This window comes from Neodiprion lecontei, chromosome 3 (genome assembly GCF_021901455.1).
Source record: "Neodiprion lecontei isolate iyNeoLeco1 chromosome 3, iyNeoLeco1.1, whole genome shotgun sequence".
In the NCBI taxonomy this organism is placed as follows: domain Eukaryota; kingdom Metazoa; phylum Arthropoda; class Insecta; order Hymenoptera; family Diprionidae; genus Neodiprion; species Neodiprion lecontei.
In genome coordinates this window covers 35,598,505-35,842,825 of record NC_060262.1, presented here as the reverse complement: position 1 = coordinate 35,842,825, position 244,321 = coordinate 35,598,505, and the positions used below count along the sequence as shown (strand labels likewise).

Sequence of the window (244,321 nt, the reverse complement as noted above, 5' to 3'; positions counted from 1 at the left end):
AAAGTATTCGATGTGTCAACGAGGCAATAGAACACCTGTAACCTATTCATCTGGACACCAATTCTTGGTAAGTATTAGTATGAAAAAGATCGATACACTATCAACTGTGATTTTCTTCACTATTCATTTTAATAAATTTGTATATTAATTCTTGTAACAGATAAAAATCTGGTATCAGATGTGACGTCGTCGGTATTCCAAAAGTAATGGTGGGGTTACATCTTACTTATCTACTTTTTCTCCGACTCTATAGCCTGAGGTCGCTATTTTTTATTTCTACAAATCCATGAATCGCATACTGTTTTTTATGGTATGTGCTGTGCGAATTAGGCCACATCTCAACTACCATTATCAAATTAATTTCAGTGCAGAAATTTCTTCCCTTTTGACAAGCACTGCCTGTAAGCACTGATTTCAACTGTTTGTTCAATTAAGGTGCTCAACAAAGACATATGGTGCATTGCAATTTGATCTGATGACTCGCAATATGCACTGCACCGTTTTTGGGATAATGGTGACTAGCTTTACTCAGAAAATATAACTGTTAGAAATCACTGCATTCTTTCATGTGTTGTACTTTAAATAGTTGCCAATTATATATCGGTGATTCGCGAATAAAAAAAAAAAAAAGTAAAATGCATTGTACAACTTGAAACGCTACTAAAATTTCTTTTTTATTTTTTGTTTCATTTATAGGAACTCAGTTTCAAAGGTGGAATGTGCAATTTTATTCAAGATTATAACAAAGTCTTGTAAGAGTTTGAATTAGGTGTTTGAATCCGAGCAAGAAAAATGTTTTCGTTGAGGGGTTGCAAAAAATGTAGCAGCCGTTGAGTAACAAGTTGCAGTTGTAACAGATGTAAACCTGTTTTAATAAGTTTTTGGCAGTTGAGAGTTGCCCTTCACTTCGACTGTGTAATATAGATCTAATACCTAATTTTGTGTACATATAATATATTTATTATCTCAATAAAAAATCAGTTCGATGTACATGCCTATAGCAAACATGGTTGTGTCATTGTAGCTGAAAAAATGGAGCAATGCTTCTTTATTGTTTGGTACTTGCGTTTTTTTTTCCAAGTTTTTTTTTTTAGTTTTTCGATTTTGTTTTTTTTTCCAACTTAACGAGGTGTTTTATCTATTCTTAATTTTTACAGCTAATTTGACATTTTATTTATGCTAATTTAGAATGTACAATTACAAAATAAATATCATTTTTTTGGCACGACCCGTTGTCGAAATAAGAGAGATGAAATTTAGAAGTACTACTGTATTTACAAAATTCGTCTCTAAATACATTGCTTTATCGGTGATAAAAAATATTTCATTCATTTGCTCACGTAAAATTTCTGTTAAATAGATTTTGGATAAAATCAGTTCGATGTTTATTTGTTTAGCTTTGATGAAAAGTTATAGCTAGATATTCAAATCAATTGGATTTGCACATTCAAGCTACAACTTTACCCCGTATACATCTCAATGCTCCATTTCTTGTCACAATATTTCCATAGATTATAACAGTACGCTTTTTTAATCTCATACTTATGCATAATGATAATAATAGCAATGACAATAATAAAAAGTAACATTTTACAAAAGGTAAATCATGCAGTGAGCTGAATCAACAGAATCGATAAATTCTTTGGCTGGTCAAAACTTTGGATACCTAGAATCTAATGCTTAGTCTACATATGTATATGACAATTTCCATCTTGGTTAACATCTAAATATAATTTCGCACGGCTCATGAAAATAATAAATAACATAATATAGGCCATAAGCAATCTATTGTCTATGTCTGACAAGGAGATCCCTACTATCGATGACATATGCAGTATGCTTTGAATTTCCCATACTATAGTAACCAAAATTCCATTTTACCATGATTTCAGAAGCTAATATATTAATATACCATAGAGCTCGCAAGATTTCAGACATTCAAAACAATTATAATTGCTGCCACTTTAAAAAAGTAAATAAAATAAAATACCTAAGAAAAGTTATAAAATTCACTCTAATTATAGTTTAGTAAATCACAGTATGTATTTCAAGTATCAGAAATTCATTTTCATCCCAATATCTCATCAAACTTTTGTCATGCTACTTGATCAAATATTTGTGGAATATAGAACTGTCACTAAATTGTCTTCAAATTTTACAAAAATCCGTACTAATTGGGATGGAATTATTGTATTTGTGGAAGCAATTATTTCATCACAACCAGATTGTATCTATGGATGTGAATTAACTCAAATCTCATAATTATTCTCTATGGTTGTCTAACATATTGTATATCAGAATGAAATACTTGATCTCTAAAAACCTTGTGCTTTTTTCCAATGTACAATTGTCTAGAGAATTATGATTACAAAATAGTTTTATACATCTTTCATTTAGTTCGATTAGAGAGCAAGTGCTCTATGGCGCTTTGGTAAGCATTCATATTGAGGACATAAAGGTAAAACCGAATTACAATATATTCAATTTCACTTCTTCATTTATATGGAGAATCTGCTCGATTATCTATGTTGATTCAAAAATAAGAAACAAATATACATATATATTCAGTTCATATGTTATTTGATGAATCTCTTTATTGTGCGTATGAAATACCAACAGCATGCTGTCAGGTATTTGATGAAACATTCGTAAATAAATGTTTAAAAATATATAATGTCCTCAAAGGAAGTACCAGAAATTTATTTGCTTATTAAAAAATCTGGTTATGCTAATTTCTTTGGCCTGTATTATACATACATTTAATATTCTTTTGGCATATACCTATACCTAATATACCACTGCTATTAATTGTCCGTTATATAATATTTTCTTAACACAAGACTCGTACGAAACAAGTTATAGAATTTATTTACAAATTTGCTCTTAACATAATATTTTTTACAATTATCTAAAAATCTACTCATTTTGGGAAAGCTACGCTAAGTATTCCTTACAGACCAAGGACCATCCATAACGATATGCATGGCATTGGTCAGTGAAAATAGTACACTGTAACGAGCATGAAATGATTCGATTGTGATTTCATCTAAAATTTCAGCAATTGTTACATTACCAGTACCGCACATATGTGTAACATATTAATATATGAATAAATTTGAACTTTGAAATTCCTGAAATATTCAGATTCCTTTTTCATGTCTGCTTCTATTAATTTGAGCAATACATTGCTGGCATGAATTGTTGAGATATTTCCGTGAGCAGTAAAGTAAAATTTTAGAAATGGCAGATTTCTGCAAAGTTTAGTTGATTCCAACAAAAAAAATTAACGTTGTAAACAACGTTTTGTCTACACTTAAATAACAGACATAAAAGCCATATGGTCCAAAAATAAGCTACTTACAATTTGGGCAGAATCAAGCTCCTTATCAATCAAACATATATTACATATTCGAACGAGTCTTGTGGTACTTATTTTACTATCAATTCATAGGCCTTACACCTATCACATTTACGTATTATATCACTGAGTCAACTGCCGTTAAACTGTACAAATACGAGTATGTGCATGTACACGATATAAGATCAGTAATATGTAGAATTGAAATACATAAAATAGAATGCAAAACCTCATCGGCTGACATCAAAGGTATCAACTACAATGTCAACAGTAAATGTAGTACTGTACACAACTTGGAGTCACGCAAGTCGTACAGGCATTGAGCATTTTCTTTTCCTCGATCGAAAAGTCAGCCTCCAACTCTCTTTTAGAAATAAAAAATGAACTATGAAAACCGAAACCAAAAACATTTTTATACTTAAAAAAAAAAAACGAATGACACACTATTGATAAGTATTACATTTTCTGTTTCGTTGTTTAATTTTGAGGAGTATTTTTCGGCTGCACACAGTATCATTAGTAAATATATAGTATGAAAATATTTGCTGAAAATTTGTTTCTTTCTTTAAGAGGTCGTGAAAGGATCGAGGTAAGGCGTAACAAATCAGGTTACACTTCAAATGAAATTACAGGGTAGACTAACCTATAAATCTGTATCCATAGCTTCAGATTGAATTCTTGGTATTTCGATACATACTGTAATATTCCAAGTCTCCTATTCTTTTTAATATCTTTGCTAAGAAGTGTGAATATATTTATATCAATGAGGACGATTAATCAAGTCATTAGTTTCAATACGTGTCGTTGTCTTATATCATGTTCACAACATAGTCGTAGTTCGAAAATTGTATAGTTTTTTAGAAACGTAGCCCATATTGATAAAAAGATCAGAATTTATTTAGATTCGTAATTATGCTACCTACAAAATTTCTTCTATGAGAAATTCTTGTTCAAAAGTGACAAGCTATACAAGCAGGCATATTGTACGAAGCCATGGGTCGTTTTTTAAAGAAACTTTCTTCAGAAATACCTGTAGCATAATAAAGGTACATAATAGTATGGGTCACTCGCTAATAGATGAGCTGTGTCTAGATGGAGCTGACAAGTCATTGATCGTTGAATTGTGTCGAGTTTTCCGAGAGCCCTCGTTGTCATTGACAAGATTTGGATTAACAGAATGAGAAAGAGCCGTAGTTTTATTAAAATCTATTGTCGCATACCCTTTCAACGGTTTATTTGGTGAGTCGGGTGGAATTGGAGTATTTGCAGGGTTCACATTACTTTCAGGGCTCACAGCTGTTGTGTTATGTTTTTGGTCAAGGTCCAGAACGGCATAATTCACCTCTCTGACTGGCCCAGCAGGAGGAGTGGTGGGAAGCAGAGGAGATTTCTCTGCAGTAGATATCCCTGAGAATCTTTTTCTCAATCCTTCTATATCACTAGATTCAAGATTTGCATAGCAGTGCCTAGGCTCATCCTCCCAGTCAGGTTGTACCTGCGGTAACGATGTGCGCATTGTAGTCGTTGCAGTATCATAATGTTCTTGCCCAGGACTGATATTCATGTAGGCATGCTGAGCACCATCAAGCTCGCTGGCTTCTTCTCGCAAAGGCGTTGAATCAGAAATACTGTGCGACGGAGAAAGTGGGCTGGCATCACTGCTCAGATCAACATTTATATAAGATGCCATTGGAAGAGGTGGTGGCCTACTTCGGCAACTGGATTCTTGACTGGTAGGTAGAGGTAGAGGCGTAGGTTCCAAAGCCATAAAACCACTACTAGATGTGGTACTACTCACTGTACAAGACCTGCAAATAAAATTGAGGAGTGCTGATTAAAACTATGTGTTCGTAACTGAGTGAAATATAACAAATTTCACTTAAAAGATTCAACGTAAATACAGAAGTTTTAAAACTGCTCTTAATTAATAATATCAACAGCAATATACCTCTGCATAGTTCTTCTAAGGCTTTTGTTATTATTGTGTTCTCGTTCGATTGTGGCTGATGTCAGCACTTCTTCATTGACATAGAGAGAGGACGGAGGGGGATGGGGAACTGGAGGTGGTGGTGGAAGCATGGGTGGCGGTGATGGCGATCCCATAGTACCCTGGGGTGACATGGGGCCACTACTGCTTCCAACGCTGCCTAATCTTCCAATTCCATTTTGCTGGCTGTGAGAAAATCTCGGACCTATTCGACTGTTGCTCCTTGCAGGAGTTGGGTCTAAATAACTGGGCTCCGAAGGCATCATTACTCGCATTGTTACCGTCGATCCTGGATGTGATGCAACTGGCAGTTCTCTCGATATCGTATCATCTCCGCTACTATTGCAAACCTGAGTGACAAGTGGAAGGTATGAGATTTCTGTGCATTTGTAATGTAAAATTTATGTGCATTGTTCTTTATTGGATGAATAAACATCTGATAGAGTATATGGGCAATTACCTGAATGTTGGTTTGTACAAGGTTGAATAGTTGTTCAGCCCTACGGCACTTGAATGCGTAAATGCCGGGCCCAGTAGAACAGCGTCTTCCAGATTCAAAGCTGAATATTTCGGCGTCATAGCCATAGCGACGTAAACAGCGTAGAGGCCACTTGACTGGTTGCTTATCACGTTGATACAAAACTATATCTGAGTCTGTTATTTCTAGCTTACCAGGTGTTATCAAGTTGCCCGCATCATCAACGTTCATCACTTGAAATATATTTGGATGAAGATCGTTAATGTCCGCCCGACTGTTAACACACCCCATCCTTCTTTGATCTGAAAAAAAGAAACGAAAAGGTTTATATAATAATAAATGCAAACTCAGAAAAGTTTACAAGTCTTCTGTTTTCTGATACTATAAATATGCTTAATTATATTAGAAAGTATATGTCTATATGGTCATTCTTGTTAAATATTACAAGACAAATTCGATTAACCATGGGGTTTATATGAAATGAAAAATATGAAACAGAAATAAAATCGCACATGTGTCAGCAATACATGTCTGTTATTTGAGCTATTAAAAAACTTATAAAAGAACATGTCCATCAACAAACGACAAGCTCTTCAAAGAAAGCAATCGATTCATAGACATTACTTTCTTATGACGAGTTAGTACCTGACAAGCACAGTTTTATGAACAATATTATTTAGCTAGGTATACTTGATTTAGCACTTGTTGAAGTGAAAATTGTATTTTTAAATATACACAATATATATATGAGTGTGTGTGTGTGTGTGTGTAACAAATTTTTTGGTTGACGATGTTGTTCTGCAGTAATATATCATTATGGGGTTAAACACGAACCTAGTAATAAGTAGGATTATTACACAACCCGAGATTCATAATTAATTTACTATTAAATAATATTTGACTGTGTTTGAGAGTAAAGGACAGGCAAGAATGTTTACATATTCGGCAAAAAGATGGTTACGTGCTTGTTATTGTTGGGTGAAGAGGTCGAGGCTATTGACTCGATGATTATTGAGAGTGTCTGTATGTGTTATCTTTGAGAATCTCAACAAAAATCAGTCAAAAGTGTTTAAGCCTGGATTATCATATCTGATGAAAAGCACTTTCAGAAACGATCAACAACTCGTATGAAACTCGAATCTGTCCTAGCACTCAATCTGTATTACGTCGAGAGATGATGAGGACTTATTAATTACTCACCAAATGCAACATATCCAATGCATCAAAACAAATTAATAAGGGGGATTATTTATTATTTGGCAAATGACGCATTTTTACGAGTGGCGTTTGAGTGGTCATAAAAACTACTACCCCCTATGATCTGTCTGAAGTTAGCTATGCTTCTCACCCTTCTCACTATACTCGAGGTTGAAACCACAATGATACCAATAGTACTGAAACCCTTGTGGTCATTAATGGAACTATTCGACGCGTTTTTCGTGTGTTCTTGATTGAAGTGGCGCTCTCTGACACGAATAGGTTTTATGATTTGGTACTAATGGTCGAGATACATGGTCGGTAAGCGCAGGTCGGACCGGAGTGTTGTCGTTGCCAAATGCCAACGGTCCGCGCCGCACACATGAAGACGGGAAAGAGGAAACCACGGAGGAAACTAGATTTCGTTAAGGAATTAACACGAAGTGTATGATTGTGCTGGCAACAACGAAATTTAATAACACTGAATCAATTCGATGGCTTCAATAGATGCTAGATATAGAAAACCCCGTAAAACCAAAGGCACACCATTATTTAAATTCCGATATTATGTTGGTGGTGTCGTGTCTGTTTTCACTCTCTTAACCGGAGTGATACTTACGTAAGTTTCAATTCGAAATAATATCATCAATAGTTGACAATAATTCACATGGCGTTAGACGTATATCGTATTACAAAATGTGCGTGAAAACCAAATAAAGTGAACTTGTCTGAAAATTGTGCTATAGATCAACACTGTGATATAAGTTTACTCTTCGTAGATAAATTAAGTCTCTTCTAGATATAACTTGGTGAGCATGTGATAAAAATGGGTATTTCGACAAAATTGCAGATACATCGGTAGTGTGCTTGTCAAGTATGCATTGCTCAAGAGCCTGAGCTATTCAAAAATATCTGACATCTGACTACACATAACAATGAGTTTTTCATTTCCACAGGTATACTCCTCTTTTTCATGGCATCTTTCAATCGTTTGAGCTCAAGAGCGCATTGAGGAGAGAGATACTAAGTGAAACTACTGAAGAAGAAAGACACAGAAATAATTTAATGCTCAGTACATTCTATAACATAATGGATGATAGAGCAAAGGCCGAAAAACAGAAATCTGCAGAGCCCAGTATTTAGAGCTATGCAATATATTGTACATGAAGAAACGTAAGAATGGAAAATCGGGAGCATGATGATCCCTCTCAATTGAGGGAATTAGATTGTAGAAGAAAAATAAACCCTAGAAATTTATCACTTAGAAACAAAAAATTGTCGATAAAAAAGCAAGATGACGAAAGGTAGGATCCTGTTGATTTGATTATGTAGTCAATAAAGGTCTCGTCCAACATCTGACTGTTTTAATATACCTTATTGTACAATGTAAGAACCCTTATGTTGTCTTTTGTAATAAAAAGAAATTCTTATCAAACTTCTGCGCTATGTGATTTTTTTGACCTTGTAATATTTTAGAATCTCTGAGTCAGATTTTGAACGGCAGATGCTCGAAATTTGCCAGATACAAAATTCATTAGAATTAAATCTGGTAATAGGATATAAAATATGATTATTTCTTTTTAGATTGGCCCAAGAATCTGATCGGTCTGCCGGTCATTCAAAAGCTATTGAAACATTTTTGCATTCAGAGAATTCTACAAGTACCTCTAGTTGTGGAATGTTCAGTGACATTACGTCGCTGGATAAAGATGATAGCTTGGCTGATTTTCGATCCCCAGTAAAAGAGACGGACTTGAACGAATCTTTAGCGGATTTCAAAGTTTCGTTACGAAACAAGCGATTAACTCATAAAGAGAACAAACCTGTTCTTAAGAAAAAGCAGAAAAAAAATCGAGATGCTCTGTCAAATGTAAATCAACCATCGATAGAATCATCTTTTTTCAAACCACAAACAATGGTGAAAACTGGTTTTCCATGCCCATTGTGTTTCAAATCGTTTAAAGATACAACAACTAAAAATAGTCATATGAAAAGTTGCGCTACTAAGAATAAAGTATCAACCAAAACACTTTTGGATGCCGTCGAATTGCAGGCAAAACAAGCTAATGAGAGAAAAGCATTGGGCCTCCTCGAAGCTCCTCCAATACAGCCGAAGAAAACCGTATCGCGTAAATTGGTATGCAATTTTATACTATGTTTTCTAATGGATCATGCAATTTTGAAAACTAACGTAATGTTAATAGCTTATTTATTACCCATGCATTTATTGTAAGGTACGTAAAGGATTTTGATGAACTAAAAACTCTCCAGAGAAATTAGTGATGTACAGAGAAAGTATCGGTACGATTTGAATATGTAAAGCTTTGTAAAACCATTATTTGATGGTTTAGGATATAATTATGAATATGACTGAAGAAGCAAAATAATGTTACAGATCTCAGACAAAGATCCGCAACTACAAATAGCTTTGGCTCTCTCAATGTCACTCCATGAAGCACAATTGATGGAGGAAATCGAAGATGCACACTTACTAGTAGGTGAACCCTGTCCTTCAAGTTATGGAGAGATGACGGAGGAGCGTAGAAAAACACTGCAGAATTTTGGATTCACAACAAACAAGCCTGCAACAGTATCTACCACTAACAAATCCAAAAAAAGTATGTTACCATCCCTTTAACACATTCTTTATGTGGATGCCCACAAGTGATCTTAGTAGGAGGTTTTGAATGAACATTGTTATTAGTTTCATAAATTATCAATGCTCGATAAAATGAGGAATATTCAAGATTCGAAACTTGACATCATGAAACAAATGAAGATGCATTTAAATATCAGCCATACCTCCAATTGAACAACAGAATATGGTCTGAACTGAAGAGTAATATCAATGTAATGCAGTATAAGTTTTAGCGTTGGCAATTGTAAGCACATGTAACCTTTGAGTTAGCCATTGGAAGGCATCACGCATCTACAGTCAATCGAACAAACAATGAACAATTACAAAAATATTGACGCTATGCATTTTTACTAACTATACATGGAAGACTATAAATATATGTATGAGATTTGAATCTTATTTTTCATTAGGAAGACTGGCTGGTCCAACCCTTTTGCAAACCCGTACTAAGCAGGAAAGAGATCATATTTTATCAGTTCAAATCGCTGAAGTTTTAATGGGTGACAAAGCGATAACACAAGCTATGATGGAGGAAGAGGGAGAAGTTACCAAACCAGAAGAGAATATCATTCTCAAAAGTCGCTTGCTTCAATCTTATGAACGTGTGGTAAGCATTGAATTTAGATCGTAGTTTGAATATTCATAAATTCTGGCCCTATGATTAATAAGTTGTTTTCTGATTATCAATTTTTTTCCTTGATTTCCACAGAAAGACAGATTATGGGATAAAACTCAACAATGTCTCGGTAGTAAAGGTTCATATTTTTGTAATCAGTTGGAGCTTTTATTATGTAAAGTCACAGTTGAGTCTGAAACAAAATCGGGACAAGAAGAACCACCCAAAGAGGTAAAATATTTTTTAGAGTTATTCTTTAAACAGGAAATAACAATATACTTTTTCTCGTTTCTTTAGTATATTACTCACACACGACAGTTTACCTTTTCGTCTGTCGTTAATTTACATCGTCATACAGTAATTGAAATAACGTCAAGTATTGATTAAAAAAAATTTCAAACTACAAATATTTTTGTGCTTCATAGGAACCTCTCGACCAAAGTGCGAAATACCTTCCAGGAACAATTGATGAAAGTATCACAGCTCTTTCAGAAAGTTCCATCTCTTCTGAAGCTGAAAGTTTAGCGGCTGATGATAATCCTGTAACAACATCAAAGAGTAGAATAGATGGAGAGTTCATTGGTCATTTGTCCAAAGACTGGAGATTTTTACTGATTAATTCCTACATGAGTGACGTCTCAGTGATTGTAAAAGGAGATACAAAATTACCTGCCCATCGACTAGTATTATTTGTAAGATGTAGAGAAGTCTTGGATGATGCGATACCTAATGATCACATAATGGCCAGAATACACTGGCCAGAAATAGAAGTTTCTGTAGCAAGTGCATTTCTGGAATATATCTATTGCAGTGTTATAGTGGAATATGTGTCAGTGTTTGATGATCCTAATACCCTGTCAGAAATAAGAGCACTTGCAAGAAAGTATAAATTGAAACAAATATTTGTTTACTTAAGGGATAAATCAAAAGAACTGAAATCAAATAAAGTTAATATGTTAACTCAACAACCACATTTAAAGATGAATTCTGAGCCAGACCTTACTGACATGCCTGATAGTAATTCTAGTTGTTCTGGAAAAGAAGTAGTGAGTATTTCTTCCAACCCACCAGACAGTGTGTGGAATAATCTGGAGAAAAATAAGCAAGACATTGAGTACCATAAATCTGATTGTAATAATGTTCAGGATGCGCATTTGGAATTGAAGATACAACAAAAACGAGAAATGTTTTCCCATGTATCATTTAACAAAGACTCTTTCGGGGCACAATTTTTATCAACTTCAGCAAATACCAGAACTGCGTGTGAGAATTTATCAACCATACCGACAAACCAAAAGAACTCCAAAAGTATTGAAACTGTCAACTTCAATACCACAAATGAAAAGAGTTTCGAGAGAATTACTTCAGCATTCAGCAAGACCAATTGTGATGTTCTACCTTGGACTGAAAGCTTGAAACTTCTTGACAAAAATTTTGAAGTGGATCGCAGCATATCCCCTGACATTTTTGATGATAGTGTAATTGAAAATCCCTCACATACTATTATGGCATTGGAGCAACAAGGATGTAATTTGGAACATACTACAAATGGTAGTGATTCAGACATTGAAGTTATATCTCCCTCCACCAAAACTTTGGAAACTAAAAATTCTAATTATGATATATTAACAGCTAATAAAACAGCAGATCTGACTCACCGGAAAAAGTGTGGAAAACCTGAAGTGAACTTTGAATTCGTATCTACTCGTAAGCAAAAAAGTTACAGACACCCTCTTTCTATAAATGATGCTGATCCGTATGTGGAAGTTGATGATATGAATTTTGACAAAAATAAGTCCAACATGTTTATAAAAAAAAAGGGCGATATTACAATAGCAATTGAACGAATCCAAAAGGTAAACTCTAAAGGCATTTCTGAATCGGATTCTGAATGCGAATCAGTTGCCATGTATCCTAGCAAAAAGCGTAAAAATCCGTTTCGTATTAAAAGGTCCGATGTTTCGCCTAAAATTGAAAAAAATTTGCAAGATACTACACAACTTGACTTAGATTATAAAGTTCCATCAAAGAAAAGAACAGCTCTGAGCATTTTTGAAGCGAAGATAGAGTCAGAAGCTATTAAGAATCCTGCGATATTTAATTTACCTACCCATAAAATTATATCAGACGTATGCTTAAAAAATATGGGATCATCTCACATCTCAAAACCTGAAGTCAGCTGTGATGAATTAACACACTCGAAAGTCCATGAAGAAGAAGATAATGATGAAGATACTGAGAATGAAATAGAACCATCCCAAAAACGAGTCGCTAAACTGGATGACACTGTTAATGCCATTTTTGATCTAACGCAGGAATCTTCCAGAGAAAGTAAACTTAACAGTGATGAAGAAACCAATAACACTGATACCGAAGACAAGGATTTATCCATGTTCACAAAATATAAGAGAAAACACAGCCACAACAGTATAGATAAATATCGGTGTGCCCTTAAAAATAATAACTCGCGGATCTCCATATCGAGTTCTAAAGTTACAAATGAACGCTTATCATCTGAAGATTATCAAAGCTCTGGTGATGAACTATGGAACACACATTATGCAGCGAATTGTAATAGTTACTCGTCGAAGTATGAGTACACAGACCCAAATCAGAGCACATCTAATATACAGAGGGAATTATCAGGCAGATTGCCAATGGGTAGCAAAAATGTTGAAAAATCACCAGAAATTTTGAGTTCTACTGACTCGGATACTGGGGAACAGAACGTTTTGAAATTTGATGATGCTGAACCCTCAGATTTGGAAATAGATCTATCTGATTTATCTAGCACTAAATCTTTGAACATCTCAATGAAAAGTAGAAAAAATGGTAAATATTACAGGATGTCTTTATCAAAAACCAAATCGAATAATGAAATGTCGGATGATGAACGAATGGACAAGAATACGGTCAGAGAAATTCAGAGTTTCATTGACTTAAAACTGGAGGATACAATCTTAGAAAATGATGATGGCAAAACCAAAAAAAGTAACATATCCGATGAAGACACTGATGCTGAGTGTTGGATTGAGTCTGTACTTCCTAGACAGGCTGAAAAAGTTGAATCGTCCGAATTAGGTGAACCAAAAAAATCTGATATTTACAGTGAAGAGACTGACCCAGGGGATATGGAAGAGAAGAATGATGACGAAATTGAAAAAATACCGGATTTACAACATCTTGACGAAAATAGCTTTGACATATCTTCTCCTGACTGTGAAATTTCTGGAGTAATATCATCCGCTTCGATGGACCTTAATCTCGTTAATATAGTTAGCAATAACGTCGACAGTTTACTTGAAAAATGCAGCAGGAGTAATCATACTTCACCCAAATCGTCTGTGAATTTAGCCACACCATCTAGAGCAGATCCTTCAGATTCATTTATATCGACTCCTATTTCTCGAACATATAAAACTGTATTCGATGATGTTTCCTCACATGACAGAATAAGCGACGCAGATTTCAATGAAGCAGAATTTTCTGTTAAACAGAATTCTTCGAAAATCAACGCAGTAAATACCAAAAAGAGAGGAGATGCAAGCAATCAGAGCACAGTAAAAAAATATCATATCTTGGACAGTGATTTGAGTGACAATGAAAATTCTAACATCCATAAAATGAGTAAAACTCCATCTAATTTTTCGATGAAAAGATCAAAAGTCAGGACTTCCAAACATTCAACAAGCCACTCAAGGAGTGGAAGCATATCACCAATAAATATTCCAAAACGTTCTCTCGTTAGTTTGCAAAAGAGATCAATATCGGAAAATATTATCAAAACAAAGGAATCAAATTGGTCTAATTTAATGAATGATTCATTTGACTGTGAATTGGCAAAGGTGAGGACGCCACCAGTGCAACATCAGGATATCAGCAAAGGTGAAAATGAAACGACACCAGTACAAGAAGTACCTACCGAAAATGTCACACCACTGGCTAATTATAGTGCAATGAAGACACCCGAACTGAGGGTAAGTTGTTTCATTTCTTAGTCAAAACACGTTGTTTCATTTAACTTTCTTTCCAACAAGAATATTTTCGTAACAGTGTTTTTATTACTTTTTAACAGAAAGAGTTGAACAAATACGGATTGAAGGCACAAAAACGTCACAGAGCTAAACAACTTCTCAGGTACATTTATAACGAATTACACCCATTGGTGCCTGTGGCTGATGACAATGTCACTTCATATTCTAACTTATACAGTAGCAAGAATGAATGCCCCGCTCCTAAAAGACTGAACAGGAGTAACAGTATTGAAGATCTGAATGGCAAAAACACTGCTAATGTTGAGTCCGACTCTGAAGCATTGGTTTTTGATGCCAGGTAAATAGAAATATCAATAGAAATCAACTAATGATATTAAGTGTAAAAATGCATGGATTCTTTGCATGTTATGCCCACTAAAAAATTTTCGTTGATTTGAAGAACTGTAGGGGAAGCCTCCGACGACTACGAAGGAGCAGACTATAATGATTCTTACACTCTCAGCCAGTCTGATAACTCGGACAGTTTGGAGAGTTTTTTCCGGAAATTAATACAGGTGGATAAAGTACTACACAACAAAATTTTGGCCTATGAACCATTAATATTAGAGGATCTGCATGCAACATTAAAAGCTCAAGGGTTAAAATGCAATCTCAATGCTTTGATGGATTTGTTAGATGAGCAGGTGAGCCCGAATTTTATATGGTTTTGCACCAAAAATGAAATTTACTCCGTAAATTTTCAGAACAACAAAAAGAAATTATTTTAAATGTTCTTTAATTTTTCTCACAGTGCATCACATTCCGCACATTGGCCAATTCAAAGAAGAGTAGAACTAAACGGAAAATCAGCCAAAAAAAAAACTGATGTATCTAATGAGTCAAAAAGAACTCAAGAAATTACCAAAAGGTCGTTGAAAGTAAGAATATTTTAAATACCAGTTAACCGATTGTTATTAGATACATATTCCTACATGTATATGCATAGTTATGATGCACGGAAATGACATGTTATATACTTGGATTTATTTTTCTGTACTGACGAAATGGTAAATCGGAAAAAGAGCTTGATCGTTTCCTTATATCTGGCTACTCTTGTCAGCATTCGACTCAAATTAAGCGTCAAATTTTTGTTTCTGATTATGATATCCTGAAAGTATATCAGAAAAATTATTTCTCGCTGTAAAACATTTATGTCGAATCTCATTTATTGGGACTGAAGAATAATATAATGCAACAATATAGGTAATTAGGTCATGTTGATATCTAGAACGACAGCACATTAAATGTCTATTATGTCTGACAAGTTATATTTCTTGATATCGTTATTATCTTGCCCTGGAGCCTGATCATAATTATCACTGCATGGCAACTGACCCAGTTGCTGAATTTCATGAGATACATTTATCGAATGAAGAATATATTATCTACGAAATAAAGTCTTAATTGTCATTACTGCAATGTTTGAGAAATTTCCGTTCTATGTATCAGTTATACCGGCTGTGATAGTTACAATACACAGGTATCAATTAGCAAGACATAGGGATAAGAATACGATTATCGTTGCATCATAAATTAATAATTCACTGCTAAGATTAATTTGTTTATTGTAGAAAGTAGAACATTCGGTTTAACCTAAATCCAACAAACGTTAATCATTATGAAAATCACAAGATCCTTTTGGACAAATCGTTCCAGTCAACTACAATTAATTGTAATAAATCACTAGTTATTATATTGTGATACAAATACGGAAAAATAAGAAACAATATATTTTCTTTTATTAACACAGAATATGGAGGTATAATAAAAAATCTTGCCCTTCTATCACTGGAATATAAAAAACGAACATTTAATGAAATATTAACGTATATGTTCTTTTAATTTATTCATTTCAATATGACTGATAAGTGAATACTTTTTTATTTTTCGTGATGAACTAGAAATTCGATTGTCTTCAACAAAAATTTCCAAAAACAATACAACTAGAAGTTATTTCGATTCAATTATTGTGTGTAACTAGCAATATTTTGAGAAAATATGAATGTTATGAAAAAATCTAATGGGTTATTTCAAATATCCACTAGTTGTGTTAAATAGGTTTGTGACTAGAACTAAACTATTCCTTTGACAACGTTCATGAAATCATTTAAATTAACTTCATTCTTCATACCATATCATAATTAAATAGATAGTAATCAAGTCACGAACTTCTCGCAATAAGCGCATTCAATTCTGGTTGTAAAAACTCAAGCACAATAGCAGCCACCATTTCGTTAAGTACATCCTTCAGCTCTGTAAGGTCCCTAGAAAAAGGAATTGGCACAGTTAGTCATGCCATTATCAATATTGCATTGTATATACGTTATAAAATATCACACAGATTACAAGTTAGACATTCGTTTTTGAACTTCCTGCTTGTGTTCTACTCTGATCGTACTCATTTGTGATTGGTACGGTATTTTTCATATAAAGTTAGATGGCGGCAAGCTGCTTTGCTTGGGTGTCTCAAGCCTGATGAAAAATTTAATCAAAGCATGGATAAAATATGGCCTGTTCGATCAGAGATAAGACAATTCTAATGAGAATGTCTAAAATATTGATTATCACATGATAGCTGAGCTGTTTAACAATCATAACAATTTGCCATCGTTATTGATCATTGATGATAAGACATTTACGAAGTGTAGACGAAATCCGTGCGAAATTTTTTAAGGGCTAACAACAATTTTGTATCATGTAAATTGCCTTACGTTATTGCGTGAAATTTATAAAAAAAATTTGATAATGCATGTACGTTTTTTTTAGACATTCGAAATAATGCTTGTTTAATAATAATATGATCACAAGACAATGATTCTTTTCATCAGGACAGTGAATTTATACAAAATTTTGTTAGTTATGCAAGTTGAAGTACTCACTGCTTATTTGGCGAGGCGCACAACTCTGTGTAATATTTGATTTTGGGTTCAGTACCACTGGTACGCAACGTAAGTACAAGCCCATTCTCAAATGTGAATGTGACCATTTGGCTGGACTTTGAAACTGGCAGAATTGCTTTGTTGTCGGGCTGTGTATTATCATATCCTGTCGTAAGATCGCGAATGCCAATTATGGGATATTTGCCTCCAAGGATGCTGCTTGGATACTGTAAAGCATAAACGGTGGATTCATAGCATTAAAATTGTTTTCTAATAAAACTTTATAAACTACATAGGAAAAATTCGTGAGACTATTTGCTCATCACTTTTGGTATGAAATACTGTCTACTGTATTTTAAAGAAAAATGGGAGGACTGTATTGCATTCCAGAAATTTTAGTTTTTCTAAAATAAGAATCAGAATCAGAAAAGGGTTAAAAAATTATAAGTAGAATGCTGCCAAATACATTTACATGTAATTGGTAAAGTAAAAAAATTATATGTAATGGTAAATTTACTGCTACATCTTTTACTTTTTTCCACAAGTTTATTTAGCACCCATCAGGGAACTTGAAGAAAATCACAGCACAAACCAATTTTTCCGGAAAAATGGATGCTTAGTAATTCTGTGCAAACTTCCTGTCGGACTCGTCTTCATTGAAAATTATTAACATTTTGAACCTTGCATTTCTTTATTGCAGTAGTCTTAGTACATATTACGGAATGTAATAATTCTGAGTCATTTACACACATCATAAACTTATGGCTCAAACTTTTTGTAATAAAACATAAAAGGAAAGAACAAATATTTATGTTGAACAAATATGTAAATGAAAAGTTACCGGTGAAGAAATCAACAATGTCCTCACTTACGATACACCCACTTCCGATGTCTCCTCGAAGAAAGGTGTAAGAAAATACAAGGACTGCACTACAGGAATGGCTAATATTCCCAAAAGAAGGAATGGAATGAGCGTCAGCGACGTGAGGAACATGTCCGTCAATTTATTCAACCACACTGTGTTGTTTGACATTTTGATTATTATTTTATGACTTTCAGGAACGTTGATAGTTCAACTGTGAAAGATGTTCACGTTTTCTGCTCGTTTTAATTTTATCTCTACTTTGCTGACCAACTCCTATATGTATATATAGATAAGGTCATCACACAAATGTTAGTACTCAAGAGTTAACAGCACACGATAATAAAACACTGGAAAAAGTGAATCGAAATGGAAAAAACAGTACCAAAAATGTAACAAAGTGAAGAAAATCAATGGAGACCAATCATAAAAATCAGTATTTAAACACTAAAAAAGAAATCGCAAACTTCCCGTGTGATATTAATATTGCAGCAAGCGACACGAAGTGTTTTAGAAAATGCAATTTGAACTGTAAATAAAGTGAAGTAAGTCATGTACATTATTAGTAAAAACTCACATACATAAACATGCAACTTCAATACATCAATTTCAAAATATTATTTTTATAGTTAATAAATGACATTTGAAAAACATTGTCAATTGTATTTTCAAGCAATAAACGAGGCTAAAAAGTTGAGATCAAGTGATATCTAATATTTGAAGAGAGATATTTTTGTTTGTTCTCAATCCAGTCACGACAGCCTTGCAGTTGAAACTGACTATTACTTCCATTCCAATTGGATAAAATATTTTCCATACAAGCGTTGTCATCAATTAAAATGGTAGAAATATTTTTATTGGCTAACTTGGCACCGCATGAGTGCCGATTGGATAATCTTACTTTTGTAATGAAGATAAGTATTTACGTTCTGAAAGATACCTCCATACGTATTTAACTATGTGTCAGTAATGATAAGGTATCTTTTTCTCTATGTACACATTGAGTACTATTCCTATCATTTCAAATATATGAACTACCTTCCATCACGTTCTTCGAAGTTCTTGCGTTATTGTAATGAATTGGAAACTCGTTTACCTTGAGAATAAATTATGTGTTTATTATGTAAACCGTTAAGTTGACTTGGAGGTTCACATAAACACATGACAAAGCTAAAATTTTACAAGATTCTACAACTCGGGATTAGAAATATTGCAGAAGTTAAATTAACTAATATATATTACTCATGTATTTAAATTTTTTTTACTAATCTATGAATTATTCTCGAGCACAACCTATGTGTTTCATGTTGGAATATAATGAAATCAAAGTTAACCGATATGTAGAATTTAGATTTTCTCCCACGATGTTATACAACTTGTATAAACAGAATATTCAAATACAAGAGAGAAAAAAACAATAGCTTATTAGGAAAGTAAATAAATTTCATGATTCATTCCCTACTTGGGTAGGGGTCGTTCCTCAAGATTAATTTACATGAAAGTAGTCTTCGCAGCGCTAAAAAAATGATAACTTCAATAGCGTTAGAGAAATTAGTGAGGCCAGGGTAGGAAACATGTTAGAGTAGCATGTAACATGCACACTTTGTTTAGCAGGACTTCGAGTGAATGTACGTAATAGAAGTCATCAATTCCACGAAATCTTACGAGGGAAAGTAGACCATGTGTTTCTTGTGGTAATTTAATTGAATTATGTGCAAACTGGTCAAGTTTCACATTACGCTGATTCGTCTTAATGAAAGAAGTAACAAGGTAAAGGTACTCACCGTATTTGGTTTTCCGTTAAAGTTTCTTAGTCTTTCAAAAATACTTTTGATCACCAGTTGCTCATGACAGATGTAGTAGGAATTATCACTAATATGATGACCATACCTGCATTTAGAATTACATACCTTGAGTAAGATTCTGACTATAGAGTTTGCGTTGCACAAATTTTCTAGTCAGGTTGTGTGATACAAGTGTGTGTATAACTTGCGAGCATATACAAAAACATTATTAATTGCACGTTTGTGCACAGGTGGGAATATTTGCACGTGCAAGAATGTTCGAGTCGATTCATGCTATTATAAAGTAAGTGACGGAAATGAATGCCCAGTTATCGCTCTTTTAAAGAGCTGCATTCAAAAAGTTAATGTACTTTATTTTTAACATGAACCTTAAATTTCTTCAACAACTTGGCAGTAGCAATTGGTCTTGACGATATTACACACCATAAAGTAGACAAAAAATACTCACTCTGCATAAATCTCGTCTAGCTTTCCAGCAAGCGATATCCCCATAGTTTCTAAATATGATGCCATTTCAGCGACGCGGACACCCGCACTGATACCATCTTTATCTATTACAGTGGAGCTGCACATGAATCCAATAGCTTCTTCAAAAGCAAATAATACGGTTTTCTTTTGACGTAACAGCTCTGTTACTCGGTTACCCATCCACTTGAAGCCTGTTAATGTTTCCTAAGAACAAATTAGTAGAATTGGTAGTCCGAGCCATTGTTATGATTCATTATCAAAGTAGGTAGGTGTGCTTACTTCGAATGTGAAACCTTCTTTGTTGGCCATAGATCGCAGTATTTTACTCGAAACTGTAGATGCTAACATGAACACGTCACTTAAATTCGCATCCGGGTATCGCACTTGGTGGTGATGTAGCATCCACCAGCCTAATAAGGCTCCTAATTCATTGCCAGTGAAAACTCGCCATTCGCCTCTGAAAATTTGTAAAATAAGTACATCAGTGAAAAAAAATATTTTTCTGTGCTCATAGAAAATCGTCAATAAAAGAAAGTTAATGGCTATGCTCTGTGTGTATGAACTAAAATAAGTTGTCAGTGTTTTTGGTCATTTCGATGATAAAAAATTGGCGCTGACGCTAAATGATACGTTTCGACACATTATCATTGATGGAGCAATTAACCATTTACTAATGCATTGATGTTAATATGTGTTGTTGAAAATTCAATTTTGGACAACATCAATTGTGATAATCAAACACAATCAAAATCAAAGGCTATTCCTACATGTAAACTGCATGGTTCGTCAGAAAATTAAAAAATTTCATAACATAATTCTAGAGTGATGGTATTTGGAATCGAGTGACCAATAAAAAAAATGGTATTTTGTACACCTTGTTTCATACACTATCATGAAAATTGTTCATAACACCAGTATTCAGAGTCCATTACATGCTTCTTGACAATGAAAATGGACTAAATCCTAAATGTTGGTGGATTAGTTCTAATGCATGTCGTTATATGACATTTGTGTAAAAATTTTCGAGGGTGTGAGTTAATTATCGTATCCTTCTTGAAACGAATGAGTCGTTTGAAAACATTTTTCTTAACAGATTATATACCCCCTCCAATAACGTACTTCTGATTTTTTTCAGCACAAGCAAGTCTGTCTGCATCTGGATCATTGGCTAAAATTATTCCAGAAGCATTTTGATTAGCAGTCCTCATACTCAGATCTAACGCACTTTTACCCTCTTCTGGATTTGGAAATTTAACAGTTGGAAAGTCTGGGTCGGGATCCTTTTGCTCCTCGACCACAATGAATGGCTGAAAAATATGAGATGTAATAATATGGAGCATGAGACAGAAACATGTTTTCAATTATTTTAAATTAGAATAGAGTTCCAGACTATTTTCCCGTCACATTGATACTTTGAGCTAAAAATTACCTTGAACTTAGCTGCATCAAATGCTTTGACCATGTAATCATATCCCACGCCATGCATAGCTGTATATGTAAACTTTAGAACTGTATTTTTGTTTGTTTCAGGATACAAAACCATATCCTTAAGGGTTTTAAAATAAGTTTGCATAACATTCTCAAGTGGATCACTGAATAGCTGATGGCTATTAATTCCTGAAGTGTTAAACGACGATTCCAATGGTTCTAAATTAGCCAAGATGGATTTCTGAATTCCTTTATCATGGGGTGAAATAATTTGAGCACCGTTATCCCAGTAAACTTTATAGCCATTATCTTCCTTTGGGTTGTGCGACGCTGTGACCATTATACCTGCTGCACATTTATACTTCAATACTCCATAGGGGACGAAAGGTGTTGGGCAAACCTTTGAATACATGTAAACTCTTACACCATTGTTCACAAGAATAGCGGCAGTCAGCTCTGCAAATCTGTAAACAACTTCTTTTAAATTAGCAAGATTTGTTCACACATCATGAATTAAAAAAATTTCTAGGACTTCTATCCCAACTACTATCGTGTGCACATTTTTTCTGAATCATAATAATTGATGCCTACAACTTTATGAATTTCACTTGAATAAGAAATGAACGATAGAGTAACACCTTTTACTATGATGTCTACCGTCATATCCGAGCACCACTCCTTTTGTCTTAGCATCAGAAATCGTGGATAGTAAATATTTGACAAATCCTTGTCCAGTTTGTACAATTACTAAATCGTTTAGTTGACTGTATCCTGGACCCATACGACCACGCAGTCCAGCAGTACCAAATTCCAATCGCGTAAGAAAAAGTTTAGACAGAGTCGATACATCTCCTTCATTGATGTAATTCTGAATCTCATTTTCTGCTGCTGAATCCTTGGAAATAAAATTTAGATTAAAAAATATTAATCTTTACGCGAAATTTTTTTTCTTTATTACAGAATTGGTTCATACATTATTCCAAGACAGCCATTCCTTTATCTTTTCATCTAGGATCGTGTTTCCAGTATTTACAGAATCCTTTGGAGCCATAATCGGATTGTAAATAAAATTTTATGATGCAACAATGGGACTGGAATTATAGAGGAAAGAACAGATTAATGCACAGCATTTAATAATCTCTGTTACACTTGCATTGTCATTTTTTAGTGTATAATAATAGTAAAATAATCTTAGAAATAGAATGGTAATTATTTTGTCATAAATTTACTAATTTGACGTGTATTTTATCAAAAATACAATGCGCGTCCTAACATTTTTTTTCTAATAACTTAATATTCACTCACTGTGCAAGTGATAGTTGACATGTGATAAGAATTAAAAAACAAATATATATATATATATATATATTACGTACAAATATGTGTTTCTAGTCAAGGTAATTAATTATGGCCATTGCAATTCGTGATGTTGTGAATGAGATTACCAAATTTGCTAAACAATGGTTACTAAGGTATATTTCGAATTATCCTTCTGTACCATGATTAATATCAAAATATGGTGCAGTGATCATAGATTGATTAATATTATGCCCAAGATACTTAGATATTCACAAAAATATTTTTAAAAATGTTTTTACGTCAATATACGAAAAACTGTTTAGGTAAAAATAATTTTGCAATCCATGTTTTGTTACATATAAAATATAAATCGTAAAAATAAGTTTGTTGAAGTGTAAATTGTAGTAATTTGACAAAACTCGAGTTATGCCCTTTACGATTTAAAAATACACGGCATAACACGGATTTTTTGATAATGTCTTCATTGATAATCTAATCTTGATCATTCCAGTCAGAGATAAGAAAAAACGATGTCATCATATTGTGTGTAAACTATGTCAAAGAATCATCCGTAATTGCGAATTAGATGTAAGTGTTAAGTTAAATCTTATCATTTTTTAGAGAAATTAACGATTTCGAGTTGCGCACTGTTGTAAAATAAGCACAGAAATGACGTAAATAATCGGCGATACTTATATTTCGGGAAGTTTCACGAGACAGAAGAGGGTAACAAACTCACAGCAGTTAATAGTTAAAAAAAATTCCCACGGTTTCTCGGTGACAGAGAGGAGTCCCAAGCCCGCGAGCAGAAAGTTTGCGGCAGTTTGCGGACGGCTGGCAGTCAGTTGGGATATGCCGTCTAGTCGCAGAAACGCGAAAAGTTCGTTGAATGTATATCAGTGGCCATGACCCTATTATGCAATATCGTAGATAAGGTAATATCAATGTTTTTAAAACAGTTTCTTAGGCACATCGCCCCCCGGTCGGGCCAAGAATGCGTGTTTAAAATACAGTGACAACATAACCTCGTGCAAATACGATTTGACGCTAGGTCACTTACGGAAGAATCGGGCGATTCTTTGACTGGCAAGTGGCAAATCGATAGAGTAAATGAATTCGTGCGAAAATACCGTTAATATATATACTCGACTGAAAGTTTGAATTATGTTTTACGAATCAATAAAACGCAAGAACAGTTTACTCACGGGATGTGCGTATTGTAAGGTCGCGCAGGTTTCTCTCCTCGTCCTTCTGCGGAGTTGTTGCGAATTTCTTTTCTTTTCTTTTGCCCTCGACCGTACCAGTTCTATCCACTTTTTGGTCGCTCATGCGTCAATTTAATTTGCCCTTCGGTTTGTTGCAGTAACGTCACATAAATTCGCATTTGTTTTATTCGCATCTTGACGCAGATGTTATGTGTTCGTAATCGCTATTTCCCCGCCTTCTCCCCGCCTGCTCACATACCTATGTCATAAAGTATATTAGCTTCGATATGTAGTTATCGTTTATCTAATCGCCAATTCACGAATATATCCTCACATGCGGAGTGAATAAAACGAACTTGTCGCCGTGACACTGAACAGGAGTATCAGCATAAGGGTAGGTAAGTAAATTACCTTCCATTTTTTTTTTTTGTTTCTTTTTCCTGTACAAATAACTCCTCTACACCCCCAAACCGTTAATACTTTGCGGATTTTTTCTCTCTGTTGACTCTGACGATTGTTTGATTCTTGACATATCTATGTGTGTGCATAATTTGACAGAGTAGTTAAAGTTTTTATTATCTTACCACTAACATTTTTTCATAGATGAGATTGATGTCCGTGAGCGTGTAGATGTGCTACAGATTCAATTTAGTTGGGTGACGGTCAGCGATGAAATGATGCAATTTTAGCAATTAGTTATGTTTTTTCAAAACGTCGTTTCGGCAGGCCCCGCCTATCCTTAGATGTGTCTTCTCTATATACGAACATACCTACTAATTTAGTTATAGCGATCATAAAGAAAAACTGGGCTCGAATAACAAAACACATAGCCATTCCTAAGATGGAATTTGTGAAAACTGTTGAGATATGCGTGAACTCAACGTATTTTATACATAATAACAGTTTTTACAAACAAACCTATGGAGTAGCTATGGGGTCATCAATTAGTCCATGTGTAGCTCATTCAGTAATCGAAAAATTAGAACAAACAGTCATCAATGCGCTTCATTTGGAATTAATTTTTTTATAAATGATACGTGTATGATATAATTACACATGTGCACAAAGATAATATCCAACAATTAGTCAACACATTTAACCTTTATCATCCATGCATAAAGTTCACGTATGAAATAGAAGCAAACAATAGAATCAGCTTTTTTGATACCTGTATCATTAATTACGAAGGAATAGTGCTAACGGATTGGTATCATAAAGAAACATGGTCTGCCAGATACATAAACTATCAATTGCACCATTTGCTTCAATATAAAAAAAGTGTAGCAATAGGCCTATTTGATAAAAGCATAACACTTGCTGATGCTCAATTCAGATAGAAAAATTTCAAATTAGTACGTGAAAATCTAAGGAGTAATGGTAATCCATCGAAACTGATTAGGCATTTACAAGAACAACGAAAATACAAACATTATAATAGCTGCATAGAAAACAATGTTGATAACATCGATACCAGCAAACAAAGATGTCTTAGATCAATCCCTTTTATTAACAGCCTGTTACAGAATATCAGAAAGACACTATTGAAAGAAAATATCAAAGTCTCATACAAAATTACCAATACATTGAATAATATATTTACATCTCTCAAATCAAAAACCGCTACACTGGAACAAACCAATATTGTTTATAAAATTGAATGTAAAGATTGCAATAAATGTTATATTGGCTAATCATCACAATATCTAAATAAACGTATTGCAAATCATAAGTATGATATAAAAACACGTGATCCGGATAGATCGGCTTTGGCCCAACACTCATTGGTTGAAGGGCACAGGTTTGACTTCGAAAACATAAAGATTATTGACAAGGAAACAAACTGGCATCAGAGGCTTATCAAAGACATGATTTATATTTATAAAAACAAGACACTAAACAAAAAAACTGACATTCAAAATCTCAGTCACCTCTATTCAGCCATCATATACATTCTCAATAGAAACTGTACTGACTGTTATGTAAACAATTGTATGACTTTCAAAGATAGTTGTTGAAATAAACATTGAGATAACAGTCCTGTGGTATAGGCAGGTGGGTAGTCATTTCCTTCTTGCACATCATGTAACAAACATGGCAAATGTTTAGGAATGTCGATATATGTAAGTTTAGAACAATTCAATTTTCACGTTAGTTTCAATAATAAAGTTAAACAATGTACATTAGTAAATTTGTAAGCACTAGAAATTCTCATGTAAAAATTGTGACTTATTTTACATTAAAGAAACCTGATGATGGTAGGTGGGGCCTGCCGAAATGTCGTTTTGAAAAAACATAACTGATTGCTAAAATTGTATCATTTCATCCCTGACCGTCACCCAACTAAATTGAATCTGTATAACATTTTTTCGTTGTCTTTCTAAGTAAACTTATTATTTGGTCGAAATATCTACTTATAATGATCAATGTATCCGCAAATATATTATTTCACTTCGTTCATTCAGTTTGCTAGTTTTTTTTTTCTATCATTTTGTTTATAATTTACGATGGTAATGTATTAAAAATCTACTAATTTTTAGTTTAATTCATAGCATTTAATGTACATTTGTATAGGAACATATTTAATTAAATTTATTGCTCTTCGTGTCGATGCAAGTTGACTCCAATTACACGTAATAAATATTCCAAAGCTACAGCAGGTGGTAGAACTTAGCGAATAATTGATGATGACGGTGTCGATAACGTTCTAATAAAACACGTACCACATAACTTGATCGTTGTAGGAGAATAATCTAATCAGTATGCCATTTGCTATTGACTAAAAGCAAAAGAGTGTTGGCCAGACGGCTTTTGGCTCTAGCCTAGATAGCTAGCTAGTGAGTTATTAAAATTTTGAAAAGCTTAACTCAGAAAAATATATGGCATCTCACTAGTTAATAATTTGGCGTGATTTTCTCTAGTTTATGCCCAGAAACCAATTATAATGGACGTGGGAGTTGTCAGGATAGCGGAGGACAAAGACTTTGAGAAGCTAAAGCAGCTGTACGATGACAACAATGAGTGGAGGCTGGATTACAACAAACCTGATCTTTCGGTCTGGACTAAAACTGTGACTGGGACGAGCTTCAGGATGGTTAAAGTGAGTCTTGATTCATCCTAATCCATGTTGTTGTTTACGGGGTTCAAAAAACACGGACTGAACATGTTTGTAGTTACAATTAAAAAAAATATACTGCAAATTCGAGTATGGAAATTGCCATTTGAGAAATGTATTTTTTGGTGCGTTCATAGATTAAGACAAGATTTCCTGATGTTTTACCAGAAACTTTATACGACGTCCTCCATGATCCTGAATATAGAAAAGTTTGGGATACACACATGATTGAGTCCAAGGACATTGGCTTTTTCAATCCCAACAATGACATCGGGTACTATTCAAGTGAGTAGCCTCGAGAATATTTGTGGAGTTTGGAAATGTTATTCAGCAACTTATGTTTATTATTATCTACACAATACTTGTAATAACATTCAATGTTCAGGTATTACCGAAGAAAACAAATGTTATCCATCGAGAATAGAATATAGTTTTATAATTTATCGTTGCTAAAAATACTTCACTTTTCAGTGGCATGTCCGTCCCCTTTGAAGAATAGAGACTTTGTTTTGCATCGTTCATGGTTGGACATTGGGCACGAACAGCTTATCATCAATCATTCTGTCTTTCACAAAGACCATCCACCAAGGAAAAATTACGTGAGAGCTACGTCTTATCTCACAGGTACATGGCTGATATACTTCTAATTACGCTTGACTCTTTCTTTATCTATTGTATCTCAGTATCAGCATGTTCATATCATGCGTTCATTTCTAAATTTCAATGGTCAAAAAATATTGGTTCCTGCGTGTTTGATTGAAAAAATTCTTGTTCATCCTGAAATTCTCAGTGAATTTTGTATCACTTGGCCATTGGATGCCTTGTTTTATACACATTTCACACATTTTCAACAATATCTAACGCGATGATGTAAATAATTCCTCAGGATACATAGTAAGGCAATCTCTTAATGGAGATGGTTGTGAGTTGGGATATGTATCACATACCGATCCACACGGAAAATTACCAGTATGGCTGGTAAATAAAGTGACACAAATATTTGCACCAAAGGTAAGAACTTCTTCAAATATTTCTTAATTTTCGAAAGGTAATTATTTTTCTCCGTAAATTTGAGCAACAATAGTTTGTGGCTTTACTCAAATTGGGTAAAATCCATAGATGGTGAAAAAATTACACAAAGCTGCCATCGGTTATCCAAGTTGGAAAAATCTGCACAAGGTTGATCACAAGCCTTGGCATTTCCCAGAGCAAATCAGTGCACCTCGAATACGAATTGAAGACGTACGTAATATGCTTCTTATATCCCTGTGTTTCAAAGTCGGTCTGTCTAAATGTTGAATGAAACGATACTGAAAATACTGATCTTAGTATATTATAATAAATTTTCAAAATACATTCTTTGTTGATTTGTTTTGAAGCATATGCACCATATACAATTATCAACTATTTTCAGTGGTGTATTGGATATGGTGATTTGAAGATTAAATTTCATTGAAAAATGATTTGTATAATCAATATCGATGTGTTTCAATGAATTAAAAATTTTCATTTTCCTTGCAGTGTGTAAAATCAATCGAAGAGAGAAATTCCAAAAACAATTTTGTTGATGAATCAGAATTAAAGGAAGCGCCCAGTAAAGAAACTACGACTTTGGACAGTGATTAACGACTTGTCTTTTCGTTGTAGGATTTTTACATGTGATTAATGCTAGGGTCGTATAGTCTAGTTGTATAAGTGAAGTATTCATGTCCATAACAGGACATCGTCAGGTTGAGTAATGGATTGGGGAAAATCGTGCGTAAAATTAATCTAGCTCTTAATGAAATAATATCTCTTAAGCCTTAAAAAATATAATCATACAGAATGTTATCAATGTTGATAATAACTCTTCTAAGTCCGTATTCAACATTATTTAAGTTTTGATCATTAAGACATCTTAGCCCTGTTTACAAAAAAAAAAAAATTAAAATATGGAAGATAATGATAATGTAGTAATGATCATTCGGTCGTGCACATATTTTGTATTTTGAAACCGGAGTGTAATTGTGTTGACTTGCTGTGACTCAATGATTAATCAATGCTTATGACAAGCTGTTTGACAGTTAAACCTGCAATCTCAGAAATCAAGTAAATGATTAAATACCATTTAATTTGGTCACATGTGATTGTAAGCATATTGGTATTACGCGATATGATAAAGAGTACTAGTGAGGTATGTATTATAATTGATACATTTACAACTCGGTTTTTTTCTCAATCGTACGTAAATAACCTAAATTTTGTAATTACTTCTAAATTCAATAGGTACAGCTAAATATGTTCGGCACAATGTGGACATTTAAATATTATACACATATGAAAATATCATTTTACCTGCTACTACGTCCGTAAAATACAAAGATTCATATCATTTAACTACAGCCGTGTATTCAATAAATCACTATTAGCAACAGCGGAAACAAAAACCGTATTTCATAATAATCATCCTCCAAATAATATTCTCTGTGATTGCAAATGATGGCAGTCAGAAGTGAAGTATTTTCTTTCGTACAGCACGAATACTATTATATCAATGATATATTATATATATTCTATAATATGCTTTAAAATATATTGCTCATTGTCCTAAGTTTTAACTATTCCTGAAGTAAATATTGGGGATTTGTGAAAAATACCGTTTCCTATGTTATAGGTACATAGGTATGCTTATCAAAAAATGAAAACAAAAGAAATGTTTCGAAATACTATATTTTAACTCTATCGTCATTATACTGTATAGCATCTTATGTGATAAAACAAAAAAAAATGTATATACAAGTGTTGAAATTGAACTGAAAATGTGCCGAATACATGAGGAAAGGAACATAATGACTCAACAATGTAATATTTTTACTGTAAATTCAAACAGCAGAGTGTAATCAATGTTTGAGATTATCGTTTTTTTATTTCTTACGTTACACACACCTATGTATATTCGAATATTTACCATCTGTAAATAGTGATTCATGACTCCAGGTATTTGGCAAACTCAAATGCTTGAACAAGTTAATTCGTAACACTGATTCAATACCAACAGTGAAATATATTACCAGTTTGCATTTAAATATAACCAAAGATTAATAAGTGCATTATTGCTATGTCACATCTCAATGTTACATTCTAAATAATATTGCTAAAAATTTCTTGTTCTTCCGATCCAGTATACGTATATCTCTACTTTATTCTTACGATTCAATATTTAGCTTTATTTAAATTTAATGAGTGACTAAAAATTTTCTAACACTCATAGCTATTTTGAATACAAAAACTTTAATTTATTCATTGCACAAATTTGTAAATGTTACCAATTATCAGTTCGTTTTATGTCGTAATTATTACTTAGCTGACGTATACGGAAAACTAAATCATGCTTAGAAGGAAATCAATAGTGAGTGAATATCTCAGAATAGCTTACAAATTGAAAATAATTCCTTTTTCTCAAGCAGTATATAAAATGTTACCAGAAATTTGATAGTGGGTGTAATTAGTGATGTAGTCATTGAATCAATTGTAAATCAAACTTCATTCACATGCCTAAAAGTCTAATAGATTGTTGCATTTTTCTTCACAAATTGAATACTTTAGTTTTAGCGAGTACCAAAAATTTAATTAAAAATCCACCGTTCTTTTTGGCACAAATTAATTGCTAACTAATTGATTGTAGTTAAATTAATGCGAAGTACTCGGTGGTCAAGACAAAACTAATCTCACATTTTGGTCTCTTGGCATTTGAAATCATGTATCAGCAGATGTGATTTCGGGTGCAGTATTCTATAGTAACCATAGTAATGTGCGTTGCACTTTCCGACTTATCCTAGTCTGCAATGGTCAAAGAGAACGATAGTTTGCTAATAGATGTAAGTTTAATGAACTTTACAATTTTTGAAGACGTTTTTAATGCCATGTGCTGGAGATTTATAAAGATATAGTTGTGAAGCGGTTATTTAAACGTGTGATTGTGCGTTGGTTCGAAAGAAAAGTATGTTGTATAATATATTCTGTTGCTGCACTTTGTATATATATATATATATGATACATAACATTATGTTTAATTTATTCGACGTTGATTGAATAAAGTTGTTAAAACTGCGACTTTGTGGATTTCATTTATCAAATGCGATTACTAATATATTTGATTAAGGCTCCGCCCCACAAGTACTAGCAATCGACGGTAAGATAGTGGTAACTTTTCTCGCTCAGTTTTTAAATATTTTCAAAATTGTCGATGCTGTAATTTTCTCAGTAAATACCTGTAAGGTTCGATGTTTGTAAAAATTCGACATTTGTAGATACAGTGATGTAATTTTAATTACTTTTAAGGACATCGGACAGTCAGTACCCAATGGTTGTATTGTCCAATTTTCAAAAAAAATTTACCAAATACAAATACAAGGAGGTTTCAACAAGTTTAGAAGTAATGTGCAAGAATTTTTGTTTTTGTATAAAAATAAAATTATTTTGGACGTACATTTTTCAACAAACGTACAATGTTAGTCACAAAATTTTCAAAAATCTTTGAATTCTAAAGACTGAATATTGCAAATACGCGAGGCGAAAAAGACTGCCCTTGTGGTGCATATGACATTTTATGTAACAAAATGTGGTTCACAAGTTCTTTTTTGTACTGTCCCAAAAACGTTAAATTTACGAACGGAACGTAGGTAAAAACGGTCGCGTAAACATGTGTTACATAAAAATGCAGTTTAAATATGATTGTTGTATGCAAACAGAATAGGCATATACCCGAAAATATATATAAACGAAAACTAATGAATTATGGATTAAGCCAGGCCTTCAAGATTCCGGTTTCAAAAGTATTAACTTCAACACATACTAACAATTCGTTGCATCTTGTTTCAATGCGAAATGTTTGAAAACTGAAATTGGTCAATTAGCTTGAATGCACTGGGCGACGAGAATTGAAAAGAATGAAGAAGGATAAGAATAATGAGACCTTACGTTGTGAAACCGTGAAGCAGCTTGTCGAGTAAAGTAAACAGCTATTCCTATACATGTGTAAAATGATGAAAAGATACGGTAGTCAAGTACCTATGAAAAGTAAACTGATCAATGTCTTTATGGATAATGGTAAAATTATTTTTAATGAAAAGGAATTAGAAATAGTTGATAGATACTCATCGATGCCACTAGAATATTATTTACCTTAAACTCGAATACTTCGCTGTGAATGTCCAATTCACATTTTTCATTACCAACGTGTCATCTGCTAAGAACGGTCGTAATGTGGATTTTGATGCGCGTGTAAGAACGTAAGTTCCGGTTGCATATAGTCTCCGATTCCTCTAGCTCCAGCTGGGATTGCGATTGTATTATGTTGTCGGCAAAATCTGTGACGGTTAGACATATTCGCGGAGGCTAAGTTTACGCGTGATTCTAAAGTTTGCTAAATTTTCCCATTCCGTAGTTCGAGTTCATTAGTTTTTCCAAGTATCATCTCCGCGCTTCGAGTCTGTAAAATTGAACGAAAATCTTATCGTGAAGTAGATTTCTTCAATCATTTTCATTGTTCATGAAACGATAATCAGCTTCTATTAAACGATTCGGTCTGATTATTACTTCTTGACAAACAATACCAAAAAGGCAACGATTTTGAAGAGGGTAGAGGCGGTCCATTTTCTGACCTTCGAAAATTAACCATCAATAGAATTGTGAGTCGCCGAATGTCATCTGTTATATAAAATACCTCGTGAAAGAATATTCATTCGTTGTAAATTGATGTAATTTTGAAAAAAAAAAGAAACATATCACTTCATTAGTAATTGAGGTGTGCGTGAGGTATCGTGTTATATAATGACAAAGCCATCGTTACTGTATAGTCTGATATTTCAATTTTCATAGTCGTTAAAACTGATTACCTTGCATCAAAGAGCCACGTAATTTTTTCATATTTTTGTTTCACAACGTTACGTCATACAGCGAATTGTTACGTTTAAAGAAATTTAATGTTACCTTTCATTACCCAGTGAAGAAACTGGTGATATCAAGTACATTGCCTGTACATTAAATCTATAATGCAGTATTATTCACTTCAACTATTGCATTCCTCAAATTGTCAACCATTGAAATGGAGGTGGGGAAAAATGTGACGGCTAAGTGACGAGTTGGAAACTTTTGGAAATCCAGTACCTTGGCCTGATTGTGCAGCACGGTTATTCGCGTTAGCGGCGACTGAATTCCTAAAGCACACAATGCAAAACGAGGAGACGGAATAATTAGGTACATAGCACGACTCCGAAGTTATCGAATGAAGTTGTACAAAAAATGTGTACTCGTGTTACAAACGTGTCATCGATAGCCGATTTTTTATAATTTATAAGCATATGAATGTATAAAATATCTATATAACACGGGAAAACGGAACGACATTATAATTGAGTCTTTGTTTTTGAAGAGATTTTTTTTTACACTTTCCTGAGGAGATGAAATACAAAACGATTAGTCGTTATTTTTTTCTTTACCAGCCGAAAACGAAACGACACTATAATTAAGTTTCTGCGTTTTTTTGTTATAAGTACCTGAGTAGAAGGAACACTAAATGATTAGGTGGTATTTTTTTTTTTTACGTGCAAAATATAATTGCGTGTGTTACATTGTCAAAAAAAAAAAAAAAAAAACATGCCGAAATTTCTTAAACCAAACACCTGTAATTGTAAGATAGATGCGTATCTCGAGTTATTTCTAGTTTATTGTACGTAGGAATCGAAATGTATCTTAAAATCCTAAAGCGAGGGAATAATTGACAAAATCCCCGATTGCCACTTTCCATCTCACTCACTCTCTCGTGAGCCAAAAAATCTGATTAATCTTACGTACCGATCTCGAGTTCTGTCACCTATTTCCTCACCATGCTGTCATTATATTTCTCAAATCCTGACAAGATTACATCACTCGATAAGGCGCGAATAAAGTCGTTACTACTTGCGATAACCGCGGCGGACCGTTGTAGAGCACTTAACACAGTGTAATTTGCACTTTATTACCCCTACGTTGCGTAATTTTCACAATTTACACGTATAGACACACAGTTAACAAAGAATGCGAATTTTTTTCAAACTCACATTGTCATCAATTTTAACTATCTAATAGACTATCTAAAATCTTATACATTCGAAATGTATGGAATGTCTGTGAAGGCAAACATCTATTTTTATAATATAGTGTCAAATCCTTTACTTCAGCGGTGGTATAATCTCCTTGAAATCAGTTCTTCAGCTTAACATTGTTCATCCTCTTTTTTTTTTATATTGCACTTGAATAGATACCCAGGCAACATACGACGTATTATATATAATACCTCCTTGAAATCCACATACCTATATTTCACGTATATATTCGGTATATAATTGTTAGCTTATCATTGTAATACGTATTCATATTGCGTGGGTACAAGTACTGACACAGAAAAAATTTAATTGATCGACATTTTTGTTAATCTTGATATCTACTAGTGAATTAGGAAAATAGGCGGTATCGCCATCAAACGCACATTTTATGAGTTTAGGATTACAAGAATAATATCATTTAAATAAATAAAAGTTTTCATATTCAATCATGTAATACTTTTGAGGATGCGTGTTGATACTTGCGCAGAAGTATATTCTATAGCTTTTTCCCACCTGTGCGATACGCGGTTTCACGCGGGTAGAACGTATAAGTCGATCACGACAATCGGGTGGAACAAGTAGGAACTCTATCGAAGATTAAGAAGAATCAACGGTGGTATATACGTCTGTAATTTCGAAATGTTTATGGAGTGGTTTAAAATTATCGTTGTACAAGTAATTGTTACTTCACATTCCTTCACGTTCCTCGATAAATCATGAACAGCTCAATCACAGTGGCGGTATTAAGTGTTTACGGTAAGGCGACGAAACAGTAGGATTGTAAATCGGACAGGTTTTTTTTTACCATCTCTGGAGCGTGAACCAATTACCGGTTTTCATTCGTCATAAATTCTGTGGTAACAATTCGTGAACAAATAAAGGATCTTAATACGATCCCGGAAAATGTGTACTTCGTCTCTGATCGGAGTGAAGTTAACGTGAAAACCTGCAGATCCGTTGTCGGACTGTTTGACAGCTTTTTGTTGGCCCAGTGGATTCGTTTCAATATGTATCGTAATTGCGAAATTGTTGAAGAGCGCGGAACTAACGAAGTAGAAAACGGCGGTCCTCTTGATGACGAAAAAAACGGTTTAGACCTAAGTAGAAACGTTGTAATTCACCGATTGACTGCCGAACGTGTCGAACGTCCGAATGCTGACCACAAACATCGAGTTCTAATATTCGTGAAAGGCTTTGATCATCCGTTCCCCGATGGTCCAGCACCCATTTCATTCAAAAATAATGTCGCGGGTGCTTTTGACAGCCAAAAAAGCCCAATTTCAACACCCGGAGCAGATGAAGTCGCCAATAAAGATTATCGCGGAAATAAAGATACGCGGCATAATATCGAGGGTGGTGAAGTGAAAGCGTCGAACGGGGCTTCGAGAATTATAAATGCGATCGACGAGGATAAAGACGTTATCTCTAATGACACACACCACTCTCATAGCGACAAGAAGAATAATTCTGATGTAAAAAAGTTTGTCGTAGCGCACCTCTCGAATTCCCATCACGAGGAGCGTCGGAATCATGCCCAAAAGTATCGAACTTCAATTCTTGTCGAAAGCTGCAAGCTGCCTCGATCAAACGATGGTTCATCTCCCGACGACAACTTGGGACCGGATAAGTTGAATACGAAGTTGTGCTGCTGTAACACCGCTTTTGTTAACGATGAAAAAATCAGCGCGAAACCACCAAAATGCGGAAATGAAAATACTTACAAAAGCGGCGAAGATTCAGCGGTGAAATTTTCAAACGGAATCTCAAGAATTATCTTAGCCCGCAAAACTAGTTTTCCGCAGGTAAGTTCACTGCAGCGAAGCAGTTTAATTTACTTCATGATACGCGTAGAATAATGTTGAAGCTTTTGTGCAATAAATTCAGTACAACCATAAACTGGTCATCGGAAATCTTCGATGATGTTTTTAAGTTACAGAATGAAAAAACGAAAACGCCAAGTGACGATGTATCGAGCACGGAAACAAGCATCAATAATAAAAACGAGGTGAAGCCTACAGAGGCAGATTTTGACGATGATTGCGTTTTGTCATTCGCTGACTATTTCTTCTCCACTGTTATCATTGCTCCGATGGTAATTGGTCACTGGAGGGGTTACTGGACCTTGATGGACATGTATTTCGAAAGGTGAGTCATACTTTTACAGTATACGAAATTTTCATATTTGAGTGATTTCTGATCGAGTATTAATGTTTTAATGGGTTCGTGATTGCTGCATTTTTATACAGCTGGACAATGAGCTGAAGAATAGTAATTAACACAGACAGGGGAAGTTATAGGTGTGAAAAAAAAAAACATGAGAGCTGTCATGGGACAGCCGGTACGAACGAAGTTCCTTACGCTATATTACTGCTCATTGAATAAATTAAGAACGTTTAATTGAAGAATAATTAAATGAAAAATCAAATATATGAAGGAATGGTAATAAAATCGTACGAATGTGTTTTTGAAAGATATAAAAAGAAAGAGAGGCAAAGTATAGACGTACGCTGTGAGAGAGCGCGCTGCGGCCCAAAGTATAGTTGTACGCTGTAGGAGAGAGAAAGAGGGGCGAAGTATAGTCGTGCGCTGTGAGTGAGAGAGACCGCTGCTGCCGTCTCCCACCCCAAGCGCTGAGACAGAGAGAGAGAGCGCGCGCACACGCTGGAATAGAGAGAGAGAGAGAGAGGGAGATCGCGCGCACTATAGCAAACGAGCACTATAGCCAAAAAGTGTCGGTTTTTTGGTGTCGTTTTTTTCCGCCTAGCCCCTACGGTGAACGAGCGATAAGGAACTTCGTTCCAAAAACTTGAGCGGAATTTCAGTAAATTTCGTTTTTTATACTTACGATTAGTCAGACATTGATAGTTTTACACATAGACGTTACCGAGTTTTCTCAGTTATCTGTGAACATTTCACACTTCATCGTGTCAATATAAGAGTTTGCCATGTTCGAATAATTGAAGAGATTTCAATTATAACATGAAATGTTTTGAGTGCGTTTGAAACATTTAAAGATCAAGAATATGCAGCAGTCGATATAAAAGAAATATCTCGAATATGAAATGGAGAGAATGAATTACTTATAACTGGGATTTCTTCAAGGCCAATACCACTTGCAATCAAATGTTGATAATAGCGACTATTATTCAATCGCGTACAGACGGGTGGGTTGATTTGTGATACGTTTGCTAATTGCGGGAAAACGAGCAGCGAAAGCTCGTTAAAGTGAGTGCCACTCGGTATATAGGTGAACTGCAAAGAATTCTCGATGTATTTATGACATGTGCTTATAACTTTTGAGTAATTAACAATCGCTGTGCAAACATCTCGAGTGATTGAAAACGGCTTTTGGCCAAGAAACAGTTTAATACAATCTCTTTTTGCATTTGCATTAAGGCGGTGGAGGGGGTAGGAGTTTTTTTTTGAAAGAAAATAAAAACACTTTGAGCAATTAGAGTTTAAGGGCTTCATTATTTATAGTTTCAAGAACATTGCAGAATTTCTTCATTGAAATTATTATCAAAACGGTGGCATGGCGCATATAATAAGTAGCCAACTACTCGAAACTCGAAGGCTTTTGCCGTGGCACATCTCCTGACATCACTGGCCAGCTTGTAACAGACAGAAAAAAATTTCAGATTTAAAAAACACCCTTTCGCGTTCGAGTTCACAGCCCAAATTTTCACAAAAAAATTATTTTTCTTCTAATATATACGACGATGAGCAAAAAATGTCATTTTGCGACTAATAAATTTTTATTACAAAAATTATCGGACCGAAATTCAAAAATCTAGCCACGAGCTCGAATCGATAAACAAGTTTTAACGATTGTGTCAAAATTTCAAGTCTTATCGGATAAAAATTAACCGTGGAATCTGCGCGACCGGATTGAAAACTTGGTCGTTTGCTACTCATATGCAACATTCTGCCATTTTGTTATTAATTTAAATGAAAAAATTGTAAAATGTTCTGCAAACTATAAGTAACAAAGCCCTCAAACTCAAATTACTCTAAGTGTTTTCATGTTATTTCAAAAAAAAAAAAACTCCTAAAAATAGGTACGATTTTAGACCATGCAAGCTGTACGCCCCCCCCCCCCCCCCCCACATTTAAACTTTGCTTCAGTAATTGAGATTGAAAGTATCGCTCGAGTTTTTTTTTTGTACCCTCGAAATGATTCGAAATATTTTTTTTATCAGCTACCGATCAATGCTATAACTTGTTTGCCAAAATTCGACAGGAATAGGATGTGTTAGGATGAAAGAGGTACGTTCCTCTTACAGGTTTCCAGCGTGGGGCAGTATTTTGGTGGGTTCGATAATTCAGACGATTCTCTCCGTTCTGAAGTATTACCTAGACGATTCCTTCGCGAAGGAAATACCTGCCAAAAGTGTTTGCACTCGATTGGGATATCGCATGCTGCGAACGGTGTATACGTGCATTTTCAGCACAGGGTGCATCATGCAATGGCGAGGGGCGTGGACTATTTTCATTGACTTTACAGCCTACGAGTGGTAAGTTACTTTTACATTGATAAATTTTATCTTTATCACATCGTAATTGGTTTCGTTGATGATCTAGCAAAAGATTTATAAAATCGCAATTCTCTCGAGGCCTAATTTCGTGGTACTGGCCTCAATGCTTTTCGATCATGATTTACTGGTGCAAATTATCCTTGATCAAACGGCTTTATGTTCGATTACTTCTCTTGTTAGCTTTTTCTTGGAACGGTGTGTCCGCTACATTCGTCGAATTTCTCATTACTCAATTATACACTGAGAGAAATTTTTATTTCTGGTTACCGCTTAGTCCTTAACTATTTTCATTTTTTACCACAATCGAAAAATATAGTTCTAAGTAGAAAATGAAAATTAGTTTTGTAACCGTTACCAGAAAGTCTAGTATCAGTTACTATTCTTTCTCATTACCATCACTGTTACTATATTTTCTTGCAACTGTTGAGAAAATTTAATGCTTGTGCAACGATAAATTGACGTTAAAGCCTTATTTAACTAAACAAGTACAGTAAACCGAACAAACTGATTTTGCGTTGTAATTGCCAAAAAAGGATCGACGATAGCGCAAAATGGTAACGCGTACCTCGTTTTTCGTAATTCCAACAATATTCAAACAGTTTTTTAACGATACCTGTTTTACTGAACTTTTCTAGTTACTATAACAAATGAAATTTTTTTCAGTGTAGGTTTATTCGTTAAATTTGACACCTGCTCGATGAACGCGAGTACTTGATTGCAACCTGCTCGAGAATTTAATCCCTAGCGATATTTTGATCTACGATGTGCTCTAGTTTTCAAAAAAAAAAAAGGAAAAAAAATCGTTTCATTCTCTCTTTTTTCCGAAAAATTCGAGTTTCTTCTTTCGTCCTCTTATGAACGTACGCTAAGTGGGATAGTGTGGACTTCTCGTGGGAAATCAATTAAGTTACGCGACACGTTATATTAAGTGGCGTTAAACTAAGCCTGACAGGCAAATGACACGAAAAAAGGAGACGGGAATTAGAATTGATGGATTGCATTTCTACTTAAGACCGTGTTGCAAACTGCCAAATAAAATATAAACGCATGATATTCCTTCCTCAAGTTATTTAAATCGTATTTTGATGTTAATTCAGGATCACGAATTGCGCCACTGTCATCTGCTTGATTGTCTTGATGCTGCTGCGTTGTATCCGAGACCTCTTGAGTTCACCTTTCACAGTGGGAATCGACAATCGTGAATACACGTTCAAGTTCACGACGAGATTCAACGTGGTAAGTGTTTTTTACCGTTCACAAGAAAACAAATTCATTGCTGTTTTTTAATTCTCGTTTTAGCAATCAGGAGTCAGTTGTTATAATCGGTCCTTTTGTTATTTAGACAGGTGACTGAAATAAAGCCAGAGATATTTTTTTTCTCCAAACGGGGGTCCTTTTAACCCTGAATAATTCCACGACTTTTTTAGCCTCCCTATAAGAGTTGATTGTTTCATCGACGGAGCTTTTTAAGCTTGATAAATGTGCGCTTGAGATAAACGTGTCAAGCCAAGGTGAGAAGATTATTGAAACCGAAGCTTGATTGGGGCACAAAAAGATGTTTATTAGCGTCGATGGTTCCACAACAAAGCGCTGGATTTACTGACAGGAAACGTCACTCAGAAAAATCATGGCTCAAGGTAGCTATCGGCAATTGCAGGCCACCCGATGACAAAATTTTTTTCATACGCTTTTCGCAAATTTTATAACACCCACAAGCTGCAACTAATCGGACTACTTCAACACGCCGATTTCATCCTGCGAGGGGTTGTTTATACCTTGTTTGTCGCTGTAACGTTGCCTGCACGGGAAAATATCCTCCTTCCTCATCGGCTAATTATCTCAATATTGTCATTAACAAACGAACGATATTCCTTTGCGTAGAATCGCTTGACGAATGATTCTTGTGACTGTATGGGTGGGCTTATAAAAAAACCATACGAGCCATTCCAGTCCAAACCGATTTACGTCTGACCCTCACCATCGGCGATTTTTCTTATTTTTAAGTGCGATGTAGAGTGTACAAGGAAATCATCTTTCACCGAGTTGTAGATCCTTTAGACGACGGCCGCACGGGTATGAGTTTACTGCTCCTAAAAATATTACACAAGAACCCAATTTTCGAATAAATAGCTCCAACCGATTGGCTTTAATGTTTATCATGCTTTCTTTGTTGAAAAATGAAAATCTTGAGACCAAGATGGAAGTGGGCAAGCTTTTCGTTTAAAAGCCACAGGCAAAGCAAGTAATCGAACAGTGAGAAAAATCGAATTGAATGTAAATTTACAAAATACAAATTTATATTTAATTCCAATTTTCTCACTTCAGCCCTTTCCAGCAATAAAATATCAATTTATATTCAATTCGATTTTTCTTACTTTTTATTTACTTGTACCGCCTGTAGCGTCTAAGCCAAAAGCTTGCCCACATCCATTCTGGTCTGGTAATTTTTATTTGCTAACAAAGAATTCATGGGAAAAATCTTGAGCCAATAGATCGGGATTATTCATTAGAAAGTGGGTTTTTTAAGGGTCGTTAAAATCAGAGCCGGGATCAAAAAAATCTACAACTCGATGAAAGATATATTTTATTCACTCTATTACTCAATCCACACCATACTTAAAAATAATGAAACAATCGCCATTTATGAGGGTGAGACGTAGGTCAGTTGGGCGTGGAACGCCTCATAAACAAATAATATAATATTACATCGCCGTTTTACACGAACTATTGGGAAATTTACTCGACAACTTACACTGACAACTGCTATAACGAGGCAAAATTTCCCTCTTTTTACTTACCTCGGACCTCGTTTCTCCTCGTTACGCAGCGACAACGTCAACTTTGAGAAAGCGAAGGAGAATAATTTACAGACGTATTTCAACGGGTTTAAAATTTCCGGATTCGCGCGACGATCCGGCTGCGCACTTCTTCGGCTTGACAAAACGGATAAAATCGCATCCGCGATGCTAGGCGAGCGTAGGAGGCCCCGTGTTCGTGGATATAATGCACACATGCACCATCATCGTCCGCACGTTCGTAGGCAGACCGTACGTTTACAGTACGTGCAGATTAAACGTGTGCAGGAGATGTTGTCGATGTGTGCCACAATGGAGACACACCGTAAAGCTGGGATGATCATTACACGTGAGAGGCTGGGGAGAAGGAGGGGTCCAGAGTACTTTATGTACGATGTGATAATGCGGTGGTGTTAGTTTGTGCCCAACGGTTGATAAAAGATAGCGGTGGCTAGAGCTGGCCAGTACCCACCCGGTATCCGGCTCTGACCTGTCAGTCGGAGCAAACTCAGAGCCGCTTCAAATTCGCGAAACCGTTGCACTTGCTTAGAGTTGTTAGATTTCTTTGAACGAGAGAGTCCCCGTTCCAACGATTCGGAGTCGGGAGGAAAACCGATTCCTTACAGAGACATGACAGAGTAAAAGTCTTAGAATTTTTCCCGCTGCAGCAAAGAAGCCCAGCTTTGTGAATTATATACATTCGAGTAGGACTTGATCGGGTTCCGAAACGCAGACCTGTGAGATATTCCAGTCCTTAGAGTCCTTGAAGAGAAAAATAAAACGACATTCCAACATGGTTAACGACGAATTGGATCGTAGAAATTTCACCAAACGGTGAGACAGGGAAAGACGTGCGATGGTTATAAATTGTTAGAGATAAGATTGCAGCCGACAAACAGAGAACGAGTCTATTGTAGGTACGGAACGTTTTTCGTACGTGCATAAAATCGGAACTGCATCTGTGCGTCATAGTTGAACCGCTGAAGCAGGTTTGGTTTGAAATCGCTCGAGAGGATTGATTGCATTGAAGTTGAAGGAGCGGGATGCATCGGAGAAAAGCGTCAGGGATATAAGACTAATAATTAACATCAAGACTGCAAATGTCTCTCCAAGTGCATCCGCGGACAAAGAGCAAATTCTCCTACCCCCTCCCCAGAGGATAGCTGCGTAAAAGTCTTCTTTGCAAATTCGAGTAAACCAGCCTCGGCAGAGGAGTTCTTCTACGGTCTGTGAGAAAAAAAAAAGATTTACATCCGTTAAAGCGATCAAGGAAACCCAGAGAAAAATAAGAAGGCCTCACTGGTTCGATCACAAGTGAAATCCGAAATCCTGGGAACAATGCATGATGTCCAGTGATAGTAGGTCCGGTGTGAGACAAGATTGGACAATGGTCGAACTTCGGGGTGCCAGCGTGACAGGAGCGTTGGACAACCCTTCGTCGAGAAGCGTCCACTATACGATTTTGGCGGTGTTGGACACTGTATTTTCGGGATGCGTCGCGGCGCCGATGGTCGTCGGTTACTGGCGAGGAACCTGGGGCCTGAGCGACTTTTACATATACCCGGAGGACGAGATCCTCAGCTGCATAGCCTCGATCGTCATCGGGTTTTCCGGCCTCTTTATATTCAGCGTGTCGCAGAATTTCCTCGACGAGCTTTTTCACCCGGATAAACATCGCCTCTCCTACTACATCGGCTCCCGGCTTTACACCGCTGTGTTCGGCTTCTGCTGCGTAAACGTGTGGCGAGGTGCGTGGCAGGCCCTCGATGCAACGACCGGCCTCATGCCGAGCACCGTCCTCGCCACCACCGGGATAGCCCTGATCGCTCTTGCCCTCTTGCGCGTCATCAGGAACATCGCTGCACCGCCCTTCACCATCTCCGTTGATTCTTGCCCCGGGTACTTTGACGTACCCACCATGTTTCGCGTCGAAGTAAGTCGCTCGCTTCCACCACCTCTGATATTACACGTATCGGAGTAAGCATGCCAGAGTTAAACGAAAGTACGAGAAAGCGTTTCGAGATCATCCTGAGTTCGGCCAATCTCCCGCGAGAGAAATACGGAACGTCGAAGATAATTTACGCGGCGCGACATCCGTATCGAAATTGCAGATGTCAATCGTGACAGTTGTCTCTTAAATAATTAAAACGACCAGTGTTACATGTGAACTTTGAAGAATTAGGAAATAGTATATTGTGTTGCAAGTGCGGAAAGTGGGCGATTTTAGACGAGTGTGAAGTTTGAAATTATACACGAGTCAGATATCGCCCATTCGCACGTGTCACACACGTTATTTTTTCAAATACCTGTAAAGAGAAGTTTCGTTTGAGAAGCAAATAAATGTAATATAATAATTTTGAAGAAGTAGATCAAGGTATAGGCCCGGTTTCATGAAACTCAACCTATTCGCGCAAACTTCAGGTTGAATTCAATCTTATGATGTCACTGGAGGTCCGTTAAGTCCGTACGTAAAACTAAGTTGTCGGAAAGTGCGCATGCACGAAAAAGACCCAGTGTGTAAAATTGAGATTTTCAGCTGTGCGCATGCGTCAATGTCGCAGGTCACGTTTTTATTGTTCTCCGCATTACTGAGGCTTACGTTTTTTGGACCAACGGAAGCAAATTTAAATCAAGAAGGTTCAGACTTGCCGGATCTGATTTCACTGATCGTTAAATATTCGTGGCAGTTCAAATCACCATTTTTCAGCAAGATAGTATGCTTGTTGGAAGATTCCATATCTTGGTCATTGGGGGGTCCCTAAGACCTCAGAGAAGAAGTCTCTATTGCGCGAATACAGATAGTTTCGATAAATCTATATTCTTGACAGTGTTGTTCAATTGGAAGCGTTTCACAATTACTTAAGATAGGCTGAAAGAACTTTTGCCAAACATTTTTTATCAACTTTTCCTCAGAGTAATTATGCGACAGGAACTTTTCTTCTTATGTGCCGCGGACCCTAACGATTGAAGTAAGATCAACGCGCCGAACTTAGAATGACTCTGTGACGGGCAAGAAATTTTAGCGGAGAATGGTAATTTGGTCATTTTTATAACGTATAAGACAGTATCATTGATGAATCGTATAGTTAAATGAATTCTGCAGAAATCCTGAAACCTTATTTGTGTGTTCGGATAACTTCTTATCACTACCGAATAATTGTAATGTCATGGAATCTGTCTTTTTTGCATTCTTCAGAGTTTACACATAGTACACTATTGTTCTCAACTAAAGTTCGCTCAATGGTAAATTCACGTCAAATCAAAAGAATTTTCCATACCTGACCCTTTCGGATTCAAGGTAAGAAGCTTTTTATACCATTTTTGGATCATAAAAAGCTATTATTCCTACTATTTACAACAGAAATAACTTGCGGCTAACTTAAATCTCGTCCGCCTTACAATACGCGTTGAAACTTTGCTGCAAGTGCGATGGAAATTCCCAAAGAAGTAAAGTAAACATTATACTTAAACACGTTGAAGTCGGCGGCAAATATTCTTGTTTATTATTCCAAACTAAAACAAGGATTCACGTATCGTGCGCACTGGATTGCAATCCATAAAATCGGCGCGAAACTTTCCAACTTTGCTCATGCTATTCGAACGGTATTTAATCCGAACGATTTAAAATGGTAAGATTACCAGCGAAGCTGACGCAGATATCGACGTCTCTGCTTTCGCACATGTCAAAGCGCGCGATGCTGCACATAATATTATACATACACAGTTTCCGGCTATGTCCCCCGGTTGTCTGTCACACTCTTGTACGCCCTTTTCTATATACATATCTGCGAACTCGATAGCCAACGTTCGATCGGAGCCGACACGAGCTGAATGCGTTTGTTTTTCCCTGCGTAAAAGCTCGTGTGCAGCTCGTTATTACACACCATGCGTTCATTGACTGCTTAGGATTGGCTTGAACTTGTCCGAAATAATCGCTCCAGTTTCATCGGATAATCAACTCGAATCAGATCTATCCATATTCATACACAATTACAGATCTGTTTACTCAGTCTCACACGGAAATTATTGCAAATTTCTATAAACATATCCGCGGTTTTTAATAAGACCTGTTCGAATAAGTCTAAAGATTAAAGATTCCTTCTCGATAATTATTAGAAAATCGGAAAGTGACCCAGTCAACTTGGAAATGCGAAAAAGCTTGGCCAGTGGGCAGAATGCGGCCTGATTCTTAACTGGGGCTAATCACTTGCGCCGCGGCAAGCCGATCGAGGTGACGTCGCAGCCACGTGTTGCATCGCAAGTTCGTCTGACCAGCTCTAACAATAAGTAATTCTACGTATTTACGTGTCCGCGACGTCGGATCAGGTACCGCCGTTTTCCACTGACGCGAGGTCGTCGCGATTTTTCGCCTCCGTGACCGATAACGAATGGAGATATGTAATTGGTCTGCGCCATGTGCTTCTTTTGTGTTACGCTACATCTTCGTGTTCGTCGGATAGATTACGGTATTTGCAGCGGGGACGGTGATCTGGCAAGACAAATATCAGTGTACTTCTTAATTTCTTTATACCGCAGCTTATGATCCGTGCGATCTTCTCTGAAAACCGGATTTGATTTTAATTGGCTGTCATTTTTAGAATCTAGTTAGGTTTTTAGAGCGCAGTTTACGTTGTCGATAGTGATTCGTGATCAATATTTTGGGCTCAAATTTTGTTTACTTATTTTTACTGGGTTCTTTACTTATAATCCCTGCGACCTTCATTCCTACAACAGTTTTAACAAGGAACTTGAACCGGAGTTTTAAGGGTATAATAAGCTGTATCAATTAGGAAAAAAACTTTCAAATTGTGGTCGTTATAGTTGAACTCGTAATAAGCATTGATTCACAAAACGTTCTCTTGTAAGTTTATGTACCTGATAATGTTACTTACATGCGACACGGGTAAAAAACCATCATGATTCATTTGTACCTGGAACCTCTTAACATTTATTAAAAATTTCACGATTTCCAAATGATTGTAAAATATGAAAGGTAAGCAATATAAGAGATGAATTTTGGATGTTGCAGAACACAAGAGATTGGTCCCTCTACATCTTGGACTGCGCTTTCAGCGTCGGAGTTGTAGGGACGTTGGTTGTATTTGTCTGGCGAGGTGTTTGGGCCAGTTTCGACTTGTACCTGTTTCCGGACAACGCTGAATACTCAGCTGTTGGCTCTGTAGTAAGTATACTCTAATCACCGGCTAACCTTTCATTTGGTTTAACTGCAATCTGAGAGTAATCTTGCTATTGAGCATTAGAAACGGTTAAAAGACCTGCAAATTTCTTCGTTTCTCGAAGATAATTTATCCACGAATCAGCCAAAGGCATTGTCTGAATCGCAGGTTAGGAAAAGTAAGAAATCTATGACAATGCTATTTGCGCCAATGACAGTGAGCATAAATTAAACAATATCCCAACTCTGCGATCGATATGAATCTGGGAAAATTTTCGAATAACACAAACTAGGATATCAACGATTTAAATGTTATTGTTGGCGAACATCTGTCGCATCGTCACTTGTGCAAACTTATTTTTATCCACTCTGGAGATAACTCCTTGTGAAATTTCCCTTCGGGTGGTCTGTGAAGATCTCTTTAGTCTACAAAATAAGCCCAAAACATTACAAATGACTGAAAATCACCAGATTTTAATTGTTTTGAATGTTTTAATAGGATAACTTTTTCAAAAATTGTGAACATCTTGACTTATGTTGTTCGGTCAAACAGATCTTCACTAGGCAGTAAGGGATGTTCTATCATTCATGTTCACTATTGGCGAAAATAACATCGTTAGAAATTTTTTAACGTATTTTTTGCTCTTCCCAACTTTAGATTCAGATTGTTGGTTCACCCTCAACTGCCAAATTTGAGTCAACAATCTTACCGTGATAATTAAGCAATGCTAAACATTGGACTACCGCTTGCGTTATCACGAAGCTGTTAATCAGTGGCCTCTAATGCTCGGCGTGCAGTCTGTAAAAAAATGAACGCTTTATCTTACGGGATTGCACAATCCTGTATTGATTTCAGTCTGATTAATCGTAGGTGTCTTATCTGCAACTTGTACTGTTTCACTAAACGATTCTCAAGCCAATTAATCTCAAACTCATAAATTTCATTGCACATGTTAGTCAGTCCCGACTTAACGAATTATGCCGAAAGGGTTTTAACTCCCGAGTACAACGCATTTCGGCACGCATAGATAAATTCACACAACGTACATGTCTTGACCCACAATATCAGTTCAACCGCGCTAATGAGCTGGATAAGTATGGGCCACGCAACCTCTTGAGTTTATAAGTACCCTCCGGTTTAATGGAGTATAAAAACTAATATAACCCCTTGTGTTAAAGTGATGTCGCCATTGCGCGATGAACATTTCGTTGAAATATGTAACCCAAGACAAAAATTCACAGCATATAGCATCAAGCAATTATTTTATATGCGATTATTCACAATCGTCTGTCTTCTAATGCATAACTTATTTCCACTGTTGGCTGACGTGGCCCAAACCGTTACCACTTACGGCTGACCATATCGTTCACGCCGTAGTTCTTGTGAGTTTATAAATTATTTATTCCCAAGTAGGTATCTGGATTTACGAATTTGTCATGAGTTCGAAAGCTCAAGTCGCACTTGCATCTGGTTAAACGATTAGCAATTTTTTTGAATTATTTTCTAGAAAAAAAAGTGCCTATCCGTCGTAAGCGATTAATAAATGCTTTTAGATCATTTGAACATTTGCGAAATTTGTTTGATCAAAGGTGTTAAATTGAAAGCATAAAAATCCATGAGTCGACTTACTGGAAAATATTAAAAGGACTCTGAAGATCATTTTCACGTAAAAATTGAATCCAAAATTTTTCAGTTTTGTGCTACTAGAACTTTGTTCGGTCAAATTGAGCTTTAAATTATATTGCTTGATATTTTTTTTAGAAGATTGAGCAGAGTAGTGAATGCGACAATTAGAGTTCCATTAAATTTGTCTGAAATTACGGTGTCATTTATATTCAGCGAATTAATCGGAAAGCCACATAGAAAGCTATAACGAAAACATATGCATGTTTCGTAGAGTTTTGAAAGTTTAAGACGTTCGTAAGGTGATAAATGCACTCTACGACTAGGCCACGGCACAAATGTTTCGATTATATAATTCAATGTTCGCCAATTGCATGATTGCCGTCAGGCACATGTCTGACTAAACTACGTATCGTACTTATGTATATCACTTTAATAGCTCTTGTTTATCACACCACAAACGATGGAATGTATATCAAATGATTCGTTCAATTTCTTGAAGAGAGTATTAGCGTAGCTTCAAAGAAGTCAACGTTCGTTCGCAGTCAGAGTGCAACCGATTGAACTATTGATCTATCTATACTTTCCAAAAATTATCAGAGTGCAATGAGCAGTTCCTCAGGTCTAAAATTAGAGCAACTTCGCCTAACGAGCCTGTATCGCAAGCTCACGGTTCTGTCGTTGTTACCGGACCTTATATCTCGAGAAAATCTGGTACTTCCCGTCAACTTGTCAATTAGCGAAAGCGACACCAAAAGGAAATCCCAACTTTTGATGTCAGGCTAACAAGGCCCACCTACGCCACGAACTAGAAACCCAGCAATTGGAGTCGTATGACTCTTGACGATTTTTAAGTTTCGTCGACGTGGTTATACGATTAAGCAAAGCGATGAGACAAGAGTGAAAAGATTTGCATTATCAGAAACAGTCGAATCTTTTGATTTTACAGGGACATGAAAACGTGACGTATCAATTCGCGTGATCCTGATGTAATAAGAGATGATGACGTAAAATTTTCTGATTCGGTGTGAATATACTTGCCACGTTGTAACACGAGGCGACGAAAGACTTCTGTGCAGTAGAGTTCATACTAAGCAGCGTTTAGCAAGAAGCGATTAAATAATCGAGGTTGACGTTCAAACAGATTAACCAACCGACATAGTGCTTCCAGCACTCCACCATTTAATGACATTAATCCTGTGGATGGCTAGATTGATCTTGCTCCACTGTACTTGACCACGGTTTTGGCTCGTGATAAAGATTCGTCAGCTTCCTCCAGGCTTGCTTTACTTCCGGAATCGCATGATTTTTCAGGAAATACAAGTTCTCTTGATCTGTTTAAAAAAAAAAGTCAAAATCGCATGTCCACACCGATTAATACACGCGTTAATTGTAACATGTGGAACGTGTGTTTCAGGTGATTGGCTACACTTTTGTAGTGATTACATTTTCCCTGCAGCCGATAATGTGTTGCATCTGCGACCGGCTAAAAGGACTTTCTCGACTTATAGTCGCCGACCTATTCATGCTGCTCAGTTTCGTAGCGACGGTGAACGTATGGCGTGGAGTATGGAATGTTTTGGACCTCTGGTTCCTTCCCGAGGATCCCGAACTGTCCTGCTGGATAACGCACCTCGGCTGCTTTATATTCCTGGTTCTCCTTAACTGCAGCAACTCCATCCTCGTACGGGGTGTTTACATAGACGGTTACGAAGACGGTGGACAGTGCGTCGTATTTCCTTGCCACTACCTCAGGCTCTTCTTTAAGGTCAGCTCACGTACGATATTACAATACGTCAAAATACCGGATGATACATCGAGTCGACTATCGCGAATTTCAAGGGGCATTCAGTCGTTGGTTAGTTATGACGCATGTCTCGTTTCAGATTGAAAGGGAGAAAAAAGCAGCTAGGAGACAAAATATCGTTGTGGCCTCGAGGGACTTGGCAACTATTAGAGAACGCACTGGGAAGGAGGAGAATGGGATCCTCATAAACACCCCTAATTCGGGAATCGCTGCAGAGAATCCCGAGTCTCTCGTCTAGAGTTATATCGATCAGCTAAGGATCTGTGCCCCCAACTTTTCTACCAGTTTATCAGCCCCCGAACTTCCGGCCAAAGCATTATGAGCATGAAAGTGTCGAAGCAGCGCTTCTTCCAAACGTAACAGCGCGGCGGTACATTTGCGTGACAAATGTTGGCCGGAAACGCCAAAATGTCGCGACGGCCGTCAGTCAATGAGATGTATAGTATTACGGAGCTTGCCCGAGTCAGGGGATTTTCTTTTTTTTATGTCGTTATTTTCTTTGTTAATGCAAACTTGAGGTTTCGCAAGTTTTATTCGGAAATCGCGAATTACGCGGCATCGCCAAAACAATTTATAAGAAGCTCCAATCAAGTATTGGAAGCGGGTATGACCAGAGTATACATACTTGGTATACATACGGTTAAGAATATAGAGTATAACAAAAACTCGAAAATCCAAAGTACAACGACTTCCGGCTTGTTATTATTCAAACGCTTAAACGGTCGATGGATGAAAGTAAGATTAAAAATTGCTTTAACAGATAATAGCTAACAGATGTAATATTTTTGTCTCAAGTTGAAGAAAATGGTAAAAAAATTCGATTAAAAAGTATCAAAGCTAAATATAAGTGTGCTTGAGTGACAGTGCTACGTTCAAACTTTATGTATAAGATATTTAACACAATTTATAAATTGGATGTTTATCTTATCATTTAGACGGATTTATAAGAGGCTGTAAATCCCGATCTAGATAATCGTAAAATTGAATTTACGTGAAATTGCAACGTGTAGCGGTAATTAATATACATGCCATATGTATGTATAATACGTTAAATTAGTACTATGAATGGCAGTATTCTCATCGCTGATTCCTAATAATAACAGCCAAGAAATTTAGTTGCAAATTTCGTCGCTTGCTGTGCCGCGTGCAGTCAAAACAAAAAAAGACGAAACGAACAAAAAAGAATAATTTAAAAAAAATTCTATGTATATTCGAGAATGGCTGTGAGGCTTGAAAGTGGTGTAAATTCAGGAAAAGATTTTGTCAAAGATGTGCATCTCGAATCGTATGAATTTGTTGGCATATTAGTATTGTAAATACACCGGACAGGTGAAATGTATAAGTATATTTATTATGATATTATTTGATGATAAAATATTCTGAATTCTCAATTTTATTGGGATCACAGCATTATACACTATAAATAACTGAGAATTTGGTGAGATATTAGAAACATGAGAGGAGCGAATTTTCTCATAAAATATTATACATCATTCCGAGTATCCCTTTAATTCAGAACAATAAAATATAAAATACTCTTGCCGAGATTACCGTTTGAATGACTGTGAAATTGTTACACATAATATCGAATAACGATTATTTATATTTATTAGAAAATTTAATGTATGAATCAAAAATAGTTTCCCAGTAAATGTTAATACGATGTAAATAAATTATACTGTAACGTTGTAAAGGTGTGGTTTAGTCTGTTTAATATTTCACCAACATTCCTGTATGTAAGGCGATTAAAATTTAGAAATTCCAGGAGCATCGTCTCGTCGCAATTTGCGGAAAAAGGAAGCTCGCAAAATGTTGATCTTGAACTCGATAAGAATTAACTACGCCCCCTAATAGGCTCGCATCCTTATTAAATTTTTCAGAGAACGCTGAGGATGCGAAGAGTATATTTTACATCCGAAATTGCAGACAGGATCACAGCGGGGCTAAACGGGCGTTGTATTTTAGGCTATCCAAGATATAGGTATGCAGTTTACGGTTGACAAAGGACCTTGAATAACAATGGTGGGAGATTATAATAAACGACTATTATAAGTCGGTTTAACCTTCTCCCTCGCATCCTGTAAATCCCGCTTTTCCTCTTGTACATACCTCAATTATGTGATGTCATCATGATAATTATTAATTAACTATGATAATGACGGGACAATGCCATCGTCGGAAGTACCTAGTTCACTGATGGGCGCTCCTGTCCTCCTGGCCCATATTCAATGGCCAATGCTAATCCAGTGATCCAGTGGATAATTATTATTGAATTGCTTGATTCGTGAACTCGTTGCGACAGATGCGACGTTCAAGTCAATCAATGAACCTTATTTTAATACCTGCGGTCGGACCTTGATTTGGCTTTTATTTCAATCTTCGCATTAGGACAAAGGATCGAACACTTACAGTTTGGTTCACCATTTAATTCCTAAGAGTAATCGATTTTTTATTTGTTTTGCACATGGTGAAACGTTACGGTAAAACGATACAAGTGTCCACTCACATGTGCTGCTTTACTTTACCCTCCGTTTTGCATAGCCATATTTCCTTTTAACGAGCTGGTAAAATTAACGCGACTCGCAACAAATCCCATTATTTCTTGTCAGGTGAGAAATATTACCTACCCCCGTGTGATGAGTAGCTTTGCTTGTTACGTAAACTATCCTTACCGCGACACTAGATCCTGTATAATATTCTCGGACGATGCTCGTTAAAAAAATTTAACGATCTGCTTAGCTTGCGAGAAGCGGAATTCATTCCGCTGGATACATAAGTTGGAAAAGATCCCAGTGAAAACAGGACGGATTCTTTGGCGATATGTGCCTCAACGTCGTACCAGAGATAATAATACTGAATAAATTTGACGATTTGGCGATCCTATTACGTATCGCAAAAGGGTAGACCTTGTGCGGCATGAACGTGAAATTGGAAAATGTTGAAGCAGTTAATACCGCCGTTGAAGATGAGAAAAGTTATGCAACCACCGAGATCCGAGGACATGATTTTCGGCGAGAGAATTGAGTTTAATTAGTTTTCAATCAATCGCCAATGACATGCTGGCCCCCTGACCGCAGGAGAGTGGGGATGGACGTCTATTTGAGGCGTCGCAACGCCTTGTTGTACCAAGAGTCAGTTTGCAAATCTCGCCATCGAGAGTTGGTCGAACGGAAAATTTGTTTAGTGTGCAAAAACAAAAACAGATCCTTGCCACCGACTGTCCGTGGCGTCCGATTGACAGAAGAGCGAGTCCTTTTGCCGAGGAGGAGAAGTAGGCACAGAAATTAATCGGGGACGTACAGACAGGGTGGAAAGGAATTGATAAGTTACGGGTAAAATGGGTGCGGATGACCCACTCTGCTCCGAGCCTCTCGTATCCGTAGACTTCGAGGTCTTTGGCAAAGTTCAGGGTGAGTTGATCGGTTGATTAATGCCAAGCAAGGACAAATTTTATCATCAGGGAAAACGCCGAGGCCTTACGTAATAACGGCGTTCAGTGCCAGATATTTCTCTGTACGCGTAAAGTACGATTGCGATTAACCGGTGCCTGTATTCACATGACAATCTTGAGAAATTTTAGTCAAAAAAAAAAAATATCGTACGCGTTTTTATTCCCGACTAAAGACAATAATTTTCGATTTAATTTGCCAATGTTTTAGGCGTATACTTCACCAAATACGTCAGAGACATATGCCTGCAACTGAATATTTGCGGGTGGGTGAAGAACAGTAAAACAGGAACAATTCTTGGAAAAATGCAAGGTCCTAAGGCCCTTGTAGATGAAATGTAAGTTACGTTATTGCCGCATGTGCACGTGAACCTATATCGATGTTGACACGAATTAGTTGTACCTTTGACCATGGATTCATAAATTTAAAACATTTTCTATCACAATATAAGTAAGCTCATGCATTAATAAATTTGTCAACAAGTACTAAAAATCTGTTCAAATTCGATCGGTAGATACAAATGCTCTTGAGAAATTTTCCTCTCATTCCGGTGGAGCAAGTTCGTGAATTATGTATTTCGTTAACAATGTCCTCTGAAGTGATAAATTAACTGCGGATGTTTAGTGTGTTGGGTATACGCATCTCAGAAGGTAACGAATGAAGAGGTCACGGTACCGTCGTACAAAATTGCTGTCTCCGAAGCATTTGTATTCGTTGACTGTTAAGCATGACCTCAGTCATGAATTGCGAGGTCCATTAGACAGAAGACTGGCTTTAATAAAGTAATAGCCCAATACATCACCACCTCCTCTATGCGCAAGTCACTACCAAATTACTTCAAGACGTTACATCCACAGCCGAGTTTAAATCCGTATGTACCTAATAACGCATCCTGCGGAAGAAATGGCCGACGAAAATCTACTTGGGAATATTTGCTTCCCCTCGCAATAGCAGTTCGAATTTCAAGTAACTCAGCAGAGCAGATCTCTCGATCATTGTCAAGCTTCTGAACTAAATTTTTGAATCGGCGTAATGTTCACTCGCCGGAATGTTACGAGCCGATAACAACTCTCTCCAAGTAGAACCGGTCAATGTATGGTCAGGCAGCCGGTTGAGGAAGCAAGCCAACGTATAAGTTATAGAGTGATTCAGCTACTGCTCTGCATTTTTCCGCCTGTTACGTCTTCTTTATTTGCAGATGAACGTGGGTGTGGGGCGATATAGTGTCTGATGAATATTGCAAAATTGAGACGGCCGTTTATCACGACTGAGCAATTGTTTTCTAAAATCCAATTTTCGCGGAATAAAACAATTACTCGATATTTATCGAGTCGGGTTCCGTCCGACAGAGTTTCTCAGTATAAGGCTCGTCGTTATTTCTAGGTGTGAGCTAGTTCTACTAATCCATTTCTCGGACACTCAATTTAAAGTGTTATAGCTTTAATGCAACGTCATAGGAACGAAGCGTAAATTACTTCTTTTGAAACTCGATATGTCTTGGAAATTGTAACGTTATTTACGTCGAATCCTCTTGATTATTTGACTGATATTGTGAAATCTTTTCAAATTTCTACGTAATTATCTCGACTTGAACAGCCACAAACTGCGGTGCACTACGGGGATGTGTAGAAATTTGTATCAGGCTTTATTTCTGGCGACCTCTCATTAAGTCGTTATTTGTCTGTTTTGTGATTATAAAAAGCAAACGTATCGAGATCTGGCTTATCCCCAAGCGGAAGTAACCGCATTTACTTGCCCTTCGAGTGACTTTGCAAACATTAGATATAATGCAAAGATGTGGCAATATCCGCAGTTACAAGTGAGTTTATAACTGTTTGCGAATTCGTTAAGTTTCGTTGTTCCGGGTACAGATACTGATCTATTCAAGACAACGTCAAATAGCAAAGGAACCAGCAGTCTAGTAAAGAATAATTTTCTAACAATCGGTCATTTTCTACAAAAAGTACAACAGTCCCGATTTGATTACATTGAATTGAGTACAATCTCTACGTCACTTATGAAAAATTATTCCGTGTCAACATTCCTGTTTGTCTTTATATAAATACCCAATAAGTAATTAGGATGGAGTATTTTTTTTGAATTAAATAAACCTGCAGGTGTTGTTCAAAAACAGCTGATCGCCTTTAAACGTCTAGTTCGACAAAGCGAGGTAAAAATAACTGCACTCGGTCTGATTAGGAGCTAATAATAAATATCAGAGAAGCAAGAGGAATAAATGCGAGGTCGGGGTATCGGAAAGAGATCCAAGATGTTCGCGGTAGTGGTCAGTTACTGGTTCGACGGCCAATTGGCTGTTCGGCAAACATTTACAGTGGCGTAGAACAAACGGAGCAACAAATCTATAAGGGTGAAACACGTCTCCGTAACAATACGATGCCTGCTTTCGTCTTGTTTAGCAAACAAGGGAATCAAAATCGAAATAAAAACATCGTTACGGATTTCGGCTCATATTTTCGATGATCTCACGCAGTCACGTAAGCTTGCACGTAACTCAATATAAGAGTGACTTCAACGCGTGAAATTGCAGCATAAGTCTTGATAAAAGTAAGTGAACTGTTTGTCGACGTCTCTTTCGTACGCTTTGGACATCCGGTACCGTCGACATTGTGCAGTTTCATTGGCACGACATTTTTGTCATTAACGATATAAATCAGAGAACGGTCGTGCGGTTAAGTTAAGTTGAAATTGTAATTAGTCCCATTGATGTCACCTTCAAAGATGCACGTGAAATAGCATTTCGTATTATAGGAAGTCGCGTGATTAATCCTGCAATTTCTCTTATTGTTAGGGAAAATGACCCGAAATATCGCATTATTGTTCAAACCATTGATGCAAGCATTGGGAGTGTGAATAATTTTTCTGCCTTCAAAGTACACAATAAACTGGAATGGCGATATTTTGTGTTAACAGCTGTTATTCTCGGTACTTTGTAGCGAAACGTTACGTTGCTAATAGGAAAAATGTTTGGCTCGTGCGTCATTGGAAATTTGCCAAATGACACGGCGACGACGATGCCTCGGAAAGATTTTTAATTAAAATAAATTCGTGGTGTCAAAATGACCGCACCAATTGCGCACTGTGGAGACTTACAACACTTGACACGCAATAGAAAACAAATCTTGATTGACGCGTACGCTAAAGGCTCACGCTTAATTATAGTAACAGCCCAGATAAGTGAAACGATTAAAGAGAACGATTGTGTAACATACCGCAAGTTTGTTTCTTTTTTTTTTCCCCTTTTTTCAACAAGTTCAGATTTTTTGCAGATATTATGAAAAACCTGTCTGATTACCAATTCTACTCACGATTACTACGGAAAATGAATTTTTTTTTTTTGTTTATTAGGGCGGAGTGGCTGTCGACGGTGGGCAGTCCTGGGAGTGAAATTCATCATTGCGAATTCACGAACTGGGAGAATGTGGCACGACCGCAATTTCAGGGATTTGTAATTCGGTTTTAATTTTAAGCAAGAAATGTAAAATCAGGGTGATGGGTAAAATGAATCCGAAAATTCATTTCATATTTATATACTTCCAGTTGTTGTGAAAATAACACCTTTTGAAAAAAATTGTTGAATGAAAAAAGCGTCGAGCATAATGAGATCGATGCGTGAAAAATCAAAAACAATATTGCATTTTTCAAAACAAGGCACAAAAAAAAAAAATACTTGCCATGTGAAAAAAATGTTTCTCGGCTCTAAAATTTGGCAAATGAATCGGAAGTTTGATTAATGAAACAGTCAAAGATATAATTCTAAGTTCATATCAATGTCCCATTTTGTTATGAGTATTCTATGGAAAAAAACACCGGTGATCTTATAGCAAGAGTCATTGTACTCTTGTTTTAGTTTCCCATTTTAGAAATTTAAACACCAGGATTATAGGGGTAAAAGAATTGAAATGTATCGACCACAGAGGCTATTTTGTATAAATGATACCTCTGGTGTATACATCTCTGATGTCTCTCAGGTTTGGATTATATTTAATATTTAATTATACATGCACGAATGCCGAGAATGTGTGAGAGTATGCCATAATTATACTATTTTATTTATAACTCGTTGAAGCTGTACAGTAGTACTTAAAAGTTCAAAAATCTTTGGACTAGTTTTAAAGAGAGTGGAATATTTGAATCATAAGAATTACCAACTAGATATGACAGACTTTTAGTGAAGATTCTCTTACTTTTATTGAATTACTTTGAACTAACAACTAGTGAATATTGTTTAGCTGGTCAATGATTCCTATTTGTATAGACTAGTAATCTTAAATCGTTAAGTTAAGTACCAAAGAAAGAATATGTGGAAGAAAGATGTAAAAAATAAACGTTGAAAATTTTCGTCACATCGTTCATTGTAATATATATCACCTGGAATCTGAGACGAAAATGTGACGGCAAATAATATGTTTCAGTAGAGTGAGAAATTTTCAGTTAACGTCCCGTCATACCGTAGAAACACAATGAACAAAAACTGTTACTCCTGCAAAGCACTGCGGAGGGAAATATTTATTGTACACTGATGGCACGCGAAAAAGAACACGATACCAGGACATGGCGGCAAGCCAATATATATATGAGATCTTATATACATGGCTACATTGGGATGGTTATACAAAAATTCTGAAAAGTCGAGCAAGGAATATATCCAGATTTTTTTATTTTGTACAAAGTTATACACATTACACGTACTGGTATCATTATTTAAATACAAGTAAGACAATAGTATTTACAGTAATAGGTTTCACGTGATGAATTCAAATAGTTAACGTGTTATTTAGTAATCAGTATAATTTTATTTAACATCATTATCTGAAAACAATTATTGAATTATCTATCTAGATGTAATTAACCATTGATGACGAATATGTTAAAAACAGTCATTCAAAATGCTCAATGATAAATCACATAATGCTATTTTCAATTCGAATTGAAAACATGATTGATAGATATAATTGACGAAAACAATTATCGGTTGCGATATTTTGGCTTTGATGTATGGCATTTAGTGAACAGTTTGCATCCACTGTTTCTAAACGAGTATGTAAAGTATGTAATATTATAATTCAAATGATAATAACAAGGTAATAACTTTTATCCATTACGCATTCCCTTATTTCGAAATTTTTCATAAATTAATAATATAAACTAAAATTTTTGGTCATGCATACTTCGACTGCGATTTAGATAATTTATCATTTTTTAAGGAATGTTTTGCTGAACTAATGATATTTGTAACATCTCAAATTTGTGTATTTCACTGAATTGTCAAGACAGCTTTGAAAGGATCATCTTAATTCATTTTGCTAATCATTTACAATTCATGATCAACAGAATCATGCAAAAAACGTGACATTTTCTACCGTTTTTCATTCTGGGTTCACGTCTGTGATTTTAATACTTTGTTGACAGAAGTAAAGACTGGCTCATCACGTTTTACCTTCATAAATAAACGTAGCATCAAGCATCAGTTGCGCGATGTGATAATTAGGATATGTTTCAGGTAAAGTCCTTGAAACCCTTTGAATAAGTTCTATGGTATCGCTATTTGAACAACTTGTATATGCTGCGCTTGGATTACACTAAAACAGAGTAATTGCACATGTTCATTTCATTTGATTTAATGAGACATCTTCATTTTACAATATAATAAACCAGGATGGAATCAATCACATTTGAGTCTCAATAATGTATGTCGTTAATTCAACTTACCAAGCCCTCGAGATATGTAGTTAGCGTAGGACTTATTCTTGATATTTCTTCCAGAAGATCTGGCGTTTTGGATAGGTAAGCCATCATTCTTCTTCCAGCTATAGGTAACAAATTAATTGCAAGTCCCTCCGTGTCATTTACCGCCGTAAGGATCTAATATTTAATTATATAATAGTAAACAGTCGTGTAAGCTTGAAGATTTTGTGTGACTAGTTTATTTCTCAGTTCTCACCTCTTCAGCCAATCGGTCAAATCCGTTAATATATAATTGACAAACTTGGTGAATTCTCAGCTCATCGTTATTTATTTTCCATATAGAAGCTAGTGTTTGACACTTGCTCATCCACGTAATAGCTTGCGTAGAGCTAAAGTTGTTTTCTTCCGTCGTTTCTTGATGAATCGAGTCCATAGTGGCAGTGATTACACGACAAAGAAACTCGGTTCTTGCACTATCGCGTTTTTCATCTCGAAACCACGTCAGCAATGCTTTGTTGGTGATGTCTTGGAAAAAATATGGATGCGACTGTAAAAGTGAGAAATTCCGTGAATGTAAAAGTATCATTGTCCCGATGTTTCTGTACATAGACGGTTTTTTAAATACCCACCACAGAGTCGAAAAGAATGTTCAAAGGCTTTTGTACTTTCAGATTAAAGTAAGCCATCATGTGCAAGACGTTAGCCAATTGCAGATGTAGCATCACGAGTTCATACCAAGCAGGAGTTTGAGAAAGTGCTAGAGCTGCGAAGGGTTGCGGACCTATGGGATGACTTTCCCAAATTTCTTCTGATTTTATAATCGAACTATTCTCAATTTCCATCACTTCTGCCTGAAAGTGAAGCGATTAAGAAAAATTCTGTTCTCTTATGCAGTATTCAATTGGAGCTTGATTCAAGATCTTTTTGTGTAATTCATGGCTTCAAACTTTCGTGACTCTTACACAATGTGGTGAATGATATAGGATACTTACGTCTAGAAATATATCCAAGAACATAACACAGAGTTGTAGTAGTGTAATTAGTTGCATATCAGAAACACCAACGTCCTGTAAACAATATCTTTCTTTTGGCAACTTTCCCGACTTGTTCATCAGTTTTGCTGCCGCCTCCATCCTTTTTTTCATGTGCAGTGTCCAAAGAAGGCAGCAAACTCCTATCAAACAAAACAACAGAATGAAAGATATGAAATATTAAGCAAAATGTACGACAGTCTGACGTATATATCATTTGGTTCTTTGTATCCTGGTTGATATATTAGACAAAACAATATTTTATCACAAACCTTGTCGCATTTGCTTCATAGGAATTTGTCTAAGAACAGCTAAAGCTGCTTCAAGCGCATCAAGTTGCGTGACATCCTTATTCCAAGTCATAGTAAATTCCCAACAAAGATTAGCAAGCAAAACACTAGTCGTTAGACTGTACGGGAAAGATTTCTTCAATACAGTTAATTTTTCTGAAATATTGGGACACAGTTTAGTCAATGGGAAGGGAAAACGTAGTGAAATCAGCTATCTTACCTACCTAGAATGTAACTTTGTGCAGTTGAATCTGCTTGCGCTTCACTGCCAAGTTCTACAGAAACGGAGAGAAGTTTCATTTGGTCTTGCTGCGATAGTTCCATTGCTGCAGCTTCATCTAACGATTCTGCTATTTTTAAAGAATCCATTGACAATTGCATTTGATCAAACTCCACATCTGTTGTGTCTATCAAACGAGCTGGATCAATTCCCGTTGAACTAAGCCACTTGGCAACGATTTCTGATACTGAACCTTATGAAGAAGATACAATAATTGAAAAATATAATTTAATTTCGAGTTATAAACAGTTCTGAACGTGTAATGCACATACCTTTGCCTCTGGAGAGAACATAGCCCAAAGAAATATTCATACTTTCAAATGGCAGACTGAAAAATTCTGTTGTGTGGTCTGATGGTGGCTTTTGACTGTAGGTGTGAAATTATTATTCAAAGTTGTGTGAATGATCTATGTCAGGCAGATCTTGGATTAAATATGAGAGTTATTTTCTACAATTGAGGAATAACCATGACAGCACATGAGTTCTATTTGACAACTTACCTGACAATAGCATTTAATATAGCTATATCTTCGAGATTGCTGATAAGGGCTGTAAATTGGCAAGTATCTTTGCTTACATTTTCCCAATCACTTGTTGAACTGGAATTCTCTTCTTCTGGGGTTCTATTAAGCTCTTCATCTAAGTCCTCCATCTTTTCACTAGTATTCCCATTCTCTGCATCTTCATCCTTGTTACCATTACCATCCTTCTGTTCACTGTTGTATGCTGTATCTTTGCTTTTTTCAAGCTTCATTGCCACTGCTCTACAAACCATCGCAGCTGTCAGTGCATTGAACGGATTTGTCGAGTCTGACAATATATTTCGCATTTCTTGCCACCACGAAGATATCTCATTATATTCAACACAAATTTCTTCTACCTCTGAAACATTTTAGAGAACTTGAACTGGTGTTTTACTAATATATTGAATAGCACGGAAATTGAATGCTGTAGCTGCAATATTTACCTATCAGAGAACAAATTGCGTGAAGAAGTTGTTTGAATCGTTTCAATTCGACTTCCAGTGGGGCCCCAGGTTTTTTATGCAACCAATAAATAAGTGCAAATTGCATTAGAATAGCTGGCTGAATGCAACTGTGTAGAGCTACATTCTGCCAATTTGTAATCGGATCATCTGAATACAACCAGCCCTGATACAACAATTGACCTGCAATAATATATAAAATTAATAAAATTATACTCACTTTGAACCTAAGGATCACTAGTGCGCTTCAGCAAAAGCTTACAAATGTTGTGTTTCTTTTCTTCCGGTACGTCTTTTTTTATGCCAATAAAATCTCCTGAACCACCAAATTCAAAGCAAGATAGAAAATCCACAAATGCACTGCCATCTTCTTTGAATAGGACCTTAGTTTGTGATCTACTTTTTGGCTTTTCGAATTCACTCAGCGTCTTTGATAACTTTAAAATACGTCGTATCTCTCTTTCAGATGCTAAAAGAATTCCAGATAACTGTTTACAACTAGGCAAGCTATCTGAAGCGATGGTATTGTACTCAGGAGGTTGATTGAATTGCAGGTAAACAGATTTGTAAAACGCAATAACTCTTTGGAGCCGCGTCGAGGTTTGATAAAGGGATTTGGCAGCTGGTTCAAACTCATCGTCTTCTGGAAATACGATAAATCTTCAATAGTTTATAAATTGATATGTCATTAGTCGTGTTCCTTATACATGCGTCATAAAGCAACTTACTATATTGCGATAGGTTTTCAACAAATACGTCCAATGCTGCTAGTAGTGATTCGGGGGTGATATGCTTGTTGACCATCAACATTTCTACAGCCTGCAGGCGAATTTCGTTCGTTTTGAAATCCATACATGTAGAAGTAACTTCGTTAATTAATTTCTCACTGTCAAACTCTTCCTCCCTTAGAAATGCTTTCAATTTTTTGAGCAGATGTAAGTCTCGAGCCCTTTTTCCATTTTTACTACTCAGAGCGAAGTGAAATGGAACAATCACTTCTTTCAGACCTCCCAAAGGGTCAACAAACACACAAGGATACTGCGCACGGTTTGCAGATGACATCGTCATATCATTTAAACCCAGAAGACCGTAATTTGTGTATAGCAGCCTGCAACGATTTCTTGTAATTTTAGATATATCACAGATAGAATAACATTAGACATATTTTACGAAGGTAAAACAAAAAAAAAAACACTAGGATGGTAATTCTTTCATATTATTGTAATGGTCTACAGAGCAGCTTCGCTTCTTATTCTCCGAACTGTTAGTCTTGTGCGAGATCAGATCTGGAGAACTAATTATGATTGCAAACATTTCAGTAGCTCAACAGTTGTCTATAATTTCGTGAATAGAGGATATAATATGTTAACAGGTGCATTACCTACCGTCCATTTTTACTGGCAGAAAAGGTTGCAATTTTGGGTCCTTGTTGAATTCCCCAAATATCAATTACTCCTTTCTTTGGTGCATAGATAGTCAAAAATAAGGCAATTCGCCGACCGTGAACATTACCACTACTACTGCTACTGCTGCTGCCACGACTTTTGCGAGATCCATTGTTTTTCTCCTCCATAACTTCAATCCACCCACATTGAGCATTCCTATACCCTGGGAATAGAAATAAATATGAATGATGTAGAGATAATGCCCGTAGTGAGTAAAATTAGTATTAATCTCATGTCTATTACTCGGTAAAATTTTGTAAGTCGTCTCATTTTCGAGAACAAATGTTGCATAACAGAATTTGAAGAAGAAATTCAATTATACCTTTCCACATTCTTACAGCAACACCACGTCTGTTATCAACCAACGTAACTCTCCCCATAGCATCTGATACGATAGATAGAGCCCTATTAGGGCTTACGACAATGCAATCCCCTTCTCTCATAATATCGCTCAAACCAAATCTGCAGATCATTGGTTCTGCTGGTTCGCTTATAACTCCTTTGGTCTTTTCTGGCGATGTAGGAGTTTTTTTGTTTCCACGAAACCATCTGAAATATTTTCACAAATTTTTGACAGGGATAATCACTAGGTTATGAAATATCGACACAATGGATGGCTGAATTAATTTATCTTGCCATTTTCGATTGCAATTTTTTTAGTTGCTAAAGTTTATTTAAAATCACATGACAAATAGCTACTTACGGAACAGCAGTTCCTATTGCACTTGCTAATTTGCTAGCCATAGCAATCGCGACGTCAGATAAAACTGGAGCAGCCCCACCTTCCAATGCGTAATGAAAACCAATAAATGGTCTTTTGCCAGTTGCCATAACTAGACTGTGTTGTGGTGCACTAGAGCGATACGCAGCATTATAGCCACCACAAATAGACGCAGACATCAAATGGTCAAAGGTGTCTACGGATGTTGTACCAATGACTTCACTGTCATTTGTGATTCCTTGGTTCTTAAAGCCCCATTTTTTATATGAAAGATTTGCTGCCGGAGGCTTAGCATTGCAATTGGCCTGCACTAGAAGATCAAAAATTGAATGTACCAAACTCATGCCTTCACTATCAATAATACACACATTTAAAATTACTACCTCTAGCCAAGTGGTTTCTGCATGCTCTCAAGGTAGAAAACAGCGGAAACCCTTGCATTATGCAAACTGCACTGTTATACAGTACATGGACCTCTTCGGATAGTCCAGAATCTCCAACATGCCGGGAAGGAGAATGTGATTGACATTTGATTCCCAAAACTGCTTCATTGTGAAGCTGTTCGTCAATCAACAATGCACCAGTCTACAACAATTAATGATTTGGTACGTAATCTGAACAAAAATGACTTATTTGGCTTGTATTATACAAATTGGAAAAAATGCTCTAACATTTCTTTTCATGGATAATTCTGGTTTACCTCTGTATAGAACCTTATAAACCCACTAGAAAATCCAACGGCCATACAGGTCCAATCAGGACCGCTACCAGCACTGGTTTTGCCTAAAGATATAAGAGGTAGACATGCCAGACATGTTATCTGTTCACTGAAACAAAATAAAAGTTGTTGAATAACCCCAATCTGTGGTGGAATATCATTCTAGCCCAACGAAATTAGAAAAACTTACTTCTCCTCATCCGTTACATCTCCACTCCATGTAAGATGAAATTTCATTTTCACATCTCCAGGTTCATGCGAATCCCATTTTGCTGTATTGACAAACAGTGTGTGAAAAATTACAACGTTTACGGAATTAATTGTCGTTATTTGTATGAAATGAACTTTAATGCTTATAGTATAATACAGGCATATCAATCATTGGCTAGTATTAGAAAGATGTTAAAATTTTTGAATACTCAGTATTATTAAGTTTTCTACTATGCCGTGATGAAAAATTGAAAATATTTTAGGTCCAGTAATCGGCACCTTAATCTTGAATTTTAGACGTGATACTAGCAAGATAATGGTTGAAGATGGATCTAAAATTTATGAAGAACTTTACCGAGCTATTTGGCTTCGCAAATTGAATATATTCAGTTCACGTACTAACATTTTGTATATTCTTACTCTATTATTGCAAAAATATATATAGTATGACTTTGTGTCTCTTATGCTTACAAAATTTGTACTATTTAACGTTTTGTCGTTTGACACAGAATAAAGTTATATCTAGCCCAATTGTGGTGTGGAAACAGCTATGCATTTAAAAGGCTCTTGAAAGGCATTTTATTTTGCTTATACCTCTTTTTAATGTAGGGAAAAACTGTTCATATAAGCTCGTAAGCTAGAATGAGTTTGATAGGCTTATTCGAAAACATCACCGCTACTCTATTTGAGCTCTGCGATATAAGCTTGTCAAAAGCGGGGTAAGTTTTATTGAACTAGGAACTATCATCGATTCTGTGGATTTTATTTGTGTGTTTTTAAAAAGTTTATTTCGTATGAAGAATTCTGTGATTCTATCATCGGTAATAAATCAGATGCAGGTCGAGATGATTGTATCGCTCCTTTTGTTGTATAAGAAAGTCATCAAGAGGATGTTGTGGTGATAAGCAAAAACTTGTACTGTTGCTCAATGAGTTTTTGCTGTAAACTTACACGTCAGAATGACCATATTTTTATTCCAAGCAATTGCGAGGACATCCCCTGCTGGTGATAAGGAGATAATAAGATCTTGAAGAGGTAGTTCTTTATCCGGTACATAATCCACTGAAAGATTGGGTATAAATATGTAGATATAGATGGGTGTAACGTACATATTGTTTATTGGATAACCTTAGTGGTTACTGTTATTGATGACAGTTGAGATTTTAATTGAATGGGATTTTCTTACGTTTGGAGCCAGCATCTCTGAGTAAGGAATTCTTGACGTTGGGCAAATCGACCAAATTAGCGATTCCTTTGATTTGGCACGACATTTTCGTGCTGACACTTTATTATAAATATGTTGTTAAATGACTCTCATCTCGAATATGCATGAATATGCAGACTGTAGCGGAATAAAGTTTGATGGAAATTGACTGAAAAGTTAGTAGAATTGTCAGATCATATGACACGATGTTTCTGAGAATGCTAGTATATATTGCGGAATTTCAAATAACGCGTTCTAAGTTCCTTAAAAGAGAGGATAGATGCAGCGTACATTATGTCCGGATAAATTTTGGCGCGCGCCGAATAGAAATAAATACAATTTCGAAATATGATACACTTAAAAACAGAATCCTTCCGTAAATTTTTATTACAAGGTAAAAATGAGCACACGTGTTTCCGTGACGTCATGTGACGTCCACTGACGTCATACTAAACTATCGTTTATGCGATTGAGGATTGGTCGAAATTGGTGTAGCCTACCAATGGTGAACGTTGTTTCTCCGCATTTGTCGCGTAAAATTTTCGGCCATCTTGTTATTATTTTCGAAAATCTTTAGGTTGGGTTTCGCGACGACATAGTTGACGGGTTTGCTCGTATTATCGGTGGAAAAAATCACATGAAATTCGCATGAAACCTGGGGAAAGTAGGTTTGACGTACATCGGCCTCGGTGGGTATATTATTTTAGTGTATTTGATTCTGATAGTGGAAGAGAGAGAAAGTAGAGAGTTGGAGAAATGAGTGAGAAAGAGCGAAACTGCGAGTGTGTGGAACGAGGAGCGAGAAGTGTGTAGCGCGCGGGAATCGTCGACTTGTGTGTTTAGCCCTTTTGTGCTTGTGGTTAATTACTCTGAAACGTAACGACTGGCGAGAGAAAGAAAATAAAACGTCCTTTTTTTTACCCCGGGGACGGGAAGCTGTATGAAAGAGTTTATACGGTAGGTCAAAACCTTCAATCTCAAATCACCTTCGCCCAACGGGCAACGACGCAATGGAAAAACGGCAGCCGGGCTTCCTGGACGACCGAATTTACACTATTTAACCTAACTCCGGTAGTCGTCGTCGAGTCTCATTATGTTAGTATCGTTTCCTCTACTCATCCGATTCCACTCTAAATATTACACTATATTTCAAAATCCGAAATTCACATAACCTTGTTTGCGATTGTCAGATGTAGGTTAGGTCGGTTGTTCGGTCGGTCGCAGTGCGGTGACCTCCCCTGCGGCACGCTTCCTAGCATTTTTGGTTTTTTCCGTTTTTTCGGCACGTGGAGGAATCGGGCTCCTTGAATTCTCAACATTTGTTCGGAAAATTTATTTATCCCCAAATTAATCATGGCACATGATCCCCCCTCCCCTCCCTCCCCTTCCCAACTCTCTTCTGAATAGACAAAGTATACATCAAGCACCATCCCATTATGTATGGCATGAAGTTTAGAATAATGGATGCATCTTTTTTGAAGGTTCTTTGAGATTCAGATTTCAGAATTTCAGTGACTTTTTGGGCATGTTTCCTTAGCAAGATCAATTTCGATGCTATCGGTATCAAAAATTGGATGGAAACTAGGTGCACCAAGCATCGTACTTACAAATTTTTAAATCTTGTATCAGTAAATGAAAATGTTCTTAGATTGAGAGTTGTTGCGTTGAAATTTAATCTAAAAACAAGTAATGTATTGTCCTCATTGAATAAACAAACATACGTGATTACACATGTCGGGGCATGTGCTTAAACTTTGATATCTAATTTTAATTAATCATTGAGAAATCAATTCGAAAGTTAATGATGTTTTCATTATTTTTCTTTTGCTTATTTTGTTCTTAAGCACTTTGGAATCTTTCCATGTAGTCTCATATTTCAATATTATTGAAATTGTAATGATTGAACCGCAAGTGCATCATACTTCATGGCAAATATTGATCAGTTATCAAATTTGCTAACAAACGCTGTTTAAGTGCACACCGAAACAACTTGGGAACAACGTATTCTATAGCGGTCAATGAACATTTTTACATTGTAATTTTTGTTTATTTATTCTATCAAGCTGAAATTACGTTGTCAGACCATATGCTTCCGGATTTATCATAATTCGCAAATTTTCACATATATTCTAAAACCTGAGTTTTTGTGTCTTTCTACACTGCACGAGCTATGCTTAAAAATTATGTTAGGTAAAAAGAAACTCGAAAAAATTAGTCCCTCAGTTGGGCACTTTGTTTTTAGGTACCCATATGTAAATAAGATTGCCTAGGAAATATTGTTTGTTTAGAATGTTATGATTATAAGTTATCAGTATTCATTAAAATTTAGTTACCACAATTCTACTGTTTACATGCAACTGTTAGTCTCTATTTGATCAGCAGCAACCTCTAAACTAAAATATTTACTAGAGTCGTAGTGCAGGCTCATCACTGTTGACGCATTACAAGTAACAATGCAAATAATGATATTTTTTTTGTGTGCAGATTGAGTGTGTGAAAGCAAGGGTAATAAGTGAGTGCAATGGCGACACTTGCAGAGCAAGCGTCCAAGTTATTGGACTTCAACCAAAAGCTGGACATCACGCTCCTGGATAATATAGTCGGATGCATGTATACTGGGGTTGGTGAACAACAGCGTGTTGCTCAGGAAGTGCTAACCACCCTCAAAGAACATCCAGATGCGTGGACACGAGTTGACACCATCTTAGAATACTCACAGGTGAGTTATGCCAATTGTAGAGAAAACTTTGACCATTGAATGAAAAGTGTGAAAATCTTTTTATTCAAGTAATCATTTCATAATCAACAGCCGTCAATGTAGAGAGACATGGTCATGCCTTCCACTAGCATCACCATAAATGATTTGGTTAATTCTGTAACTCTTAGCTGAAAGTTATTCACACCAAATTTAGCACCGTTGCCTTTTTGGTCTATTTGACATCAATTACCAAATAAAAATAATTCCCTTCAATTTTTCATTGTATTGCAACAAAGAAAAATATCAAATTATTATAGTTAGCCATTTAAGTTGGTGATTTCGAAAATTTAAAATTGATTGCGAAATTCTATAGACCAGAAAGTAAGAAGAGTATCAATTTATTTTTTTTGGATAGTTGGAATTTATTTTAGACAAAGAAAAAAGTTCAGCTGCACAGAATTAATAGTTCTCACTAAAGTTAACATTTTGGAATAAGTAAACTTCAGAATAAAAGTGGAAACCTTCAGCATCTAATTTTTTTCAGTGGTTCTAACAATTTGTATAAAATTTCAATCTTGAAACAGTTGAATCAAGATAGAATTAAATTACGAGTTCTGAAAAACCTCAAAACTCTGAAAGTTTAGTATGATCATGTCAATTTCACAGTGATTTAAAAAAAAAAAATGGTCATTATGATGTTCATTTTTCTCTCCGAAATAAAGAATCTTGAATGAACAGAGTATGTGAATGAAACAGGAATGCGTCTAACTTTTTCATTAATTCTTTAGAATCAACAAACAAAGTACTACGCACTACAGATCTTAGAGCAGGTTATCAAGACACGGTGGAAAGTTCTACCAAGGAATCAATGTGAGGGTATTAAAAAGTATATTGTCGGGTTGATCATCAAAACTAGTAGCGACCTGGAAACAATGGAGGCCTCTAAGGTCTACTTAAACAAGCTGAATATGATCCTTGTGCAGGTAATAATTGAAAAAAAATAAAATAAAAGAAAACTGTTTTCTTTGCGGGAATACTTATTATCACTATTTAACACGTGATGCTGATGTTTAGGTTCTAAAACGAGAATGGCCAAAGAACTGGGAATCCTTCATAGGTGACATTGTGGGTGCCAGTAAAACCAACGAAAGCTTATGTCAGAATAATATGGCTATTCTGAAACTTCTCAGCGAAGAAGTGTTTGACTTTTCAAGTGGTCAGATGACGCAGACAAAGGCTAAGCACTTGAAGGATACAATGTGTAGCGAGTTCTCTCAAATATTCCAGCTTTGTCAATTTGTCATGGACAACTCACAGAATGTTCCTCTAGTTGCTGTTACCCTCGAAACTCTTCTCAGATTCCTCAACTGGATTCCACTTGGATACATATTTGAAACCAAGTTGATCAACACCCTAGTTTTCAAGGTAGCCAAATTTTCATGTTCTAACAGAATTTTCAATTTATTGTGCTACGAAAAGTGGCAATTCGTGTTTTATCATAATAAATGTAAGCAAACTTCCCCTTGAAGGAACTTTCCTCAATTCACTTGAAACAATACTGTAACTCGGAATATTATACTCATGATTTAATATGCTTCACTTGGTACATAGCATTTTTATTAATTTTCTAATTTCTAACAGTTGAACATGTTTATGTGAGATGTAACACTCAAAATTTAAATGAAACTCTACTTCAAAGATAAAAATTTCAGAGTAGAAACCCTTTTGAACATTCCAATCCACAATGAAAATTAGAAAAAATGTATCTTTTTCAGTCTCAAAATTTGTTTATTAGCATTTGCAGAACTGGAAAACTAAGTAGTAATTTTGTTTTCAGTTTTTGAACGTGCCGATATTTCGTAATGTTACATTAAAGTGTTTAACTGAAATAGCTGCAGTCACAGTAACAAGCTACGACGAGATGTTTGTGGTTTTGTTCGCTAACACAATGCAGCAATTGGAGCAAATGCTTTCACTTGAAACGAATATCCGTGATGCGTATGCTGTAGGACAGGACCAAGAACAGAATTTCATTCAGAACTTGGCGATGTTTCTGTGCACATATCTAAAAGAACATGGGCCGCTTGTTGAAAAAAAGCAACTGAATGAAACACTTTTAAAAGCTCTTCATTACCTTGTGCTGATTTCCGAAGTCGAAGAAGTTGAGATATTCAAAATATGTTTGGAATATTGGAATGGACTGGCTGCCGATTTGTACAGAGAAAACCCATTCACTACGCCATCGCCTTTGTTCGTAAATAAAAATAATTTAGCCATACCACCACGAAGGCTATTTTATTTCCCTGTGCTGACCAAGGTTCGGTATATTATGATCAGTCGAATGGCTAAGCCTGAAGAAGTATTGGTAGTGGAAAACGAAAATGGCGAAGTCGTCAGAGAATTCATGAAAGATACTGACTCAATCAACCTCTACAAAAACATGAGGGAGACCTTAGTTTATCTAACGCATCTCGACTATGTTGACACAGAGAGAGTTATGACCGAAAAATTACAGAACCAAGTCAATGGTACGGAGTGGTCTTGGAAGAATCTCAATACCGTAAGCTCGAATTTAATAGCATTTATTTTAGACTGTAAGCGCTGAAAGTGCATGTACTATTATGCCAAAAAGTAAATAAATTATGAGTTTGTGCTTTGAATTTTTGGTAACTTAGCATTGTTGATGAGAATCGAATATACTTAACAAGAAATGGATTACGGTATGACAGATGTAACTATTATTTTCCTGGTATAGTTATGCTGGGCAATTGGGAGTATCTCAGGTGCGATGCACGAGGAGGATGAAAAACGATTCTTAGTAACGGTAATCAAGGACTTGCTTGGATTGTGCGAGCAGAAGAAAGGCAAAGATAACAAAGCAATCATTGCAAGTAACATTATGTACGTTGTGGGCCAATATCCAAGATTTTTGAGAGCCCATTGGAAATTTCTGAAGACTGTTGTCAATAAGCTATTCGAATTCATGCATGGTGAGAGATGCATTTTTTATTTTATGTATTAGCTCCGTCTACATGTAACTATTGAGCTTATCCGTTGTAAATACAACTCCACTTCAGTATCTCATTAATGTAATTTTCTATGCCATTTTATCCCCTATAGAAACACACGATGGAGTACAAGATATGGCCTGTGATACTTTTATCAAAATAGCATTGAAGTGCAGAAGACATTTCGTAACTATTCAGGTTGGCGAAGCTATGCCATTTATCGAAGAAATACTGTCTACGATCAGCAGTATTATTTGCGATCTACAAACCCAGCAGGTAATGCCAATCTTTTTACCCACCAGTATATTTGATCAAACCGCCTAAAACGTTGCGTTTTAAATTTTCTGATTTGAGTTTGTTCAAAAAGAAATCTTGATATTATAATTATTCAGGAGATCCGTAACTCGAGTTAGTTCAAGCAAAAATGAAGTATTATTCACTAATGAAATCTTGAATTCACTATTTATTTGAAACAGAACCCCTTAAAACTTGTGTTTCACGGTCGAAATTTTTTTTTTTTTTTTGTACAGGTGCACACGTTTTACGAGGCAGTTGGCTACATGATTAGTGCTCAAGTTGATACATGTGTACAGGAACAGCTTATAGAGAAATATATGCTTTTGCCTAATCAAGTTTGGGATGACATAATTAGTCAAGCATCAAAGGTAATTAGCAAAACTGTCTGTATGATTTATTCAATTGCAGAAGTAGGAAAAGTGAAATAATCTACATAAAATACTAATACTCATCACTTCGGATTTTTTTTTAGAATGTCGATATATTGAAGAATCAAGAAGCTGTCAAGCAGCTTGCTAGCATCCTAAAAACAAACGTTCGAGCTTGCAAAGCTCTCGGACATCCTTACGTCATGCAGCTAGGAAGAATATATTTAGATATGTTAAATGTTTACAAGGTAAGCAATTTTTTTTATTACAAAATTACGAACAAAAAAACTAGAACTAACTGTGGAGTAGCATTGTGAATATGTAATAAGTCGACAATGAATGAAGTTGATAGCCATTTTTGTAATTTTAATAAATTGATATTTTCAAATACTTACAACGTCTATGGTTGATTAAAATTATACATATATGTGTTTCTACAGCTCTCAGTATTGTTATTTTTCTTATCCTACTGAACGTGAATTTAATATTCCAGGTTATGAGTGAAAACATAACTGCAGCAATAGCTTTAAATGGAGAAATGGTTATGAAACAGCCGTTGATCAAAAGTATGAGAGTTGTCAAAAAGGAAACGTTAAAATTAATCTCAGATTGGGTCAGCAGATCAAACGATCATCAAATGGTGAGTTTTTATTTTTTGAAACACTCCTCCCTCATTACTTATTCATAGAAAGCATTTTACGGAGTGACTCAATTTGATTCTTTACTCGTTGTATTCTAAGCCAGAGAGTAGAGTCCAATCTAATTAGTAACATTTTTCAAAGCATATGTTGAATACAACAGTTACTAATCAGTGTAGTGATTTTAATCATTTTTAGATTCTGTGATGTACCTGTGATTAGAGTTGGCATTCATATGAGTATTCTATGTACGCCCTCAGTTCAATTCACTACCTGCCTGGTTCTCTTTATTCAATTCGAAAACTATTCACATATTGACGTTGGCTGTAATAAAAATTTAATAAATTTGTTGAACAGGTTTTGGAAAATTTCATACCTCCATTATTGGACGCAGTCTTGCTTGATTATCAGAAGACAAATGTGCACTGTGCTCGGGAGCCCGAAGTACTGGGTGCAATGGCTACTATTGTCAACAAATTAGAGGCGCACATCACAAGCGAAGTACCCAAAATTTTTGACGCTGTTTTCGAATGCACTCTTGAAATGATTAATAAAGACTTCGAAGAATTCCCTGAACACCGAACAAACTTCTTCCTATTACTGCAGGTAACGTTTCTCATTTGAGTAATTGAATTTTCAGTTTCTTTGTATAAGAATACCCGTTGGAAAAAAACTAAGAAACTATTTTATAAATTTCCCATATATGATAGTCTTGTTCTGTACAATGCTTTTAATCTTCCATATTTTATCGTCCACAGGCAGTGAATAGCCACTGTTTCCCTGCATTCCTGTCAATCCCTCCAGCTCAGTTCAAGCTGGTTCTTGACTCCATTATTTGGGCATTTAAGCATACAATGAGAAATGTCGCAGATACTGGACTACAAATACTTTATCAGCTCATACAAAACCTTGAGATGCATAATCAAGCAGCACAGAGTTTTTATCAAACATACTTTACTGACATTCTACAACACATATTCAGTGTCGTAACAGACACCTCGCACACAGCTGGTAAGTACTTAGTGTTGAAGAAATTTAAAAAATTCGAAGTATTTACTTACGGTAAAAAAATCTGTAACGTTTGAATAAATATTTGTTACAGTGTGTACACTGTGTAGTAATTGCGAATTATTTTAACTTAGGTTTGACGATGCATGCAACGATTCTGGCGTACATGTTTACGTTAGTAGAATTAGGAAGGATTCAAGTGCCACTAGGACCTGTACCAGATAATACGTTATATGTTCAAGAATTTGTAGCAAGTTTATTAAGAGCCGCATTTCCACATCTAAGTGATAATCAGATAAAGATCACGGTGCAGGGCCTATTTAATCTTGACCAAGACATACCTGCATTTAAGGAGCATCTTAGGGACTTCCTCGTTCAAATTCGAGTAAGTATTGAATGTTTTGACATATAAATACCTACTCTTTATTGTTTAGGATATTTAAAATATAGCCTTGAAGCTCTAGTCATTTGTGCGGTAATGACAAACGTTATTTTGGCTAATTATAATGCCGATTGATTTTTTGTGTGCAGGAATACACGGGTGAAGATGACACAGATTTGTACTTGGAAGAGCGGGAAACGGCCCTACGAAATGCGCAGAGAGTTAAGAGACGACAGCAAATGGCAGTGCCGGGTATCCTCAATCCTCACGAGATGCCCGAGGAGATGCAGGACTGAATCACCCGCAGCCCCTACTGTACCCCAACAAATCTGATCGAAATGTGCTCTGCTGTAGATACGTCTGTATCCTTTTATCTGCAGCCACCCCCACCACCGCCCAGATACATATTATATACTTAAACAGAGCCAAGAAGTGTAAAATATTATACCTTTAACGAGGTAAGCTAAGACGAGGTGATTGTTTGTTTGTCTGTTATAGGATTCGAGATGAAATTGAGTTCTTGTTGTGGGTAAGATGTGAATGCCTGCTCGCCGACGCTATTTCGTGTATCGGAGTTCTTAGTAATTCTACGAGATTAAGTCTAAGAGTAATAAATGATGAAAAAAATATAATAATAATAATAAGAATAAGAATAAAATGAATGATTTTTGCATAATAGTATGATCGGTAGGTTTTCGTTTTCTCGTGCGTTTGATATCTGTAATTGTTCGTAGTATACCCGTATGCGTGCATCAGTAACGTGGAAGTACCATGCCATAAGTAATATTGGACTATTCATTTTATACGAGTCCTTCAATGGTCCAATGATGGTTAATGAATGTTCTCATTCTGGAAGCAACGAGTGACGTTTCTACTGATTCTTTTGTTTTCGTTGTGGGGTTTTTTCTCTATTTCTAATTTTCTCTCATTAATTCGAAAATCTTATAATAGGGTGAATATAGTAAGATTAATACTTTGCAAGTCTGCAGCAGTATTTTTTATATTTCGCAATAATTATATGGAGATACAGTAATTTAGTAAAGTTTTTCAAATGGGTCCAGTACTCTTCGTGGTATGTATTACCCTCTTTATTATGATGGTTGATGAAAGTATCGCTGTACAGCATTTGTTAATTCACTATTAGTATCAGTTTGTACAATAGTCTGTATGAAAATTGAACGAAATGAATTATTGGGTTGGAGAATTGGATTCGAAAATTATTAGAATGCAAGGTTTTTCTCCATAAAAAGAATTCAGTTACAAAAAAAAAAAAAGAAAAAAAAACGTATCAAATAAATTTTTCATTCGAATAATTTTGCTAATCAAAATCAAGCTTGAACATTATAATATGTCAGTGTTATAGCCAGAAATCATACTGAACTTTGCGTCAATAAAATGTTTAGTTGTACTTACTGACAAATAAAGCTGTACCTGAGTTCTGCAAATCTAAATTGGGTTAAACATCGTGAATCTAGTAATGCCTTAAATTTATCAACTAGAAGTCTGATTGAAAAAAACCTGTTAATGTAAATTTGAAATGTAAATTTTTTATACTGGATATCACTTGAAAAAGGGGTGATTGTATTTAAATTTTAGGTCAAAATCAGAGAAAATTGGAGGATAATAATCCCACTGTGTGAAGTATTAAATGGTATAATATCACAGAAATAAATGAATAAAATCGAATCAAAGCCAGAAGACTAAAGTTGTAATATGAAGTTATTTTGTAACATACTCATTGCCAAATTGAACTGCGATTCATTACACATTAAATGACATCTTATGTACCTATCATACACGCACTGCATGAATGCCATTCCGGGTTCCATTCTCTTTTGCGTTACCTTTAAATTTTGCTTTGATTTGAGATTATGAACCCTTCAACTGTTTTCTATTGTATCAACATTCATTTCAATACTAACAAAGCATAGACTCAATATTTGCAACTCCCGAATCTGTGAACGCCTAATAAAAAATGAATCTGTCAGTGAGTTAAATTGGTGAGTGAATAGATAAATAATTATATTTAACAGTCGCAGACGTCGAGTGTAGGTGCTACTTGGGGTGTTGTGAGATCGAGTGCAGGACACAAAATTGAAGTAACGAGCAAACTCAGGACCAATGTCGCGTTCCATTTAGATACTATATAGAGTTTGTGAAGTGGGGCTGCAAAATACTAGGCTAAATATGGTGATTTGCGCCCAATCACACGCCACCTTAACTACCATTGTCAATGTAATCTAAAGTAGTACATTACACTAAGAAGTAGTGTAACAAAATACTGAATCTGATTTGCATATTTCATGAACGTAATTATTTAGAATACACTATCGAGATTTGGTGTATGAATTTTGAATATTAATTGCATAAAATAGTGTCGTTGCGGCAGGGTTTTAGTGAAATAAATGTGCTAGGCGAATATGTGTGTTTTTATCCGAGTGAAGTTGTATTATAATACTACATTATTACTACTTATAATATGCATTGCGAGTCGTAAATTGGCATCCTGTAAATTAAAACTTATCACAACTAAGCATTGTTGTTTTATAGGAACAGTCCTCATCCTACCAAAATGAAATCTATCTCACGATTGTGGTTCGTTATTAGGCATTTGTAGAATAACTGCGAATATTTTTCATGCAACACTTTTTATCTCGTTATTATACTACTTTTCAGTTACAATAGAACAAGTTTGATTCGTCGTCGCAATTTGCAAAGTATCTACAGTATTCAATCACCTGCTGTTTGTGAAGCAAACTAAAATTTTCAGTGTTCACAGTATACGTATAGCCAATACATTTTTGTGGATAATTAGTGTTGCCGAAATTAATAAAATTAAGAAAAGACTCATGAAGTCCTAAATTAGCAAAGCTCAGAGGATATAGTATACATTAATTGTGTGCAAATGCGTACATTCGTTACCCCATTAAAATAAACAAGATTATCACAGAATTTCGCAACCCATCAAGTTTTGAGCTCTCTATTGCTGTTATTTGAGACATTTACCTACATTCGTTGATGTTTTTCTCTTACTCATTTATGTGACCATATTTACTTCACACCTATTCCAAAGTATTCTTGCAATTTTCTTGACCATGTAAACTTCTTTAATGAAAAAATAATTGCTTCCTTAAAGACAAAAAATTCTTACACCATTTTCCACATGTAAAGGTTTATTCTCTAAATCTAAATTACATATGACACTAGGACGGAATAAATTCGAGGTGCACCGGTACTACTGTAATCTAAGTTCATAGAAACAATGACGCTGGTTTTAATAATTTGTTGAAATGTAATAATAGCTAGATTGTATCGTGACGTTTCTCCGTAATTATTATTCTGAAATTGTCAACTTTTCGAGTAACTTTAGTTCTTGTCTTTATTTTGTACAGCTTTTACTGCCAATGTAATATCACTTGTATTATTTGGTGGGTGGAGTTAGGCTTGCAGAACTGTGACTACGTAGACAAGCCTGAAATCGCATTTCAGTTGACTGCATTTAAGTTAAAAAAAAATAGTAATAGTAATAATGATAATATCAACAGTTGTGCTAGTATAATGTCGGTCGGCAGTCGCTCTACTTGGTACAATGGAGCCATTACACTTGTACTATGCGACCCAGGCTTCAAGCAAAGCTACTGGTGGCCTGTGTATTTGAAGAGTGATTGGGGAAAGAAGGAAAGAAGGGATTTAAAAAAAGCATAGAAAAAAAAATTTAGGAAACGTGATTCAATGTGTTTATAATAAGCTGTATTTATTTGCAACCAATATTCAATTATTGAGAATATATTAATGAATTGTTACTAAAAACATACACGAACTTTTTTTGAACTAAGCTGAACTTATCTGATTTTGAATTTGTACAGGATTATCAAATCTTCATGATTAATGAATTAGGAGAGAACAAAATATTACGATAAAAATTTATCAATAAGATATCTAAGTTTTAAAATTCCCCATAATTATGAAACATTGGCAAAACAGCTTGACGATTAAAAACCTTTCAAACACTGTCTATGATATATTTTTTAAGATATTCTGTACGAAGTAGACATTACTGTGTGTTTAAAGTGTTAATATGATCACCAAGCGTTTCTACTCACTATTCATTTTATTATATGAGTTGATATCATGAATGTAATAACTAGTACTCAGATTAGTTTGAGCAATGTAAATAACTACGGCATAACATTATATTGCGTTGCTTACATTAGTTACAAGCTTGTGTGATCGAGTGATCTAACAATGTGTTCTACAATTGAAAAAAAATTTATAATAATTCAAGGAATGGTATTATAGAAAACAAAAAACGCTCAGTCTAATAATACATATTTTTAGGCATTTTGAGCAAGGGTCTATTATGTATTTCATCTTCATATCACATACAGTCTTTGTTTCCAGTTATACACGTGATAAAAAATAAAAAAACGAAAGCGTGATAGATTGGTGATCATATTTAATCATTTATGTGACGATATGTCTGCTTTGAACTTACTCAAGATATGATTTCCTTGATAATTTTAAAGCATTTATTTTTTTTTTTTTTCCCAACAACTGTTACTTGATTTATCCTATCAAATCACTAACATTATACTAAATAGTATACATAACAATAAAAATCTTTTTTGTATAATTGCAATGTACAAAATATAAAAAAAAAAACGCAAAATAAAATTGAATAATTGAAAGAATAGTTTTGGTTCGGCTTTATCGTAGAGTTGGCTGCAAATAAGTACAGTGGTCTGCTTTGCTCACAGTCTTTGGTTTGTTTGTTTAATTAGAAGTACTGTATGCTACACTTTGCATTTACAGCTGCTTACTATGTGCACAAATAATGACGAAAACTTAACAGCCATATCAGATAATGGAAAGCTCCACGCAATCCTTCGTATTCATTTTAGAACAAAACAACGAATGCTTCATTATAAGCATTGTTGAGTCTTATATGAAATGTACTGAACAACGATCGCGCAATTTGCAATTTAGATAAAAGTGTACAATATTTTGATCTTTCTTCAATTTGTTAAATTATTCGAAACTTTGATAACCTGTTTTTTAAAGGAAACTTGCGAGGAACTAAGATACTTTAAAGAGAAATAAAATTTCGAACTTTTACCGGTAATGCAATCTCAGCAATATACTTATAGTTGGGTCATTTCTCGAACTCTCGTTTGTAAATTTCTCGTTTGTGAACATAATAAAAGTCTGTATTCTGTTGAAAATAGTGGCGGCAGATTAGAGGGGTAGGACCAATGGGAAATATTTTCGTCTTTATTTTTTAACCAAAAGTAGCAGGTAAAAATTGATGAACATCTCGTTCATCCTGAATGACGCACTATTCATATTTTGACAGCTTGACTATCGCTTGTCAGTTACTTGTGGAAATCCCCGTGCGGTTGAGTATGCGTGAAGCACTCACATTATCACTATACTTCAGTGGCGTAAAGGCTTCAGGTCAAGGTGCAGATTGTCATTTGTCAGAGGTTGTGTCAGGAAAGAGTTGACTAGCAAAGCAGCTTTATAGTATTTTATTTATTTTGCTAAAATGTGCAATCAGGAGCCCGACATAGTGGCAACATTAGGATTGCTCTCTCATTTAAACAACGAGGAGCTGAAAGAGTTGTTGAACGACGATGACAAGTTCGAGGAGATTGTCAAAGATGTCAAACAGGTTAGGTTTTCGTGATCGTATTTTGTTGTTAGTTGGAACAGCGCGAAATCCATGGTATAATTAAGGTGTTACTTATAGTTCAAGGATCAAGATACTGAAAAGGAGATGCTTTTGGCTAGTAATAGGTCCATGGCAGAGTTCAATCTTTCCAATAAACCAAAATTAGAAGAAGGCAAACAAGCAATAAGGGAACTCAGCGAGAAGGGAAGCAGACTCTGTACGAGTGTTATGGAAAAGCTAGATCAGCTGAGTATGTCTCGTCTTCAACACTGGAAATTCTGCTGTTACTTTTCCTTCTGTTGTTCTAAAACATTGAATCATACGAGCATTAAATTGTGATGTCAGCTACGGGCATTGACTGACAAAGAACAATTTTTAATCACCAAATTTATTAAGAGTTAAATATTTCACTGCATTCTTCTTGCATCCACTTCAGGAATAGTCCCTAATAAATTTTAATTATTGGTTCAGATAGGCATTAAATGTTACCTTTTGCAGAGGAACAGTCCGGCACGATGACTGTTGATACAGCTTTGGCCCTACTTCAAGCATCTGCAGCGGAAATCGAAGAAGAGTCAGAGGTAAATACATTTGTGTATCTGGAGAGCATTTAACAAATATGATTATTACCTAGTCATGTAATAGTAGTTAGAGATATACCAATCAATCGTTTTCTTTTCCTGTTTTCAGAAAATACAAGGAAAGTTTATGAATGAAGAAATGGAGGTGGATGAATTTTTGGAGCAATTTTTGACGCGCCGTAAGCTGATGCACTTGCGAAAAGTGAAAGTTGACAAAATGAAGGAGCTAATGCTAAAGCCTTGTCCTTCGTCCTCTGGAATCTTAGGGTATCCTACCTCTGGCAACTTCCCAGGGATGGGACCTTCCGTTCCATATCCTACAGGTGTCATAGGAATGCCCATGCCTGTTCCGCCAGTATATCGGCCCTTTTAATTCAATGCCAGGTATAATTAACTCTTAATTAATATTCATGGTTAAGAAGAATCTTAATCTACATTGCCAGTGAATTATCAATAAACAAAGATTCATAGGTGCAGTACTGTTGTAATATACATTCAAATTTTATACAAGCTTCTGAAAATTTAGTGCTTTGTTTGTTTAGGTTTATTTTACAGAAAACATGTGGCATTACCATCTGAACTAATGAAATTCCATTCATTTAAGTATCTGGCACTCCTCATGTCATTTAAATGATCAGTTCTGTATAATTTATCATTTTCTGGAAGTACAAAAGCGGTTTGTAAACATGATATATTCTAATAATGAAGAACAAAAACCATATGTTTTGATCAGAAACTGAAATTCTAGCAACTTGTAGTAAATTGCACTACATGGTTTGATAATCCCGAATTATTCTATAACAGTTTAATTATTTCTCAGGGATTCAAAAACCCGTCCACTGTGTTGGACGAAGTGAAATTTACAAAGCTTAATGATATTGTTATGTGATAGTTTCATATAGCTGAAAATCTAAGAGCTTTGACGCATAGATCAAAAACGTGTGGCGATTTACTTACGTCATCATTATCTGAGTACTCAGAGACCTATAGGGAAGCAAGCCTAAGGCAGAATACGATGAACAAAGAATCAACCTGGAGTTTTACAATAATGGTTTTCTCAGACTATAAATACATACATATAACTGATAAGACTAAACTAATATTATAACGTTTTACTAGTTATATTTATGAATTTTGGCTGATTAGAGTTCTTGCAATTTACTTGGTCGTTTTTTGTTATTCATCTCTTCCAACTTTTCTCGTAATAAATGGTGCCCTGTGCACATATTCCTGGAATTCCCATATTTCCTCTAAATGCAAAGCAACTTCTATATTTCCTTTGAATGTAAAGCAATTTTATCTTACGTGACATAATGCTAACTAACAAGTGCAGTACGATATTTAAAGGTATATTTTGAATAGATGATCCATTTATTATTATTTGATATGCGAACTTGGTTTTAACAACCATAAGAGATAAAAGAAAAAAAAAACAAAAATTATAAATATATTTGAATGAAAGGAATGTTGAAAACAAATCAGATATTTGAATAAAGTATTTTTTATTTGAACAGCAGCGTAAACACTATAAACAAATTTCTACTATATACAATACTCAGTAACAGCTGACAATCTATCTCATCTAAAGCTGAAAATTACATTTTTAGCCATTCAAGTGTTGGGAGAGCTCTCCTTATTACTGTTGATTCCTGGAGAAGAAGAAGGCTGTGAATCTTTTGTATCATGAGTGATTCGGTTCACATCATAACTTATGCTATCCCGATAAGTGTAGAAAGATGCCAAGGTAAACAGAAATAGAATACCAAGTGGCATGGTAATTGCAACCTGTTGCGATCGACGAATGTCGTCCTCTTTCTCTCTTTGCAAACGCTCACAGTTTACTTTGCTTTCACTAGTTTGAGTAAATAACGAACCATAATGTGCTTTAGCCCATTCGTCAAAGTTGTATATCGGAGAGCGACCGTCAGAAGTGACGATTTTGCTTCTGTTCATTCTAGCCTTGTAAAAGCGAGTTTGGGCGTCTTCTTTTTTCACTTCTTCTGGATCTCTCTCTTCCATGCGCCTAGAACCAGCACCAGGTCTCATTCCACGGTCGTACATTTTTCGCGATTTGTAACTTCCCAATACTTCATATGCGTCTGTGATCTTGCGAAACTTGTGTTTTGCTGCCTCGCTTTTATTTTTGTCTGGATGGTAAATCATGGTCAGTTTGTAGTAAGCACTCTTGATGTCATTTTGTGTAGCCTTCGGAGAGAGGCCTAATGTATCGTAATGATTTTTAAACAATAATGAACTAGTGCTGAATTCAAGTTTGCCTGTAAATAAGTTTATGCAAACTCTCGGATAACCCATCGATGATATTGTCGGCATTTATTTGTAATGACTAATAAATTATGTAATATATTTCTAAGCCGTAGGCCTGATAATATAAACCGGGTCTTGATGTGGCTTCAAGCTTTGATTATATCGTTCCTTCGGATGAGTAGTGTCCGAATATGTCATAATTTGAAATAACTTGTCCGAATCTTTACGGAAGATTGATCCAAAATTACAGTTCGTAATTTCGACATTCGGATCACTGAGGCACTCGTTAGCGGCCGTAAAAAATTGAACGTATGGTTATTGCTTGCACTATTTTAAAGACTATTGAATACAGGTTAACCGACGGATGGTCTCTGATCTACTCATCTCTGCTCGAACACTGATTTCAATGTCACGTCGGAGGTGCGCAACTATCAGAGTGAGGTACAGATCAAGACACCAGGAACCGATCATATTATAGGATACAACGGCAGCGCCCAATGGGAGCACGCAGTTTCTTCTGTGGAGATTGGAATTCCCTGTCTCGGTACTCTCTCACAGATTTTCGATTGACCAGTCCACAGACGTCAAAATCATGAAAAAATCACGATAAACACTCATGACATAGATGTATCCTACAAAAAGATATAAAAATATGATCCAAACGGAATCCGAATTTATATTTTGTTCAGATCAGGTGCTTTGTCAGGTGACTCGAATGCACTGCTCGAATGTCATATACCTATGTTCACACCAAAGTGCAGTGTTGCAGATTTTGTCCACGAGAGGCGTTCGAGAAGCGTTGCGGCCATGTTGCGGCCGTTGTGCGATGCAAATATCGAGATCAGTGGATGCCATGGTAAGCATGTGCTGCGTGGTAACACATATTAATAATACTATTCGTTTGTGTCAAAAATCGGGCTAATTGTTAAGCACCGTCTCTGAATATCGGCTTCCTCTCTGGTGTATTTATCAAAAGTTAAACATCAACGGTGCGACTGTCGCTCAAAATAAGACTTGTATAGTCCTACCGTTTCTCACAGTTTTGAAAACAACACCGTGTGTCGAGGACACTTCTCGCGATTTCTGCTACACTAAATTAACAGAAAAATTAAACCCCATTTACATTTTCATCTTGAAATATTAAATTTAAGCTAATTTCGTTAACCCACTCAACAATGCTTTGCTGTTAGTGAAATAAGTGTGATTGAATATATTTGTTCATTCGACGTAACAATACGCCGAATAAAAAAATATTGCAAGATCATTGCGTGGTTTTATTTTGCAGGGATTGTGGTTAATATAGTTCTTGTGTATAGTGTGATGTGTATACGAATGCGGAATATATCCACCTACATCTGAACCATCTTCGCATGAATTTTCTAAAAATATCGACATATTCATGAGTTACTTAATAATATTGGTTAACACATTTTTGGTGACAATATCGCCGTTGGAAAACTGGCCATAATTCGCAGCTCAGGTGAGAACAGACTTGTATACGTGCTTTGTAATATTTGCGGGAATGTTGGAGAAAACGAAATACAAGAAAGTTGTATAGAATTTCCTAACGTAACTTATAAATTCAGCAGAAGACTTTCAAGTTCTTTTCCCCAATATTATCAATTGCCAATCGATCATGATGTTGTCGTTAGTCACTGTATAATATAAATAATGTTAACGTAACAAAACATCATCCAAAACATCATCATTTTTCAACTTTGGAGAGAATTTTAAGGAGTCGAGTTTGGAAAATCTGAGCCTTCTCTGCTACATTCTGGCGTACTGAAATCCTACCAACCATAAAGTTACAAAATAGCGGTTTATCTTCCAAATTGTGTCACTACGTTCAAATTATTTTGGCTTCTATACCTAATGTGCACACAAATATGCAGTGCTTAATACGGAGGTGGACTGTTCAGAATTCTGGTTCGGTTAGGAGATCTATGTGAGCGTAACTGTGTTATATCCTTTGAAAATGGTTTAACTAGTTATATGATTACGAGAGCAATTCTCATCGCATTTTACGACTTACGCTGTAGGTTCATTTTTTGAATCGATATACGTATAGTTTATGACTTGAAGATACGAACTAAGAGAAGCTAAAAATTCACTTTCAATCGATGAATTAAAAGATAGAGGAATAAAATTTTCTTGGCATAAAAATTGCACTGCTTTTGCAAAATTTATAATGATTCAACATCGAAAAAAAAAATCGAATGGCAATTAGAATCAAAAAATACAAAACTCTCCAAGCACACATTCTGAAAGGTAACTAAATTAATTTCCCTATTCTTTTTTCAGTTTCTGTCAGAAATGGAGTGAATCAGAAATTACTTCACATCATTGGTGAATGTCGCATGCGTTTGGGTTACGGATTTCTTGCTTACATTTTTTCATTATGTGACATGGCCGTGACAATCGTTACAGAAAGTTTCGATTTATTAAATGAATATATAGGCTCTTCGCAATTTTAAGGAAGTTTATTTTTCGAGTAAATGATTTTATTTTCTCTGTCATGAAATTTGTTAAAAAATAATTATTATGTCGAGGGCACTTTCTATCTAACACTTTCTGCTCAATATTCGAACCCTCTTGAAATCACCAAAATTATAAATAGTTTTTCTTCTGTTTTACAAAACAGTTATTAGCACTTGATACCGCTTCTAAGAATAAGAATTTGCATCGTTATTCATCAGATTAATATAGAGATGCCGCTACCGATTGTATTCCAGAATATAAATTCCCGTATTGACGTTTTTCTGAAATATCAATTTTAACGTCGATTTTGCGCGTGTCCTGTCAACAAACCGAACGCAGTAACGGCAATATTATACTATGAGCGCGATTTCAGTAATTAAATTGTTCGACTTTAACTGCGCTGTTTGCGCGTGGACTTGATGCACTTCGGTTCTGAGGACAGTCTGAATTTTATCGTATACGATTGCGCGTAGGCTTCGTACTTTTAGGAAGTTGATGTTCGTAACGTTAGTGTAATACTAAATGATTAGAAAAAATCGCAATTTCCCTATTCAAGGATGCGTGTGAAATTTATTAAACTGTAATACAGCAAAACGAATCTCATTCCAAAAACTCGACATCTTAAAAGTCATTATAGTAAAATTGCAAATTAATGATTTTGGTTCAATATTTCGTTAAAGTAACCCGACTAAACTGACTGAACCTTACCGATACTTCGCAGCTTCGCATGCAGTGTTTTGATAATCACGCGGAATAATTGGTGCTTGCCAATTGTACCAAAATTGACAAAAAAATATAAAAACCATTTTTTAGCGATCGTCCGAAATTAATGAAATACTATGTATCATAAGTAATTAGAATATTTTGAATGGAGAATCTTCATTTGATAACTCCACATTACTGAGCCCAAACACATAAAAAATTATCTGAATGGGTATGCTCGAGCCGATCTGATGTTTAACAACTTGAAATGTTCGACGAAATTTTCGAAGTAAATCACTTTTACTAATGGATTTTGAGGTATCGTTTTTTGCCAATTTCGAGAAACACTAAAATCAATAGTTGCATAAGCTACACATTATGTATTTAAATAGCGTAACTGTGTCAGGTAAGAGAAACATATTGAGGCATGATTACGCATGCACTGTGATCACATAAAATAATAAGTTGTAAGATTTATTACTAAGCATTTATTCGCACATCATAACTGTGTTATTAGAGATTATTCTCTTATAATCGTGCTATAACGTGATTTGCTACAAGCACTCTTACCGAATGTGAGAAATTGACGTAGTTTGAAGAGTTTTAATTCATGGAATAATTCTTGTCTAATAACTGCACACTTTGGGCGCTGTTTTTCATCTTCGACGAACAATCACACGAATTGTCAACAAACTACCCAACCCATTGAGTAGAGTGGTCATGTCATTTGCTTCGAAAAACCGAGGAACAATTATTTTATATAGTACTGAAAAAACAAAAAACAAAGCTATCCGTGGGCAAATATTTCATTGCCATCACTATTATTGGCGACAATGATGGATTTAGTATAATATAGATTCATTTTTGTTTGTGAGATTCACGATTAAGGGCTACTGCTAACAAAGTTCCACTAATATCATTGTGAAACCCCTAAATTACAAACATGCTGGAAGCGGAGAGAATAAACAAGATTCAAGGGCTCACTACTCGTAGATTGTTGTTTGGAATGGAGCTTGGGATGGCAGGCTACATGGTCATTGACCATGACATAAGAATCCTACTCATGGTCAGCCACTGATAATTATGAAATCACGTGTCACGGCTATTTAAGACGTCAAGATCAACCAAGAATTATTTATAATCGCCTAATAAATGATTAAAAACCAAGTGATGAAGAGATATTGCTGGGGGTTATCACATCTTGCTCAAAATAATCCATTGCGTAATATTGGATCTATTGCGAACTTTTATACTTAGAACTGCATGTAACTCAAAAATGAGTGGCCTTTCTTTGTGTACGTTTATTAATACTTCGGGTAGGTATTATCATCTCGTGATACCGTAAAGTTTATATTTTGCTCCACTGTCCATGCATTATCATCGTTTCTAATTAATATTGGCATATGGGACTGCCTTGATTTCTTAATGTTATATTCGATTGATAAAGTGGTAGAAGAAGCGATTTTCGTATCCGCGATAGTGATAAACATTTAACACGTAAAAGAAGATATCATCGTCGAAGCCGAAATAGCATACGTTTTATCATTTATGCAAAGTATACAAAGTAATTTTCCGACATTTTTCGGCATCTCTCGATTATCGAAACAATGGCTTTTGAATTACACAATTTAGCAGTGTACTTGGGAGATAACAGAGGCTCGTAATATGAGTGCCGTTAGAGTTTAAACTGAATAGTGCAGTCTAAAAGTGAATAGGTTGATTTTGCACTGGAGTGTTTTAATTTCGACAGTCAAATATTTGAAAAAAAAAACAATATCAGCGAATTCCAATTTCAGCGAAGTATAAACACTGTAGAGTATAAAACTACTGAACGTCATTTAACTTACTCGACGTAAACTATTTTTATTTGAGAACTGCTTCCTATCACTTACATACATATTCGTAGAATTCCTTAAATCTCGTTCTCCTAAAACAGGAGCCAATAATTCCAATCGTTGGTGTACTCATTTTATCTTTAATATCGTTTAGGGGCCTCAGGATACCTTAGCACTGGGCACGCGCTGCCAACTGCAAATTACGGCCTGAAGGACCTGGTTGTACATAGTTTGATAATGGAATCGTGATAACATGACATACTTTGATTACACCGGCCCACAAAAAAAAAAAGTGGTCTGCACCTTTGACCGGACCGGAAGGTTAGCACGGTGTTATCGTCATAGTCGTGATCCCAAGCGGGTCATCATTGTTTGTGAAAGAAGTTCAGAACGTGTATACGTTGTCTTGTTGACAATGCGAAATTCAGTGTTGTGGAAAATGGTTGGTAGAAAGGTCTTTCCTAACCACTTGCCAATTGTAAGTTGAAGTCCTGTTAAATCAAAAAACTCTGTAGTAATTATGAGTCTTTCTGACTCAAATATGTAAGACTGGTATTTGGGGTTGATCTAGAATATTTCCACCAAGTTTCAAAGTTCTCAGTCGTTTCCACACCTAGCCACTGAATCAGGTTGTAAGTTTATAATCAATTGACAGCCATCTATCGTATAGCCATATTGTTATCCATACTGATCCGTGCTTTACCAAGTACAAACTTTTTATTCAATTTCCCTATTATTACTATTCCGTTTCAATGGCTTTTCTACGTGTCAGATTGAATTATTCCCGTATGTGCTGTGCTGCGCCATCGGCATTTTGCTTTCACGATGTTCAATGTAAGGTAATTTTGGTATCTATACTGGCGGTTTGCCAAAAAAATACCTAATATGTCATGAACTATGGTCACATGAAGTGGGAGATCGAAGACAGAAATTAATTTTTTTTAAGCACCCTATTGTCCATCCCCTATTTTGCTTCTAGCTAATACCAGTCAGTAGAAACCTGTTTATTTCTCGAATATGCTATGTTCGATTGATAAAATAATTGACAAGGTTTTCTATTCGATTTTCTATGTCAGTTAATGATTTGAAAGTTTAAAATGCTATGAATGTAATCATTGTTGAATCTGAGGAAGCACGCGTTTTATCCATATTACACAAATAAATTCTTTATCATGCTTACGCAGCCTTGATTATCAGCAAGACGCCTCCCGAATCACACAACTCGCAATAATATAAGTATGAAAGATCACCGAGGATCGGAGTTCACATGCTTGTATAAGAATTACGAAACACGTTGTACTACGGTTAAATAAAGACAGCAAAATCGCTTGGGAATCATTTATCGACAAATCGCGAAACTGCAAACACGATGATGGTTATACAATCGTATTGTGGCGTAAGATTCTACGTCTTGATACTATTTCTACTAAGCAGTTATGTAAGTATTTGCGGCAGTGCCCCGGCTGGAAATGCAGATATTTTTGAAAATTCGACTCGCCCAGAAATCCACATACTTCAAGGAAATATCCAAGGTGTAAATCTGGTCACGCGTCGCAACAGGATATTCTTCGGTTTTAAAGGAATCCCATTCGCCCAACCGCCGATTGGAAATCTCAGGTTTGCTTCACAACAAGAAAATTCATATTGCTTGTTCAAAAAAAATATCACATAAATACACATACGTACATTCCCGGACGTCCCTGTGAAAATAATCGAAAGTGATTCTCTAGTCCTCAAAACGTGAAAATCGTGTGAATATTTAACTTTTCATTTTTGGGATCATTGTAATAAACTTCACTACTACTTTAAAACGAAGAAGCGAGTAGTTAATAATCTGCTGCATAGAGTAACTCTCAAGTTCAACTTTCGAAGTGGTTTTTTTTTTGTTGGTTGGAACAAGTGTTCCAAATAATTATTTCTTATACAATGCTTGATCAACAACTATTCTTAAATCTCTCCACTGATAGATCGATCAATTTGAATACTGGATGTCGCGTTATGTAAACGGTAAAACAACGTTCGCTGTTGTCTCGATACAGATTCAAGGGACCCGTACCAGCAGGAGCGTGGAATGGTACTTTAGATGGTAGCATCGATTCCCCCCCATGTCCTCAGCTGGAGGGTACAGTGTTCATCGGAGATGAGGACTGTCTATACCTCAACGTGTATACACCACGGGTAATCATTATACCTCATGTTTTCAGCACAATTGGATGACAGTTTTTATGTTTTCAACTTGCGTGTAGTCAGTCCATGCACTTTCAACGAGGAGATCTGGATTGCCGAATGTGTATTTTGAAAATGATTTTTGATTTGCTCAATCCTGCAGCTTCCTACCGGTGACAACTTTACCTTACTACCAGTAATGCTCTTTGCCTATGGCGGTGGACACAAAACAGGAACGAATAATCCCAAACGATGGGGACCTCAATTCATCCTTGATAAAGATGTCGTTCTGTTAGTTCCTAACTATCGTATGGGTCCTTTAGGATATCTCAGTACGGGAGATGAAGTATCACCTGGTAATTACGGTCTCAAGGACCTAGTTCGAGCTTTGGAATGGACTCGAGACAACGTTCGTTATTTTGGCGGTGATCCCAATCAAGTCACTGTTCACGGAGGAAGTTCAGGGGCCGCGTGCGTTCATCTCTTGACGATGTCGAATTCAACGAATGGTGAGACTCACTAGCTGTTGATTATTGGTGACATACCTACGTATATTTATATAGCTTACTGTTTCTTGGTCGTGAATTTCCTTCAGCTCCAGTCATGATGCACAATTCAATTTCATTTTATGTGATTGAATGCGTGTCATTTTTTGCGTATCGCTCGAACAGCTACCGATACAGTTTCCTTATTCTTACAGGACTTTTTCATCGATATATCCTGCAAAGTGGAAACGCGCTCGGGTTGTTATTTCCACATACGAAAACGCAGAGCGCAAAATATGCTGCTAAGCTTGGAGAACATCTTGGTTGCCCGACTAATACCTCTATTGCCCTTGTTAACTGTCTGAGAACTTTTAACGCGTCCCAACTTGTCGATACGACGTCTGTGTTCACCGAGTGGTTCGTATTTCCGTATGTTATATGGGGTCCAAGTATCGAACCAGAAACAGAAGAAGCATTCATAACGGATACTCCGAGGAACTTGTATGCTCGCGGAATGGTCCGTGATCTGCCGTCGATAAACCTGGTTGTTCGCGATGAAGGAATTGTCTTTAGTGCCTGCAAGTAATCTTACAATATTCACGAGCGGAAAATTTTTTTAAAAAAAGCAGTAGAATATAAGTGTAGCCAACAGATGAATTCAAATTTGATACAATTTTGTTTCTGTTCTCATTAGTATTTCTCAACCGACAAGACTTGATCAATGAGTTTTTGGACAAGTTGCATATTATTCTACCTTACGTCTTACAATATGAGAATGATATTGACAATATGACAGTTTTCGCTGATGCCGTTAAGTCATACTACTTTAACAATTTGACCGTCGATCAAAACATAGTAGGTATTCAAAGTCAGCAAATTAAGTTCCCATTTCCTCGATTACCAGGTCTAATATTCGGTACTTGTTTCAGATATTCAATAATTTTTCGCTATTCCTGAGTGATCTTACCGTCACATATTTTTCGCACAAAACTATCCAGGAAAAAGCTCTTCATACTAAAAGCCCCCAGTATTTTTGCTCATTCAACTACCGGGGTACAGTCAGTTACAGCTATTTCTTCAGTGGAGGGGATACTGTGAACATGGGTGTAGCACACGGTGATGAGCTTCTCTATCTTCTTCCGGGACCGAAGTCTCAGTTTGGACCTCCAGGCTACGAATTTAGCGAGGCCGATTGGAAAATGGTGGACACGATGGTCCAGCTGTGGACATCCTTTGCAGCTACCGGGTAAACGCGAGCAGCTAGAAATAAGAGTAAAACAAAAAATAAAAAAAAAAAAAAATTAAGAAAATCTCAGTTGACTGTAACTAGACAAGATTGATGGGAAATCCGGAATTATGCTTTCAGAACACCGACAACTTTGGATGGCAGTACAACTTGGATGCCATATTCACGTTCCCTCGATAATTACCTCCAAATAGGAGATGGTTCTGACACAACTCTTCAAATGAAGCATGGTTATTCTGTTGACCGATTTCGATTTTTGGACGAACTTTTAGCCGCTGTAAATTTGCACTAGCTACGGGACTTCGTATTTCACGATTACAATTCACTTTTGAAGGGATTTGATGCTGTAAAGATACAAGTATTGCAAATACACATATATGAATAAAGCATTTCAAGTGTAAGATATTCGGGTATCGCGGACATATGAGAAAACATGTAAGTGTCAATTGGAACAATAATAATAGCCCCAAAAAATCCAACTTACTTCAAGAACCTACGTTCACGAAATTTCGGATTTAATAGAACCAGCAGGGACGTATTTCAGAGAAATGAATTAAACGACCAAGAACCAAGTTCTGGTGTATTTGACAAACATACAATTATTTTATTTCATAGTCAGTCATACTTAGCGTGACAAAAAAATTATGTGTTTTTAAGGGCTAGAAACCTTATGAAATACGACATCGTACTGGTCGCGAAGTATTAAATACACGCAAATAAGTAACTCGAATTACTGTTGTCCTTCATTCGGCCGCAAATTATCCTGCTTTACCCTTATAATTTTACTTAAGAAATTTCCTCTTTTTTATGTCAAGTGATCGACTCGAGTAAATCAGTAGTTGTTCGATAAAAGATGTGTTTCTATCATTTTGAGTGCATTAAATATTCAACAGATCTTCAATTCAAATCTGTACATTACTGAATGTATAACTCAGTCCCAAACAACTTCGAGTATGAATTTTTATAACAAATGTTGAAAATATCCATTTTAGTTGTGCAGCCTAGTACGAGCAATACAGTTGTGGTTTACTTCAAGTTTTTATTACTAAACACTTAAAACTAAACACGTATTATGTCCAGCAATAAGAGTTCCAACCAAATGTTCACATTATTGGTGATGTTCAGAGGATTCAAGGTCCATTGATATCATTAGATTTGTTCGCAGAATTTCCACATTTTGATAAATTAATTAGAAAAGTTATTCTGAGAAATATGAACAATCGAATTTCACAATCATTTAGTTTCGAATCTCTAATTCCTGTCAAACTGATAATTGTCAAAAAGTAAAATAAACCGATTAATACAAACTATTAAAAAGCATTAGTCAATAAGTGGTACTCATTAATGTAAGTTTATTTGTGTTATTCAGAGAAGGCGTGAGTTTATCATAGAGGCCAAGCAGGACGTGTAGCTCCGTCCATATCTGTAGCCAATGAGTTATCGCTTCTTAAACGATGTGATCCGCCGCCAATAGCAGCTCCACACTCGTTACAATTGCTTTCTTCCATGGCACCTCCACAATCTCCTATAGTGTAAATATGTCCATTCGGACACTTGAACCAATGGCCTTGTTTGTAGCCCATTGCTTTAACAATCATCTTACGCTCGTTATCCATCAGGATGACTTTTTTCATATCTAATAATGGTGTGAGCAGATGTATCTGGTTTTTAATATCCAATTCTCTTTCTTCAGTAAATTTATGAACACTTGTCAGTTTCTCTACTAAATTTATGAAATCTATTTCATGTTCCACGGTGTCATTATGCTGGAAGACGATCTGAAGATTCATCTTACAAATTTCAGCCTGTAAAATACATAACAAATGAAAATGTAAACCAAATAAAGAAATCCTTCAAACTAAAACGCAAGATGTGGCTTGATACAGTGAAATTTCTATTGAACGGAGTTTGATTATTTAGATATAACAGTCAGAAATGAAATATTATACCACATATCAAAATTAATCTACATATCGCGAACACATGAAGAATTACATCAGTACAAAGTATAAAATTTTAGCAGTTGAAAAATTTAGTTCTCAAAATTGGTATTTAAAATTTCTAGATTTGGTATCTAAATACAGATCAAATACATTTATTACCATATAATGTAATCTCTGAAGTTCTTTTTCGATGTCATTGATTTCCTGATTGGAAATCTGTCCCCTAATTGAGAGTGATTGTACCAACATCACAACCTGATCGTTTAACCATGGATAGATCGTAATGGTGGGATCTATATTTTCCAGTTTTTCGATTACATGCTGTAAGATGTTCAGTGTGATCTTGGTAGCTTCCGTTGCTCGGACATCCAAAACCTGCCGGCGCTTTTTCTTTGTCATAGGAAACACTTTGGTGTGCAAAATTTTCAAAAAATTGTTCAGATCCGGGAAACCTATAATTAAAAATGTTTGTTATCCACATGGTCAAAGATTGTTGATGAGTTCATTGAGGGGTTATTTGATTTAACCACTTCCTAGCCATCGTCCCATATTTGGAACGAACGCGTGAAAAATTCGACCCAGAAGAGGTTAATAGGTTCGCAAAATAAAGTTATCGCCATACGTTTCGGCCTTGAATTGAGTCTTCTTTAAATAAACAGAAATTTAATGAATTAATGGTTTATTTTTCGCAATATTGACATAAATGTCACTGAAGCGTCGGCAAAGATTTTGCTTTATATGGATGTATGATATAATAGGATATCAAGAAAGATTATAGTGCAAGTGAGGTCAAGTAATTTTGCCAAACCAATACTGTTTTTTCACTAGTGGAAGTTAACTTGTCGATAAAAACTTCAGCTTTTCAAATCAGAAAGTGAATCTGTCAGCTTGATGTAGTAGTTGTGTTTCCTTGCAGTGGTGCAATAAACTATGCCTGAATTCAAAATGAAAAATAAATCAGATGGTTATTGTATTCACGCAATACATTCGATATTGAGAACTTCCATGTGAGACTTGCTAGGTAATGGATATAGCGGTATTATTTAATAATATGTTTATGTGCGTACTCTGTGAAATTCGATTTTCTTGCATGCGTTTAATTTCTTTGACGAAAAGCTGTTGCTGGTTCAGCAAACATGTTTGATCTCCAAATATTTTTTTCTTGATTGCTTGTACATCTGCCACATCAGTTTTAATTTGATTCATTATTCGCATACATTTACTGATAAACGTTTTGCAGCGTGGGCAGGTTTTCATTTGAATTGGGTCACTGCGTTCTGATACCCATTTCAAAAGCCCTTCACTTTCTATGCAATGTCCACAATCTTCCAATAATATGAATCTGTTGAAATATTAAATTTTAATTTGTTACTTATCAACATTTTCATCAGTTATGAGTAATTTTAATGGGTTAAATATCACCATTGATGCAAATAATGGTAATTCACCTTGCATTTGGTTCATCTTCATTGCCAAAGAAAAATTCGTCTATAAGTTCTTCTTTATTACAAATTCGGCATAATGGTGGGCATGGCTCTCCGCAAAAACCAACACAGGGATGGCCACATTTTAATAGCTTTGGGCACTCTTCATTGCACGGCTCTCTATCACACAATTCGGAGCAACTTTTGGTGCATTTGGAGTGAGAACATCCCCAACCACATTTTTCCTAATACAAAGTAATTTATAATCAATTCTTGTCATGAACGAACTACAACGAGAAATATTGAAGAATAATTAAACCCGAAAAATATTGAATCTAAATAAGTGTACGTTATCTACATCCAAATAGACAAAGTATCTTACAGACCTAATATCATGATATTGCTCACAGTGAGGTCAGTTTAAATCATACCTTGCATGGTGTGCATGGTTCGCCACATTTTTTATTGCATCTATTGTGGCGGCACTTAACTTCACAAACTTTCTTACAAGGTGGACACTCTTGTCTGCAAGGAACTTCGCATCTAAACATTTAATATTTGTTATATTGACAACATTATTCCTTGTTCTTATCTGCATCAAATATAGTTTGTTTTTGCACTGTATCAAAATCATTGTGTGTTAAGACATTTGATATGTTTCACATCAATGGGGTAGATTATAGTTTTAATTTATCTAAGATCTGAAACGGTTTGCATTTCACTTATCTATACTAAAGAGAAAATCACTTGATGCATGCAGATATCTTACTTATGCCCACAAACGAGAATGTTGCCACAGATTTCGCCGCAAGGTGTGTGTATGCGTCCTTGTTTACAGTATCCACAATTACCTTTGCAGATGTGTCCACAAGCCAGTTCCGTCATACACGGTTCTTTACAGTATTTCAATAATTCCAGCAGATTTCCTGATTGGAACAAAAAATTAATTGGTCAAAGGATTCATATTTAACTATTTGTACTATAAGCGATATCGCTGAGTACTTTTCTAGCTTCAAAACAGAATTTTATTGTGCAGTCTGCAAAAAATAACTGGAGTCAAATTCCACACTGTTCCATATTTTTATAAATGATTTGAATCATTATTATAATTCATGAGTTCCTTACTTGTTCCTTGCAAATAACAAGGCACTGAAAAATTGTGTCCACACAATCCGAGTTCACTTCTACGCACCATGAGTTTACACGCAGTAGTGCATGGGTCTTTACACTTAGCTTTGCAAGGATGTCCACAGGCTAGTTTAAGCTTGCACTCATTACTACATTTTGAAGATGTTGCCTCTTCGCAGCATTTTAATTTTATGTTATGTCCACATGTGCTTGTTTTTTCAACCTGCAATATTTTCAGTATTGTAATTCACCTTGGTAAGTTTTTTGAATTGAATGCAATTATATAATCGATTTTGCATGTTTTACTCACGATTACTTGACATTTTCCACAAATTTCACTGCATTTCAATTGACACTTGTGACCGCAATCCATGTCACGCTTGCATGGCTTATTACACACAATTCCTTCAACATCTTCACTGCATAAGCAATCAAAGTAATGTCCGCATGAGCGTTCTTTCTTCATTTTGATGTCACATAAGATGCACTTTTCGCTACATTGCTTTTTGCACACATGATTCATGGTACAGTTGAGATTAGTTTTCGTACATTCCTTCTGACACATGTACTGTAATAATTAATATCTTGTATAATGTATTTCAGTAAGACCTGATGTTAATGACATTTTCATTGAAACAACTTGAACATTCGACATTACTAAAAAGCGTAATATACCGTCAAGTGATCAGGGTCATCATTTACGTGGCAGTTCAATTCACAAGAGTGGCCACATGGAACTCGAACATCACAGGGATATGAGCATGGGTAATCTTTGACAGATTTATGACACGGCTTTACAACCGTGTGATTACAGTCAGGTAAAGTCCCGTTGACCTGAAAATTTGGAGCAGCCTATAAAATTCGAGTTAGCTGCGATCTTTAAATTAGTGATCATCGAGCTTGAGACACGACGGATGCCACAGCTGTTTATTCCAATTTAAATTACTTGTAATTCTTTTATTGCAAACATACCATGACAGGACATAAAAATGATCCTGAATCTACCCAACATGGGACAGGCACAGTGTGGCCACATTTCAGTTCTCGATCTTCGAATACGAGGCAGTCTTTACAAGTTTGAGAACATGTAAATGGACAAGGATGACCTTTTGGGCAAGCTTTACGACAAGGTTGATGGCACTTATGTTCTGCAACATGCTTACGGTCCAAAACATGACATACGCTCAAACAGGTATGTCCACAAGACAATTTTGTATCACATTTTCTCAAGCAGCCTCCTTCCGGAGATTTTTGAAAATCCATTGAACTCTGTACCTGTATGTTAATTCTATGCTAATTATTTGTAAAAGTAGTTTGACATTCTTATATTACTTGAAACATATTGATATGAATACTTACGCTTAATAATTCATCAGGGTGAATTTGACATTGTAATTCGAGACAATCACCAATCGCATTGTCATTTTCCAAAACATTTTTAATTTTGGGCCAAATATGATTATTTGTTGTGAGATTATGCATATTTCCCATAATGTAAAGACCCGCTCGAGCACGCGACAGTGCTACGCAAACTCTGTTTTCTTCACTGAGAAAACCGACATTTCCTTCTTCATTGTTTCGCACTAATGATAAGAGAATTATTTTATTTTCTTCACCCTGGTAGTTATCGATCGTTGTTATGCGTAAATTTCTGAGGATTGAATAACGCTCTCTTTCCTGAAAGTAGAAAAAGCACAATGGAGTTTTCTAACATTTTCATCCAGTAACAGTGCCTGAGCCATAAGAAATATTCTCACCTTTATCAATACGAATAATTGACCAGCATAGGTGCAGACTATCGTAATTTCTGATACATCATATCCTTGTAATATCAGATGTCTGGCAAATGCTACCAGAAATTTGGCTTCGTGCGGATTTGTCCAAGTGTCATCATTGTGATCAGAGCTAACTTCCTTGTGCTCATGATGCAGGAAAAATAAATTTTTACTCACACCTTCAATTGGAGGGTATGCGCAAACGGATTCATGATTGTAAAGCGTGTCATATATAGATGGGCATATCAATGCAGCAATTTCCGGTCGCATTCGATGTTGATTTGTCAATTGCGTATAATCTCCGTGTATATTGATCATTCTTTCGAACAACGATATGTTCAAATTATATTTAGTTCCTAACTTGTGAACAGCTGCTTTTGGTCGCAGTTGCTTATGATCCCCAACCAGGATGAGGTGTTGGCAACTTTTAGTTAGAGAGCAAACTACATGAGCTTCAAGAATTTCAGCTGCTTCTTCTACCAGTACTAGATAGGTAATAAAATTATTGTGAATGGTTATAAAAATTAATATGAGTCTGTTTTGTTCCGGAATCAAATCATGATTTTCAAATTATACGAATATTTTTAGTAATTTATTTACTTGAATATAAATCTTTAAATAATTTATTCCCAAGTTAATTCTGCTTAAATGCATTTCAAATTACAATGAGTTAGAAATAATATCAAACGGGACAAGGAAATTTACTTATTCGTTTGACAAAGAATTGCCTAATATTAAATTGTGTACTAGGTTGTTTTCATCAGCCAAGAAACTGGCATCAAAATATTAAGAGCACTTGTATCATTCTACACAGAGCAAATATTATATCTACCTATTGGTGCATGAAGAGCACGTATGGAAGTGTGTAGTCTTGCCGCAGCCGTTGTAGTAATTCCGATGACTTCATGTTCCTGTAGTATTTCTAAATCAAAATACTCTTTAGCGTTTTTCAATTCCTGAAGTAGGTATCCAGACCTTTTTTTAAGTTCAGCTAAAGTGGACATTGCGTTTTCATAACTGATTGTTATCCATCGCCAATATTCTTCCCAATTTGGATGTTGAGGACGTCTGTTTTTTTCTGTAGTTAATAATGGATGTTGAGCCAATTGTTGCTGAAATATAAAAAAATTAGAAATAAATTAAGTACAAATATTTAACAATAGAAGCAAAATATAAAAAACTCCAGTTCCATCAAAGTCAATTCCAATACAACTTGATAATGTTAGAGATTTCAAAAACGACGTTTCAACTTGTACGGAACATTTAGTTTTATCCTTTAGTTTCAAATTTTTAAAATGACGTAATATGAATATTTTTAATTGAACTTTTATCTATATCTACGGGGATGCAGGTCATGTTGAACCTACTGGAATATTTTTTTGAATCTTTAACACTACACCATTGACTATACATAATTATACTAACCTGTAGTTTTGATCGTAGTTTACGTAGTTCAGTAATATCATACTCCAATTCAGTAGTCGGATTAAACGGCAGAATACTCATTTCATTTGTGCATAGATGCATTTGTGCATAATTCTCATGTATTAGTTCATCTATACATTCCAGAGGAATTACAAATTCACAGAGACCAAGTGAAAAGAATAACTTGGAAAATAATTGAGTTTGCCAAGGCATGTCTAATTCATGTGTTGAATACGTCGAATTCTTCCTAGTTACGGGCTCGACTAAGTTAGATTTCCATTCAAAATTTTTATGTCGTAAGGTAGCTCTATGCTTCAGTAATTGCTCGACAGTGATATATTCTGCACTGAATCCGAACAGCCGTTTCAAGAGGTCCTGATTATTAAGTTCATACAATGCTGATTCTCTACAATATTTCTGCAGTTCATATACCGACACAATACTATTCTCTTGTGTTAAGTTCTCAATCACATTGCAGGTTTCTTTAATTTCCTGTATATTGTATTGCAATTTGCGTTTTGCAAAATGCATATTTGACTGCGCATTTCTTGCTGAATCGCTGAAAATAAAACTGTTGCTACGTTTGTTCTTGATTGAGCATTGCTCCAATCTTGGATTACTTGATCTGCTACCAACACGGACGATAGAGTCCGTGTACTTTAATATACCATCAAGAATTTGATCCAGAGCATGATTTGTTAAGCATACAACCATGACTGGCCCATGTTTCAGCCAGTATTCACGATTCTCCAAAATCGTGCGGATTATTTGCAAAGCGAGAAAAGTCTTGCCTGTTCCTGGTGGTCCTTGGATAAGTACAAGTTCTTGAGTGAGTGCACTTTTGAATGCTTTGTATTGCATTTCATCTAGATTTAATTCCTGAGCTGATGGCCATGTTCGGTTTGATGCTACAGGTAGTTCGATTCCCTTGTAACTGAATATAGTTTCTCCGAAGGTCAAGTAAGTCGAGTTAATGTAACGAGGTCGGAAAGTCGAAGTATCAGCATCTACTAGATAATTTCTCATTGGAAAATTCCTCTCATTCATATGCAGCATAGCATTTAGTACTACAAAGTATGGCTCAAAGTACAATTTTGGTTCCAACATGACAAAATCACTGTCGTAAAATTCCGAAGTAATCTCTGTTCCACCACATGGCTTGATTGTAAGTATACCTTTTTCAAGATATTTCTCATCTCGGTGGGAAATAGTTGCGAACAAAATGGTATTGAAATTATCGTTGCTCAGGCATAACAGCCCACCGAATATAAGCCTTTTGGAATCTCTCCAATTGATGTTATTCTTGATTCCAAAAAATATTTCAACTCCATCACGAATAACACCAAAATCATCGCTATTGGGAATTACGAATCTGACTTTCTTGTAAATGCGTAGGTTCTTGTTCCGACGTTGGTTGAAGTCATTCAAGTATTCGTCAATGCCATCACGAAGAGGGCCTATAAAATCTTCACGTAGTAAACGAAACTGCACGTCAAGATAATGTTCTACTGAACTGTAAGCTTCTTTGACTTTATTAATCCTAATGAAAGGATGACTATCAAGCAAATCCTTTTTCGTTGGTATAATGCTCAAGGACCTGAAATCTTCAGGTGGACTTTCCTCCAATTCTTCAGGCCTTTTAGCATGAATTGCGCTCTTCATTTCGAAAATTTGTAATTGGCTTTGCAACTTATTGGACATATCTAATGCAGCGGTCTTGACATTTTTATCAATTACATAATCTTGATTGTTTTCAATGCTTGTGATAATAATATTCATTTTGTCTAGAATCCCCGGAAGTTCGTCTCTAGCTTTACTAGGCAAAAGATCAACCATTGTTTGGAATATTTCGATTAAATTCTTCCAGAACCCATTTCTATCTTCCCAATAAATGTTGTTACTTTTCTTAGCAGCCGATTCATTTTCGAAAGGCAATGACATCAGATACGTCTCTAAGCTTTTTAGAAACGTTTCAGAACAGGCACGGCTTAGTATGCCGGTCATATTCTCTGTGAAGTTACCTTTGCAAAGATTTTTGAGGACCCGCACAGTCATTACTAAGGCATCTGGTGTAAATGTACTGTTCAAGAATTGTTCAAATTCTGTTCTTTGTTTCATTAATGTAGCTATGACTCGATCACTAGTCATTTTGTCTAATTGTTCCAGGTGCGTAAAATTAAAGTATTCTGCATTACATGTGGCTCCAATTCTGGTATCCCAAGTAAAAATATTGCCACTAGGTTTGTACGATGAGTGTTGTCGGTGATATCTAAAATATTATATTACATTTAAGATAGTCTTATGCAACGGTGAAACTGAAAATATGAATATGAAAAATGTTTTTATGTACATACCTAGAACGTGTGAAGCTATTGGTTTCTTGTATATTATATGCACTTCTATTGGGGTACCCATGATTAGAACTTCTATTGTATACTTCATACTGAGGGGTTCTGCAAAATGTGGGAACGAATTGTTGTAGCGTCTGTGTATTAGGATAGCTTTAAATGAACTATTCTGGTCATAGTAAAATCGAAGAAAAAATACTTAATATCACAAAAACTTTATTAGACGAGTATTTATGCATGTTAAACTGTGAAATAGCATGTTAAACTGTGAAATATAAATAATATTAATAAACATAGACATATCATGACCAGCATTGTGATTTAGAAGTGGCATATCCAAGAGTGCCCTGAGTAAACAAATTGGCACTGACAAGCTCTGCTACATGAATAGCATGCTACGAGTGGCGCAAGTGACGTTTCCGTGTTTACAGCGCATCCATAAACCACTGTGGAATGTCATCATGAAATCTCAAGTTTTAATTGTCATTAGTTTTGCTATTCGATTAATAGTTATAATCAAAAAACATCTCCTCTGCAGTACTTGCACCATTACTCACATGTAAATTTGTTAACATCAATTGAAAATAAATTAAAAACCGTAAAGGCCATCAAGCCGAAATTTTGTACACACGTTTAGCATTACATTTACTATGTATACACAAAATTTGGATCAGTTTTGGAAACTTTTGTTACAGTTTAGAACCACCTTGATACTCCAATTATCCCAGTCAACATGGTCAAAAAATGGATATTCACTCATACAAGTTCTTTTTTCGATGAATTTTGTTTTACAGCTTCATTTGCCTATTAGAATCAAGATCTGAAAGTTCACTGCATTACGAGAGCAAACTTTGCGTCGATCGATTGAGTGTAGAAAAAGTGCCCAAAAGTGTTTTGTTTTTGCAAATATATTCGTATACTTTGGTTCTACGATGCAAATACCTATTATCAAAAATAAAGCTACAGACTACGTTCTCAGCATAACAGCACACAGGGAAACTTATTGTATCACTGTGAATTTTTGTACTCTGAAATACCTACATTACTGGTCAGATTCACGTAACATTCAATATAAGTCACTCATTTATGAAAAACCCCTGCCTGTTCATAGTTTTTACTTTTTTAATCTACCAAACATAATTTATAAGACTAGAAGTCAGCCATAAAAATTTAATTTATTCCAAAAATTTTGCGACTGCCGAATTAACATAAATCGGACTTACGGTTTTGTGCCTTTCAATCTGCTGTGAAAGTGCCGTTGAAAACCACCCTCTGTATCACCATTAGATTTTTCTTCAGAGGATCCATTTCGACTTCTCCAGTTGTCATGATCTGCATAGCAATTAATACATGTATCAGAATGAGACATGTGATCAACTGTCTAATATTAAATTTTCACACGATCATATAATTAGAAATGTGAATTCAAGTTATAGAAAGGAATAATTATATAGATCAATGTGAATAGTATATCATATAATTACCCTATCACAGTCCACGTATCTCAAACGCAAAAAAGGGCTCAACAACCTCATTCTATACTCAATTCTGACTATACGTTAATTATTTCTATGTCGAATGAAAATGTGTTAGAGTTTTTGTGTTTAGAATTGCGTATAGAATGGCCCTTTTTCACTTTTGAGATTCGTGGACTTCAATATTTTGAGATATATAAAAGCGCTTTTCTTTTGTTTTTACAGTGGCGTTACGTAATGTACTTTACATACCATTTGATCTACGCATTTTGCTGCACGAGTGCCGGTATAAACGTTGTGTAAATTAAAGAAATCAATGAATCGATCGATCGTTGACGAATGTCGTCTTCAAATACTTCGATTTTCGCGTCAAAATCTTACAACTCTTAATGTGACAAAAAAACGAGCCTACTGCTCTTGACCACGATTTGCGACGTTGTGCCTTACAATACGGTTGCTTTGTAATGAGTAAACTCACAAAGAACTCCAGGGAAACCCCCGATACTCATAATCATAGCGATCAATATATATATATATATATGATATATATATATATATGAGTATCGGGGGTTTCCCTGGAGTTCTTTGTGAGTATATATATATATATATTAGTGAATCATGGAAAAAATCATGGAGACTAACAACTTTAAAATGGTTGATCTGTTGCTTAGTGCTGCTTCCTGGTGCTGCCGAGCTGAATCCGAGAAAAGTTGCGGAAAAAGTCGACTTCCGACTACGATATAAATCAATCATCTTGTTAAAAATGACCAAATGACGGTTATTAACTATCGACGAACCGTATAAGTAGTATGAATAATATTTTGACAGACATGGTTTTGATTGGTAATTTAGAATGAGTGCTTCCATTTACTTGACTCAAATCGACTCGTGTCGCTACTTCTGGTGTAACCGGCCAATCTAAGCAAAGGAATACACCAGAAATAGTGACACGAGTCGACTTGAGTCAGTAAATGGCAAGGCAAGCACCTAATGGGTTTGTCTTGCATATCAGTAGCGTGCTTAAAGAACGCAACTAGCTACACTAGCGTTCAACGGCGTTGACTGAAGACCATATTGTTAGATAATATACCGAGAGTTCTTGAAAGAACCTGCACGTAGCGCGCTCGCTTTAACTTTCTCAATCTCAAGGCCTACTTTAACCGTCTTTAACCGATTGAACGTGTTGAACACTGTATTATCAAATACGTAGCAAAGAGATACGTACCATCGGTTGGTTAGTCTTTGCGCAAAAGACGACGATTTTTGGTTTCAAGCATGTCTGTTATTCTATTAGTATGAGACAACAATGAATCAGAGCTGATAGTGTATGCGGTTTAATTTACAACAAATGGGCTAGTACTTGTTAAAGATCTGTTCTCGTTCAAACAATGATCTTTACAGAAGTTTGTAATTGTAAATACGGTGTGAGGCTCAAGTTCGTAACGTTTACACATATAATAACGATACGTTTTTCGGAAAACCTGATATTCCGCAACTTTAGGATTGTCTAAAATACAGTAAAACGTAAAATGCAGCATTGAGAAACTCATGTTTTGCGATTTCAACTCCCTCAAAGTTATCGTCGAGTTGTGAAATAGTGATTTTTCATCGGACATTTTGTTACTTCGACATGATTAACTTCATCGTCGAATCGCAATGGGCTGTATAAAATTTTCTTGAATTAATGATTTTGAACTCGTAAACGAGAGTAAATCGATTTTTTACGCGATGCACACGGTGGTCCAACTCGACTTGATTATCGTCCAGCGGCGTCGAGGGTTCGACGTACAAATATTGAATTCCACGCGCAGACGCAGGATGCGGAGTGACAATTACGCGGTTACTTCTACATACATCGAATCCGCTCGGAGTATTCTGACTAACACAAAGCCACAGAAAACTCTAATACACATCCAGCTGACATCAAGCGTAAAAGTGAGAGACGGAGCGCGTTGTTCCATTCGTTCTCGGGTCGAAGTAACGGAAGCAACGTACGGATCCGAGACTGTCTATAAAACTATTTTTCATCAATAATCGTGCAGTGAAAAATAACATCCGTGCAACTGATCACACGTCGTTTATCCATCTGTTTATTTAACAACTGACTAATCGCCGCTCTTGCGGTGATCAGGGTCGCTCAACTGTCAACACCTTCCGTGCACCCTAATTATTTCTAAACTGGTACTGCATCACCGTAAAGCTTTTTGTCAATTGTTGTTGCTGTTGTGACCGCATTGTTGCTCCTATATAACATTAGATTTTTCGCATCGTTGTCATAGTCGTCGTCTTCGTCATCACTTATTGTTATTATTCGTGTCCCTCACGTCTCGTGGGTGCAGATATCCTACCTGTACCATGAGATTTTCGAGATGGGAGCGCGCATCTCTGGAAACGCGCAGCCTCCGCTCTCGCAGCATCACTACGGACTCGGTTGCCCAGTAGCCAAGGCTCCTCGTACTCCGTGGGTGGTTCGGTCCCCATGTAAACTTTAACCACCACCGAAGCTCGCGGTGCAATTGATATTATTAATCGGATATTGTAACAGAAATTGAGCCACACTTGTCTCGCTAATGGCAGACCCAGATAATAATTACGACGACGAGGTAATAATTTTCAAATCCGTGTTAAACAAACTCATTTCTACAGACATTATTCAATTCACAACGATACACTATCACCATTCCTAACGTTAGTTCAATTTTATATCTATGTTACAGCACGTTTCATGTCTCGAATAGAAATTATAACATGCATATATACAGCTCAACTACACTTTTACGTATAGAAAAGAATAGATAAATCAAAAATTACAATGAAAATTATACATTCCTGTTTTACTCTGCATTCGTACAGACTCGTCTGATATTTCCTAACTCGTAAACTTGGGTACAATCAATTTCTCGACTGGTCCCGGTCCGTAGATGAATAGATTAGCATTGCATGTCGATTCGTTATAAATGCATGAATTAATGTTTTGCCTGTGAGTATAAAAATTCAATTACACGCTTTAATATGTTTCATCAACAGCTTATCTCGAATTGCTCCAGAAGTAGTACACACGATTGCAATGGTCATATTTCCGCATTCAATTCTACATGCTGGTTGATTTTTTGCAAGCATAGTTAGTAGGTGATTAATTATTAGAAGTTTGTAGCAAACATGATAATGTTACTTTTGAGATTTTTCCACACGTTCGTGCAGGGATGAAATTATACCTATAAATATCGATGATCTCCCATTTAAATGTAACGTTCATTGTTGGTCGAAAAACCTTACTTCTCTTGAAAAAAAAGACAACTTTTAAATTACCCTGTTTTATTGTCACGAAAGTCTGCTTCTACTCCGTCGAATTCTAATTAACGGCGAAATGAAACTTATTGCTGAGAAAGGAATAGAAGCGATTGATCAAGTCAATTGTCAAGACCACATTTCCAGAACTTCGTAGAATTTGCTTGTGTATTATACACCATTTCGGTGAAGATCCTTATCACATTCGCAAGTCGGACGCCGTAAAACTAATTAAGACAACTCTGACAGAGAAAGCGCGCCGATCGAGCCCAAGATAAACATTCCGAATCGTTATAACATTTTCTTCCGAAAGACGTCCGCAGCTACATTTTTGCTAGATTCACACTCCTCGATGTCTTAGGAAGTATTACCGTGATATACGGCGTTTCTATTCACAAGTCGTTACACTCACAAATATAGGTCGAAGAGTGTCAAGTCGTAAGCGTTATACTTCCACGCGCGTTGAATTCAGGAGCCCTGCGACAAGGTCGACCTCTCTTCATATTTGATTTAGATAATGGAAAACGGGAAAATGCTGCGGAACTCGGGGACTGAACGCACCTGTACACGACGGCACGTGATATTAAATAGCACAAGTTTATTGCTGCGTTTTCAATTCGTATCTGGTCTCGTTCGTCACGAAAGTATATGATCGATTCGTTTTTTCAATCACATTCGCATTAAATATTAATGTATAATTTGATATGATATTGATATTCTCTTCTTAGCACCCAGTATTTTATTATTATTATCATACTGGCATATTTGCTGTTTATTTGGAATAAATAATATCAGTCACTGTCAATATCAACCGTACAGTTGAATAGAACGCTGTGTACATTGTTAATTAATGCCGCTTTCATGGGAAACCGCGGATGCGAACCAGACACAGTTTACACTTCGTTACCTCAGCTCAGTTCGCTCATTTTTCAAAATATGGGCAGTTAGGTTATTCACGCTGTCACTTATAGTGTTATTTTTCAAAGTTTTGATCAATTTATTTGACAATCGGCGATGCTAATTTCGTGGGAAAATATCAGCGGTAGACGTATAATAGAATGGAGCGAATCACTAAGGAACGAGGTTCTCTCGCGTCAACGTTGTTTTTATTTCCAGAACATATTCTTTAAAACGGTTATCCCGAGCTATTTTTAATGTCTCCATTAGTGCCGTCCTAACTATCAGCGAGAAGAGTCTTCAGCAGCAAACCCCGCAGCCCTGAAAGTCCCGCGTTTTTATACGCGGTCGATGTATTCAGCCTTTTCACCACCACGTAAAAGATAGTGTCACAAAAGTGCTGCGGGTAAATCGGTTTCGTCTCTATTTCAGAGTTGCGAAGGCTATAAATGCACGCGGTACATTTGTATCAATAAATATTGCAAGGATATCGTTTTACATGTACGTGGGAAACAGGGCGAATCACGTGCACCTTTTTATGTCGATAAGTGTTGAGCGTTTGACCTGCATGCTTTGCTAGGCGTACCGAGCAACTATCGATTCAACCAGCAGCTGACTACCACCGGAGTTTAAGTCGGTTGCTGGGAGGTGAGGCTCTTGCCTTTTACTACGTAAGTGCGTGTATATTTACATGCGAGAGGGTTGCTGGTGGTTGAACCAAGATTAGATGTTGCTTTAGCCTTCCTTTAAGTCGCGTAAGTATCCTAGGTAAGGGGGTTGAAGAGGAGGTAATAATGTCAAGTACCAGCACTGTGTCTTCACGGTCTTTTTCTTTTTCTTAAAATTTCACTTCGCCTGCTCTCCCTTCTCGTTTCTCTTCGCAACTCTTATTGCCGAAGTTTACTTTTTTCCCCCTTTTCTTTTCTATCTCTCGTCAATATCATCCGGAAAAATTTTCGCCACAGTCCAAAGAGCTCGCGAACTTGTCTGACGAGACAAATTTCAAACTTGCCGATCATGCTGCTCAATTCGCTGTTGAGTAATACGTACGTATATGTATATTTTGTTTATTTACTTCCTGCCTTCTTTTTCAATCTTAACCTGCCTTGAACATCTTCGTGATATATTGCTCTCTTGACTCAGTTTTTTACAAACTCAAGTTGACTCGTATTCAGCTGGTAGCAAAGTTTTCGCAATCTTTTATATCGTTTGGTCTTTGAAAATTGCTTTATAATCCCACGTCTGGGTAAATAAATGAGAAACTGTTCTCGATGCTATAGGTGCGTTCAGGATATATTTCAAGATACAAGTACCGTGTACATGAGTTCAGGTTCAACGTCAGACGGTGTCTTATCAATGACGATGATTTTTTTAAACGAATTCGTTGTTTATTTCCGAAGGAAGGAACCTACGGTTGCGGCAACGCTAATAAAAAGTAACCGGAATTTTCTGCTCGACTTACAAATTTTGTTGTATAGTTTATATATACTGCCTATCGATTTCAAGAAATCTAATTTCGCGACCGTTTTTTGCAAACAGACTTAAGAGGTAAACTCCTGAGCAAACTTTGCTCCACGGATCGTATTATTGTTTGACGTTATCGTTAGCCAGAGTAAACGTACCGTCCTGCAGGTTAGACTGATTTAGTTGAATACGAATTTAATTACAACTCGCTTTGGTGCCGTTTCGCTGGTTCGGAACGCGCCAATCTAGAATTAATTGAAACATTCCAGTGGTACGAAATAAATTTTATTCATAAAATTTGATCTAAATACTGTATAGGATTTGTCTCTGAGAAAATTACTATCGAACCGGTTGTTCCTGTACGGTACTTTTTTCATGATGATCGATAGATCGCTTTTATCAAATATTGATTCGGCACGTCTAAAACTACCCTAGTGCGAATCATAAAGGTTTCTTCGGATTTCGTTACGCAAAATTTTTTTCTTCTTCTCACCAATTGCGCTAATGAAGTCGATTACAATTCCATTCTCCAATTACTTATCTGCACTGCGAACGCGGAGGTTTTTGACCTGAGATTCAAAAATGCCGTCAAAAACGAGAACAGCACGTAAAAGTTCCCAACGAGACGTCTCACTTTGCTTCCACTGTGAAGAGGTCTCGAAAATATTGAAAATAATTTCCACAATACGTGTTCAAAGACCATTTAGTTAAAAAATATACACGCTCCAAATGCTATAAATTATTCAAAGTCTTGCATGTTTCCCGTATAACATTCAACTTCTGCGACATTAACGTCTTTCGCATTATTTTATTGTATCAATGCACATTAAGTAGCTCCGGTGATGAAGCACGGTAGGTATACTAGAATAACAAAAAGAAACGACAAAAAAAAAGAAAAAAAAGTATGGAAGGAATGTGTTGCATGCGATGAAAGGTAATAAATGTAAGTCAGTCCCAGAGCAATATACACATACATAAATACATGTATACTGTTGCTGATGAATTGCTCAGCCGAGGTGTTCGTCCTGGATAATCCAAGTCAAAGGAGGTGGCGTATTTTAATTCCTCCCTGAGTAATTATCAGGGTTCTCATTCGGATTTAGCCGCGGGTTAATTAATCGCTTTCAAACAGCCTCGAGCACGGCTCGTGAATCTTCGCTTCGAAATTTCAGTAGACTCTGAACTCGAACAGACGTCTGGCGTCCATCTATCCTGTCGGTTGATTGAATGATTTACTTTGGAGAATATACGTAGTATTCGAGTTGAAGGATGCATATTTCTGAATCTGCATAAAATATTCATTGTTTTTCACTATTCACTATCGGTGACATTTGACAACTTCGAGTCGTCTTGAACCGACTTGTTCTTAGTTCTTATACCTGCGCGTAACGTAATCCCTGCTTTAATGTAGGATCCAACAAAAGAGCATCGCAAATACAACTTATACGCACTGTGTTTTTATAACGAGCGATATGGAATTAGTCGAAAAATGCATTGACGATCTGTTCAATCTAGGAGCTCGTTTCGACCAATCCGAATCAGAGGAACTGGAGGGGTATCTTAATCGCTCTGCTCGTTATCATTGCGGTTCTTGCTCTGATTGTTACTTCAGTTGCACTGCTCACACCTCCCGATGAGGGGCCAAGAGTTCGCGGATCCCATCTTCGCCTGGCAGAGGTGAGTTGCGAAAATATTGCTCATTACCGTAACCAAAAGAATCATCGTACATCGTAGAGATTCTGTTCGTCAAACGACAAGATGCGGAATGTGGAAATGGACGCCGAGTGGAAGTAAAATTCTGAGCCGCCGCTCTTACCTTTCTGGTCGAAGTTTATTTTTTGTTCGAATACGTAAATGTATTTCAGACTCCGTTTACTCGCATTTCGCATTAGCAGTCTAGAACGACGGGAGTGCGTTGATTGATGAACGGTTGCCCCTGGTATCGCCAAGTCATGATCTGTGGAGCTGAAAGTGTTTCATCCCGCCTAATCGATTCGAACAACTTTGCTCGATCCCATTTCAGTTGAATCTGGTACATTTCATCTTAATTTATCAATGCCACGCGACGACGGGTTTACCTTCTTAGTTGCTATTTTTTCTTTGTTTTCTTTACCGCTGCTGTGAAATGCGATTAGAATTCATATATATCGTTATGAAACAACGCAATGCACCGCGTGTAAAGGTATAGGGACCTTTCGTGTCAAACCTTGTCCCAGCTATTCAACTGATATTCACCAAGGAGCGAGAGTATGTACACTGAGAAAAAATTGATTTGTTATAATAACTAGAAAAATTGAGTAAAACAGGTATCGTTAAAAAAACTGTTCGAATATTGTTGGAATTACGAAAAACGAGGTACGCTAAACCATTTTGCGCTATTGTCGATCCTTTTTTGGTAATTACAACGCAAAATCAGTTTGTTCGGTTTACTGTACTTGTTTAATTAAATAAGGCCTTAACGTCAATTTATCTTTGCACAAGCATTAAATTTTCGCAAATGAGAAAGAATAGTAACGGATACTAGACTTTCTGGTAACAGCTAGAAAACTAATTTTCATTTTCTGCTTAGTACTATATTTTTCGGTTGTGGTAAAAAATGAAAATAGTTAAGGACTGAGCGGTAACCGGAACTAAAAATTTCTCTCAGTGTAGTTCTTATTCTCATGCGGTGCTCTCCGGGAAGATTATTCCCTTTGCATTCGAAAATCATGCTAATAAATTCACTTTTATGATATAACGACGCCGAGGCGACGAAATAGAGGTTTATGGTACCCGGTACTTTGCAGTACGTGGCCGTGGTACGAATTATTTAGCAAAAATTAACCAGCGTCGTCAGACTCGTAGCTCGATCCTTTGACCCTGAGTAGCGAACGCTTTAAATAAGCGACTTTTTGTCAGGTCTTGTCTGGAGATTTATCGCCATTGCTATTCAATGGAAGCTGGGTAAGCGGTCGCCATATTTGTTTTCGTGACCCTTCGGGTGGAATTTCCCTGCTGGATGCTTCCGATCCGAACATTACATCGCACAGCTTAATGCCGAACTCAACTTTCGTGAGTGGACAAAGTTGATTTATTGTTCAGTTATGTTTCTGTCCCGGATTACCCCGGGATTACCAGGGTTGTAACACTAATACCGAGCGAAAATTTCCAGAGACGATTGAACCCGGCGAAATTCTCACTGTCTCCGGATCACAAGTATCTTCTACTGGCGCAAAACGTAAAGAAATTATTCCGGCATTCGTATCTCGCCCAGTACATTATCTATGACGTGAACACGAGGTGAGTCGACTCGTCAAACTTGCCTGGTGGACAACTTTGCTCGTTATTTATCTCATAACCACCACGGTTGCAGGGATTAAATCCAACAAGTTTGCAAAAACAGCATCGATGTGCTTGGTAAACCTTGCCTTTGGAACAACTTGTCGTTTTTCACCATTTCAGAGAAACAATACCACTGACTCCTCAACCGGAGACCGATGCTCATCCCTATCTGCTGTTGGCTCAATGGACGCCGAGGGGTCACGGACTCGTCATGATTCAAGATTACGACATATACTACCGGCCTAGTCCATTCAGTAACACTGGGTACCGTGTCACCAATTCGGCGATACCGGGAATATTGTCAAACGGATTACCGGACTGGTTGTACGAAGGTATAAACGTCGGCTTATCACGTTTAAAAAACATACGTAATCCCGTCCCGTTCGAGGGACGTCGAATGCCAAAGTGTTGAACATAGATCGCGGGTGATTGACGGAAGCTTTTGTGTTCACGGCTGGTTTACCGGACACAGATGATACGTGTCTGCGGAATTTTTCATCGTTTTCAATGCTGCAGCAAGCGATCAAAGTTTCACACTGTGGGAACTGAAAGAAGAACTTTTCTTCCTTACCCACTTCCGGGGAAGAACCTTGAAACTTTCCGGAAGTTCTTTTCATCTTCTTACATGCATAATAATTTTTTGAATCTTTGTCGCGCAGAGGAGATCTTACGCAGCGCAGAAGCGATATGGATGTCCAAAGACGGACACCTGATGTTGTACGCGTCATTCAACGATTCGCTTGTACAAGAAATGAAGATTCCGTGGTTCGGAGAAGGGACGAAAACTTTGTACCCTGACATCCGATCTCTTCGCTATCCGAAGGTAACTCGATGAATCTAGTGCGCTCGATTTTTCATGCGAAACGAAACAATTCACGGGCATCCTGCAGGTGTGGATTGATCTCTGAACTTGATCGAAATCAAGTGTCACCCTTTACTTGTAATCCTTATTGTTCCCACCTTAGTCAGCGCAGAACTGTTACCCAAGGATCAATTTGTTGCAGCCAGGAACTCCGAACCCGTCGATACAATTGATTGTCGCTGATTTGGCCGACCTGAAAAATATTCGATCGAGAACATTGCGGCCTCCGCCTGCCATCGAGCATGCGTAAGTTGACTCGGCTTCCTCCAACTTGCTCGGAATCCATTTATTTTTTCTGCAGGATGACTGGCCAACGGGTCGATTCGCGTGCTGCTCAATTCTCAGCTCGTCGCGTGCTGGACTATCGATTCTTGTCTTTTCAAGACTTTGCTCTGATTTTAGCCCAGTCACTCTACTCCGATTTCGCGTTACATCCTTCGCCGTCATGGAGGTCTGTTCGAACGGGCGACTGCCAAAGAGTCGCGAGCACAAAGAGACAAAGACACGAAAAGATAAAGATCCGATGGCTCGGCACTCCGAGGATCGTTAAACCGTCCTAGTATAGGTATAGAGTCGTTCAGTAAGTAGGTACTCGAGCATGTTTTTGATTCCTTTCAGGGAACACTACTTCACCACAGCTTCTTGGGTGTCATTGACAGAAGTCTGCGTCACGTGGCTAACGCGGACGCAAAATCTGTCCATCATAACCGTCTGCAAAAGTCCCATGTGGCATTGTCAGGTGGGTGTTTCAAAGCTTCGAATCTCGACGCGAATAACGATCCGCGTGCCCGTTTTACACTTTTTAAGTACACTTTCTCGTTATCCGTATTTTTCAGGAAATTCAGCGCATCGTCGGAGAAGGTCGAGGGTGGGTTGACACCCCGCCGGAATCGCCGGTTTTTTCTACGGACGGAAGTAGCTACGTCGCCATAATACCCGTCCGCGATGGCCCGTCCGGATACTACAAACACATAATGTTGGCAAATGTATCGAAGAAGCGAGTTGTCCCGTTAACTCATGGGAGATACGAAGTGATCCGCATTCTGGCGTGGGATCAAGTCAACAATACGATGTGAGTTGAGCCACGAAAAGACAGAGAATTCAAATGAACAATGCCTGGCGGTGAGTCCTTTTGAAAGCAGCGCGTTATCGTTTCCTTGCAGATATTTCATAGGAATACCGCAAGCACATCCCGGACAAAGACATTTGTACCGCGTCAATTCTCAGCTACCTCACCTTGGCTCATCTCTTCACTCGCCCGTTTGCATCACTTGTACACCTGTGATGAATCCCGAAGCTCAATACAATTCGGACCGGCCAAGCAAGCACGCTGGTACTGATAGTAACAATAACAATAATAACGGTTATCACACCTGGCCGGACAGCAGCGATTGGGCGGAATATGAGCTGACCGAGTCTCAAAGCGCGGTTCAACCTCCCTTAGAAAAGCAGGAACGTCGAGGCAGCAAGAAAAAAACCACCACGAGTAAGTAGACTTTCACTGGATACGCTCACTAAATATCGTGCATTTGAATTTTACCCTAGAATATATAATTAATGCGAACGATAATGTAATATTGTGACCGTTAAATCCGTACGTGCAGACCTTTAGGTTTTCGTTTTCGTTATCGTTCAACCGTAGATGTGTGAAGTTATAATACCTATATATTATTTATTTCGTTTGACATTTGACTAATTGATTTAGCCTGATTAGTGCTTTTATATATATACTTATAGTTAATTATTGATCTCTCTTTCTGCTTAATTTTGGAATAGTTTTTAGAGTTTACTAAATAATTATTATCTATATTTAGATACCTGTTATACGCACTTTCGTTAATTGATACTCTACAGCATTAAACACGTCTCTGTTGCCTTGCTCAAAATATGCCCGGATCTTGGCGAGCTGCTACGTCGAATAACAGGGGAAAAGAAAAAGTGCGCACCTCGTTTCCTTCAGTTTCATTCAAAATAATTCACCTTGACGTAACCGCGAGTTTTTAATCAGCCTTTCACGCAAGAACGGTCCATCCCAGGTCTCATTTTCGAATATTCCTTCAGTTTGTTCATTTCCTTTTTCCCTAACGTTCCTTTCATTTCATTCTTTTACGTCTGTGGCTTCGGTCGTTATCGTAGCTGTGAATGCTCTTCGAGGTAATACATCACGCATCAATTAAACCTTATAATCAAAAGCTAATTTCCAAAATTATATCGCTAGTTTCGATAGCAGCACAGAGTGGTATGCGTATTGTAGACACAGCTTTAATAGCAAAAATTGAAAAACACAACAACAGTAACAATGGAAGTCGACGGCTGGAAGTGAAACACCCGTTCTAGAAGTCGGTAATTCTAGTAATAAAATAGAAGTAATTCAGCTTCTTCATCTTCATCTCGCGTCATTGAGGGAGAAGGACACTTGTTTCCGACTTCCGTTTCCGTGCAACAACGATATCACGTGTATAAAATTTTCTACGCCAACTCCACTCCGATTTCTTCGAGACAACTTCCGATCACCTTCACCATCGACTCGTTAGGTTCACAGCCAAAGGATCCACCGTTCGGTAGCCTGTTTTTCACAATAACGAACTCGCTGTGTCGGCGGACTCGATTATCCGTACTCGGAGGTTGCATACTTGACAAATTTGTTACGGACGTTCTCGAGACTCTCTGTACCGTACATACCTACCCACTATATACTTATCGACTTGAAAGTTTCAAGTGTCTGAGATAGAGCGGGTAAAGGGCGAGCAAGGATTCCTCCGACCGAATCGCTCGCAGGCAAGCACCGTTGGCTCTCCTCGTTATTGTTATCTCTGTCCCCGACTCTCTGACGCGTTATACAGCAGGTGTACGTATAACTAAACCCTCTCGATCGATGATCGATCACTCGGCGTGCCCCAAGTGTAACAGGAACAGTTACCCACGGCTACTGTCATCCTCGTCTGCACTTACACACCATTTCACGATATTATAGAGTTTATAGAGTATAGAATTATAGATTGATGATTGACTCCTGACTCTTTTACTACCCGGCATTGTTTGCAAGTATCTCTTATACAGCCGCCTTTGTTGGAAGTGTAGTTGACGGTGGCCGCCCAGAATCCTGGCGACAATACAGAATACTGCTGCCCTTCTGTCTACCCTGTAATTACCATTAATTGCCATCTGGCTCCTAAGCGCCTGACAACGGTGCTTCCAGATCGGAGTATGTCGGACGCGATGCGATGGCCAAGTTAAGCAGGTAGAGACGGTACAGTTCTTTACTGTTAGATGTACGCTGAAGTAATAATGTATGAAAAGAAAAAATAATTGTTTCTTTACCTCTATCTTTCTCTCTCTCTCTCTCTCTCTCTCTCTCTCTCTCTTTCTTCCTCTCAACTTATATTGTATTATAATATTTATTTGTATGTTTGAATAATGGAATGGTATGGTAAAAAGCGCTTCTTAGATACATACGCGTACATGTACATGTATACATCGTTTCACTTAAAATCTATCTTTAATCCTATTTTAGTTGTATTTACCATTCGAAAAATATTATTTTATCAAGTGGGCACGACCGTTCTTTTTTTTTTACTGAAATTTAAGCAGTAGTACTACATTATATCATTATATTACATATTGTACAGCGTTTTTTGCAGCGTTTTGTGCTTCACTGTTGCCGTCGAATAATAGAAATCACCCATTCGCAAAGTTATATATCAATAATTATATGCACAGCGGTGCTGAGATTTGGATACTGCAGCGCATTATTAAATGTATGTGTATCACTACTCGTCGTACTCGTGCTCGATAATAATTATAATTTGTCACAGTTGCTGTCGTTGAATAATTTTTACCTTTTTATTCTGTTATGATTTTTGTTCGAGGTGTTTTTAATTTTCAACTTGATTGTCGCCTGCAACTTACCTTTTTTCTTTTGCTCGATTTTTCCCACATTATACAATACATTAGGACTATAACAGATTTTTTCACCTTTACTTTAAGCCGTGATTTAGCAGTGAAAGTACTCAATTTTCACTCATGACAATCCGTTATTTCGAAGTTGAACAAAAATTACCATCCATCGATCGTATGTGCCATATGTTCCCTGTGGAAATATTTTGGAAAGCAAAAATATTTTTGATCCATGGATGTGTGCTCGTTTGCAGTGATAACGACGGAGTCACGTTACGACGATAAAATCCTCCACGCCTGTCACACAAAAATATCATTACACGTTAAATGTTATGCAACACTTTCCTCCGTCACGTTTTTTGGTGTAGTACATACATATAACTGTATACATATATTAATCCTAAGTTTATAAGCTGTTATATGGTGTAAGCTTTGAACACTTATATTTATCGTGTTCCGTTACAGACTGTAGGGTATGATAAGTTTCTCTCTCTCTCTCTCTCTCTCTCTCTCTCTCTCTCTCTCTCTTTATTTTGATGCAAACAGACCAAAATTACACGGAACACGCACAAAAGTTTTCACAGTTTTCTCTCTACAATTCGTGTAATAGAATTTAAATCGCGTAGGTACATTTTTCTTAATATCAAACACGCAAGCCTGAATGTTTCTCAAAGAAAGCGTAACGTGTTAAGATCGGATCATTTCCTTTCTCGTTATCTCTTTGTAATAAATATAAAATAACACATTCTAACGCAGGAAAATGCGATAGCATGCAGAGTTTACTTTGAGGAAATTAAGCGCGGGGTTTTTCTAACGTGACACGCAGTCAAGCGTTGATGCAGTCGATCCGGTGATTAAAACTTATATCGGGTATTCCCGCAGTTGAGCGGTTAACTCGATTAGAAACAAGGGGCAAAGGTCAGGGGTCCTTTGGAGGATACTCGTCGGGGTGAAAAAATATCACGTGAGAATACGTGAAATGTTCACGTGACCGTGTTTCGATGTCAGCATATTACGCTTTGCCCATGCGAGGGTTGCGTCAGAGTACATTATATAACTGGCACAAGGCTGAACACGCGAGTTCAGGGGAAAAAGAAGAAAGAAAGAAAAAAGAGGGAACGGAGAATATCGGAAAAAGGACAATAAGTCCCGATTGATTTGTGCCAAGTTTAATCTCCAGTGAATTTAAATGTGTGATGTGCCAGGTGTACAGCTTTATCATTTTTCATCGTCCACCTGTGGCCCATCGATGCAGATTTATTTGATTTTCTTTGCCAAAGATAGTTATACATGTATAGCAGAGTTGCGTTTTATATTATATCGGTTACCCAAGTCAAGTGGCTTTTTGCACGATGGCCGGTTCGGATAACCTGCAGTTTCGCTACGAGATCCTTTTCGTCTACTCCACTCTCGTACGTTTCGTCTGCAACAGATGTGACGAAGAAAGATGGATCCTTAAGTGTGGGTTGGTGACAGAAAATACTAGTTGGAAATATTTTTGGCGAAAACGCATTTGCTTTTTGAGGCCGCCGATATATTGGCACTGTGGAACAGACAGCGTTCGAATTTTTGAATAACAGGTCTGTTCTTGAGTGATATTTTTAAAGAATTTTTACTAATTCGACGTAAGATCAAGACGTATATCACCGGATAAAGGACTGTATTTTAAGTCGGCGAAAGGGATTTGGACATAGTCCAAGGCGGTGCAAGTCTGAACACGGTATAAAATAACAATTGAATCGAAAATTGCACGTGGAGCTGGTATAAAGCTGACAATTCGGTTGAAAGCTTTTCGAGGAGACCAGAAAACGAGGCGAATTTTTACCATCGGTACAAAATCCTCACCCTCAAAAAATTTATTATATATTATCATTATTCTTATCGGTTCTCCGTTTTGGCCTTCTCGTCGTCAGCCCTTATCTGTCTCTAGTGGAAAGTACCGGTGGCTTGTTACCTGCACACTTATAGTCATGAAATTTGCAAGGGAATCTCGTACAAAGCAAATCTACGTCACCCCTGATTGTACGATCGTTCACTAATACAAGAGCGATTGCGGTGATTTCGGAATGAAAAGAATGTCGGTTGGGTGAGCCAGAAAAATGAGGGTAGGATTAATGAAACGGAATCAGCCACGTGTTAAAAGACGACGAGGGTCCGGAACCGCGTCAAAAACTTCTCGGCATGTATAATAATAATAATAAAAATAATAAAAATAATAATAATCACGTTCTTATTCTGGTATAATGAACGGGCTGTACAACGGCTTTACTGCGATATTTGAGTATCAGGCGAAATTCGCCCTACGTATGTTGTGAAATTACGTAGATCGTTAGAATATTCACTTCGTCAGCGCGACTAATGACGAGGGACGGGTAAAACGTGAAGCTTCGATTCTCTAAGCTCTTTCCAATAAGTCTGAGATTAATAAGTCGGGTTTCGACGAATGCAGAGACAAATGCGATACACACGATTGTTCACACGGCACATAAAGAGCTTACTTTGTATAATACCAACATCGCGATATACAAAAACACGCGGGCATGAAATATCCAGTCTATTGATATGCGGCTTATTGTACATCAAATGCTACTTATTAAAACTCGGCCGACGAGGTTTCGAAGTGTCAGTACTGGAAGCAACTGTTCTCCAATTCGTTATGATTTTTTCAGAAAATTTGGAGACTTGCCAATACCATAACGCTGTCTTTTCCCCTGGATTGGATTACTTCGTATTGGAATGCCTCGGACCGAGCATACCGACGGTCGCTCTGTACAAAACCGCCTTGCCAGATCCGCGCTTTATTGGACTTTTGCAGAACAACACCGAGCTTCGGGTGAGTCGACCAATTTACATAAATTGCACGCCGATGTAATTGGTGGGGATTTTTTAAAATCGCGCGATATAATTTTTCTTCACTTCTCATATCGCACGCACAGATTGCGTGTATAGTAATATTTATCCACCGTTGAATCATTATTCCTGGAATAAATTAACTGCGAGAAAAGAAGGCGCGAAATTTAATTAGCGCATTTTTAATTTACTCTCCAAGGACCCCCGTTATTCACCCGTTGGAATCGCAGGGTAGAAAAACTTTGGTTGCGCTTTTTTTCAGCAAACCCAGACAATTTTCATACACTAATTATATAATAATTAAAAGAATGATTACGACCTTGCGTTTCGTCTGGCTGAATACATATGTAAGTGTGCTAATTAACGGATACGAGTTTTAAAATCAGTGCAGTGAATGAGCTGTGACGCGTCGACCACAAAAAATGTTCTCCACTCGATTGTAATGTTACAGATATTGAAACCGCGTTAGATGAACGAAATGGTATTGTTACAGGAAAGAGTAGAGAAAATTGCTCTTCCCCAAGTAAAGACCTTCCCCGTACAAATAAGTGGCGGTTATAACGCCCAGGTACGTCTTCATTTGCCGCCTGGTTTACGGGAGGAAGAAATCACTCGCTACCCGATGGTCGTCCAAGTGTACGTAAAATTGCAGTGTACATAGGTACTTATATAGACATGCGAACACGTATCGATAACAACGATTAAAAGTTTTCTTACGCCGTTGAATAATCGCTTCCGGTTTAAGGAGAAAGTTTTCATTTTTATCTTGCACTCCCGTTATCCTTGCGCTCCACGTTTAGGTACGGGGCGCCGGGTTCGCAGCTGGTGACAGATAAATTTAAAATTGATTGGAACACCTACCTGGCCAGCAGCAAGGGGGCAATTGTGGCCCAAATTGATGGCCGAGGAAGCGGAGGCCAGGGCTATCAATTACTTCACGAAGTGTACTACAGATTGGGATCTGTCGAAGTGGCGGACCAGCTGGAAGTGACGGAGTGAGTGTAATAATAAAACGCGATATGCTGTTGACTTGCGGAACAACCGTTTCCGTTTCTTTTTCGAACACGTGTTATACGCACGGTAACGTTCGTTAATTCCTTGGGATTTCGGCTAACTTGTTTTCGCTCCGAAACAAAAGGTGAGCTCGATTCTGTATTAATTATGTGGCAACGACTGGCGATGCAGCCGATTAGGTGCCGACGTGAGGGATTGGGTGTCATTGTCACGTAATTCGTATAGAATAGAACTCGCGTTGTGTTTCGGACCGAAAACAAGTTAGCCGAAAGCCAAAGGCAACAGTGAACATTACTGTACATGGGTCAAATTTTGCGTGTTGAATTCGTGTGGATATGAAAATTTATTCATCAAATATTTGATGAAGATATTGTTCCGTCGAAAGTGTTGATATTTACAATATTTATCTGGTAGATTCGAACTTGGGGGAAAAATCAAAATGGCCCTCGTTGGATAACCTCGTGGTTTTATTTAGGAATTTATACGCTAGTTTTCTGAACTCGTTGGATTTTTATGCAAAATATTTTACATCACGCTAAAGAAAATGACATGCAGCCAGAGTTGCTGAAGTGTAATTTCACCTCCAACTAACAAATTCTATGAAAATCATGATGTAGCAAAAAGAATCCGGTACGACTGCGGCTCGTAAAACCAGCGATAAACTTCGGAGCGCAATTTTAATTCGAATAATATTACCATGGCTGGGATTTGGTAGCGAGTAAAGTTTTCCAGTTTACAGTGGATTTACTTGTCGCAGGTACTTGAGGGATTCGTTACATTTTGTGGATAAGAGACGAGTCGCTGTTTGGGGATGGAGTTACGGGGGATTTGTCGCCGCCTTAGCCTTAGCCCAATCTGATCAAGACGTTTTCCAATGCGGAATCAGCGTCGCCCCGGTTGTTTCGTGGAAACTTTACGGTGGGTGGTGAGACGCCCTTACAGTCACATATTTCCATATATATCGCGGATAACGCTGCAGTATCGCTAAATTTTTCATTATTACGATTCCCCGCAGATTCGGCCTACGCCGAGAGGTACATGGGCTCGCCGAATGTAACCTCAAACTACAAGGGGTACGAGGAATCCGACGTTTTTAAAAAGGTGGAACACTTGCGGAACAAAATGTATTACCTGGTCCACGGTACCGCTGACGACAACGTGCAGTTTCAACAAAGCATGGCTCTCGCCGGCCATCTTGCCAAAAAGGGGATTCTATTCCGTCAGCAAGTGAGCACGATAGGAAGAGAGAGAGAGAGCCATTACAACCTCGGTTATCTTTCAGACTCGAGATGTCTTTCCCTCCGTCGTTGTTCGCCCTTAAAAAACAAAATATATATATATATACTCACATATCTGAATACATTTTTTTCTCCTTCACTAGGTTTATCCCGACGAGAGTCACGGCTTGGCCGGCGTGAAGAGACATCTTTACCTATCAATGGCTCAGTTTTTAGAAGACTGTTTCCACAAGCAAGTACCCGTTGACACGAAGGCCGGATTGGGAAGCGGCGGAGGATACGGGATATAAGCTGACGGAACGAAATTGATACTGGAGCGATATATATTTTTTGGGCCCCACGAATATGCAATCCATATTATATACACGAGTTAGGTATGATAACTATCTCCAAATTGTGTTCCGTTTAATGGTGAATCCTCCTTAAAATTCGTTCCTATACATTCTCCAATTCGACCGGTTTTTATCCCGTCTTTTTTTTCGGAATCGATATTTTTCTATTAATATTGAACCTGTATAGTTGTTAATTTTTTTCTTTAAGACGTCGAAGAAAGAACCTGCTATCTACAAAGCACGGTTTAATATCCTCACTCGCAGTACCAAACTAAATCATGAATATTTTTAACGTTCGTAATCGACGTATAGCAGTGAAAATTTTCAATATAATTACAGTGCACGTGCGGATAAGTTTTCCAATAGAACTGGCAGATGGTTGATAATTATATGATTATTGTAGTGAAAGCGTTCGAAACGATAATATATAATTTTTCTAAATAATAATAAAGATATATTATAACGTAATAAAGTAAGGTAACAATCAGATTTTAAACAATCCAAATTAATCTCCAAGATAACTATATAGAAGAGTAGTGAAAAGTTGAATTCTTCTTCTTCCCTTCTATGTCGTCTTTCACGCGTGTAATGTGATATCAGCTCTTAGCAGAAAATACACAAAATTCTATATTTATATATAAAAACCTTATCGATTAGATCGATCGTGTGTCGGGTGTACGGTAGCATCCGGTTCGTGCTCGTTCGCCGTATAGATACGAATGTTAATCCCGAAAAGCAAAGCCAAGGAAGCGTTGCCACAATACCTTCACGAAATGGAACATACCGGCTAGAATGCATACTTGGATGAATTATGTCCACCGATGTATAATAATTCCGTTTTCACTCCGCGGCGGGTATTTTCGTTACCCGTTTCCCGTCGTTGCGTTGTCTTGAAAATTATTGAAACCTCCCGTATACCACGTATATGAGTACAATTTCCTGCACGACTGCGCCAAAGTGTTGCGTCAATCGATAAGAAAAGAACCATGTTTTTGAACTGCAGTGCTTTATCGACCAAGGGTCTGCTTTATTGCAGTTACTGCTAAATTCTTTTAACGTATATAATTCATCATGATATTGAATTTATATATTATAAAGTAGTTAATTATTATAGGAGACCTTAGTGTTGCAATTATTATACAATTATATATAAATTAGAAAGAGACAAAAAGAAAAACGAAAAAAAAAAAAAATTTATCTCAAAAAACAACAAAAACATACAATAATATCACGGATCTAGTCTACGTATATAGGTCCGTGAATAATATATACACATGTTAGGCAATAATTTTAAGATAATTTATTGTAAATATTACGAAGGAATAATTTACACAATCCTGCTCTATAATTCCTAGTTAATTGACACAATAACAATAATACTATTAATAGGTGAAAATGTGTAAATAATTACGAACGCGATGTATTATTATTATATGATGGATGCGTCAATGAAACTATTACATAACTATCTGATAACTTTAGCGGAGAAAAAAACAAAAATTATCTAGATACTGTGAAGGAAAACAATGATGATATTTAATAGTTACCGTAGCTAGTTTAGTAGCAGAAATTATTTCTGTCGTACCAATCGTTGGAAGTATAATGAAATTTATAATAATCTATAATTGCAATATTTACAAACAAATGATCGGTGTTTGAATTAATATAATACCTACGGCGCGGGTCGCGTATATTAATTATCTTATTCGCAGAACATACTATAATAATTATTTATTCATGCAGTACTATGATGTATTGTTAAAGTTATTATTACTATAATAAAATTCTACTTTTGTGACTGTCAGATGCGGTAATTACATTTCCTGCATTTTTACAGTCGATCAGTGTTCGTCTCTCTATTCCAATATCTCGATATTACCGTCGAGAAACTAGGCGGAATGCAGTTTTCCCGCAATTTTCTCAATCAGTCCACATAAACTTATAGATCTCATTGTATGTATGCACGTACATGCGGTGAAGGCTGTCAATGAAACATTGAAAACATATGCATTCGGAAGAGGGTGCAGAACTGATTGCCGGTTTCAGGCTGTTGCGTAATAAATACATACTCCCTTATCTTTTCCTCCGTATCTTCATTCGACCATCCTTATAAAATTATACCAGTCAATCAATACTTTCGCAGCGTAATATTTCCTCAGGAAAATGTAACGTAAGTCTGTAATTATTTTACTACTTGTATTACGAATTAGAGAACGCAATTTGCATTGATCACAAGGTGCTAAATTTTCTCAGCGTAATACTCACAGCGATGTTCAAGTCTAATGAAATTAGTAACCCTCTTGTAAAATCGGAAAATAATTATCACGAGGCTGGGAATGAGAGCGAAAGCCAATTAAACGAAGCAATAAACGACTGCTTTAACGTATTGCGTGAAAGTTTCGCCGAGATAAAAACTATCGTCAAAAATAACGAAGAAGTTCCTTCAAAGCCAAGGCAGCCGGTCAGTGCTAGCACTCCTAAGATTCGAGTATTCGTCAAATCCATTCGAAGGAAAGGTATGGACCTGTTATTGAAACATCTATTGTAGAGAAATATGCATTAAGTAGCTTCTTCTTGTCAGTAAGAGATCGACTCGACAAGTAAGTGTAAGAATGATTCGTAATGAATTTTTACAGACAAATCAAGCAAGAACTGAATTAAATTGTCGTTCGGGTTAATGGAGTAGCTGGACATTTTCACGAAGGCTTTGCACGTTTGAGCAGAAATACAATATGTTTTCCGATAAAGAACTGCGAAAAAATTTCACAAGCTTACTGTCACGTGTGCTAATCAGAATCACATAGTAATTTACGTATATAGCAGCCTTGAGATGTGAGATTAAATTGCCGTCGTGAATAATCGAGGAGAAAAATGATCGACGAGCAAAATGGTGAGGAAAACTCGAACCGGAATAACAATAATCGTGACGACGAATCGCTGACCGACAGAATCTCTTCGAGAAATTCTCAACCAGCGGTTTCAATCGGTGCATCAAAAAATTTGAATCCGGAAAGTCAGTACCAAAATCATGACATCGAAAACGATCAAATATCACTCTCTAATATCCATTATTCAACACCAGAGAACACCGAGCTGAAAGATGTCAGGGATATTGTCCAGTCGATTACTAAGGCGGTTTTTCACGTCATAGACGATAATTTCGATCGATTAAACAACCGCAGCTCGAACACTCTTGGCATGCGAGTGAAAGACAGTTTAATACTGAAGGTACAACAGGCGAACAGAAAGGGGATACCATTTGACGGGATAAAAACGTCCCTCGTGTGTCGACTCGTCGTCAATGACGACCAGGCTTGCTTTTTGCCGTACATCGACGTCGAATCCCCCGCACCAAGTTCTGCCAGTGAAAATTTATCGACGAAGCAAAAAAAGTCCGTCAGCTTGGACGAGGATGTGCGGGTTTTTGACGGAGTTGAAAACGATTTTTTTGCGCCGGAGGAAGTCAGTTTGGTAACCGAGGTGGTAGAAATTGAGAACGATGGTACGGAGTCAAAAAATACCGTGCAAAACGTAGAAGAAAACAACGATTTTATATCCGAGAAAAACTTTAAGAGCTCTGAGAAAAACCGAAGCTATATCGGTGTTAAGAGTTCTCATCGAATCGAAGATGACGAATTTCGTAAGCGGGAGGAAATAAACTTGAGAAATGTCGACACTCAAGAAATTTTAATACCAAAAACAACCTCGAATAGTGATGAAAATCAATTCTCCCGAACTCGAGAAGAAACAAAATCCAAGAATTTAATTTTCCAAGATGATAAAACCAAAGATAAGGTCACGGAACGAGAAAACGTCGACGTCTCGCAGAGTTCGGCTCAACTTGAATTTTTTTCCTACCTTTTAGTGAATACACGCAGCTCTCGCAGTGCAAGCGATCAGTCTGACGAAGGTCAAAGGGATTTGAGCAAAAACGGAAACGTGAAAATGAATAATCGATCGAAACCGTTGAATGGACACTGTGATGAATATCGAGCTGGGACGGATGAAGAATTGGAGTGCCTAAAACCGACTAACGAACAAAAACAAAAGGGTCTCTTCCGTAAATCACCGAAAGAAAATCAGCCTGGGAACGCAGAAGCTGCGAAAGATAGTTCGAACAGCTTGTCGGTAAAAAATTGTGATCGCTTAGAAAATCTGAAGACGATGAGTAATAAGACGTCAGACGACATCGTCGAGAATTCAAACACGCTTCTTCTCTTGGATGAAAATGATTTCGAGCATGCGAGAGATGATGTTAAGAATGATAAAAGGAAGGAGATGCCTGTCCGATCTGAATCAAAATCGTCGAAACGTAGTCGCGATAAGTACGTCGCGGTGGAAAGCAGCGTCGATAATTTGTCAGCGTCACCGAGTGGTAGTGAGAGGAACGAGAAACGAATAGACAGCGTCGAATACTTAGATGAAAAATCATCGCTAACGAAACCCTCGGTCTTGAACGTCAATATCGAGATAAAGTTGAAAGAAGAGCAATCGACAATAGAGAATGTAGGAAGGAGTAAGCATAGAAAATTGGAGGTTTCAAATTCCTCGTCGAAGGATAATTTAAACGATAGCTGCAACAAAAGGCGAGAAGGCACGAATGATTTATACGAGCTGGACGTGGTGGAAAAGGTGTCTCGGAAAAGAAGTGCCACAGGCAAAGCAAGTCGTGAGAATACAAATATTAGCAGTGATATTGTTGTCATTCCGACTACAGATATCGGTAAAAATATGAACAATGACGAGAAGAAAATTAATCATTTACCGAAATTTGTGAAAGATTTCTTATCCACTAGTAAAAAGCGCACTAGGGATAAAAGTACGGTTGAGGAATCGCACGTGGCGGAAAATTCACAATCGGTTCAGTCGTTGGAAAATTTAAAATTACAGTCCTCGTCAATTCTTGCACTCGACACAGTGACAGCGGAGCTGGACCAAAGAAATTTTGAAAACGGAACGACAAGTGCTAATCTCAGTGCTGAGAAACTTAGAAATGACGAAATTATACTTTCCTCCAAGACACCGTCGACTATTCAAAGTTCACGTGATGTTGAAGTAATAGAAAGGACGGAAAGAGTTGGTCGATTGGGCATGAATTTCTTCAAAAAAAGTTTAATCGCCGCCAATGTGAAAAACGAAAACGCTCTAAAGCTTCCAATTATTTTTCCCATGCAAAAATATGTGAATAGGAATAAAAATGTCGTGAAAAACTTGGAATCGATTCAAATGATTAAACCTTATAATGAAGTAAACGCAATGCAAGTGGATCTGGAAGATGGACAAGTCATAGAAAATGTGACCGAAAGTAACGATGATCATGCTTCAAATAATTACAGTAACGATTCACGATTGAAATCAAGTCACATGTTAGCTGAAGAGAGCGAGTCTAAAGTAGAAAAAAGCGTCTCTTTGCCAGGTGAATTTGCCAATCACTCACCTGGAATAGAGAAAGAAATAGAATGTCAAGAAATTATGGAATTCTCTGCGAAAAAACCGTCTTTATTCTCAAGAATTGTCAGGTCGAAGAAAAATACTGTCTCCAAAGAAAATAAAACTGAACAAAATGCAACAGCAGAGCAGGAGAACAGTGTAGTACCAAAAATTGGTAGTGAACTTCTGGTTGGCACGAAAAGTTCGAGTGTTCCAAAAACTAACTCTCTTAATGATTTAGAAGATGGTAAAAGAAATTCAACGCTAAACGTAAAGTTAGATGAAAATGTGACTCGAAAAATAGATAGTAAGGAAATGTCGAAGACCAAATCTCTGAATAGAGCGTCTACACTGGGCAGTAATAAACCGAATACGGAGCTCACACTTGGGAAGAAAAAGAGTGGTCTGACAAACGATCAATCTTGGAAAAAAACTTCGGAGAAAGTTTCCCTAACAGGGAGTATATTATCAAAGAAATTGTCGAGAATGGACAGCAACGACGACAAGCAATCGGGAAACGATCCCTCTCTGAAAAAAACTTCGTCAAAAGTTTCCCTGCAGGAAGGTGGTAAATCATCGGCAACATTGTTGGAAACGGATGACAACAAGGTAATAAGTCTGAATCTAAATAAGCCTGTGGAAACTTTACCAATATCTGGTAACGACAGTGAACTTCCAAATTCCCATTCAGTGGACGCGGATGTTAATAAAATGGAGCAGAAATTGACCGAAGAATTAAAAATTAACGAAATGGGACTCGAAAGTTATTTGAAACGTATTCAAACTCAGGCATATCCCATTGCCACTGAGGACATATTAAAACCACACCTTCCTAGCACAGGACAATCGTCGATTGCCGCAGAAGCGTCACAGCAGCAGGAAATGAACAAAGAAATTGATGCGATGAACATTAAAGCCAATGATTCACGCTGGTCGCTGCGTAGTGAAAAATCTAAAACTGACGTAAAAGAAGGCGAGAAACTTCTCAGCGGTAATGAAACTGAGGCGAATGTCACAGATAATCGCGTGGATGTTTCACGAAAGAGTTCCAATGTGAGAGAACCTATGAAGCGAAAAAAATCCATGCTCAATGTGGTTTCAAAATCGTCTCCGACAGGTGGTGGTGTAATCGAAGATAAAGAAGAGCCAAAGGATGTTCGGGCCAATACCGAGGGTACAAAGCCGAAGCTACTTTTCAAATTTAAAACTGGCAAATTTCAGAATAAAACAGAGGATAACTTAGCATCACTGCAGTTATTTACAACCTCGGTAACGACAAACGACCAGACATCAGTCGGCCCTGACATTCAAGCATCTGTAGACGCCAAGGAACCGAGCAGTCTATCCAAAAGCTTGAAACGAAGTTTTCAATCTAAACGAAAACGCTCGAAAGCTTCTGCAAAAAGAAGCAAAGCAATGTTAAAAATTGATACAGAATCGCAGACAGATATGGACGAAGAATTCGCTTCGAAACATTCAACCGACTTCGAGAATGGAAATGATAACGAAAAATCGAGTAAATCTTTGCAGTCGCTCGCTTTGAAATCGAGTAACTTGTCATCACTGAGCAAAGAAAATCTTTTGATCAGCCAAGAATATATGGGTGAAAATATTTCATTGATAGATGGCGATGTACAGCACGATGAGAAATCAATAAACTCTAAAAATCTACTAGTGGATCCAATAATATCAACAGACGTCGAAAATATGTTTGAAGAAACATTTGCTGTTGTGTCAAAACGATCGGCTGATGTTATACCAAGAAATGTGATCGAATTATATTCAGTAGTGACGGACAGTGAAACTAACAATAAACGGAGTATTTCTTCGCCACGTGAGATAATTAATTCACATTCGATACTTGATGGTGGCAAAAATCTGCAGAGTGAAAGACGTGGATGCGATTTAGGAAGAAATGAAAAAAAGTCCGTTCCAAATTTTGAACTCGAAGTGAAATATTCAGAGGATTCAGAATCCTGCACGTTGGGTCGATCGGGAAATATAAACAATTTTTCCCCCAAAGTGAAAAAATCATTTTCAAGACTTCGTCAAATGATGCATCTCAGAACATCTAGCAAAGAGACGTTGAAGAAATCAGAAAATGATTGTGAATTCCCAGAATCTAAAGATTCCGCGAATCGTCTCAAGAGTGAAGAAAAATTGACAAAGAGAAGCAAAGGATCAGTGAAGAAGGAATTAAAAAAGGAACATTGGAAAAACGAAGAAAATGAAACCAGCGATGAACACATCTTGGCAAAAGCACCGGAACCGATTGAATCAACTATTCGAAACACTCCAGCAGTTATTTTCAAGAGCCCAAACTTTGTGGCCGCAACGTATCTGGTTGAACCATCGATTCAGGATCAGCTACAAGGAGAAAGTTCAATTGGCGTTAAATTACAACCAAATTTAATTTCACCAAAAAATGTAAAGAGCGAAGAGCAGTCAGATAATTTGACAACAGAAAATAAAGAAAAGCACGGGCTATTATTGAACGTGAAATCTATATTCAAATCATCAAACAAATCACAGCCTCCAAAAGGTTTTGATTCCGGTAATAAAAATTCAAAAATCTTTAACAACGTTGAAAAATCCCTGCTTTCATTGAAGCCCAATGGGCTGGGACCGGCAGCCTCTGAAATCGAAACTGATCATGAACAAAATGTTCATGTTTCGGAACAGAATGCTGTAGAAATTCCAACGATACAAAGCACCAAGTCCTTAGAAGACAATAGAAAACAAGCGAAAAACTCGAGACAGCCAGCCGGGCACAAGCTATTGGGTAACGAAAATAGTCCATTGGTGATTGAGAAAGTTAGTCAGAAGTCGTATCAAGCAACAATTTTCCCAAACGATTTCATGCAAAAACACACCAGTGACGTAACTGAAGACGCTGGAGTTTATAGGGCAGCGAAACATTCCGAAGAATCCATAAAATTACCAACAAGTAAAGAAGAACCCAAGAAGACGTCTAAGAAAAACTTGCTATTAGGATCGATATCAGCTAAGTCTGCTGCAAACAGTGTGGAATCTGTAACAGAAAATGCGAACTCAGCCGTTGTCAATGACGATACCATGATTTTAAGAAAAAGCCTGAAATCCTTATTTAGGTCCCCAAAAAAATCGATACCGAAGAACGAGGATGACCAAGGGCCACCGAAAAGCGCGTCGATGAATAAGAACGACGTTAAAAATGACTCCGTAAGACAGGAAATTGAAAAGTCGTCCCTAAACAAAACGCAAGAGAAGCAAAAACCGAACGATACAAATGCCATATTAATTCCCGAATCAAATACCGTTACCAAAAGAACCAAGGAGAAAAAATTGCTGCAAAATAGTAAAGATGTGAGGGCAAAACACGGGACGCTAGATAATGCCGTTGAAAATAATGAGGAAAAGACCGATGGAAACATAAAAAAATTCGCCAATTCGTTGTCTCGGATTTTTAGCAGTACTTCCAAAAAAAGAACCGGTGCCAGTCTTTCTATAATTACGGGTAACTCGCAGATGATTCTGGAAGACCATTTTGAAGTTACGAAAATACCATTGTCATTGTCAAGCCATTCGAATGCGGAAAAAAATGACCGTCAAATCGGTAAGTCGGACGTAGCTGACGATGACAAAGAGGAGCTTGTGGCTGTAAAATCATTGGACTCTGTTCCTGGATCGGAAAAGCATAACGACTACAAACAACCATCAGTAGTTAACAAACGTTCCTACCAAATTCTGGAGCCCCAACACGCGACTGAACCATCATACGACGTAATTATCAGTACGGAAAAATTAGGCAGTCAATTTTTGCTAGCTGCTTCGACTGAGGTAAATCGAGTATCTTCCAACAGCAAGAGATTCGAAGTTGATGATTTAACGAAGAAATATTCGTTGAGGGACAACGAGGAGATGAGGAAGCCTTTGGAAAAGATCCACGTAATCAAAGGCACAATTGTCTCATATGCCCCGATGGTGGAGAGTGCTAAATACATATCGAACGAACACGACGATACATGTAAGGAGGACGACAACGTAGAGGAACGTCCCAAGAGATCTTCGGGGAAAAGTTTTGCGACGATACGTAAACTCTTATCCAGAGCATCGGTGAAAAGCAGACAGGATCACGCGGAGATGGAAGATCATTGCGTCGGTAAAATTGATCATGAAGCCAAGCGGGATTCTTTGGAGTGTCGAAAGACTGGTGCCGTAAAGTACCAAGAAGGTAGGGATTCTTTCGAAGCTTTGCCGAGTGACAAAGCCAAGCAGAAATCCAAGACTTCGATGCAAAAGGACGACAAGGCTGATACTAACGAGCGAAAGAGTCGACGACAAAGTAAGAAGCAGGTGTCGAAGTCTAAAGTGAAAAGTTGCGAACCAGAAGGTGTCAGCAATCCTGAAAGTCCCGCAACTCACAGCGAAGTGCTGATTGTCAATAACCTAGCGACAAGTCGAAGTCAATTAAGATGTAATCAGGAAACGGAAAGTTACGAATGCGGATCGAATGATGTTTTAATAATATCTGATCAGGCTAACATTACGGTGAACAATGTTGAAATTGTACAAGATCTGGCCGAGGTTGTGATATCACCTGTAAGGCAAACGGATTCGAACAGTACAGTTGAGACCGAGCAACAAGTAGGTCAACAATCGAGTCGCGTAAAAAAAAGTAGCCTGTTGTCCGTAGCGAAGAGCTACATCAGAAAGCGAATTGAAACTGGAAAAGAAGTAGAATCGAAGTCTTCAAAGCGACGGATGGATGAAAAGAAACAAGATGAGTTGAGGGTAGATTCATCGAGATTGGCAGTCGATGGTTCTAAGAAGTCGTCGAAAGAAAACGGCGTTACTAAGACTGATAGCGTGTTCTCGAGAAGTGTGAAAAGATTGTTCAAAAAACGAAGCTCTCAAGCCGACTCCGTCGCCTCCAACATCAACGCTGAAACGAGTGTGGCTGATGGCCGTCAGATGACAAGTAGAAAAACGTCATTAACTGACGTCTTGACAAATGAGAATATCGAAGACGCAGGCAGAAGTGTAACCGTAAAAAAGCACGACGATAAAAGTTTCGTAATCTACAACGGATCGATCGATGAAAAAAACTTTAGAAATCTCAACCCTACCGATGAGCTGGAAACGAGCAAGTCTGAATCTGCAGTGCTGTTAATTCGAAACGTCGGAAAAAAGTCGATTGAAGCGCTGCCTAATGCCCGGCCAAAATCTAGTAAACATTCGATGAAGGGCACGAAGAATAAGGACACCGAATTACCATCTGTGGTTACGAATTCCGAGACACGCTTTCTGACCAGCCTTCTAGATCAAAATACACCTGAGGCTGAAATTCAAGTCGATGCTTTAAACCAGTACCAATCTAAGGTGAGATTGACAATTGGTGATAGCAGAATAAAGATAACAGTTCCAATGAGCACCGGTGATAGTATTGTTCTGCTAGAGATAATTATACCGTGGGGAGGGTTCCAATGGTTGACCACGTTTTCCGAAAAGCTCACTTTCACAGGTCACGCCGAATGACTTGAAATCAATACCGTTTGCAACCAGAAAATCCACCGTTGTTATGATGGCGACTCCTGTCCCACCGAGGAAAGAATCGCAAGTCGAAGATTCCAGTAGTTCGCAAGACGCAGGGTCGTCAAGGTAAAGAGAGCAGTCCAGTTTTATAGTAGAAATAATTCAGCGAAGTAATACCTACGAAGATATTCAGAGATAATATCGACTACGAATTCGGAATATTTATAGAAAACTTGAAATCCCGTCAGAATCGGCAGTCCTTCGTCGTTCAGACTGCCGGGGTGATTTAATTCTACAACATTTATCGTCACTGGTTAATCCAACGAATATAAATGCGATGAAAGATTTAACATAAAATAAACTTATTTGCTTTTCAGCTCACCAACTGTCTTCTACTATTTGCTCGGTCCGACATTGGATGAAGCTTTAATGGATGTAAGGATTGTCTTCCAAAACTTGATTAACAAAATAACAGGTCGTGGTAATTAACGAACAAATATATGACGCATTGCTAGTTCACGCTGTTACGAGTTAGGCTCTTACCGTTTTGACGACGCGAAGTACTCGGGTAAAAAAGTGCAAAAATTATCTGTCCTGATTTGGAGGTAATGAAAAATACTCAAATTTATTCAAACTAACTTTATTAGACTAACATTATTTACAACAGACAATGTTCAATCTGTTAGGCAAGACTACGCGCCGCTTATAAAGACTAAATGATATTGCTTTAAAAATCCCTAATTATCAATTCATCGATATAATACAATAGAATATTTAATATATAACGTTACTATCTGTACGTGACATATTCGTCAGCATTGTATATGGCAGTCAGTAAAAATTCTCACATGCGAGACCATAATAAGAGAGTATGCATAATACACGGTTTAACCATGTCTCCATTCATTATCTCGATCGCAATCTTACATTGTAATTGAAGCAAATTGACAGATTAAAAAAGAAAAAAACATCCTTACAAAAGCTAGTACCAAGTATACGTATCAGTAACATGACTTGATAATGTTAAAGCTGTAATACGCGCGGCTTCGACTGTAATTTGCTCAAAGTATCATAGATTTCAGCCTTGAAATCTCGTTAATCACAATATTTAATTCAGCAATTCAGTTTCACGCGCAATTTATACCGAAAGTGCAAACCGCTTGTACGCATCCATGCATACATATAGTTTTCTTGTCACCTATATGTACTGGAACTACTTTTCGTCAAGGTGAACCTGCTCCGTCAATCCCAGTTTTAAATTGCTTGTGAGCCGACTCGATCTCGATCCGTGTATACCGGTGCAGGTGTATACATATGTGCGACTGTATGTGTGTAATGTACCAGTGTTGATCGCGGAGAATTTTTCTCCTCCTTAATTCATTCCAGGTAAGACGATATCGATGTGAGAATTCACGCACACGTATAGACGACACTTGAATTTGATTTATGAGCATTTTGCACTTTTTTTAGCCCATTAACGATGCAGCCCGCGCGATATCCGTTAACCGTGCATCCTCGGTATGCGGTGAGATGAATTCCATACTATAATTAATTGTCAGTCTGAAACAAAGTTACGATTAACTGTCACGTTTGCTGTCCCAATATGCGACATGTAATTATAATACGTATCTCTACGCATTTGTATACCTATTCTCGTGAGATCCATCAGCCGATCATAAGTCTGACTTGACAAACTTCTTGTTCGAACACCTGCCCAAGTGCAGCAGCATGTGGTTTTTCAAATTCGTCGGTTTGCTGAATCCGCGATTACATATGTGGCACCTGAACGGCCAAAGTCCGTTGTGAACGTAAGTGTGACTTTTCAAATCACCCGGTGTTGGAAAGGACTTCGAGCACTGCGAACACTTGTGTGGCTTTTCCTGAAAAAAATTGCAAACTTTTCAGAACAACCGCGAAATTTCGTTTACGTGCCTGTAAACGCTCACCTACAATCGATCCTCAATTAAATTATTAAGTGTTATTTGCAGCGTCATCGGTAGGGTCATCGAGGTCAATGCAAAGGTTTGTTTACGTCGTTTGTCAATCCGCTTCTAACTAACACCCAAGTATATTTCTACGCTGAATGAATATCGCTGTATACTCGTTAATCGGGCGAACGCATGCCGGAGTGTGTAAGCTGCAGAGGTTGAAATCTGAAAAGTATGGATAGCAACGAGCTGCGGCAGTAGAGCGGTAGTACAACACCACAGCACTAATACCGACTGAAATCGCCCAGGGCAACGTTCTCTGTCTCTCTAATTGGATTGCATTCCACGCGGGAGCAAGTAATGGACCAATTACAGTAGCTGATGGTAGGCCTACCTGCGTTGCTCCCAAGTACCATTACTTCCGAATATTAGAACGCTGGTAGGTATAATCCGCGATATATTTTCCATCCTTTTAAGTCGTGCAACGATATTTTTGTACCTGGTGAAAATTTTCTCCGAGGTATAAAGTCAATTTCGAGATGATCAATGGATAGCTTATACCGATTACAAATTATCGATAACTGATCGATACTTGAGTCAAATTTTAATGGTACAGAAATACGCTGCAAATACTCGCCCGGCATTGCGAATCGGGATACAGAATACTCGACTTCGTAGTTGGAGCGAGGATTTGCAGAGCCAGCAAAATGATTTTACTCCGATATTCAAGGCAGGCTATCTCGACACGCTCAAAGCAATGCCGCTACTGGCGTCGGCGAACTGACCAGCGGCAGCCAAGACTGGTCAACGGAGATGAAGCCACTGAGATCTGTCGAAATTCTACAGGTCGTATCAAAATTTATTATCCACTTGCTTGCGCGGAGGATAGAATAAGTAGCTTTGCAATTTCTCGGGCTCGTTAACTCGTACAAGCCACTTGGATGTGTGCGAGTCTACTATTCGATTTTGAATCTTGACTGTTTTTTGCCTAGCTAATGGCACTAACTTGAAGGGTTATCGGGAGAGGAGAAACCATCTTTACGGAACATAGAGTCGCTACTTTATACCTTTTTATTACGTTTTACCAGCTTCCGGAAACGGAATTATTAACCGAGAAACGACTATCACGGAACGCTGATTATGAGTATGGAAATCCAGGTTTTGCGATACGCGCAGCTTTCGTTTGCTTCGGATGATTGGACTTGGACAGTCTTTGCATCGTATTCAGTTCTGCGGGAAATAGCCTGTAGCGTACTTGCCAAGTTTGTTCCTTTGTGGAAAGAGAAAAACGATCCACCGTTTCAGTAAAACCCGTTCACAATTCTTGTTCAATCGGAAATTGAAACGCTTTCTTCGGGTTCATTAAAGTTTTAATTAAGCCTCGCTGGAAAGCAAAAGCTACAGTCTTGCGTGCTGCGGATGGAGGAGAGCCGATTGAGTGAATTCTTGCATTCACCTTTCAAGTCTGAACGAATCGTCGTCTGGTCGAATTCATTCTCACTGCGCATTATCATTCTCCTCCGGTTCTACAAAAACTACCAAAATCCGAACACCAGTCTCCTCGTCCTTAGAGGCATTTTTATCAGTTCGGAGAATAAAGCACGTGTATAAATATGTGCACGTGCTTTATTTAAGCTAGCTCTGCAGGTTTACTTGAAACATTCTGAACAGTTCTGTAGCACCATGGCAGTTTATTTTTTCTCAGTCCTGTAATAATTGCGGAACTTCTTGCTTTTGCAATTTGATGTTTCTCAAGAAATTTTTTGCTTCGTTAATATTTTACTACGGGACAATAATTACGTAAGTATAGCGAGACGCGTTATATACCTAGACGGAAAAGATTTTAAAATCTCAATTTTTTCGTATAAATAATTATATGCTAATGGCGGTTTAGTACGTTGTAAATAAGGGTGATTACACTGTAGACATGTTTTGCACGTACTCACCTTTATGTGAGTCATGCGATGATAGTAGAGATTCGAGGAAGCAGTAAATTTTTTTCCACACACAAGACATTGGTGCGGTTTTTCCCCGCTGTGTATTCGTTTGTGTGTATTTAAGGAGCTTGACGTTGAGAAGCCTTTGCTGCATACCATGCAGACGTGGGGTTTCTCGCCTTAAATAATATCTTTGTAATGCATTATTAGTGCATATTAAATGAAAAGGAAGATGACTGGAAGGAAAGTTTGAATTCTTAATAATACAGAGAAATCATTGTCGATCATAAAATCATTCTCACCTGTGTGCGTTCTCATATGCCTCTTAAGTAGGGATGGCCGGTCGAAAGATTTTCCGCAAACTTCGCATGGCAATAAAACACGTTCGCCCCGTTTCATAGTCGTCAAGATGCTGCATTCCAAATGATCACCAACTATGGACAACGTGGACGTCGACGATTCGCCGGACGTCGATTCGTATTCATCGGCTTCGTAACAAGATGGAACTGACGATGACTGATGCGATAATAAGGCCATTGACAGATCGAGCGGTGACTCTAAAAGACAAATTAACAATCGCAGAAACTAAGCTTATCTATCAATAAATGCCGTGCAAGGTTGCCAAAAATTCGTCATCAACACAGAACGATAGGGAGAATTCATTCAAGTATTCTTCAATTTCCAGAGAAGGTTGCAGCGACGCAGATAAAAGGCATTTCTACTGAATTCGAACCGATTGATGACGGCTTTTGAGTTAAACACGGACTATGACCGTTGGTAAATGAAACTGTCGAGTAAACTGCACCTCCTTTGGCTCTGTTTCTGGAATTTTGACTCAATATTGAAGTGGATTTCAAAATGATTATATGAGGAGGCAATGGCAAGCAACGAATTGATGGCAACCCGAATTTTGATGGCGAGGTAAATATGCAGCGGAATAAGTGGCGTCGACCCTTAAACGTAATTTGATTCGTGGAAAGAAAAACGTAAGATTAAATTATACGCGAAATACAGAATAGGCCTACAAATCTGAAATGCAAATATCGGTGGAATTTTTGTCGGTGCAGATCAAGGCGGCTACTTGTGATTCAAATGTGTAGCGCTCACAGCCACTGAAAGACAGTACAATGGGTGGCAACTGGACGGTCCTTAGCTGTTTACTTCACCCAGCTACCATCTTCAACCCAGTTCAGACTACTGACAACAGGCTCGGTATTTCTTACCAAGTTTAACTCGAATAGAACCTCCGAGACAATATACATAAGCACACATACACACACATATATATGGAGAGAGAGAGAGAGAGAGAGAGAGAGAGAGATATTCAATTCAGTTTATTATTTTTCAAAGGAGAACTTGTACTTCAGAAATTCTCAAAAACTTGGCGTACTCGGAAACCAAGAGCCACTCCCTTTCCGTCAGTGACTCGCTCTCCTAATGAAATTACCTCATTATTCCAAGTTTGTTTTCACTATTTTTACGGGACTAGATTTATAGGCACTGACTCCAGACCCGCTTAGATCGTTAATTTTTTTATGAGGTATTCTTTACAGTCGAATCAAGTGTTCCAGGAGCGCTGAACAGGCAAGGCCTGCAGCTCCATCCAAGAAAACTTAACTCCACCCAGAAAAAGCAGTGCTAGAGCTTCGCAAATTCATCCGTTCCGGGATCGAGTGGCTAGTGAGTTTATGTTTAATGTTTTACAGCCGCACTCAAACTCACGTTGCACGATACGCCCAAGGCAACACTTGCCAGCCTTTTTACACAACGATTTCTGCACTGCGCTACCTTACTTCATACCGAACATGAACTTGATAATTAAATAGTTTCATCATGATTAAAATTATATATGCGAATAGGCTACTTACCGTCCAAAATTGAATCGATCGTGTACCTGTAGATCGCAGTACGTGTCCACTGAGCGTGTGATATAAAAACCAAATCATGATCATCCACAGGTACGAAACAGGCTGCCAATTCCGTGTCCGGCTGAACGTCTTTGATCACCTCAAATATCGGTTCTCCTATGATCCGAAATGTTATCGTTTCGACTTTTGTTATTTAAAAGACTCACTTGCCTGTTCTTGCACTTAAAATTGTACATCCATCCACTTATCATCGGGTCGAATATATTAGCGAGGAAAGGAATATACAGACGGTTTTTATAACATGAATCCTGTTTGCTCGAGGAACTCCCGTTTAACTTACCCTTGACTTTTGTGCCGATAAGATTCACCTGTTCGTTGTAAGTCTGTACAATGTGCAGGAACCTTATCCAATTACACTGACGGTAGTTCAGATTATAATTCGAAAATGACACCTCGTCGTAGCAGCCGTACTCGCGCCGTATCTAAAACGTAAGAGTATGGCAGTAGATGATAAATAATTTCTCTCAATCTTCTAAAATCTCGAATGTTCTATGAATAAATTGATTTAGAAAGGTGAGGAAGTGCTCAGATCACTTTGATCGGTGACCAGGAAGTGAAAAAAAAATATAACTTCCAGCATTTCTGAAATGCTGATGAGCTGACTGAAATTGTGCGATTCTTCAACAATACTTGCAACTGATTTTACTAACTGAAAGCATGTTGTTACGCATAATGTATAGGAACACAACTTTTGAAAATAAGGTAATAACTGTTATTTACCTCAGGCCTACCTAGCCATATAGTGCAGTTCTCGATATAACTGAATTATAATACCTTTCTCTTCAGTCGCGAGCTCTCGATGCTACTGGCTAAAGTATAGATATGTATAATGTTCGTTGTTCCTTTCAGAAAAGGCAATAACAAAAGGAAAGACTCTATCAGGTCGTTCGTAGCACGTATGCGTGATATTCGCGCTCGTACGAATCATGGCGAAGGCGTGCTCATAAATCGCGTTAAAATACGTTACAGGCATGCACTCGATCGTAATAAAACGTAATGACGTTTGAAACATTTGCAAGGAAGAATATAATTTAACGAAGTGAGTATAAATTCAATCCACCGAGAAGCACCAATTGAGCGATAGGTAAGCATATGCATTTGTCCGTGCATTGGACTAAACAGTTTTTCCTATAGTATCAATTAAAAATCTATCTCTTCGCATCTGATAAGATGAAATATGTATAATGAAACGTGCAGGTGGGTCATGTATTTGAGACATTTTTTGCTTGATTGGCTTGTTTCCTCCACAATTGATTTATCACTTTTAAAGCTCCATCTCAAAACTATACCAACCCATTAATCACTCGAGATCAACCTGTATATTTCAGTAGTTATTGATTGATCAGATGGTTCTAGATCAGACTTAAATAAAAACGTGTTTCTGGCTGCCAATTATCATGCGACCGGAAACGATGTTCACACTACGTTATTTTCTCGATGTAACTATAATTGATCGGATATACACTGTAGAGCAGTACTGGTAGAACAATATGGATAATTGGTGTTGCCTTTGAAGTTGAGACTTCAAACAGAGTGAAATTTATACATTTTAATACTAGTATCCACGTCGAGTCGTCGTTATGATATCATAATGTCATGTGTAATGAAGAAAATACATCGTACTTACATCGTTGTCATCGAGAAGGGAGTAAAGATCAATTTTATCGAATCTGATTGATCCTTGAAACGGGTATATAAGTGTTCCTGAAGGTATAAATACGTTGGACCACACCGAGATCCGCATCTCGGAGAAGGGTGCATTTTTGAATAGCTTGTTCGACGGACCGGCAGTAAGAACCAATGAGAACTCTTTTGGAATCAAAACACAAGTTTCCATAACAAGTTGTGATTAATAAAATACGGCTGTGTGATTACACGCGCGTGTAACAGTGATTAGCGGTGAATCGAGAGAGGGGATAAATCCCGGCAAAATTTCAAAGTTTCATCCACTATAAACACCATCAAACGAAATATCCCTTTCGGAGGGACAGAATTACTTGGAACGCAATAGGCGGAAAAGGTTCGTAAGTTTGTCGCGCTGTTCTGCCGCTTGATGAAAAATCAAACTATAACGCAGCAATGTTTATTCCTGAACATAGACGGGCACAACTTATTTCCAATAATTGTGCAAGGTGCAAGCAAGGTCTTCGCTCACTGGACGAGATTAACCGACTGATCTTGACCTTGCGACGGGTTAGCAGCATTTGCTACCGAATGGATCCCCCCACTCGCTTACTCGGCATCGTCCTGACTCCAAGCAGTCACAAGGAAGCCGTCTTCCACTGCTAAGAGAACCCACGTGGGCGACTCGGCACCTGTCGCTCCCCTGGCCTCATGCTCTTGCCTTCATGCCTGCCATGCACGCACCATCCTCCGGTCAATTCTTGTACGCTCGCATTGATTTAGTCCCGACCAACCAGCGTCATTTTTACCTTTCCCTGCGGTGCGCCATGCGTGCACATCGGGTATACGTGTGCCAAGTGTATGGCATCGCCGTCCGGGTCTGCAGGTTGCACATGGTTATATAAATACTGTAGAAAAAGCAAGCACTCGACGACTTCGGCGAGTTCTTTGCTACTACATGCATCTGCGTGTAATAAGTTATATGTGCCAGCTATTACACGCGATAGACTTGTAATTAGCTGTGCGAGGACTTTTTTGAAAATTCGGAACGACACCTACGCGAGGCGATCGAATCAATGATCTCGTTCTTCAATCTACCCGTTCGTCGAAGGGTTTTTAGCCGAGGTCTGTTCTCTTCTGGAAATGAATGAGTCTGATCGGGAGGACTTCTCCATTGAAAACTAGTTTTGCACGCCGTCCTTCTGGTATGAAGGTTCAACACGGCATTATGGATTACCGCAGGATTGAAAGAAGCGTACCACAGTGGATGTTATAAGGTATCCTTGGTAGTGCGTAAAGGTGCGTCGAACCGAGAATTGACTCGGCTTCTTACGGATGCCTAGGTGTGACTATTTTTCCTTTTTTCAAAAATAAACAAACGGAGCACGGCCGTATCGAATTCTATTTTTGCTGCTGCGTGATCGGAAATCGCTCATATAATTACAACTGCAGTTATAAATAACTTATAGACACGCAGTAGAGGCGGCACACCGTAGATTATCGCCATGCGAAGTTGATGCCGAGGGCAGAGAATCTTTCTTCTGCAAATCGTTTTCGTGCACTTTTCTCCACCCTTGAACCCTCTTATTTCACCGTTTTTTATCGTCGATTAGATTTTCACTTCCTGAGTCGTTGAACGATTCTTCACTGTCAATTAGCTTTTCTGTCGGTGGCGCTTTGTACTTGAGGCTTTCACGAAACCTGCGTGTTAAAATAAAGTTGAATTTCGACCGTTTGTAAACAGTTATACACTCCAATTCTTCGGAAAACGTATTAAAATACCTTAAATACGTAATCGTTGAAGCAATTATCGCCGCAATTATTAAAAATGTCAATAGAAATGCTGAGAATGCAACGAAACTTTCGTTCGGCATCCAACCGAATATCGGGCGTGTTAGCTTATCGTCCATCAAGTGAGTGCGCCAATTAGGAGGACCCAATACTGTAAAAATGTTTCATTACAAGCAAATTAAATGTCTCTCAATTAATGTTGATTGAATCTCTGCTTATGGCTTGAAACTAAAACTACGTTACCATATAGAGATTGATAATAAGATTCATACCTACCATATAAAATTCGGTTGCAGTTTATAAGCTTATAAGATACCTGCCTCGAACTTTTATCGCGTTGGTAGTCCACTTGAAATTCAAGTCCTTTTGTTCAACTTCGCATCTCCATTCTCCACGATGGGACTTGTTAACTTTTCGAACACGATCTGCATTTACCTGATAAATAAATCAACGAACCCAACAAAATCGGTTCGTATAAATTACAAGTATGCGACGTAATTACGTGATGCCAACCGGCCCTTTAAGTTTCGAAGTAATACAATACCTATCCATTAACAACCCGCCAAGCTTGACTCAAATTTGTACTCACCGCAACAGGGGTCGATATTCCATAATCTTTGAACACTTGGCCATTCAACTTCCATGATATTTTGAGATCCGAATATACGTATCCAAGTACAACACAGTGGCAAGTCATAGGAAAGGATAGAGTTTCTCGAGTTACAAGTTCATTCGTGACGGGAATAACCGCTAGCGTGATGATTTTAAAAATAAGGCGAGTGTCATCCACTCGGTGCAAAGTTTGCGTATATACACCCGAGTCATTTACAACTGTGTAAGATATAGCTGAAAATCAAAAATTCACGATTCAAATTCTCAAAACATGTGTAAAAAATTTGTTAGAAGGACTCGATACTCTATGTCACTCACATACTGCAGTATCTTCAAGTTTGATTCTGTCCTCTTCTTCTTCGAGAAAAATTCCATTGCGAGACCAATTGATGTCAGACTTTGGTGTTTCATTTCTCAATGCTGAAACAATATCAGGATCGGCTAAAAGCTTCACACGATCTCCTTCCTTCACGATCAATGACGTGTGCTGAGTTCTAATTTTTCTCTTTACCAATTCGAGGGTGACTATAAAATGTAACTTAATATGTATGTTGATACAGCATATTACACGATTATAACGATACAGTCTGGTGATCAAAGTTATTCTACCCTCTGTTACGTCGTCACATTTGTTCATGTTGCACCGGCCACTTGACGTTCTCGGTCCCAAACATGGCTGACCCCTTATGTTCGGTTCAGGGTTGTTGCAGACCCGTTTCCTTACGCCTATTCCACCATTGCAAGTAGCGCTGCACCTCCAAGGGCCCCATTCTGACCATCCACCATCCACCGGAGAACCATCTATGTCTGAAATGGTAGAGATGAGAATGACATGACCAGCAAAGACTTGGCCGTAGTCTCAAAAGAGCATTTCTGTGGTAGATTCTTAAAATCATGGTTATAAAATGATTAATGAACGTGCCTGTCGGCATGCAATTTGCGGCCCATGTAACTGACCCACCTTTGTCGACAGCAAGAGAAAAGAAGTAGAACAGCAAAGGTAAGTTATGATCGTAATGGAATACCTCGGTACCGTTACGCAAAACCTTGATGGTATAGTCGTAAAACCTTGAAAAACAATTCGTCTTTTAAGTAGACAAAAATTTTCAATACAAAATCCTCGAAATCGTGATTGGGTAAATTCAATTTATCAAACATCTATTTCGTATTGATCATATCATATCAGAGACAGTTAGTATCTCCGGCCCGTGCTTACTGTATCGTCAAATTGGTCCAAGTATTGAAATTAAACAATTGTCCCTTTGCATTTTGCTTGTGAAGTATGTGAACAGCGGGAAGCTTATTTTTCATAAAAAACACCCAATGTCCCTTTTCACCTATAGTCAATGCGTAGTACCTGTAAACGAACGGTATGATCTTAGTTATCAGAAGACTGGCAGGAAAAATTAAAACGCTTACACAGGCATGGTAGGCAGCATCAGCAAAGGGAGCAGTATAACTCCTTGTCCACGAACCATTAGTACCAGTCTGTGAGGGCTTGGCGTTTCTTCCGTCTCCCAAATAGAAATTGGTAGTATTCTTGTGAATCGATCCGTGGTCGTCTCTTCTATGTGACATTCTATATATGGTGGTTCTGCTTTTAAATATCATTGTTCTGAAGATTTAAATCGAAGGCTCATTGCCTGATGCCAAAGTATAGTATAACAGTAAGGAAATTGTTGCAAAAAACGTTAATGTCACACTTCAATATATATACTTGTGTTACACTTGAAGGCAACTCCGATAGTATTGCCTATTTCACTACTGTAGTAATAATACACGGGTAAGAAGGCTTTGGCAGGCTCCGGGTCTTCCCATTCGAACAACGGATACGGGGCACCTTCATAGTAGAGTTTTATTCCACCACGTTCCATACGAATTACGAACCCAGTCCACTTTCCAAGGTATAGGAGATGAGGTAAGGTTTTTTCCTTCACCAATTTCATTTCTAGATGTAGTTAAATGTACGAATAATCTTTTATATAATAGAGGTATAATTCAAGACAATATTAAACAACCTTGAGTATAAACATGTACAATAATTCGTAATCACTCGGGTAGCTTACCCTTCCCTTCGGTTTCGTAGTATAAAAGTACTTTCTCATTTTTCATGGCACCAACTTTCAGAATGAGACGGGACTTCACATCGTCTTCACCTAATATCGCAAAAGTTATTGAATCTGGACGATCGGGTTCCCATTCTTTGAGAGAGAATTGAAGTCCCTCCGAACGATAATCCGGTAAGACGTACAGACGTCTACCACTACCGTGACCTCTCACGAGAAAAATGCATTCTTCTGCAATCAGATTAAAAATTTTCAAATCAAATGAGACATTAATTTATGTAGTAAAAAAAATCAGTCAGTAGATCTAACGAAGAGTTATAAGTATACCAGGCTGCTCACAATCTCTGACGTTACAGAGATCTTGTGGTACTTCCGGATCCGTTGTGTAGCACCATGCGCCAGCTATATTACGCGAAGGATTTCGACAGAAATTACTTGCACTTTTAACATTTTGCTCAGGATATAACGTGTCGTTTAGGTAAAGTGGATCAACTGGATGAATCGGTTTCTTATGATCATGTGGCTTGGATGGTTTCTCCGTGCTGCCAGTTTTTGGCTGTGGGCTTGCAGTTGTGTGAGAAAATCCATCTACCTCAGGTTTTTCGGAAGTGGCACCGATTGTTGGTAGAGTAGTAGTTAAACTAGAATGAACGGTTAGAAAATCAGGCGATCCAGGCAATTCTGAAGTAAATTTCGATGTTTCACCGTACGGTGAATTTGGCGATATCGAATTATAACTCTCAGAAGTCGTGCTTGGAATGTCTTCCTGTGGAACGGTCTCTCGGACCATATTGAAAAATTCATCTTTTTCGTTCAATTCGGTGGTTATTTCCTCAATTTCTTGATATGGATTGAATATCGGATGTAGATTGGCCTTTTTCGAAGTGTCTTGCTCTTGAAGCAACCTTCGATTTAAGCTGACCAAATTATACCTGGCTAATACCTGCCGAGTGCTTAAATTGGACCGAAGCCAATCACCATCTCCAACTGATTCCAGAGTACCACGTGTATCTAAATTTATGGGGTGTCTGTGAGATCTAATAAGTTGGTCCACTTCCGACTGTTTATAACTTCGGGCAACTCGTCGCGATGTGTGTCCAAAGTCAACATCTTTGGGCCATCCATACCGAAGACCAATTTTATCCCAAGGTTCGCTTGGCGTATCGAGTAAATTATCCTTCAACGCGTTCTCTCTCTTGAATTTCAGACTAGTCAGTGCTTTGACCATCAGTGATTTGAAGCTGGGTGTTTTTTCAGTGGTAACATTTGTCTGGTTGTATCCTGTCCACCACGGAGCGCACGTACGACCGGAACGTGTTACCGACATAGTTCCTATGTAGTCATTGGCTGTACCAGCCATTCGACATTCTGCAAATTATCCTTGTTATGATAAAGTTTCTAGATTGTTGTTTTTTTTTTTTTTTTTTTTTTTTCAACAAAACTCACCAGAAGATCTACATTTTCTGATGGAGCAGTACTGTTTTTCGACGGAAGAACTTCTAAAATCCTGTAATGTATAACAATAAGGGCCTTCAGGGTCGTTTGTGGGATTCCTGCACTTATTTAGTGCTTTCAGTGCAGATCCGTCGATAAAATGGTCATCTACTCGATCTTCTTTAGGAATCTATCCAATGGGGAGAATTTTAAATGATGGATATTTTGCATACAAAAGTCAGTCTTTTACTATATTCTATAAATGGACGAGAAAATAATTACGAGAAAAAGAATTGCAGAAGAAGGCGAACCTTGTCAAATATCCATGGAACGCATGGAACTTCGCCTTCAGCCATCCACTGTGTACCTTCATATCTTGAATCTGCTGAATTCGAAATGCAATTTGGAAACCACGGAGCTTCGACCGCATTCTCTTCTACCAATAATACGAATCGTTAGAACTCTATCTTATTATATATACTGAGTTTTAATAATAATTCCTTTATTCAGTTCAATATGTGCACTCATGCAAACATGAACATCTTAGGATGCAAATAAACGTTCACGAAATTACCTGTTGGAGTACAAAACAGTGTCCAATGTGCTATGGTATTCTCACTTCCAATACTGAACCACCTCACAGTCTGAATGGCATCGTCTCGAATCGAGAAAACTTTTTCTCTACCATAATCCCGATGCCAAAACATTTGTATTGCCATACCAAAAATGCTAAAATTATATCAAGCACGTGAAACGATCGAAACGAAAAATTCATTACCCTGTTAGTCGAACCTAATTGTGAATTCATGCCAGGCCCAAAAATTGAGGATTTGTTTAGTTTCAATGTCCAGTAAAATTGTTTTTGTAGAAGTTTCCTTCTCTTGATACAGAAGAAGAGTAGAACCAGACTGGCCCAAAATTATCTGAAATTTGTAACAAGTGAATCTGTTGAAATCGATTTCTTTTCTGATTTTCTGACTGATACGATTCTCAAAGAACAAGACATGCATACCAAATAACGTGGGAATGGAACAGCGGGAGTCTGCGTCAGTTGTATCATTGCCCCGTGACTAGCTCTGATGTGAAATTGTAGATCATGACTGCTGTTACTTTGTAACAGGGGCCAAATTCTCAGGAATTCAAGTCCAAAAGTAGTATGAACTTCACATGCTAAAAGTCGAGGCCTTACAGAGTGCCAGAAGTAACAGAGAGTACAATACCGCTATTTAAACGAAATTCAATAAAAATGTTCAGTTTACTTGCTTCGCAGAATTGCATACTCCATAAAATTCCCGTGCCCATTATGCCATACTGGAAAAAACTTTCCGGATACATGCTCGATATCGTGTTCTTCTGCTTAAATTCGTCTAAAAAAATAGGCTTCGATGAACCAGAACGCCCAACAGAGATAAAACCGCCACCCCAAGTAACCCAGAGAGCTGTCCATTTGGTGCCAATGAGAATATTCGGAGTCTCTTCAAAATCCGTCTCCTCCTGCAAACAAGCTTTCGCTTATTTCTTGTTGGACTGAAACGTACAGGGTTTATTAGACAGAAACGAACGTCAGTGCGTGGATATTCTTGCCCACTTCCAGAATTTGATATCAGAATTTCAACACCTGTTCCCCATTTCTGTGCAATCATTTCAGCTGAAGACGGTACTTGTAGATTAGACAATAGTAATCTTGCCTGGCCCTAAATTTAATCATTTTTTTCAAGCATGTTATTCACCTTAGTCTCCAAAACACATCTACAGCTAAATTTATTATGGTATTAACTTAAATAAAAATTTCACACCGTACTATTTGCTCATCACCGGGATTCCAAAGCTTGACCCAGAACGTTATGTTGCCAATAGTACTGTTCAAGCTAGTCAGAATTGAGTATGTCGAAGCATTTTTAGTATAAACCAGACAATCTGTATGAATGAAAATTATCATGATGCATAATGTGTGAGGTTAAGCATCAGTCATTCAATGACAAGAATTCATCAAAGAAAATTAATCTTACTGAAGCTTCGTCAATAAAATTTTTGTTAGTATAATCAATAAATTAAAAATTTCAATTCTTCACATGAACCTTTGTCATCGCAGAATGGAACGCTGCAGTATTCTTTCTCTACAATGTCATAACTTTCTGAATCAACGTAACACCACGGACCACCTGCGCTGCTATCCGGATTTCTACAGAAGTTTTTGGCCTTGTTTCGGGACAGATCTGAGAAGTAGTTACTGGGGAATTTTTCTGTCTGAGGAAATGATAAAATCGATTATGAAATGATGATGAGGCCCACAGATACTTTCGAAAATGTAAGGACCGTCAAAATTTTACCTTATTAATGGCCAATTTCAAACGCTTGTCCCAAGAATTACATTTTCTACCAGACGAAGACGTTTCTCGAGTTCCACCATACTCGGAACCTGTTCCTGATATTCTACATTCTAAAAATATGATTGAAAGAAATTAATACAGCATCAATTGAACTGAAGCACCAAATTGAATGCTACACCTTGGTATGGTGGTCAGATGTAACGATATTGGATGAACGCCTAAATGTTCACCTCCAAAATTACACAGAGGCACTTCGCATTCGTCGTCAATCAGATTTGGGTCCATTGTATAACACCAAGGACCTCGAGGATCTTTGGTCGGATTTCTACAATAGTTTCTAACAAGTCGTAAAGATCTTTCAGGAAAGACTTTATCAGTAATGGATTCGCTGACCTGCGGTGATTAGAATAATGTCGTGAAAAATGTACCGTGTAACTTAATCATCAACGACAAGTGTTGGCCGATACGTTCAAAATTTATGGATCAGATATAGCCGAGCTACTCGTGTTATGTTATCCGCATGAACAAATAACAAAAAGTCGTGACGGTACAGTAAGAGTGAACCTGATGAAGAGGTTTCTCCGAATACCACATCTGACATCGAATTCCACCAGCAGTTGTCGTGATCGAACCCATGTAATCGGTACCCAATTGCGTGAGCTTGCATCTGGACAAATCGGTACGAGTCGCGTTTCGTTCCGCTGCAGAGAAGAAAACATATAGCTAATAAGTGGATTCAAAATGTTCAAACAATTGCACTTGTGAAGGTTAATAAGTTTCCTGGATCGAATTATTTACATTTTGAAGCGCTTGAATGAGCTATACAAGTCTGTAATTCCAGTAATAATAGCGTGAAAGTAAAGGAACAAATCATTCCTAAACAATTAATTAAATACTGTGAATATAATGCAGTTTATTTGCAGAAAATGGTTCAATATACACAATTTTCGTTTTATCAAAACAACTACTATTCGAACAATCGAAACGCATTATTCATATATTTTTATATATCTCAGTGATTTTTACGGTCGAACCCTGCGTGAATACGTCTTTTGACAGGTATTTGTATTCGTCGTAACGTCTTGTGAAACAGAATACAGCTTTCCAAAACGTAAGCATAACCCCAACGTAATTCCTCGTCGAGATATGAATCATCGGCATGAATGGGATCCAAAAGTTGAATCTGAAATCCCAAACTAGCCTGCGTGTCCGTGCCTCGTCATGATTTGTAAATTATCCGCCGCAGCGTCGACATATTGAATCGAAATATGCAACCGCTAAGCACAATTCGAGAGCTGAAGTTTAGTATCGATTATAAAAATGGCCGCCGGCCGTGGGCAGGGCTGTCAAAATTGAATGTGCAGGTTGTTGACTGGTGAAAATTTGTTGTAAATAACCTGACATAAGAATTTAATTATGAATTAATTGCACCAGAGTGATTTGTAGTTACCTCAAATGTTACTGTTCAGGACAGTCTGCGTTTTTCACTAGTAATTTTAGTGTTGGAAACGATTTTGCGCGAATGTTTGAGGTTATATGCCGCTGTTTGGAATTCTTCTGTTCTCCCCGGTGTTGAAAGAATGGGTCTCTTAACGGATCCCAGAGCTGGGAATGGAGCAGTTATAAAATTTGTTATGAAATGGGAAAAGTTGTTATGCTTGACGCTGTACGTTACAGGCGTAATATGGTTTGTGTCCCTGGCATATCCTGATTTCAATGACAGTAAGTATATTTTATCGTACTAAACCATTTGATTATCAAAAATGTTGTAGTATCCAGTTTCACTTGAAATTAATTTATAGATACCTATTTTTCTGAAAATGCTCTCTTACCTGGATTGGTTACCAATGAATTTAATGAAGATGGCGGAGCGAAACGATTTCACGATGAACTCCTCGCTGAGATGAAGAAATATCCGGATGACATGCCCTACCCTTGGCTATTAGCAAAATTCCGTCAACTCAATTTAGATGTTTATACTCATAACTTTACGCTCAACTATCCACTCTCTCAACAGAAGGTATGAATTTTGTCAGAAACATGATCCAAAACATGACTCGTTATTAACTTGTGAGATGTTCTGTAGTAACTAATTTCCAATTTTTATTTCCATGCTGATTTTAGACACTGATTCAAAATACGATTTTGAATATTTATGAACGAATAAAAAACTTTTATTGATTATAAAGAAATGAATGAAATCTTACTCTAGCATTCTATAAATAGAATTTCGATTTTCAGAAACACAGTTACTAGAAAAATTATTTACCAAACGACTGCACTTAATTTCTCAAATCTGAAACTCATGAGTAGAGTTACTTAGTGCCATTTCGATAAGTAATGCAACTTTCGGTTCCTTTGAAACTTAGGTGCAAAATTATTCAAAATTCACTATCACCGCTCATCCTGCATGACAATTTTATTCTTTACAGTTTACTGGACAGAATGTGTATAGCATATTGAGAGCTCCGCGAAGTGCCAGTACCGAAGCAATAATATTAAGTGTACCATACCGATCTGCAAGCAGCATTCATCTGACCACTGCACCATCGATAGCTCTATTACTTGCATTTGCTAAATTCTGCCGGAGTAAGTGCCCTCATTTAGCTCTAACATTAACTTACGCCATATTTACAATTATTGCAATTTTCAGAACAGAATTATTGGGCAAAGGATATCATTTTTGTTGTGACTGAGCACGAGCAGTTAGGAATGCAAGCTTGGCTGGAGGCGTATCATCGCTGTACGTGTGGGCAGGATGGGGTATTGATTGCAGGCGACTTGGTAGGAAGAGCTGGGTCTATTCAAGCTGCCATAAATCTGGAAATGCACTCCTTCAAAATTGGATCCATTGACATCAAGGTGATTGGAGCTGAACCCCTGTGTCTGGGGAGTTCATTAACCACTTACTACTACTTAGCCAGTTCGATTATGCAAAAATACACAATCAATTTTTTTGTACAGGTGGAAGGTTTAAATGGACAACTTCCAAATTTAGATCTTGTTAATCTGGCAAACAAAATGTGTGCCAAAGAAGGGATCCGGAGAACATTTCAACGCAGAGCAGACAGTAATCCAAAAGACAAAATACGAAAATGGTGGTACCAATTTGTTACCATGATGTCGATGGTGTCTACGCAAGCAACTGGTGTGCCAACTGGAAATCACGGTGTTTTTCACAGGTATTGTTTGGAATGTGGATAATATTAGCAGAGCCACCTCAGAGAGTTTGATGATGAATAATAGCATAATTAGGTCTAATATTAAAAATAACGGTGCTCGACTTGTTTCGAGACCAAACTTTCTTGTGAGAAGGTTGTGCTCTTAGCTCTCCTTTTTGATTTTTGCCAAAATATTTACCAAAAAAGTTCTGAAATCAATTATTTCACATGCTACATCAATGTTGTTTTGCAAAATAAAGCTATGGCGATCAATCCCAATTTGATCCGACTACACGTTCAACAGATACAGCCAAAAACTTCGAAGAGTTCTCAGTTTTTTGAGTTGTCAATATCAAGTTTGTAGAAAATGGTAAAGAAACGAGAAACAAATTGTTGGGGTATGAACACATCTTATTCAAAGAATTGTTCAGTAACCCTTAATTTGGATCCGAAAAGCATCTAAAGTGCTCCTTATGATGTTATACCTCATGGTCAATTTTTGTGACACATGCCTACTCGTGTTGCACATGTTTAATTACAAGTATTATAATTCTGTTGCTGCAATCATTTTTTTTTGTATTGAAAGTCAAGTCATTCAATTAAGTCAGTAAGTTAAGAATCATGAAAAATGAAAATATCAAATATTTTCTCAAGTTGATTTTAATTTGTTTTACAAGAAAAAAATTAACCATTATTTTTCTGTTCAAGGTTTGGTATTGAAGCCATTACATTGGAAGGTTTTGCCAAATCCGGGTCTGGGACGGAATCCACTATTTACAACATAGGACGGGTTGTTGAAAGTCTTATTCGTTCGCTCAATAATTTATTAGAACGATTCCATCAATCATTCTTTTTTTATCTGTTACCGTCGACAGATAGGTATATTTCTATTGGTAAGTTAATAACACAAAAATTTATTTTTGGTCACAGTGGTCGGACCAATCCTGCCGAATTTGGCCAAATACGGAAATTTTAACTGAAAGTGTGTAATTTGTGTAGACTATATTGTTCTACTTTTCCTCTCAGGATTATATATGCCACCATTAGCTCTAATTATTGCTGGGCTTTTCATAAAAGCATTTTCTGTGTGGCTTAAGTTACAAGAATCTACTGAAAAAAAAGATGGTGAAAGTGATGCAGTTAAACAAGCCAAGGTGAATTTTATCAACTTTCTCCACCACCCTTTTCTGTCCTCAAAATTCGCGAAGTTGTCATTAATTTTTATAATTTAATTTAGTCAGAGGAACTTGTACTGTCACACATCGCTTGGGAGGTACTTTGGACTCACATATTGGGGGTAGCGACATTGTCTGCCCCACGATTGTTTACCTATATAGGCATAAAATTTCATCTAGCGACCGAAAATTCAGTATCCCTAGGCCTCTTACTTCTCACAATCGTGATGTTTATTGGGACTCTCTGTTTTGAAAGGTAATCTGAGCAATCTGAAACAAGGTAATATATGAAATAAAATGCATCTGCAAACCAGAATCTAAAATATTGAACAGTACCAGATTGATTTCACTTCCATCAGCAACAAGAATTTTAATCTTTTTACGAGGAGCTTAAACTGTACACAGCATCATTTTTTCAGATATAGGACCTACGAAACTGCGTCCTTACTTTATGTGATAGCATTAATAGAATTGGCAACGATGCTTTTATGCATTTCAATGCACAACTTTTCCTTGGCATTAGTAGCTGCCGTTGTGTACGTTCCTGCAGCATTGACCGTCATACCAAAGAAGGGAAACGAATCCAGGTCAGGCATCACAAATTATACCTGTATGAATATTTTTGTTTTGTAATTATTACTAAAGTCTGCAGGAAATACGATACATAGAATTTTACATGGTCTGATAAGCTTGTTCTTTTTTCATTTCTGTTGTAAGATGACTTTTCTAATCTAATCACGCTGGAAAAAGTGGTGATAAAAATACCGCTGATAAAACCATCCATTACTTACTTCTTGACAGAATTTCTAGTCATTTCCTACCGTGCAATGCTAGATAACTAGTGCAGTGCATGCTTGTTCAAATGTCTCTTATTTGGAAACTTAGCTTGTTATGCCTATGTTTGTACAACTTTCAAATATTTTATTTACGAATACGCAACGAATTTATTTTGCTTACCCAGACATCTCATCAATAATTGGCTCTTAAATTATATACTAAACACGTTCTAGATAAGATAGATGCATACAAAACATCGTGCTGATAACTGTGAGGTTTGCACACATTGGCATAGGTGATGAATCGCTGTTTTCATTTTAGTCAATCAATAATTTAAGAACAATTTTAGTGAAATAAACAGTGATGCTTGGATATTTTAGATGTAAGCACTTATTAAAAACCGAGCTATGCAGTACTTTATATATGATATTACAAATGAAAATTAATTACATGGAAAAAAGTGCTGCTTATTTAACGGTTTCAATTTTACCATTTATTCGTTTTTTCTTATATTTTAAATCGTGAATAAAATAATGCCCAAGTGATTTAGCTGAGAAATGAGTAAAACGTAAATATAATTTTCAGATTCCACAATTTACGTTGTATACCCTGGATACTGCTACATCCGCTTTGTCTAGCATGTACAGTAGTAGCGGTATATACGCATTTTACATTCCCGGACTACACAATCATTGCTTTTGCACTGAAATGGATCCAAGCATCAAAGCAAGCGATCGTATTTGGGATTATCGATTCCATGGTCTATGGGAATTGGCTGTACAGCGTAACGGTCTGCGTTTTACTTCCGACATGGCTTATATTCTGGATAGTAGTTACTTCTAAACCAATTTTGCGAATTTCTAAGTGAATGTATTATATGAAATGTAAAAATCAAAACGTGCACACGATAGTGAATAAATTTATGGAGGTAAACATATTCCGTTGAATAAAATTGAAATTTGCAATTCTTAAAGTATCTATAACTCCGGAATTGTTATCTACAATCACATATTTTTCTATGTGATTCATGAAGATTTATTTTGAGTCAATCACTGTTGCGGGTATGAATTATTGCTAACTTGTTTGAATTTACCGATTTGATGTGCCATTCGTTTGTCGGTGGACAAGTATTCAATATCATATTCAGAAATTGTACTGATCTCCTCAGATGTGCCATATAGATCATTTTCGTATTTTATGTAATCAAACGAAGTGAAACAAATGTGTTTTCCGTGGAAATAAATCAATTAATGATAATTTGTTGATGAATTTCGGGGAAAAACAACACGGGGATAGTGAAATTATTTTTATAATCAATTATAATTGATCATTATCAGCGAGTGAATAAAAATATTCGAGTACAATAAAGTTGAGGCTATTAGCAAGAAATCTCCCATCTATCTTTCAATGGAGCCACACAGCTGTTATCGAATGCTTATCGCCAATCTTTTGTTCTTGAGATATTGGAATTACGTGGGGGGTTAAAAACAGGATATAGTACAAACAGACAGCTTCTCGTACAGACGTTCATCTACACTGATAACCCCTCTACTTGACTAGATAGCATTCACATTTTTTGAGCATGGTTTTCTCAGATCTTCTTAGTTCAGCAGTGCATTCTATTAAAACACGATTATGAGTTCAATGCGCACCGAAAAATTTGCAATTCTTCCCGATTAAAGTCGCCGTTATTAAAACAGGTAACGAACATGGTAGATGTAAAAATTAGCTGTAATGTATACAACGTTATACAGGGTAATATGGGTAGGTCTATTCTTCAAACTGTGTAATTTGAACTTTTAAAGTTGAACTTCAATTGACGTGATAAGTGATGATAAATATCTAAGCGCAAGCGTGTAGTTTCGATTAAGAAAAAGTGTGTCAAGCGTATCTGTCCGATTATGGCACATTTAATTGACCTTTGCCGAATATAAGAGCTTTAATCTAGTTTTTTTACATAAACTGGAAGATAATAATGTACAAATTCTCTACGCCCCGAAAGATTATCGTTGTTCAGTACCAAGATACAACTGAAACTAGTATCATAGGTTTGGAGTCCGATCGAAATGTTTCAGAACAGTGCGTGCGTCAAAAATCTGGAAAGAAGAAAATCACTATCACGGTCAGAAGAAACAGATAACAATCATGGTAAAAAATCACCGAAAGCTTCCAAATTCGAAAGTATATTTGCATTTATATAAAACCCCAACCCTTGCGAAAAGGCCGCAACAAAATACGCACGCGTTTTAATCAACTAGTGCTGAAAATCCATAATGAAAACAACAGCATTAAGCACGTCGCTATATTCTCGAGTGATGTACAATCGCGAAAACGTGACGTACTGTTTACCGAAATTTTTTAAAATTTCATTCGTTAATAAAATCCTGACCCATATCAAATAAAACGCCTATGTACATCCACATCACGAAACTACTTGTTTGCTTTCATCTTGCACGTGACGTATGACCGTACGAATTGAAAAATAGCATTATGTACATGTGTGTTCAATTTATTTTAATATGTGTTAGCGCTATCGCTTTGCAATAAAAGTAAGACGAACTCGAGAAAATTCAATAACATGATACTTACGTTGCACTAATCGCAATTACATTTATGTGAATATAATCTCGAGTTATGTTCTCCTCCCATACGAGAGTGTATCTTCTTTGCACCTACATTGCATTAAAAACTGCATAATTTGCTTCAAACCGACCAGAGTGTTGTACAAGGTAATTATCTAGACGAAGATAAGATTATTCGTATATAAATTCTTTACAGCATGAAAAATGGTTTCTCCTACCGAACTTAAAGTTTTTACAAATATTTTATGTTGTTTTGAAGATTTCTTGTCATTTCCTATCTCTTTTCGACAAATGAAGCAAAAATTTTGAGAGATTCCGAGTAAACGTTACGCGAAAAATTATCTGAACTGCATTCCGGCACGCATGGAAATTATTATGTAGTAATTTTGCGGACTAAAAACTTTTCCAAATTGTTAATATTTTAAAAGCGGGAGACACATCTTGATTTACCCTGCGGTATTAAAGTACATGCAAATCATCATGTCAATAAATTTCTTCAAAGTCAAGATCGAACCACTTGCATATATATGCCCTGTGCGTGAACTGTAAGCCACAGATGCCAAAGTGAGTATCTAATAAGATTTCTTAGAAATTATAAATGCACATTTTTTATTAATTATCGTATCGTGAGTCTTGGAATGTGACGTTTATGCTGTAACTAATCACAACTGGTATTCTAATATCGCGTGACAGTAGCTTTGTTATTTCCATACGCAGTTCGTGTACGTCTACGTCAATAATATTGATATTTCTAATAAACCTAGGCTGTCGACACAGTTTTTCTTTGAAATAAAATCAAAAGGATGTCGTCAGTCCAGGTTTAAAGACATATTGTAAGTAAATTATATATATAATACTGGCCTGCACACTTCTTACGCGATACACAATAGAACTGGTGGATAAATCTTGCATGTTTAAGTATTTTGAGTAATTTATTGCGAATAAAGCCAAGATGACTTATACCAGCGTTGGAAGTAAATATAAGTAATGACATTCGTCTTATAGATACGATCTGTCATATGGCTGAGGAGTTGAATCAATTAAATTGTGCTACGATCAGTGATAATTGACCAGTCAAGAAGACTTTGTACCTATCTTAGCTTCTTATTAAATTCCAGATTCATCCACGTCAGAGAATTTCGTATTTACCAGAAAAAAAAACTTACAGACAAACTGTTATATTATAGGAATTTAAATTCGTGCACTGATTTAATTGACCACGAAATGAGATTATAATATGAGATAATGAAGGAGTGTTTCACTGCGCGAAAAAAGTGACACGATGGTGACATATTTCATAATTACTTACATTTTATAGAGCGATTACGAGGGATTACTTGACAAATAATTTTATTTTAATTACGTGATTTGTTAGGATTTCCAAGATTTCATATGATTTCTTAATATTACTGTTGCAACTAATGCAGCTACGGCCAAGGGTGGATGAGTAGAAAATGAATACACAAACTGAACTTGATTTGAGTGTATTCAAGGTGCCATAGAAATCGAACTATAAACAGAGTTGTGTGGAAGCAGAGTAACTAAAACACTCACATCACGACTGATCTAATTCCTCAGCTCATTCTTACACCTCTATGACACACTCACACACATACATGCATACATTATACAAAGCATCATATTGCTTGTAACAATTACAAAGAGATTTCTGTTTTCTAAATGGATTCTCCATCTACCTTACTGAAAATATTCATTTGATAAATCATAAAATGTTATGGCAGAATGCAGCGTGTAATTTATTACGTGATTTATCTTGTAAATTCCATAGAACAAGTAAGAAATCAAAGATTAAATTACAAAAGTATGAATCATCAGCTATACCGAATTAAAAATCGTACATCAACTATATACTTGACTATATCATTTTTCAACTGATGGATATATATGGATATAATTGTTTCCTTCCTGACCTTGTCGTTCTTTTTGTAATAAAGTAAATTCGTCGATACAAATTAACTTTACTAATTTTAAATAATTTTATACAAAACATATTTAAATAAGAAATAAAATATGAGAGGAAAAATTTTTCCTCATACTTTCACGAATTTACTTTACTATATGGATATACATATATATATATATATATACCTACCTATGATATCTGATAAGTCATTATTCATGACATATGATTATTATGATTTATCACATGAATACTTTCAGTAGTGTGATGACTAACGATGGTCACCACTGTAGAATTTTATTTTAATATTACTCATTTGACTGTGACTTTGGCGATTACGAAATGATTTCGAATATATTGACACCACATATCGTTGAGTGAAACACTCCGTGGACATAATACATCTGTTAAATAAACGAATCTCTTGAAGATTTATAAAAATAATATGTTGATCACTATAAATATTTTTGTTTCAGTGAGGAAGTTCAAGATGTTTACTTCTCACAAAGTGAAAAAAATTCAGAAACTTTCCACAACCAGGAATATCCACACTACACTTATATTTTATGTCAACGGAAGAGAGGTATGAGATACCTGACATCTTGATCTGCGATTTACAAAAACTTAATTTGCTACGAAAGTTTTGGAAATAATTTATCACAAAATCATTGGTTTTTTCACAACTTTTTAGATAGAGGATAAAAGTGTCAATCCCGAGTGGACATTGTTGTACTATCTGCGAAATAAGCGTATCCTTTTTTCCTAAAACTGAGATAGATTGTCGCAACAAATCGTGCTATTCAACAATCCTTTCAGCAATGGCGATGTGTTCGTATGATCAAGTTAGAGTCAAGAATTTCCACGGTTGAAGAAATATTCCGGCGATTTTAAACTATATAATCCATTAGACTATTTGCAAAAACCTGAACAACGAACACAGTACGATTATGCGGCACGAAACTGGGCTGTGCCGAAGGTGGTTGCGGTGCCTGTACGGTCATGGTCTCAAGATTCGACAACTCTGCACAAAAAATTGTGTATCCTTTAATAGAAATAGTCTATTGATAACTGTGAAGCATAGCGTCATATTAGGCAATTATTAGCTAATTTATTTAAACGGATCTCTGAATCATGCAACTTATATTTCTTATATTGATAACTTCTAGTCATCTTGCGGTAAATGCATGTCTAATGCCTGTATGCGCCATGCATGGCATGGCAGTAACTACAGTTGAAGGGATAGGAAGTGTTAAAACAAGGCTACATCCTGTTCAAGAACGTCTCGCCAAGGCTCATGGATCACAGTGTGGCTTCTGCACACCTGGCATTATAATGTCAATGTATGCCTTGTTGCGATCAATTCCAAAACCTACTATGGAAAATTTAGAGATAGCATTTCAAGGTAATGTGGTAAATGTTGGGTACTTTTCATACCGTATGAACATCGTTAAAACACAAATTTTTATCACGCAGACTAGAGAATGTTGAGAAACGATGTTTCTATGCGAGTGGTCATATACTTGATCTGCAAAACTAACATTCGCATCTACCTCAATATCACTGAAGTCGTTTTGTAATTATTTCAGGCAATTTGTGTAGATGCACAGGATACCGACCGATCATAGAAGGCTTCCGGACTTTTACGGAAGAGTGGGAACAATCCCAAATTCTATCAAACATGCAGAATAATGGAATGCTGAATAACAAAAAATCCTGCCAAATGGGAGATGCTTGCTGTAAAAAAAGCAATGCACTGCCTCAATGTGCAAGAACTTGTCAAAACAAAGATGCATGCTGCAAAACAAATCCCACCTCTACACCTGATAAACTGTTTAATTCGACAGAATTCACACCTTATGACCCTTCACAAGAACTTATATTCCCGCCAAAGTTGAAGGTAGAAACAATTATGCAAGTCATTATTTTTTGTAATTGATAGGAAAAAAACATTCATTTCGTTTCGAATAACAAATTTCTATCCGTTATTTCTCATAAGTTTATGTGCATCTCATTCCATCTGATTTGCTTTTCGGCATTGGACTATTAATAGGTATCGGACGAACTTGATAAACAGTATTTGGTATTTAGAGGAAAGAATGTAACATGGTACCGACCAAATAAACTCGATGAATTGTTAGCTTTGAAAAAAACATATCCAACTGCAAAAATTATTGTTGGAAATTCCGAAGTTGGTAAGTTAACTTGTCTCACACACAGCTTTTACTAAGATTTTATATGATATCTTGATTATCTTTAATGCATTTTGATCAAGGAGTCGAAGTCAAATTCAAGCATTGCGTGTATCCTGTACTGATACAACCAACGATGGTGCCTGAAATGAAGCGAATAATAGAAACGAGAAATATTTTGAAAGTGGGGGCAAGTGTAACTTTGATTGAATTAGAAGAAGCTCTTAAACATCAAATAAGCATAAAACCAAGTGAGTCAGGAATTTTACCAACTTTGGGTTATTGAAAATGTAATCATGGTGCATACGTATGAAGAGTTTGAACCCTCTTATAATTTACTACATATGATGTCGATATTTCTTTGCTAATGACGATGTGAGTTGTTCAGAATGAGTATATAGTGATTATTTTCGTGTACATTAATATGCAGTATTTTATAGCATTTCAGACGAGGATATTTAGTCAAATAGTAGCTATGCTGCATTGGTTTGCTGGAAAACAAATTCGCAATGTCGCAGTAAGTTCAGATAATTACTTCAGTTATACTCTGAATTTCACAAAACATCGGTAGAACCGGCAGTATTTTCTTTTTACAGGCTGTCGGTGGAAACATAATGACTGGAAGCCCAATATCTGACTTAAATCCTATATTTATGGCTGCTAATGTAACATTAACATTGCGCAGTCTGGACCGAGGAGAAAGGGAAATTCCTATGGATCACACGTTTTGGGTTGGCTATCGTCGCAATGTTGTTTTACCAGATGAAATTTTAGTTTCCATTGGAATACCTTTTACAAAACAGGTACGATGAATCGTCATTATTTTAACGAATAGATATATCAGTAGTTTCATTTATTATCACTCATGCGATTGTGAAATAACGATCGAAAGAGCATCAAAATTTAAGTAAAATTAGCAAAAGTATTCAGAAAAAACGTTTTATTTCAGTATCAGTATTTTGTTGCCTACAAACAAGCAAAACGACGCGACGATGACATTGCTATTGTCAATTCTGCAATAAATGTATCATTTAACCCAGGAACAATTCATGTTCAGAATGCTTTCTTAGCATATGGAGGCATGGCACCAACCACTACATTGGCCCGAAAAACCTGTGAAATTATGATAGGGAAGTACGTGGTACATTAAGGATAATTTGACGGAATAATACAACACACCTTTGCAAAGTACTCTATGTTCAATACAAATAACACAATATTTTTTAGAAAATGGGATGAACAACTACTAGACTCAGTGTTCGATTCGCTCATAACAGAATTGCCGTTGCCTGGAAACGTCCCTGGAGGTATGGTACAATATCGTCGTGCACTAACTTTAAGGTGCGTATGATCCAAAAATCTGTTGATGACAACACTCAATTTATACTTGGATATAACATACTAAGTGAAAAATGATACTGCTTTCAGTTTATTCTTCAAGGCTTTTCTCCAGATAACGAAGTACCTTAACATGGACTTAATTGGAGTAGAATCGCTACCCAAAGAGCTGAACAACGCTGCTGATGGTTTTCACTACAAACCTCCAATGAGCTCGCAGTACTTCCAAGTAGTATGTTGCTCTCCAATAATAATGACTTGAATTTACATGTTATAGTACTTCAAATCTACTCACAAGATGTGAGTAAATCTTCTTACTATTCATCACACTTGATTACAGGCTTCCAAAACTCAAGAACGCACTGATTTAGTTGGTAGGCCAATTATTCACGCCAGCGCATTTAAACAAGCTACAGGCGAAGCAATTTACTGTGACGACATGCCGAAATTTGTTGGAGAGTTATACCTAGCCTTAGTTATTTCTACACGAGCACATGCAAAAATAATCAAAATAGATGCTTCCACAGCTCTAGCTCTTGAAGGCGTTGAAGCATTTTTCAGTGCAAAAGATGTACCGGATGACAGAAGATGGGTTGGTCCTATTTTCCACGATGAGGAATTGTTCATATCGGAAAAGGTAATATAACATTATTAAATGTTTATTCACAAAAACTGGTTAAGTAACACAAAAAATTATAGGAAGAAAGAACAAAGAATCATTCTCACTAGGTGTCCATAATTAACATGTTGTTCAATGTTAGGTAACTAGTCAGGGGCAACTGATTGGTGCAATCGTTGCTGTTGATCAAGCTACAGCGCAAAAAGGTGCACGAATGGTCCAAATTGAATACGAAGATCTCCGTCCAATTATTGTAACAATTGAGGTAAAGAAAATAAAATATCGATTGTCCTTCTACCGGACTTCTGAATCATGTAATCTAGTTTTTACTAAACAGGATGCTATCAAGGAGAAGTCGTTCATCTCAGATACTCCAAAACGGATTGTGAAAGGAGATCCAGCAAAAGAATTTGCAGAAGTGGACCATGTCCTAGAGGGAGAAGTTCGAATGGGTGGACAAGAACATTTTTATCTGGAGACACATGCTTCTATTGCTGTACCTCACGAAGAGGATGAGATCGAAGTTTTTTGTTCATCACAACATCCATCGGAAATTCAAAAACTTGTAGCGCACGTTCTCCACGTCCCCATCAATAGAGTAACTGCTCGTGTTAAACGCATGGGTGGTGGCTTTGGAGGGAAGGAATCTCGTGGAATGTTAGTTGCGTTACCAGTTGCTCTAGCTGCGCACAGGTTTGTCGTTTTGTAGTATGGACTGATTGACATTGTATGTAACTAAGAATGATTTCATAAATCACTAAATCTGATTAGGTTGCAAAGGCCGGTACGTTGTATGCTTGACAGAGATGAAGATATGATGATCAGTGGTACTCGACATCCATTTTATTATAAATGGAAAATTGGCTTTAATAGTGATGGATTGATAAAAGTTGCACAAGTATACATTTATAACAATGCAGGGTATTCAGCCGATTTATCATCCTCGGTAAGTTGAAAATTTAAGTCAAATCAAGTAGCTGCAAATTGTTAGCATAAAATGTTTCGTCGTATAATCACTAAATATGCTTTCATTTCACTGGTTTTCTGCATATGGTAAGATCTATGACGTAATAACACTATTCATGATATATAGATACTTGAACGTGCACTGTTCCATTTCGAAAATGCCTATAGAATCCCATCGGTAGATCTATATGGTTACATGTGCAAAACTAATTTACCCTCCAATACGGCTTTTCGAGGCTTTGGAGGTCCGCAAGGTATGTTTGTGGCGGAGAACATGATACGTCAAGTAGCTGATTTCCTCAAAATGGATACTGTAAAGGTAATTTTCGTAGCATTCTCATTGATAGGGCTCTGCCTGATTGAATTACTTGTAGCATATTTCATACGATTTATCGAGAACAGTTCATGTTTTGAAAATTACCACGGATAATTGCTTATATTTCACAACAGGTATCTGAGTTGAACCTGTACAAAGAAGGAAATTTGACACACTATAATCAACAACTCAATCACTGCACAATTGAGCGATGCTGGCACCAATGTCTTGAAACTTCTGATTACACGAATAGAGCTGCTGCAGTTGAAAATTATAACAAGTAAGAAATTAGTTTTACATACTACATATTGGCACCATCAAGTAACACAACGTCAACCACTCGTAGTAGCTAGTATCACAATAAATTGACTACTTTGATGTCATGTAAATTTTCCGTATACAGACAAAACAGGTATAAAAAAAGAGGAATTGCGGTAGTGCCAACGAAATTCGGGATTGCCTTTACAACTGCATTCCTCAATCAGGGCGGTGCATTGGTTCATGTATACACAGATGGCTCTGTACTAGTGAGCCACGGTGGTACCGAGATGGGACAGGGTTTACATACCAAAATGATCCAAGTACGTATCAAGAACGAGACTAAGTTACATTTTTCTAGTCATAGACGATTCTACAACTGGAATTTACTTTCAGGTTGCAAGCAGAGTACTCAAAGTAAATCCAGAAAAAATACATATAACAGAAACGGCGACTGATAAAGTACCAAATACATCTGCTACTGCAGCCAGTGCAGGATCTGATCTCAATGGAATGGCTGTCATGGTAAATACAATAACAAATTAGTTATCATCCACAGTAGTATCTTAAAGAAATTTGCTGCTAAGAAGTAGTCCATTATAAATAATTTCCTGTGCGTTTCTGGCCACATTTCAGAATGCATGCACACAAATCGTTGACCGATTAAAACCCATTATGAGTGCAAACCCAGGAGGTACTTGGGAAGACTGGATAAATATGGCTTATATGCAAAGGATCAGTCTCTCAGCGACTGGATTTTATGCCACTCCGGATGTTGGATATTCTTTTGAAACAAATTCAGGAAACCCGTTTAATTACTTCACATATGGAACAGCATGTAGCGAAGTTGAAATTGATTGCCTAACGGGAGACCATCAGGTGCTCGCACGTGTTTGATACTAGACGTAAAACAATTTATTATGTTAACTGATTACGTGTAAGTTTGCTAATAGAAAAATCTTTCAGGTTTTGCGGACAGATATCGTAATGGATTTGGGTGAGAGTTTAAATCCTGCCATAGATGTCGGCCAAGTTGAAGGTGGTTTCATCCAGGGGTATGGATTGTTTACTCTGGAAGAGTTGATCTATTCACCAGCTGGAATACTATACAGTCGTGGCCCTGGAGCCTACAAAATACCCGGCTTTACAGACATTCCTGTAGAATTCAATGTTTCTCTTCTAAAAGGGGCACCAAATCCCAGGGCGGTTTATTCTTCAAAGGTGAGACATAAAGAGAACAGAAACATTTTGCCTATGGGTGACTCATAAAAAGACTACATTTAACAGACTCTGTTCTTGAAATTCTAGGCTGTTGGTGAACCCCCGTTGTTCCTTGCTTCCTCAGTTTTCTTTGCTATTAAAAATGCAATAGAAAGCGCACGCCAAGATGCTAATGTTACAGGTTACTTTAGACTTGACTCTCCAGCTACTGCAGCTCGTATCCGTACAGCATGTGTTGATCATCTAACTCAGAAGGTAAGAACTTGTATGATGTAAGATAAAGGTATGCGATTTTACGAAAATTATTCTCATTTCATGTACCTAAAGCTGGAGAATCTTGACAGAAATAATCCATGGAACGTTCCGCCCTAAATAAAAACTTGGACCACAATACTCACAACATGATCGTCAGTTTTGAATTTCGTCAAGTATGGTGGTGAATAAATTTTCATGAAGCTTCCTTAAGTATAATTCCATTTTTTCATATTTCTACACTTTTTCTAGAACTTTTTAAATAGATAAAATTTTATTTTACAACTTTGTGTCAAATAATGTATATAAATGTTACCAAGTCGTACATATCAAAGGAAAAACACATTAGACGGCATTGCCGTCTTACGGGCTTCTCATCGGAAGCAAAGGATTGAAAGGGTAAACATAACATCTACACACTACAGTCTCCTTACATCGTGCATGCAGAGAAGAAATTCTTACTCATACAAATCGGGCACATGAAAACAAATTTGAACTCACTGGATATGAGAGAAATTAATGACAACAGAGTCAGGGCGGCTAGGTGGTCTAGTGGAGTAAGTCTCCAGTAAAGCATCGCTAGATACCAGGTTTGATTCCTGGCTCCGTCGTTAATTTTTCAAATTCACCAGTTGTTCAAATTTACATATTTTCGAAAAACATATCCTTGGAAACAACAATGTGCTAAAAAGGACTGGTTGGTATTTGTCCTATGGCAGCAATACGAATAAGGTAATGAAAAATAGAAAAAATTCACGAGTTATATAAGTTCAAATTCTGTTCTTGTATTGAACGTAGTTGCTAAGAATAATGTTGTGATGTTACATACATGACTGATATTTAATATCAATCTGAAAAGCCAATAAATTACATTTTTTCCACTGGGAATGATACAAGGAAATCAGTTTGATGTAAAAAATATTATAAATTATGCGTATAACAAAGTATATAATATTTACGTATAATAAACGAAGCAGTATACATTTTTTCAGATGTACAGCTACTAATTTAATCAATAATTGTTTAAGTGATTAGTTCCAGACTTTCTAATTTGGCTGATGACGGGTCGTGGGTTATTAGCTAGATATTAACAGAAAACGAATGAAAATGAGAAAGTAGACGTCCATGACTATCACTAACATTCAACAATCCAATACGCATATTTGACTTTACTGAACATACATAGAGGAATTTCAAGTAATGCGAAGATATATTTCACAATAGGCTGACTCACATGGAAATGAACCGTAAATAGTTAAAAAAGGGATTTGGGTTCCGATTCCACTGTATCACAGCTGACGGACGCACACATGCAGGTCTGCATCTTGATGAAATTAATTATGCCGTTCGTAGACGAATCTTCAGTCTGGATAGCGCCATTGTGATACAGCATTGCAAGGATTTTCAGTGCTAGCTGTTTACCCAACTCCACACTACACAATCAATTAAATGCTTAAAAGCTGTGAGCTTTAATAAACGCAATCAACCCATTTGTCGAAGAATCATGGCTGGTAATCGTGTTGTTGTTTTTAAGCTCAGGCTCTATAGCTTTAGCCAACTGCTTTCCCAATTCCACACTGTATACAAGACAGAATTTAAAAAAAAATGTATACATACTCCTTATCTGATTTGTTAAATTTACAACCATTTTGTATTGTGTTTGTAATTTGATAAGAACTCACTATCATCAAAAAGATAATGCACAATAACAACATAACAACAAAGTGAAGTCCAAATAGACTCCTTCCTAGCCAGACCAAATCACTCTTTTCTTTGAAATTCAATAAATAAGTGCCAATGCTCTAAAATTGATCTATCTCACATATTTGATATTTGGCATTACTTTACTTCCAATGGAAAATAGTTCAATAACAATTCGAAAACGATTGTACTCACCCCCACTGATCGTATGAATTAATGTCCCAAATGACTCCTTGTACGAAGACTTTATGTTCGTACATTGCTGAAATATATCAATAAGGTTGAGTGATTATACATCTCGGTGGTTAAAACTGAATTAATAATTATACTATTATTCAACTAACCAATGAGTGCTCCCAAAGTAAAGGGAGTAACTCCCTTAACCACAATGCTGTTTGTAGGTCGGTTTCCTTGGAAGACTTTGTGCGGTAGTATAGCACTCAATTCCCCTGGACTCAAACCAGCCTTTTGCAGTTCTTCTTTAGCCTCAGACTCGGTCTTGCCCTTCATTAACGCTTCAGTTTGAGCTAAAAAGTTAGCTAGCAAAAGTTTGTGATGTGTGGTTCCTTGGACCTGAAATATAGAAAAATTTAATTCATTATTTACTGAAGACGTATATTGTTTGAACCAGGTATTAAAGATTGCCTACACTTGTTTCACTGATGAAGTACACGTTTCCCAAAAAGTTTATTTGCAAATCCATACGTTTACTTGAGTAAGCTTTTACAACAGTGGAACATACGAACACTATACAAAGACCTTTGCACTATTCTAACTGTAAAAAACACTTCCAATGTTTTACCTTGTTATGTGAGATAGCAGGAGCTATAAAATCTGCTGGCACGAGACGTGTGCCCTGATGAATTAGTTGATAAAATGCGTGCTGTCCATTTGTTCCAGGTTCTCCCCATACAATCGGACCTTAGTAAAATGAAATTGACGTATATTCGGAACATATTGTCATTCTGACGGATAACACTCACATGTAATAATTATATCCACGTTTCAAAAAATATTTTTACCTGTAGTATAATCTACTGTTTTACCAGATCGAGTGACATACTTTCCATTACTTTCCATGTCACCTTGTTGGAAGTATGTAGCAAATCTATGCAGATACTGATCATATGGTAGTAACGCATGAGTTTCTGCCCCATAGAAGTTGTGATACCAAACACCGAGTAAAGCAAGAATTACTGGTGCCTGGAATATTAAAGTTGGCAAATTATATGGTACGATAAAACATTAATTGATTTCCATCACCTAAATGAATTGCAAATTAGAAAGGTGAGATAAAGTAACTAAGGTGTTAATATAAGTTGGAATAAATACTTTTCATTACTTTGAAATACTAGCTTTTGATAGATTACTAGCTTTTCAGTTCTTACATTTTTTTCTAATGGAGCTGAGCAAAAGTGTTGATCCATGAAGTGAGCGCCACTCAAAAGCTTTTCAAAGTTTTCAAAGCCTATAGCTAGTGATATGGAAAGACCAATAGCAGACCATAGTGAATAGCGACCTCCGACCCAGTCCCAGAATCCAAACATATTCTTTTCGTCAATGCCGAACTCTTTAACCTTTTGTGTATTTGTGGACAGAGCTACAAAGTGTGAAGCCACGGCTGCTTCCTGTATGAAAAGAAAATGTATTATCAATAGATAATTAATGATACTTTATTAGATATTACAGCTATCTCATCAAACCCAAGAATTCTAACGTACACTCTTTAAATGTTCCAAAATCCAAAGTTTAGCCGATGTCGCATTGGTTATGGTTTCTTGTGTCGTAAAGGTTTTTGAGGCAATTATGAATAAACTGGTCTCAGGATTAATTTTCTTCAAAGTTTCTGCAATGTGAGTTCCATCTATATTGCTCACGAAGTGAACTCTGGGGCCAATATGATATGGCTTCAAAGCTTCTGTCACCATCAAGGGACCCTAAGTAATATTTATTAATTATTTCAATAGATACTAACACTTATTAGTTTGACACTTCGTATTTTAGTTTTAGTTTTTTTTATAATATACATGTATTGCAATGTTAATGAATATTATTGAATCAGTTTTACCAGGTCTGAACCTCCAATTCCAATGTTTACAACGTCCTCAATGGGTTTTCCTGTAAATCCAGTCCATTTTTTTGTAATGACCTGCAACGATAGGGGAAAAAATTAATTTTTTTTATTGTACAGCGAACTGAAATACAGGCCAGTATATGTACCAGAAAAAAAAATTTCTCACCTGTTCAGTAAACTCCTTCATGTGACTTAAAACCCCGTTCACATCAGGCATTACATCTTTGCCATCAACAACAATTGGAGTATTCAATCTATTTCGTAGGGCAATATGCAAAACTGCTCGATTTTCAGTAAAGTTGATCTTTTGTCCGGAAAACATGGCATTTCTTGCTGCTTCTACTTTACGGGCACGTGCCTATTTTATATCAACAATAATTTGAAATCAGGTTAGCACTGATTAGGATATACTAAAATCGAAACAGTGATATAAGCTTCTCTTCAACCACTTTGTGTCACGTCTTCATTACATAATCTATGTAATTTTCAATGAATATCAATCTGTGTGTTGTTTATTTTTATCAATAAGATTATCTGAATGATACAAAAATATTTTACATGTAATTATATTAATGGACATTGGATTTTTTTAGTTTCGTATCGCCTATCATCAAAACTTTATTAACTATATGTAAGATCACATCACCCTGAAACTTTATCACAAAGCATCAAACGCGAATGGCTGAAAACAAGTCAAAGTATAATGTTAATAACACCATGATGAGTAATAACCTTTTTTTTTAGCATCAAGATATATTTCATATAATATGAGTATAATATTAATCTTGCTCAAATTCAGACCATATATAATACGAATTGATAAACAAAGCATCTTTTGCTATACAAGAGCAGATAAGGGATATTTTTGAAACAAAAATTTTTAACGTCGGGCAAAATCCTTCAACATCCCTCACATTATTAAGTTGCAAAAGATGTTCGAAACCATTTTAATATATGCCCAAGATTCATCGCCTCTTTTTATTTGCCGATACATACCAGTTGAAAGAGTAGAGAAAGAACTTCATCATTAATACGATTTTTGGAATAGTCAAGTAAAATTGGTCCATCCTCTGGTGTTTGGATTTGAAGGCTGAAATTATGTACAACAGTGTAAAAAAAAGTGCACAGTGAACGTGGATAGTATAAACATCACCAGTTCAACAATGTGATGTTTAATCTGCACGTATAACCAACAAATTACGTGATGTGTAGAAGAAACAATCAATCTTGAGTCAATGTCCGTGAGAAATACTGATTCAAACCAAATTAAAAACCGCCGAGATCAATGTTCGGAATGAAGGTCGCCGCAAGGTCAAATGTAGAATACGTGACACTACCCACCTGTATTTTTCAAATCGACTAGGATCAGCTTTGAATAATTCGTATATATTGATTTTGCTCCCCTGGCTATCGTACAACTGCTGTAATTGTAACCACGTGGGTTCTTCCCTCAAATTTAGTTTGGGTTCCATTCTATAACCAAACAAAATGTCACTGCACTTTATTTGACCTCTGACGCGCTACCAACGACCAGCCAACTCGGTTGCTCCCTTCGAACTCTTCGGATCTTGTCCGCGCTTTACGTGCTAACGTGACCTGCCCTTCACCTTATGCCTATCAGGATTGGTCAGGTGTTGCGTCACGCTGCGCACGCGCTCACGGGACTTTTTCGCCGGTCGAGATCCACAGACCATCTGTGTGCGTTTTATGATTATTTTAACTAACGAAACTCTCTCATTTTAAAGATAATTTCAGTTAAAATCAAATTCCGAGAGCAAGAATATACTTGTCAACTCGTATAGTATTTTTATACCAATAATGCTCTGTTCGTCGAGAACTTTCAGTATTGATATTGACTGTACTGCCGCAGATTTTGAATTTCAAATCATACTCACATCACGTCAAGAAAATGAAATATTTCGTCATCTCTCACTAGCTATTGATTTGATAGAGGCTTGAACGCAGTGCTAAGTCTAAAAATCAGCATAAAAGTGACGCAACCAATGAGAGCTCTCATGAAACTATTACCAAGTCGCTAAAAATGACAGCTCATTTTTTTTATGTCGTAAAATGTGGATATTATTTGAGTATATTTTAATTACCTTCAATTCTCTTTTCGCACTAGCGGGGCCGAATTTTGCAAAAAAAATTTGAAAACACCTGTGCTTATGATTTATTTCAACAATTTTGCACGTACATAGAGAAATATTTGGAATGATTTGATTGTGACAGCAATTGTGAATAGCGTGGTAGATGCAATGAAGCACTTAGAAAGAAGCAAGACATCTCCAAAGCCCCAACAATCTTATTTATTTCTAAGTACAGCCGGTGATGGTAAAGGTTCACCAATACATAGCAAATCACGTTGCTTGGAAAAAGAACTGGAAGCACGGCTCACACACTCTGTTCCACCGATAAAACGGATCAAGATATTGCCATATCGCATATAAAGATCCATTACATTGACCAGGAGTGCGTTACATTTGATATCAACATAGACTACAAAAGCTGCGAAGAGGTTCCTTTTACTACTATGAACAATAATGAAAAAAACTCGCATACTAATAACGATACAACGAATGCTAGAGCTTGCAGCATTGCTATACCTAAAGAACAATCAATTTGCCATTCTTTACGCCTCCAAGAAAATCCACATTTTTTAATTACTGCTAAAGGGTCGCAACTGGGTTATGGAACACATGATAAAACTAATACCGACGTGTCAACTGCAATAACAACACCTTTACCTGAAAATTTGATAGAAAAATCTCCTCATGTTAACGAAAATCTGATAAAGGATCAAACCTACAAACATTGGCCAGAGAAGTTCAACAAAGTCGTGCCTAGATCTGTTGAAAAACCAAGAGGTAGAGTTTGTGATAAGCAGGAGGGAAAAAATTCTAAGATATTAATTTCAAACGACAAATCAGAGGTGATAACTACATGCAAAAGACAATCCAGATCAACAGGTAATAGAGAAATTCTCAAAAATAAATCAAATGATTGTCAAAAAACTTCATGCAGAATAAGCGGAGAAACGAAGTCACCTAAAGTAAAGGAAGTGTCTTGTAATACTGTTCTGTCCTCAGTTCCGCGTATCATTCCACAGCAAGCACCTAGACACAAGGGTCAGAAGGGAAAAGAGGGAATATTAGCTCATTGCACTGAGAAAGTTGTGAAAAAAGTTAAAAAGAAGCAAGATGTGCATTTCTCGAAAAAAACTTCAGCAAAAGCCGACATGCAGGAAAAGATCGAATTAGATAAACAACGAATTAAGAAAAATATAGAAAATTTAAAAAAGAGTTACGAGGCTAAGAAAAAATATCGTCAAAAAATTGTTGAAATCAAAAATTTACAAACAAATAATGCTCGTGACAACAATGACTGTATCAATGCAAAGAATGAGAACAATGGAGCAGCTCGAACAAGAATTTTCAATCTTAAGAAGTCTATACAAATGGATAAAAACTTTTCCACTTCCAAGATTGAATCTAATGATGTTAATTCTGCACCTGAAACACAGCACAAGAATGAGCCAAAAAGTAAAGCAAGTGACCCGACCAACTTGAATTGTACAAAATGTTGTATTGATTCCACTCGTAATACTATCCAGTCGAGCAAGGACGTAAAAATATGTTGCAAGAAAGATGTCTCAAAAACAGCAGAGATTGAATCGATAGCGAATTTGATAGAACCATCGAACTGTGATTGTAACAGACTGAAACAATTGTTAGTTGCCAACAAATTTTCGTCTATTTCTGAAGATAAAATCATGTATAATGCCAATTCAATAAATTATGGATGCTATTCTGATCAACCATATCGTAAAGGACCCAACAAACAACAAGATTACAGAAACTATGCTATTAATGCAGATATAAAATTGACCAAACTAGAAAAAGATAAAAGCACTGTCAACGATGATGCAAAATATAATCTTATGAAAACCTTGATACACCCAGCATCTGAAATTAATGGTTCTCAAGGATTGAATAATAATACTATCAAATTTTCACTCTACAAACATCAATCGAAAGATGGTCTAGCTAATTGTAAGGATGAAAAAACTCAAGACGTTTACAAAAACTCCGGAAGCAGCAACAGCACGGTGAATGTTGAAACAGCAAGCTTATCAAATATTGTAACACAGTTACCAGATAACATGAGTAAAATGGAGAGCTATGAGACTTTGAATGCTGCTAAAATCACAGCATATTTGAAACACCCGTCGTCAAGTAACACCTCAGACAAAATAATATCGAATTTGAAAACGAATGGTTATAAATATTCGAAAAAGTACAGACGTTTCAATCATAAAGAGAAAAATATGTGCTGCAATATGGCACGTTACATTGAAAGAATGGTGTCGAATGAGAAAAAGTATCAGAAACATGAAAAGAAAATTGATCCACAGCGAGAAAACGTCAAAATAATCATCGATGAAAACAGCCCGAAAACCAGCCGAATAAGAATAGTGAACGATAGATCCAGTGTCAGTGTTGTTTGTCATGGTTCGGAGAAAACAACATCTCCAAGTAGAAGAAGTAACAATACGGCAGCGAAAAATACTGAATCCAGCGGAGGAGAAAGCAGCGGCTATAAATCATATCACAACGATTTGCACAAGAGACATTTTGATCACTCCGATCAAGCCAAAATCAACTCGACTGAGCATCAACAAATTGAACATGTTACAGAAAGAAAATTTCACAATACGCAAACTATTCTGTACCACAATATTAATGATGATAGGTTTGAAAGTATCTCCAGCCCCTTGGATGATCCTGTCAATACGCAATTCGTTGGAATTAGAGAAAATATTAAAAGCCACCAGAATTTATGTGAAGAAAAACTCAAGAAGCGGGATACCGAAACAAAATACACTCTGTACGATACAAATAAATATTTGTCTGCATTTACCAATAGTCTGGACATGTATTTACCATGTGAAATTACTGCTTATCAGATGAAAGAAGTAAATAGAAGTAAGGTTTTCCAATTTAATAATCCAGAGCTTGAGGAGAAGGATGTAGATAATGCTGAGATGCGAATTGGGAAATATTTAATAGAGAATAGTTCGGATTCGAGAGATGAGTTATCAGAGGAAGAAGAATCTAGTGAGCAATTAAATTCTGCGAGCGATGCTAAAATTGACAAGGATAAAGTTATAGTGCTGAAAAAGCCAAATAATGCAGTGCAGAGAAGTCTAGAATATGTTGTCAGTAAACGTTTCCTGGATTTAAACAACACAGAAGGACAAGACAGTTTTATACATATACCTACAGTACCGGCTCAGCATAAAATCATTACGTCACTACAAGATGTAAAGCATGAAGAGATTAGAGAAGCCTTTGAAACATCGAGGAGCACAACAGATCTAACATCTGCCCTAGCGCACAACAAGGCTGCTGAACGAGTGAAATCGAGCATCAGTGATATTGAAACAGGCTCTGGCAATCCAAAATTGTATCTAATGGATAAAAAAATCGTTATGGAAACGGACCCAGGATATAAGAGAATTAAATGTTCCAAACGACTAAAGATCAAAAATGAAAACTTGTATGATTCCAACAAAGTATATGAGTTGTGGGCAAATAATAAATCGACTGCTAATAGCACTGATAATGAATCTCAGACAACCAGAAGGTTCATTTGTGCACCAAGTGACTCGAAGAGATGCCGTACAAACAAATTTAAATTCAATATATTCAAAAAGATCAAATCTTGTAAGAGTGAAAAAACTACCCATATTCCTCTTGACCAGCTACCTAAACCACCCTCTTCGTTTTTGGAAAGCTCTGCGCCCTCGCAGTCTACAATGTTGTCGTCAACAGCTGACACTGATTATTGGGAGTCAGATACTGTTTTGAACCTTCACAAAGGTGCTACTTTGCTGCTTCATACAAATCCTGGTACAAAAACTTACACCGATCCTACCCACATAAATCATTCCAAAAGAAATCACATAACCGCTAGTCCTGAGGAAAATCATGATCATTTACATCTTCAATCGAACAATCGTGCTTCAACTTCACATAAAGATACCGAGACTTATCTGCAGTCATCACCTGCACATCCAATAAATGAAAAACAGCTTACTGCACCTCATGTTCTGCATACAGCTGCACCCCCGCCTCCTTCAGCTCTACCGCCACCTTATCCCTTCTGTTGTCCATTTGTTCCATACATGATGCAGTACTGGCAAAATTATCAACAACCACCACCGGCTTCAAAGCTTCCACTACCTGACGGAGATTGGCAACCGACTGTCAGAAAGAATGGCAATGAGCCACCACCTCCAGATATGGTTCCCATTCCATGGTTCCCACCAATGTCAAATGTACATGATCACCCACCACGTGCTGAAATGAATTTTACAACGTCAAATAACATACACGCTCAACCACCACCCGAGTGGCTAATGATGCCTAGAGGGTACGCACCCTGTTTTCCATGCAGTAATACTACTGAGTCTTATTTGAGGAAAACTGATTCCTCAGTTTGTAAGGATGATGAACCTCCTGTTGAAATTAGCGAGAATAAACAGGATGAAAAAAAGAAAACAGTATCTAGTAAATTGTTCAAAATATTTCGGAGAAAAAATCGTGCTGAAATGGACACATTGGATGATGATGGCAAAAAAGTTAGTGACAATCTATTACAATCATTGAACAGCGTGCACATGTACGATCAAAGTTCTGTGATTTATGTTCAAGGGCAAATATCATCGATCTGGCTCGGAAGCTAAACTGGTTCGTAAAGTACAAGTGGTGGAAAATGAAGAGAACAACACTAACGGTCAGAGCATTTGGGAATCTCCGGATATTGCTGGAATCGTAAGACATAAAAAAGGAAGTACTACTTATAAGTGAGTCTGAAGCCTGATAAATCAAATGTAGGTAACTCCAGAAGAAATTGGACGATGCTTTCGCAGAGGTTTTCGAGCAGATGGATTAACCCTGGCCGGGGACGAGTACGTGTGTACAAGAACACCAAGTGACACAACTTCGGAACAGGAAGAGATATTCAATTTCTCTGACCATGATACGCCACTTGATTTTCTATTAGCTCTTGGATTTAGCGTTGATGAAGCTACTGCTGCAATTAGGGATGACGAAGTACGAAATCGATTTAAAGCAGCCCTTACGGAGGTAAGCTATAATCCTTGTTTTTAGAGAACGCATTTGATTTATACATATTGAAGGCACGCATTTGGGTCCCACATATTGCAACAACTCAAGGCACGCTGCTCTATCTACTTGCAATGAAAGCGAAGCCGAAAGTGATGCGATATTTCCTGCAACTGGTGGAGTCGATTGTCAATAAAAGGATAACTAACGCCGTCAAACTGGATGGTTTTTATTACTTTATTGTAACCCTAAAGATAACACGTCAATATCACATTTCTGAACTATTATAAAGAAGCTGATTTGATACTTCATACATTAAAAGATATTTAGGAAATATGATATTGACGATATGTGAGTTATATTTTCCATGAAATAAACTGTCTGTTGCATGACAGCGCAGAAGGAATTATAGTAATTAGACATTCGAGTAACGTAGTCAGTAGCTTTGAACTATTCCATTTTGACAACATATTATACATTTACTAAATAAGCTAATGAAATAAATGCATCATATGCTATATAAAAATTATATTTTTCCAAGAACATTTAGAAACAAATTAGTTGAGAATAATCTCTCAGCTCCTGGGTTGTACTTAATTCTTTTCATAGGGATTTGTGTAACTTGATACTTGATTACGATCTAAAGACATAAGAAAAATCGTTTACAGCCTACCTGAAAATTTTGGAAAAGGTTGAAGAGGGATACGTGTCTTTTGTCACCCTATTTGGAAAAGATAAAGTACGTAGCATCAAAATGTCTTGGGATTTGAACTGTCTTGCACTGCACTATACCAAATTAATTTCTTATATTCATAATCGAAATCTTAACAGGGCAATGAAGATGATGAGGATACTGCAATGATGGAAAAACAGCGCCGTCGTATATTCTACACCATTTATAAATATGCTGAAGCAGAGGTGAGTTTGAATTATACTGTCAGTAAATCATGAGACTCATAAACTCACAACTTTCATTCTTCATTTATGCTAGCAAATTGGAGCTTTGTTTAAAGTGAAATAAATGGATTTTGTTTGCATATCCAGGCAGAAGAAGTGGGCAAACCAATGACGAACGCTAGTGTGGATCTTTTGCAATCTTTAGCGACACGTTATCGATCAGCTATTGGGCCACATCTGCAACTCCTGGCTTGTTACATAGGCGAAGGACTATTGACGAAAGATGTTCAGTTGGAAGCTGCTCTGATATATTTATCACGATTAGATTCTACCGACGTTCGACTAACGGATTTAGAAAAATACTGTGGCATGCCAGTTTCAGAACGTCGCAGGCTAGAACAAGGTGTAAAAATGCTGTCTTAGCTAGATACTTTGTGTGAACATATTTGTTTTCATTCATTTTTGAAGACAACGCGGAAACGTGCAAAGCAACGTCACAAGTTTACACATCTTAACAATTAATACCAAATCATATAAATTATACCAAACAATGTAGTAGTTGCTTGCGATTAAAGTGAATACTTCGCAACATCAAATAAAAACATCTAAAATTCATTCATATAAGCTTTTGTCATGCTTCTGTCACCCTTAATCCTATTTACATTTTACGTCACGTAAGCTGTTGACCGTGGTAAAGGGATTTAAAAGGATTTACTCAACCAACAACCACGAGAATGAATAAATATGACGATGCTCATGCCTGTGAATTGTTCTATATCAGTGCATATCAGTGGCTCGCCACGGACTTAAGCTAAGTGTATGCGTTGAGCTCCGGCAAATGCTGTGGTGACCAATCAGGAGCCCGGCGCAAGTCCGGCAGCGGCAACCTCTGGCGTGCCGCACCGCACTGCGTTGAGATCAAAATATTTTAATTTTTCCGCAGTACCGCACGTCATTCGGCTAAAGTCGAGAACCTTCGGGGCCGTTCGGAATCTGGTAAAGCTCAAATCATGGCTCAAATAATAGTCAACGCGACGTAGGTTATGTCATATTAAACAGTTTATGAAAACAAACCATCAATAACATCAACAAAAGATTCCACTATGGAATATAATTGTGATGACGTGAATGAACTTGTAATTCATTACGTGAGAAACCGCCCGGGATTATGCGATGGAGTATTCCTTTCTTTTAGGTTATGTAGCTATCGTTTGTATACATTTTTACGACGCATCTTCGATTTCCATACGTGGCGTGGCGCTAAAGTCTGCCGCGTGCATGGAGTCGCCTTCCGCATGCGTTTGCCGGAGCTCAACGCATACATGGAGTCTCAGCTTTAGGCTCGACATCTAGAGCGACTAGTTTGATAAGAATTCACGAGAGGGCGCCAAAGAAGCTGAACTGCTTTCCGGGCAGAGTCTACAAATCTCTGTGATATGAAATCCGTGACTGCGATGTGCGATCAAGGCTGTGTCAGTGGAATTTTGTAGTGATGTGGAACTTTGTTTTAGTGAAAATATGACGAAAATATATTTATTAACGAATATTGTTATAGTATCAGCAATAATTGCTATTTTTGCAATAACACGGTGCGATGGGGTTATTTCGGATAAACGGTTATGTTACGATGAGAAGTGCAATGGTAAATGAAGCCATATTTTATACTTTTATAAGCATTTTATAGTGTACTCATTCCTAAATATTTACAGAACCTGTCTCGTTGGCCCGAACTTTGCTTCGTTACAATGGCATCGAACCGTTGATGCTTTCTTTCCCTCCCAATGTAGAGGTCAGAATCTACAGTAAAGAAGCTGGAAGTCGACTAGACTTATGGGGTGCCGAGGTACAGTTTTCTATTCTTTCTCTTTATAAACGTTAACGTTGCAAACAGTTTGTTGAAACCATCATACGCTCAATTTGAATGCAACATTTAGCATGTATGTAACATTAAATTTAGTGTTCTTATCAAAACTGCAAAGTGATATCACTTTTTCTTATTCATTCACTTTCTCTATTAAAAAACTTTTGTTACATTTGAAGGTAAGCAAGATATCAGATACCCTAATACTGTTGACTGAAGTGAAACATCCATCTTGTAATATCTTTAAAAAAATCATTTCAAAGTACTGCTTTGTTTTAGATACAGATTGCATTAGTTTTAAAGAAATGTATTTGATTGAAATTGAGGAACGTCCTTCATCGTTAAATATAATTTAAGTAAAAACAGTTATCAGAATGTACTGAATGTTGTTCATAAAAAAATGGAAGTGCTTTGTAAAAGTCCTTCAAAACAGTCCTATTCCATATAGTTAGCTGAATAGTCAAAAGTGGTGTATACTGGAAAATATTCCCAGCTAAGTATATTTGAAACCTTTCTCATGAACTATTTTCTGCAGTCCTTATGACAGCTATATTGTATTTGACAGTCTCTCATTGGCTATAAAGAGTGCAATGTTGCAGATTGTAGATTGTGTCTCATTACACTCTAAAAAAAAATGCTCAACCATCTTATGGAAATTTCACTGACCAAACATCTGTTAGAGTTAATTTGTAGTGTTTTCAATCTAAGATTCAAGCTGTGCCTTTCTTCTTCAAGTACTGCCTTGTAAATAGCTTAACACACTATTTCAGGTACACGGCAAGCGTGGTTACTTACCAAAACACATGGTAAGGGAACAGAAAATTTTGAAAACCAATTTGACTTATGAAGTGCCTACCGAACTCTTTCAACAAGAAGTTAGTGCAACTGAGCAAACTAAAGTAGATGTTCTGCAACAAGAAGTTGGTACCGATAGCCAATCTCAAGGACATGTTCCACAGCAAGAAGTTACTACGACTGATGAAACTAAAGTAGATGTTTCGCAACAACAAGTTAGTATCAATGATCAATTTGAAGGAAATGTTCAACAACAAGAAGTTGGTAGCAATGATCAATTTCAAGGAAATGTTGCACAGCAAGAAATTATTCCGACTGATGAAACTAAACTAGATGTTCCACAACAAGAAGTTAGTACCAATGAACAATTTCAAGAATCAGTTTCACAACAAGAAGTTGATACAAATCATGATACCGAAATAAATGTTCAAAGTCAACCAGAAATTCAAAAGGATTCCGAAAAGGTTGATTTTCAAACAAATGCTCCTGCAGATGAATTGCAAGTCTCAAAGAATGTTGAAAATGTAGAAATTGAAGCAAATGGGGCTGTGAATAAATTAGAAACCTCAAATGATGCAGAAGATGCAAAATTTCTGGAAAGTCACGAAGAGTATACTCCCACGGCTGATTTTTTTCAAGCACTTGGAGTAAAAGCTCATCAAGAAAATTCAGAACAAGTGTTACAGGATATACAAAGTGCAACTCCATCGTATGAGGTTATAGATGGAACTAGAATTCCGTTTATAGCTGACCCAGTATTAACCAAACCCAGCTATGTAGCAGATCAAGGACCAATTCTCAGTGTTCATCCAAATCCTTCAATTGGCCATCCTTTGACGTCCAGTCTGCCCGATAGCCAAGAAACAGTTAAAGAGCATTCAGGCGTAAACGAAAATCTTGCAACAGAAAATCAAATTGGTGAATCTGGTTCAATGAACGAATTTATACCAACACAGGGAAATGCAGATAATGCTGCAAATCAACTGAATCTCAACAAGGAAAGTAAAGCTGGAGATGGTTCAGAGATAAAATTTCCGACTGATGAAATTTTCAGCGATAATAATGATACACCAAAGAATACTGGGACAATGGAAAATCGTGTTGATAATTCTGAAATTAATGGCAATGAATGGAAATTACTTCACTCTGATACAGCTGCTGGCAGCTTTGTTAATGATCCACAAGGAAGTAATCCTGGCGCAGAGGAAGATATTCCTGATAATATAGTTAACAATAATTTTACACCAAATGCAGTACCTTCACTGGAAACCGATGAAGGTCTGCATCTTGAAACTATACATCATAGCGATGTGATTGCGCCGGAAGTGAATTTGGAAAGTAGTGGCAGTTATCAAAGAGAAGCAGGATTTCATAACAGCACATCTGACATTGCGGTAGATACAACCGTACTTGATGGAAATTTCTCAGAACAAGATTCTCAAGATTCAAAAGCACAAACGGAATATTTGTTAGACAGAAGTATTAATTTCAACAACCACGAAATGGATGGGCTTGGCAATGTTGGGAAAACAAATTTCGCAGGAAACCCTGAAATTTCACCGAGTAACCAAATAGAAAAACAAGATGATAATCAAGTACCTTTTTACGCAATGAGTGATGTCGAAAATTCCACTAGTCACAATGCTAGTGATGATGAAGTCAAAACTGTAATTGAAGACGATTCGCAGAATAATTTACAAGAAGTAGTAACAGAAAGCGCTGATCAAGTGGATGACCGCAACTTTGGCCATCTAGAGGTAGTTACAGAGCCATATTCAAATTTGGAAGAAGAAAAATCAACAACCACCAGAAATCTGTTAACTCTTGAAGATAACTCTCAGCATGCCAATGGTAAGTATTAAAAGATATTATCTATTTCAAAAACTATGCAAATTGTATGTCTAGAACAAATAACTTCAATTGATTGGTAGAGATAAATTTGAAAGTGCTTTCCATTACTTTTCTAATATATTAAAAATAAAATGTGTTTTAGATCAATCAACCATTGGTGGCTTGGACATGAATAAACCTGATACCTTTGCATCTCAAACACCGCAAGAAAACGAACATGAGATATACCATGAAGCCGATCTCTTAATAGAATCTACAGAAGAAGGTATTTGGGCACAATTTAGCAAAATTCTACTATTTGCTGGACAGTCCAGTAATGCAGGTGAGGAAATTAACATACCTATTCAATTGTGAGCCAATCTATAAAAATATGTAATTTGTGTGTAAATAATATATTTTTTTTCAGTGGCATCGCCTGAAGTGTGTGATATTAATTCCAACTGTCCTGATTTAGATAATGATGAATCTTTTTCGAACTCGGTGAGTCATCAACTGTTGATAATACTAATCAGCGTACAGTCTGTCAAAAAACAAAGGGCAATATTACTGGCAACCTATGCTGTACATTTCATTTATCATCTCATTTTTTATAACTAACTGTCACGTCTTAGAATTAATATGTAAAATTTGATGTGCATATACCGTATTGTTCCAAATATAAGTCAAGGTTTTTTGTTGCTAATATGAACCCCTAAAAATCGTCCTCTACTTATGTTCGAGATTTTTAGGAAATTGAGCTTACAGACTGAAATTGTTTTTTATGAATAGTTTAATCATCAAAATAGACCAATGGAATTTGGGCTGCAGTATTTCAATCTACCTAAGTTCTATTGATAAATGTACCTACTTAGAAAAATTGCAATTCATAAATTCATATGTAAATATACTCCTGTTATATCAATTTTGTCATAAAAGTCCACTTATATTCATCACTTAAAGAAAGGCCTGAAATGCAGACTGAAAACTAGAGGTTGACTATATCTAGGGTCGACTTATATTTGGCACAATTCGCTACTTTCGACCAATTATCTTATAGGGTGTCAGGTTACACTTGATATAAATTTATCCTGAAAGTTATGAGATTTTTTCATATTATCTATACAGTTGCAGAGTAATGTTTCTGATTACTTTGTGATTTTGTTTTCATACGCATTCAACAAGGACATGTGTTTTCAGGAACAAGCTGCAGAAGACGAAGATGTGGGATCTGTCTATGATCAACATAATTACTTAGAGACACTTATGTATCTTGGTTTAACAGCTTTCACAACATTGTTATTTTCGCTCGGCTATTATTATATTGAGGTTTGTTTTATCGCGCTCATTAAATTAGTTGATATGTCATATATCTCAATGTAGGAAATTACATTTCCTGATATTTGTAATAAATTAAATATAATTTTATATTCTGTAGAACCAGAGACGTGATAAAGAGCTTGTAGCTAAAATCAATACATTTGAAAAGGAATTGCTAGTCATAACAAAAGAAAACATGATACTGGGTGAAGACTTGAAAACTACCAAAAACAAGGTGAGAAGACAGCATCTCTTGAATAGGTGTTAATTCAATTCAATGTACAGAAAGTAAATTGAACATGATAGAAATGATGCCAAATTCAATGCCGATTTGTATCTTGTTTTTAGTTGAATTCCATCGAAGATGAATCCTTTGGATCTAATGAAATGGTGCTTTCGTTAAAATCAGAGCTGGAAATGGCACAGGTAAATATCAGATGGCACAATTTTCGTAACACTATTCTAACAATTTTTACGAATAACTTGGTTATAGGTCACCAAAGGAGAATTGGAGGACCAAATTATTACATTGGAAAAGGAATTAGAGAGTGCTACAGAAGCAGGTTTGGAACTAGAGCGTATGTTACGTGAGTTTCTAGCATCACAGAGTGATGATAATCCACTGGCTCAATCAGTGGAAGATTTGCAAACTCGGTTAAATGCTCAACAAGCTACAAATGAATCATTGACCAACAGCCTCAATCTCAAATCCCAAGAGGTAATTTGTTTTCTTTATTTTAATTTCCAAATACGTTCTTGCTCATGAATAACTATATATTCTTATTGTAATTCAGCTCGAGTTCACCAGACTTGAGGTTTGTCAAATGTAATCTACCTGTAATACCAATATTTTAAAATTCCAAAGCTCGTCAGCAATTTAAGTGTCCATCCAAAATTCACTAAAGTATCCTTATATTTTGTCATATGTTATTGGCTTGGAATTCTAAATCATCGTGATTAGTATAACAGAAATTGCTATAGTCCATATTTAAATAATGCTAAGTATGTGTCCTGCTATTGCTTCACGGTCACGCTTTCTGTTGTTTCGAACTATGAGAGACAACCTAATTCAAAAATCATTTATAAATAAATTCTGCTTACTTAAACTACAAAATATATGTGGGGTATTCCAAAATCAACTCTACCAGATCTTGATCCTTATATTATTTTATATTGGGTTTCCCAAAATTTATTGTAGATGTAATAGGACTTCAAAAACAGCTATGTTATTTTTTTTTTAACACTTCTAAGAAATAACCCATGAGCAATGACTAGCAAAAGTCATCGGAAAATACTCTGATTGTAAAATCTGAAAAAATTTCAATGATCATTTCGACACAAGACAAAAAATAAGTAATTACATTAATTTCGAGGTCCTGTACCCACAAATAATTTTGGGAAATACAACAACAAATGAAGGTCCTGGTTGAGTTGAAATGGAATGCCCCATGTAAATTATATGTAGATTGAAAATGGTAAAGCCCTCAAGCATTTAAAGATATACTTTAAAAATATAAATGATGAAAATCTTCACAGAATGAAGTCCTAACTGCCGAGCTTGCCGTTACTCAAGAGAAGTACCAACAACTTGAGGTAGAAGTTACACAACTCACAGGAGAGTTAAAAGTGCAGAGAAACTTGAAAAAGAATCTTGAAGAAGATTTGACAAATAAAATTATGCAGCTGAATGAGCGAGTTGATAAGGTACAATAATTAAGATCTATTTAACTTACTGTAATTACCAAACATTATTGCGTTTATCAAATTTTCTCCTCGATATCAACGCAATTGTTCATTAACTTCTTTTCAAAAAATTTTGCTCACAAAGCTTTCTGAAGAACGAGCCACTTTGATCAATCAGTTGACTTTGAAGGAAGTGGCATTGAATGATCTCGCAGAAGTAATGAAACAAAGTAACGATAAATTGGATTTCAAGAAACTTTATGACATATCCCACATCAAGGCTGATGCACAAGTCATCACTAAAGAGAGAGATGAGCTTAAAATTAAACTAACCGAAGTGGAAGGAGCTCACCAGCTACTCGAGGGTATGTCATTTGTCAGTGTAGTAACGTAGTACGTGTTTTTTGCACATATTCTTCATAGGCATACAAGTGAGTTCATTACTTGTTCAGCATTGATTTGTAGACGTAGATATGCGTATTTTCATATTTACAGAACACACGAAGCTAATTAAAGAGGAAATTGCTTCAGTTACGGAACAATATGAATTGGCCGAACGTGATAAAATAGAAGCGCAAACCCGACTTGAAGTGCTTTCAAATTACTTTAAAGAAAAAGAAAGTCAATTGCAAAAGTAAGTTGAGGATGTTTTAAGTGACTCCATGTATTTTGGCTTTTGCTTCAATTCACTTTTTTGTGGAACCGTGATTGATTGTATAAATCTTGAATATGGTTGGTAAATGTACATTCAATTTTCTTTTTTTTTTTTTTTTAATTATTTTTTCAGAGAACTTGGCATGCAGGAAGCAATGTGGGTGCAGAAGCAAGGTGAGGTAACTTCGACTGTTGATAGGATACAAACGATGCAGAATGAAATTCAGAATTATAGGCAACAAATTGAGACCTTGAAGAGGGAAATACTAGATCAAGAACGGGAATATAAGAGTCAGATTTCAGCCTTGGAAACAAAATCGCATGAACAATGGGTAATTTAATGCATGACATTATATCTCTGAAATATTCTAATCATAAGGATCAGTTCTAAAGGATTTTTACCATTATTATTATTATAATTTCTAGGTAATCGCTCGACAAAGTGAACGACGCTTGGAAGAATCGAAGGCTGAAGCCAGCCAATTACGAAATCGACTGACCCTGGTGGAGAAAAGTATAAATGAAGTAGATGCTGATTCAAAATTACATCGTAAGTATATTATTTCTGATGTGAATATTTTTTTCTAGTGGTAATGTTACTTTTCCATCAAATCTTTTACTTAATATTCTGACAACACTTGGATATTTTATACTCTTACATTACGAGGCGAAACCCTTTGTATTGACAGTTTTACAAATACTTCCGTGATACTAGTTTATCAAATGGTGACCTTCTAATGTAATATTTTGAAACCTGACATCGAAAAGCCTTAAGTCTAATCTAAAAAGTCTTTGAAATATTAGTGACCAACAGATGAAATATTTTGCTAGGTAGTATTTACTTTTATTGAGAATTCAGCTTTTTTCAAATGTATTTGAAAGTCATATAAAAAATTTAAATTTGTGAAATATTGAATATAGTTCCTTCTTAATTTGGAACTATTATAACTAGTAACAAGCATCAGGATCAGGTAAAAGTTGATCGTATTTTATAATGTAAAAGCTTGTCACTGATACACAGGGTACAGCTACATATTATGTTTATTTAATGAAAACTCCCACGCAGGCATGGAGACGAATGGAGAGACAGCATCATCCCCTCAATTATTTTTGGGAGCAGAGACATCAAGTTCTCCTATATTGTTTACTGGTTCCTCAGGTATTCCTCCCCCTATACCCCCATTCCCACCGTACCCTCCGTATCCCGTTATACCGGGACCGCCACATTCTGGAGGGGGACCAATGTACGATATTAGTAGGAGGCCTCCACCATTAGGAGGACGTCTGTCTTCACCACCCCCAATACCTCTTCCTCATCCACCTGGTAGATACGAAGATGCCAGTTCTCCACCACCACCGCTTTCACCTCCGTTACATCCCTCTTACAACCATCGATCACCGCCACCATTTAGCAACGAACATGCCCATATGTATCATCATGGTCCGCCTCCTCCATTTTTGCCACCTTTGGGAACTTTGCATTCATGGGGGGATGATATATTACCACCCACACGAAATCCGGTTTTCCATCCCCATCAACGTGAGCAGCGTGTACGGAATCACAAAGGTTTGTTTCAAAAATCGCATAAAAGCTTTCACACAAAATACTCACATCACCTCACCTCCGGCTTTAGGGAAACTGGAATGATTCTTATTTCCGTCATGTTGTAATCGGTTGGATTTTTATATTTGTGCACGCAAGGACGCAAGCGCTTCTCTAAAGTAAGGCAGTTTTGGAGTACAATGGAAGGAAATAATTCAAAATAGAATCTGTGGCAGGTTTATTTTAGATCTTTACTTTATGTACTTTTTTTCTAGCAGTTGGTAATTGTGTAATCCAGTTATTGAGCAGAATATATTTATTCATATAGCACCACGTCATAGAGTAGAATGCTCAATTACACGTCTTTATCATCGATCTTCAGTTGTGAAACATTAACTACTTTACACATATTGAATCAGTACTATTTTAACATTACAGCTTTTCTTTGTACACTAATGGCACTTACTTATTTAATTTTTCTGTTTTTTTATTGGCTTTGTGTTTATATGTATACGTATTAGTGGTTAATTGTAAAGCCAACTGCTTACACTTGTCCTAAGGACCACGCATAGCACTTAATGCAAGGCACAGACTCACCTTAGTTTGCTTAACCATCCCATTTCATAATTGGTTTTCAGTAGAGTCAATGTTTAAAAATGTTGCCTGAACGGAAAAATCAAAGCATTTGTCAAGTAGAATCAATTTTTGACACTTGGTTAAGCTTTCTTGCTTGCAGACTGTTATTTGAAATTCCAAAACATAACGCACTAACTTGATTACTTGATTCACCAGATCCATACCATCACTAATACGCTACCAAGCAAATTAGAATCAAATATATTATATATACGCATGTGCATCTGAATTATTGTTTATGTATAAATTGTTATTTTATTTGTAGGTTCGTTACATTCTTCTGGAGACTCCCTGGACAAATCAAATCATACTGGAAAAGCCTAAGCCTTTTGTCTTATCTGGAACCAGAAATACGTTTAATATTTCATTCCATAGATTTCTTCCCGTTTAATAAAATGATGCTACTTCAAATTTGAATTATGCATTATCAATACTTTGAAGAACTTATCCGTAATTTGGATGTGGCTATGTTCGAAAATTTTCGTCTGAGTATGATGAAATTCGACTGTAGCAAATTCGTACTTGCTAATGTGTAGATACCAAATCACTTCATGTAAGAGTTTTTGTGGAAATACTAAATAGCTTACACTACATGGTTTCAGAAAATGTTATAGTCGAACGTTTCAAAGGAAAGCAGGTATACATATTTATATATATGCGTAGAGATATGAACATTTGTATAAAAATAAAATGTGATTATTGAAATCATGTTGAAAAAAATTTGTAATATTTAGTATAACAATCACACTGTAAAATGTATATTTATGATTTTAAAGAATCAAAATAAATTGTAATTTATTATTATTCGCGAGTTATGGCTTCGAATTTGACTGAAATCCGGGACAATTATGCTCATAAAACGATCATTTATTAAATGCATTTTTTAAATTTACCGTCAATATTTTACAAATTAACATGTGGATTTAATTTGCCTAGTCGAGTTTAAATCTATAAAAAATAATTTCGTGAAAGTTACTGTTACATCTCTATAAAACTTCAATCTTGATCGTCTATTGTCAGAAAAACAAGTTTGTCAATTCCAAGTTTGAGTAAAATAAGTAATAGCTGCTGAGTGAAATTACTACAGTACTGAGGAATGTCATAAAGTGCGTTAACTTTATACATAATGTAGTATTTTAATTTTATTTTTCTATCAACCTTTGCCTAAACAACTTTATACTTTATACAAATATAACCAGCCTATTCATTCGCGTAAACCACAATTTAGTGATACAATAGTATAAGTTGCCAATATCAGAATTGCAGTTACGCAGTTTGCGAAATGATGGCCCACTTCATTCCTTACATTGATATTGTAAAAGCCAAGATCGATTGTGTTGACGTATGAAATTGTACTGCCACTCCTTTAGAATATACATATAAGGCACCCAGCTAGGCAAGAATAGATACTATTTTGTGTGTAATATTTTGTTGCGATTAACTGTTGCTACTTGTTATATCCATAATGGGACACATGACTCGCAAGTAATCGTATACGAATTGTGGTTAAGTGTCAAGGGCAGTCTTATGACTATACCAGTTCACACAATTGATCAAGGCCTCAATAACTTGTATTTCACTGTACACAATGATTAGGTGGAGATGCATAAAAATTCAATTGATGGATTGGCCGTGTTAAGCGACATTGATTCAAAATTAATGTAGATAAATCGATATTGCGAAAATATTTCAGCATTAGAAGCTCGAATATTCTTACTAGGTGATTACGGTAAAACTTTAATATTAGCAACTAAACCGTACAAATATAGTTTTTCTAAGATAATACAATTCAATTAACTATCATGTGATTATTTAATTGAATATTGTCGTAATTATCACTATGTACGGTATAGTTTGATAATATACATATGAATGCAAATACTCTGTTATATTTATAAAATATTAAAAATAGCTAATTTCCCGTAAACGGAACAGTTGTGAATATACAATTTCGATGCTTATGGTACAATATCCACACTGAACCTACTTTATAAAAAAAAAGTTATTCCCGCGTCAGTTAAACAGATATTTTTTTTAATAAGTTCTTAATACAAGTAAATGGTCAAATAATATACATAATTATAATAGTATATCGTTTTGACGGATTTTTGCCCTATGCTACAAAGACAACGAAGAATATAAAGAAGAATATAAGAACAGCAAAAATTTTTATCATCAGCCACCGATTGTTCGTGACTGATTGGAAGTATTTTAAAATTTCACCATGCGCAGCCTCTACGTTTAACTCGGTATCTTGTATGTTGCTGTCTATCCTGAAATTGAACAAACAAAATATCGTAAGATTACAATAATGAAAAATTTGTAGGAATAATGTTCAACTCTAGCGCTATCATACCTTTCAACCATTTCTTCCTGTTCTTTGACCATGTGAGCCAGTTGTTGAAAGATTCCTCCAAGTTCAACAATTGTAGATTCAATATTCTGCATAGCATCTGATCTCGACTGTACATAAGTATCCTGACGAACAAATTCAATTTGAGTATGTCTGTTATTCTAATTACTGATAAGAAGCTCAATTGATTACTCACTGTTTCGTCGTAGAGGACTGCTTGACGCTGCATTACTTGCTGTCCCATTGCGGGTTCCAAGTCGATGCTAACAGAGGAAGAATTTGCTTGTTCTTGAAGAAGCAAGGAACCTTGACGCCCTGATACTGCACTAGGAGGTAACGACGAAGATACCGATCCTTGTGTAAACTGTTCCCTTCGGCATTGTTGTTGTTTCAAGTTCTACACAAGTTTGTTTCAAGTTAGTGGAAAACTATTATTATGTTTTCATGTATACATGGCTGGTAGTTATTGAATTATATCAGTAAAATCAGAATGTAATATTTCAACTACACAAATGTAATAAGCAGAAATGATAGGAGGCTCAAATGAATTTTATATTCAAAGTTACAGCATAGAATAAAAAAAAAAGAAGATAAACCATTAAACTAAGAAGTTGAAATAATCAGAGTTTGGACATCCATAATCTAGATATGAAGTTTTATCCATTTGTTTGAAACTATGAAGTCTATAACGGCATTTATAACATGTTATACTTACTTCTGTCCTCACTTCAAGAACGTTTTTGAAGTGATTAGACATGTTGGCTAATTTTGATTGCAGAGCGACGACTACAGAAGAGGAGTGAGAGGCAAGGTGATGGCCACGTGTCGTCCCAAGACTCTCCCGCTGTTGTCTACCTACTTCTTGCAATTTTGCTATTTGCTGATTCAAACTATTCAAATCCCCTTTTATGATGTAAGTCAATTCTTGGATTTCTGATGGTCTATCGTCAAACAACGATTTCTTCTTTGCCACTACAATAACAAGAAACATCATGGACGTTGTAGACGAATATTGAATTATTTTTAAACCTTACAACATACAAGGAAAAATTCATTGAAACAAATTTCAGTTTCTTCTTTGCAGTAAAATTCTTAAACTCGTGTCATTTCATTTAAATTTTCAATAACTGTTTGCAGCTACTTAAAATTTCAAGGATAGCTAGGATTTAGAAGATTGTTTTCATTCGTGTGAAAAGTGAAAGTAACAAATATACCAATGAATATTAATTGAACATCATCTTACGCAACGCAAGTTTTTCCAGTTTGGTATAAGTGCTAGCGATATTCTTTCCAATATTCTTAGCAATCATCATAAAATTGGAATAACTCTGTATTTGACGAGCCTGTCTAGGATCTCTCATAACAGCGGCTCGCGCCACTGTCCTTCCCTGCATCGTGCGAATCGCATTCGCAAACTCTTTGGTCCTGTCTCGCGAAGTCATTGTCACTAAGTTAGCTTCTTGCTGTTTATTGTTGATATCTAATTGTTGAGAAACAACTCTATCATTGTAGTATTGATGTCCAAAATCACGATTTTGATATGCACTGTTGGAGGTTGTGATCATTGGATCAATTTCGTGTTCGGAGCCACCTCGTCGTCTACGCGCTGGCATTGCATCCTCAACTTTCAACAAATATACTATGTATTATCACAGGCAACACTTCACGCGATTAACTACGTCAAGTATAATATAATATAATTTTCACCCAACAGATTGGAAATTGCTGAACCACATGACAGCTCACAGCTTTGAGCCACGGGCAATGTTCACGCTCATTAAAGATGATACGCGTTAGCCTGTCACATCAGGCTATCTTACTTTTAATTCCACGGCTTGAGGAGACTAGGATGTTTTGGTGTTCCCAAAGCAACAGTGTCGTACTGTCGCGGCTGAAATCAGCATGTATATTACACGTTATGATACGTTACTTAAGTCGCGTGTAACATACATAGCTTAATGACGACTTACCCGGATAGCTCATGATTTGCAGTGTTTATTTTTATAATCGTTACTTCAACTGTTTGGAGCTGCTCGATACTGTTCTACAAGTCTTATGGTTTCATCTCTTTCTTTTAACCCAAATGAGAGAAAGACAGGAAAAATTAGAATCCTTTTCGTTCGAAAGATTTTCGAACACATCCACCGGTCTACCTTACTAAGCGCTACGTCACTTAAAGTAAAATCAAGCAAATGGCGCAGCAAGACGGGGCTCAGCGGAGTATTTCTTCGTGATGGAAATGGAAGTGGAAAAAATAGAAACAGCCGAATGTGTTTCGCAAGTTCAGTTAGCTTCTATCCAGGAGTGTCGTATTTGTTTAAAAAATTGCAACCAGTTTTGGGAATTATTCCAAAATGATGAGGATATTCCAAGAAAAATCATGGCGTTTGCAGCTATACAGGTTAGTTTTTGGGCATTTTCAACCGTATCATCACTGTTATATTACGATCATCAACATGTTTTATTTTTCCAATTCATATTTGCCGTCAGAACTAATTTTCGATCAGTTGGTAACAATAAACGTCGCTTATTCAACCACCCAGACTGCATTTGAAATATAAACAATTCTTTGTATTTTGTTTGTTACACTACTACTATCATTACTTCACACTCCTTAACAATTCAATTTACAAATTATTGGCAATGTATTTTTAAACATTTTTACAGGTAGAACACGGCGACGGTCTCCCAAGTGTTATTTGTTTTTCATGTCGTCAGCTATTGGATATGTCTTATGATTTCAAATGTCAGGTTGAAAAATCTGATGCTGCTTTACGTAAAATATTGCTATCGAATGTAAAAGTAAACGGAGATGCAGCTAAGGAGTTATTATCACAATCGATCAATGATGTTATCACGGAAGCCATTGCTGACGAAATTCCTAATCAGCAAACAGGAATAAAGGAATTGGAAATGCAGAGTGTATCAAAATCACAAGCTGCACAAGAGATGAAGCGTGTAGTATTGACTAATTTTGATGATAAACAAAGTACAGTAGCTTTTGAAATCAGTGAGGAGTGCATGAGTGGTAACGAGTCTTCACAAGAGGAGGAAATGCAGGACAAAAGCCTGAGCGATGAATCAATTGATAAGCAAATAGAGAAAGATGACGATTTCAGCCAGCGGGAGATAATATCTGCTTTGGAGAGTACAGAGATATTGCTGGATGACCAGGGTGTTACAGTAGGTAAATTAATTGATTCGACAGATCAAAATATTGAACCAGAACCCATTAAACAAGAGGATATGCCATTGTCAGAGGAATGTGAATTGTTAGAAGGAGAGAGGAACAATCAGGATGAAATTATTTTTCATGATGATCTCAAGTTTGAATTAAAAAATAGTTTACTTTCTGAAGGGGAAGACGAAGCTGATGTTTCGTCTGAATCGGGTAAATTAAAACCCAACAATTGTCAAATTTTTAATGAAGAAATGAATGATAGTGACGAAGAGAAACCATTGATCACGAGAACCAGCAGACGAAAATGTCCTCACTGTATCAAGAGCTTTGCCACAAATCTAGCTTTGCAACGACACATGACCATTCACAAGCACAAAACTAAATTGAGATATGTTTGCTACTTGTGTGACAAACAATTTTCTACTGTTGCAAAGTTGAAGAATCATGTGTCAGATAATCATGATTCTTTGAAAAATGATAACAGAGTTGATATTGATAATAACTGTGGTGCAATAGATACTGATAGAAAAGGGGAAAAGTTAGAGAAAGACATTGACATTTCGATATACAAACAGAAAACAGATAAAAAAAATTATAAAATGAAATGCAAAGTCTGTGCGAAACAGTTCACCTATCAAAAATCATTTCTTTCCCACATTAAGACTCACCCTGAATATGAAAAATGTGAAAATTCAGATAATCATTCCATGCCGCTGACAACGATAGAAGAATCGCTGGAGCATCAAACTGATTCGTCTCATTCCAAAATAAACGAATCCGACGACGACGATTTACCTCTCGAAGGTCTACAGTGCACTCAATGTGGTAAACTTTTTGCAACAAAAGGAAACCTGAAAAGGCATATATCAACCCACAGTGGTCTTAGATTCAATTGTTCAACATGTGGAAAGGAATTCTCTAGATTAGATAAACTCAAAGATCATGAGCAGTCCAAACACAAAGCAGAAATATTTGGGGCATCTGATGATGAAGATGAGGATACAGATAACGAAAGTAGACCAAATGAAGGTGCCGAATCCAAAAGGAAGGTGAGATATTCTTTGCATTTAGTATTGCGAATTCATAAATTTTAGTTGTCCGATAGTTTTTACAATTTTGCAAAAGTTAAACTCGTTGATTCAAATTTTATTCAATTATATGAATCTTGTCTATATTTGAAAAATAACTGACTGATTGATTTGATAGGAAAAAAAGTGCAGACCTCATCAATGCGCTATGTGTCCAAAGGCATTTGCGCAGGCGCAATCATTGGCCAACCATATGGAACGACACAAACGCATCAAAGAGCCGCAAAAACGTTTCCTTTGTGAAGTATGCAGTAAGTGCTTTGCACAAAGTGGATCGCTAGTAGCCCATATGAGAACTCATACAGGAATTAAGCCATACGTTTGCAATGTTTGCAGTAGAGCATTTACAAAGAGTACATATTTGCAGTTGCATCTCCGCACACATAGTGGTGAAAAACCATACATATGTCAGTATTGCAGTAGAGCATTTGCTAGAGCTAATACGTTAGCTAGACATATAACGATGCATACAGGAGAAGCGAAATATCATTGTCAAATATGCATGAAATCATTTAGACGATTGACTTCCCTAAATGAACATACTTATACTCATACTGGCCAGAGACCATATGCATGTAAAATATGTTCTAAGCGCTATAATAATGCTGGCTCTTTATATGCTCATACAAAAAAATGCAGAGCGCAACAATTATCAGGATCAGCATCCACCTATACAGTTGCGGTTGATAATGCCAATCAAAATGACGTTTCCACAGTACCACAAATGTTGATTTACTCCCAAAGAAAAATCGTCCCCAGTGAACCTCAGGCTGCACAACCTCCAACGCCACAGTATTTGGTCACGACTGTTCAGAGTCAAAAAACTCTTCCAACCCATATCAGTCAGTCTTTTTCAGTTGGGGACCCTCATTTTTATGCAATAGATGGAAAGCAATTGAAAAATCCTTATTATACAATTTATCCCAATATGTAACATAGTACGGATTATCAATTTGGTAAGGTCTTTTTATCACTGAATGCTTTATTTTCCTATAGAATTCTATAGAATCGTTTCATTATACAAAGAAGGAAAAAAGCTAATCAATGTAAATATATTTTGATGTACTCTTTATACTCTGCGAGGAATCATTTTACTTGCAATCATGTAAAAAAAGTGTTTACCTCCGTTTCTCATCAGTTTTAGAATTACTTCACTTAACGGTACCAGTTTTTGAACGGACAGATATGATTAATATAGGCATTATTGGTATTCTAAGAGCGCCCATGTGTATCAGTCAGAAGTGGAATAATCAATATCCAAATAGATGACGGTTAAATCCAACATAAAATGTAAATAGTGTAAGCAGAGCTGAAATTCCTGCGGACTATCTGTCGTAGTACGAAGCTGCAGAGTTATCAAATACTTCATCCATGTAGCATATTTGCATAAAAGTAAATTTATATTACTACCTACACACAACATTATTTTATAATAAAGTTTTTATAAAATTATAACCCACTTTTTAAAATATGTTTTTAAGTTAGATATATTATGAAATGATTTTTTTTGTATTGTATTATATTCTTTATCTATAATCTGTCACATATCCCGTTCAATTCAGTAAACATCAGCTCGCGTCGTGTTTAACTACTGTGCACAGTTCGCTCCGAGCGATCAAACTCGCGCGACGAGCGAATTTTGCGTAGCGTCACTCGCTTTCCGGCAGCGAAACGTGAATAAAGTGGTAGGCACGAAGTGGTAGGAGTAAGTTATGCATTCGTGCAAATTGAGTTAAGGGTTACGTGTCTGAATAAATATTGCATAGCAAAATTGCTACGTTCGTAGTTCAGTGAACATGGTCAAATTTAAAAAGTGTGACTTGAACTTTAGATCTGGACAGATGGTCCGAGAATCATATTTAAAGTATGAACCAACCGAGAGGAGATAAGATTATTTATTTAATAATTATTAGCTGATGCAATATCGTGAATTTCAATTTCAATTTTTGTCTGCTAAGATGCAGTGGATGAATATAGAAATCAACAGAAACATTGGACTACAAATTTTTGATGTACACACTGCCGTCGTCTACCGAACTGATTGGGTTTTCCTTCATTGCTTTTTTCTACAGTTTCATCGATCGCGTTTTTTTACGCATCGATTAACCACGCAAATCGCTTGCGCCGTTTACGTGTCGGTTTTGCCAATACTGTGTAAAAGCACACACGAAAACCGCTATTACATTTCACTATAATGCGCTTAAGTTTTTCTGCTTTTCGATTAGCCCAAGATGAGAGAAATTCAGACTGAATATTCATGACTAAAAAAAAAAAGACTGGACCTTATACAAAGATCACAATCGAAAATATAAGCGAAGAATACACTACATTTCTTTATTCCAAGAGCCTTCACCCAATGAAATCTTCAGTTTTGACCATACCTTTTGCGCGTTGACTTGATACTTCTCGATTCTGACAAAAATGCGCGGCAATAATCACGGACTGTATAGTATGAAACCTTTTCTCAAGTTTCATTCAATATTGTTGATGATGGTGTACAAAACATTTTTATACTAATCGTATTATTTTTTATTCCACAAGCCTTACCGAAGGCTATTTAAGCAAATGTTTTGTCGTTTTGCAATTTTTTTCTATACAGAATATATATGTATACATTTCTTATCATACTTATCATATTTTTGTCTGTTTTAACTAATTATCTTTTGGTCCATCTCACAATCAGCTAATTACTCTTTCGTTTGTTTCAGCTAATTATAGCTTTATCTATTTCAACTCACAACTTTTCACCCGCAAATCATTTACCCAATCTTTACTTACAGAACCAAAAGAAATAATTAATGATGAATCCTAGACAATACATTCAAATTTAATTTGAAAGTTTACTAGCGATTACGTGACAAATTTTCGAGTTCAAATCAGCGCCTCGTAGTGGCGATTTTTGGTAAGTAGACGGCTCAAAGTTCAGATTCCAAACTCTGTTAGCATTAGCTGGCATTAGCGCTGCTGTCTGCTGGTCCTCTCTTATTGTTTTATAATCCGTGTTTACTGACGCTGAGTGAATCAGAGGTTAGAATCTCAAACCTAGTTTGTGTAGTGTTCTAGACGTCAACCAAATACGACAAAAGCAATAATCAAATGGAAAATTGACAGCTATTACGATTTTTCGTAGTCTTTCCGCGTAGCTAAACAACTATCAACGCAACGGTTGAAAACCGCACGAACAAGCGTTTGTTTCATATCCAACTAATGCTTCAAACAACAATCCGGCCTCTATATTAAAAGCAAGAATTGTTAAAATACCGCATTAATCACAGTATAGACACAGAAACTTAGTGGCTAAAGTTAATTAAAGTCGATAAAATGGCATTACGAACGTATGGCGATAAGCCTATAAGTTTTCAAGTTGAAGAAAATGGAGAATATTATTGCATCGGTTCAGAAGTCGGTAATTATTTGCGTCTCTTTCGTGGTTCTTTGTACAAAAGATACCCTGGCATGTTCAGAAGATCTATAACAAATGACGAAAGAAAAAAACTTGTGGAACTTGGTCTTAGTCAACATGTTCTCGCCTCCAGCGTGTCTTTGTTACGTGCCAGTGAAGTTGAAGACATTATAGAAGGCAATGATGATAAATACAAGGCTGTTTCGGTCCATTCAACCGAACCACCTGCTCCTAGGGAAGGAAAATCTAAAAAATCTATGTCCTGGGTTCCAAGTTTACCAAACAGCTCGCATCTCGATGCTGTACCGCAAGCTACGCCCATTAATCGCAACAGAGTTCATACTAAAAAAGTCAGAACTTTTCCTCTATGGTAAGAACATTTCTGATTTTTCTTTCTCATACACTGCTGAACAAGAAAGTTGTATATCATTTTTTATCTTATCTCATCTTCATGCAGCTTCGATGATACAGATCCATCTGCAAATTTAGAAAATGCTGCTCAACAAGAAATGCTTGTCCCAATACGTTTGGACATGGAAATTGAAGGGCAAAAACTTAGAGATACTTTTACATGGAACAAGAATGGTAGTGTGATTAGTTGTAGCAAGTTTCACTTAGATCATAAAATTTAACTAATTTTCATCCTATTTTGACCAACGAAATTGTTGCCTTTTACAGAAAGCCTTATAACACCAGAACAGTTTGCAGAAGTCTTGTGTGACGACTTGGATCTGAATCCCTTAACATTTGTCCCTGCTATCGCACAAGCAATTAGACAACAAATTGAAGCATTCCCTCAAGAGACTATCTTGGAAGATCAATGTGATCAGAGAGTCATTATTAAGTTAAATATCCACGTTGGAAATACGTCATTGGTAGATCAAGTTGAATGGGATATGTCTGAGAAAGAGAATAATCCAGAAAAATTTGCAATGAAGCTTTGCGCAGAGTTGGGGCTCGGAGGAGAATTTGTCACCGCCATTGCTTATAGGTGAAAATTTAACAAACTTTGAATTGATGTGCAATTCAATTTCAAGCTTACTATATTGTTTTGGTGTGTTATATCATAAATATAAATTTTTATTCTATGACGAAAAATCAAAACTTGTAGCGTTAGAGGTCAGTTGTCATGGCATCAAAGAACATACGCATTTTCTGAAGCACCACTGCCAACTGTTGAAGTACCATTTAGACCTCCTTCAGAAGCCGACCAATGGGCTCCTTTCCTTGAGACCTTGACTGACGCAGAAATGGAAAAGAAGATACGAGATCAAGACAGAAACACTCGGTAAGATAGAAATTAATTAATTAGCATTTTTGTACGTTTCTTTTTTTGAAATGTTCATCTAATCCAAAAGCTATTTTACAAAAAATTTGGAACCAATAACTATTTATGTTACAGACGAATGCGGAGATTGGCTAATACTACACCAGGGTGGTAAAATTAAAAGATGAATATAATCGATTGCATTTGAACTTGAATAACCAGTGCAGCATGTCATGCTGCAGTTCGTTCAGTATTTAAATGTTGTGTGACAACGGTATTTAACTTGATTACGTGTCATCAATAGTCTTGCTACTAATGTGATCGAATGAATATGCCTAATAAATGTCATTACAGTACAGCGTGAAATAACATTTTATTCTTGTCGTATCTATTATTAACTTATACTATAAAATTGTAATACAGCTCGTGGGCAATACAATTATCGTATAGATAGGACAGAGTGTAATAAATTGTGAACCAATGACTGTTATTTATCTAAAATTCATTTGCCAGATTATGCATTATCAGATAGTAGCTTGCTGTTTATCATTTCACAAAAATTCTGATCGAACTTGAGCAGTAATATCAGAAAAAAATAACAAGTTGATGTAATACGTGATAAACATTTACGATTGTGAAACTTTGATAAAGATTTATTCAATAGAGATTTATTTCCAACTTTGGCATATATACCTAAATTTTGCTTCTTGGCAATAGCTAAAAATATTCTTACGTGGTACGTGTGCCCGTTGATGAAGTTACGAACAATAGACTGTGACATTCAACATCCATGGCGATACCATTACTGTGAATTGAGTAAACAAGGCAGTATGCTTGTTACATATTTTTATAAGATACAGCTCAGCCTAAACTAACAACAGAGTGCAGACTTGATTAACAATGTTCAACATCACTTCAAGATCTCATAAATTGCTGTAGAAACAAGAAGCTTCTTACATTAAGTCAATCTTCACTAACTTTAATTTCAAGTCTTAAGTTCAATGTAATCCTCAGAAAGTTTCAAGGATTTAAAATACTGCATTTCCCATGTTGCGTGTATTTATCTTCAATTTATGTACTGACTAGGATTTCAGGTTATCTAAACTCTTTGATACACAGTTCTAGTTGAAAATTCAAACTTCCATTTCAGAAGATGCGTAAAAAAAAACTTCAGACTCGTTGCACGAGGAATCTTGAATGATCAGTAATTGAGATTCCAGTTTCTTGAACAATCCTCAAACTATAATACTACAAGATAACATTACCGATTCATTGGAATCAAAAAAGAAAAGTTTCTGTTATCAGTCAACTATCAGTTATTTATAGTTTCGACAATAAACTCTGGCTTGAAAAGATCAGTGTTTATTCATTACAGCTGGATTGGCTGGAACTCAGTCTTCATAATGTGATGTTTTCAGTAAGTGTTTAACAATCGCGGATCTAATGAAAAATAGTAGATGCTAATAGTACGCGCCATATAGACATTCTCCAAAGATTGAAACGCGAACGGGATTGCTTGCTCCAATCAGGCAGAGACAATTTCTGTAGTTACTATCCAAATTCATTTTATTAATAACATTATAGCATTGTCTACGGACTCGTGCATCATCCATCATTACTTATACATATTGCGTTTTGCTGTGATGCGCTACCGAAGCTGCCCCTGAAGTCAGGCCAGTCGATCCTAGCACTCAATCGAGATTCACAGACATGCTGGGTTGCTGTTTGTGCCGCTCTTTGCCGGCGGCCCCGCCGGCTATTACCGCTGCGGTGAAGCGGGGTCCGGGGCATTCGTGTCTCGCGGGTACTCGCGGGGCCGAAAGGGTGGGGGTTAAGGGGCCACGCCACTCATTTACGTGTAGAATGGTGTAGAAACGCTGTCGCAAGTGTGGCGTGATACGGCTGGGTTTTCGTGAAGAGTTGATAAAAGGAAGCGGCGAATGGAAGGGCGTGGGGGGGGGGGGGGGGGGGGCGCTATGCGTTCGACGGTGACTTGGGATAGTTGGAGTTTGGCTGTCGGAAGTGACAGTCGTTGACGGCGCCGCGTGTCAAATCTACGCTCATCGGTCTCGTCCGAGTCCCTTTCGACATTACGCTTCTAAATACGTATACCCATCAACCATGGATCCGCTGTGGTTGAGACAACAGCTGACCAAATCGCCCACGTCGTTGACCACTTTTAAAAATCCATACCCAAGGAGACCTTGGCTAAAAGATTCTGCAGCTGCAGCTGCAGCTGGTGGTGGAAATGTTGGACTCAAGGGAATCGTTGCTGGTATACACATGTCGTACATACCTTTATATTTGGATTCGTTTTTTTTTTCTTACAATTTTTATCACTCATTGATTTGCGCGATTGATAGCAAGTCGAAAGATGTGAATCGAACCAATTTATTATACAAAATAATTACTAAATCACCATTGACACTCAGACAAATTATTTCAATGATAACTTCACTCATTCCTTGTCAGCACTCAATACTTAAAGACAAAAATTTCTTAGCTTGATTCAAGTTTGCTTTCAAGTTTTGCTGTACGTTCTCTACCTTTAATCTCTTTATGTTCGTATTGCAAAATTTGAATTCCATTACATTATTCTCTGAACCAAAAAAATGCTCAATGCTAATGTCCAGAACAAATATGCCAAGAGCTAACACTGTAATGATAAACATGAATCCGGTTTTCAGAGAAGCACCTTTATCAATTGCTCAATGCTCGTTTAAAAACATCAAGGCTTATCCCGTTTGCTGACACTTTAGTTAGCATTCATTGTTGCATTCGAGTTTTATGTAAAGATTATTGTTCTTGCGATGATTTTAACTATTTTTAAAATACACGAGAAATATTATCTGAATTCTTTGGGGTACAGAAAATCTAATTTCTAGTATCACCACTAGGATGACTGAGTTAAATATTTTCATTCAAATATTTCAGGTGGAATAACGGGTGGTATAGAAATTTGCATAACATATCCAACCGAATATGTCAAGACACAACTGCAACTGGATGGAAAAGCTGGAGCTGGCAAAGAATATTCTGGAATATTGGATTGTGTGAAAAAAACAGTAAAAGGTCACGGTGTCCTAGGTCTATACCGAGGACTATCCGTTTTAATTTATGGTTCAATTCCCAAGTCTGCTGTGAGATTTGGGGCGTTTGAATCAGTTAAAAAACGACTAGTCGATTCAGAAGGAAAATTGAATGCGCAAACAAGACTTTTAGCAGGACTTTGTGCTGGAGTTAGCGAAGCTGTATTAGTTGTAACGCCTATGGAAACTGTTAAAGTGAAATTTATCAATGACCAAAGGTCAGGGAACCCAAGATACAAAGGATTCTTGCATGGAGTGACCTTGATAGTCAAAGAAAGTGGTAAGTTGAGGCTTTCAATCTCGGAACTTTTACTTTCATTTACGAGAGGATAGAATCGGTCAATTAACAAGTATATGATTAGCTGCTTGAAAGCTTTTAAAGTGGTAGTATGACCTTAAACTTCATTCAAAGTCTAAATTTCTAAATGTTGGACTTTGTTCGGTGAGATTACATAACACATTACCTATGCCGAACACTTTGCTGAACTGTGGAAAAAAACACGTTCACATATTACCACACTCTATAGATACTTTCAGACTATCACAATTGCAAAGTAATGTACTATCTTCTTACTATGATGGATTTGATACATATTTGTGAATGTAGTGGACAAAAATTTTTAATCTATTTTCAAAATCTCTGTTACTTACACATATCGCATGCCTACTGATGTACTACATGCCTATGCGTGATTGTGTGACGTGAGGGTGTGAAGCTGTTGAGGGCAGTTTGATAAGGATTGCCTGACAACACATAACGCTATTACTTTTATCAATTTCATTACCATTACAAAAAAACTCAGTTTAAATATTTCCACCATGTTCGAAGTAGTTTTATTATTTCTCTTTCCTTGTAGTTTCTTACATAAGTATTTTGTACTGAGTATGGAGATAGAAATGATAGAAGTATATTCTATCAAAATTATATCAACTTATTAGAAAACCCTCTGCGTTTCCAACTTAGAATGCAATACATTCCAGCAGCAACGTAAGTTATTATATAAAGATTCCACTCTACTGTAACTAGATGCTTTATCATCGAACCAGACACTTGACGCAAATTGAGCTGACAATTATTTCTGGCGGCGTAACAGTTGCAGGTGTAGAATTGAATTCAAAGTTGGCAAAGAGCACATATTTGATCTAAATTTTAGTCTCATGACTGGTTCACTTTACATTTCATTATCGTTACATAACGGCTACTTGACTTTATTGATTTTACCTACATCATAGTCTTGGAGCATGGTTCATATTATTTTTTTTTTCTTTATAAATATATAGCTCAATTTCCTTGACACGTGATGCCGAACAGCTAAGTTCTACCTGAAGTTATTTCTCTCCATTAGATAACTCAATAAAAAATTAACATAGCCATCCGTGCCTGAATATAAATGTGATCTTGCAGTTTTATATTACTTTTATAGGGGCAAGGGGTGTGTATCAAGGACTAGTTCCAACAGTAATGCGTCAAGGTTCAAATCAAGCGATAAGGTTTTTTGTAATGGAAACTCTAAAGGACTGGTACAGAGGGGGAGATAACTCAAAGTCTGTACCCAAATTACTCGTGGGTGCGTTTGGTGCAGTTGCTGGTGCGGCATCGGTATTTGGAAATACTCCAATTGATGTAATAAAAACACGAATGCAGGTTAGTATTTTTGAATTGAATAAAAGAATTTTTTTTTTCACTCTAAAAACTAAGAATATTACCTTTCCATATTAAAAGAAGAGATACAACTTTAGACCTTAAAGATTTTGTTTGTTAGTTGTAAAACTAAATGCAACACAAATTATGCAGTACACATTTCTGGTGCTTTCATCATAAAAAGTAAAGGAGGTAAAATCGAAATATGTAGATTGAAAGTGTTGGTAGTGTAATACTATTTTAGTTCTTGGGTTTTTTTTTTTTTTTTTTACAGGGTTTGGAAGCTGCTAAGTACAAAGGCACTGTAGACTGTATAGTACAGGTATGGAAAAAAGAAGGAGCATTTGCATTCTACAAGGGTACAGTTCCACGATTGAGCAGAGTTTGTCTGGATGTGGCAATTACGTTTATGATCTATGATTCGTTTATGGACTTGTTTAACAAATTTTGGCCATAAATCAAGCCTGCACACATGCTTGTAACCTTCTTGTTATACATTCCATAATGTTAAGATTTTCTGTACAATACTTTTGCATCATTTTCGTATCAGCAGTGGTCTTTTTTTTACATACAAAGTGATCTTGGTTGCAAGTTATAAATATACCAGTGGTAATATGCTAAAATTTACATGGTAATCTACTGTAATGTAAAACAGTTGAACAAACCTTGACAAATTTGTTGTATTTTATTTTTTTATTTTTTAGCAATCCAACTTACAAATTTACAGTCAAATGCACATTTTTTCTTGATATTTATTTCTTTCAAGTTGTGCCAAAAAGTCTGACTTTGTATACGGCGCTTTAGTAACTAAAGTAAAGAAATTCTTTAATGATGATTTATCACTTTATCAATTTTCAATAATGTTCATTCATTTTCATGGATTTCATGTAAAGCAAATACTGTTTCATTGTGTACAATAATCTGTGTAATTTTTCATAATAACGGAAGGCTTAGCAACTGGTCCAAAAAGTAGAAAACATTTATCAATTACAACCAATATTTTTCTTGTACCTTAAAGTACATTTTTTAATGTACAAATTTTGAAATCAACTGGTAATGACAAGTCTACTTTGTTTATCTATGGAAATGCTATTTCTTTCGTACGAATTTTATTTAAAAAAATAATATATTACGCTATTATTCCAAAATATGCATTCTAGAGAGTATGACTGTACTTTTGTATGAAAAATAACACAGTTTAATATTATATATATATAATATATGTAAAAATATGTGAGATATCAGTAGCATATGTTAGGGGTCAATTTTATATACCGTATGTCCTTTAACATGCAATGGTAACCATATACAAGGAACACTACATTCAAGCTCAACTTATACATGCAATTGTTTATTATATTGAATCGGTGGAATCTACCGGAAAATTGATGTATTTATATGATTGGTGGAAATTTTTACAATATGCGTTTATGTTATGCATATAACTATTTACAGAAATGATGTACGTGATTCAAATTTAAGTAAAAAAAAAAAAAATTTTGAAATACAATTAATGACAGGAACTTATTACAATTTATATTTAGTTATTCATCTCAACACCGTAAAAAAAATGCATTATTTTACTTTTTACAGTACTCGGCAAATTATTATTTTAGGAAAAGAATGATTACTTAATAATTTCTTAACTCAGTGTTGGATGACGTCAATTAATTAAATAATGTCTGCTGGCATGTATCCAAACACGTAGAATACACAAATATATTGTAATCTTAAGATCACAATAGTTTTGTAAACACTTTGTAATACACTGTATTGGCCTGAATTCAGGCAATAATATAAATGATTTAATGTTGATTACAGAATTGGCTTTTGCGATTGAAGTTTTTATTGGATATTTCGGGAATCAAATTGAATACAAATAACCACATGAATATTTACATCACAATGAAATTGTTGTTATTGCATGGATAATAATTATTCCGAAACGTTCAATAACACTGCTTGATGGTAATTTTAAGAACTGAGGTACATCAAGAGTCGTGTAATCTGCAAAAATCATTGAATGTGTGTAATTTATTGATATCGATGCAAATTTCAAGCTTCTATTGGGATTGTTGTTGTGCTAGCATTCTTCTCGTCAAGCACCGACAAGTGTTTATGCAATCTCAACGAAAGTTGGCTCTATGGGAGGGTGTGCAGGTGTATTAGAGGCATTGTCGGCTGAACCTCGGGTGTATATTTATGCAGAGTATGGTAGTAGTGAATGCGGGAACCTGAGGGAGGTGAGGAGATCTTGGGACTTGGGCCTAAGGCCCCTCTCACCTGCCACCCCACTTAGTGGCTTTAAGTGGGGAGACCTGGGGTCACATTCCAAGATGGCTGTACCTTAGGAATGCAGTGGGTTCCCCCCTTAGACGCCTACCTTTCCCCCTTTTTTTAATCAACTCAGTAGATTCATAATATCATAAACAAACCGTACTCTTATTACCTGTTAAATGACGAGTTTGGTGACAAATTGTGATTGCTGGAAAATTTGTCAATTGTGTTGAGTGAACTATTACAGAATCACTAAACTAGTTGGCAAGAGTTAGCGCCCTGGAAAAGGGCCTTATCTAATGGACCCCCTCCGACTCAGATAATGCCCATGAAAGAGGATGCTACCGGCTCGTCTTAAACAATGTCTCATAGGGATATCTCTGAGGTAATTACAAGTTAAATCCCGTATTTTTTACCATTTTATGTACTATCCAGCAATCTTTGACTAGTCATGAAACAATTCCATCTAAAAACAAATATTATCCTGCTTTTAACAAATTCACAGCAGATTTTTCAATGCTTAATACTACCAAATGATAAACGGACTCTCCTAAAAACAATCTGATACCTTTTTACCGGTACTATTTTCTTCAAACTATGAAAAATGCTCGCAGCTGATATTAAAAAAAAAAAATAGTGATAAAGTTTCATTATCAACATATTTAAAACCAGTATAATAATAGCTGAATACTTAAGAACTTCAAGTCTAGTCTACTTACAAGATATTGAACTTAAAATGCGAGTCCACACTCTTTCCACAAAGTAATAATAATAACTTGGTATCATTAGGTGGAGCCCGAAGGTACGTCGGCCCTGGCCGCTGGATCTCGGGCTCTGTTTCTGGAAACAGTGCGCAGAAGTAACGCAGCTTGCCAGAATGGAGACTACCCCCTAGCTGCTACTCTGTACTCGGAAGCCCTTGCCTTAGACTCTCTTAGTCACGTGTTGTACTCAAATAGATCTGCGGCTCGTTTAAAGATGGGACAATTTGCTCTAGCTTTACAAGATGCAGTAAGAGCAACGGAACTGAATCCCCAATGGCATAAAGTATAAATGCTATACCTTTCCTATTTATTACTAAATAATAAACTCAAATCGAACGTTTCCATCACTTTCAACTGTTTCTAAAACACATTGTTCAATTTATTCTTAGGCATATTATCGGCAAGGAGTAGCCCTCCAATGCCTAGGCAGACATGGAGAAGCCTTGGCAGCTTTTAGTGCTGGCTTGGCAAGGGATTCATCCAATTGTCAACTGTTGTCCGGATTGGTGGAAGCTTCGTTGAAATCACCTTTACGCACAACCCTAGAACCAACGTTCCAACAACTCAGGGCAATGAAACTGGATGAATCACCATTTGTAGTTATATCTGTAGTTGGGCAAGAGCTGTTAGGAGCTGGGCAATATCGAGCGGCAGCTGGTGTCTTAGAAGCAGCGTTATCCATTGGAACATGCAGTCTGAAATTAAGGGGTTCCGTCTTTTCTGCCCTATCTAGTGCTTACTGGGCTCTCAATTCGTTGGACAAGGCAATCAGTTACATGCAACAAGATTTAGGTACAATTTTCGAAAATCATCTGATACCATCTTCAGCTATACGGTTAAAATTTGGACCTTGGTCTGCTTTGTATACATGATATTTTTAGTAATATGCAAGATTATTTCTAGGTGTTGCACGTTCATTAGGTGATACTCAAGGCGAATGCAGAGCACATGGCAATTTGGGCTCAGCATACTTTAGCAAAGGTAGCTTCAAGGAAGCTTTAACAGCACATAGATATCAACTGGTTTTAGCCATGAAGTGTAAAGACACCCAGGCAGCCGCGTCAGCGTTGACGAGCTTAGGGCATGTCTATACAGCTATCGGAGATTTACCAAATGCTTTAGCATCACACAAGCAATGCGTTCAATTAGTAAAACAAATGGCAGATCGCCTACAAGAAGCAAGAGAAATTGGTAACGTGGGAGCAGTTTACTTGGCAATGGGCGAGTTTGAGAGTGCAGTTGATTGTCACACACAGCATTTGAGAATAGCTCGACGTCTGGGAGACCGAGTAGAAGAAGCCAGAGCTTTCAGTAACTTAGGATCGTCACATCACTATAGAAGAAACTTTCGTCAAGCTATGGCTTATCATGAAAATGTTTTGAGAATAGCTCAGGAACTTGGCGATCGAGTTGTGGAGACAAGAGCCTATGCTGGACTTGGACATGCAGCAAGATGCGCAGGTGAGCATTATAATTGCTCTAAACCCAATTCAATGGTACATGTTACTTGAGCAGGGTAATAATTCATGCTAATTAACACAAGATCATAAGATTCAATATGTTTTGAATTCTCATATCTCGTGATCAAAATATATTAATTTTAACGAATCATTACTTTTCTGGTATCAAGGTAATGGTATAACATTATACAAGCAGATAATTTCCGCCAGGTATTGCAATCACAGGGCACAAGCATTGCGTGAGAAATACAAATAGAATCTAATCTTCAATACAATTGAGTATTACAATTCAGCAAAATTTGAAGTCAACTCCACTGTGAGTAATTTTAGTACTGGCAAGCTACAAAAATTCTTGACATCGTAGTACGCAAATCTATTGAATGCTAATTCAATTATACGAAGTAAAGTTAGTCCTTTTAACGAAGCTTCATCTTCTGCTTTCCACTAATATGTATTGAGGCAGGGTTCGTACGCACAGGGAAAGCCGGGAAAACCGGGAAAACTCAGGGAGTTTCTTACAGCAGGGAAAAGTCAGGGAAAAGGCAGGAAATTTCGAAAATAAGACTGGAATTTTAAGTTTCTTGAAGAAATAAAGTCGTTCTTATACGTACATTACTTGATATCAAACCTCCTTTCATTTTTTTTATTACTGAAAATCGCTGGCTGTTGTTTGTAAATTAGTAGTCGGACAGTAAATTAATTAGTAGGTAATATTTAAGGTATTAGTATTGATATGCAAAAAAATTGTTATGAATCAGCGGCATATTTCTTGGAAGGTTACTGAAAAAAATCCTATTTTCAAGCTGGAACACCTGGAAAAGTCAGGGAATTTCGGGTTCCAAAAAGCGTACGAACCCTGTGAGAGTACAGGTCAAGAGAGGAGGCAACCGTGATTACAAAAGATAATTTTATTTCGTTGTTGCAGCTCTGATCGGAATCAACGAAGTAGTAATTGCCCTTTGTAATCCTTGCCCAGATCCACAAGAATTTAATATTAAATTATTCCCTATTAGCTCAAATACAAGGCTATTAAGTGAAAATCGATCCTATTCGAAGGTCAGGATGTGATTATAGGTGATCTTGCACAAGCAAAGCTCTGGCATCAGAGACAACTGGATGTAGCCCTGACGACAAAAGATAAGGTAGCAGAAGGACGTGCCTGTAGTAATTTGGGAATTGTGTATCAACTGCTAGGAGAACACGATGCAGCATTGAAGCTTCATCAAGCCCACTTAGGTATTGCCAGAGCCCTTGGGGACACCGCTGGTATGGGAAGAGCGTATGGAAACATTGGGAATGCCTATAATGCATTGGGTTATTACGAACAAGCAATAAAATACCACAAGCAAGAGTTGACGATAAGTAAAGAGGTGATTCAATGTTATTTAGTACCTTTTATGATTTACTTTATTAAACTACTTAGAATTGTCAACGATTTTCAGTTAATTCGGAATCATATTATTTATTATAGGTCAATGATCGTAGTTCGGAAGCAAGTACACATGGAAATTTAGCCGTTGCATATCAAGCTGTACAAGGACACGAAGCAGCCTTACGACATTATCGGGCTCACTTGGCAATAGCTCGCGAATTGAAAGATGTGGCTGGAGAAGCTTGCGCGCTGCTTAACCTTGCCAACTGTCTCTCATCCCGTGCTAGATTTGAAGAAGCTGTTCCATACTATGAAAACTATCTTATGATATCGCAGGAACTTCATGACATAGAGGGGGAAGCTAAAGCTTGTCACTTTCTGGGTTATGCCCATTATTGCCTTGGCAATCATCGACAAGCAGTGAGATATTATGATCAAGATTTAGCTTTGGCCAAAGATTTGCAGGATAAATCTGGAATGGGAAGAGCATACTGCAACTTAGGTCTTGCACACTTGGCTCTTGGAAATTTAGACACAGCTTTGGAATGCCAGAAATATTATTTAGGTAAATTGGACATTTATGGATACATTATCTTGAAACTTTCTCTGGAATTTTACCAGCTTATAATTTTTCTATTTAGCAATTGCTCATATGACTAAACATCTAGCTGGAAAATTTAGAGCCCTGGGCAATATCGGAGATTGCTTTTTACGTCTCGATGAACCTGAAGAAGCTATAAAAATGCACCAACGCCAGTTGAGTCTTGCGCGACAAGCAGCCGACCGTAGTCTCGAAGCAGCAGCGTACGGAGCTTTGGGTGTTGCACATCGAGCAACGAGAAATTTGGACAAAGCTCTCGGATTTCATACGCAAGAACTGACATTAAGGCAGGAAGCAGGAGACTTAAGAGGAGAGTGTCGAGCCCATGGCAATTTAGGTGCTGTTCATATGGCTCTGGGTCAGTATACACATGCTGTCAAATGTTACCAGGAACAATTGGAGCGAGCAAGAGAATTAGCAGACTCTGGAGTTGAAGCCCAAGCTCTAGGTAAGCTAGTAGTGCATTGAATATGACGCAGCTTTGAACTGGCGAATTTACAAAAGGTCGGATCTATTTATATTTGTATTCTTTTCTTTTTTTAAAAGGAAATTTGGGTATAGCTAGACTTAACATGGCCCACTACGAAGATGCAATTGGATATTTTGAGCAACAACTGGCAACTTTGGAACCACTTTCAACAGCAACAGCGTTACTTGATAAAGCAAGAGCTCTTGGTAATTTGGGCGACTGTTACGAAGCATTAGGGGATCCTGAAGAGGCGATAAAGTGTCATGACCAACAGCTGATTGCTGCAAATAGACTTAGAAGTATTCGGGATCAAGAACGTGCCTACAGAGGATTGGGAAGAGCACGTGAGGCTCTAGGAAATTTGCAACAAGCTTTGGTTTGCTTTGAAAAAAGATTAGTAGCTGCACATGAAGTTGATAGTCCTGAAGCAAGAGGATCAGCCTATGGCGATTTAGGTATGTTTCGTAGGTTTTGTTAAATGTGCAAATTATACTCCACGTAAAACTAAAATTGGCATTTTCAATTTAGGAAGAGTGCATGCTGCACTGGGCAATCATGAACAGGCTGTCAGTTGTTTATCGCATCAACTGACTCTTGCCAGAGGTCTGGGTGATAGAGCTGGGGAGGCTGAAGCAGCTAGTGGTCTTGGTGCTGTTCATCTTCTCATGGATGATCCGAGCTCAGCTCTACGACACCATCAGCTGGAGCTATCTATTGCGGAAGGATTGGATGCAGCTGGACTACAAGCTCGAGCTTGTGCAAATCTTGGAGCAACACAAGAAGCACTTGGTCAATTTGAGGAAGCTGTTCGATTACAAGAACAATCATTGAGTTTGGCTGCTGCAGCTGGTGATCAGCCAGCTAGAGCAGCTGCTTTTTCCAGTCTTGGCCGTCTTCATCATTTATGTGGAGATCTGTCGCGAGCATTAAGTTATCTGCAGTCTGGACTCTCATTATCTGAGGGATTGGGTCGGAGAGAAGAAGCCGCCAGTTTGAGACACAGATTGGGCTTGGTTCATTGGGAAGCTGGAGAAGCTACAACATCTGTGGAGCAGTTTGAAAGGGCAGCCAATTTATTAGAATCTTTGGACGGTTGTCTACCTCCTCCTTCTGGACAGCCAAGCAGAGCAGATTTACTTTCCAATACATATAGAATGTTGCAGAAAGTTTTAGTAAGTTTGAATAGACCCGAGGAAGCTCTAAATTGGGCAGAAAGATCTCGGAGATGTAAAAATCGAACTCTAGATGATGCCACACATTATTCAGAAATAATAGACAGACAGCGAGGTATTATATTATACTTCAGTGAAGCAGAAACTGAATTACATGCGTGGTGTTTAGCACCTGGTCGGGGTCTGCTCAGATTTCACTCTGCAACGCTAGAAGATGGGGTAAGTTTGGAGAGAAGAGTTTCATTTGCTCGCGAAGCGTTATTGGGAGAGTCAAGCGAGTCTGTGGAAGAACCTGGAAAAATACCATCAAGAGGACATCGTTTAAATGCAAGTTCTTACAGCTTGAGTAGTTTATTCAGCGTGGGATCGGTAAGCTCGCGTGCTGGAAGTGCACGTTGGGGCATAGGAGTTAAAGGGCCAGTTTGGCAAGCTCCTGCTCATGTGCAAAGCCTCTACGACCTTCTCCTTGCACCATTTGAAGATCTTCTACCACCAACAAGAAAGGAACTTATACTGGTTGTCGAGAAATCTCTATACTTGGCTCCTCTACCTGCGCTACAATCAAGTCCAGGTGAAGATTATCTTTGTGAGAGATTTTCTCTACTGGTTGTCCCATCACTAGCAGCATTGAGGCGGAGATCAAGAATCCCGATGCCAGAAGGTGGAGCAACGGTAGCTGCGCTAGTCGCAGGAAATCCGAATGTGCCCGATGAAATCAGAGAAGAATACGGATGGCCAGAAAGCGTTATATCTGCAGAAACAGAAGCTGGAATTGTTGCAGAGCTTCTAGAGTCCCGACCATTAATTGGTATACCACGTCAAATGATTATTTCCACACTATCTTATAAAAAAAAATATCAAATTTTTCCTGTATCAAGAAATAGCAACAAATTTGGTTGCATATTATAAGATAAAATACGGATTAACAATTTTTAAGTATAATCTTGTTTACAGGCAACGAAGCTACAAGATCAGCTGTTTTAAGAGCATTACCAGACGCTGAATGCGTTCATCTGACAACCCCTGTTTTTTGGAAATCTGCAAGCATAGCTTTAACTGCTGATCAACGCGAGGAACAAGCCGACAAATCAGAATACCTTTTGACCTGTTCAGATATTTCAAGATTGCGATTATCAGCCCGTCTAGTTGTAATATCAAGTGGTCACTGCTGGAGCGGAGGTGAAAATACAAGTGTAAGTTCTGATGGAATCCAACAAATGGCGAAAACTTTACTGGGCACAGGAGCGCAATGCGTACTAATAGGAATGTGGCCTGTACCACCAACGGCAGGTAGCATTTTGTTGAGAGCTTTCTATAGTGCAATGCTGCAAGGTGCTAGAGCTTCTAGGGCATTGGCTGAGGCCATGCAAACTGTACAACATACAAGACATTTCGCACACCCGTCCAACTGGGCAGGATGGCTTCTTCTTGGTGGAGACGCTCGACTTTCGAATAAGGTAAATTTTATGTTGACTTTTTATTAAATTGGATTGTTTAGTCATTATAAATAAATCACTCATTGATTCTTCAAAAAAACGCACAGAAGATAACATGACTTTATAACTGTATAGGTGGCACTCATGGGTCAAGCTTTGGCAGAGCTTATACGAAGTGGTCCAGAACAGAGTCGAGATGCGTTAAGAGTAACACTGCATCTAGTTGAGAAATCTTTGCAAAGAATACACCGTGGCCAGAAAAACGCAATGTATACAACACAGCGTAGTATTGAGAATAAAGTTGGCGAGGCTGCGGGCTGGCGAGAATTGCTCATGTCAGTTGGGTTCAGATTTGAACCAGCTGGTAATGGAATCCCATCGTCAGTGTTTTTCCCACAAAGTGACCCTGAAGAGAGATTAACCAGATGTAGTGCCAGCTTACAAGCCTTACTTGGATTAGGACCTGCTTCTTTACACGCTCTCGTCAGACTTTTACAGGTATGGTGATGATATTTCAAAATTCACATAGCACTATTTTATTTCAATGACTTTACTTCATTTTCGTATTATTCCCTTCTTTCTGGTTTTGACTATCATTTTTCATAAAAAAAGGTACCCGAAGCTGCCGAGGATGTGATCTCTGCAATGCGAAGAGCAAGCTGTGCAACTGAAGGTCAAGAAGTTAGTTTACCTGTCAGAGTATGGCGGGCTGCAGGATCGCACGAGTTGTTTGCCAGTTTAGGATTTGATTTGATGGAAGTGGGACAATCGGAAGTTACATTAAGAACTGGAAAGCAAGCTTCACGCCGAGCTGTTCAATTTGCACTGCAAGCACTGCTAGCTTTGTTTGGTGGGTAGACATTTTTATTGAATGACTTGTCAAGTCTTCAAGGGAATCAAGTAATTCGTACAGTAGGAAAGTATGTCACTGAGTACCAGAAGGTCAAAAGGCTGAAATTTTCATCTTGTTCGTTATGCTTCACTTTTGACAGATACCCAAGAAGCTCCCAAAAGTCTTAGCCTAGATTCTAGTAGCTCAATGGAAAGTCTAGCTTCAGTATCACAAACTGAGAAAACTTCGCCCGATCCACCCAGACTCGGAGGAGCTTTTGCAAGTTATGTACGTCGTCGTGGGGAACCAGATGGGAAAACTACCGAAGCATCTAATATTCCAATTGTTCAACCATCTCGGAGCAACTGTGGAGGTATTGAAGGACATTCGCTTACACGACTGACAAAGTAAAGCAATGGTTCCCAAGTTATTTACCATCTTAATGCCTGCTATATTTTTTATAGGAGAGTCAGACGCTGCATTCACACCGAGTCCTCCGGTTGCATTGAATTTGAATCATCAAACACGTATCCGAAATTTATATTCTGACCAAAATCCCAGACCTGGTTCTAGTTCCAGCAGTTCAGCAACGGATTGGGAAAGCGGACATGCAACTGTCTTGCGCCGTCAACCACTTCCACCATTACCTGCTACTGTTCTTGAAAGGTTAAGTGTGAGAACAGAAGTTGGGCCTAGCTCGCCTAGAAAACCTCGCCACCCCACTTCTACTGAAGACATCAATCCGCAGACTGAAGGTTCTCAACCATCAGAAGTTCATCCTCATAATTTAAGAAACCTAGCAACATCATTGACTAGTTTAACTCGAGAATTGACTCCAACGATCTCTGAAGTATACCATGAACGAAACTTGGGCCTTGGTCTAGCACCATCTCTGTCTAAACTCCTTGAGGAGGTTGGTTCTGTCCAAGATAATGATCAGAGTCAGATTTCTAGGCCAACCCATAGCCAGACTCAAAATTGGTTGCAAAATGAACCGGAATTATGCCGAAGAGATGAAGCAGATGGTAGATCGATTGCCGAATCTCAGTGCAGTGCGACAAGCTCTAATAAAATACATAGGAAGGCTCCCCCACCCCCAGTATAAATTATTTATGTTGTGTCCGTTGCAGATTAAAATATTTGTGCGGAGATTAGTGTTAAATATTGGAAAACAGGATGAAATTAAATGCATATGGTTACATATTTAACAAATATAGTATAGTTTAAATAGGAATGGTATCAAGTATCGCGTTAGTGTAAGAAATTTGGAATATTTAACCCTAGTATTATGCATCTGGAAATTGTACGGGGCAACAGTATTGAATGACTGATAGTTTAGTATTGTACAAATGAATGTAACATGTTACTGCTGTGTTGAAAATATGAAACAGCTCTCGAAGAAGACATCCAGTCAGTATTCAACACTTTTTTCCATATGCTTGAACGAAAAAGAAAAATGTAACATATTATCCATAAGACTTCTGTGTGTAAGATATTATGTATCATGAAATATAATAATACATTCCATCATCGCATGCCTGCAGTAACAATCTGACGTGTTCATAACGTTCAATTGTTCTACTGACACTTAATCCACAAGTTTATCGAAATATCTTAGCAGTTTATCATATTTATGGAAGAAATCGAATCTTTTTTTAAAATATGCTTTATTTATCAATAAAATGTTAAAATAATTTCAAGTGTCCTGTCACCTGATCTATTAATTCTTCAGGACCTGGACCAATCCCACAAACAGTTCTGCTACCAGATGCTATCTGAGTTCGACCTGCATCTCTGACAACGTTAGATAGAAGACCTATTGCCTTGGCATGCTTCGCTAGTTCAAGTAAAGCTACTTCACTGTCCACCTGAAAAACAAGCATAGGTGACATTAGAAGTAATAAATCAATAGAAGTCATTTTTTATGTTGTCTTTAAGTAAACTTTTTGAATTTCGATTTTACACACTCATCTACAAGGGAAAATGAATATTAAGTATTACAAGCAATTCTAGGAAGACCATTCTATATAAATATAAGATCACATGATCACAGTAATAATAATTAGTGAGATTTGAAAGTTTCGCATTTGCTTATCGGTGATTGCAAGTCATTTCATTTTACCTTCAATGTTATTTTAGCTTGGCCGCAATCATCCCATTCCCTGAGAATTTGTGGGTGCTTCGTAGCTAATTTATAAGCTGCGACAGCTGCATGAGAACACTGTGCTGCGACTTTCCCCTTGCCCATTTTCAAGTCAGTTCTGATAACCAATACCAGCTTGTAGTTGCTATCAGCATCGCTAAATATCTGTATGTACAAAAATATTAGGAGTAGGAGTACAAAAATCTCAACAAATATTTGTCTCTATACACAGTGTAATACTTTATGAAACAATTACAAACCACGTTATGTTGTTCGTCCAAATCAGACTTACTGCTAGAGCTGTTTCGTAGCAACTTGAATATACTGTAACTAAATCCTATTCCCAAACCCAGGAGGAATTTATAATCCAACCCAAAGTCAAGTAACATTCGTAGTACTTCCATTTTCGTTCATCAATTTCGTGTTTAAAATTCACATCATTTTCACTTTATGCTTCTGCACATGGCATGATGATTGATCATAACCTCCTGAAAATCACATCGCATACATGTCATAAGATTATTAAATTCGAGAACAGATATACGCTTGATTCAACTTTGGAGGTGAAAACTTTGGTTTGAGTAAGTGTAAAATAGGCTAGTGTAATCTTTATCACATTAAACGTACTGTAAATTGTAAAACAATAATTTGCTTTTTACCGCAGGATACCGATCTTTTAAGTTGGTAGGGGACAGCCAACAGCGCATGCTCTGTTCTGGTTAAATGGTGTACGACAAGTAGCGCCGGGGGCGTTGATTCTGCTGTCAGTAGACGGTTCGTTCATCATTTCAGAATTTTTATAGCTATTCAGGTAACTGGAAATTGCTATAATTATGTTGAGAAATTATATTTCGTTTAGGTTATATACGGAATAATAAAAATCGTAGCTTCGTTCTTTCGGTCGAGTTTTGGTCATATCTTGTTTAATTTATCTGGTACCGCCTACTAATGGATCGTCGTGGACCTACAGGCGTATAAAATTCACTTCACCGTAATCGTCTACCATTAGATTTATCGCTGCAAACCAATATCGATCGTTCCGACTTTGGCACATTTTCTTTTCCCATTTCACAAAGACAGCTGTTTCGGCAATCGAGTAATTTTTTAAGAACATTGATTTTTCGTGCTCCAGAGTAGCGTGATCGTACTATAGACATGTTACACATTGATCCATCTACTAACGTGTCAAATTTGTTCGAAATTCTGACATTTGTTACCTCACCAATTCGATGTGAATGAATAGCAAACTGCGCATGCATAAAATCAGCATTAGTGTCTGCTGTAACTGTGTTTAATCTTGAAACAATATTTCCAACAGTAACAATGACTGATTCGAAGTATTTTACAACCACGAAGAAAGGTGAAATCTTTGAGCTGAAATCTGAGTTAAACAATGATAAAAAAGAAAAGAAGAAAGAAGCAGTCAAAAAGGTACAATTCTAATTTATTTTGTTATCAACACAGAATTCACTGACTGTTAATTTGGGAACTGACTAAAGACGAATATTTTGTTGCTCTTTATTTAGGTGATTGCTTCGATGACGGTCGGAAAAGATGTCTCCGCGCTTTTTCCTGATGTTGTAAACTGCATGCAGACGGATAACCTGGAATTGAAGAAGCTGGTATACTTGTACCTGATGAACTATGCTAAAAGTCAACCCGACATGGCGATCATGGCTGTCAACACCTTTGTTAAGGTAACGTAGTTTAGAACTTTCTTCATGTTTATACTTTGCCAGCAATTTCATAATACTAACAAACTTTTTACTCTTTTTTAAATGTACTTTTATATTGTATGCACGGGTCATTATGCGAGTATATTGAACAGGCTTCGAGGCAAGCTGTTAAACAGGATACAACGATAGATCACTATCTCTTTCATCTTATCATTGCTCATTTTTATGTATCACTAAGGTAATTTCATTTCAAAATTAATATCACATTCACAAGTGGGCGACAATTTTCTTCTCGTACTGTAAATAGGGATGTTCTCTGATACGATGTATTGAAGACAACGGTGTTATATTTTTTAATTGATTTCTCACATAATCATGTAGTTCTGATGGCATGTTGCAAAAATCGTCTCTTTCATGTGTGAAGAATATGTATGTCCATGTATAATTTCACGGATCATTTCAAAGTAAAATGCAGAGTATAATATTTTTATAAGAAATTTATAAAAATTGTTATATTTGGGCTATTGAATTCACATTTATTTGATTATTTAACTTAAAAAAATACAGAGATTGTTTATTGGAAGTAATGTACTTTGCAATTAGAGCATCGTATCACTCAAATTATATTCGAATTCGATCACTCATTAAAGCCAACATTTTACTTGATTAAAATAAGGTAATTCAAAAAGTACCGTCAGAATTGCATGTTTGTTGTACTTGGGATGCCTTAAACTCAAAATTGGAAAGAAAACTGCAGCCCGCTGGTGAGTTCCATCAGTGTTTTGGATGCCATTACCCAATAGTAAAGTGTGATTTGTTTTTCATCTTGCTTCGTCTCAAGTTTTTCTCATCTCACACATATTCATATCAGTTATCATTATGATTAATCTGCAGTGCAAAAAGTATTGAACTAATTATTGATTCAATTGCACATTTTTTTAAGTACCACGAGTGTAAGTTATTGGTTATTGTGTATATGGATGTATAATTTTTTTGAAGTTTTCATACTTATAATCACTTGGGCTCGTGTTCTTTGAAAAATGTTATCAATTTATTTGCATACTAAGATAAGTGATTAATATTTATAACTAATAAGCACTAAAAATGGTGACGGTGACCAATCTGTCCTTTTTCGTTCTGACACGCAAAAGGAGCTAGCGACATCTCCGATGACAAAGGTACACATACCCTTTTCTATTTTTCAAAACTCACGGGTTGAGATAGATAGCCACTGCTGTGACTAGACTTGAATCCCTGGCTTGCCCGATTTTTGCGTAGGACTGTGAGGACCCGAACCCCCTGATCCGAGCTTTGGCTGTACGCACCATGGGCTGCATTCGAGTGGATAAGATTACTGAATACCTCTGCGAACCTCTTCGAAAGTGTTTGAAAGATGAGGATCCGTACGTACGCAAGACAGCTGCTGTTTGCGTCGCCAAGCTGTATGACATTAATGCAGCACTTGTTGAAGACCAAGGATTTCTGGATCAACTGAAGGATCTTTTATCGGACAGCAATCCTATGGTAAATAACTTCGTGATATTCTTGTATTACAACAAGATTTTCAGCTCTAATTACGAGCATTTCAGTCCAAAAAGAGTTTTCACGTTTTAATAAAATGGGTTTTTTTAATAATAAATAAAAATAATTATAATAATAATATGCGGAAAAATCAATTACGATTAATGCATTTTAAGTCCCATGTCCCATCTCATCTCAAGTTTTCAGTACTTCGATTCTGTTGCTGACAATATCTTCTTTAACAAGGTCGTTGCAAATGCTGTTGCGGCGCTATCTGAGATAAATGAAGCAAGCCCCAGTGGACAGCCGTTGGTAGAGATGAATGCGCAGACCATCAATAAGCTGCTTACAGCCTTGAACGAATGTACGGAATGGGGACAAGTTTTCATTCTTGATTCACTAGCCAACTATTCTCCAAAAGACGATCGTGAGGCACAGAGTATCTGCGAACGGATCACGCCGCGTCTCGCCCATGCAAACGCAGCAGTAGTTCTGTCTGCTGTCAAGGTTATCACACTTACTACACTTGCACATGCTTTTGGAACGTTATTTAATAAAGATGTATGGTCTTTAAGCTGATCATCTTCAATAATGTTGTTTACGTATGGTTTTCAGGTTCTGATGAAGCTTATGGAAATGCTGCAATCAGAGTCTGACTTCGTTGGTACGCTGACTAAAAAATTAGCACCACCATTAGTTACCCTTCTTAGTTCCGAGCCTGAAGTTCAATATGTAGCTTTAAGGAATATCAATCTGATCGTCCAGAAAAGGCCAGATATATTGAAACATGAAATGAAGGTATTTTTTGTCAAGTACAACGATCCCATCTATGTGAAACTTGAAAAATTAGATATCATGATCAGATTGGCCTCTCAAGCAAACATTGCTCAAGTTCTATCCGAGTTGAAAGAATATGCTACTGAAGTTGACGTAGATTTCGTCAGGAAAGCAGTTAGAGCCATTGGACGTTGCGCCATCAAGGTTGAACCTTCTGCTGAACGCTGCGTATCTACCTTACTGGATTTAATTCAAACAAAAGTATGTTGTAATTTAGAGATCCATAAATTTATAAAATATTTAGAGGTACAAAAATTTTATGAAATCTGAGAACATCTAGAGATCTCCATTAAATCACGCTATTGAATTTAATTTTGTGAAATATTGAATTGCAAAATACTAACTATTTATTACAATTCTCATCGCGTTATTAACTACAAGATTACTAATGATGTATACCTATTGTTTCAGGTCAATTACGTGGTCCAAGAAGCAATTGTTGTCATCAAGGACATATTCCGAAAATATCCCAACAAATACGAGAGTATAATATCAACCCTGTGTGAAAATTTGGACACTCTAGACGAGCCGGAAGCAAGAGCGTCAATGATCTGGATAATAGGCGAATACGCGGAGAGAATCGATAATGCCGATGAATTACTAGAGAGTTTCCTAGAAGGATTTCACGATGAAAATACGCAGGTACAATTGCAGCTGCTCACAGCGATTGTAAAATTATTCCTGAAGCGGCCCACCGACACTCAAGAGCTGGTACAACAAGTACTCAGTCTTGCTACTCAAGACTCCGACAATCCTGATCTTCGAGACCGTGGCTTCATTTACTGGAGATTACTCAGTACAGATCCAGCAGCTGCCAAGGAAGTCGTATTAGCGGAGAAGCCACTGATTTCCGAAGAAACTGACCTTCTGGAACCCGCGCTTCTAGATGAACTAATTTGTCACATATCCAGTCTAGCCTCTGTTTATCACAAACCACCAACAGCCTTTGTGGAGGGAAGAGCTGCTGGTGCCAGAAAATCACTTCCAGCTAGGAGCAACTCCAACGAAGATACTGTACAGCGAGTTCCGCAGCCACAGTCACAAGTTATACCTGCTCAGGATTCGCTGATCGGAGATCTCCTCAGCATGGACATTGGTGAGTGCAGATGACTCATGAAACCTAAATAAAATTAACATCACAGGTTTTTACATCATTTTCATACAGAAGATATAGTTTCTCATGCAAATATTATTTTCCTGAAAGGTGGTCCAAGCGTTGTAACACCTGCACCAACGTCGCAATCTGGATTGGGCTTAGATCTGTTGGGAGGGGGACTTGATGGTATTTTAGGTTCTAATGACCCTATCAGCGCACCCGCCATATCTCAAACCACCACTGGCCTTTTGGGCGATATATTTGGATTCAGTCAGGCACCAACGTCCTATATACCACCTAAAGTGAATTGGCTGCCAGCTGAGAAAGGAAAGGGATTCGATGTTTGGGGGACGTTTTCGAGAAAGTAAGAACTGTGAAAAATGCTCATGCATATCACCGACTTCATGGAAATTGTACAAATAATGCTCTTTTTTGCCACCAGGAACGGACAAATCAGTATGGATATGACATTCTCTAATAAAGCAATGCAGCCCATGGGAGGATTTGCAATTCAACTAAACAAAAACAGCTTTGGTTTAACGCCAGCTGCACCATTGCAAGTCGGTGGTCCTCTTAACCCGGGTGCTAGTATTGAAACAAGCGTTATCCTGTCAACGGCTGGTGCTGTGCAGCGAATGGATCCTTTGAATGATCTGCAAGTTGCGATGAAGAATAACATTGGCATCTTCTATTTTGCTTGTCTTGTACCAATGAACGTGTTCTTCACTGAAGATGGACAGTTGGATAAAAGAATTTTCTTATCCACTTGGAAAGATATTCCAGCTCAAAATGAGGTATGTTTTACAGATATTGAATAGCCTATAGTATGATTTATATTCCTACTGAAGTATATCAAACTGGTGCTTGATGCTCATTGTTTGAACTATACGTATGTTTAGAAACAGATTACTTCAATTGATTAATAAACGACTTTTTCAATTTAGTTGAAATTGTCTGATATTGGAAGAAACTCGTATCTCAATAGATGTGATGTGTTTGTCACTTTTTGTGATAATAGGTACAATACACGTTGACTGGAGTTATGCTCACTGCCGATCAGGTAGTACAGAAGATGCAACAAAATAACGTGTTTACAATAGCCAAAAGAAACGTTGAAGGGCAAGATATGCTTTATCAATCCCTCAAGCTGACCAATAACGTCTGGGTTCTTAACGAACTCAAAATCCAACCAGGCAACCCTAATGTCACAGTAAGTATTGATATTGAAATTCTTTTGTGTATGGTTTTGCAACTCAATTTAGAAGCTACCTATTATTGGTATGATTCAATTTTGGAATTGATCAGTTACATTTTTTCTGACTTGTACAGCAGCATATACTTCTTGTTACAGCTGTCACTAAAGTCACGATCTGTGGAGGTGGCGTCAGGAGTCTTTGCCGCTTATGATGCGATTCTGCATTCGTGAATAACACCATCATTCCCGACCCAAGAACTTAGAAATATGAATCTTATTGCTAATTATTAAATTAATTATAATGGATGCGTTGTCCAGATTTCTCTTGAAATTGTTTACATTTTTAAAACCTTGTACATGTTATGATTGAGTTAAAATGTTACACTAAATTATGCAACCTATTTCAGCTCACATTTCAAAAGGAAATACGAAATTCCACGAGAGATCATTTGTTTGAAACAATATACTCTCACTGAAATCTGCTACGAACACAAGTGATAGTGTATAATATTGAAACAAATCGTGTTAAACATAATTGTTTTCGAATAGCCGCAAACATATTTAAATTGTGTGCTCCATGATGTATAAATAATAAAATGAAGAAATATGATATACATATAAACTACTAAGCTTGATAATATACCACATACGTATTTTACAGCACAGGATTTTGGGTAATTCCACATAGTACGTCTGAGATATTTGTGACACCGTTTTATACTGATTGTGAGTAGAAGAAATTAACCAACTAGTCAGTATATCACTAACATGAGATTGTTACAAGGCTTCAGTGTCTACACTAACTTGCAATTGGAATAAAAATTTACTCTTCATAATTTGTAAATTACCAGTATGACACTAGATTACATGAGATAATTTCGATGTATTTACTGTTTTGCAAATGCCAGGAAGTCTCATGTTCATGAATAATTTGATCAGTATTCAAATGCAGACAAATTCACAAGATTAGTGTTTGATATTTGTCAGCTTGAAAATTTATATAATATTAACACAGTAAATTAAAATTAGTATAGTTATTCAATACAGCTTAAATGGTATATTTGAAAATGACACCACGCTAAATCTGGATTCGATGCAAAATGGAAGGTATGAGCATAGTAACAGACACTTGAGTTAAATTTTTTTGTTTCCTTTTTGAAATGTTTATTTATTGAATGTAAAGGTAGTCATTAGGCGAGTCCAATACATTAGCATTGGGGCTTCTTTCTGAAAGAGCATCCTTCGGTGAGGCGAGCCTTGCCCCCGGTAGATGTGCAGAGGATGGTGCGGCATCCGTCACATTCAACAGCACGCTGCGCGTGCGAAAAGATAGTCTTGATTGCATAGCAACCAGGACATTTGACATCCATGAAATAACTGTTCGGCTTCTGGACCAATCTCTTCAGCTTGTGGCGCCTCTTTTCCTCAGCTGGACTGGGATGCAGGAAATCGCGAGCCAAGGGCATTCTGGATAGCAAAGAAAAGAAACATTTGGTTAATCATGTTACAAGTTGGGCTTTTCAAAACTGTACTTCAGAATCGTATTTTTCAAAAAGTCAAAAATAAAACTTGTTATTTTGTATATAGGCTGCGAATAATGCGACTAGCGTTTAAGAAATGAACAGATTATATATACGTTTATTTTGTTTTCTTTTATTTACAGATGGAATTCATTAGTGTAATCGAAGATTCTTGAGAAATGAAACATAGGAAACGGATATTCCAATCTTATGGAAAAGTTGTAATGTGAACGCGAATTACAACCTATAATTTTGCTTCACCATGCCTGCAGGTCTTGTGCAACTTGACACAAGATAGTGAGAAAAGGTATACTGTATTTTCCGATGATGTGAGCAAAATTTTCAACCAATCGGGCAGTAATTCGCGGTACAAGTGTGGGTAGTCTTATTTTTTTAAATGTTAACGTATTTTAGGTGGAAAATATATCCGATACAAAGCAGAATTATCGAGAAGAGGCGGCGACGTTTGGGTACCCCGAGATGCAACCCGGTACGGTTATCAATACTCAGGAGCTGGATTGTTGGATAAATGTATCATAATAAATTACAGTAATACTGGATAGACGTATTAGAGCTTTTACTTACGTGATTTATTCAATGTTTCACCTTAAATTCGACAACTAAAACTCCAGCCACGTGTTTGTAGCGCGAACGCAGAACTGGAAAGGAGCGAAGGTAGCAGGGATATTATGCGTCTCTGACGAGCAAGTACCAACTGATGGAAAAAAAAACCTATAACTGAGTAATGAAAACATCGATTACAATATTGATCAAATCTACGACACGAAGCCTGTAATGATTGAGGAAATATTTTGAAACGACGTATTTTTGCTTATTACGTTAATAATCGTAAATCTTTAAACAGAATCCATTACAATAAAATGCAACACCACGTTGAATACATAGAATCGATTTCCAGATATTTTCAATTCTTCGAGGCGAACATACTGCGGTGTATACATATATACGTATACTTTCTAGTTACATACGACGCAAGTTTTTTCGGTTGAAAAAATCAGCCTCATGATTTCAGACCGTAAATGTGGCCGACAATCAATTTAAAATTTGCAGCGAATCATTTGGATTCCCCGTCTGAGGTCTGCTCCGATTCATATGCTTGATTTATTTTCCAGTTGTAACAAGGCTATCGCGAATAGCTAGTAAATAAAACTTCTGTTACGGAGTGTACAGAATGACGTCATTGCGAGTGTGGAATGGGCGGGGAGGCGGTATCGTGCCAGCAGGCAGCAGCACTAGCAAGTCGCAGCCGGCGGTAGTGTGTGTGTAGCTGTTGGCAAAGAGATAGCGAACCTAGCGAAGGAAGGGTGGCCTTTTCCCCGTCAAAGATAATTTATCTCCGGTCCATGTGCTTTGCTGACTAAAATGCTGATCAAGGAATTGTGAGTGTTTTCGATTAATTTATATCGAGGTAGTTCGCTTAAGCCGTATGGCTGGATTTCTTCAAATTCTGATCAAAAGCTGGAGGGTGGTTGCTAATCTTTAACGGCGACGGGTAGGGGGGAGGGCAGCCTCATCCCTACAATTTTCTAAGGGGTATTGGCGCAAGAAGGGGCTAGCGTACCAAAAAAAAAAGAGAGAGAAATAAACTACGTCCAAATACTTCGATATTTTATGATAATGTATAGATTATTTTTTGATTAGTCATATTGCAAGCAGTAAAGTAACTCGTGTTTTCATTGTATGTGCCATTTGGTGCTAGGAGAAAACAGTTCAAGGCCACAGATCCAAAGTGTTAAAGTTTGACAGTATTGTAATACTCTATATTGTTTTTGTTCACAGCCGTGTCACTCTTCCCCTCACCGTCGAAGAGGTAAGTCAATAATGAAGATTGAATATTATTGGATATTCTGGGTTCATTTTATTTCACCATTTTAAAACCTGCCTCTTCATTCATATGCTAGGAAGCAAATGTTAATTGAACGTTTCCAGACATTGCGTAATATCTCCAAGTCACAACTCACCTAAACATTGTTTACTCCGTATTTCTACGCATTTAATTGTACGGCACGGTAACATTCCGGGATCTTACACGCTGCTTAGATATGCCGAATACACTGCTATTAGATTGCCAGTTTAAAAAAAAATTAGATATCAATTTTACCAGTTGTCCCTACGTGATATGCAGAGCAATTGCATTAACACATCCAAGATAAATATGTCCAGTCGTTTTCTTTTCATGATAATTATATCAAGCCTATCTGTTACTTGAGATTCTTCATTGGATTAAGTTTATATCATTGAATCCAGGTGTTTGTCTGTAAACTTATTTGCACCTTATATGTATCTAGTTCGAATTATTTCGGTTGAGATATAAGATAAAAACAGAAGTTGCAACATGATTCCTCATTTCATGCTTGATGAAATTACTATTCTCCTATATCTCTTTCAATTAATTATTATATGTTTATAGTACCAGGTGGCACAACTTTACTCTGTCGCTGAGGCGAGTAAAAACAACACAGGAGGTGGAGAAGGAATAGAAGTTTTGAAAAATGAGCCATTCACAGACTATCCGTTGCTTGGAGGAAAGTACTCTTCAGGGCAATACACGTATAAAATCTACCATTTAGCAAGCAAAGTGCCAGCATTCATCCGTCTCTTATTACCAAAAAACTCTTTGGAAATACATGAAGAAGCGTGGAATGCTTATCCCTACTGCAAAACAGTGATAACTGTAATTGGCAATTACTAAGTATTATCTATTAAGGTCACATTCAATATTATTCGCATAGAAATACAGACCATTTGTTGTTTTGGAGTTTATGCTGCAATGTAAAATGTGTAATCATCAATTTTCAAAATCATTGATGATTTAAGATCCCTTCGTTTTTGCCTGCTTCGTTTGTGCAAAGATATATAAAATTATTTCTAAACATTAATTTCACCAAATATGCTCATTTACATAAACGAGCTATCCTCGGCAAGGCTATGACCTTGGTTTTGATGATATCAACTCTTACCAGTGAAGAAATGCCTTGCCTATGGATAGCAAATATATTAAATGTGCTTAGATTAATAAATTCACTGCGTGTAATGTTATTTGATATCGGTTGAGTCATATCGCGAACTATCTCTATTATTTTTCTAAACAGGTAGCAGTGCATGCTTTAGTTTGATGGATTCATACTCATATTTCTATTTGTCTGAAGTAACCTTTTCACCGCTTTTCAGAACCCAGGATACATGAAGGACAATTTTATTATTATGATTGAATCGTTCCACATTGGTGATGTAGGAAACCAAAATAATGTAAGCTCTCATTAACTATTCAATATAGACAACAGATTGAAGTTTGACTTGAAAAATTGGATTGGATTAGTCACTATTAGCTATGCTGCAAGCTGAATACATTGAAGTTTTGTATCGTTGTCATTAAAATATGGGTTCTCCATTATTTGTTTTAATAGCGCTGAAGCATCTTCAATTTTCAAGTCAAAAAATCAATGAGCTGCCCTACTATCTCGAACACGAATCGTTCATCTTATCTAATCATTGGGATAATCTAACCGGTCAATGTAATATAATTTTAGGTGCACGAATTACCTGCTGATAAATTGAAAATTCGAGAAGTTGTTTACATAGACATAGCTAATGATCCAATAGCAAGTGCCGATTATAAGGCGGATGAAGATCCATCTACGTTCCATTCCAAAAAGACGGGCCGAGGGCCGCTGGTTGGCAAGGACTGGAAAAATAATGTTCAGCCTGTAATGACTTGTTACAAATTAGTAACTTGTGAGTTTAAGTGGTTTGGTCTGCAGACCCGGGTTGAAAACTTTATCCAGAAGGCGGAAAGACGTTTATTTACCAATTTCCATCGACAAGTCTTCTGCTGGATGGACCGTTGGTCAGGATTAACAATGGCAGACATTAGGGCCATTGAGGATAATACTAAAGAAGAATTAGATAGAGTAAGTATTGCTATCATCACCGTAAATTGAATTTTTTTTTTCAACACACTTACTGAATAGAGATTTTGAATAGTTACTTACATGTTATTGCGTTTGTGAAAATAAATTCTCGCCATAATTAAATGAATTTTGAAAAATTATCACATAAACAAATAGGATGAAAAAATTGGCTGGTACAATAATTCCAAAATTTTTTTAGTCTTGCTTATTGAGTATGGTATTTAAATTGTTTCTAGCAACGACACCAAGGCGAAGTACGAGGTATGCGGGCTGAAGATTGAGACATTGGTGCTCACTTATGGATAAGTTTAAACGATTTCACTATAAACACACATAGGTATATACAGCTGTACTTGGTTTCTGCGACCGTGGCTGTTTTCAGATTTTTTCTGTCTAGAATACAGCAATGCATGTATTATTATTATTACCACCATTTTAATTTATTTATATTTACAAGTGTTTTAGATAGATGTACCTATTGTCAAAGATTACTATTATTAATAATATAAAATATTAAATCTGGGGGGCCCTACTAAAGTAATGATTATTTCAAATGGGGTTTGATGGAAACCAATATAAACAATTAAACAACAATAACAACAATAATAATAATAATAATAATAAATAGCATAGTAGCTGGATAATATTAATTATAAACGTTCGTTAACAAGCAATCAACAAAGGCTTGTGTGAGTGCAGGGTGCTCAAAAGTAGCACTGTATGAAAATCGTAGTCAAATATTTAAAAAAAAAAGAACCTACCGCTTATAAAACTGTCAGCCTAGTCCATTTATAGTAATGAAACAAGTGTTCAAGGTAAATTAATCGTAAAAGAAACAAAAATATATACAAGTAATGTTCTGCATTCAACGGTCGTAAAACGATTTGTGAGCATGGCTCAATAAATACTGTTCTAGCAGCTTTCTATTTCGTTTTTTCGATTTTCATCCATACTACGTCCGAAAATTCATTTCGAGCAGAATAGATTTAAATATTACAATCTTGCCACTTTCAATACGTTTTATAACATTGTGAACTTATAAAATTCCATTTAATTTGCCAAGTTTGGCCATGCGAAACTGATATTATACCATGACAAATGAATACTTTGTTCCTACATAATAATGGGTATACCTGATGAGATTTTTATCTCCTAAATTATATGCTCCAGGGTTAATAGACAATCAGTTGTTGTATTTTTTGTTTTTATGGAATCATCACGTTCGGTACTTTTACTTTATCATTCTTTCTTCCTCCGGTTAAAGCACATCACACATATTTGAGTTCTGTTTTGAAAATGTCGCCTTAGATGATTTTATTTGTCAACTTGACAATTTGTTATTCTTTGCCAGACTTTGCTATCAGCTTCGATCTTTTGAAATATCATACCTAAAATTATGAAAAATTGTCCACGATTGAATGCAAAAAATTAACAATTATCAAGTGACAGAGTGATAGTATTGAAATTTATCGCTCACTTCTTTCCAACAATTGGTTTGTTCATTACGAAAATATTTTTATCATCTGATATGTTGGAAACTTTTTTATCGAACTGTTGTTTTCTTACATTTGTTTTCATACACGACTTCTCTCTTCAAAGTCTTGAATATAATTATGATGACGTTGAAAAGTGGTGAATGCAAGCTATTTGCATTTTGCTAGGCTAAATAGTTGAATGTATTTGCTGGCTTATTTTTTGGCATTTGACTACGATCCTAAAACCACATTACCACTACCAGTTGTATCTTGAAGGTATAAATATGAATTATTCTATGTAAACTGAACGAATTGAGATATACTATATAATACTATATATATATATATATATATATATATATATATATATATATATATATAAGTAATTTTAGCTGTCTGTCGATAAATGCTATGGAAATAATTAGGTAATTGAAATTTTGTCAGCAGTAGACGAATGAAGGAAGGGTGTACTGTACATAAAAGAAAGTACAGTGAAATTCAAAATATTATTACATAGTGATTTGCGTACATTAGGGTGTTTCACATTTAAAAAATTTTCACGTGTTCTATGGGCGCATGCAAAAAATGCTTGTTTATAGACTAAAAAGAGGTCTCAAAAAGACTGGGAACTGTAGTACCAGTTTTAGGATGTACAAAAATTGTTTTTCCAAAAAAGTGACAAATCGATATTAGTTTCCTTTTAACATGTATTATATCATTTATAATAATACTAGCTAACCTGGCAGACCTTGTCTTGCCTTTTCCGGTAGGTACGCGATAATGTATTAACAATATGCAAAATAAGTTAACACTCACCAGAAGATAGAGATATAATATTATAAGAATGAAAATGATGAAAAATTTTAGTATCCCTCTATATCAGCATTTATTTGTAATGCACGTTAGATAATTTTTTTGGGTCTTACTGCATTTTCCTTGTTAAAATATAAAAGAGATAATATGTGTTGAACGGATGCTAATATCAGTTTTTCAGTTTTTTACAAAAAACTTGTTCGCACACTCTAAAACTGGTTTTACAGTGCCCAGTCATTTTTTTTAAGACTAGAAGCAAGCATTTTTTGCATGCGCCTGTCACAAAGCCGAAAATTTTTTAAATGTCAAACTCTGACGTACAAGTAATGTTTGTTATTCGACATAACTTTAACTCTACGCGTTATGGGAAATTGTTTAGAACATTGTTCGATAACAGGCGATTTTAATTTTCTTTTTCTTAGGCATACTAATGTCTTATTAATGTGCTATAACGTAAATGACTGATTGTACTTCAGAAGATAACTATGCTGGCAGATATAACGATGTGATGTATTATAAAAATGTAGAAAAAATATGAAGAAGCGTCACCTTTGTTTTTATAACTCATTAACTTAGTCTATGCTATGCTGAATATTTGTTGACAAAGCGTGTTGTCTAATAAATTTCAGTCAACCAATGAATGTAATCTTTTTGGACATCTTCGGTTAACTTCATTTTCATGTAATACTTTTTACTTTGAAATTTGTTTTAGCACATCTCTGTTAGCGCGCAAATATACTACGTAATTTTAATACAACTTTGAATTAAAAAGTAATGCTTTGAAAGTAAGGTGTCGGTTTGGTTCAGTATAAAAAAAAATTGACTCAGTTATTATTACTGTAAAATGGCTGACTGGGAATATTAAGTAACAAAAAAATTTCAAAATTAAATAGAATAATGCCTGGTTAATTATTTACGTTAGATAAAGATATCATTGAATACCAAGCAACAATATTTGCCCGAAATGTTAACAAATAAGACTGCTGGCTAGCTGCAAAATAATATATGATTTACAAATTACTACGTTGCTTGAAGCAAATTGTTGCTGTATAGATCTCTACATAATTTGAATTTCACTGTATATATATATTATATATAGCTACATATTACTTTTGTCCTAATTCTACCTAATTGTTAATGAGAAGCTAGTTGTTACCCATGAGAAAAAAAATTAAGAAATTGGGAGGGAAATCCTGTAGCGCTGCCAAAGGCCCTGAAGTACCCATATGTGTTGGACAAGTCACGAGGTCAATACGCTAATAAAAATAGAGATACTGCAATGTATAAAATTTATTGATCCTGTCAATATACAAAAATATGCATAGACAATTGTTATCATAATAATTATGTTTCTATACTAGGTGTATTACAGTTCAATATAATTAGCGACATCAGTCTGTGTTCCTTGGCAATGCTTAGAGTGTGTACAAATGTATCCCACTTTCAGTTTGCTGTTTGTATGAATTCAACATTTTGTTAAATAATTCACTCAGGTGAGTGTACAGAAAATATTCAAAGAAATTTTCACTTGCTCAGCAATATCCAAAATACCGAAAATAAATACATTATGAATTTGAATAGCTGCAAGAATGAAAGTTCAGTAGATCTATTGAATATACAAGAATTTTATTCCGTATACGTGATAAATTTATGTATTTATTTACATATGCTCTGACCCATGTGAAACATTTGTTAAATTTCAGTATATTCAGCACTAGGATCAAAAGGATATTGCAGATAATTTTTTCTTATTTACAAACTTTATTATTTGCTGCAATTTCTAAAACCAGTGCAAGTATAAAAGTACAGGTTACATCTCAACATCTAGAATTCACTGCTCAGCAATTCGCAAACTTATTTATTTGCAGTAAGTCGCAATGAACGTACTAGTAATTATATGTGTACATAATTTTGATTGTTTAATTACTAAAACGTCATGGTTTCAAATCATCAGTACCCAAGTATACCTGTAGTAATTATCAAAATTGATTAGTTACAAAAATCGAATACACTACACTTTGACATGTTGTGTGGTGTTATTCCAGATTTATAACGTGACGCGTAGGGTATTTCCAAAGTCTTCAGTGGCAAAAACTACTGCTAAAACGTGTGCCAGTATTTGTAGCACAATACTTTATTGCAAAAGCAATTGTAAGGTGGATTATGTCGTGAATCGGACGTTTGGCAAACTAAAGATATGATACTACTAATTAAGACCATATTCTTTAATAAGGTTTCCTGCGATCACAAGTCTCTGTATTTCCGAAGTTCCTTCATAAATTTCAGTAATTCTTGCGTCCCTGTAATGACGTTCGGCAGGCATATCTGTTACATACCCCATGCCTCCTAAAATTTGGATGCATTGATGCGCACAGAACGTTGCTGCTTCAGATGCAGCTAGTTTTGCCATTGCTGCTTCCTGTATATAAAACAATCAATGCATTTATCAATTTCACGATCAATTAGAATTGGGGAATGCTCTAAATGAATAATTGGACATTTTTTTGCATCATATGAGCATGCACAAATCTTCGTCGTTGTTAAAAGTAACATACCTTTGTGTATGGTTTATTGTTATCCTTGAAGTAAGATGCTCGCCACGTGAGAAGACGCGCACTATCAAGTTTCAGTGCCATGTCAGCAATTTTTTGTTGAATTGCTTGCAATTTCAATATAGAGTTACCAAACGCGGTGCGCTTTGATGCATATTCCATTGCACAATCCAGAGATGCTTGCGCGATTCCTAACGCTTGACTGGCAATTCCTATTCGACCAGCATCTGAAAGCAAGGAAAAAAGAATTAATTTGATTGTTGCTTTCTACAAGAGTCATGTCAAAAATTAGAGAATGGTAGGTTCTTCTGTGAAGAGATATGTTTTAGGAGGTCTGTAATGTTGCAATAATTCTGTGATCATTTTCAGATTTGGAATACACTCAACATTGGCAATAATATGGCTGAGGGAAAAGGATTCTTACCTAGAGTCATCATAGCAATTTTGAAGCCCATTCCTGGCTGACCCAGCAGATTCTCTTTGGGTACAACGCAGTCTTCAAATATCAAAGAACACGTGCTACTACCCCGAATCCCAAGTTTGTCTTCTTTTTTTCCTAGGCTTAGGCCATTAATTGGCTTGGGTGCAATCACAGCACTGATTCCTTTGTGCTTTTTAGACTTGTCTGTGGTGGCAAATAAAACGACAGCCTCAGATTCAAATCCATTTGTGATCCACGACTTGGTGCCATTGATTACGTAAGTGCTTCCATCTAATTTTGCAGTTGTCGACGCAGCCCCAGCATCTGATCCATTTCCTGGTTCGCTCAGAGCAAAGCAACCAACTTTCTTACCATCGGTAAACCCGGTGATAAATTTCTCTTTTTGCTCCTGATTGCCAAATTTCTCTATCGGACCCAAGTACAATGAATTGTTTACACTCATTATAACTCCAGCGCTTGCGCAACCCCTCGATATCTCTTCCATGGCAATTGCATATGCCAGGTAATCCAGTCCTGTTCCACCTAGACTTTCAGGGATTGTTATACCCATCAGACCTAGCTCCCCCATCTTTTGTATCTTATCTCCCGGGTAGCGGTGTTCTCTATCAGTCTTTGCCGCAATCGGTTTTAACTCTGCTTCGGCAAAGTCTCTGAAACAACAGCATATAGGCGAGATATTTCAAATATGAATTGGGTACACTTTTCACCTTTTCAAAGACATTCTATAAATACTTTATCATTCTTCTGATAAGGTACATACCTGCATGTTTTGTAGAGCATTTGATGGGTTTCAGGCAATGATGAGATGGAGGCAATAGTTCTCGCATTGTGTTGAATCCTGCAGGTGCGATGAAGAAAATCTGCAACAATTACAGCGTTTTTTAATAACATTCCCCTCTATACGATATACAACACTGTTCTAAATTGTATCGACTCACTTATAATTTTCGTCGTCTGCATATTTGATACAGTTCAATTACTCTTCGAACACATACGTACGTCAATTACGTACGCACAATTAATTTCTCTATTCGTTTCTAGACCGACGGCCACAATCAAACTTCGTAATTTGGACTTGCGACTCTGATTACGCTGAGTAGATATGTGTATATTCTACTCCGCGATGCAAACTAAATAGTTCCTCAGCAGAACATGAAGAAATTCAGCCAGTGTACGACGCTGGGATGAACAGAACAGTGTTGCCAGACGTCAGATGTACAGTTTTCCTTTGGCAGTCACTGTTCAAATTACTGTCGTCAAAATCGTAATTGACCACACCACGGTGTATAACGTGACAATGTAGGTATCTGAGCATCTCATATGATCTTACGCAAGCATTTTGTCGCTGCTTATTATTTTACAAATATTCTGCAGGATGACGCCGCCAATCGCTCCGGGACGTGGCGTCAACTGGTCTAAAATTTGAGGAACCATTTTCACCGCACGTCATTATGAATTCTCTTTGTGAGTACTCAGCCGTTGACTGAAGAACATAAAGACGGATACCCTGGTTAAATTTTTGTGACCAGTTTTTGGCGGGCAAGTGGATCCAGGTGGGCCTGGGAGCGTGGGAGGGTTCTGCTCTATCGACTCTACCTAACGAGCTCGCATCGACGTTCGTAGCAGCCAAAGGAGTGTCGGTATCAAAGCTTGAGATTGAGTCGGTACAAAGTGAGTACGTAAGACTACTTGTCGACTGCGCCTTAGAAATGTCGATCAGCTCGATCATCCCCGTGATATGAAGCGTAACCGCGTCTATCGCCAACCAACCCCAACTATCTCTTCCTCCTCCTCCTCCACCCGCTCGTCGTTCAAGTCGTCCTCGTGCTCGACCACCTCCGATCACCTCCAACCACCTCGAAACACCTCCTACGACCACCTACCATATCCTATCACCTCCAAACACCTCCTACCATCCCCGTCCGCCTCCTGCCACCGCCTGCCCGCCACCTGCCACCTCCTACCACCGCCAACCACCACCAAACACCTCCTACGTTGACTAAAGAATATAAAAACAGTTGCCATGGACTTTGGTGTGACAACCGAAAATCGTCATGTGCCTGCGCTCCCTGAGATGTTTCAACGGTAGAGTTGAGAATTTATTGCAGAACATCAGAGAGTTGCCGATTTCGACATGATACTGGTTGCATTCACCTTCCGACTAACAGTCTTCGCAATGGTAAGCCCAAGTCAGTACTTAGCCTGTGCACTTATGGACTTGCAGCGTTACCGACTTGTCGGCGATACAAGAAATTAATAATGAGAATAAATTTCTTCCAAAATTCGTAGCAAAATAGTGATTTAATTAAAGTATAGGTACGCGAGAAACGAATGTATACATAGATCATAAATAATAATAGATCAGATGTAGTGATGATGCAGAGACCAGAAACTATATATGTATATGCGGTCCATGTACGATATTAATATACATAGTCCATTTACGATTAATACGTGATGCATACTATAAATTTTATAATTTTCCTGGAGACAAACTAGATTATCTACAATAATACGAATATAATATGACAATAGAAGAATTATTCATTTCCAAATGGGATTCTATTCGACACGCGCTCGATGTATTCCATAACATTAATATTCATAATTATTCCAACAACTTTTCATTTGCTCTCTCGATCTTGAATTTTCGTAGGCATGGAATTGAAACGCTGTTTTAGCTAGTCGCAAGTGAAGTATCTACGTTGGGTAGAAAAGCAGAATTGATTTTCAAAAAGTGTTCGTATGGAAAAAAATTCAGAGTAACTGTAATACATCACGGATGCGCTAATTTCGATCGAGATGAAATAGATGCTCCGTATATGAGACAGTGTTTGACGCAGTGTTCTGATTTGAAGACCTAAAAAGGTGATTGTTGGAGATTTTTTTTTTTTTGTTGATAGGGAGAGATAGAGCGAAGCTTCTTAGAACTTCGAGTGTATTGTAACACACATTTGAGAGGTACAAGCAAAAATTTTTATCATCCAACCGTCGCAGAACGGCAGCGTTATTAGCTGACCCGTTAACTGAAGAATATATCTTTAGTCACCGGCTGACCGTCGAAAGGCCTAGCCGTTCGAGTCTGGAATCGGCAGAAAAGATAAAGTGCGTATTTCTTGTCTGAAATGGGAAAAGTAATATCATTATACATCATATCATACATTATACATCATACATCATACATAGTATTAAAGTTCGAAACCAAAGTTTGGGTGTTCGGATGTTCAGAAAGTGACGTCGCCCAAATTTTTTTTCTCTTGACGTCAACGATCTCCAGCCGAATTCCTCAGTCTAGAAACAACCGCACAGTAGAGCGGACGTATAAGAATCGCGTTCCGCAGATTTCGAGTACCGGGTACTCTACCTCCTGGATCCTGCGCTCCGGGTCCGCTTCCTCGTGCATGTCGACTTTCTGAACAAGCGCTCCGTAGTTTCTGCGCTCAAGGTCCGCTACCTTGTCAAACTCTACTTCCAGGACAAGCGCTACCTGGTGGAACTCGACTTCCAGGTAAAGCGCTCCGCAGTTTCTATGCTCCAGGTCCGCTACCTGGTGAAACTCGACTTTCGGGATAAGCGCTCCGTGGTTTCTGCGCTCTAGGTCGGCTACCTGGTGAAACTCGACTTCCAGGTAAAGCGCTCCGCAGTTTCTATGCTCCAGGTCCGCTACCTGGTGAAACTCGACTTTCGGGATAAGCGCTCCGTGGCTTCTGCGCTCCAGGTCCGCTACCTGGTGAAACTCGACTTTCGGTATAAGCGCTCCGTGGCTTCTGCGCTCCAGGTCCGCAACCTGGTGAAACTCGACTTTCGGGATAAGCGCTCCGTGGCTTCTGCGCTCCAGGTCCGCTACCTGGTGAAACTCGACTTTCGGGATAAGCGCTCCGTGGCTTCTGCGCTCCAGGTCCGCTACTTGGTGAATCTCGACTTCCAGGACAAGTGCTTCGTAGCTCATTTTATAGTATTTCTGATTATCTTCTTGGTACAATGTGTCAATATAAAAATTATATTAATCCTTACACAATATTTTTGATTTGTTCTGATACTGAGAATATTTATTAGTATTCAACGTATAACCCGAGGTGGTTAGCGGTGGTCGTTGGTAGTGGTCGGAGGTGGTCGGAGGGGGTGAGGGGTGGTTGTGGGTCATCGAGATGGACGAGGAGGAGGACGAGGTGAGGGAGGATAAGGAAGACGAGGAGAACAAGACGAGGATTTGTGCACAGTGAGTATAACATTTTTATAATATTTAATGGCAATTGTAATTATATTTTATCTAAAATTTTTCACACTTGTCATGTTTACAATAAATTATTTCGATTCAATTTTCGCGCAAGCCCAAATGCAGTAGCTATCAATGCGCTACTAAAATATCTACAATTTTTTATCATTTTCTTATAATCTTCTTGGTGGAATGTATCATTGAAAAAAATCATATTAATCCTTATACAATATTTTTATGTGTTCTAATGCTAAAAATATTTCATAGTATTCGACGTACAAACCGAGGTGGTTAGCGGTGGTCGTTGGAAGTGGTCGGAGGTGGTCGGAGGTGGTTGGGGGTGGTTGCGGGTCATCGAAGTGGACGAGGAGGAGGCCGAGGTGGAGGGGGATGAGAAAGACGAGGAGAACAAGGTGGACGAGATGGACGAGGATTTGTGCACAGTAAGTATAACATTTTTATAATATTTAATGGCAATTGTAATTATATTTTATTTACAATTTTTCACACTTGTCATGTTTACAATAAATTATTTCGATTCATGTTTTGCGCAAGCACAAATTCAGTAGCTATGAATGCACTGATGAAATTTATATTATTATTAATTAAATAATTACTTATATCAATCCTTACACGATATTTTTGATGTGTTCTTATACTGAGAATATTTATTACTATTGAAGGTGTAACCCGAGGTGGTTAACGGTGATCGTTGGAGGTGGTTGGCGGTGATGAAAGGTGATCGGAGGAAAAATACGAGGGTGACAAAGACGAGGAGGTGGACAGGGATGAGGAAGAGAAAACGTTGGGTGCAAGTGCCTGCCCTGGCGTACCCCCCGGCTCCGTGCTTTCGAGAGGGGGCCAGCTAATACCCCGCACAAGTGCCTGACCTCGCGCGCGCGCGCCTCTTCCCCTCGCGTGCCGCTGCGTGCCATTGCTATTCAGGTGCTCTTGCACCTCTCCTTGCTTCGTCTTCTGCCTACTTGTTGTTAAGTTATCCATACTGAAATGCTTGTTTAATGACGCCGGTTCGGCCATCATGGCAGCCACACCGCGGTGTGGCACCTTCCCCCGCTGGAAAAAATCCTATCCCCTCGCACAGAAGCCGCTGTCGGTTTATCGGGTGGTCTGCCCTATCCATGCGAACCCCCCATCCCTAGCTTTTTCCAGTCGTGCGGCCGGTGATTCCCCTGCTAATCCGAAGCAGGGTAGGCCACCGGCCGAGTAAGACCTTGCCGGATTTGCCCTACCGGACATCGGGTATGAGGAAATACTGACCAGGTAATCCTCCACGCATGCGCCCGGGGCCCCAGGTTTGACCCCCAGATTGGCTCCAAACAGCCGCGGGGAGCGGTTCTCCCACTTTGGGCATGTGGTTTCGTGGGACCTTCGCCATGGAACCGAGGTTCCGTGAATTTACGTTTACCCGTAGTACGCCACAGAGGTTCGGTGAAGGTACTGACTTCACCCGCAGCCCCGGTCGGCCGGCTACTACTCCTTCCTTGGTTAGTCTCCGAGAAATCGCTCCAGGGGCCCCAATGCACCAACCCACGCACTCGTTCCATTCACACACTCAATCCCGAGGGATTGAGCCGGTTGTCTGAGTGACCGCTCGCCTGAGGTTAGCCCAGCCTCGAGATTCAAGGAATCCCGGCGCCGAAATGACTTTCAAGACTCATTGCGACCAAGCCCCTACACCACGACAAGGTGACAACCGAGTAGGAGAAGGCTTTGGGCCCCTTTGCATTTTTTGCGAAAATTTTCAACACTTTGTAAAGTGCTGGAATAAATTATTTCATGCATTATTCCGACCTAATTTTACGAGAGAATTCGATTGGGCGCAGTCCCAATACGCTGCGATCAACGCATCAGAAGTTACAGCCAAAAAACCAGAACCTGAATTTTCGACATTTTTCGGCAGGTGCTTTTTCGCTCGACATTTCTCTCCTGTTGGTCCTACGCTCTTTTCGCTGCGTTTTCTGAGTTCCTGAGGGTCCAATTGGTCAAAAACGGGTCATTTAAATCGAATCTGAGACCAAAAGTTTTTTGCCCAAAAAAAAAGTAAGGCTATCCCCTTTGTGTTTTTGGCGAAAATTTTCGCGATATTGAAAAGTGCTGGAATCAATTCTTTGGCGCACTATATCGACGGAATTTTGCGAAAAAAATCGATTGGGCGCAGTCGGAATACGCTGCGAGCGGTGGGTAAAAGTTACAGCCAAAAAACCAGAACCTGAATTTTCGACATTTTTCGGCAGGTGCTTTTTTCCTCGTATCTTCTCTCCCGTTGATCCCACGCTCCTTTTGCTGCGTTTTCTGAGTTCCTTGGGGTCCAATTGGTCGGGAAAGAGTCATACGAATCAATTCTGAGACGAAAAATTTTTTGGTCAAAAAAAAAGGAAGAAAAAGTAAGGCTAACCCTTTGCATTTTTTGCGAAAATTTTCGCGAATTTGAAAGTTACAGCCAAAAAACAAAACCTGTGATTATATGAATCCTTACGTAATGTTTTCGATCTTTTCTTATACTGAAAATATTCATTGCTGTTCCAGGTACAACCCGAGGTGGTTATCGGTGGTTGTTCGAGGTGGTTGGCGATTGTTGGAGTTGGTCGGAGGTGGACGAGGAGGAGGACGAACGGAACTGAGTCTCAAAGCCCTGTTGATGTAAAAGCAGCTATTCGATAGAAATTATAGTTTATAGTTTACACAGCCCATTGCATGATATTTCATTATAAATACGTATGTTTCAATGTATTGAGGAATAATTTATCAAATATCCAGAGGTCATGTGCAAATAATAAATGAATTGATTCGACCGCAGTTTGATGTATTCATTAGAGCTTTGACAATAAATTTAAGCTTTGTTACTTCTTTTATTTTATTATGGATAATCAAAAACATTTCCGACTATTCGTGCTGTGGAAGCATGGGGATTAAACCAAATGTAGCAAAAGATTAGAAACAGTGTATGTAGAGTACGGGTATTTTTCTAATAATGCAAATAGAATAGAACACCACGCCTTGCGAATTAGCTTTCCAGACAGAGATGAATGATGAATTTTAAGGACTGCATTATCGTTGTTGAATACTCTATGCCTCATGGAAAAAGAAAATCTGTAACGATAAAATTGATGCACGGGATCATCGTCGACTTTAACTTTTGAAATGTCCTACCATTTCCGAACACCTCTAACCATCCTATTTACCTACATTACTAGATTAGCTATGATATGAAAAGAGAAGAATTATTCATTTCGTATTGGGATTCTATTCGACGCGCGCTCGATGTATTCCATAACATTAGTCTTCACAATTATTCCAACAACTTTTCATTTGCTCTCTCGATCTTGAATTTTCATAGGCATAGAATCGAAACGCTGTTTTAGCTGGTCGCAAGTGAAGCATCTGCGTTGGGTGGAGAAGCGGAATTGTTTTTCGAAAAGTATTCGGATGGAAAAAAATTCAGAGTAACTGCAATACATAACGGATGCGCTAATTCTGAACGAGATGAAATGGATGCTTCGTATATGAGACAGTATTTAACGCTGCGTAGTGATTTAAAGACCTAGAAAGGTGATAGGGAGAGAAAGAACGACGCTTCTTAACACTTCGAGTGTATTTTAACTCACATTTGAAAGATACGAGCGAAATTTTTCATCATCCAACTGTCGCAGAACGGCAGCGTTATTAGCCGACCCGTTCACTGAAGAATACATCTTCAGTCAACGGCTGACGATCGAAGGGCCTGGCCGCTTGAGTCTGGAATCGGCAGGAGAGATAAAGTGTGTATTTCTTGTATGAAATGTGAAAGCTAAAATCATTATACATCATATCATATCATCATACATCATACATCGTACATCATACATCATCATACATAGTATCAAAGTTCGAAACCATAGTTTGGATGTCGGATGTTCAGAAAGTGACGTCACCAATTCAAAATCAGCTAGCCGAATTCCTCAGTCGGGAAACAACCGCGCAGTAGAGCGGACGGATGAGAGTCGCGCTCCGCAAATTTCGAGTACCGGGTTCTCAACCTCCCGGATCCCGCGGTTCGGGTCCGCTACGTATTTCGAGTACCGGGTTCTCAACCTTCCGGATCCCGCGCTTCGGGTCCGCTACGCGGTGAAACTCGACTTCCAGGATAAGCGCTCCGTGGCTCCTCGTTCATGTTTACAATAAATTATTTCAATTCGTTTTTCGCGCAAGCCCAAATTCCGTAGCTGTCAGTCCGCTAATAAAATTTCTCGACTTCCAGGATAAGCGCTCCGTGGTTCCTGGTTCATGTTTACAATAAATTATTTCAATTCGTTTTTCGCGCAAGCCCAAATTCAGTAGCTGTCAGTCCGCTAATAAAATTTCTCGACTTCCAGGATAAGCGCTCCGTGGTTCCTGGTTCATGTTTACAATAAATTATTTCAATTCGTTCTTCGCGCAAGCCCAAATTCAGTAGCTGTCAGTTCGCTAATAAAATATCTCGACTTCCAGGATAAGCGCTCCGTGGTTCCTGGTTCATGTTTACAATACATTATTTCAATTCGTTTTTCGCGCAACCCCAAATTCGGTAGCTGTCAGTCCGCTAATAAAATTTCTCGACTTCCAGGATAAGCGCTCCGTGGTTCCTGGTTCATGTTTACAATAAATTATTTCAATTCGTTTTTCGCGCAAGCCCAAATTCAGTAGCTGTCAGTCCGCTAATAAAATTTCTCGACTTCCAGGATAAGCGCTCCGTGGTTCCTGGTTCATGTTTACAATAAATTATTTCAATTCGTTTTTCGCGCAAGCCCAAATTCGGTAGCTGTCAGTCCGCTAATAAAATTTCTCGACTTCCAGGATAAGCGCTCCGTGGTTCCTGGTTCATGTTTACAATAAATTATTTCAATTCGTTTTTCGCGCAAGCCCAAATTCGGTAGCTGTCAGTCAGCTAATAAAATATCTCGACTTCCAGGATAAGCGCTCCGTGGTTCCTCGTTCATGTTTACAATAAATTATTTCAATTCGTTTTTCGCGCAAGCCCAAATTCAATAGCTGTCAGTACGCTAATAAAATTTCTATAACTTTATAATCTTCTCATAATCTTTCTGGTAGATTATATCGATAAAAAAATTATATCAAACCTTACACATTATTTTTGATTTGTTCTCACGCTGAAAATATTTATTAGTATTCGGGGTATAACTCGAGGTGGTTGAAGGTGGTCGGAGGTGGACGAGGAGGAGGACGAGGAGGACGAGGATTTGTGCTGGGTGAGTAAACTTTTCCACTTGTGAGTCCACTTTTATAATATTTGATGGCAATTACAATTATATTTCATCTGAAATATTACAAACTTGTCACGTTTACAATAAATTATTTCAATTCATTTTTCGTGCAAGCACATATTCAGTAGCTATGAATAATCTTATACAATTTATTATATTATTAATTAATTAATTAATATTCTTATAATATTTAATGGCAATTGTAATTATATTTCATCTGAAATATTACAAACTTGTCACGTTTACAATAAATTATTTCAATTCATTTTTCGTGCAAGCACATATTCAGTAGCTATGAATAATCTTATACAATTTATTATATTATTAATTAATTAATTAATATTCTTATAATATTTAATGGCAATTGTAATTATATTTCATCTGAAATATTACAAACTTGTCACGTTTACAATAAATTATTTCAATTCATTTTTCGTGCAAGCACATATTCAGTAGCTATGAATAATCTTGTACAATTTATTATATTATTAATTAATTAATTAATATTCTTATAATATTTAATGGCAATTGTAATTATATTTCATCTGAAATATTACAAACTTGTCACGTTTACAATAAATTATTTCAATTCATTTTTCGTGCAAGCACATATTCAGTAGCTATGAATAATCTTATACAATTTATTATATTATTAATTAATTAATTAATATTCTTATAATATTTAATGGCAATTGTAATTATATTTCATCTGAAATATTACAAACTTGTCACGTTTACAATAAATTATTTCAATTCATTTTTCGTGCAAGCA

At 36.9% G+C, this 244,321-nt stretch overlaps 29 protein-coding genes and 4 long non-coding RNA genes across 70 annotated transcripts; 18 read left to right on the top strand and 15 right to left on the bottom strand.

The window, feature by feature from the left end:
- Positions 1-1,047: 1,047 nt before the first annotated feature.
- LOC107227162 (fibroblast growth factor receptor substrate 2) lies at positions 1,048-7,207 on the bottom strand. 2 transcript variants are annotated; one of them, XM_046733586.1, is made up of 4 exons: positions 7,172-7,207; positions 5,806-6,125; positions 5,307-5,695; positions 1,048-5,166 (listed from the first exon to the last, which is right to left on the bottom strand). In XM_046733586.1, exons 2-4 carry the CDS (start codon positions 6,112-6,114, stop codon positions 4,422-4,424), a joined length of 1,443 nt encoding a protein of 480 aa, XP_046589542.1. In that variant the 5' UTR covers positions 6,115-6,125; positions 7,172-7,207; the 3' UTR covers positions 1,048-4,421. The 2 variants fall into 2 exon arrangements, with proteins under 2 accessions (XP_046589542.1, XP_015523704.1); XM_015668218.2 differs by having other exon boundaries at positions 7,024-7,200.
- A 102-nt stretch (positions 7,208-7,309) lies between these two features.
- Positions 7,310-22,564, top strand: LOC107227115. 6 transcript variants are annotated; one of them, XR_006903210.1, is made up of 12 exons: positions 7,310-7,639; positions 7,977-8,324; positions 8,605-9,157; positions 9,416-9,638; positions 10,069-10,265; positions 10,368-10,505; positions 10,700-14,251; positions 14,350-14,606; positions 14,709-14,952; positions 15,060-15,186; positions 21,458-21,645; positions 21,853-22,564. XR_006903210.1 is itself a non-coding variant. In XM_046733574.1 (11 exons), the coding sequence occupies exons 2-11, from the start codon at positions 8,200-8,202 to the stop codon at positions 15,132-15,134; spliced, it is 5,289 nt and encodes a 1,762-aa protein (XP_046589530.1). In that variant the 5' UTR covers positions 7,310-7,639; positions 7,977-8,199; the 3' UTR covers positions 15,135-16,311. The 6 variants fall into 6 exon arrangements, 4 of the variants coding, with proteins under 4 accessions (XP_046589530.1, XP_015523649.2, XP_046589529.1 ...); XR_006903211.1 differs by lacking the exon at positions 21,458-21,645; XM_046733574.1 differs by lacking the exons at positions 21,458-21,645; positions 21,853-22,564 and having other exon boundaries at positions 14,350-14,411; positions 14,487-14,606; positions 15,060-16,311.
- On the bottom strand, positions 15,857-24,393 carry LOC107227134 (phosphoglucomutase-2). Of its 2 annotated transcripts, none has more exons than XM_046733584.1 (10): positions 24,255-24,393; positions 22,724-22,841; positions 22,389-22,645; positions 21,752-22,214; positions 21,442-21,629; positions 20,602-20,779; positions 20,303-20,526; positions 19,834-19,939; positions 17,188-17,414; positions 15,857-16,572 (listed from the first exon to the last, which is right to left on the bottom strand). In XM_046733584.1, exons 2-10 carry the CDS (start codon positions 22,799-22,801, stop codon positions 16,470-16,472), a joined length of 1,824 nt encoding a protein of 607 aa, XP_046589540.1. In that variant the 5' UTR covers positions 22,802-22,841; positions 24,255-24,393; the 3' UTR covers positions 15,857-16,469. The 2 variants fall into 2 exon arrangements, with proteins under 2 accessions (XP_046589540.1, XP_015523670.2); XM_015668184.2 differs by lacking the exon at positions 24,255-24,393 and adding an exon at positions 23,789-23,908.
- LOC107227135 (START domain-containing protein 10) lies at positions 23,877-31,458 on the top strand. Of its 4 annotated transcripts, none has more exons than XM_046733589.1 (7): positions 23,877-23,984; positions 27,173-27,351; positions 27,504-27,651; positions 27,838-27,990; positions 28,253-28,377; positions 28,486-28,608; positions 28,888-31,458. In XM_046733589.1, the coding sequence occupies exons 2-7, from the start codon at positions 27,196-27,198 to the stop codon at positions 28,990-28,992; spliced, it is 810 nt and encodes a 269-aa protein (XP_046589545.1). In that variant the 5' UTR covers positions 23,877-23,984; positions 27,173-27,195; the 3' UTR covers positions 28,993-31,458. The 4 variants fall into 4 exon arrangements, with proteins under 4 accessions (XP_046589545.1, XP_046589544.1, XP_046589543.1 ...); XM_046733588.1 differs by lacking the exon at positions 23,877-23,984 and adding an exon at positions 24,510-24,648; XM_046733587.1 differs by lacking the exon at positions 23,877-23,984 and adding an exon at positions 24,514-24,652.
- A 3,733-nt stretch (positions 31,459-35,191) lies between these two features.
- Positions 35,192-50,823, top strand: LOC107227151. Of its 5 annotated transcripts, XM_046733583.1 has the most exons (8): positions 35,192-35,246; positions 35,982-36,292; positions 36,421-36,635; positions 38,774-39,004; positions 40,123-40,261; positions 46,850-47,002; positions 50,038-50,388; positions 50,507-50,823. In XM_046733583.1, exons 1-8 carry the CDS (start codon positions 35,207-35,209, stop codon positions 50,663-50,665), a joined length of 1,599 nt encoding a protein of 532 aa, XP_046589539.1. In that variant the 5' UTR covers positions 35,192-35,206; the 3' UTR covers positions 50,666-50,823. The 5 variants fall into 5 exon arrangements, with proteins under 5 accessions (XP_046589539.1, XP_046589537.1, XP_046589536.1 ...); XM_046733581.1 differs by lacking the exon at positions 35,192-35,246 and having other exon boundaries at positions 35,483-36,292; positions 36,427-36,635; XM_046733580.1 differs by lacking the exon at positions 35,192-35,246 and having other exon boundaries at positions 35,483-36,292.
- Positions 50,824-53,565: 2,742 nt separating this feature from the next.
- LOC107227126 (acylphosphatase-2) lies at positions 53,566-59,227 on the top strand. The gene is made up of 3 exons (XM_015668175.2): positions 53,566-53,837; positions 54,087-54,213; positions 57,243-59,227. Exons 1-3 carry the CDS (start codon positions 53,765-53,767, stop codon positions 57,355-57,357), a joined length of 315 nt encoding a protein of 104 aa, XP_015523661.1. The 5' UTR covers positions 53,566-53,764; the 3' UTR covers positions 57,358-59,227.
- A 46-nt stretch (positions 59,228-59,273) lies between these two features.
- Positions 59,274-66,604, bottom strand: LOC107227146 (rab3 GTPase-activating protein non-catalytic subunit). 2 transcript variants are annotated; one of them, XR_006903212.1, is made up of 20 exons: positions 66,449-66,604; positions 66,214-66,324; positions 65,243-65,324; positions 65,035-65,161; positions 64,718-64,919; positions 64,317-64,644; positions 63,936-64,162; positions 63,554-63,776; positions 62,897-63,276; positions 62,431-62,811; positions 62,151-62,351; positions 61,684-62,065; positions 61,456-61,550; positions 61,128-61,376; positions 60,886-61,059; positions 60,575-60,756; positions 60,212-60,433; positions 59,839-60,129; positions 59,607-59,704; positions 59,274-59,476 (listed from the first exon to the last, which is right to left on the bottom strand). XR_006903212.1 is itself a non-coding variant. In XM_015668199.2 (20 exons), the coding sequence occupies exons 1-20, from the start codon at positions 66,531-66,533 to the stop codon at positions 59,324-59,326; spliced, it is 4,248 nt and encodes a 1,415-aa protein (XP_015523685.1). In that variant the 5' UTR covers positions 66,534-66,604; the 3' UTR covers positions 59,274-59,323. The 2 variants fall into 2 exon arrangements, 1 of the variants encoding a protein (XP_015523685.1); XM_015668199.2 differs by having other exon boundaries at positions 59,607-59,759.
- A 414-nt stretch (positions 66,605-67,018) lies between these two features.
- On the top strand, positions 67,019-79,304 carry LOC107227148 (exportin-1). Of its 2 annotated transcripts, none has more exons than XM_015668200.2 (14): positions 67,019-67,155; positions 68,951-69,185; positions 69,953-70,147; positions 70,239-70,589; positions 71,002-71,724; positions 71,920-72,154; positions 72,285-72,448; positions 72,703-72,837; positions 72,942-73,085; positions 73,331-73,477; positions 73,833-74,081; positions 74,234-74,486; positions 74,618-74,868; positions 75,015-79,304. In XM_015668200.2, the coding sequence occupies exons 2-14, from the start codon at positions 68,988-68,990 to the stop codon at positions 75,159-75,161; spliced, it is 3,192 nt and encodes a 1,063-aa protein (XP_015523686.1). In that variant the 5' UTR covers positions 67,019-67,155; positions 68,951-68,987; the 3' UTR covers positions 75,162-79,304. The 2 variants fall into 2 exon arrangements, with proteins under 2 accessions (XP_015523686.1, XP_015523687.1); XM_015668201.2 differs by lacking the exon at positions 67,019-67,155 and adding an exon at positions 67,173-67,423.
- A 994-nt stretch (positions 79,305-80,298) lies between these two features.
- Positions 80,299-82,628, top strand: LOC107227155 (vacuolar protein sorting-associated protein 37B). Its single transcript, XM_015668210.2, has 4 exons — positions 80,299-80,536; positions 80,615-80,786; positions 81,035-81,117; positions 81,227-82,628. The coding sequence occupies exons 1-4, from the start codon at positions 80,411-80,413 to the stop codon at positions 81,488-81,490; spliced, it is 645 nt and encodes a 214-aa protein (XP_015523696.1). The 5' UTR covers positions 80,299-80,410; the 3' UTR covers positions 81,491-82,628.
- Positions 82,601-84,079, bottom strand: LOC107227119 (dnaJ homolog subfamily C member 30, mitochondrial). Its single transcript, XM_015668168.2, has one exon. It carries the CDS (start codon positions 83,446-83,448, stop codon positions 82,729-82,731), a length of 720 nt encoding a protein of 239 aa, XP_015523654.1. The 5' UTR covers positions 83,449-84,079; the 3' UTR covers positions 82,601-82,728.
- Positions 84,080-89,644: 5,565 nt separating this feature from the next.
- On the top strand, positions 89,645-94,158 carry LOC107227129 (esterase E4). Of its 2 annotated transcripts, XR_006903215.1 has the most exons (8): positions 89,645-90,014; positions 90,437-90,575; positions 90,727-91,072; positions 91,264-91,626; positions 91,743-91,903; positions 91,978-92,294; positions 92,415-92,729; positions 93,664-94,158. XR_006903215.1 is itself a non-coding variant. In XM_015668177.2 (7 exons), exons 1-7 carry the CDS (start codon positions 89,767-89,769, stop codon positions 92,584-92,586), a joined length of 1,746 nt encoding a protein of 581 aa, XP_015523663.2. In that variant the 5' UTR covers positions 89,645-89,766; the 3' UTR covers positions 92,587-93,024. The 2 variants fall into 2 exon arrangements, 1 of the variants encoding a protein (XP_015523663.2); XM_015668177.2 differs by lacking the exon at positions 93,664-94,158 and having other exon boundaries at positions 92,415-93,024.
- On the bottom strand, positions 92,561-106,293 carry LOC107227116 (NFX1-type zinc finger-containing protein 1). 3 transcript variants are annotated; one of them, XM_046733570.1, is made up of 17 exons: positions 106,161-106,293; positions 103,561-103,669; positions 102,344-102,442; positions 99,990-102,258; positions 99,397-99,676; positions 98,547-99,049; positions 98,149-98,466; positions 97,762-98,064; positions 97,465-97,623; positions 97,100-97,357; positions 96,787-97,012; positions 96,431-96,587; positions 96,093-96,204; positions 95,686-95,906; positions 95,305-95,579; positions 94,397-94,689; positions 92,561-94,099 (listed from the first exon to the last, which is right to left on the bottom strand). In XM_046733570.1, exons 1-17 carry the CDS (start codon positions 106,291-106,293, stop codon positions 93,680-93,682), a joined length of 6,135 nt encoding a protein of 2,044 aa, XP_046589526.1. In that variant the 3' UTR covers positions 92,561-93,679. The 3 variants fall into 3 exon arrangements, with proteins under 3 accessions (XP_046589526.1, XP_015523650.2, XP_046589527.1); XM_015668164.2 differs by lacking the exon at positions 106,161-106,293 and adding an exon at positions 104,065-104,267; XM_046733571.1 differs by lacking the exons at positions 92,561-94,099; positions 94,397-94,689 and adding an exon at positions 94,706-95,171.
- LOC107227149 (dipeptidyl peptidase 4) lies at positions 105,650-124,779 on the top strand. 7 transcript variants are annotated; one of them, XR_006903213.1, is made up of 17 exons: positions 106,280-106,415; positions 110,977-111,138; positions 112,360-112,512; positions 112,613-112,740; positions 112,903-113,114; positions 113,442-113,605; positions 113,748-113,890; positions 114,263-114,383; positions 114,481-114,716; positions 114,808-115,130; positions 120,211-120,374; positions 120,885-121,027; positions 121,192-121,386; positions 122,163-122,323; positions 122,421-122,632; positions 122,787-123,017; positions 123,184-124,779. XR_006903213.1 is itself a non-coding variant. In XM_015668202.2 (16 exons), exons 1-16 carry the CDS (start codon positions 106,383-106,385, stop codon positions 122,931-122,933), a joined length of 2,658 nt encoding a protein of 885 aa, XP_015523688.2. In that variant the 5' UTR covers positions 106,280-106,382; the 3' UTR covers positions 122,934-124,779. The 7 variants fall into 7 exon arrangements, 6 of the variants coding, with proteins under 6 accessions (XP_046589534.1, XP_015523688.2, XP_046589531.1 ...); XM_015668202.2 differs by having other exon boundaries at positions 113,787-113,890; positions 122,787-124,779; XM_046733575.1 differs by having other exon boundaries at positions 122,787-124,779.
- Positions 124,780-134,543: 9,764 nt separating this feature from the next.
- Positions 134,544-142,181, bottom strand: LOC107227160 (oocyte zinc finger protein XlCOF8.4). The gene is made up of 7 exons (XM_015668216.2): positions 141,340-142,181; positions 139,993-140,134; positions 139,653-139,808; positions 138,087-138,341; positions 137,794-137,963; positions 135,567-135,799; positions 134,544-135,479 (listed from the first exon to the last, which is right to left on the bottom strand). Exons 1-6 carry the CDS (start codon positions 141,547-141,549, stop codon positions 135,593-135,595), a joined length of 1,140 nt encoding a protein of 379 aa, XP_015523702.1. The 5' UTR covers positions 141,550-142,181; the 3' UTR covers positions 134,544-135,479; positions 135,567-135,592.
- Positions 142,182-142,811: 630 nt separating this feature from the next.
- Positions 142,812-150,442, bottom strand: LOC124293465. The gene is made up of 25 exons (XM_046734341.1): positions 150,367-150,442; positions 150,102-150,269; positions 149,799-149,936; positions 149,569-149,678; positions 149,311-149,485; positions 149,040-149,155; positions 148,801-148,932; positions 148,498-148,732; positions 148,251-148,408; positions 148,031-148,161; positions 147,813-147,967; positions 147,550-147,674; positions 147,251-147,428; positions 146,132-147,172; positions 145,805-146,035; positions 145,442-145,686; positions 145,158-145,300; positions 144,955-145,095; positions 144,700-144,806; positions 144,348-144,545; positions 144,057-144,263; positions 143,716-143,972; positions 143,447-143,561; positions 143,118-143,277; positions 142,812-143,036 (listed from the first exon to the last, which is right to left on the bottom strand). Exons 1-25 carry the CDS (start codon positions 150,440-150,442, stop codon positions 142,925-142,927), a joined length of 4,854 nt encoding a protein of 1,617 aa, XP_046590297.1. The 3' UTR covers positions 142,812-142,924.
- A 437-nt stretch (positions 150,443-150,879) lies between these two features.
- Positions 150,880-155,639, top strand: LOC107227131 (glycosylphosphatidylinositol anchor attachment 1 protein). 2 transcript variants are annotated; one of them, XM_046733322.1, is made up of 10 exons: positions 150,880-151,290; positions 151,371-151,588; positions 152,001-152,157; positions 152,222-152,430; positions 152,533-152,750; positions 153,438-153,622; positions 153,756-153,883; positions 153,967-154,160; positions 154,324-154,514; positions 155,267-155,465. In XM_046733322.1, the coding sequence occupies exons 1-10, from the start codon at positions 151,149-151,151 to the stop codon at positions 155,317-155,319; spliced, it is 1,695 nt and encodes a 564-aa protein (XP_046589278.1). In that variant the 5' UTR covers positions 150,880-151,148; the 3' UTR covers positions 155,320-155,465. The 2 variants fall into 2 exon arrangements, with proteins under 2 accessions (XP_046589278.1, XP_015523667.1); XM_015668181.2 differs by having other exon boundaries at positions 150,882-151,290; positions 154,324-154,491; positions 155,267-155,639.
- On the bottom strand, positions 152,264-158,779 carry LOC124293241. Its single transcript, XR_006903155.1, has 5 exons — positions 158,573-158,779; positions 157,271-157,418; positions 156,187-156,777; positions 154,353-154,512; positions 152,264-154,174 (listed from the first exon to the last, which is right to left on the bottom strand). It is a non-coding gene; the product is annotated as an uncharacterized LOC124293241 (long non-coding RNA).
- Positions 156,265-166,625, top strand: LOC107227130 (xanthine dehydrogenase). 5 transcript variants are annotated; one of them, XM_015668179.2, is made up of 25 exons: positions 156,265-156,381; positions 159,661-159,767; positions 159,876-159,933; positions 160,125-160,221; positions 160,351-160,586; positions 160,771-161,081; positions 161,235-161,376; positions 161,457-161,624; positions 161,814-161,890; positions 161,970-162,176; positions 162,323-162,507; positions 162,601-162,714; positions 162,802-162,943; positions 163,052-163,348; positions 163,473-163,595; positions 163,668-164,023; positions 164,102-164,276; positions 164,424-164,615; positions 164,747-164,892; positions 165,016-165,193; positions 165,267-165,395; positions 165,507-165,749; positions 165,837-166,091; positions 166,179-166,346; positions 166,419-166,625. In XM_015668179.2, the coding sequence occupies exons 2-25, from the start codon at positions 159,675-159,677 to the stop codon at positions 166,461-166,463; spliced, it is 4,137 nt and encodes a 1,378-aa protein (XP_015523665.2). In that variant the 5' UTR covers positions 156,265-156,381; positions 159,661-159,674; the 3' UTR covers positions 166,464-166,625. The 5 variants fall into 5 exon arrangements, with proteins under 5 accessions (XP_015523665.2, XP_046589274.1, XP_046589276.1 ...); XM_046733318.1 differs by lacking the exon at positions 156,265-156,381 and adding an exon at positions 156,748-156,829; XM_046733320.1 differs by lacking the exon at positions 156,265-156,381 and adding an exon at positions 157,273-157,410.
- A 348-nt stretch (positions 166,626-166,973) lies between these two features.
- LOC107227127 (glucose-6-phosphate isomerase) lies at positions 166,974-171,718 on the bottom strand. The gene is made up of 11 exons (XM_015668176.2): positions 171,460-171,718; positions 171,115-171,208; positions 170,285-170,476; positions 170,113-170,193; positions 169,766-169,981; positions 169,433-169,672; positions 169,067-169,247; positions 168,847-168,965; positions 168,389-168,617; positions 168,240-168,306; positions 166,974-167,920 (listed from the first exon to the last, which is right to left on the bottom strand). The coding sequence occupies exons 1-11, from the start codon at positions 171,588-171,590 to the stop codon at positions 167,797-167,799; spliced, it is 1,674 nt and encodes a 557-aa protein (XP_015523662.1). The 5' UTR covers positions 171,591-171,718; the 3' UTR covers positions 166,974-167,796.
- A 148-nt stretch (positions 171,719-171,866) lies between these two features.
- Positions 171,867-178,729, top strand: LOC107227117. Of its 4 annotated transcripts, XM_046733759.1 has the most exons (8): positions 171,867-173,087; positions 173,208-176,761; positions 176,835-176,954; positions 177,018-177,269; positions 177,323-177,473; positions 177,917-177,987; positions 178,080-178,166; positions 178,293-178,729. In XM_046733759.1, the coding sequence occupies exons 1-8, from the start codon at positions 172,652-172,654 to the stop codon at positions 178,566-178,568; spliced, it is 4,947 nt and encodes a 1,648-aa protein (XP_046589715.1). In that variant the 5' UTR covers positions 171,867-172,651; the 3' UTR covers positions 178,569-178,729. The 4 variants fall into 4 exon arrangements, 3 of the variants coding, with proteins under 3 accessions (XP_046589715.1, XP_046589714.1, XP_046589716.1); XM_046733758.1 differs by having other exon boundaries at positions 171,867-176,761; XR_006903250.1 differs by lacking the exons at positions 177,323-177,473; positions 178,293-178,729 and having other exon boundaries at positions 171,867-176,761; positions 178,080-178,141.
- LOC124293320 lies at positions 173,140-179,037 on the bottom strand. Its single transcript, XR_006903252.1, has 3 exons — positions 178,808-179,037; positions 176,223-176,480; positions 173,140-173,234 (listed from the first exon to the last, which is right to left on the bottom strand). It is a non-coding gene; the product is annotated as an uncharacterized LOC124293320 (long non-coding RNA).
- A 464-nt stretch (positions 179,038-179,501) lies between these two features.
- On the top strand, positions 179,502-216,531 carry LOC107227136 (tetratricopeptide repeat protein 28). Of its 2 annotated transcripts, XM_046733756.1 has the most exons (22): positions 179,502-179,787; positions 179,855-179,988; positions 180,777-182,652; positions 182,795-182,974; positions 183,059-183,132; positions 183,829-183,957; positions 184,067-184,183; positions 184,297-184,374; positions 184,442-184,666; positions 184,743-184,763; positions 185,485-185,643; positions 206,736-206,741; positions 210,260-210,358; positions 210,460-210,925; positions 211,002-211,409; positions 211,508-211,885; positions 211,959-213,410; positions 213,557-214,059; positions 214,174-214,536; positions 214,651-214,888; positions 215,031-215,243; positions 215,335-216,531. In XM_046733756.1, the coding sequence occupies exons 1-22, from the start codon at positions 179,664-179,666 to the stop codon at positions 215,973-215,975; spliced, it is 7,884 nt and encodes a 2,627-aa protein (XP_046589712.1). In that variant the 5' UTR covers positions 179,502-179,663; the 3' UTR covers positions 215,976-216,531. The 2 variants fall into 2 exon arrangements, with proteins under 2 accessions (XP_046589712.1, XP_046589713.1); XM_046733757.1 differs by lacking the exon at positions 184,743-184,763 and having other exon boundaries at positions 179,508-179,787.
- On the bottom strand, positions 187,756-192,576 carry LOC107227140 (syntaxin-5). Its single transcript, XM_015668191.2, has 5 exons — positions 192,061-192,576; positions 191,533-191,789; positions 191,014-191,214; positions 190,821-190,942; positions 187,756-190,737 (listed from the first exon to the last, which is right to left on the bottom strand). Exons 1-5 carry the CDS (start codon positions 192,428-192,430, stop codon positions 190,578-190,580), a joined length of 1,110 nt encoding a protein of 369 aa, XP_015523677.1. The 5' UTR covers positions 192,431-192,576; the 3' UTR covers positions 187,756-190,577.
- LOC107227141 (zinc finger protein 502) lies at positions 193,007-196,541 on the top strand. The gene is made up of 3 exons (XM_015668193.2): positions 193,007-193,218; positions 193,485-195,047; positions 195,205-196,541. The coding sequence occupies exons 1-3, from the start codon at positions 193,051-193,053 to the stop codon at positions 196,018-196,020; spliced, it is 2,547 nt and encodes an 848-aa protein (XP_015523679.1). The 5' UTR covers positions 193,007-193,050; the 3' UTR covers positions 196,021-196,541.
- LOC107227118 (SWI/SNF-related matrix-associated actin-dependent regulator of chromatin subfamily B member 1) lies at positions 198,054-200,114 on the top strand. The gene is made up of 5 exons (XM_015668167.2): positions 198,054-198,859; positions 198,947-199,074; positions 199,168-199,480; positions 199,601-199,777; positions 199,892-200,114. Exons 1-5 carry the CDS (start codon positions 198,408-198,410, stop codon positions 199,929-199,931), a joined length of 1,110 nt encoding a protein of 369 aa, XP_015523653.1. The 5' UTR covers positions 198,054-198,407; the 3' UTR covers positions 199,932-200,114.
- LOC107227161 (putative tricarboxylate transport protein, mitochondrial) lies at positions 201,746-206,302 on the top strand. Its single transcript, XM_015668217.2, has 4 exons — positions 201,746-202,031; positions 202,691-203,125; positions 204,270-204,490; positions 204,762-206,302. Exons 1-4 carry the CDS (start codon positions 201,878-201,880, stop codon positions 204,942-204,944), a joined length of 993 nt encoding a protein of 330 aa, XP_015523703.1. The 5' UTR covers positions 201,746-201,877; the 3' UTR covers positions 204,945-206,302.
- LOC107227139 (peptidyl-tRNA hydrolase 2, mitochondrial) lies at positions 208,044-217,787 on the bottom strand. 3 transcript variants are annotated; one of them, XM_046733762.1, is made up of 5 exons: positions 217,641-217,761; positions 217,274-217,501; positions 216,993-217,178; positions 216,583-216,738; positions 208,044-208,070 (listed from the first exon to the last, which is right to left on the bottom strand). In XM_046733762.1, the coding sequence occupies exons 2-5, from the start codon at positions 217,415-217,417 to the stop codon at positions 208,059-208,061; spliced, it is 498 nt and encodes a 165-aa protein (XP_046589718.1). In that variant the 5' UTR covers positions 217,418-217,501; positions 217,641-217,761; the 3' UTR covers positions 208,044-208,058. The 3 variants fall into 3 exon arrangements, with proteins under 3 accessions (XP_046589718.1, XP_015523675.2, XP_015523676.1); XM_015668189.2 differs by lacking the exon at positions 208,044-208,070 and adding an exon at positions 216,171-216,308; XM_015668190.2 differs by lacking the exon at positions 208,044-208,070 and having other exon boundaries at positions 216,519-216,738; positions 217,673-217,787.
- On the top strand, positions 217,720-223,960 carry LOC107227137 (AP-1 complex subunit beta-1). 2 transcript variants are annotated; one of them, XM_015668187.2, is made up of 12 exons: positions 217,720-217,824; positions 218,332-218,444; positions 218,540-218,710; positions 219,841-219,867; positions 219,968-220,213; positions 220,457-220,717; positions 220,826-221,248; positions 221,459-222,143; positions 222,252-222,507; positions 222,586-222,937; positions 223,162-223,353; positions 223,495-223,960. In XM_015668187.2, exons 2-12 carry the CDS (start codon positions 218,337-218,339, stop codon positions 223,567-223,569), a joined length of 2,796 nt encoding a protein of 931 aa, XP_015523673.1. In that variant the 5' UTR covers positions 217,720-217,824; positions 218,332-218,336; the 3' UTR covers positions 223,570-223,960. The 2 variants fall into 2 exon arrangements, with proteins under 2 accessions (XP_015523673.1, XP_015523674.1); XM_015668188.2 differs by lacking the exon at positions 219,841-219,867.
- A 512-nt stretch (positions 223,961-224,472) lies between these two features.
- LOC107227123 (40S ribosomal protein S27) lies at positions 224,473-225,595 on the bottom strand. Its single transcript, XM_015668172.2, has 2 exons — positions 225,444-225,595; positions 224,473-224,805 (listed from the first exon to the last, which is right to left on the bottom strand). Exon 2 carries the CDS (start codon positions 224,802-224,804, stop codon positions 224,547-224,549), a length of 258 nt encoding a protein of 85 aa, XP_015523658.1. The 5' UTR covers position 224,805; positions 225,444-225,595; the 3' UTR covers positions 224,473-224,546.
- Positions 225,596-226,102: 507 nt separating this feature from the next.
- On the top strand, positions 226,103-229,973 carry LOC107227120 (phosphatidylinositol transfer protein alpha isoform). The gene is made up of 6 exons (XM_015668169.2): positions 226,103-226,258; positions 226,659-226,689; positions 227,290-227,553; positions 228,051-228,128; positions 228,410-228,790; positions 229,027-229,973. Exons 1-6 carry the CDS (start codon positions 226,242-226,244, stop codon positions 229,069-229,071), a joined length of 816 nt encoding a protein of 271 aa, XP_015523655.1. The 5' UTR covers positions 226,103-226,241; the 3' UTR covers positions 229,072-229,973.
- Positions 229,974-231,190: 1,217 nt separating this feature from the next.
- LOC107227154 (short-chain specific acyl-CoA dehydrogenase, mitochondrial) lies at positions 231,191-235,453 on the bottom strand. Its single transcript, XM_015668209.2, has 5 exons — positions 235,011-235,453; positions 234,833-234,932; positions 234,055-234,722; positions 233,634-233,857; positions 231,191-233,497 (listed from the first exon to the last, which is right to left on the bottom strand). Exons 1-5 carry the CDS (start codon positions 235,030-235,032, stop codon positions 233,285-233,287), a joined length of 1,227 nt encoding a protein of 408 aa, XP_015523695.1. The 5' UTR covers positions 235,033-235,453; the 3' UTR covers positions 231,191-233,284.
- On the top strand, positions 235,252-236,396 carry LOC124293321. Its single transcript, XR_006903254.1, has 3 exons — positions 235,252-235,371; positions 235,447-235,536; positions 235,602-236,396. It is a non-coding gene; the product is annotated as an uncharacterized LOC124293321 (long non-coding RNA).
- A 3,650-nt stretch (positions 236,397-240,046) lies between these two features.
- Positions 240,047-240,923, bottom strand: LOC124293322. Its single transcript, XR_006903255.1, has 2 exons — positions 240,764-240,923; positions 240,047-240,184 (listed from the first exon to the last, which is right to left on the bottom strand). It is a non-coding gene; the product is annotated as an uncharacterized LOC124293322 (long non-coding RNA).
- Between the last annotated feature and the right edge of the window lie 3,398 nt (positions 240,924-244,321).

What these genes read in the sequence shown, in the direction of transcription:
- LOC107227135 (XM_046733589.1), top strand. Translation starts at nt 27,196, where the DNA reads ATGGACGTGGGAGTTGTCAGGATAGCGGAGGACAAAGACTTTGAGAAG. An exon ending in TGACATCGGGTACTATTCAA is followed by an intron (nt 27,652 to 27,837) that starts GTGAGTAGCCTC and finishes TTCACTTTTCAG; the next exon opens with TGGCATGTCCGTCCCCTTTG. An exon ending in CTCGAATACGAATTGAAGAC is followed by an intron (nt 28,609 to 28,887) that starts GTACGTAATATG and finishes TTTTCCTTGCAG; the next exon opens with TGTGTAAAATCAATCGAAGA.
- LOC107227160 (XM_015668216.2), bottom strand. Translation starts at nt 141,549, where the DNA reads ATGGAAACTTGTGTTTTGATTCCAAAAGAGTTCTCATTGGTTCTTACT. An exon ending in TATCGGCACAAAAGTCAAGG is followed by an intron (nt 139,809 to 139,992) that starts GTAAGTTAAACG and finishes TTCGGATCATAG; the next exon opens with GAGAACCGATATTTGAGGTG. An exon ending in GCATATGAGAACGCACACAG is followed by an intron (nt 137,964 to 138,086) that starts GTGAGAATGATT and finishes ATATTATTTAAG; the next exon opens with GCGAGAAACCCCACGTCTGC.
- LOC107227120 (XM_015668169.2), top strand. An exon ending in TTCCCCTCACCGTCGAAGAG is followed by an intron (nt 226,690 to 227,289) that starts GTAAGTCAATAA and finishes ATATGTTTATAG; the next exon opens with TACCAGGTGGCACAACTTTA. An exon ending in CTAAAGAAGAATTAGATAGA is followed by an intron (nt 228,791 to 229,026) that starts GTAAGTATTGCT and finishes AATTGTTTCTAG; the next exon opens with CAACGACACCAAGGCGAAGT.
- LOC107227161 (XM_015668217.2), top strand. Translation starts at nt 201,878, where the DNA reads ATGGATCCGCTGTGGTTGAGACAACAGCTGACCAAATCGCCCACGTCG. An exon ending in CTTGATAGTCAAAGAAAGTG is followed by an intron (nt 203,126 to 204,269) that starts GTAAGTTGAGGC and finishes TTACTTTTATAG; the next exon opens with GGGCAAGGGGTGTGTATCAA. An exon ending in TAATAAAAACACGAATGCAG is followed by an intron (nt 204,491 to 204,761) that starts GTTAGTATTTTT and finishes TTTTTTTTACAG; the next exon opens with GGTTTGGAAGCTGCTAAGTA.
- LOC107227151 (XM_046733580.1), top strand. Translation starts at nt 35,498, where the DNA reads ATGTATCGTAATTGCGAAATTGTTGAAGAGCGCGGAACTAACGAAGTA. An exon ending in GCAAAACTAGTTTTCCGCAG is followed by an intron (nt 36,293 to 36,420) that starts GTAAGTTCACTG and finishes GATGTTTTTAAG; the next exon opens with TTACAGAATGAAAAAACGAA. An exon ending in GACTTTACAGCCTACGAGTG is followed by an intron (nt 39,005 to 40,122) that starts GTAAGTTACTTT and finishes ATGTTAATTCAG; the next exon opens with GATCACGAATTGCGCCACTG.
- LOC107227118 (XM_015668167.2), top strand. Translation starts at nt 198,408, where the DNA reads ATGGCATTACGAACGTATGGCGATAAGCCTATAAGTTTTCAAGTTGAA. An exon ending in GTCAGAACTTTTCCTCTATG is followed by an intron (nt 198,860 to 198,946) that starts GTAAGAACATTT and finishes ATCTTCATGCAG; the next exon opens with CTTCGATGATACAGATCCAT. An exon ending in GATCAAGACAGAAACACTCG is followed by an intron (nt 199,778 to 199,891) that starts GTAAGATAGAAA and finishes TTTATGTTACAG; the next exon opens with ACGAATGCGGAGATTGGCTA.
- LOC107227136 (XM_046733756.1), top strand. Translation starts at nt 179,664, where the DNA reads ATGACGAAAATATATTTATTAACGAATATTGTTATAGTATCAGCAATA. An exon ending in ATGAATCTTTTTCGAACTCG is followed by an intron (nt 183,133 to 183,828) that starts GTGAGTCATCAA and finishes ATGTGTTTTCAG; the next exon opens with GAACAAGCTGCAGAAGACGA. An exon ending in AGAGTCCCGACCATTAATTG is followed by an intron (nt 213,411 to 213,556) that starts GTATACCACGTC and finishes TCTTGTTTACAG; the next exon opens with GCAACGAAGCTACAAGATCA.
- LOC107227131 (XM_015668181.2), top strand. Translation starts at nt 151,149, where the DNA reads ATGGGTCTCTTAACGGATCCCAGAGCTGGGAATGGAGCAGTTATAAAA. An exon ending in ATATCCTGATTTCAATGACA is followed by an intron (nt 151,291 to 151,370) that starts GTAAGTATATTT and finishes ATTAATTTATAG; the next exon opens with ATACCTATTTTTCTGAAAAT. An exon ending in AAGAAGGGAAACGAATCCAG is followed by an intron (nt 154,492 to 155,266) that starts GTCAGGCATCAC and finishes TATAATTTTCAG; the next exon opens with ATTCCACAATTTACGTTGTA.
- LOC107227115 (XM_015668163.2), top strand. Translation starts at nt 8,200, where the DNA reads ATGGAAAATCGGGAGCATGATGATCCCTCTCAATTGAGGGAATTAGAT. An exon ending in AAACCGTATCGCGTAAATTG is followed by an intron (nt 9,158 to 9,415) that starts GTATGCAATTTT and finishes ATAATGTTACAG; the next exon opens with ATCTCAGACAAAGATCCGCA. An exon ending in GCATTGGTTTTTGATGCCAG is followed by an intron (nt 14,607 to 14,708) that starts GTAAATAGAAAT and finishes GTTGATTTGAAG; the next exon opens with AACTGTAGGGGAAGCCTCCG.
- LOC107227130 (XM_046733318.1), top strand. Translation starts at nt 156,748, where the DNA reads ATGTTTCAGAACAGTGCGTGCGTCAAAAATCTGGAAAGAAGAAAATCA. An exon ending in TGTTGGAAATTCCGAAGTTG is followed by an intron (nt 161,377 to 161,456) that starts GTAAGTTAACTT and finishes ATTTTGATCAAG; the next exon opens with GAGTCGAAGTCAAATTCAAG. An exon ending in TTGATCATCTAACTCAGAAG is followed by an intron (nt 166,347 to 166,418) that starts GTAAGAACTTGT and finishes ATGTACCTAAAG; the next exon opens with CTGGAGAATCTTGACAGAAA.
- LOC107227146 (XM_015668199.2), bottom strand. Translation starts at nt 66,533, where the DNA reads ATGTCGTGCCAAATCAAAGGAATCGCTAATTTGGTCGATTTGCCCAAC. An exon ending in AGAAAAGAAACACAACATTT is followed by an intron (nt 62,352 to 62,430) that starts GTAAGCTTTTGC and finishes ATATTATTGCAG; the next exon opens with GTCAATTGTTGTATCAGGGC. An exon ending in TGCACAAAGTTACATTCTAG is followed by an intron (nt 61,060 to 61,127) that starts GTAGGTAAGATA and finishes CCAATATTTCAG; the next exon opens with AAAAATTAACTGTATTGAAG.
- LOC107227119 (XM_015668168.2), bottom strand. Translation starts at nt 83,448, where the DNA reads ATGCCGACAATATCATCGATGGGTTATCCGAGAGTTTGCATAAACTTA.
- LOC107227155 (XM_015668210.2), top strand. Translation starts at nt 80,411, where the DNA reads ATGTGCAATCAGGAGCCCGACATAGTGGCAACATTAGGATTGCTCTCT. An exon ending in TTGTCAAAGATGTCAAACAG is followed by an intron (nt 80,537 to 80,614) that starts GTTAGGTTTTCG and finishes TGTTACTTATAG; the next exon opens with TTCAAGGATCAAGATACTGA. An exon ending in AAATCGAAGAAGAGTCAGAG is followed by an intron (nt 81,118 to 81,226) that starts GTAAATACATTT and finishes TCCTGTTTTCAG; the next exon opens with AAAATACAAGGAAAGTTTAT.
- LOC107227129 (XM_015668177.2), top strand. Translation starts at nt 89,767, where the DNA reads ATGATGGTTATACAATCGTATTGTGGCGTAAGATTCTACGTCTTGATA. An exon ending in TCAACGTGTATACACCACGG is followed by an intron (nt 90,576 to 90,726) that starts GTAATCATTATA and finishes TCAATCCTGCAG; the next exon opens with CTTCCTACCGGTGACAACTT. An exon ending in TGACCGTCGATCAAAACATA is followed by an intron (nt 91,904 to 91,977) that starts GTAGGTATTCAA and finishes TACTTGTTTCAG; the next exon opens with ATATTCAATAATTTTTCGCT.
- LOC107227162 (XM_046733586.1), bottom strand. Translation starts at nt 6,114, where the DNA reads ATGGGGTGTGTTAACAGTCGGGCGGACATTAACGATCTTCATCCAAAT. An exon ending in TTGTACAAACCAACATTCAG is followed by an intron (nt 5,696 to 5,805) that starts GTAATTGCCCAT and finishes CTTGTCACTCAG; the next exon opens with GTTTGCAATAGTAGCGGAGA. An exon ending in CTTAGAAGAACTATGCAGAG is followed by an intron (nt 5,167 to 5,306) that starts GTATATTGCTGT and finishes TTTTATTTGCAG; the next exon opens with GTCTTGTACAGTGAGTAGTA.
- LOC107227140 (XM_015668191.2), bottom strand. Translation starts at nt 192,430, where the DNA reads ATGCCAGCGCGTAGACGACGAGGTGGCTCCGAACACGAAATTGATCCA. An exon ending in ACTGGAAAAACTTGCGTTGC is followed by an intron (nt 191,790 to 192,060) that starts GTAAGATGATGT and finishes TTGTTATTGTAG; the next exon opens with TGGCAAAGAAGAAATCGTTG. An exon ending in TTCTTGAAGTGAGGACAGAA is followed by an intron (nt 191,215 to 191,532) that starts GTAAGTATAACA and finishes AAACTTGTGTAG; the next exon opens with AACTTGAAACAACAACAATG.
- LOC107227154 (XM_015668209.2), bottom strand. Translation starts at nt 235,032, where the DNA reads ATGCAGACGACGAAAATTATAA. An exon ending in AATTGCTATGATGACTCTAG is followed by an intron (nt 233,858 to 234,054) that starts GTAAGAATCCTT and finishes CCTTGCTTTCAG; the next exon opens with ATGCTGGTCGAATAGGAATT. An exon ending in ACAATAAACCATACACAAAG is followed by an intron (nt 233,498 to 233,633) that starts GTATGTTACTTT and finishes TTTTATATACAG; the next exon opens with GAAGCAGCAATGGCAAAACT.
- LOC107227137 (XM_015668187.2), top strand. Translation starts at nt 218,337, where the DNA reads ATGACTGATTCGAAGTATTTTACAACCACGAAGAAAGGTGAAATCTTT. An exon ending in CTGTCAACACCTTTGTTAAG is followed by an intron (nt 218,711 to 219,840) that starts GTAACGTAGTTT and finishes GACACGCAAAAG; the next exon opens with GAGCTAGCGACATCTCCGAT. An exon ending in ATATTCCAGCTCAAAATGAG is followed by an intron (nt 222,938 to 223,161) that starts GTATGTTTTACA and finishes TTGTGATAATAG; the next exon opens with GTACAATACACGTTGACTGG.
- LOC107227134 (XM_046733584.1), bottom strand. Translation starts at nt 22,801, where the DNA reads ATGGCTCCAAAGGATTCTGTAAATACTGGAAACACGATCCTAGATGAA. An exon ending in TGTGCTGAAAAAAATCAGAA is followed by an intron (nt 20,780 to 21,441) that starts GTACGTTATTGG and finishes ACAAATTTTCAG; the next exon opens with AGGCGAATGGCGAGTTTTCA. An exon ending in AAGAAGGTTTCACATTCGAA is followed by an intron (nt 20,527 to 20,601) that starts GTAAGCACACCT and finishes ATTTGTTCTTAG; the next exon opens with GAAACATTAACAGGCTTCAA.
- LOC107227141 (XM_015668193.2), top strand. Translation starts at nt 193,051, where the DNA reads ATGGAAATGGAAGTGGAAAAAATAGAAACAGCCGAATGTGTTTCGCAA. An exon ending in TGGCGTTTGCAGCTATACAG is followed by an intron (nt 193,219 to 193,484) that starts GTTAGTTTTTGG and finishes ACATTTTTACAG; the next exon opens with GTAGAACACGGCGACGGTCT. An exon ending in GTGCCGAATCCAAAAGGAAG is followed by an intron (nt 195,048 to 195,204) that starts GTGAGATATTCT and finishes TTGATTTGATAG; the next exon opens with GAAAAAAAGTGCAGACCTCA.
- LOC107227123 (XM_015668172.2), bottom strand. Translation starts at nt 224,804, where the DNA reads ATGCCCTTGGCTCGCGATTTCCTGCATCCCAGTCCAGCTGAGGAAAAG.
- LOC107227139 (XM_015668190.2), bottom strand. Translation starts at nt 217,417, where the DNA reads ATGGAAGTACTACGAATGTTACTTGACTTTGGGTTGGATTATAAATTC. An exon ending in TGGACGAACAACATAACGTG is followed by an intron (nt 217,179 to 217,273) that starts GTTTGTAATTGT and finishes TTGTACATACAG; the next exon opens with ATATTTAGCGATGCTGATAG. An exon ending in AAGCTAAAATAACATTGAAG is followed by an intron (nt 216,739 to 216,992) that starts GTAAAATGAAAT and finishes CTTGTTTTTCAG; the next exon opens with GTGGACAGTGAAGTAGCTTT.
- LOC124293465 (XM_046734341.1), bottom strand. Translation starts at nt 150,442, where the DNA reads ATGATTTGTTCCTTTACTTTCACGCTATTATTACTGGAATTACAGACT. An exon ending in TGAAATTGGCCATTAATAAG is followed by an intron (nt 149,486 to 149,568) that starts GTAAAATTTTGA and finishes TCATTTCCTCAG; the next exon opens with ACAGAAAAATTCCCCAGTAA. An exon ending in TTCCATGGATATTTGACAAG is followed by an intron (nt 147,429 to 147,549) that starts GTTCGCCTTCTT and finishes CCCATTGGATAG; the next exon opens with ATTCCTAAAGAAGATCGAGT.
- LOC107227117 (XM_046733758.1), top strand. Translation starts at nt 172,652, where the DNA reads ATGAACAATAATGAAAAAAACTCGCATACTAATAACGATACAACGAAT. An exon ending in TAACGCCGTCAAACTGGATG is followed by an intron (nt 177,474 to 177,916) that starts GTTTTTATTACT and finishes AATCGTTTACAG; the next exon opens with CCTACCTGAAAATTTTGGAA. An exon ending in CCCTATTTGGAAAAGATAAA is followed by an intron (nt 177,988 to 178,079) that starts GTACGTAGCATC and finishes AAATCTTAACAG; the next exon opens with GGCAATGAAGATGATGAGGA.
- LOC107227127 (XM_015668176.2), bottom strand. Translation starts at nt 171,590, where the DNA reads ATGGAACCCAAACTAAATTTGAGGGAAGAACCCACGTGGTTACAATTA. An exon ending in GAATTGGAGGTTCAGACCTG is followed by an intron (nt 169,982 to 170,112) that starts GTAAAACTGATT and finishes AATATTACTTAG; the next exon opens with GGTCCCTTGATGGTGACAGA. An exon ending in CTGCTATCTCACATAACAAG is followed by an intron (nt 168,618 to 168,846) that starts GTAAAACATTGG and finishes TCTATATTTCAG; the next exon opens with GTCCAAGGAACCACACATCA.
- LOC107227148 (XM_015668200.2), top strand. Translation starts at nt 68,988, where the DNA reads ATGGCGACACTTGCAGAGCAAGCGTCCAAGTTATTGGACTTCAACCAA. An exon ending in CCATCTTAGAATACTCACAG is followed by an intron (nt 69,186 to 69,952) that starts GTGAGTTATGCC and finishes TTAATTCTTTAG; the next exon opens with AATCAACAAACAAAGTACTA. An exon ending in GCTATTCGAATTCATGCATG is followed by an intron (nt 72,155 to 72,284) that starts GTGAGAGATGCA and finishes TATCCCCTATAG; the next exon opens with AAACACACGATGGAGTACAA.
- LOC107227149 (XM_046733575.1), top strand. Translation starts at nt 106,383, where the DNA reads ATGGCAGACCCAGATAATAATTACGACGACGAG. An exon ending in AGAACAACACCGAGCTTCGG is followed by an intron (nt 120,375 to 120,884) that starts GTGAGTCGACCA and finishes GTATTGTTACAG; the next exon opens with GAAAGAGTAGAGAAAATTGC. An exon ending in GACCAGCTGGAAGTGACGGA is followed by an intron (nt 121,387 to 122,162) that starts GTGAGTGTAATA and finishes TACTTGTCGCAG; the next exon opens with GTACTTGAGGGATTCGTTAC.
- LOC107227126 (XM_015668175.2), top strand. Translation starts at nt 53,765, where the DNA reads ATGGGTGCGGATGACCCACTCTGCTCCGAGCCTCTCGTATCCGTAGAC. An exon ending in GGTCTTTGGCAAAGTTCAGG is followed by an intron (nt 53,838 to 54,086) that starts GTGAGTTGATCG and finishes CCAATGTTTTAG; the next exon opens with GCGTATACTTCACCAAATAC. An exon ending in AAGGCCCTTGTAGATGAAAT is followed by an intron (nt 54,214 to 57,242) that starts GTAAGTTACGTT and finishes TTTGTTTATTAG; the next exon opens with GGCGGAGTGGCTGTCGACGG.
- LOC107227116 (XM_046733570.1), bottom strand. Translation starts at nt 106,293, where the DNA reads ATGGGGACCGAACCACCCACGGAGTACGAGGAGCCTTGGCTACTGGGC. An exon ending in TCGAAAATCTCATGGTACAG is followed by an intron (nt 103,670 to 106,160) that starts GTAGGATATCTG and finishes ATTGCTATGCAG; the next exon opens with ATCATGACAACTGGAGAAGT. An exon ending in GAAGATGAACCAAATGCAAG is followed by an intron (nt 95,580 to 95,685) that starts GTGAATTACCAT and finishes ATATTTCAACAG; the next exon opens with ATTCATATTATTGGAAGATT.